General features: G+C 40.7%; 2 protein-coding genes and 1 pseudogene across 2 annotated transcripts; 1 reads left to right on the top strand and 2 right to left on the bottom strand.

Annotated features, from left to right (window-relative positions):
- Positions 1 to 72,919: 72,919 nt before the first annotated feature.
- HHLA2 (HERV-H LTR-associating 2) lies at positions 72,920 to 109,491 on the top strand. The gene is made up of 8 exons (XM_040225174.1): positions 72,920 to 73,060; positions 93,388 to 93,477; positions 95,255 to 95,590; positions 96,574 to 96,843; positions 103,315 to 103,632; positions 105,966 to 106,091; positions 108,103 to 108,161; positions 108,898 to 109,491. The coding sequence occupies exons 2-8, from the start codon at positions 93,414 to 93,416 to the stop codon at positions 108,946 to 108,948; spliced, it is 1,224 nt and encodes a 407-aa protein (XP_040081108.1). The 5' UTR covers positions 72,920 to 73,060; positions 93,388 to 93,413; the 3' UTR covers positions 108,949 to 109,491.
- Positions 109,492 to 111,798: 2,307 nt separating this feature from the next.
- MYH15 (myosin heavy chain 15) lies at positions 111,799 to 258,584 on the bottom strand. The gene is made up of 39 exons (XM_040265689.1): positions 258,567 to 258,584; positions 257,645 to 257,788; positions 255,873 to 256,029; positions 255,208 to 255,235; positions 253,591 to 253,684; positions 248,674 to 248,737; positions 248,488 to 248,583; positions 239,991 to 240,094; positions 238,618 to 238,756; positions 227,728 to 227,846; positions 222,911 to 223,060; positions 222,156 to 222,326; positions 214,921 to 215,100; positions 213,688 to 213,820; positions 210,026 to 210,093; positions 209,129 to 209,216; positions 205,485 to 205,602; positions 204,441 to 204,564; positions 201,656 to 201,792; positions 196,055 to 196,310; positions 187,144 to 187,386; positions 185,945 to 186,121; positions 183,887 to 184,032; positions 180,447 to 180,537; positions 177,779 to 178,168; positions 159,591 to 159,717; positions 148,481 to 148,599; positions 145,729 to 145,925; positions 142,195 to 142,544; positions 139,968 to 140,092; positions 136,795 to 136,910; positions 130,699 to 130,891; positions 130,233 to 130,436; positions 126,049 to 126,174; positions 123,761 to 123,931; positions 121,588 to 121,692; positions 114,764 to 114,859; positions 113,780 to 113,923; positions 111,799 to 111,813 (listed from the first exon to the last, which is right to left on the bottom strand). Exons 1-39 carry the CDS (start codon positions 258,582 to 258,584, stop codon positions 111,799 to 111,801), a joined length of 5,523 nt encoding a protein of 1,840 aa, XP_040121623.1.
- A 4,323-nt stretch (positions 258,585 to 262,907) lies between these two features.
- LOC120852008 lies at positions 262,908 to 264,898 on the bottom strand (annotated as a pseudogene).
- Positions 264,899 to 288,358: the final 23,460 nt, after the last annotated feature.

The following is a 288,358-nucleotide window of genomic DNA, read 5'->3' as shown; positions in this document are numbered from 1 at the left end:
ATCAGAAGGCTGGTAGCATAGTTTCATTTCAAAGAGAAAGATTCAGTAGTGCACTGTCTACAGTGAGTCAAGCACCTTATGTATTCTTGTTTAGTCTTCTGCACCACTCTATGAGGTGGATGTTTCCCGGGTCTCACAGAAGCTAAAGTAACAGGGAAGGGCTTCCCTATCACTGCTTCCAGGCCAACTAAGTGGAAGCACCTGTCTCTTTTTATTCCACTAAGTACAATAAAAACCCTGAACACTGTATGTAGAATAATATAAGGCTCTGAAAGGTAGAAAGAGAAAGGACAACAGGCTGGGACATCCAGGACCCAAGGAGCTACAGTGTAGAGAATTCCTTGGGTTTTCTCTTAGCCTTCCTCCTGACCCAGGGATCGAACCCAGGTCTCCCACGCGACAGGCAGATCCTTTACTGTCTGAGCCACCAGGGAAGCCCTTGAATCCTGGACTTTGCCTGGCAACTGGAAATGCCAACAGGCGTAGATGGAAGGGCCGAAACAAAAGTCTGTTCTCTCTACTAAACAAACCAGAAAGGGAAATCCTAGCAAGACAGAAAACTTAGACAATAGCCTCTCAATTTATACCAAACATCACAGAAAAATGGTGGTGGGAGAAGTGAGGCTTGTATTTTCTAGAGGCTGTAAGAAAGTGCCACGCCCCCCTACAGGGGTGGTGGGACAGAAGGCTGAATAGGAAACTGGGACTTCTGTCCCTCCTAGGCAGTAAGGAGAACTTTGCCTGCCCCCGAGTGCCAGCAGAGACTGTGTGGGACCCTGGAGTTCCAGCTCACTCTGTAGTAGGGTTAGGCAGTTAGAATAGGAAAAAGGAATCCAAAATAGTGTTGGCTAAAAGACAAAGGAAAAAGCCCTCCAAAATGAACAAAGGGAGGTTTGAGGACTGGAGTGAGAACCTCAGGTGAAACCAACAGTCCTCCTGGCTAGCCCAGTTTACATAGGGCAGGCTCAGGGGGAGGAGGAAAAAAATATATAAAAAGAGGAGCCAAAATTAAGCCCCTCTCTTTTTTTGGATCAACCTGCCCTCACGCCTTGAGGATATATTTTCCTTTGCTTGTCAAATAAAACTGAGCTGTAAACAAGCTGCAACACTGGTCCACCACTTCAAATTTTTCCACGGCGAGACAGAACCGAGGAAATTACCCACTCCCTGGACAGTACAGAAATGACATCCCTACCTTTCCCCACTGAGTCTGTGTCAGAAAAACTCAATTAAAATACAGTGTAAGAGTAAGATCTAAAGTCTCAAACTAAAAACTGTTGCTCTGCAAAAGTCTCTGTTAGAAAGGATGAAAAGACAAGCTACAGACAGAAAATATTTGTAAACCATGTGTCTGACAAAGGACTAGTATTTAGAATATATAAAATGTGCTTAAAACTCAACAATAAATAGGCAAACATTAGAAAATGAGGAAAAACATAAACAGACATTTCACTGGAATATATAAGTTAACATGTGAAAAGATATTAACATTGTTAGGTATCAGGGAAATGCAAAATAAACTCACAATGAAGTACTGCCTACCTATCAGAATAGCTAAATGCTGGTGAAGATTTAGAGAAATTGGATTACTCATATTGCTAGTGAATTACTCATACTGCTGGAGGGAATATAAATGGTACAGCTATTCTGGGAAATAAGCAGTTTCTTAAAAAAAGTATAGATACTTATGTTCATAGATACTTATGGCAGATTTACTGATAACAGCCAAATACTGAAGTCAGCCCTCATGTCCTTCAACTAGTGAGTGGTTAAACTGTAGTACCCACACTATAGAATACTACTCAGTCTTAAAAAAGGAATGCATTAGTGACACATGCAACATGAATCACCAGAGAATTCTGCTGAGTTTAAAAAGACAGTCCCTAAAAGTAATATACTATCTGTACCATTTATAAGACATCCTCAAAATGACACAATTATAGAGATGAATAAATTCCAGGTGTTAAGGGGTTAAGTAGGGTGAGAGGAGGGAGGTAAATGTGCCTTAAAAGGTCAATATGAGCTAATCTTGTGGTGATGGACATGTTCTGTATCTAAACTGTATGAATATCAATACCCTAATTGTTACAGACTGAATTTTACACCTCCCGCACCAGAATTCATAATTGAAATCCTAACTACCAAGATCTCAGAATGTAATCATATTTGGAGATTCAGTCTTTAAAGAGGTTCCTACATTGAAATGAGGTCATTAAGAAGGGTCCTAATCCAATATGAGTCATTTGCTTTTAAGAAGAAATCCAGACAAAGACACATACAGAGGGGAGACATAAAGACCCAGGGGGGAGACAGCCATGTACACGCCAAGAGAAACCAACAACCTTGACAACAAACACCTTGAGGTGTTCAGCGCACCTGAACTTTAGCTTCTGAGGTCAAGGGACCTCAGAAGGAACCAGCCTTGCTGACAACTTGTTCTCAGACTTCAAGCCTTCAGAACAGTGACAAAATAGCTTTCAGTTGTTTAAACCACCTAAACTGTGGTACTTTGTTATGGCAGTCCAAGGAAACTAACACATTCATTCTAATATTATACTAGTTTTGCAAGATGTTACCTTTCAGGGAAACTGGGTAAAGGGTACCTAGGATCTCTTTGTATTATTTCTTAACAATTGTACATTAATCTATAATTATCTCAAAAAGTGGGGGGGAAAAAAAAAAAGTGGTTCCCTGGTTCAAACGTAGGTCTGTTGCTAAAGCTTAGACTAAAAATCTGACCCAACCTTTGGACACACTCCTGTGTCAGAGGGCCATCAGTTCTGACACTAAGTCAAAAATCTAAACTGTGAATTCAGACTTAGGTGATTGAGATGGGTGCTGACCTAGAGGCTTAGTGATGACAGGTCAGAGGTAGCATTTTGCACTGGGGTTTTCTGATTTTCTTAATTGTGGATCAGTACTTACTGACTGCTTTCTTATAGAAAAGACTTATTTCATAGACCCATACCTTAGAGTTGGGAGTGACTTCAAGTTCTGTTGCTTTCATATGGAAGTGAAACTACCTCATCATGTCTTAAAGGTAATTGATACCACACAGTGTTCTGTGACTTTCTGTATGTCATATTGTGTAATTTTGAGTGCAGCTATTTCATAGTGATTAAGAATATCTCTGGTGGCTCAGTTAATAGAGTCTACCTGCAATGCGGGAGACCGGGGTTCAATTCCTGTGTTGGGAATACCCCCTGGAAAAGGGACTGGCTGCCCACTCCACTATACTTGCTTGGATAATCCCATGGACAAAGGAGCCCGGCAGGCTACATTCCATGAAGTTGCAAAGAGTCGACATGACTGAGCGACCTTCACTGCACTTCACTTCAGGAATATATTGCTTTTATAGGTATTTTTAGTACCACATAGACCTGAAATGCATGTCAATTACATTGGGTCCTCAAATGAAAAATAGTATTTTGAACTAAAGAAATAGTAGTCTGTTGCCATGCTTAAATAATAAAACTCTAAAAGACAAACTTCTGTTAAACTTGGGATACTTCTGTCTGTTTCTTATGTGGTGAGGGATTTTTGTAAGGACTTTCAGAGATAATTTTGACTTTGCAAGTGTTTTGCTTTATATGCTGACTTTGGAAATTAACCTCCTCATAAAATCCAATCCCACTTTGCTATTTTGACACTTCTTTTGTCTGAAAGTATTCATTAACATTTCACGTAATTGCCCCGTTTCCAGAGCAAGTATATAATTTCCTACAGAGTGACGACTTCATAATGCATATCCAATAAAGTCCGTCCTGTCTCCCAGTATTTGATGCCTTAGTCTTACCATGAGCTCCAGAGAGATTTTTCTGCTGTGGAACCTGTTGAAACTTGTTGACCATTTGCACCATTACAAGGTGACCACTGGTAGTAGCTGTTTGTAATGTCTACTATCCTCAGTCATTGTTGTTCTATGAACATCTGGCTCTTTTCTGTGCACTCCACCTGATTGTGGCCAAGTCAAAATAGTATAAGATTTTAAGCAAAATTGATCAGAGCACTTTCATAATTTTGTTTTTACCAAGACAGTCATGTAAATATGAATCTAATTTTGATTATAATATTGGAGAATAGGGAAAGCCATGACAGTGTACCTATGGAAAGCTATGTTCTAGTGGAATACAAAGTGAAAAGATGGGCTTATTGAAACAAAGATATTCTATTTTTTTACTAAGGAGTGAATTACTTAGAGCTTCAACAATTTTTTTTAAAATTGTGCATCACCAGTGCAATGGACATGAACTTGGGCAAGCTTCCGGAGGTAGTGAGGGTCAGGAAGGCCCGGCGTGCTTCTATCCATGGGGTTTCAAAGAGTCAGACATGACTGGGCAACTGAACAACAAAATCAATAGACTTTTTTCCTCAGGAATTAAAAGCAGTCATGGAAACAGATTTCACTTTATTATTTTTTCCACTGACATGACCTGTTATTATTTTTATGTTCAAGCAAACTACACTTTAAATGTTCTTAAAAAATTGTATTATTATTAATTATGTGGATAATTCTGGTGTTCATGGAAGCAACTGATACCTATTGATAGGTATATCTGTTTTAGACTTTGAGAGAAATAGATTCCTCGGCCACTCTATATTGACTCTGTGTGTTCTTTTGGAAAACCCTGGAAAAAATTCAGTTTTCCACATTGATGAATGTTTCAGCCAGTGTATCTGAGATTCATAAGCTGGGTCTTGATTCCTTTGCTTCATATTTATAACATAATACACAGCATCTCAATCTTTAGTGACAAGCAATCACAGTAATGTTTACATTCAGGTTGCTTGATTTCTGGTATCTGTCAAATATTATAAAATGATCTTTGTTGGCTTTTAAATCAGAAGCATTGTGGCTAACTGATCTGATAGTCTGCATAAGCTGCATAGAACTGTTCCTTTTGGTACTACTACTTATACTTAGATTTTTCCTTTCCAAATCAAAAATAGTTTCACATTTAGCAATTGGTTTTCTTAATACTGTGCTGATATGTGAAGCTGATAGCAATATGGTACTTTGTCCAAGGGATTCTGTTAATTTTTTAACCAGAAACAGATAAGATGATCATGTTCCATCTTTATAAAATTAATGAAAGCAACCCCCATTAATACATATATGTATAGATAATTACAGTGGATAAACACTGGTATTATTGCTATTATAAACCTCAAAGCTATAAGGACATCATTGTGTTTTCTCCATTCTGTAAGACTGTAAATCATATATATAAAATAAGAAGCCATAAGAATTAAGCTTTTACTTTTTTTAGAAAGCATAGGATGAAAAGAAAACAGCCAGGAAGGTTTATAGATGTAGAACTCTCTAAAGTGATCCTAGAAATGTCACTGGGTAGTTATAGCTACTTCTAGCTATTTTAAGTCATCTGCCAAAGGGCAATTTATGTATTTCTTTTCATATTTACATATACATCATTCTTAAGTAATCACTACCTTAAAAGTAGCCACAATTTTCCCTTATTAACCACCTAATGTGTGCAAGGCTGAATAGAACTTATGGAAGTTATACTTGATATTCAGATATTAAGTCTTGAGGCTGTTCTTTGTGATTGTAAGTGGAAAAAAGAGTATTGAGTTTTAGCTCTGGTGATTGATAGGGTAATAAGAATGAACCAGAAAATCAAAAGAAGGTTTTCCTGGCCTTAAGTAATTGGGTTTCTCCAAGAAGCAGAGCCTGAGCTGAGTCTTTCATGCAAGTAGTTGAATTGAGGAAGGGAACCCAAATGGTGGAGGGTCCTGAGAAGACTGAAGGAAGGAAGGAGGGAGGGCGAACCCAAGGGCGTTCTTGAGTTAACAATTCCCGTGGATAGCTGGGGCTTTGTCCTGGTGGGGGTGGGATGTTTTAAGGAACCATGTAGAAAACTTTCAAAATTGTCAACAAGAGACCCTGAAGAAAGGAAAACCTTGACCCCTCCAGGCTGCAAATGAACACTGAAGGACGTTAATTTTCTCTCCTTTATGATTCTTTCTAGGATACAGAGAATCCCTGGGATGAACAAGATAGACACACAGAATGGAAGAATAGACACCCAGAATTGCACATGGAAGCAATTTAAACGATAACACACTATAAAACTGAAAACTGTTGAGGCTGCTCTATACATGAGATGTGTGAAAACACAAGGAAAACAGAGAACAAAGAGGAGGTCACAGATAGAATCTTGAAGAATGAGAAGCCCCAGCATACGATGTGACAATTCTGTAGCAGCCATGGACCAGGACAGGAAGAAATGCGCAAACGATGACAGACGTCACATTTAGCATCTAGGAAAACAAGTGCGTGAATTTAACAGATCAAAATTTCTACTAGCTAGTACTAGGAGATTGTTTCTTGTTAGAAATAAATATTGACAGAACTGATTTAGCAAATGCCTAATATATAATGCCTACTCTGCCTTTCAGACCAATTGAAGATTGTCTAAATTTTAGTCATGTCTGTCTACCCCTCCACTTTAGAGCTCAAATGCACTTCTGCAGTGTTTTGACAGTTGAAAGACTCTGGTTGGATTATTAATTTCAGCCGTATTTGATCTCTGAGGATTCAGCAGTAACTACTCTCCCATCCTCAAGTTACATGACAGTTATACTTCTATTTCTTCAGAACTTTTGCAAATTTAATAAGTGTTAAATGCCAGTGTTACTTTAAATTCTCTTCTGAGCCTTAGAGTAGGTGCATATGCATGATAGATACGATCAATGTAAACAATATTCCATATGCCATTTCTCCTTCCAGCAACTTGAAGACATTATGGAGGAACTTGGCAGAGGAGAATCCAAACTGATATGTACTTGGATTGGTAACAGCTGTCAGTTTAATAATAGAACCTGTGCAAGCAGTGACCCTTGTGGGCTTCCCTAATCTAGTTCCTAATGGCTCATCTTGTTTCCTTTCATGTTCCCCTTCCTGGAGAGGTAGTGACAAATCCATCTCAAGGGAAAGGTGCATAACCTACAGCTGTTGATCTAGTCTTTAGCTGTAGTATAAATGTTGAGGTAACTTTCTCTGTGACATTAACCTCAGAGCAACCCTCATCTCTCATCTATTGATATTCTTAAAAACCTTAATTCTATTTTTACTTCAGCTTTAACAGTCTCTGCATAATAAATACCTATATGGTATTTCATCTTAAGACTTCAAAAATGTTCAAAGACTATCTGGTTCTTCTATTTTGAGATTCTGTGAAAGTCTGTTCTCCCCATGTGTGGGCTTTAGGATCTTAGCTATTTCCTTAAACTAATATTAGAGTGGCTATGATGTATGAGGAACTGTGTGGCCCTGGGGACTCAGAGGTGAAAGTTGGGATTGCCTGCGTCTTTAAAGGAAGCCCTTGTTTGATCTTATTTCATAATGAATCTTATTAAATAGTGATTAAAGTTGGCATGGGTGACTTTGGGGATCCTGGGAGGGGAACAGCAACCTCCAATTCAGCTTTCAGGGAGTAGTAAAAGACTCACCACTGGTGAGTGCTGAGTAGAAGAAGGAGGGAGAGAAAGAGGGAAGAGTTCCCCCTCCCCCCAATATACCCTGCCTTCTCCTCCAAGTGTCTCCATTGGCAGGAGGCTAAGTGGATGCAGGCAGTAATGCACGGAGGCTAGATAGTCAGCCAGGGCCACAGGATCAAGGAGTTTGTGTGCCGTTTGATCCAGACAAGAGAGTCCTGCTGAAGTCCTTTCAAAGAGTCTAATGTCCTTGTGCAGTAACAAGCAAATACTGACCACCTACTACATGCTAGTGTGTAGTAGGCACATTGCTAGTTGTGCACATTGCTAGGAGTGAGTAAAGCATGATGCCTAGTGTCTTCCACATGTGTGAGTGTGTGTGAGAGAGAGAAAAGTGAACACCCAGTAATTATAATAGCAATAGCATAAATCAGAGGCATGCACTGCTAAAATCTCCCCACGGAGTTCAGAGAAGTCTTTACAAAGAAAGCTATTCTCTGAAGCTGAGTTTGTTCATCTTGAGTATGCTCCCAATGAGAATTGTAGGTGCAGATGTGCTGACTCTGTGCAAGGCTGTGGCTCTTGCATGGCACCATCAGCACTCGCTGCAATCAGCAGCAGGTGATTGTAGTAATCTAGCAAACTAGACAGGCTTGCTCTGCACCTGGAGACCAGAGAGCAGTCCCACCCCAGGGAGGCTGCCTGGGTCTTGCTGATGGTGAAGGATGGCATGCAAAGCATGAAACCAAAGGGGCCAGCTGTTCCATTATACTGTCTGTAACTGGGCGTCTTGATTTCTGGACTTTAAACGTCTGTATTGACCCTGATCTGCATAGGGTCAGGAGTCTTGCATTACATTATTGGTTTCCTTGATCTATCATAGGCAAGTATCAAATACACCTTAGACTTTGCTTTCTGACTCAGACTGCATTCAATCTGTATTCTTATGGATTGCTTAGTGATCACCTGGAAGGCCTACGCTTCTAAGTAAGGTAAGATTTTTTTCCTGAGTTGTATGTACCTAAAACTTAAAATAGGGCATGAATGACACAAAAATTATTTTTCTGTTAATAAAAAATTGTGACTGGTTTTTGTGACTGTGAATTGTAGATTGATTTAAGGCAGATATCTACAGTTGCAAAAAATGTGCTTACTAAAAGGTTTTCTTGGAGGATCGTGCTGAAATATTTCAAATAATTTAGCAAAAATGATAAAACGCAAAGGACAGACATCATAATCTTCTGATAAAGTTGTGAAGGAGGTATGAGAAATGTTTGTTCTGAAAAGTATTTAAGGAAATTGAGGGTGTATTCTCACCTCTGATTATTCCTCTAGTTACACTACAGAGGCTTGTTAGCTGACCCAAGGATACATCTCTTCTCCCTGTGTGGGGGAAAAAAAAGAAATGTGGTTTTCTAGCAGAATCAAGTGACTTTTGAATTCTAAAATAAGAAGCTGAAGTTGGCTACTTATTTACACTGTCTCAAGGGAATCATTAAGTAAAGCCTTTTTAATACCTAAAAAAGGATTCAACAAATTAAGATTTAATTCTCATTAGATTTATGTTGTTTGGGACTTGAGACATTAGAAAAAAGAATACTAAAAGATAATTCATGTTTTTGTGTTGCTGCTACCTGAGAAAGAAAACTAGATTTTACACATTTCTCCAAAATGTGGAGGAAATCCTTCTGTCTAAACAGTAAACTGGTGTCATCTCCCACATTTATAAGCAAATTTTCATGAAAAGTTATAATAACTTGTGGTGGTTAGGATCATAATCTCTAGAGGCAAGTAATCCTTGACATGAATACCAGTTCCACATTAAGCAACTGTATATTTTTCTCTGAGCCTCAGTTTCTTAATTTTTAAAGTGAGGTAGACAGGACCTCTGAGGTTTGCTGTGAAGAAACAAACTGTATTTAAAGTGCTTAGCAACATGCCTGGTGTGTAGAACATGTTCCATAAATATTGATCATTATTATTTCAGAATATAGATAAGACAAATAATTTCCTAATCACATTGTAACATGGTATTTTAATATACTCTCATAAAACTGAGAATCCTGAACTCAAAGTAAATTAGGCTCCTTGGAGGAAAGTTCTGCCCAGTTTCAGTCTGGGGGGGGGGCCCCCCATCTCAGCCCCTTTCCCACCTCAGCATGCTCTATCAGCAGTCTGTGCTGGAGAAGGCACCAATTCCTGGATTTAGTTTTCTTCCAGACACTTAGACAAGACCAACCTTGTATGAGTGTTTTGATCAGTAACTGGGGATCCTGGTCTGCCCCTCCCTGCTGTGGTCAGTAACTAAGTATACATTGTATAGTAAGGAAATCATAGGTGTCTGGGTCAATGAGAAATTCCCAGGCACTTGTAGGAGTGGAAGCTTTGTTCTAAACTATTACATTACAGCATCCTCTTGGACTCTTTAAATGAATATCTGTAACTGACTTCCAACTCTAGACATGTAGAGATTTCCCCAGCAGCAGTTCGGGGGCTACCAAACTGCCCAGTCACTCCTTGGTTTAGTTTAAGCCCTAGGAAGACCAAATTGCCTACTCAGGAAAATTCCAGTCTTTCTCAGACTGCTCCCAGGTGAGACTGGCCCTTGGGTATACACTCCCTAGGACTATGACCTGATTTTCCTAGGAAAGAAAACTAGGGTCCAAGTTCATTGCACTTAACTGGAGCTATAAACATGCGTCATCCTAAAGCTCCTGCTTCTTGCTCTGTTTAACTGTAGGTTCTCCTGACAACACACTCTCTTTCTCACATATGTACACCTTTCATTTGTATTCAGTTGTGTTAATGCATTCAAAATACCTCAAATTTGGCCCAAAGCAAAGTTTCCAGTAAATATTTTAGGGTCTCTTTTACTCCATGATTTTTTAAAATGTATGTGTTTGTTTCTTTTGCAGTAGAGTTTACCCTTGGAGGCTTGGTTTTCTCTGAAGTTCCTTTCCATCAGGCCTCTGTGATAATGCCCTCTATTGCATTCCTCTCTGTTGAAGAATCAGATGTAGCTAAAAGGGGCAGCTGTTTATCATCTCTTCAGAATTTTTCTCTGTAAAGCCTGCTAAATGTCCCTTCAGAGGGTTACTTTTAAATTTTGAGTAGTGGAGGCTTGCTCTTCCTTTGCTTTTGATCTTGGAACCTTGTATTTTATAAATTGTACATCACTTATCAGCTGTTTAAGAGTTCAGGCTAAGAATTCCTAATCAACCAGATATTAAGATAACAACCAGCGATATGTAAAAGTACGTTTACAGCTTTATTACTTTAATGCTTTCTGTTTCATATGTGTCTTTGCCGTGGCCACCCAAATTCTGTCCTACATACCATCTTTGACTAATGGGGTTCTTTTTATCTAATATAATATAGATTAGATGCAGTGTGGAGACCACTTTCTAAAGAAAAAAGGTTTCTCTTTCTGCCTCATCTTCTATCTGCCTTAGCTGAAATCACTAGAATGTCCTGTCAGTTCATTGATTTGTACAAGATCAATGTTACTGACTTCAGTAATATTTCTATCTGTTGGATAATAAAGTTCAGTATCATTTCAAATTAAGGAAGTAAGTATTCTCTTGAAAAACACCACTGTCTTATACAAAGTCGCGTACTTCATTAAATGTTCTTTCCCAGTAATATGTTTAAAAGTTTACTCATTGTTTTGGCACTACCTTAGCCATATTTTTCCTTTTAAACCCAGTCTGGATAAACTGGGCCTTCCTTCTCATGCTGTCCCAGATCACCCAAGCTCTACCTCAGTCTGCATTAAGTATTTTTAAGAAGCACATAAAATAGACTTTCTTAATTTATACATTCTTTGAATCATTTCATCTAATCATTTGATCTCTAAAGAACTTACTATACCCCTTTTTAAAGCTGTGCTATATTTTTTAAAACCCTAAACATTTAATGATCTTTTACCTATAATTATGTGAGCAATTTTTACTGTAATTTTTGATATAACTGCACAAATCTTTTCAAGCTGTTTCTAAGAAACACAGGCATCAAGCTAAAATATTTAGCAAAGATGTCTCATTTGTTTAAAGCATTATAAATGTAAATTAACACAAAACCAAGATGCCCCTTTTTATTAGCAAAATATTGAAAGTATCTAGTGCTGGCGGGTCTTGGAGTATGACAAGCACTTCAAAACCCGGCTAAGGTATATTGCAAAAACCTGTTTGAAAGCAATGACTTAATAAATATAGAGCATATATAACCCTGGGCTTCCCAGGTGGAACAAGTGGTAAAGAATCCACCTGCTGATGCAGGAGACACAGGAGACCCCGATTTGATCCCTGGATCAAGAAAGCCCCTGGAGAAGGAAGTGGCAACCCACTCCAGTGTTCTTACCTGGAAAATTCCACTGAGAGAAGAGCCTGATGGACTGCAGTCATGGGGTTGCAAAGAATTGGAGACAACTGAGCACACATGTGTTGATAAATAATCCTAGAGTCAATTTCAAATTCATAAAATACTAAGACATTGTATAAAGCATCCTATTCCTAGTCAGTTACAGGAAAGATCATCTCCTAGAGGGTATACTGAAATAGAGTCCTAAGAGCTAAGATGCTTCTTATTTATTTATTTTATTTACTTTTATTATTATTATTTATTTATTAACTTTTTCCCTCTAAAATACTTTTATTTGCCTGTGGAAACTTTAGACAATAAAAATATGAGTATTTTTTATTCCCAGTACTCTTATCCTTCCTGATTATAAGGCAAAAAAAGCCTTTGGCAACTTCTGAAACTCTATTTGGTAATTGTTGGTAAGGCAGGGTTGGGGCTCATTTCTGAATTCCAAGGCTTTAATAACAGTTAAAACTTATTTATGTACTATATGTAAGACATTGTTCTGAATACTTTTATACACATTGATTTGCTTAATCCTCCAAACCATCTAAGAGATTTTCTCCATTTTTGTCCAATACCACAGAGTCAAGTATAAGAGCCAGGATTTGTGTCCCAACAATCTTATTCCTTATTTAAAGGGTGTTAGTTGCTCAGGTGGAGAAGACGATGGCACCCCACTCCAGTACTCTTGCCTGGAAACTCCCATGGATGGAAGAGCCTGGTGGGCTTCCGTCTATGGGGTCGCACAGAGTCGGACACGACTGAGCGACTTCCCTTTCACTTTTCACTTTCACACACTAGAGAAGGAAATGGCAACCCACTCCAGTGTTCTTGCCTGGAGAATCCCAGGGACGGGGGAGCCTGGTGGGCTGCCGTCTATGGGGTCGCACAGAGTCGGACACGACTGAAGCGACTTAGCAGCAGCAGCAGCAGCAATTGCTCAGGTGTGCTCAACTCTGCAACCCCATGGCCTGTACCCTGCCAGGCTTCTCTGTCCATGGGATTTTCCAGGCAAGAATGCTGGAGTGGGTTGCCATGCCCTTCTCCAGGGGATCTTCCCAACCCAGGTATTGAACCCTGGTCTCCTGCATTGCAGGAGGATTTTTTACCATCTGAGCCAACAGGGAAGCCCAGAGTGAAAATGTTAGTTGCTCAGTCATGTCCAACTCTTTGTGACCCCATGGATGGAAGCCTTCCAGGCTCTACTGTCCATGAAATTCTCCATTCCCTTCTCCAGGAGATCTTTCTGACCCAGGGATCAAGCCCAGGTCTCCTGCATTGCAGGCAGATTCTTTACCATCTGAGCCATCAGAGACCGTCTCAAACTAAGCCATCTTTTTTGGTCTTTCTCAATAAGATAAATTATGTTGTGCTTACATCCCTTCTGCTCAGGTATTATCAGATATAGATGACTGGTCATATTGTGAGAAACTGGTCTATCCTATAATCAGTTGCCCTAATTGTTTCTTGTTTTCACCTGTACAGTATGTATTTAATATTTATTCACAAACAAGGGTATATTCAAAATATTTATAAACCCTTGAGGCAGGGACACTAGCCAGTCAGTGAGGACACCATCCAGTCAGAATGCATACATTAAATAAGCAGTAGGGTAGTGTGGATATAAAAAGGATAGGTATCAATCTACTCCATAACCAACCACCATCTAGGCGTGTCTGGGTACCTCAGGAAAACAAGCAGCTAAGTTTATCACTGATAGTGTACATTATGTTTAAAGATTGCGTGTGAGATTAACCTTTGGAATTTGATAAAGACTCCATAATTATAACTGCAAAGCAAATCTTTCTGTATCTTGTGTTGTTTCACCCAGGAATTGAAGACTCTAGTTCTCTTTGGGCCTTCAGTTCACCTTTAGATATTCTTTGTTTTATTACTTTTAAAGAACCATCTTTAATAGGAATATACTGGCAAAACTGTCTTAATTGTTAAATACATGCTCATCAGTAGAGCCCATCCTTCCTCCAGTACAAACTCCATATGTGGGTGTACACTTTGTGCTTCAAGGCCAAACTTGCCTGTTACTACAGAGGATTGGAATTCACTCTTTCTACCAGATCTAATCTCTTGAATCCATTTGTCATCTCCACTGTATAATCATAAGGGATTTGATTTAGGTCATACCTGAATGGTCTAGTGGTTTTCCCTACATTCTTCAATTTCTTCCTTAATTATGCAATAAGGAGCTCATGATATGAGCCACAGTCAGCTCCCAGTCTTGTTTATTCTGACTATATCAAGAGCTTTTCCATTTTAAGTTGCAAAGAATATAATCAATCTGATTTCAGTATTGACCATCTGGTGACGTTCATGTGTAAAGTCATCTCTTGTGTTGTTGGAAAATGGTGTTGGCTATGACCAGTGTGTTCTCTTGTCAAAACTCTGTTAGTCTTTGCCCTGCTTCATTTTGTGCTTCAGGGCCAAACTTGCCTGTTACTCCAGGTTTCTCTTGATTTCCTACTTTTGCATTCTAATCCCCTGTGTTGAAAAGGGCATCCTTTTTTAGTGTTAGTTCTAGAAGGTCTTGTAGGTCTTCACAGAACCACAGCTTCTTTGGCATTAGTGATTAGGGCATAGACTTGGATTACTGGGATGTTGAATGTTTTGTCTTGGAAACAGACCGAGATCATTCTGCCATTTTTCGGACTCTCTTACGGACTATGAGGGCTACTCAATTTCTTCTAAGGCATTCTTGCCCATAGTAGTAGATTTAATGATCATCTGAATTAAATTCACCCATTCTCATCCATTTTAATTTCACTGATTCCTAAGATACCGTGTTCACTCTTGCCATCTCCTGCTTGACCATGTTCAATTTACCTTGATTCATGGACCTCACATTCCAGGTTCCTATGCAATATTGTTCTTTACCATATCAGACTGTACTTTCATTACAACTGAGTGTTGTTTCCACTTTGGCCTGGTCTCTTCATTCTTTCTGGAGCTATTTGTCTGCTCTTCCCCAACAGCGTATGTATATTGGACACCTACCAACCTGGAGGACTCATCTTCCGGTGTCATATCTGTTTTGCCTCTCCATACTGTTCATGGGGTTCTGAAGGCAAGAGTGCTGAAGTGGTTTGCCATTCCCTTCTCCAGTGGGCCATGTTTTGTCAGAACTCTTCACCGTGTCTGTCTCTCTTCAGTGTCCCGACAGGGCATGAGGCTCATAGTTTCTTTGAGTTACACAAGGCTGTGATCCATGTGATCATTTTGGTTCACTTTCTGTGATTGTTGTTTCCATTCTAGAGGCTGTAGGATTATATTTCTTGCTTTTTCTATCTGCCCTCTGGTAGATGAGGCTAAGAGGCTTGTGCAAGCTTCCTGGTGGGAGGGACTGACTGTGGGGAAACTAGGTCTTGCTCCGGTGGGCAGGGCCATGCTCAGTACACCTTTAATTCAAATTCTGCTGATGTGTGGGGCTGTGCTCTCTCCCTGGTAGTTGTTTGGCCTGAGGCTACTCAGTCCAGGAGTCTATAGACGGTTTGGTAGTGAGAATATTAACAGCCTCATTAGGGAGGCCTGAGAGCCCCAAGGGGCAGGAGGAAATAAAAGTGCAAATGGCAAACTTTTTTTTTTTTTTTTTTTCCTTTTCTCTTCTAATCCTTTGTTGTTATGGAGACACCTGGCTCCACCTGAACTTAACTTTATCTCAGACCTTGAGCTAACCAATTCATTTTTCTCATGGAAATACTTTCTTAAGCTATGTTAATGAACTATGTATTTGCTTGGAAATTTGCTGTTCTTCAATATTCATGTCAATTGTTTTATGGCCCTGAATGGCTCATCTTGTGCCAGTGTTATCTCAAAATGCATGTTGTGGGTGAGGGGCCTGGTGCAACTCTCTCAGTTTTGAGGCATTTCCTTTCTCTAACTAGCAGCTTGCTAAAACGCTCCTCCATCCTTGGAATTCTCCAGGCAAGAGTGATGGAATGGGTTGCCATTGCCTTCTCCAAAAAAGTATATAACTCCTTGCTAAAAACTACCAAGGAGGCACTCTCTCTGTCCTCTTCTTATGTCTATGTCAGAAGCTTTCTCTGTCTCTTTTATACTTTAATAAAACATACACAAAGAGCTGTGAGCAATCAAGCCTCATCACTGGCCCAGGATTGAATTCCTCTCCTCCAAAAGCCAAGAATCCCAGCATCGTGGCTTGTGGCAGCAACCTTTCATCTTGGTGGTTCATCCAGAATTCTTCAAGACAAGGTATAGATGCTCAGAGATTTAGTTCTTTGTTCTCCTAGTAGACGTGTTTTCTGCTTTACTTTACTAACTCTACAGTGTGCCTGTGTGTGTGACTGATTGAAAGAGATGCACAAGCAAGTGCGAAGCAAGAGCTGTGTCCTAATCTGCAGTTCCACGGTGACCTCATACGGCAGAGACCCTGTCGGGATTATGCCGACCTGCTAATGTCAAGAGGCACTCAATGTCTCCTCCAGGGGAGCGGCCAGAGATAGATGACGCCTGTGGACCAAACTCTCCTTTCTCAGTGAAACTTTCCGGTCTCTTTGACCACTTCATAAGGGTCTGGGAATTGAAACTACTAACCTAATCTGTCAGGTCATACACTTGCAAGGGACTTGTGATCCATGCTGTTACTGTGTACTTTTACTTAGACCCCAAATATGGAAGTGCCTAGCCTTGCTAGGAGCTGAAATTTACAAGAGCACATTCAGGAGTGAGGTGGAGCTCTAGCTCCAGGAACCTCTCTCAGGCTAGAGGTCACTCTCTTGGCTGGCTGCCTCAGGGGCCAGCAACCTGAAAGAGAGGTTTTGTCATGGCTGTGCCTCTGATCTATGTAGAGAGAGGCATTGCTGGTGACCATGAGGTTTTTGAGGACACAGATCAGGGATTATAGGATCTAGTCAGATTGGAAATGCAATGGGCTTCTTACTTTGGTAGTGCTAGCTCTTAGTGGACCAGAAGAGGCTCTCTGGTGGCTTTTGTCTCAACTCCTTAGGTATTCTTTCTGTGGAATCTGTGGAAATGAACTGGAAGGATTGGCCCTAATAGCTCGAGGACAAAAATCATTTTTTCCTCTCTGGCCAGCCCTCCAGAAGGATTTATGCCTCCCAAGATTGCTGCTGCCAGTGTGTCTGTCCCCATGGCTGGCCTCTGCTGACCTATGCCTCCACAGGAATCCCCCAGACACTCAAGGCAGGTCTGACTCAGTCTCTTGTGGGGTCACTGCTCCTTTTCCCTGGGTCCTGGTGCATACACATTTTTGTTTGTGCCCTCCAAGAGTCTCTGCTTCCCCAAGTCCTGTGAAAGTTCTATAATCAAATCCCGCTGTCCTTCAAAGTTAGATTCGCTGGGGAGTCCCAGTCCCTTAGCTGGATCCCCAGGTCAGGAAGTCTGATGTGGGGCCTAGAACCTTTGCAACAGCATTAGAACTTCTTTAGTATTATTGTTTTCCAGTTGTGGGTTGCCCACCCAACGGGTATGCAATTTGATTGTAATGCAGTCGTTCCCCTCCTGCCATCTCTTTGTGGCTTCTGCTTTGTGCTTGGACATGGGTTATCTTTTTTTGGTAGGTTCCATCATCTTCCTGTTGATGGTTGTTCAGCAGCTAGTTGAAATTTTGGTGTTCTCGCAGAAGAAGATGAGCACAAGTCCTTTTACTCCACCATCTTGATTTGAGGTTAATAGCAGGTGTTTTATACTTAGGCCTTGCCATTGGTTATGAATTTGTAATAAATTATTTAATTCCTTGCCCCACAGTGTACTCATCTATAAAATGGTCATATTAGTATGTACTTTATAGTTATTGCTAGGATCAAATAAAGGAATGTTTTTAACATATGTAGCAAATTTCCTGTCACATCACCAAGAGGTACTGAAAGTGAAGTGAAAGTGAAAATTGCTCAGTTGCGTCTGACTCTGCGACCCCATGGACTATATAGTCCATGGAACTCTCCAGGGTGGAATACTGGAGTGGGTAGCCCTTCTCTTCTCCAGGAGATCTTTTCAACCCAGGGATCAAACCCAGGTCTCCTGCATAGCAGGTGGATTCTTTACCAGCTGAGCCACAAGGGAAGCCCAAGAATACTGGAGTGGGTAGCCTATTCTTTCTCCAGTGGATCTTCCTGAGTCAGGAATTGAACTGGGGTCTCCTGCATTGCAAATGGATTCTTTACCAACAGCTATCAGGGAAGCCTAAGAGTTACTGAGAGACTTCTATTAAATACAAAGTGGACCACGGCAGAGCTTTTCATGTGGCTGGGTGAAGGAGGCCTTTCTCTTTGCTCAAGCTGTCTTTGTGGGCAGCAAAAAAAAAAAAAAAAAAACCAAAACCTCTGAGAGCTTTGTAAGATCAACTTTTTGTAGTTGACTTTATTTACTTTATATACCTGAGTTTGAGTGTTCACCTGGAAGGCAAGAACATCCAGAAACCATCTCTCTCCAAAGAAGTGTAGCTGTAATGGTCATGTCACGCGAATGTATGTTCCTCGATTCTTTGTCTCATCACAACAAAGATTTGGAGTGACGGACATTAAAGCCCTCGGTGCGTCACAGCTCTCAGGACAAACCATGTTATAGCTCTTAGGCACATCAGTGTTACAGCTCTATTTTATTTAGAAGAAGGAGAATCCATCTTCGAGGCGTGAGGGCACGTCGATCTAAAGACATGAGAAGAGCGCCCCAGCGTGTGGGAGAGAGAGCTAGCTTTGGCTCCTCTATTTATATGTTTATCTCTCCCTGGGCCTGTCCTATGTAAATTGGGCCAGCCAGGATTGTTGTTTGTTTTACCTGAGGTCCTCACCTCGGTCCTCGGACCTTCTTTTGTTCTATTTTCGTGGGCTTTTCCCTTCCTTGTCTTTTAGCCACCACCATTTTGGACTCCTTTTCCCTGTTCTACCTACCTAACAGTCACGCCTGGACATGCCCAAAAGACGATTGCCTTCTTAGCCTTTTGATGATGCACACAGCATGGACTGGAAGGAGAGTAGGCTTTGGAATGGGACTCAGGTCCACTGCTTGAACATCTTTGTGACTTTGAGCAGTTTGCTTACTCTCTCAGCCTCCACATTCTGATTTTAAATGGAGAGCAAATAGGGATTTAAAGGGCAACTGTTACAGTTCACAACTAATTACCCAGCCTTTTAACATCTTTTCAAAGATTTATTTCCATCAAAAAGGCCTCTTTAACTCCTCATCTTTTTAAGGTTTTATATAGATTTTCTTATTGAAATTTTTTCTTTTCTTTGGTTTATACTCCATTACCTTGATAGAGAAGTAAATAAAGCAGAAGTAGATGTTTTTCTGGAACTCTTGCTTTTTTGATGATCCAGTGGATGTTGGCACTGATGAAGGCTTTCTTATCTCTCCTTGCTATTCTTTGGAACTCTGTTTTCAAAAGGGCATATCTTTCCTTTTCTCCTTTGCCTTTAGCTTCTATTCTTTTCTCAACTATTTGTAAGGTCTCCTCAGACCACCATTTTGCCTTTTTGCATTTCTTTTTCTTGGGGATGATCTTGATCCCTGCCTCCTGTATAATGTCACCAATCTCCTTCCATAGTTCTTCAGGCATTCATTCTATCAGATCTAATCCCTTGAATCTATTTAGCACTTCCACTGTATAATCGTAAGGGATTTGATTTAGGTCATACCTGAATGGTCTAGTGGTTTTCCCTGCTTTCTTCAGCTTAAGTCTGAATTTGGCAATAAGGAGTTCATGATCTGAGCCACAGTCAGCTCCCAGTCTTGTTTTTGCTGACTGTATAGCGCTTCTCCATCTTTGGCTGCAAAGAATATAATCAATCTGATTTTGGTATTGATCATCTGGTGATATCTATGTGTAGAGTTGAGTTAATATAGTTGACTCTTCCCAGGGGCCCTCCTGTGTAGGAGCAAGAGTCACTTCAGAAGAAAGTTTGATTTTCATAATGAAATCTAGAGAAAAGTAAAGGAGTGTACCTATGGAAAGACAGGTTTGGAAAGATCATTGTTGTGTAATGGAGGTTGCCAGGTTTATCTGTAGATTTCAATGTGAGAGAAGGTGGAAAAAGAGTCACCCTTTCTTAAGGAAAAAAGAGAAGAAAAGGAAATGGAACCTTTGGAGATGAATCAGGTTTCAATTGAGGCTGGGAAACAGCAGAAATCTCAGCTGGTTATGGCAAGTAAAAGGCAGTTTAGTGTGGAATAATGTTTTCAGAGGGCATATGGGAGAGACTTGAGAGGGGCAGGTGAAGCAGGAGGCTGGGACAGGGGAGAAGCAACACAGAACCTAGGAAAGGGAATAGTGAGAAGATGAGTGTCTTGTTCAGAGGGAGCTGCCAGCTTTTGTGGAAATGTTAAGATGAAAAAGAACAACTCAGGAATTTCAAGGATAACGTGCCAGGGGGGTTCAGTACATTCATTTGTGTCTTAGGAAATCTACTACAAGCAGCTGCTTAGGTAAAAGATTTAGGTGCAAATAACTTAATTAAGATAGTACTCCCAGGAGAAACCAGTTAGGGAGTTGGGTGGCCAGCCTGCTAGCTGGGATGAGAACATAACCCAGGTGAGCCTAGGACATGCAAAAAGTAGTTGCCTTGGGCTTCTGGGAAATTCCTAAACAAGAGGTGCTGGCTGAAAATACTATTTTCACTGGAATTTGAAAGTGTGTGGAACTCAAGCCCAGGAGACTCCCGCAGCTGTACTATTACCACAAGGAAAGCTGGACTGCATGTGGAGCAAAGCAGAGACAGAGGACTTAGTAACATGATTCTTGGATGAAATTGATCTGAGGCTTCCCTGATAGCTCAGTTGGTAAAAAATCCACCTGCAATGAAGGAGACCTCGGTTCGATTCCTGGGTTGAGAAGATCCACTGGAGAAGGGATAGGCTACACTCCAGTATTCTTGGGCTTCCCTTGTGGCTCAGCTGGTAAAGAATCCACCTGCAATGTGGGAGACCTGGATTCAATCCCTGGGTGGAAAGATCCCCTGAAGAAGGGAAGGGCTACCCACTCCAGTATTCAGCCCTGGAGAACTCCATGGACTAAGCCACAGGACTGGAAAAGGTTGCTTTTCATTCTCCAATCCCAAAGAAAGGCAATGCCAAAGAATGTTCAAAGTATCGCACATTTGCATTAATCTCACACACTAGCAAAGTAATGTTCAAAAATCTCCAAGCCAGGCTTCAACAGTGAACTGAGAACTTCAAGATGTTCAAGCTGTGTTTAGAAAAGGCAGAGGAACCAGAGATCACATTGCCAACATATGTTGGATCATCGAAAAAGCAAGAGAGTTCCAGAAAACATCTGCTTTATTGACTATGCCAAAGCTTTTGCTGTGTGGATCACAACAAACTGTGGAAAATTCTGAAAGAGGTGGGAATACCAGACCACCTGACCTGCCTCCTGAGAAATCTGTATGCAGGTCAAGAAACAACAGTTAGAACAGGACATGGAACAATTGACTGGTTCCAAATTGGGAAAGGAGTACGTCAGGGCTGTATATTGTCACCCTGCTTATTTAACTTATATGCAGAGTACATCATGCGAAATGCCAGGCTGAACAAAGCACAAACTGGAATCAAGATTGCCAGGAGAAATATCAATATCCTCAGATATACAGATGATACCGCCCTTATGGCAGAAAGTCGAGAAGAACTAAAGAGCCTCTTGATGAAAGTGAAAGAGGAGAGTGAAAAAGCTGGCTTAAAACTCAACATTCTGAAAACTAAGATGATGGCATCCAGTCCCATCACTTCATGGCAAATAGATGGGGAAACTATAGAAACAGTGAGAGACTTTATCTTTCTGGGCTCCAAAATTACTCCAGATTGTGACTGCAGCCATGAAATTAAAAGACGCTTGCTCCTTGGAAGAAAAGCTATGACCAACCTAGACAGCATATTAAAAAGCAGAGACGTTCCTTTGCTGACAAAGGTCCGTCTATTATGGATGTGAGAGTTGGACTATAAAGAAAGCTGAGCACCAAAGAATTGATGCTTTTGAACTGTGGTGGTGGTGAAGAATCTTGTGAGTTCCTTGGACTGCAAGGAGATCCAGCCAGCCAATCATAAGGGAAATCAATCAGTCCTGAATATTCATTGCAAGGACTGATGCTGAAACTGAAACTCAAATACTTTGGCCACCTGATGCGAAGAACTGACTCATTTGAAAAGACCCTGATGCTGGGAAAGATTGAAGGCAGGAGGAGAAGGGGATGACAGAGGATAAGACTGTTGGATGGTATCACTGACTCAATGGACATGAGTTTGAGCAAGCTCCGGAATTGGTGATGGACAGGGAAGCCTGGAGTGCTACAATCCGTGGGGTCGCAGAGTCGGACATGACTGGGTGACTTTCACTTTCACTTTCCAGAATTTTCAGTTATGTTTCTCAGGAAATTTCCTTTGTTTTCTAAGCCAGTTTGTTCCAGAGTTTTGTTGTTGTTGTTATTACTTGCAACAGAATTCTAAATTCTCAGTTTAAGAACCGTGCCATATTTATCTAAATGTAATTTAATCTTGGGATTGAAAGTAATCAAAAATGACTAATGACATTACATAGTTAGTCTTCTGACACAGCTGAAATATTTCATAGCATTAAATGAAAAAAATTTTTTTCATTCCCATTGAAAAAGAAAAAGGAAATTATACATTCACCAATATCTCTTCTAACTTGTCTTCTGGTCTTGCAGTTTGTCTTTTTTTAAAATTTGACCTAGGTCCTCCAAACCAGTTTTCCCCATTGAATTTAGCTTTTTATGTGCAAAACAACTCCATATCCTAAGTGTGGATATTGATTACAGTTCTAAGTTTTGTACATTCCTGTGCTTTTAGTGTTGCATACACTGACATAGTTCTGCAGGTTATTCGTATCTTTGAAGGGCCTTTTACCATTCATTTGTCTGCCCTCTGAATCCCAAAGATGTGATCGCAGAAATCACTGAATTCCAAGGATGCTCTTGCTTTGTTTTTCTACTTTTCTTTTCTGAAGAGTCTAAGCATATCTGTTGTTTTTAGGAGCATTTACTTTCTTCAACAGCTATCTTCTTTCAGGTACCTCCTGTTCAACTCAAAATTCTCTCCCTGTATTTTTAAAAAATTTTTTTAAATATGGAGCATAATGGCTTTACAATATTGTATTGGGTGGACACAGTGGGGGAAGGAGTGGGTGGGACAAATTGAGAGAATAACATTGAAAGTTATATATTACCAGATGTAAAAAGATAGCCAGTAGAAATTTGCTGTATGACAGAGGGAACTCAAATCCAGTGCCCTTTCCATATTTTTCTCCTACCATTTGACGTTGGCTGTATTTCTCTCTCCACCTCCAATTATTTGAAGTGTCCTTGTCTCTTATTTTCTTGCTTTCTTCCTTAGACTCACATGAGAGACTGCATTGCTCCTCTTTCCCTTTGGACATTTTAAGAGTGGCCCACAAAAACTAAGCAGCCTTAAGATCATCTTGCCTCCTCTTCTCTTTTTGGCACTAATCAGCATATTTTATTTCCCATTTCCGCCTGCCTGCTGCCTTAAGCCTTATGTCTTTCTCTTTTGCTTCCAGTTGTTTTTAATCTGAGTGACTCATTCGCTGAGAGCTTCCCTTGGGCTCAGTAGTCCTGGTGTTGCTTGCGCATTATAAAAGGTAAGGCAAATTTAATCTGCGTAACTGAGCCAAGATATTTGGATAGTACTTTCATTTTAGAAGAAAGTTGAGATACGTTATGGGTTTAGGAAATAACGTTGCTAAGAATTTGAGGTTTGACTTCTGTGTCACTGTTTATGCTGTAGCTGTAGTTGTTGTTCAGTCCCTAAATTGTGCCCTACTCTTTGTGACCCCATGGATGTAGCATACCAGGCTCCTCCACTATCTCCCAGAGTCTGCTCACATTCATGTCCATTGAATTGGTGATACTTTCTAACCAGCTTATCCTTTGCCACCCCTTTCTCCTTTTGTCATCAGTCTTTCCCAGTAGCAGGGTCTTTTCCAATGAGTAGGCTCTTTGCATCTGGTGGCAAAAGTATTGGAGCTTCAGCCACAGTCCTTCCAATGAATATTCAGGGTTGATTTCCTTTAGGATTGACAGGTTTGATTTGCTTGCAGTCCAAAGAACCCTCAAGAATCTTCTCCAGCATCACAGTTCAAAAGCATCAATTCTTCCTTTGGCGCTCAGCCTTCTTTATGGTCCAGATCTCACATCCCTACATAACTACTGAAAAAACCTTAGCTTTGTACAGACCTTTGTCGGCAAAGTGATGTCTCTGCTTTTGAATACGCTGTCTAGGTTTGTCATAGCTTTCCTTCCAAGGAGCAAGTGTCTTTTAATATTATAACTACCGTTGCTGTCTGCAGTGATTTTTGGAGCCCAGGAAAATAAAATATGTCACTGCTTCCACTTTCCCCCCTTCTGTTTGCCATGAAGTCATGGGACTGGATGGCGTGATCTTTCATGCTCAGTTGCTTCAGTCTCGTCCTACTCTTTTCAACCCTGTGGACTGTAGCACATCAGACTCCTCTGTCCATGGAGATTCTCCAGGCAACAATACTGGAGTAGGTTGCCATTTCCTTCTCCAGGGGATCTTGCTGATCCAGGGATTGAACCCATGTCTCTTATGTTTCCTGCGTTGGCAGGCGTGTTCTTTACCACTGAAAGTGAAAATGAAGTCGCTCAGTTGTGTCCGACTCTTTGCGCCCCCATGGATTGCAGCCTAAGAGGCTCCTCTGTCTATGGGATTTTCCAAGCAAGAATATTAGACTGGGTTGCCATTTGCTTCTCCAGGAGATCTTCCTGACCCAGGGATCGAACTCGGGTCTCCCTCATTGTAGGCAGACACTTTACTGTCTGAGCCACCAGGGAAGTCTTTACCACTAGCACCTCCAAAACAACGATTTGATTTTATTTTAACAATGTCAATATCCAAGAGGATTATTTAACTTAATTTCAGTATACAGTCATTAAAAGAGAAATAGAAACAATAGAGAAGAGTAACAGCATATACATCACCAAATGGGGCCAAATGTCATCCAAACTTAAGCAGCATGCTGGAAAGTCCAGAGTAACAACAATCTGGAATCCCAGCTAAGAAAAGGTCCCGGGCAGTGTGCTCACTCCATAAGTGAGACTTCAGTTTTGGGAAGTTCCTTCTTATAATCCCAAACCACAAACTGATACCATCGTCAGTTTCTGAACAAAAATGTAGCTCTTGTTGTACTTTAACATTTTTACAATGCTGTTTATTTTATCTTGTGAGTCATAGGATTTTGTAAAAACCCTGGTGTGATTGGTCAAGCCTCCAAGGGCTTAAGAATTCCATGGCCCACTTCCTTTCTTATCTAAAGTACCCACTGACTTGCTGACCTTGCAGGCAGCAATGGAATCTGGGCAGTGGCCAGGCAGGAAAGAAACAAGGTCAGAGGATTGCTCTCCTGCTTCTGAAGTCTGAACCAAGACTTCTTCCATTTTAACTTACCAAACAGTCGACCTCATGATTGTTTATGCTGAAGAGCATAGGAATAATGCAAAGTATTATGAGTAACATGAGCAGTCTTGTTAATTCTATAGGACAAATAACAATTCCAGATGGTCAAAAGAAACAAGATAATCAAAGAAGTAAGCCAGGGGTTAAACAAAGCAGAAAACCATTCCTGAGCAGTAGTGGGTATAGTAAATAACAAGTCCCACCATAAATAAGAAGTATGTTTTTGTACATTAACTCCTATATCCATTAACGTATCAGCTATAATAGTAACAACAGAATGTTCTCAGTTCAGTTCAGTTCAGTCGCTCAGTCGTGTCCGACTCTTAGCAACCCCATGAATCGCAGCACGCCAGGTCTCCTTGTCCATCACCAACTCCCGGACTTCACTCAGACTCACGTCCATCGAGTCAGTGATGCCATCCAGCCATCTCATCCTCGGTCGTCCCCTTCTCCTCCTGCCCCCAATCCCTCCCAGCATCAGAGTCCTCTCCAATGAGTCAACTCTTCACATGAGGTGGCCAAAGTACTGGAGCTTCAGCTTTAGCATCATTCCTTCCAAAGAAATCTCGGGGCTGATCTCCTTCAGAATGGACTGGTTGGATCTCCTTGTAGTCCAAGGGACTCTCAAGAGTCTTCTCCAACACCACAGTTCAAAAGCATCAGTTCTTCAGCACTCAGCCTTCTTCACAGTCCAACTCTCACATCCATACATGACTACTGGAAAAACCATAGCCTTGACTAGAAAGTACAATTACATTTTTTCCTTTTGTAATTGTAATACTTTGTAATTTTGTAGTTTTGTAATATTTTGGTTTCTTTGCAAAATCTTACACAGGAGTTCTAAAGAAAAGCTAATATCAGGAATAGATAAAGTAGGAAATAGCATTTGAGTCTAACACCTGAGCTTTCATGGGGGGTGGGGTGGAATAATAGGTGGTCCCCTTCCAATATAAAAGATCAACATGTGTTAGGCATCCAGAGAAAGGGGTTCTTAAGTGATACATAGAGGTAGTGTTTGCATCATCAGTTATAATACATACTAATTGAGGGGCTATTTTTAAAAATGTGTTGTAGGTTTTAGAGGACATAGTCCATTCAAAATAGCTGATGGAATTTTCCAATAAGCAGGGTTCCTCAAATGCCAGAAGTTGGTCCACATAGTAGTCTCTCATTAGCCTTGTCACAGTCTATCAGTAAGTGGGTGAGAATATAAAGTAACACATGACGTTGACATACTTATGTTCAGGCTTGAGCTGTGTTTTTACCAACACTGTGTAATCTAGCAGACAGGTAAATTTTGTCCATAGAAGGGAAAAGTTAAGAAAGGACAGCCTGGTTTGCTGGGCAGGTGAAGTTTTCCTGAGTTCAGGTCCAGTTCGGGTTTCTCCAGCTGAAGATTCACCTATAGTTTTCTTCATTTTTTTCTTTTAATGGTAGCATATCCTTGAATGTTGAGGTGTGAATGACAACCCACAGTACAGTCAGGCTTCCAAGAATAACCTATTCATGAGAATAACAGTGAGTTCATGGTATATATTTTCATTTTGGGGGCAGGGGGAGGGGGTCCAGGGATCGTCACTAATACAGTTTTATCCTTCTCCTGAGCAATCACATCAGCAGGTATGGGAAGACCACTAGGCTGCTTCATTCAGACTTTAACTCTGATTGCATGTATTCCTTCTCTTTTTTTTTTTTTTTAAAGTAAAAGATCATCCTTTGTCCAGTTGTTTTTAAACATTGCTCCTCATTAAAGTCACATCTGGAGTTTTGGAGAAAAAAACAATATCCGGGCATTTGTATTTATCAAAAAATTCAAATAATTCTAATATGCAGCTGGACTTTAAAAAATGATTATAAGTTTTTCTATTAAATGTTAGTTTTAGTGATATAGAATTCTGTTATTTTCTGTGGACCAATCATGATACGATGGCATTAAAACAGATAGTAGTTACATAATCACAAACATATTAGTAGAGGATGTTTATCAGTTTTCACGATTAATAGCCAAAGAGAAAATAAAAAATAATTACAATTGCAAACCATAATGGAAACATGATTGGCCTAAAATATAAAATAATTACATACAATCTGGGGGGTTAAGTAGAGAGATGTGGTAAGTGGAAGTGCGTATATGCATAGTTTTCGTCCACCCAGCCAATTTGTGTCTTTTGGTTGGTGTATTTAATCCATTTACAATTAAGGTAATTATTGACCTGTATGATTCTATTACCATTTTCTTAACCGTTTTGGGTTTATTTTTTATAGATCTTTTCATTCTTTTGTGTTTCCTGCCTAGAGAAGTTCCTTTAGTATTTGTTGTAAAGCTGTTTTGATGGTGTTGCGTTCTCTTCACTTTCGCTTGTCTGTGAAGCTTTTGATTTTCTCCATGAAATCTGATTGAGAATTTTGCTGGGTAGAATATTCTAGGTTGTGAGTTCTACTGTTTCATCACTTTAAATATATCATGTCATTCCCTTCTGACTTGCAGAGTTTCTGTTTAGAAATCAGCTGATAATCTTAGGTGAGTTCCCTTATATGTTATTTGTTGCTTTTCCCTTGTTGCTTTTAATATTTTATCTTGGTCTTTAATTTTTGTCATTTTCATTACTATGTATCTCAGTGTGTTCCTCCTTGGGTTTATCCTCCTGGGACTCTCCCTGCTTGCTTCCTTGACTATTTCCTTTTCTCATGTTAGGGAGGTTTTCAGCTATTCTCTCTTTAAATATTTTCTCAAGTCTATTCTATCTCTTTTCTTCATCTGGGACCCCTATAATGTGAATGTTGGTGCACTTAATGTTGTCCCAGAAGTCTCTTAATCTGTCTTCATTTCTTCTCATTCTTTTCTCTATATTTTGTTTTATGGCAATGATTTCCACCATTGTTTCTTCCAGATCACTAGTCCATTCTTCTGCCTCAGTTATTCTGCTATTGATTCCTTCCAGTGTATTGTTCCTGTCTGTTTTTTCTTCTAGGGCTTTGGGAAACAGTCTTGCATCGTTTCCATTCTTTTTTTAAAATCCTGGATCATCTTCACTACTATTATTCTGAATTCTTTTTCTGGAAGGTTGCCTATCTCCACTTCATTTAGGTGTTTTTCTGATGTTTTATTTGTCCCTTCATCTGGGACATAATCCTCTGCCTTTTTTATTTGATTAATTCTCTGTGATGTGGTTTTCATCCTGGTGGCTGCAGGATTGTAGTTCTTCTTGCTCCTTCTGCCTCTGCTCTGGTGAATGAGGATAAGAGACTTGTGTAAGCTTCCTGATGGGAGGGACTGGCTGTGGGTAATGCTCTGGTGAGCAGGGCTGTGCTCAGTAGAACTTTATTCTGATTGTCTGCAGATGGGTAGTGATTCCCTCTCTCACTGTTAGCTATTTGGCCTGAGGCAACCCTGCTCTGGTATCTACAGCTGTATCGTAGGTTTAATGGTGACCTCCAAGAGGGCTCGTGCCATGAGGCATCTCCCAGGACTGCTGCTGCCAGTGCTCCTGTCCCTGTGGTGAGCCAATGCCAACCCACGCCTCCACAGAAGACCTTCCAACACTAGTAGGTAGGTCTGGTTCAGTCTCCTGTGGGGCCACTGCTTTCCCCTGGGCCCTGGTATGCACAAGATTTAGTTTGTGACTTCCAGGAATGGAGTCTCTGTTTCCCCTAGTTCTGTAGAAGTCCTATAAGCAAATCTTGCTGGCCTTCCAAGTCAGATTCCCTGAGGAGTCCTAATTCATTTGCCAGATCCTCAGGCTGGGAAGCCTGATATGCATGGGGCTCAGAGCCTTCACAACAGTGGAAGAATTTCTTTGGTATTATTATTCTCCAGTTTGTGGGTCGTCCAGCTGGGGACAGACGACCAGTGTGGGATTTGACTTTATCTTGTTTACGCCCCTCCTACCATCTCACTGTGGCTTCTCCTTTATCTTTGGACATGGGATATCTTTTCTGGTGGGTTCCAGTGTCCTCCTGTCAACAGTTGTCCAACAGCTAGTTGTTATTTTGGTCATCTCACTGGAGGAGATGAACACATGTCCGTTTATTCTGCCATCTTGAACCAATCCCCAGTGTGTATAACTGATCTTAGTTTTTTTAATGTTGAGTTTCAAGTCATCTTTTTAATTCTTCCTTTTCACCCTCATCAAGAGACTCTTTAGTTCCTCTTCACTTTCTGCCATTATAGTGGCATCATCTACATTTCTAAGGTTGTTTATATTTCTCCTGGAAATCTTGATTCCAGCTTCTGATTCATCCAGCCCAATATTTCTCATGATAATAAGTTAAACAACAGAGTGACAATATACACACTTGTCATACTCCTTTCCCAATTTTGAACCAAATCATTGTTCCATGTCTGGTTCTAATGTTGCTTCTTGACTTGCATACAAGTTTCTCAGGAAACAGGTAAGGTGGCCTGATACACTAATCTCTTTAAGAATTTTCTGCAGTTTGTTGTGATCAACACAGTCAGAGGTGTTAGCATAGTTAATGAAATAGAAGCAGATGTTTTTTCTGGAACTCCTTTGATTTCTCCATGATTCAACAAATGCTGGAAATTTGATCTCGTTCCTCTGCTTTTCTAAACCCAGCTTGTACATCTGGAAGTTCTAAGTTCACATACTGCTGAAGCATAGCTTGAAGGATTTTGAGCATTCCCTTACTAGCATGTTGCTGCTGCTGCTGCTGCTAAGTTGCTTCAGTCGTGTCCGACTCTGTGTGACCCCAGAGATGGCAGCCTACCAGGCTCTCCCGTCCCTGGGATTCTCCAAGCAAGAACACTGGAGTGGGTTGCCATTTCCTTCTCCAATGCATGAAAGTGAAAGTGAAGTCTCTCAGTCATGTCCGACTCTTAGCGACCCCATGGACTGCCTACCAGGCTTCTCCGTCCATGGGATTTTCCAGGCAAGAGTACTGGAGTGGCATGTTAAATGAGTGCAGTTTTACGGTACTTGGAACTTTCTTTGGCATTGACCTTATTTGGGATTGGAATAAAAACTGACCTTTTCCAGTCCCATGGCTACTGCTGAGTTTTCCAAATTTGCTGACATGTTGAGTGCAGCACTTACAGCATCTTTTAGGATTTTAAATAGCTCAGCTGGAATTCTATCACCTGCACTAGCTTTGTTCATATTAATGCTTCCTAAGGCCCGCTTGACTTCACACTCCAGGATGCCTGGCTCTACGTGAGTGGCCACACCATCATAGATATTCGGATTGTTATAACCTTTTGGTATAGTTCCTGTGTTCTGTTAAGTCCTTGCCCGTTCTCTCCTTTATTGTGCCCATCCTTGCATGAAATGTTCCTTGATTTTTATATTCACATCTAATTCAGACAAGAATATATATACTTTCTAGTTACACACCGGAGAAGGCAATGGCACCCCACTCTAGTACTCTTGCCTGGAAAATTCCATGGACGGAGGAGCCAGGAAGGCTGCAGTCCATGGGGTCGCTGAGGGTCGGACATGACTGAGTGACTTCAGTTTCACTTTTCACTTTCAGAGGAGCCTACCAGGCTCCTCTCTCCATGGGATTTTCCAGGCAAGAGTACTGGAGTGGGGTGCCATTGCCTTCTCACTTTATTTTCTATCAGTATATAATTGGTCTGAAATGATAAGCACTGGATTAACTGAAATCTAACTACTTTTCTGTGCATGTGTCCAGCTATCTGCTTTTATTTTGGACACAATTTGTTGATACAGATATTTTATTGACAATTTTGCATCTCCCTCAACTTTTATGCCTTGCTAATTTACTTTGATTTGTTCAGTTTACAGCTTGAAGACTTTTTGATTTAGACAATTTAAGACATTCAGTTCTGTTTAAGGCAAGTAATAGATTTTTTTTTTTAATTAGCTTTTTTTCCCTCCAATTCCTTTGTAGTCACTTCCTTAGTATTTCCTTTCTGCAAGGGATTTTTCTCAGGTGAGGAAAATGCCTTTACCTAGTCTGGTAACTCAGAAGAGAATGTGCAACAGTATGTCCTGCAATTGAAGGGAGAGGGAATAGAAAGGAAGAGGTGATAACGTGTTCTTTTCTTCTACTTTTCCTTCTGAGGCTCCATTTCCTTCCAATTGGCAGGAAAATAGCACCAATTGATAGGAAAGAAAACCTCATGGAATCCGCACTCCCTATTGTCTTCTGTGAACTTAGAGTCCTCCTTTTTTCCTTTTCGTTATCCCTGTCTCTTGGTTGCTTGATTGGTTTAGGAAAAAAAAAAAGTAAACTTTCATCTCCCCTCCCCTTTTAATATGCAGCAGTTTAATTAGGGTATGTCTTGGTTCTGAGTATTCTGTATCACTATTTCTGGAACATAGGATGTTCTTTTAATCAAAATTCAGTTTTGTCTTCATTTCAGAGAAGTTTTTTGTTTTTTTTCTTTGATCTATCAGGATCTCTGAAGTCTTTCTGTACTATGGTATGAAATGAGAATGTTCTCATCATGATGTCATCTGCCTCTGATTCCTGGCACAGAGTCCTAAAACGCTTGTAATTTCCTAGGGAAAAGGAATACTAGGAGTATCTCTAGTTCTGATACTTGTCTTTGATGTCCTTTCTGACACGGAGCTCCTGAAACCCCTGCAGATTCCGGAGCAATAAAAATACCAGGAATGTCTTTTGTTCTAATAAGGTATCTCTTGGTGGACTCTTAAATGGCTCTTGGATGGAGATTGGTCCCCAGAAAGATCAGCAAGCCTAGAAAGCCTGGCCCCCACTTCACTGAGAGAAAAGACAAAGGGCCCCAATAGTCAGTCAATGATCATACCTGTGTAATGAAGCCTCCATGAAATTTCCAATTCTGTGGGGATCAGAGAGCTTCCATATGGGTGACCACATTCACATACCAGTAGGGGTGATACATCCCAGCTCCGTGTGTACATCGCAGAAGCTCCTGCACTTGGGGCCCTCCAAGACCTTGCCTGTGTATCTCTTCATCTGACTCTGTGTTCTTTATCATATCCTTTCATCAGCTGACAAAGATGAGTGTTTCCTTGAGCTCTGTGAGCTACTCCACCAAATAATCAAAGCCAGTGGGGAGGAGGTTATGGGAATCTCCAATTTATAGCCAAGTCTGACAGAATTTATGGATAACTCAGAGACCTACTACTAGAGATTGGCCTCTGAAGTTGGGGACAGTCTTGTGGGACTGAATGAGTCCTTGACCTAGGAATCTGACAATATCTCCAGTAAATAGTGATAGAATGTAGTTAAATCATAACAGTACCCAGCTGGTGTAACAGAATTGCTTTGGTGAGGCAAAATCCCCTACACATTTGATGACCAAAAGTATCAGCAGTAAACTTTTCTGTGTGAATAGTAAAGAAGGCACAGGGGGAAAACTGTAGGTTTTTTTTTTTTTTTTGCTTTTTTAAAATTATTTATTTTAATTGGAGGCTTATTACTTTACAATATTGTAATGGCTTTTGCCATACATCGACACGAATCAGCCATGGGTGTACACATGTCCCCCATCCTGAACTCCCTTCCCACCTCCATCGCATCCCATTGCTCAAGGTCATCCCAGTATACTGGCCCTGAGTGCCCTGTTTCATGCATCAAACTTGGACTAGTGATCTATTTCACATATGGTAATATACATGTTTCAGTGCTATTCTTGCAACTCATCCCACCCTCACCTTCTCCCACAGAGTCCAAGAGTCTGTTCTTTATCTCTGTGTCTCTTTTGTTGTCTCGCATATAGGGTCTTCATTATCATCTTTCTAAATTACATATATATGCATTAATATACTGTATTAGTGTTTTTCTTTCTGACTTCACTCTGTATAATAGGCTCCAGTTTCATCCACCTCATTAGAACTGATTCAAAGGTATTCTTTTTAATAGCTGAGCAATACTCCATTGTGGATATGTACCACAGCTTTCTTATCCATTCGTCTGCTGATGGACATCTAGGTTGCTTCCATGTCCTAGCTATTGTAAACAGTTCTGCGATGAACATTGTGGTACACGTGTCTCTTTCAATTCTGGTTTCCTTGGTGTGTATGCCCAGCAGTGGGATTGCTGGGTCATAAGGCAGTTCTGTTTCCAGTTTTTTAAAGAATCTTCACACTTTTCTCCATAATGACTGTATGAGTTTGCATTCCCACCAACAGTGTAAGAGGGTTCCCTTTTCTCCACACCCTCTCCAGCATTTATTGTTTGTAGACTTTTGGATAGCAGCCATTCTAACCTGCGTGAGATGGTGCCTCATTGTGGTTTTGATTTGCATTTCTGATAATGAGTGATGTTGAGCATCTTTTCATGTGTTTGTTAGCCATCTGTATGTCTTCTTTGGAGAAATGTCTGTTTAGTTCTTTGGCCCTTTCTTTGATTGGGTTGTTATTTTTCTATTGAGCTACATGAGCTGCTTTTATATTTTTGAGATTAATTCTTTGTCAGTTGCTTCATTAGCTATTATTTTCTCCCATTCTGAAGGCTGTCTTTTCACCTTGCTTATAGTTTCCTTCATTGTGCAAAAGCTTTTAAGTTTAATTAGGTCCCATTTGTTTATTTTTGCTTTTATTTTCATTACTCTGGGAGGTGGGTCATAGAGGATCCTGCTGTGATTCATGTCAGAGTGTTTTGCCTATGTTTTCCTCTAGGAGTTTTATAGTTTCTGGTCTTACATTTAGATCTTTAATCCATTTTGAGTTTATCTTTGTGTGCGGTGTTAGAAAGTAATCTAGTTTCATTCTTTTACAAGTGGTTGACCAGTTTTCCCAGCACCACTTGTTAAAGAGATTGTATTTCTCCATTGTATATTCTTGCCTCTTTTGCAAACATAAGGTGTCCATAAATACATGGGTTTATCTTTGGGCTTTCTATTCTGTAAAGTTAGCTTATTTATTTGATTTCTCTCCTGTTTCTTGAGGTAAACTTGTATTGCTATGAACCTTCCCCTCAGCACTGCTTTTACTGAATCCCATAGGTTTTGGGTTGTCGTGTTTTCATTTTCATTTGTTTCTATGCATATTTTGATTTCTTCTGTGATTTTTTTTGTTATTCAGAAGTGTGTTGTTTAGCCTCCATATGTTTGTATTTTTAATAGTTTTTTTTTTTTTCCCTGTAGATGACATCTAATCTTATTGCATTATGGTCAAAAAAGATGCTTGAAATGATTTCAATTATTTTGAATTTACCAAGGCTAGATTTATGGCCCAGGATGTGATCTATCCTGGAGAATGTTCCATGTGCATGTGAGAAAAAGGTGAAATTCATTGTTTTGGGGTGAAATGTCCTATAGATATCAATTAGGTCTAACTGGTCCATTGTATCACTTAAAGTTTGTGTTTCCTTGCTAATTTTCTGTTTGGTTGGTCTATCCATAGATGTGAGTGGGGTATTAACATCTCCCACTATTATTGTGTTACTGTTAAGTTCCCCTTTCATACTTGTTAGCATTTGCCTTACTTGTTGTGGTGCTCCTATGTTGGTGCATATATATTTATAATTGTTATAACTTCTTCTTGGATTGATCCTTTGATCATTATGTAGTGTCCTTCTTTGTCTCTTTTCATGGCCTTTATTTCAGTCTATTTTATCTGACATGAGTATTGCTACTCCTGCTTTCTTTTGTTCTCCATTTGCATGAAATATCTTTTTTCCTGCCTTTTGCTTTCAGTCTGTATGTGTCCCTTGTTTCGAGGTGGGTCTCTTGTAGACAGCATATATAAGGGTCTTGTTTTTGTATCCATTCAGCCAGTCTTTGTCTTTTGGTTGGGGCATTCAACCCACTTACATTTAAGGTAATTATTGATAAGCATGATCCCATTTCCATTTATTTTGTTGTCTTGGGTTCAAGTTTATAAACCTTTTCTGTGTTTCCTGTCTAGAGAAGATCCTTTAGCATTTGCTGAAAAGCTGGTTTGGTGGTGCTGAATTCTCTCAGCTTTTGCTTGTCTGTAAAGCTTTTCATTTCTCCTTCATATTTGAATGAGATCCTTGCTGGGTACAGTAATCTGGGTTGTAGGTTTTTCTCTTTCATCACTTTAAGTATGTCCTGCCATTCCCTTCTGGCCTGAAGAGTTTCTGTTGAAAGATCAGCTGTTATCCTTATGGGAATCCCCTTGTATGTTATTTGTTGCTTTTCCTTTGTTGCTTTTAATATTTGCTCTTTGTGTTTGATCTTTGTTAATTTGATTAATATGTGTCTTGGGGTGTTGCGCCTTGGGTTTATCCTGTTTGAGACTCTCTGGGTTTCTTGGACTTGGGTGGTTATTTCCTTTCCTGTTTTACGGAAGTTTCCAACTATTATCTCCTCAAGTATTTTCTCATGGCCTTTCTTTTTGTCTTCTTCTGGGACTTCTATGAATCGAATGTTGGGGTGTTTAACATTGTCCCAGAGGTCTCTGAGGTTGTCCTCATTTCTTTTCATTCTTTTTCCTCTCTGCTTCATTTGTTTCCACCATTCTATCTTCTACCTCACTTATCCTATCTTCTGCCTCAGTTATTCTACTGTTGGTTCCCTCGAGTGCTTTTGATCTCAGTTATTGCATTATTCATTATTGATTGACTTTTAAAAATTTCTTCTAGGTCCTTGTTAAACATTTCTTGCCTCTTCTCAGTCCTTGTCTTTAGTCTATTTATCTGTAACTCCATTTTGTTTTCAAGATTTTGAATCATCTTTACTATCATTATTCTGAATACTTTTTCAGGTAAGCTCTCTATCTCCTCCTCTTATGTTTGGTTTGGTGGGCATTTATCATGCTTCTTTACCTGCTGAATATTTCTCCGCCTTTTCATTTCTTTATATTGCTGTGTTTGGGGTGGCCTTTCTGTAGGCTGGCAGTTTGTGATTCCTCTTTATTGTGGAGGTTTCTCCCTGTGGGTGGGGTTGGACTAGCGGCTTGTCAAGGTTTCCTGGTTAGGGAAGCTTGCATCTGTTGTCTGGTGGGTGGAGCTGGATCTCTTCTCTATGGAATGCAATGAAGTGTCCATTAGTGAGTTTTGAGATGTCTATGGGTTTGGTGTGACTTTGGGCAGCCTGTATTTTAATGCTCAGGGCTATGTTCCTGCATTGCTGGAGAATTAGCATGGTATGTCTTGCTCTGTAACTTGTTGGCTCTTTGGTAGAGCTTGGTTTCAATGTAGGTATGGAGGCTTTTAGATGAGTTCTTGTTGATTAATGTTTCCTGGAGTCAGGAGTTTTCTGGTGTTCTCAAGTTTCAGGTTTAAGTCTCCTGCCCCTGGATTTCAGTCTTAATCTTACAGTAGCCTCAAGACTTCTCCATCCATACAGCACAGATGATATAACATCTAGGTTAATGGTAAAAAGGTTCTCCACAGTCAGGGACACGCAGAGAGGTTCAGAGTTACACAGAGAAGAGGGATGAGGGAGATAGAGGTGATCAGGAGGAGAACAGGGGGAATTAAAAGGGGAGAGAGCAAGCTAGCCAATAATCAATTCCCTGTTCTCTCCACAGTCTGGAATACCCAAAGAGACTCACAGAGTTAAGTAGAGAAGAGAAAGGGAAGGGAGAAGAAAGGTGACCTGTGGGAGAAAAGGGAGAGTCAAAAGGGCAGAGAGCAATCAAGTCAGTAATCACACCCCTAAATAAAAATAGTTACTGAAGATTAGATTAAAAGGTACAGAATTGATAACAAATACAAAAAAGCAAAGATTAGAAATCTAAAGTAGAGATTAGACTCTGAAAAATACAATATTAAAAATACAAAACAAATTCAATCACAAAAATTATAAAAAATATGTATGAAATCTGCCTTAAAATACAGTCTCTTTTTTTTTGCAAGGTAATAATGGGTTATAAAAATTAAGATTAAAGGAGTAAGAAAGAACTTCAAAATTAAAAAATGACAATAGTAAAAGTATATCTAGGAACTTCTCTGGAGTGGTTGAGGGCAGTGTGGGGCCGGTTCAGTTTCAGATAGTTCCTTATTCCAGCTTATACTTCTTCTCAAGGTCTATAGCCCTTCCAGTATTTAGTCAGTGTTAACTACAGGGCTTTAATCTGTTACCCCTGTCACTTCCAGAACTGTTCCCTCTTTGTTTATTTTGGCTTTCTCTGTTTGCAAGTCTCTTCAGTGTCTAATTTCCATCCTGACACAAGGGGAGAGGGTGGTAGGTTCCCCCCCCCCCAAAAAGAAAACCAATAATTGACTTTCAATAGCATCTCTTTTGTATTGTGTGTGTGCGTGTGAAGTCACTTAAGTCATGTCTGACTCTTTGTGACCCCCACGGCCTGTAGCCTGCTAGGCTCCTCTGTTCCTGGGATTCTCCAGGAAAGAATCTACTGGAGTGGATTGCCATGCCCTCCTCCAAGGGATCTCCGCAACCCAGGGATCGAACTCACACCTCCTGTGACTACTAAATTGCAGGCGAATTCTTTACCACTGAGCCCCCGGGGAAGCCCCTTTTATATTAGTTTGTGTGTGTGTTTGTGTGAGTTGCTCAGGTGTGCCCGATTCTTTGCAACCATGGACTGCAGCCCACCACGTTCCTCTGTCCATGGGATTTTCCAGGCAAGGATACTGGAGTGGTTTGCCATTTCCTTCTCTACCTTTTGTGTTTAGTTAGTTCTATATTCTTATTCTGTCTCAGAATTTTCATGCTTATTTTGTTTCCTTAGAACTGTAATCCCATTTTATCTTATTATTTCATTTATACTGTTTTTTTTGTGTATTTATTTTATTATATACATGTTCTGTGGAGAAGGCAGTGGCACCCCACTCCAGTACTCTTGCCTGGAAAATCCCATGGACGGAGGAGCCTGGTAGGCTGCAGTCCATGGGGTTGCTAGGAGTTGGATACAACTGAGCGACTTCACTTTCACTTTCCACTTTCATGCATTGAAGGAAATGGCAACCCACTCCAGTGTTCTTGCCTGGAGAATCCCAGGGACGGGGGAGTCTGGTGGGCTGCTGTCTCTGGGGTCGCACAGAGTTGGACACGACTGAAGTGACTTAGCAGCATACATGTTCTGGGTATTACTTTCAAGAAGATATGGACTGAATGTGTTGGGTTGGCCAGAACGTTCATTTAAATGAATGTTTTGACCAACCCAATAAATGAGGGCTTTCTCTTCTTTGAACTGTTTTATTTTAGATTGGACTTTACCTTTTAGTCATTGGTATGCTATTCTTGAACCCCTACTCCTTCTTGGACTGTGATATATATTACATATTTACTGTAACAGTTCTTTATTTTGCTCAATGATTAGTCAGATTGCTCTAACTGGTATGTGTGTGATGCAGTCTCAATATATATATATTTTTTAATCTAAGATCTGTGATACAATCACAGGACACCACCTTGCATCAAGGAACTCTTTGAAGGCTGGGTATTTTGTATTCTATTCTTACTTTCTTAGTCTGAGTTATTAGCCAAAGGTAGACTTTTAGCTTTGTGCAGTTCTTTTTAGGTACCTGGGCTGAAGTCTTTTAACCTTCTTAATGTTCAATTCCAGTGTTTATATCTGTTAATTAAAGTGTGTGTGTATGTGTGTGTGTGTGTAGTTTTCTAAGGGAGAATGTGTCAGAGAGCTTGGATGGTTTCTTTCCATTAAAGATATAGTTGTGTAAGCTCTATTTTTATTGTAGAGTCAACTCCATTATTTATGTTTGCATTTCTTTCCACCTACTCCTTAGTCAAGAGAAAAAAGGAGAAAAGTGGTTTCTCTCTAAATTTGGGTTTGTTTCCTAGGGCTCCTAACAAATTACCACATGGTAGCTTACAATAACAAAACATTCTCTCACAGTCCTGAAGGCTAGAAGTCTGAAATGAAGGTTTCTGTAAGACCACACTCCTTCAGAACCTCTAGGGGAGAATCCTGCCCTGCCTCTTCCAGCTTCTGGTGACTGCTTGTGTTCCTTGGCTTGTGAGTGTAACTCCAGTCTCTGCCTCTATCTTCTCATAGACTTCTTCCCTGTGTGTATATCTGTGTCCTTTCCTGTATCTGAGCTTAGGACATAACCTAATCCTATAAGATCTTGTCATAATCCTTACTCTAATTACATCTGCAGAGACTCTATTTCCAAATAAACACACATGGTAGACATGAACTTTGTGAGGACATTGGTCAACCCACTATAGGTATGCTAGGGAGAACTTTGAAGATTTTGTTAATATATCCACAGATCTACGAGGTTACTGAGGGTTGGCTGGATCCCCTCTATTAAAGCCCACAGCTCATGCCCTGCAGGGCTTCCCCAGCGGCTCAGCAGGTAAAGAATCTGCCTGCAGGGCAGGAGAGACAGGAGATGCAGGTTCAATCCCTGGGTTAGGAAGATCCCCTGGAGGAGAAAATGGCAACCCACTCCAGAATTCTTGCCTGGACAATCCCATGAACAGAGGAGCCTAGCGGGCTACAGTCCAAAGGGTCACAGAGTTGGGCACAACTGAGCGCCTAAGCAAGCAAGCAAGCATACACGCATGTCTGGTAGACCCCAGTCTCTCTAGATCTGGTAAATTGATCCTTCAGCCCAAAGTAATAAGTATTTTCTTCTCTGTTGCTAGCCATGGGGGTGCAGCAGCATCCTTGGTCGTTTCCCTTAACCCTGCCCATAGCTTTGTAAACAACCTCATTAGTAAATTCTTATTGACTACCACAATATATTGTCACGTTTGTGTGATTCTTACAATGGATTTTAAAGGTAGTGTTTCTAATTCTTAATTTCTATGAATTAGAATGGGTTTTTCAGATATATGCTTTATCACAGTAAAAATATTTTACTCATTTAATGAGATTTTTAGATTATTTTGTGTACTATCAAGTTTTTCTTTATGTATTCAGATTGGATTTTTAACTTCAATCTTTAATGTGCTGTATTGACCTGGGTTCTCTAGGAAACACAACCTGAAGCAAGTATTAAAATGCTGATACTTTATTTGGGACATGCAAACCCAGGGTAGTGAGAGAGCAGGAAACTGGAAACGAGGCAAGAAAAGATGGGAAGCTCTGTGAAGGACTGGATTACCATGTTGATCACTTCATGAGTAGCCAGAAAAGAGACCTGGCAGTTCTCTAGGTAGTTGCATTCATTCAGCATCGGAAACTTCCTGAATGGATTGCACAGTGAACTGTGTCACTAAGCAGTACACAGGAGGATGAAGCATGTATCTGAATCCTATCATCTGGTCCCTTTGATGGCAGCTCAGGATGCCAGGTTCCATGCTCTGGAGTATGGCATTTCATTCATACCTAGAATCACATGTCAAGAATCCTGGTAAGTGGCTGGTTGGCTCAGTTCTGCATGACAGTCAAAAGGGAGGGCCTGGTACTCATTAGGGAAATAACTAATGAGGTCCTAATGGTGATGGTGACATCTGTGCAGTATTAGAGCTGAGGGGACCTGAAGAGGCACACATGATTTGGGTCCAGCACGTGTGGTGAGTTTCACTTTTAGATCCTTCTGTTAAACCTTTGGATTCCTGGAGAAATCACTGAGGCAGCCATGAAAGTGTAGGGCTCAGATCTCCTGCTTTGCAGAGTATAATTGATTGACAGCCACAGTTGCTACCCTTTGAGTTGTGGCCGTGCTAACCATGGGGCACGGTTGATCTCTTCGGATACTCTGCCATTACTGACTCAGCCGGTGACTGATACAGGCTCGTTCCTGAGGGACATGAGGGTCCTCTGATGGATGACTAGCTGGAGCACAGGCTATGGACTGCTCAATGGCCTTGTCAAAACTTCCTGAGAATAGCACTGCAGTCTGACGTTCTTTTTACTCCATTTCCTCTTTTCTCCCCTCCTTTCACACCAGTCTGAAAGCTCCACTGCCTCCTGTTTGCTCACCTTTACCCTCCACAGGAATTTCCCTCAATAAACCTCATGTTCATATTATCCCACTGTGATGTCTGCTTCTTGGTGGATATGTGATTAGTACAGTCATGCTCTGTTACCTGTTTAAACATTGTTAGATTTGATGTACTAAAATGTTATCTAGATTTCCCTATCTATTTTCATACGGGAGCTCAGTTGATTATATTTTTCTCTTCATGCTGTCTTTGCTTGGTTTTAATACCAAGGTGATATTGTCCTTGAAGTTTGGTAGAATTCATCTAGGAAACCATCTGGGCCTGCTGAGTGAGTGAGAGAGAGAGTATAGGAAGGATTTAAAGTACTATCTTTTTTTTTTTTTTTTTTTTACTAATTATAGGATTCTTTAAGCTTTCTATCTGTGTATGTGTATGTGCATGTAGCAGTTGTTTAAAGGAGAAATTCCTGGAAAACTTTTCAAATTGATTTGCAGGTTGCTGATACTATCTTTTCAAATCTCAGCTTTATTTGTAGTTAGGTCACCTTTTCCATAATAATACTTTTTCTCATTTAACTTTGCCAGCAGTCTGTCTGTTGTTCGTTTTTAGACTTATCTATCCATCGGTGTTTTTACTTCTCAGTTTTATACATTCTATTTCATTTATTTCCACTATTTTCCTGTTATTTTCTTTGTTCTTTGTCTATTTTTCCAATTTCTTAGATTTATGTTTATTTCATAAATGTTTAACATATTCATTTTTAATGTGTCTATGACTATAAATTTCCCTTAGAGGACTACTTTTACACCTTTAACATGTTATATATGTTGTAGTTTTTTGTTTGGTTATAATGAAAATTTTAGTTCGGGGTAATTCGAGAGTTACAGAAAAGTTACAAGAATATTAGTGTTCTTATTTACTTTCACCCAGTTTTCCCTGTGTTAACATCTTATATAGTTGTGGTTCAGTTGTGAAAACTAAGAAATTAGCAGTGGCAAAATACTACTAACTAAATGACAAATTTTATTTGAATTTCACTAGTTTTCCAACTACTTTTAATTTTCTGTTTCGTCCAACCCAGAATATCACTTTACATTTAATAGTTATGCCTTCTATAGTGTTTTGTAATGTGACAGTTTCTCCCTCGTTTCTTACTTTTTGTGACCTTGAGAGTTTTGAGGTGTCATGATCAGATATTTTGTTGACTTTCTCTCAGTTTGGCTTTGTCTGATGTTTCTCTCCTGATCGGGATTGTGAATTTTGTGCAGAATATTATACCAATGAAGTGCTTTCTTATCATATCAGTGGTACATGATATTCTGGTACCTGCTCACCAGGCTAAGGTGATGTCTGCCTCATTTTCCACTGTAAAGTTCCTGCTTTCCTCCTTATCATGACTCTGTTTGTTGCAAGTAATTGACTAAATCCAGCTGACACTCAAAGGGAGATGAATTAAGCTTCACCTCCTGAAGTGGGGATGGTATGTACTATATAGTCTTCAGAATTCTTTGATGAAGAAAAGTGTTATCTATTCAACCATTTACATCAGTATGGACACACAGTTTTTTTTTTTACTTTGAGGTTACAGTCAATCCAATGTTTATTTTGCTGCCTTAATTTTCCAGCTTTGCCCATTAGGGACTCTTTGAGGTCCTTTGATATGCTCCCACTTTTAAACCTAGTACCTTATTTTCCCTCTTCATCAACTGCCAAATCTGTATCCCTAGACTATTCATACTTACCTAGAATAGAGCAAATATATTTCTCTAGAGAAAAATTCTAGACTAAAATATTTTATCGTAAGTTTTGATATGTGTTTATAAGAAAAAGCAAGTCTTACGTGGATAAAAAGCAGTTGTATATCTTTGAAATTGCTTTCAGACAAAAAAAAATATTTGAAGAATGCAAAATTTGTCAAAAGTGTCAGTTAATATGCTTGTGTTATTTTCATCAGTCATAACTGTGTTGGAGTTAATAGCATAGTGTTCCCCTCTTACCTGTTGGAAAAAATCAGCTGACTTAATTGTTTTGAAATTTCTTGGCAAGTCTAAGTAATTCATTTGGATTATCAAGAGACATTTTATAGTATAACGGTCTGAATTCTGATTCTTGAAAGTTGTTAATCACTGGAAATTAACTACATCCAACATCCATATTGGCAATGAGAATGAATTTGCTTGTGTGTTATGATTATAGATTTGATTTCTCATCTCAGCAGATACAGAACTGGTGCATCTCAAGATTGATTTGAAAGCTTAAGAGACCATTTAAAAGTTGGATTTGAGGAAGATAAGAGTACTTGGTCTGTTATTATATTATAAATATTTGTCTCTGTCATTTATCCCAGTATACAAGTATTATACACTATTTTAATGCAACATTTAACAGGCATATTTAGCCATTTTTATTTTAACAAATGGAGTTTTGGCAACTGTGTGCTAATATGCTCACATACAAATACTATTTCTTGTGTAAGATTTTACCATTCATCAAAATGCAATATGGATTTAGTACAGGCCTAGAGCTTATAGATCTTCCAGGTTATTTTAAATAGAGTTGATAACACTTAGAAAATCCTGTCATTTATTTTCCTCAGTTTACTACATGGAAACAGGTATCTGCATACAGTATATATACTTGGAAAATTGTTCCTCTCCTAGCAAACCTCTATTTTTTTCCAGTTATTTGATTTGCAAGTGGCTGAGAACAACACCTGGGAGGCTTGTCTTTCTGTGTTTTCTAATAAGCCTATAATCACTTTGTTAAGCCCCTAGGGGAAGCCTTTGCCTAAACTGTCTCTTGAGTGGTCCCAAGTACTGACATAAATTGATAAATAATTAGACACATGTAAATATCCCCACTAAATTTGGACCTTGGGTTAATGCTTAATTATGTTATTTACTGCATGGTAAAACACTTCAGATGATGACTAACATTTTGAAAATATCAAATAATATCAAATATTAAGTATAATTAACTGAACTGAATGGATAAAGGGGAAAATGGAAATACTAACAGAGGGAAGGTCCTGCCGAGTTAACCTGTGCCAACATTAAAAATAAAATAGAACTCAATTCTTAATGTTCCCTTCAAAGTCACCCAGCTTTTCCCTATCTTTTCTTGTTCAGTGACTCAGTCGTGTCCAGCTCTTTGCGACCCCATGGACTGCAGCACGCCAGGTTTCCCTGTCCATCACCATCTCCAAGAATTTACTCAGACCCATATCCATTGAATCAGTGATGCCATCCAACCATCTCATCTTCTCATGCCCCCTTCTTCTCCTGCCCTCAGTCTTTCTCAGCATCAGAGTCTTTTCCAATGAGTTGGCTCCAATGAGTCCCTATCCCTTTGCCTAGATTTAATTTAATTTCGGACTGGGAATGGACATTGGGAGGCCATCAGATTTGGTCTCTTCCAACTAGAGACTGAGCTGAACACAATACTTACTGTACATTTCATTTCATCAACTAAATACCTGGCATGAATTTTGTGACTTTGAGGTTAATCTAAAATCTAAAGAGATGTCTATGACCAAAACTGGTTTATTCTATATAATAGCAGAGAAATCGGATGACGTACAGTTGTTTTGGTGCTTATAGCTCACTTGGTGTGGACAGAAGTGTGGTGTGTGCTCTTCTGGCTTATCAGTCACCTGCCTCTTGGCTCCTGTTCACTTTCTGTCCTCCCCTGCTCTGCATCAAGGAGCAGCATTTCCCTGGCTCTCTTTCCTTTTGGCTTTTGGTAGGTTTGACTACAAGGAAGTCCAGGCAGAAAATTAAGGCCCTAAAGGGGAGAAGCCAGACTATTTCCCCCATCCTCACCTCCTGGAGAGTCTCCTCTGCCTCCCTGTGGGACTCCAGCCCCTACAGCCCTGACTGCTAACACCTCCTTTGGTCCTCCAGTCCTAGAGGTTATAGCAACGTTTTGTTACTGCTCATCTCTGGACTTCCTCTCTCATCCCAGTTATCTCCCACCTCTCCCATCACCCATGTGGCCAGTTCCCTATAACTGATTTCTTCTTTGTGAAATACCTACAGTGCTTGCTGTTTCCTGGCTGGACCTTGTAGATTGCTCTCTATGTCAGTGGACAGGTGTCAGTATGAGCAGTAGCCCCTGTTGATGTCCTGCTCAGAACTTGTTTGCCAGGCAGGTGAACCCCACTTCTGACTGTTATGGGTGTTGGCTACTGTTGGCTCACGGATGCACTCTTCTCCAGAGAATTGCCCTTGCCCACAGATACCTGTGGATTCTCAGGTGGTTCAGTGGTAAAGAACCTGTCTGCCAATGCAGGAGATATAAGAGACTCGGGTTTGATCCCTGGGTTAGGAAGATCTTCTGAAGGAGGGCATGGCAACCCATTCCAGTATCCTTGCCTGGAGAATCCCATGGACAGAGGAGCATTGTGGGCTGCAGTCAGTAGAGTGACAAAAAATCGGACAGGACTGAAGCGATCTAGCACGTGTGTGTAGTTCCCTAGGACGGCCCATAGCAAACAACTGACTGACTTGAGGATACAAAATGTCGATCCCTTGCCTCAAGAATGAGCAAAACTGTGGTACCATTCATGTTCCAGTGCTTCTGGTGTTTCTTGTCAGAGGTCAGACTTAGCTGTGCCCATCTTTGCTTGGCTCCTTTCCCGTCTCTGTCCTCCTTCCTTCACTTCCTTACAACTGTTTCTTGAAAGTAGTACTCTTAGCAAATTGATTGCATGAGAATCTCCATCTCTGGCAGTGCTTCTAGGGAACCTGACCTGAGAAAGTATATTTCATAGAAGAAATGGAGAAACTCAGTTAATCTGAGATGGTTAAATGGACATTATGAACAGAGCTTCCACTACAGTTCCTAACAGGGTAAAGATTGGTAAGAATGAAAAAAACAAAAAAGTGGAGGAGTCTTGGAAGAATCTGCAGCTGTTGGAGAATTCAGAGTTTAAATATATAAAAAAAAGAATGCATTACAGAATTTAAAAGTTTTAGCTCTCACTTTTCTCTCTAGCCCCTAGCTGAATTCTCCTTAATTTTGTTGTTTTTTAGTTGCTAAGTTGTGTCCAACTCTTTTCGACTCCATGGACTGTAGCCCACCAGGCTCTTCAGTCCATAGAATTGTCCAGACAAGAATTCTGGAGTGGGTTGCCATTTCCTTCTCCATGGGATCTTCCCAACCCAGGGACTGAACCCACGTCTCCCGCACTGGCAGGCAGATCCTTTACCACTGAGGCACCAGGACTTTTCTCCCAAGCCCCCAACTAAATTCTCCCTAAGTTACAAGACACGATTCAGATAATATACTTGAGAGGCTATGAATGGCTTCACAGAAGTGGTGTCATTTTCTCTTGTGAGTGTACGTTGATCCTAGCAGAAGTCTAGCTGGTCCCATGTTTGGTGTAGTTGTATGTCCCTTACTGCTGGATGGTACAGTGTGGAACACAGGTTGATTTTTGTCTTTGTGCTCACAAAGCTGGTAAGTTGACAGTCAAACTGTTACACTAACAAGTACTACTAGTACAAACTGAGAAAGAGACTAGAAGGGAAAGTAGAGGAGGTTTGGGGGCAACCATGGAACCACACTCCTTATTTTTGTGAACCTTTACTGTCCTGCCACCATGAGCAAAGCAAATCTATGGTCCTCTACTGTCTCTTTGAAAAACAGTTTTCTCCACTCCCACATCCCTACCCTTGCCCTTTGCCATTTAGTGGATTCCTTCTTCTATTGAACCTGTTCTTGAAAATCATTGCTTCTCAGTTTTTATGTATAACAAGAATACCGTTGGGAGTTGGGGAGATTGACAGGAGGAGAGGAGGGGCTTGCCTTGGCCCCAGATTTCAGCATACCCACGGCTCTTTCCTCAAAGTGGCTCCCGCAACTTCTTCCTGTCATAAGACAAGCTGGAAAGGCAACAGAAGGTAAGGAGAGGATGACAGAAGGTGGGAAAAAGTATTTGTGTACCTGAGCTAGGCGTTTCACTTCATCATGTTGTGAGGATTTCTATTCACTGCTACACCCAACCTCCATTTTACAGGTGAGGGAAGAGTTTAAAGACTGTTGTATTATCAAAGTCCTGTAATTAGTAAGATTTGAAGCTGTAAGTAAAAAACCAAGCCTAACTAACTCTAGAACTCATGCTCTCACCTGCCTCCTGCTAAAGCAACTACTGATATTATAACAAGACTCAGGTGGCCCCTGCCATGGAAGGAACCCACCATTCTGAATTGGATCTTGTCCCCCTTGCTCATCTAAATACAAAGATTTCTTGCCTACCCGAGAAGTGTGCCAAAACTCCTTTCTAGCGCTTCAGAACAAATGCCCTTTGTTTTCCTGGACGGGTTATAACTGGTGCCTTTGTACTCACATTAAGTCTTCCTTCAGAATCTCTCACTCTGTGGAATTAAATTGAAGGTGGCTTAGCAAATGTGTGCCAGGAGTGCATTCTGCTGCACCCTCGGGAGAGTCTGAGATCAGAACTGAGCCCTGGATATCTCCTACAAGTGCCTTGCACACTGAGCGCATGCTGTGGCTTTGGAGACAAGGACGTTGGCAGTTGGAGAATCCTCAGATGTGAGCAAGAGAACATGGCCTCCTCCTACTACATAGAATGGGGGTACCATTCTCCTAGAGCTGAAGCATGTGCCCAGGGCACATATCAGCATGCCGCCTCAGAGCTGTGGGCCTCGCCTTCGTCACCTCACTCTCTAGTTCATCCTCCTGGTGAGTCAGTGTCTCTCGCAGAGGCTGCAGGTGCGGAACAAGCACCTCACTGCTGTGTCGTCTTGGGCAAGTCTCTTAACTCCTGCTACAGTTCATGCGTCATGCCAGAGAACAAGACTGGCTAGCATTCCAAGAAGCTTTCACTGTTGAGGTTTCTAATCTGTTTGGGTCAGCAAGTTATTAGATAAACTGAGATGACTTATCTGAAGGCGGGAACTTTCTCTTCTAGAAACTCAGGGGGTTGTGCTCTGAGATAATAGAAGCTCTGCCAGACACAACAGGTGATGGATACCTTAGCTGAGTAATGAAGCCAACCAGGGATTGTTAGCCTATGTATGTTTGGGGTTAAATGCTTTTTGTTAGAAAATGAGGCAGAATTAGAAGATTAATTGATATTTGGCCCAGTTTTAAATACTATTTACCAAACTCGAGATGGCTAGTCTGATCATTTTGAATGTTAAAAGCAGACGTACAGAAGCTGTTTTTTTCCCTGTGGGAGAAAGAGTCTTGATGCTTCTTCAGGTTCTTTGGAAAGTATGTCAGCTGGCAGCTGGCTTTTCTTGATGTTTTAAAAGGGCACATAATAAGCATAAATATAAATATATCTGATGGTTTCTTAAGCTTGGTTGTTTTTAAACTAGAATGACATACCTTGCGTTTTCTTTTCTCTTAATTTTCAAGTACATATCTGTCCCTGAAAACTACCTCCATTCAAAAACCTGATCTATTTGTGTGGTTTCTATGTGGCTGATGTTTATTTGGGTAATCTGATGGAGCAGAAGAGGAATATATTTAATCATCTAACCTTTACAATAAGGAACATTTAAAATGTCAGCATTTTATTTCAGGAACAGGTGAGCTATTGCACTGTAAAGCTTTATTTATTTATTTACACCCCACATCTTTCTGAAAAGGAACTTGAAGCAGCTTAGAGCAGCTTATAATAAAGGGTAAAATAATATGAAAAATAGAAAAGAGGAAACAGAGTAAATATTCCAACAACAAAAGTCAGCATAGTTGCCGTGATGAAATATCAACCTCTACGATTCTTAGAATCTGGGTAAGGTGAGAAGCGGATTATATCATCTTTAATATTCAGAAGAAGAGAACAAAACTCAGATCACTACGAGATCACATTATATAAGAGATGTTGGTTTAATCCATTCAATAAATACTCAAGCACCTATTATGTAGCCGGATCTGTGTCTACATAGCTGGAGGCAAAGCTATGTAGATTTTTAGTGCTCTTTTCATGAAGCTCACAGTCTGTGGGTGTCAATAAATATTAAACCTCTTGATCTATAACCAATTATACTTTTCTTTTGTATCAGTTAGGATTTCCAGGCGGCTCAGTGGTAAAGAATCCACCTGCCAAAGCAAGAGATACAAGAAACGTGGATTCAATCTCTGGTACTCAATTGTAGTGTACTCCAGTATTCTTGCTAGGAAAATCCCATGGACAGGGGAGCCTGGAAGGCTACAGTCCATGGGGTCACAGAGTTGGACACAACTGAGCACAAATGCACGCACGCTTTTGTATCAGTTAGTGAAGTAGTACTAATTCTTAAATTCACTTAAATTTCTCTAGCTTATAATTCTTCCCTGATTTTCCAATCTAAGACCTGAAAGATGAGTAGGCATCAACCAGGTTAAGAGAATAGATGGAGAAGGCTGGCTGGGCTGGAGATGCTGAAGCGGGGCAGAGGAGACTTCAAAGGCAGGTGGTGGCAAGCGTGTCAGCAGTTCCCCAGTGCACTGATTCAGCTTTACTTTATCAAAGAGAAAATGTGAGTCCAAGTAGATAGCTTTTATTTCTTGAGAAATATTGGGCTTTTATTTTAAAATTACTGTGCTCAGTAAATTACATACTTTGAGTCTTATTTCTTTCAAATAAAACTTGGCAACCCTACATCAGTTCCCAAAATAACTTTAAAGAAAATTGGTCCCTGAAATCCAAAAAGCTGGGAAACATTGGTCTGCATAGGACCCATAACAAATATGACTGGTGAGTTGTCTATAAGGATAATAAATGTTTAGAGTTGAAGCATGATTCAGTGACAGGATTTTCTCAGAGAACTAAGGTAATGTCTTCTAAACGCATAAGCCATGGCTGCCCTGGACAGTTATTTGAATACAGTGTACTGGGGCATCCCTCTCATGGGATGAGTGGAGATTGAAATCTAATCCTCATTCCTCTCCCCAAATCATATACTCTGGTTTAGTGTAGGGTCTTCCTGGAAGAAAGGGAGCCTTTTTTTTTTTAATAGGAGGACACTGTGGCCAGTTGGAATACACATTCACCTTTGCCTTCACTCTTCACCTTTGTCTTCCAGTGATCTAGTTTGATTCAAGGATAGAACTTAACAGGCTTGTAAATGGAGTGCACTTTAGCTCTGTGATGTTCTTTCAGCCATGTATATTTTTAATGTGTACAACTCTTCAACACCCTCTCAGTTCAGTTCAGTTCAGTTGTTCAGTGGTGTCCGTCCGAATCTTTGCGACCCTATGGACTACAGCACCCCAGGCTTCCCTGTCCTTCACCATCTCCTGGAGCTTGCTCAAACTCTTGTCTATTGAGTTGGTGATGCTGCCCAACTGTCTCATCCTCTGTCGTCCCCTTCTCCTGCTTTCAATCTTTCCCAGCATCAATGTGTTTTCCAAAGAGTTGGCTCTTTGCATCAGGTGGCCAAAGTATTGGAGCTTCAGCATCAGCTCTTCCAGTGAATATTCAGAATTGATTTCCTTTAAGGTTGACTGGTTTGATCTCCTTGCTGACCAAGGAGAACTGACATCACAGTTCGAAAGCATCAGTTCTAACATCACAGTTTGAAAACATCAGTTCTTTGGTGCTCAGCTTTCTTTAAGGTCCAACTCTCACATCCATACATGACTACTGGAAAAACCATAGTTCTGACTAGACAGACTTTTGTCGGCAAAGTAATGTCTCTGCTCTTTAATACGCTGTCTTGGTTGGTCATAACTTTTCTTCCAAGGGGCAAGCGTCTTTTCATTTCATGCCTGCAGTTACCATCTGCAGTGATTTTGGAGCCTAAGAAAATAAAGTCTGTCACTGTTTCCATTGTTTCTCCATCTCTTTGCCATGAAGTGATGGGACCAGATGTCATGATCTTAGTTTTTTGAATGTTGAGTTTTAAGTCAGCTTTTTCACTTTCCTCTTTCACTTTCAAGAGGCTTTTTGGTTCCTCTTTGCTTTCTGCCAGAAGGGTGGTATCATCTGCATATATGAGGTTATTGATATTTCTCTTGGCAATCCAGCCCAGTACTTCACATGATGTACTCTGCATATAAGTTAAATAAGCAGGGTGACAATATACAGCCTTGACATACTCCTTTCCCAATTTGGAACCAGTCACTTGTTCCATGTCTGGTTCTAACGGTTGCTTCTCGACCTGCATACAGATTTCTCAGGAGGCAAGTAAGGTGGTCTGGTATTCCCATCCCTTGAAGAATTTTCCACAGTTTGTTATATCCACATAGCCAAAGGCTTTACTGTAGTCAGTGAAGCAGAAGTAAATATTTTTCTGGAATTCTTTTGCTTTTTCTGTGATCCAACAATGTTGGCAATTTGATCTCTGGTTCCTCTGCCTTTTCTAAATCCATCTTGTACATCTGGAAGTTTTCAGTTCTCATACTGTTGAAGCCTAGCTTGCAGGATTTTTGAGCATTACCTTGCTAGCATGTGAAATGAGTGCAATTGTACAGTAGTTTGAATATTCTTTGGCATTGCCCTTCTTTGAGATTGCAATGAAAACTGACCTTTTCCAGCCTTGTGGTCACTGTTGAGTTTTCCAAATTTGCTGAGACACTGAGAAATCATTGGAAAAGACCCTGATGCTGGGAAAGATCAAAGGCAGGAGGAGAAGGGGATGACAGAGGATGAGATGGTTGGATGGCATCACCCACTCAATGAACATGAGTTTGAGCAAGCTCTGGGAGTTGGTGATGGACAGGGAAGCCTGGCATGCTGCAGTCATGGGACAGCATGAGATTGCAAAGAATCGGGCACTTCTGAGTGACTGAATTGAGTGCAGCACTTTAACAGCATTATCTTTTAGGGTTTGAAATAGCTCACCTGGAATTCCATCACCTCCACTAAATTTGTTTGTAGTAATGCTTCCTAAGGCCCACTTGACTTTGCACTCCAGGATGTCTCGCTTGAGGTAAGTGATCACATCATCATGGTTATCCAGGTCATGAAGATCTTCTTTGTATAGTTCTGTGTATTTTTGCCATCTCTTCTTAATATCTTCTGCTTCTGTTGGGTTCATGCCATTTCTGTCCTTTATTGTGCCCATCTTTGCATGAAATGTTCCTTTGGTATCTCTAATTTTCTTGAAGAGATCTCTAGTCTTTTCCATTTTATTGTTTTCCTCTATTTCTTTGCATTGTTCACTTAGGAAGGCTTTCTCATTTCTCCTTGCTATTCTTTCAAACTCTGCATTCAGATGGGTATATCTTTCCTTTTCTCCTTTGCCTTTCACTTCTTTTCTTTCCTCAGCTATTTGTAAGCCCTCCTCAGATAACCATTTTGCCTTTTTGTGTTTCTTTTTCTTGGGGATGGTTTTGATCATTGCCTCCTGTACAGTATTATGAACTTCTGTCCATAGACAGAGTGCCTGAAGAACTATCAGATCTTCCATTAAATGTGTCACTTCCACTCTATAATCGTAAGAGATTTAATTTAGGTCATATCTGAGTGGCCTGGGCTTCCCTGGTAGCTCAGCTGGTAAAGAATCCACATGTAATGCAGGAGACCCTGGTTTGATTACTGGGTCAGGAAGATCTGCTAGAGAAGGGACTGGCTACCCACTCCATTCTTTGGCTTTCCTGGTGGCTCAGACAGAAAAGAATCTGCCTGCAATTCGGGAGACCTGGGTTCGATCCCTGGTTTGGGAAGATCCCCTGGAAGAGTGCATGGCAACTGACTCCAGTATTCTTAGTGGTTTTCCCTACTTTCTTCAATTTAAGTCTAAATTTTGAAATAAGAAGTTAATGTCTGTATAGGTCTAAAATCCAGGAGTTGGTGATGGACACGGAAATCTGGCTTGCTGCAGTCCATGGGGTGGCAAAGAGTTGGACATTGACTGAGTGACTGAACTGAAAGTACTAGTTGATAATAATTAATGATGGAGCTAGAGATTTTAGAAATTAAGCCAACAAGTAGAAATATAAGTAGCACTAAGGAAACAAGGGGATATCTTCCTGTCCCAGTCATTGAGATAGGTACTTTTTACATAAATATACTTTTTAAAAAAATTACATAAATATAAAATTACATTTAAATTACATAAACATATTTTGCATAAATATACTTTTTATGTATATTTACATATATACATAAAGGTACATAATTATTTTACAAAAGAATCCTGACGAGTCATGTCCTTGAGAGGGTAAGGTGGCCTGTAACCCAAGGAGATTGCTTCTTGTGAAAAATGTTAGCTTTAACTGTGGTCAACTTGGAATTTAGTCCTTGTTGGAACAGGATTTTTCTTAAGTCCTCATTATAAAGTGAATAGAGATGGTTCTGTTTCAAAGCTTTTTGGAGAGGGTATAGCTGGTTGTCATCAATAGCCATGGGAAGATAAATTTTAACTAAAAGGTCTACTTTCATTAATATGGTCTCCTAAATATGCCTCACAGGATGACTTTACTATAAAATGCATTCATAAATTACAGGGTAAATAAACCTGTTCTGTGGAGTTCCTTTATAATTGACCAATTATGTTGGCCACTGTGCAGAAAACAATGACTTGACTTTTCTAATATTCAGTCTAATTGCTGGAAATAAATAATTACTCTAATTATTTTTTCCCAGAATGTTTTTCTTCATATTATGCCAATTCATGCTCATGGTAAACAGTTAGAAAATAGAGATGAGAAAAAAAATCATTGATATCCCTGTCCTGTAAAAGCAACAATACTGGCATTTTATTCAGGTTGTCAAATATTTTCTAGTCACATATATTCTGTGTCTGTGTATATTTTTAACTAAGATGTCAGTTGTGCTGACCCTGCCTCTTATGATCTACATCAGATTAGCTTCTGCTACTACTGCACCCCCTAGGTCACATAGGAAGTTCAGGCATGTCCTAAGATCTCTGGAATTGCTCAGGGACTTGGTCAGCCTTGGTTATAATTTCTTTCTTCATCTTGTAGACTTTTCCCATCTTCCCTGGGCATACAACATCTTTTCCTCATTCTCCAAAAGACATACAGGGTCACTCACAAGGCAGCACCAAGTCCTCTGACCTCTGAACACCTCATTAATATTTTGCTCTTTCTCTATTTCTTAGCATTTTTCTTCTTCACACCTCCCACACCAAAAATTCCTGTTTCTTACTCACCGTGCCATAGGAAAAGGCCTTGATAAGGTGGTTACATGTGGGATTTAAGACCTGAGGACCTGGGTGGGAAGATAGCAAAGTCCCTAAAGGTATTCTAGTGATAGTTAATAAAACACTTTTAAAAAACCCCATCATATGATGTATCAGTAATTGACTTTAAAATAAAGAGTGGGACCATGCTATGGTTACCTTGAAACCACACATACACACATCTAACTATGTTAACAGATTTCAGCAAGTTTGACCTTTTTATAACCATCGGATTCTTTTTTCTAGTTGCGCATACTGTGGCAGCCATGAGAACGCTCAGGTCTCCTCCTGGTGGGGGCTTGTAATTGCCTGGCAGCGCCAGCTGTTGCCCCTCTGGATCTACCACCTCATTGGTACCGACATCATGCTTCCCATGGCTGCTCCCAGTCACTGAGCACGGTTAGAGTTATTAACACAGACCCTTTGCTGCAACACGAGTGACTTCCCAGATGGATGGCTAGCATAAGAACTTCAAATCAGACTGGTTACGGCTTTTTTGGAACGCCACCATAATCTGAAACTTTTCCCACTCAGTCTTCCTTCCCTCTCTTCCGCACAAGTGTGAGAACTTCATCACCATGCGGTCTCCTCTTCCTTCTCCAGCTCTCCTCCCTTTGCCTTCATGAGTGTGCCCTGCCGAGTAAATCTGTAATAACCCTCTTTTGGCATATGCTTCTTAGAAGTACTCAAACTCATACAGATATTTAGCAAATGACTATAAAGAGTCACAAAACCTGTCCCTGCAAGTCTGGTGAAGTACTGGAGCTCTGATCCTGTAGGTACTCAAAGTCTCTTGCCTGACATGTTTATTAGAGGCAGACACTGAAAAATTCTAGTGCTAACTGCTCTTGAAGGCATAGGCTTCTGTGGCCCTCCCGTTTATGCAACAGCAGATATTCTTGGACCTTTCACCAATGAATAAATATCTTTAGCATCTCTCATGTTAGTTGGCATGTCCTGCAGTGCAGATGGAGTTAGTTATCGTTGAGGCACTGGCAGTAGCTGCTTCTGATGCACAGGCACCCAGAGTGTCTGCATTGAACAGAGTTCCTCAAATTATTAACTAACCATCCCTGGGGAGTAGATTAAAACCAATGCATACACATATTATATGGTCTATGCTTCATTATTTTAAACAGTGTGCTCAGTCGTGTCCAACTCTTTGTGGACCCATAGACTGTCACCCGCCAGGTTCCTCTACATGGGATTCTTCAGGCAAGAGTACTGGAGTGGGCTGCCATTTCCTACTCCAAGGTATCTTTCTGACCCAGGGATCAAACCATGTCTCTTGTTCCTCCTGCACTGGCAGGCGAATTCTTTACCACTAGCACCACTTGGGAAGCCCATATGCTTAATTATTTTAAACTAATCACAGTGTAATGTAAACTTTACCCATGTCAGTGTATCAGTAAATGCATCATATTTAATGACTGCATAGTGGTCATTTGCATAAATATCCCACTTATTTTAATCACTTCTGCAAGAGTTGGTGTTTTGGATTTCTAATTTTTAACTGTTAGTTTCTCATTTAGCAAAGCCTTTATGTATACCTTGGAACATTGTCCATCTTTTCATAGAATTTTTTTGGAAGTAGAATTATTGGGTCAAAAAACACATACAGCTTTAAGATTTTTGATATTCATTGCCAAACAGTCATCCAGGATGTTAGTTCTAATTTATAGTCCAGCCATTACTGTATGTATTATTTCTTTATCCTTTCTTTTCTGCATGTATAAAGTAAATGTTTAATCCAAAAAATAGCAACAACAAAAAACCTTTGAATCTTCCACCCAGGTTACAAATGAGAATTTAAAATGCTCCTGTGTTTGTCACATTGAAACCTTCCTCACCATGCCTCCCCTTCCCACGTGGGGGCAAATACAAAGCTAGTTGCATGAGAGAATCCAAGACAAGATAAACCCAGTAGTCTCTCGCTCTTAGACTTCAGCTTCCTGGGAGTTTACAAGAGCACCTTCTGGGTTAGGCAGTGGGAGAAGGCCATGCATGAGTTCTGGGAAATCTGAGGCTCACCACAGTCTATGAATTTGGAAGGGCTGTAGTATAAAACCAGGTGCTAAACATCTGACCTGTGGGAGTGAAGTGAATTACCCTGAGTTTCTTGCTTCTAGGCTCACCATGGCCTTCTTTCAGCTCTCAGAACTAAGTAGAAGCAGGAAACTTCAGTGGGATGAAATACATGTCCACAGTCAGTATAGGCAGCACGGCCTGAAGGAAAGAGCAGACGTATCAGCAAATTGTCAAGATCACCACGTTCTTACCTAGGTCAGATTCTCCAGGGCATCTATCCAGGTGTTAATCTTTGAAAAGACTGCAGTAGGGATCGTGGTCATACATCCTGCAGCATGTCTGTGTGGACTCTTGTCTACCTCATTGTGCCTCAGTCTGGTCTAGTTTCCAGCTAGCATCTTGGGATGTCTGTTCACTGTCCTCCAAGGAATTCCTTCATCCCTCTTCTGTTTGGAACTCTATTTTTTTGTACCATGTCTTGTTTTTTTCTTGGTTTATACTTTCATTCTGATGGAACACATTTCTGGTAGCTTCTTGAGAAACAGAGTGAGTAGTAAATTTATTTTTTGAGACCATCATTCTACCCTCAGAAAGTTTGAGAATTTGTAATTATAGGTTACAAGTTATTTTCCTTTAGGATTCTGGACATAACTCCATTTTCTTTTTGCTTGCAGTGATACTGTTGTGAAGTCTAAAGTCATTATAATTCCTTATCCCTCTGATCAGCTTTTTCTCCCTAGAAGTTGATAGAATCTTCTTTTCCTCTAGTGCTTTGAAATTTGAGATATCCTTGTGTAGGTGTTGAATTCTGGAGTGGGTTCCCATTTCCTTTTCCAATTTTCATCTACTATTTGCATTCAGTAAGATTTTTTTCAGTAATAGCATTTTACTTTCTATTGTTTTGAGAAATTTTCTTTTTCTTTTTTTTTTTGTTATAGTTGATTTACAATGTTTGGAGTAGGAAATGGCAAGCTACTCTAGCATTCTTGCTTGGAAAATTTCATGGACAGAGGAGCCTGGTGGGCTACAGTCTACGGGATTGTGAAGAGTTGGACATGACTGAGCATGCACCCATCACTTATATGTGGGATCTAAAAAATAAAACAAATGACTATAACAAAACAGAGAGACTCACAGATGTAGAGAACAAACTAGGGGTTACCAGTGAGGAGAGAGAAGGGAAACAGGGCAAGACAAGGGTAGGGGCTTAAGAGAGATTAAACTACTGGGAAATTTTCATGAATAATTTTGGTTTGTTTTCTGTTCTGTTTCCTCTTTTTCTACCCCCATCAATTTTCTGGGTTTGTCATCTAGTTTTTCTTTTTCCTTTTCTGCCTTTTTGTGTCTTTTTGATCTACTTTCTAGATTTCCCCTACTTATTCTTCTAAACTAATGACTTGATTTGTGTTGTTTTTGGTTCTAAACTCTTTTCTGTTCTCCTAAATTTTTATGGCATCCTGTTCCTTTTTTTTTATGGCATTTTCTTATTTTTCTGAGGATGATGATAATTTTATTTCATTTGGTTTGTAGATTCTTCCCCATCCTGCATTACTTATTTACTTCAAGATGCCTTTTTACGATGGGGATCAGTTTTTGTTTTTAATATCTGTCTTTCATGATGGAAGCTTTCCTCAGATATAAGGTAATACCTAAATTTCTGTTTAATGTTAAGAATAGAGGGATCTAAAAAGCTCATCTGAGGCTCTGAGCACTTGAACTATGGGCCAAGCTTATCAACTGAGTTCACTATAGAATGATATAGATTGGCAGTGGGGAAGGATCTCTGTAGTCAACATTAGGCATGCATTGGATACTTAATGCTAACCATTATGCAACTCTAATTGTAGAATCCGGAGGCACAAAATACACCTCAGAGGACACTCAGCATGGTGGAGTACAGTTTATTATGCCAGCAGGTCCAAGGGGAACTGGTTCCCAATAAGGACCCTGATGATTTCGGAGGACTCAGTTTTACACACCTCCTTACCCACCTCACTTTCACACTCCCACACTGCATGACTAGTTACACGTTAGTAATTAGTTGTACAACATGCAGGTGTGGAAGAATTAACAATTACAACCTGCAGGTATAGGCACTATTGTTAATCTAACTGAGACAACCTGACCTTTATTTCCAATCTTTGTTTGCCATCTGTGAGGACGGGGGTTCCTGGTTTTTCTTTAAGGATGGCTAACAGGATTCAGGCCCAGTTCACATCCTGCCTTAAGATGGCTGACAGTCTTCAACATGGAATCCCTTTTGCCCTCCTCCCAGCAGCCCCAACATAATCTGTGCCAAGATCATCACTCCAGACATCTTGCTTTTATTTTTCCAGAGAACAAGCTTCCAGATTGCTCTTGGAGGGGCTATTACTTAGCAAAGTGGAGTAGAGGAGGGAATCTGGATGGTTTAACTTCTCAAATAGAGTAATAGGGTCTGACTCCATATATTTTAAAATTTCTGATTTCTGAAAGCTTTCAAGCTCTAGTTCATTCCTTCCCCTTCTGCCCCCTATTTGGGCAAGCTGATAAAAAAGCCAAGATACTCCTTCCTTTGCCACTAGAGGGAAGTTCAGACCACTCCGAGAGTGAATTCTTTAATAAACACCAAGGCCACTCACCCTCATTCTCAAGACACTCAAGCTAATTCCAGACCAGCTTGAGTGCTTTCCTATTCTGCCCAGAAATTTTCATGAGTGAGAAATATATGCATGGTATCAATTTAAACATCCTACCTGTTAACTGGGAGGCTATCTTAGTGTGCTTGGGTTGCTATGATAAATTACCATGGACTGCTGCTGCTGCCAAGTCGCATCAGTCATGTCTGACTCTGTGCGACCCCATAGACACAGCCCACCAGGCTCCCCCATCCCTGGGATCCTCCAGGCAAGAATACTGGAGTGGATTGCCATTTGCTTCTCCAATGCATGAAAGTGAAAAGTGAAAGTGAAGTCGCTCAGTCGTGTCCAACTCCTAGCGACCCCATGAACTGCAGCCTACCAAGCTCCTCCATCCATGGGATTTTCCAGGCAAGAGTACTGGAGTGGGTTGCCATTGCCTTTTCCATACCATGGACTAGGTGGCATAAATAGTGAACTTTTATTTCTTGTTTATTTTTATTTTTTTTAATTTTTATTTTTACTTTATTTCTTTTTTAAAAAAATATAAATTTATTTATTTTAATTAGAGGCTAATTACTTTATAATATTGTATTGGTTTTGCCATACATTGACATGAATCTGCCATGGGTGTACATGTGTTCCCCATCCTGAACCTCCTCCCACCTCCCTCCCTGTACCATCCCTCTAGGTCGTCCCAGTGCACCAGCCCCAAGCATCCTGTATCCTGCATTGAACCTGGACTGGTGATTCATTTCACATATGATAATATACATGTTTCAATGCCATTCTCCCAAACCATTCCACCCTTGCCCTCTCCCACAGAGTCCAAAAGACTGTTCTATACATCTGTGTCTCTTTTGCTGTCTCACATACAGGGTTATCATTACCATCTTTCTAAATTGCATATATATGCTTCAGTATACTGTATTGGTGTTTTCTTTCTGGCCTACTTCACTCTGTATAATAGGCTCCAGTTTCATCCACCTCATTAGAACTGATTCAAATGTATTCTTTTTAATGGCTGAGTAATACTCCATTGTGTATATGTACCACAGCTTTCTTATCCATTCATCTGCCAGTGGACATCTAGGTTGCTTCCATGTCCTGGCTATTATAAACAGTGCTGCAATGAACATTGGGGTACACGTGTCTCTTTCAATTCTGGTTTCCTCAGTGTGTATGCCCAGCAGTGGGACTGCTGGGTCATATGGCAGTTTTATTTCCAGTTTTTTAAGGAATGTCCACACTGTTCTCCATAGTGGCTGTACAAGTTTGCATTCCCACCAACAGTGTAAGAGGGTTCCCTTTTCTCCACACCCTCTCCAGCATTTATTGCTTGTAGACTTTTGGATAGCAGCCATTCTGAGTGGCGTGAAATGGTACCTTATTGTGGTTTTGATTTGCATTTCTCTAATAATGAGTATCTTTTCATTATTTGTTATTATTTGTTTCATTATTTGTTTCAGTGTTTGTTAGCCATCTGTATGTCTTCTTTGGAGAAATGTCTGTTTAGTTCTTTGGCCCATTTTTTGATTGGTTCATTTATTTTTCTGGAATTGAGCTGCAAGAGTTGCTTGCATATTTTTGAGATAATTATTTGTCAGATGCTTCATTTGCTATTAGTTTCTCCCATTCTGAAGTCTGCCTTTTCACCTTGCTTATAGTTTCCTTTGTTGTGCAGAAGCTGTTAATTTTAGTTAGATCCCAGTTGTTTATTTTTGCTTTTATTTCCAATATTCTGGGAGGTGGGTCATAGAGGATCCTGCTGTGATTTATGTCGGAGAGTATTTTGCCTATGGTTTCATCTAGGACTTTTATAGTTTCTGTTCTTGTGTTTAGATCTTTAATCCATTTTGAGTTTATTTTTGTGTATGGTGTTAGAAAGTGTTCTAAATTCATTCGCTTACAAGTGGTTGACCAGTCTTCCCAGCACCACATGTTAAAGAGATTGTCTTTAACCCATTATATATTCTTGCCTCCTTTGTCAAAGATAAGGTGTCCATAGGTGTGTGGATTTATCTCTGGGCTTTCTATTTTGTTCCATTGGTCTATATTTCTGTCTTTATACCAGTACCATATTGTCTTGATGACAGTGGGTTTGTAGTGGAGCCTGAAGTCAATCAGGTTGATTCCTCCAGTTCCAGTCTTCTTTCTCAAGATTGCTTTGGCTATTTGAGGTTTTTTGTATTTCCATACAAATTGTGAAATTATTTGTTCCAGTTCTGTGAAAAATACCATTGGTAGCGTGATAGGGATTGCATTGAATCTATAGATTGCTTTGGGTAGTATATTCATTTTCACTATATTGATTCTTCCAACCCATGAACACGGTATATTTCTCTATCTATTTGTGTCCTCTTTGATTTCTTTCACCAGTGGTTTATAGCTTTTTATGTATAGGTCTTTTGTTTCTTTAGGTAGATATATTCCTAAGTATTTTATTCTTTTCATTGTAATTGTGAATGGAATTGTTTCCTTAATTTCTCTTTCTGTTTTCTCATTGTTAGTGTATAGGAATGCAAGGGATTTCTGTGTGTTGATTTTATATCCTGCAACTTTACTATATTCATCAATTAGCCCTAGTAATTCTCTGGTGGAATCTTTAGGGTTTTCTGTGTAGAGGATCATGTCATCTGCAAACAGTGAGAGTTTTGCTTCTTCTTTCCCAATCTGGATTCCTTTTATTTCTTTTTCTGCTCTGATTGCAGTGGCCAAAACTTCCAAACCTATGTTGAATCATAGTGGTGAGAGTGGGCACCCTTGTCTTGTTCCTGACTTTAGGGGAAATGCTTTCAATTTTTCACCATTGAGGATAATGTTTGCTGTGGGTTTGTCATATATAGCTTTTATTATGTTGAGGTATGTTCCTTCTATTCCTGCTTTCTGGAGAGCTTTTTTTTTTTTTTTAATCATAAATGGATGTTGAATTTTGTCAAAGGCTTTCTCTGCATCTATTGAGATAATCATATGTCTTTTATTTTTCAACTTGTTAATGTGGTGTATTATGTTGATTGATTTGCAGACATTGAAGAATCCTTGCATCCCTGGGATAAAGCCTACTTGGTCATGATGTATGATCTTTTTAATATTTTGTTGGATTCTGTTTGGTAGAATTTTGTTAAGGATTTTTGCATCTGTGTTCATCAGTGATATTGGCCTGTAGTTTTCTTTTTTGTGTGTGGCATCTTTGTCAGGTTTTGGTATTAGGGTGATAGTGGCCTCATAGAATGAGTTTGGAAGTTTACCTTCCTCTGCAATTTTCTGGAAGAGTTTGAGTAGGATAGGTGTTAGCTCTTCTCTAAATTTTTGGTAGAACTCAGCTGTGAAGCCATCTGGTCCTGGGCTTTTGTTTGCTGGAAGATTTGTGATTACAGTTTCAATAACCATGCTTGTGATGGGTCTGTTAAGATTTTCTATTTCTTCCTGTTTCAGTTTTGGAAAGTTGTACTTTTCTAAGAATTTGTCCATTTCTCCCAAGTTGTCCATTTTATTGGCATATAATTATTGATAGTAGTCTCTTATGATCCTTTGTATTTCTGTGTTGTCTGTTGTGATTTCTCCATTTCATTTCTAATTTTGTTGATTTGATTTTTCTCCCTTTGTTTCTTGATGAGTCTGGCTGATGGTTTGTCTATTTTATTTATCTTCTCAAAGAACGTGCTTTTGGCTTTGTTGATTTTTGCTTGGTTTCTTTTTTTTGTTTGTTTGTTTTTGTTTTTTTTGCATTTATTTCTGCCCTAATTTTTAAGATTTCTTTCCTTCTACTAACCCTGAGGTTCTTCATTTCTTCCTTTTCTAGTTGTTTTAGGTGTAGAGTTAGGTTATTTTTGTGACTTTTTTCTTGTTTCTTGAGGTATGCCTGTATTGCTATGAACGTTCCCTTAGCACTGCTTTTACAGTGTCCCATAGGTTTTGGGTTGTTGTGTTTTCATTTTCATTTGTTTCTATGCATATTTTGATTTCTTCTGTGATTTGTTGGTTATTCAGCAGCGTGTTGTTCAGCCTCCATATGTTGGAATTTTTAATAGTTTTTCTCCTGTAATTGAGATCTAATCCTACTGCATTGTGGTCAGAAAAGATGCTTGGAATGATTTCAGTTTTTTTGAATTTACCAAGGCAGATTTATGGCCCAGGATATGATCCATCCTGGAGAAGTGTCCATATGCACTTGAGGAAAATGTGAAATTCATTGTTTTGGGGTAAAATGTCCTATAGATATCAACTAGGTCTAACTGGTCTATTGTATCATTTAAAGTTTGTGTTTCCTTGTTAATTTTCTGTTTAGTTGATCTATCCATAGGTGTGAGTGGGTTATTAAAGTCTACCACTATTATTATGTTACTGTTAATTTCCCCTTTCATACTTGTTAGCATTTGTCTTACATATTGCGGTGCTCCTATGTTGGGTGCATATATATTTATAATTGTTATATCTTCTTCTTAGATGTAGTTTCCTCCTTCTTTGTCTCTTTTCACAGCCTTTGTTTTAAAGTCTAGTTTATCTGATATGAGTATTGCTACTCCTGCTTTCTCTTGGTCTCTATTTGCATGGAATATCTTTTTCCATCCCTTCACTTTCAGTCTGTATGTGTCCCTTGTTTTGAGGTGGGTCTCTCGTAGACAACATATATAGGGGTCTTGTTTTTATATCCATTCAGCCAGTCTTTGTCTTTTGGTTGGGGCATTCAACCCATTTACATTTAAGATAATTATTGATAAGTATGATCCTGTTGCCATTTACTTTATTGTTTTGGGTTCAAGTTTACACACCCTTTCTGTGTTTCCTGTCTAGAGAAGATCCTTTAGCATTTGTTGGGGAGCTGGTTTGGTGGTGTTGAATTCTCTCAGCTTTTGCTTGTCTGTAAAGCTTTTGATTTCTCCTTCATATTTGAATGAGATCCTTGCTGGGTACATTAATCTGGGCTTTAGGATTTTTTCTTTTAACACTTTAAGCATGTCCTGCCTTTCCCTCTGGCCTGCAGAGTTTCTATTGAAAGATCAGCTGTTATCCTTATGGGAATCCCCTTGTGTGTTGTTTGTGGTTTTTCCCTTACTGCTTTTAATATTTCTTCTTTGTGTTTGATCTTTGTTAATTTGATTAGTATGTGTCTTGGGGTGTTTCACCTTGGGTTTATCCTGTTTGAGACTCTCTGGATTTCTTGGACTTGAGTGATTATTTCCTTCCCCATTTTAGGGCAGTTCTCAACTATTATCTCCTCAAGTATTTTCTCATGGTCTTTCTTTTTGTCTTCTTCTGGGACTCCTATGATTCGAATGTTGGAGCATTTAACATTGTCCCAGAGGTCTCTGAGGTTGTCCTAATTTCTTTTAATTCTTTTTTCCTCTCTGATTCATTTATTTCTACCATTCTACTTCTACCTCACTTATCCTGTCTTCTGCCTCCGTTATTCTACTGTTAGTTCCCTCCAGAGTGTTTTTTATCTCATTTATTGCATTATTCATTATATATTAATTCTTTTGTATTTCTTCTAGGTCCTTGTTAAACATTTCTTGCATCTTCTCGATCGTTGTCTCCAGGCTATTTATCTGTGGTTCCATTTTTATTTCAAGATTTTGGATCATTTTCACTATCATTATTTGGAATTCTTTATCAGGTAGATTCCCTATCTCTTCCTCTTTTGTTTGGTTTGGTGGGCATTTTTCCTGTTCCTTTACCTGTTGGGTATTTCTCTGTATTTTCATCTTGTTTATACTGCTGTGTTTGGGGTGGCCTTTCCGTATTCTGGCAGTTTGTGATTCCCCTTTATTGTGGAGGTTCCTCACTGTGGGTGGGGTTGGACGGGTGGCTTGTCAAGGTTTCTTGGTTAGGGAAGCTTGTGTCGGTGTTCTGGTGGGTGGATCTGGATTTCTTCTCTCTGGAGTGCAATGAAATGTCCAGTAATAAGTTTTGAGATGTCAGTGGGTTTGGTGTGACTTTGGGCAGCCTGTATATTGAAGCTCAGGGCTTTGTTCCTGTGTTGCTGGAGAATTTGCATGGTAAGACTTTCTCTGGAACTTGTTGGCCCTTGGGTGGTCCTTGGTTTCAGTGTACGTATGGAGACGTTTGATGAGCTCCTATCGATTAATGTTCCCTGGAGTCAGGAGTTCTCTGGTGTTCTCAGGATTTGGATTTAAGCCTGCTGCCTCTGTTTTTTAGTCTTATTCTTACAGTAGCCTCAAGGCTTCTCCATCTAGACAGCACTGATGATAAAACATCTAGGTTAATGAAAAGTTTCCCCACAGTGAGGGACACCTGGAGAGGTACACAGAGTTACATGGAGAAGAGAAGAGGGATGAGGGAGACAGAGGTGACCAGGAGGAGAAGAAGGGGAATCAAAAGGGGAGAGAGCAAGCTAGCCAGTAATCACTTCTGTATGTGCTCTCCAGAGTCTGGATCTCTCAGAGATGTTCATGGAGTTACACAGAGAAGAGAAGAGGGAGGAAGGAGAGAAGTGGCCAGGAGGATAAAAGGGAGAAAGACTCAAAAGGAGAGAGACTGATCTAGCCAGTAATCAGTTCCCTACTTGTTTTCCACAGCTTGGAACACACAAAGAGAGTCACAGAGTTCAGTAGAGAAGAGAAGGGGGAGGGAGGAGATAGAGGTAACCTGGTGGAGAAAAAGAAATGTCCAAAGGGGGAGAGAGCAATCCAGCCAGTAATCTGGCTCCCAAGTAAAAATGGGTACTGAAGATTGGGTTCTTAAAGGTACAAAATTGATAACAAATACCAAAAAGCAAAAATCAAAAATCTAGAGTAGGGGTTGGATTCTCAAAAATACAATATTAAAAAAACAAAGTCAGAAAAATTATAAAATGTATATGTATGAAGTTTGCTTTAAAAATAGGGTCTTTTTTTTTTTTTCCAAGGTTCAGTTCAGTCGCTCAGTCATGTCCAAAATAGTAGGTTATAAAAACGAAAATTAAAGGAGTATCAGAGGCCTTAAAAATTTTAAAAATTGTTTTTTAATTAAAAAATTGATAATAGTAAAAATATATCTAGGACTTTCTCTGGTGTTGTTGTGAACAGTGTAAGATCAGTTCATTTCAGATAGTTCCTTGATCCGGCTTATACTTCTCAAGATCTATAGGCCCCTTTCTATATCAGTCAGTCAGTCACTTCAGTCGCTCAGTCGTATCCGACTCTTTGCGACCCCATGAATCGCAGCACGCCAGGCCTCCCTGTCCATCACCAACTCCTGGAGTTCACTCGGACTCACATCCATCGAGTCAGTGATGCCATCCAGCCATCTCATCCTCGGTCGTCCCCTTCTCCTCCTGCCCCCAATCCCTCCCAGCATCAGAGTCTTTTCCAATGAGTCAACTCTTTGCATGAGGTGGCCAAAGTACTGGAGTTTCAGCTTTAGCATCATACCTTCCAAAGAAATCCCAGGGCTGATCTCCTTCAGAATGGACTGGTTGGATCTCCTTGCAGTCCAAGGGACTCTTCAAGAGTCTTCTCCAACACCACAGTTCAAAAGCATCAATTCTTTGGCGCTCAGCTTTCTTCACAGTCCAACTCTCACACCCATACATGACTACAGGAAAAACCATAGCCTTGACTAGATGGACCTTAGTCAGCAAAGTAATGTCTCTGCTTTTGAATATGCTATCTAGGTTGGTCATAACTTTTCTTCCAAGGAGTAAGCATCTTTTAATTTCATGGCTGCAATCACCATCTGCAGTGATTTTGGAGCCCCAAAATATAAAGTCTGACACTGTTTCCACTGTTTCCCCATCTATTTCCCATGAAGTGATGGGACCAGATGCTATGATCTTCATTTTCTGAATGTTGAGCTTTAAGCCAACTTTTTCACTCTCCACTTTCACTTTCATCAAGAGGCTTTTTAGTTCCTCTTCACTTTCTGCCAGAAGGGTGGTATCATCTGCTTATCTGAGGTGATTGATATTTCTCCTGGCAATCTTGATTCCAGCTTGTACTTATTCCAGCCCAGTGTTTCTCATGATGTACTCTGCATATAAGTTAAATAAGCAGGATGACAATATACAGCTTTGATGGACTCCTTTTCCTATTTGGAACCAGTCTGTTGTTCCATGTCCAGTTCTAAGTGTTGCTTCCTCACCTGCATATAGGTTTCTCAAGAGGGAGGTCAGGTGGTCTGGTATTCTCATCTCTTTCAGAATTTTCCAGTTTATTGTGATCCACACAGTCAAAGGCTTTGGCATAGTCAATAAAGCAGAAATAGATGTTTTTCTGGAACTCTCTTGCTTTTCTGATGATCCAGCCTAAAAATGTGACCACCACCGCCCCTTTGGCGTTCCCTCTGTTTATTTTAGCTTCTTCTGTTTGCTGGCCTCTTCAGTGTCTAATTTCCACCCTGACTCAAGGGGGTGGTGGTGGCCACTTTTTAAGGCTTACTTGTTCAGTCGTGCTGTAGGGAGGGAGGAACACTGCAAACAAGTATTCCTGGTGTGTGCAGGGAGTGCTCGCAGTGTCTCGGCCACACTGGGTTTGCCCCTGCTCACGGCATGTGTGCTTTCCCAGTGTGTGCTACACTGTTCAGGCTCTGGGTTGCTCTGCTGGGAACTGTCTGAGGTGGGCCCTGGTTTGCAATCATTTCCCAGGTCTAAGCCGCTCAGGTTCAGGTTCCCAGGTACTCCACCAAGGTGCAGACTTGGTTGGGACTGCTTTTTGTGCCCTTCCCATTTGCAAGCAGCTCAGGTGACCAGGTGCTTGGCGAGCGCAGTCACCCCCAGTTGGGGCCTGTGACTTATTGCCTCCCCCATCCCTGCCGCTCAGTTTTCTGGGTGTACACCGGCGTGCCTTCTCAGGTGTGCTGTGTGTCTTTTCTGGAGAGCTGGTCTCTGGCTGTGACCCTCCCAGTGGATACTGACCATCCAGAATCCCAGTGAGTCTTGGTTAGCAATGAAGCCTGCTTGCAGTTTGGTAGGTGATGACTCTCTGGGGCCATCATTGCCCGCTTCTGGCTCTGGCTGCCCTCACCTGCCTGCATCTGGAGGGGCATGGGCTGGTCAGGAAGCCAGCTAGCTCTGCTCAGTCCTTTGTTGTGTGATGTGACAGAACACAAGGCTGGCGGTGTCTTAGGTTAGGGCTTTTCGCAGGATAGCTATCCCACAGTCTGTGTTGCTATCTCTAGTTAGTTCCTTCAGATTGCCCTTGGGGCATTCATGCCTGGTCCTTACCCTAAGCAATGCAGCCAGCGGCTCCCTGTCCAGTCCCCACTTGCTAGTGGCCGATGCGAGCGTCTGTGCTGCTTCTGAACATTTATTTCTTATGAATTATTTATTTCATAGAAAAAGCAAGAAAATTCCAGAAAAACATCTATTTCTGCTTCATTGACTATGCTAAAGCCTTTGACTGTGTGGATCACAACAAACTGGAAAATTCTTAAGAGATGGGAATACCAAACCACCTGACCTGCCTCCTGAGAAATTGTATACAGGTCAAGAAACAACAGTTAGAAGTGGACATGGAACAGTCAACTGGTTCCAAATTGGGAAAGGAGTACATCAAGGGTGTATACTGTCATCCTGCTTATTTAACATATGTGCAGAGTACATCATGAGAAATGGGCTGAATGAAGCACAAGCTGGAATCAAGATTGCCAGGAGAAATATCAATAACCTCAGATTTGCAGATGACACCACCCTTGTGGCAGACAGCAAAGAGAAACTAAAGAGCCTCTTGATGAAAGTGAAAGAGGAGAGTGAAAAAGCTGGCTTAAAACAACATTCAAAAAACTAAGATCATAGCATCCAGTCCCATTATTACTTCATGGCAAATAGATGAGGAAACAATGGAAACAGTGAGAGACTTTATTTTCTTGGGTTCCAAAATCACTGCCCAAGGACAGTGACTGCAGACATGAAAATAAAAGACACTTGCTTCTTGGAAGAAAAGCTATGACAAACCTAGACTGGATATTAAAAAGCACAGACATTACCGACAAAGGTTCATATAGTCAAAGCTATGGTTTTTCCAGTAGTCATGTATGGATGTGAGAGTTGGACCATAAAGAAGGCTAAGCACCAAAGAATTGATGCTTTTGAACTGTGGTATTGGAGCAGACACTTGAGAGTCCCTTGGACTGCAAAGAGCTCAAACCAGTCAATCCTAAAAGAAATCAATGCTGAATATTCATTGGAAGGACTAATGCTGAAGCTGAAGCTCTAATACTTTGGCCACCATGATGCTGGGAAAGATTGAAGGCAGGAAGAGAAGGGGATGACAGAGGATGAGACAGTTGGATGGCATTGCCAACTCAATGGATGTAAGTTTGAGTAAGCTCCAGGAGATGGTGAAGGACGGGGTAGCCTGGCATGCTTCAGTCCATGGGGTTGCAAAGAGTCGGACACAACTGAGTGACTGAACAACAACAACAAGGTGGTTTAAATAGTGAACATTTATTTCTTATGGTTCTGGAGGCTAGAAATTCCAAGGTGAAGGTGCTTGCAGATCCAGTGTCTGGTGAGGGCCCACTTCCTGATTTGTAGCTGGTGTCTTCTCACTATGTCCTTGCATGTTGGAGAGCAGAGAGAGAAACAAGCTGTCTTCTTATAAGGATGCTATTCCCATCTGGAGGGCCCTCTCTCCCAATACCATTTCATTGGGTATTAGGGTTTCAGCATATGAGTTTTGAAGGGATGCAAACATGCAGTCCATAACAGAGAGGATCCTGTCAAACTGCATTAGATGACTACAGGAAATAGCTTTCACAGAAACTCGTCTTTCTTTTCCCATCAGTCTCAGAGATAGTTCCTATGCCTTTGGGTTGTGGTGGTGAAGAAGACTCTTGAGAGTCCCTTGGACTGCAATCGCATCAAACCAGTCAATCCTAAAGGGAGTCAACCCTGAATATTCATTGGAAGGACTGATCCTGAAGCTGAAGTTCCAATACTTTGGCCACCTGATGCAAAGAGCCGACTCATTAGAAAAAACCCTGATGCTGGGAAAGACTGAAGGCAAAAAGAGAAGAGGATGACAGAGGACAGGGTGATTGGATGGCATCATCACCTCAGTGGACATGAGTTTGAGCAAACTCTTGCAAACAGTGGAGGACAGGGAAGCCTGGCATGCTACAATCCACAGGGTCACAGGGCTAAACAACAACAACATGCCATTAGGCACATTGTGGTATAAGTTGTCTGGCCTTCACACATTTCCAATACTAGCTAGAGATTAGATTTCTTGTATTTCTTGTAGTTTTCAAGTATTAAGTTAATACTTGTCCAATTTTCTCTAGCTTCCAAATTTGGTGACATTTATCTCTCTTCTGTTTTTTGGATTTGTATCTTTCTCTTAAAAAAAAAAAATTACTTCCCTAAATTTTTATTGACCTAAGGAGGTAAAATATAAAATTAGAAATATGTGTTCAACTGCTGTTTTAACCCAGAAATCCGGGGAGCTCACTTCTTGACTTGTAGACTGTAGGCATTTTCTTTTCATTTGTTGCTGAATTCCTGAAATGTATCCTGCATTTAGCTCTAGTTGCTCTGATAACTCAGATTATTCATATTATTGTATTCTGATCAGGTCCTGTGTTCATATGACTAAAAATTTAGAGTGTCATGATTTATGGCAGATTCTTAAATTCAGCCATTCAGTTTACCCTAAGTTTGCTTTTTGTTCTTGGTAGCACTCCATTGTAATGCAGCTGGAAGGCTTCTATCAACAGTCTAGAAACAAGTTGAAATGAAAATGAATTGTCTATACCTATGTCTTCTCTATTTGCGTGAGAGAAGTGGAAAGATAATCAATTCATGGATGTCTTTTTAAAATGAAAGCCACATTTCTTGCTTTCATGGTTGTGAAAATTTGACCCATCTTTTGAGCAAATTGAACAACGATTTAAAATTCTTGGTTATACATTCCAGATTTAAATTAAGATTTCAAAATGCAGTTGTTAATTTGGAAATAATGACCTCATCAAGTGCTAAGCTTGCTTTGGCTTCACATTTGATTTATAGGTTGGTAAGAAAAGAATTTTATTAAAAAAATTCAGAAGTTATGTTCACAATAAAAGCATATGATGAAAATTAGCCTCTTTCTTCTATAAACTTCACCAGAGTCTAGTTTCTCCTCTTAGAGGCAATAGGCCATATTAAATTTACTATTTATGTCTTGAAAAATAATCTGTGTGAATATAATCATGTACATACTGTGAATATAATCACATATATAGTATGTGAGCTTTTTTATGCTAACAAGATCATAATATGTATGCTGTTGTATGCCTTATTTTAACTTTGTGTTTCTGAAGATTATACCATATCAGCATATTTAGATCTCTCTTATCCTTTTATAATTTTTTTTGCAGAAATAGAATAAATACCAGGAAGTACACAAACACACATATAGTTAAGTGAATCAGCAGAGAACAAAAACCTATCAGGTAACCACCACCTGGCTAGTCAAGCAGTCAGACATTCCTAACCCTTCTTGTTCCCTCCAAGTTACTACTATCTCTCTTCCTCAAAGGAAGCCTCTTCCAAACTTTTATGATATCCTTCTCTTTCCTTTAGTTTTAGTACCTAAGTATAAATCCTTAAACCTTATAGTTTTGCATGTTTAGAATTTTTTGCCTGGGTTAGAATATCAGGCAATTTAAGTCATGCAAATTTAGCAATAATTTTAAAATTCTTGATTCTACAGGAATTGTTTTGTGTCTGGCATATTTAGTGCTTTCTATTTGTCCCATTTATTTTATTATTATTTTTTCCCCCTCTAAGAGTTTCTTCTTCCTGGCTTTATCAAAAATTTATTACTTATTCTTTTCTTTACTACCTTGAAAGTTACACAGTCTGGTAACCAGTAAACTGGTTAACCATAAAATTATGACATACATTTTTGGTTTTCAAATCCTTATATTCATTGGTATTTACCTTCTTCATGGGCAGTGCAAGAACCTGAGGCTCCTTTTAGATATATCAACTCTTTAATCTCCTCTCTCTGATTAGCCCCGCTCTCTTGGGGCTTCCCTCATAGCTCAATTGGTAAAATTTCTGCCTGCAATGCAGTTGACCCAGCTTCAATTCCTGGGTCAGAGAGATCCCCTGGAGAAGTAAATGGCAACCCACTCTAGTATTCTTGCCTGGAGAATCCCATGGACAGAGGAGCCTGACAGGCTACAGTCCACGGGATTGCAAGAGTCGGACACGACTTAGTGACTAAACCACCACCACCTAAACTTAATTTTAAGCCATTATTGTTATGTCCTTTAGTTCACTATCATCATTATCAGTTTACTTGTTTAAATTCATGTTTTCATTGCTCTTCATTCCATTCTAAATCGGTCTCCTGGTACTATTTTCCATCTGCTGCAAAGCGTGTTTTTAGTATCTCGTTTAGTGCAGATCTACTGGCTATGAATTCTGATCTACTGATTAAAATTATTTATTTCAGTCTGATTGAAATATTATTTTGCTGAACTTTTAATTCTAGGTTGGGAGTTATTTTCTTTTAACATTTTGAACGTATTATTTTGTGTTTTCTGGTTTCTAATAACTCTATTAAAAGTTAGCTATCTGCCTAATTGTTGTTCCTTTAAAGGCAGTCTGCCTTTGTTTACGTCCAGCTGCTTTAAAACTTTTTCTTTGGGTTTTAAAATTTCACAATTGGGTCCCTGGTGTTTTTCTCTTTATTCTTTTTAGAATTGTTTTGGCTTCTAAGTCTGTATATTGATGTCTTTCATTTTTGGAAACTTTTTATCCATTATCTCTTCAAATAATTCTTCTTGCCCATTCTTTTTCCCTCCCTAGAATTCCACTTATATGGTACCTTCTCACTGTATCTTCAGTTTCTTCCTTTCTGACCTCACTCTTTCATTTTTCTTTGCTTCATTTGGGATAGTTCTTTCAAGCCAGTCAGTATCCAGGCTACTAATTCCTTTTGGCTGTATAAATGGGTGTTAAATCAATTTATTACATTGTCACTAATTTTGGTTATTATTTTCCAGTTCTTGTAATTTCTATTTATGGTTTTCAACCCTCTACCAAAATTCTCCATCTTGTCCTACCTACTTAATCTAAGGAAGTATGGTTATTTTAACATCTCTGTCTAAAAACTCCAACCTTTAAGGTACTTGTGAGTTCTATTTGCTGTTTATTATCTTGTCCCTGAGTGCCTAGTTATTTTGTATTGTGTGCCAGAAAATGTATTTGCAAAAATGTTGTAGAAATGATTTTCAGCTTGGGATAATATCTTCCGGTAAAGAAGATTTGTGGGTTTTTTTTTTTTTTTTAGTCATATGTGGATACCACTACTCTGAAACAACCTTAATCTGATTTCTTCCACAGCATGTAGAAGAGTATAAGTGCTACACAAGATGTGATGGTGATACATCTTTTGAATGATGCTGAAGTATCTTCTGTGGTAAGTTGGGAGATAAACAATCAGATTTTAGTATAGTCTGTGCTGGCTATTTGTTTAATACTTAGCTGTGTACCATGTAGACAGATTTTAGTATAGTCTGTGCTGGCTGTTTGTTTAATACTTTATTGTGTACCAGGTAGTATTATAAGTGTTTTTGAATATCATTAAATAGTTCTTATAAAAATGATTCCAAGATGGATATTACTATTATCCCTATGTTATGGATGTAAAATTGGACAAAGAGGAGTTGGGTGATTTGGCCAATAATACATGGCTTTAAATGGAAAATGTGAGCTCTGAATCCAAGTAATCTAATTCTAGAGTCTCTGATCCTAACCAATGTGATAGAAAACTTTGTTTAGGGGAAAATACTGCCAGATATTGTTAGTACCAATTTCTCTGAGCTCCTTTACTCAGGTCCTGGATGCTGAATGTATTGAACCAAATGGCAAACACTATTAACAGAATTACTTAAGTTTTTCTAAGGGCAGGTTTTATGAATGGTCACTAGGCTAAGTTAAAGAAATTGATTTGGTAAGAAATAATGCTGTTGAGGTGAATTTAGACCCTATACTACTACATTATTCTACGAAATGACAAAATTAGGAATTATGTGGGGAAGGGCAGTTAGGACTCGGCCTCTCGACTTTGTTTAATGATTTTAAATTTCAATTTAAAATGCATTATCTGTTATTTTGGCAGCAGTGCTGGTGTCTAGAAGAAAATCACAATAGGATTGTTATGTGGGTGAGGGGACGCCCTAAAGAGGTCTCTTTCTATGTAAACTCACTGCTACGGTTCAGATTTGGGAGGAAGCAGAATGAACAGTGGGTTAACTGTGTGGCCTCTGTAGACTCCTTTGCACTGAGACTAGATGGAAAAACTGCCTTTCAGAACTCAGAATCTTTGCTTGATTCATGCGTGGGATTTGTTTATTGTGTTTCTTTTCACAATGACTGCTCAGCCTGCTTCAGCATGAACAGTTGGCTTGGTACCCAGAGAGTGTTTGATTAGCTAAGTTAGGAAGCAAGATGCCATACATTATAGAGGAAATTTATCCTGGATAAATGTAGATCATTTAGTCAAATTGCTAGACTCTCAGCATGCTCTGGCTTCCCTGGGAGAAAATGCCATAGGAACTTTCTTAGAAACAAGAAAACAGAACTTATTTTCAAGGAACCTGAAGAGCATGACCTAACATACGATCCAGGGCCAGCCAATATGACCTTTGAGGGAAAGATACAATAAGAAAATGACCACAGTGACACGTGAAACTAATCCTACAGAGGGCTTTTGAATCAGAACTCCTCCTAGTTGCAAGTGACAGAAACCAGATTTCAGTCTAATCATAGCCATCAAGAGATGGGGAAGAGGAACAAATTATGGTCTTTGGGCTGACTGCACTGCATATCAGTATAAATTTATGCTTATTTATTCGATGGACAGAGGACCAAAATACTTTCAGTAGGACTAAATGTACTTTGGAAGGCTCTGAACTTAAAGTGAGGAGAAAGAATTCATAATACTGAGAATAATAAGCATGGGACTAAATTAAACCTGACTGGATCCAGAGGCTGAAAAGATACCACTGCTGCCCTTGCACCATCCAACCTACCTTTGCTCTCTGCTCCTCTTTTTATGGGCTTATTAACTCCTGTTGCATATGTGCTTCTCCTGTGTTATCAGTGAAGAGGAACACAGGCGTGTTTCTCTTTCTAGATTAGTCAGGCCTGGGACAGGTGTTGCATTGGTTACCTACTGATGCATAACAAATAATCCCCCAACTCAGCCGCTTAAAACAACAAACACTTATCATCTTGCACAGTTTCTGAGAGTGAGAAATCTGGAAGCAGCTTCAAAGTGAAAGTTGCTTAGTCGTGTCTGACTCTGTATGACCCCATGGCCTATACAGTCCATGGAATTCTCCAGGCCAGAATACTGGAGTGGGTAGCCCTTCCCTTCTCCAGGGGATCTTCCCAACCCAAGGATCAAACCCAGTTCTCCCACGTTGCAGGCAGATTCTTTACCAACTGAGCCACAATGGGAGCCCAGAAGCGGCTTAGCTGGATGTTTCTGGCTCCAGGTCTCCCATTGGATTGCAGTTAAGATGTAAACTGTTGGCCAGGGCTGCAGTCATCTGAAGAAGCTGGAGAAACTGCTTCCAGGCTCATTCCTGTGGTTGCTGGTTGGGAGAGTCATTTACTTGTCACATAGATCTCTCCACAGAGGCTTCTCATACAGCGTGACAGCTGGCTTCCCCCAGAGTGAACAATCAGGGAGCAAGAGAAACCAAACTGGAGGACACAGTTCTTCTATAACCCAATTAGGAACATATCATTTCTGCAGTATTTTATTGGTAAGACAGACCTGTGCCAGTCCAATGTAGGATACTAGAGTCTGATCACTGAGGGTCATTCAAAGGCCGGCTCTCACAGTGGTCAAACTCTCTGATGGCCCCAGGATTTTTGCTTGCTGGTGTACACACTCTGCAGGATTCCCTTTGAATGTGGACTGGGTCTGTGAACATGATTTGGTAGTCGCAGCCTTGATTAGAATATACTCCCTGACAAAGTTGATTTTTCTTGATTTGCAGTTGATTTTGAGGTAACCAAGAGACAGAATTCTGAGTGAGCCTGACCCTAAGCAGTGAGTCCTTTAGCAGAGCCTCAGAACCTTGAAACAGGAAGCTACGTTCCTGCTGGCCCTGAAGCAGCAGACCACCCTGTGGTGGAGAAGACTATGTGCCACGGGGTGGTGTGTGTGTAGTGGGGGGGTGGGGGGGGTGGGCGGCTCAGCACTACAGCTGCAAGGAACCAGATTCCACTGACAGTCAGTGATCTTGGAAAATGACTACAGGCCTCAGATGAGATAGCAGCCCCTGCTGACAACCTTGACTGAAGCTGGGTGATACCCTGAGCACAAAATTCTGTTAAGCTATTGTGATTGTGAGATAATACAAGTGTGTTGTTCTAAGCTATTAAATGTGTGGTGTTTGTTATGCAGCTTAGGACCTAACACAGGTGCCTATCTGTGAAAGGCAAGGGCCAGATGGGTGTCACCTCTCTCAATCTCTCCTCGTATTGTGAATTAGGAAGAAGATCCCCAAGGAGGGAAAGATGCTATTAGAGAAATGACACAATGGCAAGGACTACTAGCAGAACAAATTAACTCTCAGAGTTTATTAGAATATTTCAAGCCTGGAGACCCTAGTCATTTGAAGGATATCCTTCAAACAATATCCTCCACTAACATCTAAAATGTTCTCAAATGTGATCTCTGTGCAACCTGAGGTGGAACTCTCTGGAGTGTTTGTGAAAATGTAGCCCTCACTCCAGATAGTGAGTCAACGTCTGGAATGTTTTGTTGAGGCATCTAGCTTAGGGTTATGCATTGTTTTTACTTTTCACAGAGTTTTTTTCTTGGGAAGATTTTTCAAATCTGAAAATAGAAACGAATCATGGTAAAATCCTGACTTGCATTAGAAATTTCATAGGAGAGCTTCCTATAACATGAAATATCAATCCAGCATTTAAAATCATCTGATAAATAAGGTACCTTTATATGTTGTATTTTATGTCTCCATGAAAAAACAAAACCCCCAGCTGATCCTGATGGTGGGTTGCATACAACAGACACCTAGAGAAAGGTAGTATTTGGAATTAGCCATGGGCCCTTACTGGGATAAAAGGCAGGGAAGCTCCCTTCTATGATCTGGGACAGAAATGTGAAACCTCATGATAAGAGGTTGCCAAATGTCTCACTAACCTCTCCCCCTCAGGCAACTGGGCATCCTTGGGGGCACTGCTGAGTGTGTGGGTAGCTGTTGCCAAAATTAAGAGAGTGGAGGCTGATGAGGCATGCTGACCACTCAAATTGTGTTCCTGGCTTTGGCCCAAGATCAGAGGCATTAGGTGGAAGTGATACGATTCAAATGTAGGCAATCTCACTCTCTAGCCTTAGTTCTTAACCACTTCTGTATGCGTGTGTGCCCCTGCCAAAGCAGCCAAGTTGTCTTCATATGAGAAGAAGCTAATGCTAGCTGCCCCCACGGTACAGTTGCCAGAATTGACAAACAGAAACACAAGACTCCCAGTTCAGTCTGAATTGCAGATGATCAATAAATGACTTGTTTTAGTATGAGTGAGGCTTCCCAGGTGGCGCTAGTGGTAAAGAATCCACCTGCCAGCGCTGGAGAGGTAAGGGACACAAGTTTGATCCCTGGGTTAGTAAGCTCCCCTGGAAGGAAAAATGGCAACCCGCTGCAGTATTCTTGCCTAGAGAATCCTGTGGACAGCAGAGCCTGGTGGGCTAGAGTCCATGGGGTCACAAAGAGTTGGATATGACCGAGCGACTAAGCATGAGTATGAGTATGTCCCAAATATTGCCTCAGACATACTTGTACTAAAATATTGTTTATCTGAATTCAAGTTTAACTGGGTGTCCTATGTTTTATCTGGCAACCCTACACAGCCCAACACCTTATCTCTCTTTTCACCATTGTTCTCTGAGTAACACAAAGTAATTTAAATTCAGCACATACATGCCTTAGAGGATACAGTGAAGAAAACATTTTCAGAGGAAATTTAAGACATTCAGATCTGCTGAAATCATTGCAGGAGTCCTCACCAGGTAGTCTGTATTCAAGGAGCTATCCTACGCAGCCAGCTTTAATTTCAAGTTTGATGGCCTGGTGAGTGCAAACCATTGCCGAGTACTGTCCTACACTAGGTAACATTGAATGCCTTCCTCTTTATCATTCTCGGGTTTTCTTTGCTGTCAAAGTGTACAAAAACTAAAAAGAAAAAACATTAGTTTGAATATGTATGTGTCTGGCCTACCTACCTCTCATTTTGTTCTGCTGTTGGCGCTCAGAAAAATCTTCTTTCTTTAGAAACAGATTGCTGAGCCAGGCTGCAGAGTCCTTTAAAAATGCACGTTGGCAACTGTTTTTGTAGGCTCAGACTGCGGAGAAGATGCAATGAGAATGAGATTCCTAAACTCAGCAGAGTTAAGAATCACGCTGAAGGCAAGTGTTTGCAGCCCAGGTGGGTGTGGTCAGAGATCCAAAGGCAGTGCAGTAATCAGGGCTCAGGAAATATCAGACAAGCAGAAATCTTTGGCTCAAATCAAACATGGAGTTTTTAGGAATTAAATTGATGATCCAGCCCTTATAGTCTAGTTTTTGTTTTTTGGAGTTTTTTGTTTTTTTACTTTTTTTTGGCTATTTTTTAAAAATTCAATTGTTATCAATGTTTGCAATGACTACACTAGGGAGCTAGATGAGAATAAAGTGTGACAATCTACATATATGGGCTTCCCTGGGGGCTCAGCAGTAAATAATCTGCCTGTCAGTGCAGGAGACACAGTTTCAATTCCTGGGTCAGGAAGATTCCCCGGAGAAGGAAATGGCAACCCATTCCAGTATTCTTGCCTGGGAAATCCCATGGACAAAGGAGCCTGGCAGGCTACAATACAGTCCATGGGGTCCCAGAGTTAGATACAACTTAGAGACTAAACGACAACCATCCACAGGCACATCTTTCAAGCCTTTGAAAATAGGATGTGACATTACTTTTGATCAACTGTTTTGAAGGTACAGGGTATGCAGATGGTTACCATTTGGCTTTCCTACTCTAGGTGGCCTTTACAAGTAAGAGGTCAAAGAGCTGATGTTCGGAGTCCAAAAGTTGTCAAAGATAGACATTTCTGGTATATACTCAGAGGAAAATGTGATAATTATAGATACCCCAGGGACTAGTGTGAGTGAACTTATCTGATCCACAGACAGTCTTTCTGGGAAAATAGCATCCATTTCAAGTATTTACGACAGAGTATTTAATCCCAGAAACCAGGTGGTAGAAAAGTAGGGAAATCAAATAGAAGAGAGTGAGGAACTTAGGAAACAGGAGGATGCTACCTCTATAATGAAAGGAATTGATGCTATGGGATCCCAAGAATGAGGTCGCCTTGTGGAAGCTGGAACCTTGACAGCTCTGCCTGATGGGATCATGACCTATGGAAAGGATGGAGCTGGTGCCAGAAAAGCTGGCCAGCACATCATTCTTTGCTCAGGTGGTGATTCTCATATGCTGTTCAAATGTTGTTTACTGGCAGGTGAGCCTCTACTCATTTCTGTGTTTCTGTAGCTAGAAACAAACAGCACATGTTTAGGGGGAGAAGTCTGGTTCACAGAACTTTGGTCTGTGAAACACCTCCTTCTTCTGTGGAGGCTTCTGGGTTCAATAGACACTGGCAAATTCAGGCAGAGAGAGGGAGATACCAACCAACGCTGCTGCTGCTAAGTCACTTCAGTCATGTCCGACTCTGTGCGACACCATAGACAGCAGCCCACCAGGCTCCCTCGTCCCTGGGATTCTCCAGGCAAGAACACTGGAGTGGGTTGCCATTTCCTTCTCCAATGCATGAAAGTGAAAAGTGAAAGTGAAGTCACTTAGTCGTGTCTGACTCTTCGTGACCCCATGGACTACAGCCTACCAAGCTCCTCCATCCATGGGATTTTCCAGGCAAGAATACTGGAGTGGGGTGCCATTGCCTTCTCCAACCAACCAACACTACTAAGAGGGTTTTTCAAAGCGAGGCATCCTTGCCCATGTTCTCATCTGTGCAGGTGGTGAGTTCCAGGCCCAGCATGATTCCCTATGGGATGATGGTTCTGCTTCTCCTCATATGGGCCTCCAGTCCCTACTCTTCAAAGATTAGCTACCACTGTCTTTGAGAAATAGAAATTTTCTCATCTATCCACATCTTGAGCAAGCCTGTCTTCTGGTAATTCCTCCTTGTCTCACCTCTGCCCCCTCTAATCTTTCTATAGACCCTAGCCCTTCCATGGATGCACTGCCACCCCTTCCTTCCCTTTTTTCCCAGGCCTACAAACACACTGAACAACATTCCTTGACCCCATTGTTCTCTTCACTTGTGATCCTAGTTCCCAACTACCTTTACCTTCCAAGTTGTTTCTGGTACCGTATCTATTTGCTGCCCCTTCTCTCTGCATACTGACTAAAGTTCTGTGAACCAGACTTCTCCCCCTAAACAGGTGCTGCATCCAGGAGTAGTAATAGATTTGACAGAGCCAGTGCTCATTAAAATCAGTGCTTCTCAGCTCTGTAGTTAAAGGAACAGTAAAGTTTTGTTTCTAATCTGTCATGGACAAATTCATTGGGAAGATGTAATAAAAATGAATTTCTAGAAAAATGAAATTCAGAAGAACATAAAATGCAAGCCTTGATTTTTTATTATTACACACAATAGGCATAAAGATTTTGATACCAATTTGACAGAGTAATTTTAAATACTTACTCTGTATTCCTATACTTTTGGTGTTATGAACCAGTAATAAACAGCTCACTGACTGGCACCAGCCTGCAGACCCCCCTACTTTGAGTAGCTCTGCTTTAGATGATATTCCCCTTCAAATTCTGTTTCAGTCTATGGTCCAGTAGAAATGCTTTACTACCAGCCGCACACACAGCATGAAGTATGGATAGAAGAGAAGACGTTTTAGTCTAAGTCACAGCACAGGCTATGGTCATTCTTTCTGCCGCTTATCCCTAAGCCAGAGCTGATACCCATGTCTTCTTTTTGCTATTACTCATTCTGTGATCTTACCTTGAGCCCATCCCTCTCCTATTTCCCCAGCAGGGTAGCCCGAACCTTGATTCTTGAGCTGTTTCAGTTCTGGGTGCTCTTCCTTATAGATAGTCCCCCATTAACCTCACCTACAGCATATCAAAAAAAGAAAGGGATCCACTAAGTTCCTATCATATTCCTCCTAGTTGTACAGCAGTAATTGCAAATCATCTTATTAGTCATGGTCAATCGGCCCAGCCAAGACAGTATCCTACTTTTCTGCTATTTTTTCCTTGGCATGAAGAGTTCAAATGACCAGTTTTAGCTTCCAATTCAGAAGAACCAAACTGTGTCCCATGGTAAAAGTCTTCCCTTAAGTATTAAAAGAAAGGATGAATGGACATTAAAGGGGCAGTGAGTTACAAATGGGAGAATGGGTTAATCAGCTATCATTTTTAGACACTCTATGGTTCTTAGACCTATATCTTGTCACTATGAGGAGACAGTACCTTATTTAGCACACGGTTCAGAGCCTAACCAGTACTCTGCCAAGTAGCTCTGTCAAGTAACTTCCAAGGTGGAAGAAGACGCCCTGTGAGATTGCTAAGCTAGGTTCTTAGAGACCACTCCACTGTGTTAAAAGGTTAACAACTTCATTGATAGGGAACATAAAATGAGGAGTTACATTTGAATTAGTCCCTGGCCTTTGTTTCTGATCAAGGAACTCCCATCACAGCCAATTTAGGTGGGATAAAAAATGGCACATGGAATGTTCAGGAAGTCCTCAGTGGCAATCGGCAGGGGCAGTCAGCTGTAGCATAGCCTGGTTCACTTTGATGCAAAAAAGGAACAGAGAGAGGGAACCTCTCTCCCTGAAGCCACAGCTGCCTTATTCGGGTTCCATGCGAATGCTCACCAGAAAGGGTTCACCACAGAAGAGGCTCTCAGTTACATGAAAAAGTAACGATGGAATCAGGTTAGGTTGGCCTCTTTTTTCACGCTTGCTCAGTAGACTCCTGATCAGTCTCATGCTCTGGATCCATTCCTAATGTTCTGTATTCTCATCATTTCCTCAGTCTTCCAATCAGCCTTCTTCCATCGCCTTGACAAATAAGTCCAAAACGTGGTACAGAGCCTGGCTTAAAGCCTCATCTTCGTTTAGCCAGAGCTATATTAGGCACTACTCAATGTCCTAGCGACATTGTCCCCTACTCCCTTGTCCTTCAGGCTTACCTGTCAGGGGCTCTAAACCTATAGAGCCTACTCGCAGGGGACAACAGCTCTTCTCCTGCAAAACCATCCTTGGGGTGTGTGTGTGCGTACTTGGTCCCTTCAGTTGTAATTGATTCTTTGCAACCCTCTGGACTGTAGCCCCCCAGGCTCCTCTGTCCATGGGATTCGCTAGGCAGGAATACTGGAGTGGGTTGCCATGCTCTGCTCCAGGGGATCTTTCCAACTCAGGGATTGAACGAACCCACGTCTCTTACGTCTCCAGCATTGGCAGGCAGGTTCTTTATTGCTAGGGCCACCTAGGAAGCCAACCATCCTTAGTACTCAACAGCTTGTTAAGGGGACCCCCTTTGAGGCTATAAGGTCTGGTTGAGGATGAAACAGCAGTGTGGTAGGCTCTGTGGACATGTAAACAATCTGCTTGTACAATTTATTTGGTCTTTCAGAGCTTGATGGAATACTGGAAAGTGTACTCAGCTTTGTTTTTACATTGTGGTAGATATTGGATCTCTGATCTGTAGAGTCTAAAACTCAAGTATCTTCTTCAGAAACTGTGTTATCTGATCCTCCTAGACACAGTTTCTGAAAGTAAAATCCCTTGCTAAAGGAAGAAAAGCCTTTCTTCAAAATATAGGAGCTTTTATTGCAACTCTCTTACTAGGAATTGCCACAGGCATCATTTAATATCCAGATCTGTCTCAGTCATCACATTACCTAGTCAGCTGGGTCTGTAAGGGACCAATATACTCATGTGCCCAGATGAGTCAAATGCATGTACTCTGCATTTAAAAAGTCTAAAGACCAACTTAAAGCTTCTATGTTATCCCCTCGTTACTCTTAACTCTACAAATTTAACAATAAACTTATGACATGGAAGTACATATAATTATGTCATGATGTGTCCAATGTATTCTTTTTATAAATATTCATGTCCTTGTTGTATCATGTACTGTAAAGTTACTTTTCTGTTTTCTAAACTTATTTTTAAAGGTTTCTTGAAAACAAGTATCTATTCCTTTCATTTGAAAGAAATAAGGAGAAACAGGAACCCTAGAGAGTAAAATTAGCCAGGCAAACTCTTTCTAGTTGTATAACAGAAAACTTCCATTATTTGCAAGATAAAGCTTCAGCTGAGAATCAGTATTTTCCTTTTAATGTTGACACTAAAACAGGAATTTTAAGGTTAATGTGGTTCTGCTAATAGAAATCTATTCCTATTAAAAAACAAAAACAAAAAACTGAAGGCACATTAAACTTACTACAAAGTTCCAATGGCTCATAACTAATGTTTGTTTTAGCTTCAAGATTAAAAGTGGTTTTGTTACCATTAGCAAGAAAATGCATATTTCTAACTAGTTATACTTTGTTAAGACATAATACAAATTCTTTTAGTATTTTGATGTAGGGAGAACAGACTTTTTTATGTAGACAAAAATGGAGCCTGCTTCCTGTGTCAGCAGCTCTTCATCAGGTAAAAAAGTTATTTTTATTTTGTGTCACTTTGGAATGTTCAGAGACATTTGAAGACCTAACTAACAGCAACTTAAACTTAATTAACAGGAACTCTAAAGATAGAAAATCCATAACAAGCAAGTGCTGCTAAGTCACTTCAGTCATGTCCGACTCTGTGTGACCCCATAGACGGCAGCCCACCAGGCTCCCCTGTCCCTGGGATTCTCCAGGCAAGAACACTGGAGTGGGTTGCCAAGTATAAGGACTTAAAAATACTATTTCAAACCCAGATTCTTTCCATCCTCCTGCTCTTTTATTCTTATTTTGTTGATTTTTTAGTCCTCCTATGTGTTTCCTCACATCTATAGGGTGGCTGCTGCAGCTCCAGGCATCAAATCAATGCTCAGAAAATAGACAGGGGGGCGGGGAGGTTTCTATGAAGTTCTGCTCTTGCATCTATGAAGTTCTGCTCTTGTATCTATCCCTGTTACAAGGATTCTGTGGAAATTCTCCCAACAGACTTTTGTTTATGTTCCATTGTCCAAAAAAAGTATCAATATTTGTTTCTTTCAGTTTGATTTTAGTAGTTAATTTTGGCCACAAAGAACCCTTTTGTCGGTGTCTTTTAGTCTCAGAGCTAGGAGGAGGAAAAGGTGGACATACAAACATATAATTGGAGTTCAGTATTCAAGAGTGAGGTAAGCATGGTTAGCTGTTAGACTCTCAGTTTGCAAGAAAGTTGGAAAGTTCTGACTGGCTTCCACCCCTGCCATAGGCCCAGCTCTTCAGAGTGGTCACCCCTAGTCTCTCCTTTTCCAAATAGAGAGGACTCCTAACCCATGCTGAGTTGTGATGGTCATTTTATTTATCTTTTCTGAACCCTTTCTCAGTTCTCTTTTTCACTAGAAGTGGTCGTATCCTGCACAGGGTTGGGCAGAGAAGGGGTTCAGTTAGCAAGAAAGAGAAATGGTACTAGTAACTGTCACAGTGTCCTTTTCACTTTATCCATTTCACACTGTTTGCTTTTAAATTGTTTTCTGTCGTATCTACTTATTTGATGTTTACAAGCTGGCTTCTTTATCTTCTAAAACACAAATTTAACTTCATCATTAACTTTCCATTTCTTTAATATGGATTACAAGAATGGTCATGATTGAGCCCTTGCATACCTTTCCAGCATTTTCTCTTCCATGTGGTGGCCTATTTGGTTTCTATGTTCTCTTGCAGCTGCATCTTTGTTCTATTGTCTGCCTAGAATATCATCCCTCTTCCACGTCCCTTTACTCTTCCTTACAAGTCAGCTTCTCCTTGTCTTTCAAAACTGATGCTTCAAGAAGCTTTTCTTAAACCCCTGTTCCCTCTTAAGCTCCAGTATTTTCCCTCTGTCCTTCCATAGCACCTGGGCAGGGGATTCCTTAGTGCTGCCTGTATCTGTGTATTTGGATTTATTTGTTTATATAATCCATTTATTTTTTGGTTCCAAACTAAGCTTTTTGAGATTAGGGACTGTCTGACTTAAGGTCCTGTGATATGTAGGAGAGATGTTCAAATTGTGTGTTTTAATGGCAAAAAAGATGGTAGGCTTGCTGGATGACTGGTTTTCCTTACAAAGAAAGATCTAGTCCTGTTACCTAGAAGGTAGGGATAAATTTGAGATATTTCACTTTCTCTTATTCCTCAGAATTTTAATGTTTCTGACTTTAATTTAGAAATGGTTTGTGAGGAAAAGATAGGGCTGAAGCAATAGAGCTTTACAAACAAAAGTTGTTTGGCAGGATTGACTCTGAGCTGTACAGAGAGCTTACGGATACAAAGCCAAACTGATAACCACTGTACTTTCGAAATGACCCATTGAGCTGTGCACACAGAACTGGGCCAGCAGTCTTTTCTTGCCTTCTGCACCAGCTAGTTGGGTGAGCTACAGCTTTAAATTCTAAGGAATGAAAGCCACCAATTCAGGTATACAGGGCCACAAGTATCTGCCAGAAGGCAGTGCATTGTAAATCATCCCTTAACAAACAATAAGTCTTGTTAAAATTAGGTCACATGGACCCCTGCTTGGACCCTAGCCCAGCCAAGGGCCCCTCCCTCATTCAGAAGAGTTCTTTTCCCATTCAGGTTCACACAGTCAAAAAACAAAATCAAATCTGAGATGAAAGCAGCACAAGCTTTATTCAGTGGCCAGAGAATGCAGAAGCAGAAACTTTGTTCACAAATAACTTCTTGCCTGGGGGACAATTAAGGTAAGATTTTAAGGGCAGGACTAATGAGAGGGAGGCATATGCACTGGATTTCTGGGAATAGGCGAGGTTCTTCCTGGAACTGGGATGCCACCTCTTTTCAACCCTTGTACGTCCTTTAGCATCTGGTTGGGAAGCAGGTTGAACCACCTTGGTGCACACAGACGTTCTTACTGTTACAGTGAGATGGTAATGAAACACTGAGGGCCCTTCGTCCCACTTTCAAAGCTGACTCAGCTGACACAAGTTACAGTCTCACTCCTGCGCTGTGAACACAGCCAGAGAGTGCGGTTAGGTGTGGTTTCCTGTGGGTTTACTGGAGGGAGAAGCCAGGGTGTGGTTCCGGGGCAACGGTGTTAGTAACATGGCAGCTAAGAGTCTTGTCCTGATTGGGTTTTGCCTCTTCTTCACACTAAATCCTGGATTCTGATACTCATTACAGGTCACTCTATATTCATTACAGGTCACTCAACCCTAACACCCTGACAGGTAGATACAAAGAGGAGTTCTTTACTTCTGTATTTGAAAGAGTGATACAGGGACTGAGTTAGAATAATTTCATTCTAAGGAATACTGAATATATCATTTACCACACAGACGGACCACCATGACCGTCATAGAGTGGGGTTCTGATATCAGACTTAGGTGAGCAACCTAAACCAACATTAGGAAGGAAGCCTTCTACTGATTAGCCCAGACTCTTTGACCTCCAGGTGCTGTCACCACCTCTCTGATACAAAAATGTCATCTCACATTGTCTGAGGTGAGAAGTCACAGTATCGTTTTAGAGCTTGCATTATTTAGTTGAAATCCTTCCATCGGACATAATCAACCCCAGCAGTTAGTATAGTTAAAAAGAAGTGAGATACCCATATTACATATTTAATGTTTTTTAAGTTAAAATACACTGCTGTCCATTCATTTTCTAGATTTTTTGAGTGGAGGGCACCAAGGCCTTGCTCTGAGTATGGGGCCACTGTTTGAGCTTCTATATTCTATATTATCTTTTTTACACAAACTAATCAATAACTCACCATCTGATATGTCCAGTTTTTGTTTCTTGAAAGTGACTGGAGAACTTTGTATTCAAATTGTGAAAAAGAATCCAACTCCTTCTAGAGCTTTACAGTTTGTTTTCAGTCTTTCTCTATTGACTCTCCCACACCTAATCCAAACAGCTGAATTTTCTTGCCTCCTTTTTTGCGCTTTATTTAGCTCTCCGAAGCATTCATCTTATTTAACTTAGTTGTTGGAGAAACACCAAGTATGCCTTGTCCTCCCATGTAGTCAATTAACATAATATTTAGTTAGCTTGTTTAGTGATGACAACATACCTTCTGAACTGAAGGGAGAAGAAGTGGACTGGCACAGCCAGCTGGCTCCCCGAGGCCTTTGATGTGTCATGGACATCTATTCAGGGTCTGTTAAAGAGGGAGAGGTGACTATTTCCAAGAAGTCCTTGGACTTACGTCTGCACATATTCAAAACTCACTTTACTTAATGGAGTCTTGTTCAATTGCTTACTATCTTTATGTGACTGACAAAACAGCTGCTATCTGCCTTGTTAACCCTGCTTTTTTTTTTTGCCTATTGTCTTGGGTTTGCAGCCTTCTTGCAAAAAACAAAAGACCCCACTCAATCCAGCTATATTCTTTTTTGTATAGAGCACAATCTAGGGGGATTTATAATCTGCACTTTTGGCAAAAAGAAACATTCCGTGATAGAATTCTGAACTGGAAAATGGTCCTTGAAGGTCAGTAAGTGCCCTGGCCCCTTTGATGTAGCGTGGTTTCCCTTACACGCGCTTTGTCTAGGGCTCCACTTCTGGGAGAGCAAACCCTTTGGAGATGGGGGTTTGTGGACAAGTAATGAGGTGGTATTTTCAAAAGAAACCTGTGAGGAAGTGTGGGAAGCAGGATGGGACAGAAGACGTTAAGCAAGGATGGAGCTTTAGGTGGAATCTCAGCCATGTTCCCACAGTGGGGCTCTGGACCACACAACGACTGAGCGACTGAACTGAACTGAACTGAGGCCACCACAGAGTAGGGAAGGAGTGTGGCTCCCAGACCACAGCTTCCATTATCTCAGGGCGAGCCTCTGAAAAGGCTGCAGTGATGTGAGCAGGTAGCACCAACTGAGCAACGTGTGCATGAAAACTGAATGGTTAAAAGTGATCCCAGGGGATCTGAGCAAATGCCAAATGGTCTTGCTGCTGTTGTTGTTTAGTTTCTAAGTTGTGTCTGATTCTTTGTGACCCCATGGACTGCAAGCCACCCTGCTGCTCTGTCCATGGGATTTCCCAGGCAAGAATACCAGAGTGAATTACTTTCTTCTCCAGGGAATCTTCTCGACTCGTTGAACTTCTGTCTCCTGCATTGGCAGACAGTTTCTTTACCATGAAGCCATCAGGGAAGCTGTGCTAACATATAAAATATCAGATATTAAATATGTAGCATTTTTTATATAGCTACTTTTATTGGGTCTGATTTATGAGCCTCCCTAGATTTTCTCGGCCTTGCCTATTTCCTGAGTCTTCAACTGGTTGGACAAAGAGAGCCCCATCCCCAATGCCACTGCCTCCAAAACATCAGCAGCCTCCCCTGGGGAGGCCAGCATCAGCACGTGCCCCATTGATGAGTCCACAGTGAGAGCTGCCACCATTACAGGGTGCAAACATGACCTAAGGAGACTCCCAGAGGTGGTGGTTTCCTTTGCCGCATATTTCCATATTCAAGGTATGATACTGGGAGGCATGAGGTCTGGCTTCCTGAGTGGTACCCCAAGGGGACCAGGAAGAGCATGGGGGTTAAAGGTCCGTGGGGAAAATTTGCCTATGGAGAAAATCTGTCGATGAATCCCTTTTGCTCTCTTCCTCTGATGGATTGTTCTGAGGTGCTGTGGTTCTGCAGAGGAGGCCTGGAGAGTGTTCCTTATGAGTGAGCGGGTGGCCCTGTGTTCTGTTCTAAAGCTGAGGCCAGTAGGGCAACCACCACCTAATGCCTGCTTTTCTTCCTTTCTTGTTTCACTTTGCCATTGCCTTCACTCTTGCTGCTCTGCAGCTGCACCTCTTCACCTCCCTCCCAGATGTGTTGAACACACTTTTAACCTGGTTTCCAAACAAACCAAGAGCTACTCCCTACACCTACCTGCACCCCGTACTCAAAAAAGGAGCCTGAAGCAAAGACAGTACGTGTAGAGATTCAAAATTTCAACCCAATATGTAAATCCTCAAGTGGAGGATTTTCACTATAAAACAGCAAGGGAGATTTCTTTTGAGTAAAGAGTGGGTAATCCTAAAATTGTTCTTTTGTTCTTTTTTCTATCTAAACAAAGTCAATCCTATTAAAATCTAAGTGGATGCTAAGGAGAAATCCCTACGATGCTACAGAGAGTTTCCCTTTATTATGACTTCTTTCCCAAATTGGCACAGTGCCCTGAGCATTGTGAGAGGCACTGAATTTAAAACAATGCAGAGGAGAGTGGAGCTCCCTGGAATCTGTTTTTCCTGGAGGAATTCATAATGTGACTAGCAGATGCAAATGATGTGAAACATTCTTGTTTATTGAACAAGACAACTGACCTTCTGTGTGTGTCTGATCATATCTAGGCCAGCAGTTATGAGCCAAGACCAGTCTTTAATGTTACTGATCTGTGGGCTGGAGAACCTGACCTGAACACAAGTAAAGTGTTGCTGTCACAATTAGTGCTGAAGGCCTCAGTCAGTGTGCTGTGCTGTGCTTAGTTGCTCAGTCGTGTCTGACTCTTTGTAACCCCATGGACTCAGCCTGCCAGACTCCTCTGTCCATGGGATTCTCCAGGCAAGAATACTGGAGTGGGTTTCCATGCCCTTCTCCAGGGGAGCTTCCCAACCCAGGGATCGAACCTAGGTCTCCCATATTGCAGGCAGATTCTCTACCATCTGAGCCACCAGGAAAACCCTCAGCCAGTGTGGTCTGTAGCTATTAAGATGAGCACAGGGGTAGCCATTCTGTTCTCTTTATGCTTGTAGAATGGCTTCAGCTTTTTTCTTCTGTCTTGATTAGTCTCAGCATCTGGATTTCTTTTTGCCATGTTTCATTATGGAGTCTGCTTCTCTTTGCCTTCTTCCCCCACATCTGGAAATCAGCCACAATGTATCAGAACAAGGCGCTTCTAACATTTGAGCCCTTTTGTAAGGGTGCTGATTGCAACTTGGGTAGCTTCAGTTTAATCCAAGGTGGAAGATTTCGGCTGCTTTGGGGGAAGAAAATAAATGTCTAAAAATAAAACTTAGGCATAAAAATAGGGCCAAATACTCATTAACTGCCTCACTTAGCTGAATGCTGAAATTATTTCAAAAGCGCTAAATCAAGCATTTGTGTAGAAGAGGTTGAGTATGTTTTTTTATTCATAGTACTTCATCTTAGATGATAAATGGGTTATGGCAATTTGTCATTTTATCCAAAAGACATGAATTAACCAGTTTTCAAGGGCCTAATTTTCAGCTCATGCTGACCCTTGAATTGGAGCATTTGTGCTCACAAGTCTTTTTTTTTTTTTTTAATTTATTTATTTATTTTTAATTTTTACTTTACAATTCTGTATTGGTTTTGGCATAGATTGACATGAATCCACCACAGGTGTACATGCGTTCCCAAACATGAGCCCCCCTCCCACCCCCTTCCCCACAACATCTCTCTGGGTCATCCCCGCGCGTCAGCCCCAAGCGTGTCATATCCTGCATCAGACATAGACTGGCATTTCGATTCTTACATGATATTATACATGTTTCAATGCCATTCTCCCAAATCATCACACCCTCTCCCTCTACCTCTGTATGCAGGACAGCAAAAAAGACACAGATGGGTATAGCGGACTTTTGGACTCACAAGTCTTTTGGAATGGATTTTGTGGGCTGTTATATGAGAGGCTGGAGAGGCAGGCAGGACCAGGAGCCAGAGAATCCATCCAAGGCTTGGTAGGCTAGGGTTAAGAATTTGATCTGAGTGTGATGGGAAGTCACTGAAGTGATTTAATTAGAAGGCTATTGTAAACTTATTTATGTTTTTAAGATAGGACCTTGAATGCTGCATTGACAGTAAATTATAAGAAGGCAGGGGTAGAAGAGTGGTAACCATCCAGATAACTATTTTTGATATCCCGGTAAGAGATGATAATAGCCTTGGGGTAGAAGGTGATGGTAGAGTTGGAGAGAAGTGCACAAATAATGGAGTTTTATTTCATTAACAAAAGACTGATTAATAGATTAGATATGGGACCATGAGGGAAGGGAAGAATCAAAGTTGATTTCTAAGTTTCTAGACTAACCAGCATGGAGGATATTGAGATAAAAACTGAAGGAGAACTGGGGTAATTTTTGTTGTTTTGTTCAGGGTGGACCAGAGAACAACTGTAAAGGGAATGAGGCATAAACCAAAGGCTCATGTTTGTTCTGTGATGCCTATAAGGCATCAAAATGAACAGGTCAAATGGGCAACTGAATATATGACCTTGACTCAGTAGATAAATCTAAGAATCCTTGGTGTACAAATGTCATTCAGAGCCATGAAACAGAAGGACTTGTAAGCAGCTCTTTGCAGGAAAGCACACTCAGCAGGAAACCCCTTGGTCTTGTCACCTTGCCTAACCTGGTGTTTCTTTCCGTAGATCAGAGTAGAAATGAAGAATAAGTAAAATGACCAGATCTCTTTCCTAGCTTCCCCTTCAGTAATCTTATAAACAAAATGTGTGAAGAAGATAGCATCTAAATAAAGATCACAGTGCACACAGTGGGGGATGGTGATGACTCTGGCCCCACCTCAATAATTAACTGAGATTGTTACTTTCCACTTTCCCTTTAAAAATTTTCAGGGCCAAGCAGAATCTTCGGAGTTGGTTTTGGGGGGATACGAGTCTGCCTTCTTCCCAAATTGATGGCTTTCTAATTAAAAGCAGATTTCTTTTCTACCAACACTTGTCTCTCTCTCAGGTATTGATTTTCAAACAGTGAGCAGCTGGATCTGTTGGGTAACAGGCTTACCAAGGGAGTGAGTATAGAGAAAGTGTAAGTCCTGAGAATGTCCTGTACAGAAGGGTCCCATCAACACTTATTGGTCATATCACTTGCAAATGTTTTCTCCCATTTGATAGGTTTTTTCATTTTGTCAATAGTTTCCTTTGCTGTGGAAAAGTTTTTTTTAAGTTTAGTTAGGCCCCATATGTTCATTCTTGCATTTATTTCCTTTGCTTTAGGAGACATCTAAAAATTATTGCTATGATTTATGTCAGAGTGTTCTACCTATGTTTTCTTTGGTCAGTTTTATGATTTTTGGTCTTATATTTAAATCTTTAATCCATTTTGAGTTTATTTTTATGTATGACATTAGAGAATGTTCTAATTTCATTCTTTTACATGTAGTTGTCTAGTTTTCCCAACACCACTTATTAAAGAGTGTGTCTTTTCTCCATTGTGTATTCTTCCTTCCTTTGTCATAGTTTAATTGACCATATGTGTGTAGTTTCGTTTCTGGGCTCTCTATCTGTCTCACTGACCTATGTGTCTGATTTAGCGCCAGTATCATACTACTCTGATGGCTGTATGGTCTGAAGTCAGAGAGCATGATATCTCTAGCCCTTTTCTTCTTTCTCAAGATTATCTTGGCTATTCACGGTCTTTTACATTTCCATACACATTTTAAAATTAGGTGTTCTAGTTCTGTGAAAATGTCCTCAGCATTTTGACAGGGATTGCAATGACTCTGGATTGCATTTGGTCATTTTAACAGTGTTCTTCCCACCCATGAACATTGTATATCTTTCCATCTGTTTGTGTCAGCTTCAGTTTCTTTCACTAGTGTTTTATAGTTTGCCATGTACAGGCACTTTACCTCCTTGGGTAGGTTTGTTCCTAAATATTTTATTCTTTTTGATGCAATGGTAAACTGGATTGTTTCCTTAATTTCTGATAGTTCATTATTTGTGTACAGAAATGTAACAGACTTCTGAATATTAATTTTGTAACAAGCTCTAGTAGTTTTCTGGTTGCCTCTTTAGGATTTCTATGTATATATCAAGTCATCAGCAAATAGTGACAGTTTTACTTCTTCCTTTCTGGTCTCAATTCTATTTCTTTGTCTTGTCTGATTGATGTGACTAGAGTTTCCAATACTATCTTGAATAAAAGTGGCCAGAGTGGGCATCATGATCTCAAAGGAAAGGCTTCCAGCTTTTCACCATTGAGTATGATGCTAACTGTGAGTTTGCCATCTATGTACTTTATTATGTTGTGGTATATTCCCTTAATGCCCAGTTTCTGGAGAGTTTTTATCATAAATGGATTCTGAATTTTGTCAAAAGCTGTTTCTACATTTATTGAGATGATTATACAGTTTTTATTCTTCAAATATCCAGAGAACCACCATTTAATGTACACCAAATCTTTATTCATTCAAGAGCCATTTTTCAGAATCTGTTATATAGGAGGTACTGCCTTAGATGTGAAATCTCTTCTTCAGAGTTAACATCCTGCTATACATTTAGTGATATGTCCTGTTGGCCTCCTACGTGCAGAAATGTGTGCACTTTTAAAAGGGGATTGTGCTACTTAAAAGTTGCCTTGTAATCTGATTTTTTTCCTATAACATTAAGAGTTTCTTTCCATACCACTGAACTGTCTTTTACAGTATTTAATTTTAAAGATTTAATGGTTGTAGAAGAATCAAATGCACCAGAGTTAATTTAATGATTCTCCTATAGGCAGAGACATTAATTCTCTCTTTTCCAATTCCTGTCTGCACTTAAAATCTGTAACTTGCATATTTTGCTTCTCTTTGATAGTATCAGTAATATGATCTCCACAAGACATGAAGACACAGGCAGTGCTGTCTTTCTTCTTCACTCTTTTACCATCTCTATGTGGATCTCAAGGTAAGTGCCTTTATACTATATCCAAGTGTTAGTTGTTTGTATCATTAGATAAGAACATGAGCCACAATACAAGGGGGCTGTTTCTTCCGTAGCCATAGCATTGTCAACTTTTCTAAAAGATTAATTAATAATAAACAGGAAGCAGATGGAAGTCTGCATGAAGATTAAAAATGTTTTCTTCTGTCTACTCTGATTAAGGCTTTTTCTAATCTGTTATCTGCTACCAGATATAAAATCACTATAAAGGCAAATTTGATTGGTTGGTTGATTTGTTTTTAAGTGTTAGCTTGGTACTTGACCCAACAAAAGGTGCTACAGCTTTGCTAGGTCCTATGACAGGCATTTTTAATTACCCAATAAAATATTAGAGATGTGTAGTAGAACAATTAGGGAAGTCAACAAAACCAGTCCTTTTCTTTCCCGCCTTTCCACATCTCTCAGCTTAATGCCACATTCCTCTAGCCTTTGGATAGACTGTTTCTCTGAGGCAAAGTGGGACATAGCAGAATGGAAAGAGCCTCAGAGGAGAAGGCCAAGGAAAGACTTTGTGACCTGGCCACATGAACACCCAATTCTCCCATCTCAGGTGGCTTTGGCCAAGGTCAATGGAGTTTACTTCATTAAAAGTAAAATAATGTCCTTTCCAGTGAAAATATCACAAAAATCATAGATAGGGCACATGATCTACTTTTCTTTTTGTTCAGGGAAAACTGGATACTACCTGCAGTGATTATGAGAAAATAAGTATATTTTCTTTGCAAAAACCTGATTGTGATGAGTCCATTTGCTTTTTAAGATCACCTTCTGAAGTTGACTATATATGGGCTTCCCTGGTAAAGAATCTGCCTGCAGTGCAGGAGACCCGGGTTCGATCCCTGGGTTAGGAAGATCCCCTGGAGAAGGGAATGGTTACCCATCCAGTATTCTAGCCTGGAGAATTCCACGGACAGAGGATCCTGGCAGGCTACAGTCACAGACATGTCAGAGTCAGACATGAGTGAGTGACTAACACTTTAACTTTACTTCAAACACATATATAAACTTATATGTATTAGGAGGATTGGACTTCTACATTTATATCTAGAATAATATTTCTTAACTGTATTTTAGCTGACTCATAGGATACCCTGTGAGTTGTCCTAAAGCCAAAATAAGTGAGTCACTTCATGTCCCCTTTTGGACTCCTCTTCTGTGTGCCATTTCTTGAAACTAATGTCTATATATTCCCAAAGATCCTGGAACACAGCATTGTCTTCTACATGTCCCAAATATTTCCTAACCCAACCAAGTTAAGATTTTTCTATTCTGTAAGAGTCTGCTGGCTCCAGAAGCTGAATAAACTATTTAATAATTTGTTATTATATAGTAAGTATTAAAGGTATATGTTTAGGGATAAAAATCAAGAGGAATCTTTAATTTATATAATATAATTTCCAGCAACTGTGTAGGCCAAGATCAGAAGAGAAATGAGACTGTTGATCAAGCATCAAGCAAGGTTTCTATGCTTTACACTGTTGTCAATTCTAATTGTTACATTGAATCCAACAGATACTCAATTAAAATTGCAGGCACTCAAATACAGCTCAAATGCAGAGCTGCATGGCTTGTTTCTGAGAATCAGACTAGCAAAGGTTCTTGATAGATAGATAGATGATAGATGTTAATGATCAGGCTGCTGACCTAGGATAGTTCTAGGTAGCCCTGATATAACCCTTGATAAGCACCCATCACTAATTCACTTCATCACTGCTCTTATTTTTAGATGCACCCTTTTTAGCTTCCTTCAGTCATGTTAGTATGAATGAGCAAATCGTCACCGGAAGACTAGGTGAAGATATAATTCTCCCTTGCTCCTTTGAGAGTGGACCCAATGTTGTAATTCACTGGAAGAATCAAGACACCAATGTTTACTCATACTACAAGGACAGCGACCAGCTGGAAAACCAAGATCCCAGCTATGTAAACAGGACATCCCTCTTCCGTGGTGAGATTCACAATGGGAATGCCTCCCTGTCTTTCAGAAGATTAACTCTTCAGGATAGAGGAATTTACGTATGCTATGTGGGAACATCACTTGGAAAAATCACAAAGAAAGTAGCACTAAAAGTGGGAGGTGAGTACAGGGAAGCTTTAACGACACATGGCAGCAGTACCATCCTGTGCTGCCTGGCACGCCTTCCTGTTAATTCAATAAGCTGTGGGCTTCCTTCTAAGACAATGTATACAAACTACCTCGTTATTTTTAATGCATAGCATTTTAGAGTATAAAATTGATACACCCACTATTCCATTAATAGGTATTCGGGTATTCATAGTGTTTTACATTACAAAAAAATGTTGTGATGAACATCCTTATATTTACTACTAGGAAATGGTCTAAAACAAAAGGGTCAGGAGTAAAATTATAATATGTCACATATAGCAGCAGCATAAGAGTATCCATTTCCTCTTAAGTCTTATATCAGCACCTAATATTACCAATTTTAAGAAATTCTGCCAATATGATAGCTTAAAAATATTGAATTATTGATTTAAATTACATTTCCTATTTTCTAAATTAAGTCATTTTTAATATTCTATGCTTTCCCCTATCTTTATTCACTTTGCTTATCTAATCATTTATTTGTTGGGGAGAGGGGCGTTTTCTAATAGGCTTTGTTCTTTCTCCCTCTGTTCCATTTAGCTGCTTCAAACCTTGACTCAGAAGTCTAAGAATTATGGGTAAACGAAGAACCAAAAAGCCTCTGAGTTAGAACCTGAGGAGTACAGAGTGCTGCATGAGCTTCACTTTATCAACTTCTGACACTCACGTTTTAACTGCTCACTGAGGCCATTTTTTCCCTAGAATTCTTTCTAGAGAGTTGAGCTTGCTAGTTGCTGTGTAGCCATGCATACTTTTTTTTCCCTTGTTGATCACCAGACTATGTCCTGAGATTCTACAGAGTTTTTGTTGTTTTTCCTTTCACAAACTGCCAAGTTTTACTCACAAAGCTTGGCGTTTCAGTTCATAGGTATTAAAATAGTAAGTGTTCTGCACAGGTGGCCTAAAAAGCAACTGATGAGAGTTCCTCACATGCCCTTCTTTTTCCCTCATAGCTTTTGTCGCACCTGTGATGAAGTATGAAAAGACCACCACCAACAGCTTCTTAATATGCAGTGTGTTAAGTGTTTTTCCTTATCCAATTATCACATGGAAAGTGGATAATAATACATTTATCTCTGAAAACAATGGGAAAGAAGTTGGATCTTTGGGTCCTTTTCATATAAACAGCAGAGTAAATATTACAGGATCAAATTCATCTTATCAATGTGCAATTGAAAATCCACTGCTAAAGCAAACATGGACAGGGAGATGGACAATGAAAGGTAGGCTTTCTGTGTGAACATGCTGTCGGAAGTAGGGAGGGAATGGGGATTGATTTACAGATAAAGAAAGGAATACAAAAAGGAAGGAAATGCATTTGCAGCAGTCAGAAGTCCAGACCAGAGTCCCAGGTCTAATATTAATGGCACTATTGCCTCAAGCAATCATTTTTATTTGTGAGTATTGGTTCCTTGTTGGTAAAATGGAAGTAATCTTTACCTTGCAAGGTGTTTATGAGTTAAAGGAAAACACGTGTGAAGTGAAAAGGAGCAAATATATTTGTGTGTATTACTGTATTTCTCTATGGTTCTTCTACACAGAATTTTCTACCTGCATTGCACTTTAAAAGATCAGAGGAGAAGGAAAGGATGCTTCTCTACTAGCAGGTCACAAACTCTGATTCTTGCCAGTTTTTCAACCAACAAAAATTAGCATTGCTTGTGTTTAGCCTCCTTAAGTAGCGTTAGCCCAGTAATCTTTATCAACAATTCTACTCCTTCCTCTCATTTATTTGAACAAACCCAAACTCTGACCAATCTATCTATAGCATACTGTTTAAGAAGAGTTTAAAGAGAAGAAAAATTAATTTAACACCATTTATCTATTACTGAGGAAAATTATTTGTTTTATAGTTCACTAGAAGTAAAGCAAATTTTTTCTGTAAATTTCCATTATATACGGAGTGTAGAGGTTAGCTATCTTTTTTTGGCCTTTTCTTCCGCTGAATTTTTTTAACTTTCAAATATATTGAAGTACAGTGGACTTACAATATTATTTCAGGTATAAAATATACTAATTAGATATATTTATAGATTACACACCATCAGTTCAGTTCAGTCGCTCGGTCGTGTCTGACTCTTTGCGTGACTGACTCTTTGCTCAGTCGTGTCTCACCCCATGAATCGCAGCACACCAGGCATCCCTGTCCATCACCAACTCCCGGAGTTCACTCAAACTCATGTCCATCAAGTCGGTGATGCCATCGAGCCATCTCATCCTCTGTTGTCCCCTTCTCCTCCTGCCGCCAATCCCTCCCAGCATCAGGGTCTTTTCAAATGAGTCAGCTCTTTGCATCAGGTGGCCAAAGTATTGGAGTTTCAGCTTCAACATCAGTCCTTCCAATGAACACCCAGGACTGATCTCCTTTAGGATGGACTGGTTGGATCTCCTTGCAGTGCAAGGGACTCTTCAAGAGTCTCCTCCAACACCACAGTTCAAAAGCATCAATTCTTCAGTGCTCAGCTTTCTTTATAGTCCAACCCTCACATCCATACATGACCACAGGAAAAACCATAGCCTTGACTAGACGGACCTTTGTTGACAAAGTAATGTCTCTGCTTTTGAATATGCTATCTAGGTTGGTCATAACTTGCCTTCCAAGAAGTAAGCGTCTTTTAATTTCATGGCTGCAATCACCATCTGCAGTGATTTTGAAGCCCAGAAAAATAAAGTCTGTCACTGTTTCCACTGTTTCCCCATCTATTTCCCATGAAGTGATGGGATCGTGATCTTAGTTTTCTGAATGTTGAGCTTTAAGCCAACTTTTTTACTCTCCTCTTTCACGTTCATCAAGAGGCTCTTTAGTTCTTCTTCACTTTCTGCCATAAGGGTGGCTGCATATCTGTGGTTATTGATATTTCTCCCAGCAATCTTAATTCCAGCTTATGCTTCCTCCAGCCCAGCGTTTCTCATGATGTACTCTACATATAAGTTAAATAAGCAGGGTGACAATATACAGTCTTGACGTACTCCTTTTCCTATTTGGAACCAGTCTGTTGTTCCATGTCCAGTTCTAACTGTTGCTTCCTGACCTGCATACAGGTTTCTCAAGAGGCAGGTCAGGTTTCTCAAGATGGTCTGGTATTCCCATCTCCTTCAGAATTTTCCACAGTTTATTGTATAGAGTTTTTCTGAAACTCTCTTGCTTTTTCAATGATCCAGCAGATGTTGGTAATTTGATCTCTGGTTCCTCTGCCTTTTCTAAAACCAGTTTGAACATCTGGAAGTTCACAGTTCATGTATTGCTGAAGCCTGGCTTGGAGAATTTTGAGCATCACTTTACTAGCATGTGAGATGAGTGCAGTTGTGCAGTAGTTTGAGCATTCTTAGGCATTGCCTTTCTTTGGAATTGGAAGGAAAACTGACCTTTTCCAGTCCTGTGGCCACTGCTGAGTTTTCCAAATTTGCTGGCATATTGAGTGCAGCACTTTCACAATGTCATCTTTCAAGATTTGAATTAGCTCAACTGGAATTCCATCTCTTCCACTAGCTTTGTTCATAGTGATGCTTTCTAAGTAAGGCCCACTTGATTTCACATTCCAGGATGTCTGGCTGTGGGTGAGTGATCATACCACTGTGATTATCTTGGTCATGAAGATCTTTTTTGTACAGTTCTTCTGTATATTCTTGCCACCTCTTCTTAATATCTTCTGCTTCTGTTAGGTCCCTACCATTTCTGTCCTTTACTGAGCCCATCTTTGCATGAAATATTCCCTTGGTATCTCTAATTTTCTTGAAGAGATCTCTAGTCTTTCCCATTCTATTGTTTTCCTCTATTTCTTTGCATTGATCGCTGAGGAAGGCTTTCTTATCTCTCCTTGCTATTCTTTGGAACTCTGCATTCAAATGGGTATATCTTTCCTTTTCTCCTTTGCTTTTCGCTTCCCTTCTTTTCACAGCTATTTGTAAGGCCTCCTCAGATAGCCACTTTGCTTTTTTGCATTTCTTTTTCTTGGGGATGGTCTTGATCCCTGTCTCCTATACAGTGTCACAAACCTCCATCCATAGTTCATCAGGCACTCTATCAGATCTAGTCCCTTAAATCTATTTCTCACTTCCACTGTATAATCATAAGGGATTTGATTTAGGTCATACCTGAATGGTCTAGTGGTTTTCTCCATGTTCTTCAATTTCAGTCTGAATTTGGCAATAAGAAGTTCATGATCTGAGCCACAGCTCCTGGTCTTGTTTTTGCTGACTGTATAGAGCTTCTCCATCTTTGGCTGCAAAGAATATAATCAGTCTGATTTCGGTGTCGACCATCTCGTGATGTCCATGTGTAGAGTCTTCTCTTGTGTTGTTGAAGAGGGTGTTTGCTACGACCAGTGCGTTCTCTTGGCAGAACTCTTATTAGCCTTTGCCCTGCTTCATTCTGTACTCCAAGGCCAAATTTGCCTGTTACTCCAGGTGTTTCTTGACTTCCTACTTTTGCATTCCAGTCCCCTATAATTGAAAGGACATCTTTTCTGGGTGTTAGTTCTAAAAGGTCCTGTAGGTCTTCATAGTAGTGTTCAATTTCAGCTTCTTCAGCATTACTGGTCAGGGCATAGACTTGGATTACCGTGATATTGAATGGTTTGCCTTGGAAATGAACAGAGATCATTCTGTCATTTTTGAGAATGCATCCAAGTACTGCATTTCAGACTCTTTTGTTGACCATGATGGCTACTCCATTTCTTCTAAGGGATTCCTGCCCACAGTAGTAGATATAATGGTCATCTGAGTTAAATTCACCCATTCCAGTCCATCTTAGGTTGCTGATTCCTAGAATGTTGATGTTTACTCTTATATCTCCTGTTTGACCCCTTCTAATTTACCTTGATTCATGGACTTACATTCCAGGTTCCTGTGCAGTATTGCTCTTTACATCATCGGACCTTGCTTCCATCACCAGTCACGTCCATAACTGGGCGTTGTTTTTGCTTTGGCTCCATCCTTTCATTCTTTCTGGAGTTATTTCTCCACTAATCTCCAATAGCATATTGGGCACCTACCGATCTGGGGAGTTCATGTTTCAGTGTCCTATCTTTTTGGCTTTTCATACTGTTCATGGGGTTCTAAGACAGGAATACTGAAGTGGTTTGCCATTCCTTCTCCAGTGGACCACGTTCCTTCAGACCTCTCCACCATGACCCGTCCATCTTGGGTGGCCCCATACGGTATGGCTTAGTTTCATCGAGTTAGACATGCTGTGGTCCATGTGATCAGATTGGCCTGTTGTCTGTGATTGTGGTTTCAGTCTGTCTGCCCTCTGATGCCCTCTCTCAGTTCCTAACCATCTTACTTGGGTTTCTCTTACCTTGGATGTAGGGTATCTCTTCATGGCTACCCCACGTCCAAGGTAAGGAGTAGCGGCTACGCTTTGCTGGAGCAGCCGTGAAGAGATACCCACATTTTATTTCACTGATTCCTAAAATGTCGATGTTCACTCTTGCCATCTCCTGTTTGACTACTTCCAATTTGCCTTGATTCATGGACCTAACATTCTAGGTTCCTGTGCAGTATTGCTCTTTACAGCATTGGACCTTGCTTCCATCACCAGCCACATCCACAACTGGGTGTTGTTTTTGCTTTGGCTCCATCCCTTCATTCTTTCTGGAGTTATTTCTCCACTGATCTCCAGTAGCTTATTGGGAACCTACCGACCCGGGGAGTTCCTCTTTCAGTATCCTATCATTTTGCCTTTTCATACTGTTCATGGGGTTCTCAAGGCAAGAATACTGAAGTGGTTTGCCATTCCCTTCTCCAGTAGACCACATTTTGTCAGACCTCTCCACCATGACCCGCCCGTCTTGGGTGGCCCCACACGACATGGCTCATAGTTCCACTGAGTTAGACAAGGCTGCGGTCCATGTGATTAGATTGGTTAGTTTTCTGTGACTGTGTTCTTCAGTCTGTCTGCCCTCTGATGGAGAAGGATAAGAGGCTTATGGAAACTTACTGTTGGGAGAGACTGACTGAGGGGGAAACTGGGTTTTGTTCTGATGGGTGGGGCCAGGCTCAGTAAATGTTTAGTCTAATTTTTTGTTGATGGGTAGAGCTGTGTTCCCTCCTTGCTAGTTACCTGGGGCCAAACCATGCACAAGGGTTCCCTTCCCTCCACATCTAACCAGCACTTGTTTTTTGTTTGTTTGTTTGTTTGATAATAGTGATTCTGACAGGCATGAGATGATAGCTCCTTGTAGTTGCATTGATTTGCATTTCCCTGATGATTAGTGATGTTGAACTTTTCAGATACCTACTGGTCATATGTATGTCTTATTTGGGAAAAGTATTCATTCTCCTTATATGATGTCAATAGTATGCGCAGCTAATATTCACTGTTCATCAGCCAAGTAGCAATGGAAATGTGGGAAAGCATTGAAAATATTAAATTGTAAATATTTTATATGGAGAATCATAATTTCTCTTGTTTATTCAGAATTGAGTATCCTGAAGTTCCAATGGTTCCTTACGCGTAGTGCTCTTTTGTCTTATTGAGGATCTGTTATGTGCCAAACTTTGTCACTCAGCCTGGGAATCTCAGAACTAGGCGTATATTAGATGCTGTGGACTCTTACTCACTGATGGATCCACAGTATCTAGTACAACCATGTAAAAATAAAACTAAACCAGGAAAGTAGCATACAAAGAGAGTGATTAAACCTGTTCACTACGGTCGGGTATGGATCAGGTTGTTATAGAATATATGCTTAAGGAGTTGCATACAGGCCAAATTTTAAAGGAGTAGTAGGAAATTTCAGGAGAACATAGGCATTCCAGGTAAAAAACATACTATATGCAAAAGCAGAGATGGAGGTAAATATTGCCTGAATTTGTGGAAGTATAAGTGGTTGAGAGTGAAACTGAAGTATCAAGAGTTAAGCCTAGAGAGGAAGGCAAAAACCAGATCAAATGCCTTTATCTTGCTAAGGAGCTTGAGCGGGCCTGGAGGTAGTACGGGGCCAAAGAAGGATATGAAGCATTGGACAGACTGGAAGTTGTATTTTAGATGGCTTCTCTGGTATCACTCTTTCACAGGTGGACTGTTGTGTTTTAGATAGCTTGCTTTGGCATCACTCTCTCGCAGGTGGACTGCAGAGTAGGTGAGTCTAAAACCAGGGAGGATAATTCATGGCGGTCCATAGAAGTCAGCTGGCAGAACAGGAAGGACAACGTGGTGCTAACTCTGGAGGGGAAGCCGAGAATACCCAGCAGACTCCCTGCTCTAAGAGATCGGTCCAGGGGGGAATTCCTGCCCATGGTTAGAAATATACTCATCTGCTAGAAAAAAGACTTTGTCCAGAAGAGAGATTAAGAAGTGGTTGAGACCGCGGAAGCAGCAGCGACTACTAGGTAGTACATGGTGACAAGAAGGCAGCCTGGGTAACACCAGCATTCAAGAGGTCAGCAGAAGATTGCTGAGATAAAAACGCTGGTAACTGGTGGCAGCACTCGAGTGATCATGCTCGGGTGGTAGGGGTTGAAAGCCAGGTGTGTCGTCTCCTAGCTGGCCCAGGCTTGGGCCTCCTGGAAGCCTAAACTTAACCTTGGTGGGTGACTTTAAAATAGTGGTGTAAAGCTTTTAAGAAACTCCACAGCACAAATATCTCACTGCTTCCCAAAAAGTGTTTTCAAAGATATTTCTAAGTATAACTTAGAAAATTCATTTGAAAATGTTTTCATTTATCTTTACTTTTCTATCCTGTTGTTAGATGTCCTTCATAAAATGCAAAGTGAAAACGTTTTACTCTTGTGTAAACCTGAAAACAGTCTTTTCCCAGCAAATCAAGACTTCACAGTCACTTGGTTCAGAGTGGAAAGTGGGAGTTCCTTGCTCCTGGCTTACTTTAAGAACTCCTCACAAGAAACAGTAATCAGTCAGCCTCGACTTTCATGGAAAGAAGAGCTGATAAACTCATGTGACTTCTCTTTAACTGTGAAGGATCTTCATCTTTCAGACAGTGGAGAGTATGTGTGCAATATTTCATCAAACAAAAGTACCTTACTCACCACCCAAACACTGCATGTAGGTAAGTTACAAGTAGGGCTGGACATGGGTTTCAGGTACAGCAGTAGAAATTGTGAACATCAAATAGGAAATTAGGTTGGCATTTCAAGAATACCTTTGAATAGAATTTGTGAAAATACTGTTTACAGGGATACTTCCAGTCAAAATGGTAGACAGTTTCCTTCCTTCAACCACACGAAAGCCTTGCACTGAAAAATAAAAGGAAATTACTCCCAGATTTCCCTTTTAGGGTTTCAGAGCTTCAGAAATGAAGACGGAACCTCTATGTTTTGTTACTCTGTGGGCTTAGCATCTTCAATTCCTGCTTACCATTGTGCTGATATGTGCCTTAGGGTCTGGGTTTGGGGAGAGAAAGCTGTGCAGGCATGGTGGGAAGTTAGAATTGAAGCTTCTGCTGCAGGCTATTGAAGCATGGTCTGTAAACCTGGTGAAAACAGTCATCAGAGGACATTTGAAACATTAAGGTTGTGCCTGATTTGGCTCATTTTTTACCTCTGTTGCTGCTGCTGCTAAGTCGCTTCAGTTGTGTCCGACTCTGTGCATCCCCATAGATGGCAGCTCACCACGCTGCCCCGTCCCTGGGATTCTCCAGGCAAGAACACTGGAGTGGGTTGCCATTTCCTTCTCCAGTGCATGAAAGTGAAAAGTAAAAGCGAAGTCGCTCAGTCATGTCCGACTCTTCCCGACCCCATGGACTGCAGCCTAGCAGGCTCCTCCATCCATGGGATTTTCGAGGCAAGAGTACTGGAGGGGGGTGCCATCGCCTTCTCCGTTTTTACCTCTAGTGGTAGCTAATTGCCACAACTCATTGTTTAAAATATTTCTAGTTCAGAATCCATAGAGTCAAGGAATGTGTACTCATGAGGTTGACTGTCTAGGGGGCTGATCACCCTTATCCTTCAGCAGTTGACATCATGGGAGACCATGGCACCTCTCTGTATTTATTAAAATGAGTCAGTGGAACAAATGTTTTATAAATGTTCTTGGTATTCTAGTTTTGAATGTTACTTCCTTTAATACAAATTATAACAATTCTAGTTCCAATCAAGAGGCTGAAAAGAGTTCAGGCTCCTCCAGTTATTCCTGAGGAACTCCAAGCACCATTGGTTATCTTGGTGGTCACCTGTCACTTTTTACTCAAGATCATGACTCCTAATCAGCTTTTCTCATCATCTCTGCACCTCTTATCTCTATTTCTCTAGGATCCTGCCTTTTCTAAGCCAAGGGTACACTGTGCCCTACCTTCATCCCCCAAGGAAAACACTAGGCTGCGGTTAGTTTGTAGTCATAATTACTCCTTTGTAAAAGGGCATGGCAACCCTTCTAGTATTCTTGCCTGGAGAATCCCATGGACAGAGGAGCCTAGTGGGCTATAGTCCATGGGGTCACAAAAGAGTCAGACACTACTGATGCGACTGAGCACACACACACAAAAGTATGTTTAATTCCCTTATTACAATATAAAACAAAGACTTAAAATGCATAAAAAACTCATTGCCTCTCAAGTTTTCAGACTTTTTCCTCTCTTGACTCCCATCCCCACTATGCCCCAAATTGTTTAATATCAGCTTTGGCAGATTCCCCCAATAGATATATTAGATGGTGTGATGTGCTAAGTTGCCTCAGTCATGTCCAACTCTTTTCGACCCTATGGACTGTAGCCTGCCAGGCTCCTCTGTCAATGAGATTCTCCAGGCAAAAATACCAGAGTGGGTTGCCATGCCCTCCTCCAGGGGGATCTTCTTGACCCAAGGATTAAACATTCATCTCTTATGTCTCCTGCATTGGCAGAAGAATTCTTTACTACTAGCACCACCTGGCGGAGAAGGCAATGGCACCCCACGCCAGTACTCTTGCCTGGAAAATCCCATGGATGGAGGAGCCTGGTAGGCTGCAGTCCATGGGGTCGCTATGAGTCTGACACGACTGAGTGACTTCACTTTCACTTTCCACTTTCATGCACTGGAGAAGGAAATGGCAACCCACTCCAGTGTTCTTGCCTGGAGAATCCCAGGGACGGGGGAGCCTGGTGGGCTGCCGTCTATGGGGTTGCACAGAGTCGGACACGACTGAAGCGACTTAGCAGCAGCAGCACCTGGGAACTGGGAAGTATTATTTACGCTCATGAAAAACACTGATCCAGACAGGGCTGCTGTTTGTATCTTTAATGGGTCTTTTCATTACAAAAAGTATTTTCACTAATATGATATCTGCTTCCCATGCAGAATGCAGAAATAGCTACTTTGAATAAACATACTCACCCAGCTATACATTTTCTTTTGTTGTCTGGTGACTTTTCTTCCAGCTCATAGACTCTCTGTTTGTCTTATTTAGAAGCAAGCCCAAGAGCGCCTGCTGGGATAATTGTTCTAGTTTTGGTGGCCATTGTATCGGCAGTTTTGTTGTTGTCGGTGGCCCCTCGAGCTGTTAGATCAAAAAGATGCATCGATTTCCACAAAGGTATTATCTCATGGAGACTTTGGTCTCATGCCCAAGGGTTCAGGTGGAGGTGTATCCAAGATGACAAGTGAGTCCATGGAATTCTCCAGGCCAGAATACTGGAGTGGGTAGCCGTTCCTGTCTCCAGGAGGTCTTCCCAACCCAGGGATTGAACCCAGATCTCCCACATTGCCGGCGGATTCTTTACCAGCTGAGCCATCAGGGAAACCCTTGTTAATAGTTGCTACTGCTCAAAACAGCATTGTCCTTGAAGGGCCATTTTATTTTAATCGTGTGAAGTTTTTAAAAAACTTTTTCTAAATTTTCTGCTAGAAAACTTACTTACAGTAATTTAATGACTTGTAGTAATTCAACATGATACTAAGATACCATGGTCACAGGACTTCTTAAAAGACTTTGCTTTTATCAACAAGTTTAGATCTGTGAAAAAACTTATTTCCACATTTTACAGGTCAGGAAATTAGAATCTCAAAAGTTAACGCAAATGCCAAATAGGCATCTGAAACAGACTTACAGGCACCACCTAAGATGACCCAGCTAACTAGTGGCAGAGGTAGATCTTGGCCCCATGAAGCTCTCACTGATTTCATCATCCCTCTAAGAAAGCTCTGAGTGCCCTGGGAGGTTGAGACAGATCCCGTGTCCCTTCTTCTGACTGATATTTGCCTATTGCCCCTGCTGAAGTCAGGGTTATCTGGTCATCACGGACACCATTATTGAAGGTAGTACTTTAAGGGTGATAGTGAGCAAGGATTTCATCTGTTGCAGCCCTGTGAGTGTCTGTGTGAATAAGCGAGCCAGTGCCCTTGATGTTCTTGTCCCTTAGCTGCCAGAAGTAGGGAAAACTGGGAGGTTTCAGGTAGTCTAGTTTGTCTTCCACATGCAAACCCTAATATCATGGTACTTGAGATTAGGTTCAAGTTCTAGGAGAGGGGGCACTACTCAAGAATGATGGTTTAGTTTCTACAGTGGAAGTGTGCACAAGTGAAGTTCCAACACAAAGCACCTGGCACACTCAAAACTGGAGAAAGGGGAGCGTAGAAGAGACTGCACCCTCCGAGCTTTGCTGGAAGCCCTCAATCGAAAGGGACAGGAGGAGGAATAGTGCCCAAAACCTGAAAGGAGAGAGTCACAGGACCAGCTGTGTGGCAAGGAAGGTGGCCTTCACATAGAGCACACAGCCAGATTAAGGGGGCCTGACCCGGAAGGAGCGAGGAGGAGAAACACCTGATTTTGCCCCTCCTGCCCTCTGACCTCCACCCCAGATGAAAGCAGAGGGAAGAGAAGCCCTGCAGGTAGAACCCACCCAGGTCAGCATCCCATGGCAGAGAGCAGGACGGATTCTGATTCTGGAGGAGCAGTCAGATGTCAGCAAAAACCACATTAGGGTGTGGGCCACTTAAAAAAATAAAACAGAGTGTTCCATAGTTTGTGGTCTGAAGCCTTCCGCGAGAAATGACATTATGCCGCCTTTTCCTGTCCATCACCACCTTGGCTCTTTCCCATTGTTTATAGTTAGTAGGCATCAGGCCAACCATCTTAGAGAGCCAGGAGCTGCTGGCTTACTTGAACTGCCTTTATCCCTGCTTTGGAGCACCTGAATTTACTGCTGTGTGTTTCTGATGAAGTATTTCTACATTAAGGACATTTTTAATGCTGTTTGTTGGAAAAAGCTACGAAGAGGGGAGTAACTAATGTGATTCTAATAACATAATCATACTCAGGTGGCTCATCCCTGGTGAATCACATGGTAAAGAATCTGCCTGCAATGAAGGAGACCTGGGTTTGATCCCTGGCTTGGTAAGATCCCCTGGAGAAGGGAATGGCAACCCACTCCAGTATTCTTACCTGGAGAATTCCATGGACAGAGCCTGGCAGGCTACAGCCCATGGGGTCACAAAGAGGTGGACATGACTGAGCAACTATTTGTTGTTGTTACTGAGGTGGGAATAAGAGAGAATTGGGGTGTTGGCAAAGAGATGTCTTTTTAAGTTCTGTTTTTTTCCTGTAGAAAGGCATCCACCCACTAATCAGTACTCTAGCAGTGCTGGTACTGCAGAAGAAAATGTGGTAAGGCATTTCCTTTATCAAACTATTTATAAGAATGCTATGGTAAAAAGCTAATTGAACCTTTGACTGATTCACACATTATCTTGCAGGACTTTTACACAGAAAAAAGGCAGGAGGGATTACAGGATAATAGAACAGGAAAAAATACACTTAGGCTCTTCCACTGTCTGTAATTAAACTGGTTCTAGTCACTTAAATAAGTGCTTGCTCATCTCATTTCCAACTGTTACTTGTAAAGATCTCAAATGGCACTATGCACCAATGTACTTACTCTTCTGCTGGAAACATGGGGTTCCATAGAAGTGGAAGGAAATACAGACAAAGTAGAGAAAAGCAAACTACAGTTTCTGCCCAGACTCAGACTACTGACCTTCTACACTTTTCCAGCCACTCCTAGGTTCCCTCCAAACTGATAATTCACTTATGAATTATAGCTTGCTTGTATACTTTTTTGCTGCACACCTTTTATTATTTGACTTCCATTGATCAGGATACATAACAGCAAAGAGTGGGATAAACTTGTTAAAATCTCAGGAACATCTAGCAGGGAAATTAAAATTGATAAGATCTAACTTCATAACTACTTATAACTGTCTCATGGATCTCTGATTACAGATGCAAACAGTAGCTTACAATTGCCCCCCTCCAAAAAAACAAAACACTACCACCATTAATACTAAAATGGTTATTCTGACATAAACAACAACTATTTTGAGTCCCTGTTTCTTGGTTCTAGGCTCTTTCAGAATATCTACCCAATACAGGAAGTGAAGACAGAAGTTTATAACACAACACAAACATCCGTTATATCCTATGACCTCACCTCCCCTTTCTTCAGTGTGATTCCAGCAATGGTTTGTCATGACCTGACAATTCTACCATTTCAAAAAACTGTGATACTGTAAAGAGAATAGTCACATTCTCTCTTCAAAAACTAAGAATCATTCTCAGGCCCCCCACCTGCATCAAGATTATAAATGCCTGGATACCAAGGATTCCAGTTCAGCTTGGATAAAAGAACTCTCTCATTTATTTACATTCCTGCTGCAACCACCCCAGGAGGCTACAATGAAGTTTCCTCCAAGAACTCAGAAGAAACAAATGACTAAGAGATGATTCAAAATCTGATCAACTAATGATGGGTGAGTGGTAGAAGCAAAAATCATCTGAGTGAAAAGGTAAAAAACCAGGGCCAAGAAAACAAAGCAATTGATGTGCTAAAGTATTGTACTCTAGTTTTATATGAATGGTTAATATCAGCCTAATCTACTAGATTTAGTATGGTGGATCTTAGGGACCCCATAGAGTAAGAATGTCAGTGTCTCTAAGACAACCCAAGGCGCAAAAGGCCCTGTCAACTCAGGAATTGACATCCCTGGGGTTGGGTTGTACTATCCCAAACCAGGGTTTCATAGCTGAATGACCCTGGTTATTAAGATAATTTAATTTACTCTTTGGCTCAGTTGTCATTTTATCAGATTTCTAATAAATTTAAATTTTTATATACATTTTTATGCAAGGAGAGAATGGATAACTCAGTTGACTGGATGATCTGTTCTCCTTAATTTTATTATCAATGTGTAAAAAAGGAAGCCTAACTAGGACTTTTATGACAGTCAAATTTTTAAGCCTATAGTTTATGGGAGAAAACCAACCCCAATTGTGTATTAATGCCACCTGGTCCAGTTTTCTGTATCAGCTGGACTTCCACAGTCTGTTTTGCACAGTTTTGTTGACCTCAGGTATTTGCTACAGTGTTGTGACCAGTGTTCATCACAAATTGTAGAGTACTAAGGACACACATGTGAAGAGTTGACTCACTGGAAAAGACTCTGATGCTGGGAGGGATTGGGGGCAGGAGGAGAAGGGGACGACAGAGGATGAGATGGCTGGATGGCATCACCGACTCAATGGACGTGAGTCTGAGTGAACTCCGGGAGATGGTGATGGACAGGGAGGCCTGGCGTGCTGCGATTCATGGGGTCGCAAAGAGTCGGACACAACTGAGCGACTGAACTGAACTGACTGAAGGACACATAAAGAAAATCTTTAGAAAAGGACATAGGGCACTTGGTGAGGAGAACATGCTCAGAACTGTTCTACTCTTACTGTGATAAGGGTGACAAATTTAAAGACCAAAGCCAACACATTGAGGATGGCAGATAAGAAGGACCCTGTGTCTTTCAACACTGCTGAGCTTAATCTTAGAGTCAGGTTGGATCAGAGAGGCAGACTGCTGAGAATGACAGAACAAGGATTTGTTATAGACATTCAACATTGTACCACCGTGGGCAATGGTGAGGAAGTCTGCACCAGCTGCCCCCTCCCTCCACATCTGGTGCTGTCCCTGAGGCCGCTGTTGGGCAGATGTGCCAGCGTCAGGAAGGAGAGCTGGACATGGAGTGAGGATGAACTGTAATTTATAAGAACAAACTGGATCCCGTGCTGTCTCTTGGAGCCTCTAGAGTCTATGCTGGGAGTGACCTGTAAGACAGGCCAGCACCTACTGCCACGGAGCCACAGGCCTGCCTGGCGAGAACTCTGACAGGAGCTGGGGCCCATCCCAGCTAGCTCACCCTTGCAGCCTTGAGTAATATCTGCCAGCTATCACTGTACCTGGGACCATACATTGACCATATGAGCATAAAAACAAAGCAGCTTCTCCTTCACTTCTGCCTCTCCAATCGGGTGCATTTTTCTTTTGTGACCAACTGTAATCCAGAACCACACAGAGAAGGGAATTCTAGGAAATGTACCTGCAGCTTAGCCACATTGGTACAAGACAGCATACCAGTTATCACTAAACTGAGCATCTCGCATGGGAGGGTGCTTCAGTGTTGCACCAGCATGTAGCCTACATGGGTGTCAGGTAGGAGGGTTTTCCTGACATAAAGTGCCTAACTATGACTATAGGTAAATCACTGTAGAACAGTAAGACTAGCCTGTTGTCTCCTACCATCAGTGGCTAAAAATAGACTCATGGATGTAGAAATGAGTCAAGCAGAACTCCCCAGGGGCCATAACATAGCTCATGTCTTCTATGAATATTACTCATTAAGATGCAATATGGACAAAGTATTTTTTTTAACATCAAAATTTAAAAGACTCTTGCATCTATTTAATCTTTCCTGTGAAATGTTTACTTACATCTGAGGATCAACAAATTCCCCATTACACTTGAAAGCAACAATGCTTCCTTTTATTATTACGTTTCCTGATCACCTTGTTTAAACTACTTTTGACGCAGCATATTTTAAAAAATGTTTCCCAAATGAGTGGATACATCAAAACAGAGACTTTTAAATACAAGAACAAACTAGTGGTTACCAGTAGGGAGAGGGGTACCAGGGAGGGAAAGAGGATTAAAAGGTACAAACCACCAGGTACAAAATAAATAAGACACAAGAATGCAATGTGCACCATAGAGAATATAACCAGTATTTTATAGTCATTTTAACTGGAGTATAATCTACAAATATTGAAGCACTATGTTATTACACTTGAAACTAATATAACATTGTAAAGCAACTATACATCAATCTGAAAGTGTATATTTCAAATGCAACTTAAGTTTCTGGTCAGAAAATAGTACCTCCTTGTACTTTTCCAGCCTCTGTCTTTTATAAACGAGGACTGCTCATTCTTCATGGACCTGAAAAATAAAGTATCAGCATGTTCTATGAGATTCCTGTGACTTTCATCAGTGGGACATACACAGAGAACGAAGCCCAGGCCTTTCCAGTCATAAGCAGGCCTTAGCCAACTCTTCATTAGCTTCAAAGGGAGGCAGGGAATTGAGGCAATTATCTGCATGAGAGAAAGCAGACCCCAGTAATTCACCGCAAGGGCGTGCTTAGTCATTCAATTTTCTGCCCGCCTTGCATTGCCAGTAAAGGCAGCACCCTATGGAGCAGACCCCAGAAGCGAGAGATAACATGCATCACCAGTTCGCTCCCCAGACCTGATGCACAATTCTATCAGAAAACCTTTTCCTTTGGTTTATGACAGTGGAGAGATGTTCAGGCTCTCCTTCTGTGAATGGAAAACAATTAGTCATTGCATTGCCAAGGACGATTTTCCTATTCATCTCTGGCCTCTCAGAAGCAATTTCTGCTTCACTCATTTTATTCTTTGTTGGAAATAACTGTGACAAAGTCGAAAGCATTACATCTGTTTCCGAGGCCCTCCGACCTCATGCAGCTGAGTGCAATTGTAGCATGTGTGAAGCATTTCCCTAAACAAATCCATCACGGGTTGCTGGGCAGCTTCCATACAGAAGACCCCCATCCCAGGCTGTAACACTTTGCAGATTGAGGCCAGAGTTCAAACCACTTAGCTGGACCTCTCAATACAGGCCTTCTCCCTGAGACTATTTGCTCATCGATAAGAAATTTCTAGAGCCTGCAAGTGTCTCATATTTTTTCATGTTTGGATCCAAATATATTCAATATGACCAACTTTTAGTCTCTTCAAGAGATCCTTTGACCTCCTGTAATTCATTTTAAAAACTTTACTAAAAAAGTTTACCAGTAATTCATTTTAAAAACTGAAATGGTGGTGCCTGTGTTAAGTGCTCTGTAGGCATTCTATGGAGTGTATACAACCTCTTTTAATTTGCTTCTCCTAAAGCCAGATCTCATTTAACAACTGTTTCTGGTAACAGTCTCTGTGAGGAAGCTGAGCTCACTGACATAGTATGAATGTTTTTGTCTCCCCGCAAAATTCACATGTTGAATTCCTAACCCCAACAGTGATGGTATTGGGACCTGGGGCCTTTGTGAAGGGATTAGGTCATGAGATTGAGTCCTCATGCCTGGGAGTAATGTCCTTAAGGAAAAAAGACTCCAGAGAGCTTCTTCCCTTCTTTCTGCCATGTGAGGTTACAGTGGGAAGAGGGTTGTCTATAAGGAAGTAGCCCTCACCTGATTCCAAATCTGCCAGCTCCATGACCCTGGACTTCACAGCCTTCAGGCCTGTGAGAAGTGTTTGCAGTTTGTAAGCCACTCCCATCTCTGGTGTGACATCTCTGAACAGACTAAGATACTGGCCCTGCCAAGCCTACAGCTACATGTTCTCTGTCACTTTCCAGGAAAATTAGGGCAGTGGCCCCTACTATTGGAACAGAATTTTCATGGACACAGATGTAGACAGTTCCTTTCTCTGTTTTAGGGAAGAAAACCAGAAAGAAAGACTCTTGCGTTTGTTCTGCATGGCCTCCATGTTAAACCTGTCCCCCTGGGATCTCCATATCAATGTGATACTTGCCCACCACAGAAGAGTCTGCTTAGAATTTCAAGCGGATCCATCTGTGCTGCTTTAATCATCTTTTCTCCTTGGACGCCTGACTGTCCTGCCCATGTGAATCTAGGCCCGGGAGCTCAGAGCCTGCACATGAACCTAGAATTAAGCATTTGAGAAGTATATTGCAGTGCGCACCCCACTCACATGCTTCCTGTCTCGTCGTACTACCCAGACAAGGAGAACTGATAAACATGGGAAGATTTTACCAGAAGCTCTTTTTCAATGTTGTTTTTAAAAGCCTCTGAAGAAACAATTTTCCATCTGATGACATGAGCCTGAAACACCAATGCTTTAAAAGTTACAGCAGAACTGAATACCTGACGCACCTTTTTCCCAAACTCTTTTGCTTTCATCTTGAGTTTAGTAACTTGAGATTCGGCTATCTCTGCTCTTTCCTTAGCTTCATTCAACTCGTGTTGCTGCTTCTTATACTTGGAAAGGTATTGACTAGCTTCTGCTTCCTATAAAAATAAAAAATGAAATAAATCCCTGAGCCTATATAATCATATTTTTTTCTTCCCTGATGTGAGAAAGTTAAAAAATGTGAGAAAGGAATCGAAACTTTGAGTATTGAATGAAATATCATATTTTTGTATGATGTATGTGGATTCAGACTTCCTAGCAGGCACCAGATCCATTTTATAACATTTTTTCCCCTGAAAATTGAGCACATAGTCGGCATTTTCCACCAACAGGATATAGTCCAGCTTTCACAGATTTGGTATGTGATGGATTAACCATAATTTGTTTTGTAATCAATTTAACATCCTATTCAGGGTAGAGGGTGTTTGTCTTTACTGTTATAAGGCTCCTCTTATAACAGGCTCCTCTGTCCATGGGATTTCCCAGGCAAGAACACTGGAGTGGATTGCCATTTCCTGCTCCAGGGGATCTTCCCCACTCAGAGTTAGAACCCACATCTCCTGCATTGATGTCTCCTGGATTCTTTACCACTGAGCCACATGAGAAGCCCCAAAGGATGATTACCCAACCAAAATTTTCTATCTCTACATGACACCATGCTCCTATTTGGCTCATATTGTGCAATGCATATGTTTGGGTGTAAGCAAAGGTCAAGGGAGAGAGCTTTGGCTCCCTGAAGGGAAAAGTTGCACAAATTTTAACTATAGGTGATAATTCTAGCATACACACACACAAAAAAAAAAAACAGAATGAGCAGACTTTAAGCTGAGCTGGTCCTCTCTGACAAGCTGCTTGTTTAGCTCAGGGCCACATATCTCCATTAATCAAATGTAAATGGCTAGGAAATCCATGAGGCTGCAACTGCCTCAGGTACTTACAACTGCCTCCATTTGCTGCTTGTAACTTTGTACTTTTAGCTGAAGATTATCCATCAGAGTCTGCATCCTGCTCATATTTTTCTTATCTTCCTCTACCTGCAAAGTACAGGTTTGTATGTGAAGGTGATTTGAAGGATCCAGCAGTTTGCACTGGGTGTAGCCTCACATGAGGAAATGAGAGTAAGGAAAATTTATTAAAGACCATATGTAGAGCCATGATTTGAAAAATGAGTTTAACTCTACTCATCCCAAGTTCCAACAAATTAATAAACACAGCTCAGAGCAATGACACAGAACTCCCAGCCTCTGTTAAAATGGAAGTTAAGGCCACTAATTTCAATTTGGTCTTCAGCCTTCCCAGCCCAGCCAAGCCACACCTGCCTGTGTTTTCTCAGTGCCCACCTGCAGCCCCCCATCAAACCAATTCTTTCCTTGAACTTTCTAACTGACCCTTGGCTTTAGGTAATGGAACTGTTAGGGGAAGCACACTGATTGAAACCGCCCACCCTGGCCAGGCACCATAGTAACTATTTACATGAGTTGTTTTATGACAGGAGATCCTGATAAGGAATACGGAACTAATAAGCCACCACCAACCGGAAGAGTTTGGGAAAGGTCGAAAGGAGACACCGCGTGTCCGTCTACTTCCCAGAATCCCTCTTGCTAGCATCCATCTTGGCTGAGCCATGCATGTGCCACCATGAAAGACTCAGAATGATTGGCCAAAGACCACACGGTTAGTTTTAACCCCATCACCATAAAACCCAAGACTGCAAGCCACGTGGCAGAGCAGTTCTCCTGGGTTCCCTGACCCTACTGCTCTACACCTGGGTGCCCTTTCCCAATAAAATCTCTTGCTTTGTCAGCACATGTGTCTCCTCAGACAGTTCATTTCCGAGTGTTAGACAAGAACCCAGTTTCAGGCCCTGGAAGGGGTCCCCCTTCCTGCAACAGAACTATAGGAAAGACTAAGTTTACTGGAATTGTGGAGTGGGCATTAGCAGAGATAGGAAAATTCATAAGCTATGGGGACCCTGTTTTGTGTGTTCTTATTGCTTCCACTGAAATCCAGGCTTGGGCTGGAAAAAGGAAATCCAGTGAGATAGTGTTTTTCAACCATACTCTGATGTCCTGGGTATTCTGAGGAGGAAGGAGGGAAGAGACAGACATGCAGGAAGGCTCTGCATGCCACCCCCTTTACCACACCCTTTTAACTAGAGTACTTCCACTTTGGAGCTGTTGAACTGCCCTGAAGGAGAGTATTTAGACTGATGGTTGAGATGAATGATTTAACCAAGACAGACACCTACTGCTCAAACATTTTTCCTAGCTCCATCTTACTTATTCCATCAAGTATCAACTTTTTTGGTGGCTTTCATAGTTTCCCCATTTATCTCCCTCAGCCCCCCATAAACAACCTTCACTCCAACCAGGCTCATCTCCTATGCCCCTGCAGTTATCCTGCTTGTTCCCTCCTTGCTAGGGTTAATGTTTAGCCCCCGGGACACAGCACAGAGGCAGCAGAGAGAAATGCTCAGTTTCCTTGAAAGAGACCTATATGCTTATCTTAGTAGCTGTGGCCCAAGGGGGCAGTCTTCTAATTTAACACACATCTCTGGAGACCAGGGAGGCTGGTGGCACCATCTTCATACACTCTCTCTGCCTCACTCTAGGTTTCTGGTATCTCTTGGAAAGCAGCACATGTTTGGTGGCCCAGTTTTCATGGCTGCCACCCAGGGTACATCGCTTGCAAGCTTGGCTCTGGTGGCCAGCAGAACTTACATTCATGGGTCCTACAGGACTGCAACCGTTTTTAACCACCTCCTCCCCTCAGCTTTGGCAGAAGACTGAAGTGCCTGGGAAAGCCAGTGGGTGCCATCTTCACATGCCCCATGTAGGCTACCAGTGTCTCTGAGAAAGGAGCTTCTGCACAGGTCTGGTGTACTGACTTTTGTAGCTGATGTCCAGAGGATAAATTTCTTATTCTGTCTCTGGGCTTGTGTTCAAGCAAGGGCGTGTGCTCACAGGTTCAATGAGATGATAGCAAACAGAGAAAGAGTTCTTAACTGCATAGCAGGTCATTCCCTGAAAGAGGTGTATTTGCATACTTTAAAAGCCCCTGCCTAAGGGTCTGGCCTCCAGTCAGCCCTGCATCTAAGTATTGACTGAGATTCTCCCCTTTGCAATATTATAGACAGTTTTTGAACTAAGAGCCCTAAGAACAAAGAAGGCTGCTTGGACAGTCACAAAGATTTCAGAGACAACTAACAGCGAGGGTAGATTGAACAATAAACATCTCTTACAGGAGACTATTCATTTAAGATTGGGAGAGTTCTTTTATCTAACGGATAAACAATAACACAGAGATCAAAAGTTGAAGAAACAAAGTAATATGCTCCAAATGAAGGAATAAGATAAAACCCCAGAAAAGGATACAGGTAGATGATTTACCTGATAAAAGGTTCAAAATAATGGTCATGAATCTGCTCACCAAGCTCAGGAGAACGATGCATGAACAAAGTGAAAATTTCAACAAAAATAAAATATAAAAAAGTACCAAGCAGAAATCACAGAGATAAATATCTGAACAAAAATTCCAATATAGGCATTCAACAGTAGACTAGATGAAGTAGAAGAAAGGCTCAGTGAACTTCAAGACAAGACAGTGGAATTCATCCCATAAAAGTAGGGGAGGGCGGGGTGGGTGGGAAATGAGTAAAGACAGCTTAAAGGACTTATGGAATAACATCAAGTGGACCAGCATTTGCATTACAAGGGTCTTAGAAGGAGAAGAGAGAAAGAGGCAGAAAAGTAAATTTTTAGGATACAAAATCGTTATACAAAAATAAGTTGTGTTTCTGTATACTAATATAAACTATCAGAAATTAAGAAAACAATCCCATTTATAATTGCATCAAAAAAAAATAAAATACTTAGGAATAAATTTAACCAAGGAGGGAAGGTGAAAAACTTGCACACTGAAAGCTATATGTGTGTGGTGACCCAGGGATGAAAGAGAACCAAGGAGGGTCTTGGAATGCAGGAATGGAAAAACCAGACCCTTATGGTCCTTCCTTCCCCCATGTTGTAACTATTATTGGAAACAGTATAACTTCTCTTCCCTCCTACCCCATGCTGCTGCTGCTAAGTCGCTCCAGTCGTGTCCGACTCTGTGCGACCCCAGAGATGGCAGCCCACCTGGCTCCCCCATCCCTGGGATTCTCCAGGCAAGAATACTGGAGTGGGCTGCCATTTCCTTCTCCAATACATGAAAGTGAAAAGTGAAAGTGAAGTCGCTCAGTCGTGTCCGACCCTTTGCGACCCCATGAATCACAGCACGCCAGGCCACAGCCACGCTGTCCATCACCAACTCTGGGAGTTCACTCAAACTCATGTCCATCAAGTTGGTGTTTCAAGGGCCCCAATATAAGTGAAAGTGAAAGTCACTCAGTCGTGTACGACTCTTTGCGACCCCATGGACTGTTCTGTCCATGGAAATCTCCAGGTCAGAATACTGGAGTGGGTAGCCTTTCCCTTCTCCAGGGGATCTTCCTGACCCAGGAATCAAACTAAGGTCTCCTGCATTGCAGGATTCTTTACCAACTGAGCTATCAAGGAAGCCCCCCAAAGGGAGGCTAGCCCTCCCATAGGGAGGAAGTATTTGCCTTACTCTTAACCCTACCCAGCATACGTGCCTCATCCAATCAGCAAATGAGCCACAAGACCCCAATCCCACTCCTTGTACCCTGGGTATAAAAGTGGACTAAGGACCCCTGTTCAACGTCAGTTTTCCCTTGAGCTGACCGGCTGTTCTAACAGCGTCTCCCACTCTAATAAACTTTATTTCCCTCTCATTTTGTCTTATATCTGGAAATTCTTTTCCAACCTGCGCCCAGAACATGACAATACAGCACTGATGAAAGAAACTGAAGAAGACACAAATCCGTGGAAAGCTATTTTGTGCTTGTGGTTTGGAAGAATTAATGTTAAAATGTACATACTACCCTAAACAATCTACAAAGTCAATGCAGTCACTATCATTTTTCACAAAAATAGAATGGAACCACAAAAGGCCCTGAGTAGTCAAAGTAACGTTGAGGAAGAAGAACAAAGCTGAAGGCATCTTGCTTTCTGATTTCAAACATATTACAAAGGTATAGTCACTGAAACAGTATATATTGGAATAAAAACAGACATGCAGATCAACTGAACAGAATAAACAGCCCAGATATATATACATGGCCAATTAATGCAAAGGAGCCAGAATATATAATGGGAAAAAAGACAGCTAGTTCTTCAATAAGGGGTATTGGGAAAACTGGGCAACCACAAGCAAAAAAGGAAATTGACCACTATCTTATACCATACATAAACGTGAACTCAAAATGGGGATCAAAACTTGAATCTAAGACCTGAAATCATAAAACTCCTAGCAGACAGCACAGAAAGTAAGTACTGTAACATTGGTCTTGATGAATTTTTTTTGACACCGAAAGCAAAGGCAGTAGAAGTGAAAATAAATCAGTGAGGCTTTCTCTGCCTCAGGCTGCTTACTCTCCCCTTTATCTTTCCCAGGTGTTACCGCCCATAAATCTCTCATACTTCTGACTCCACCCTGTCATCTGGTTCCTGGAAAGTCCACCTGAGACCAAATTTTTTTTTCTTATCCCTTGAAATGAAGAGACTTTATCCATATTTAGATTACTAAGGATTAAATAACACCTACACACAGGTCCCTGAATATAGGAGGTAGACAAATGTAAAGTAGACCAGGTTGATAGAGGGTGGTGGTGGGGAGGAAAACTGTCTTTACCTCCTGTAAATAATAAGGTTCCTAATCCTATGTCCTGCTTTATAGCATACATTTCTAGACACTGGAGAGAGAAAAACAGGATGAATTTCCAAATGCTAAAGGGACATATGAGGGGAGATAAATTCTCAGTGGGGGACTGGCCTTAAAACTCTTGTGGATGAAGTGACACTTGGTTCCCTTTTCCAATGCAGTATGATTTTCCAAGAGGAATTTTTCCTAGGAAAGAAAAACCCTATTTATATCCCTTTCAAAATGACATTTTATAATGGCACCTATGATGTACTATCACAAAACACCCTGCCCCATGGTCCTGATGGTTATTTTGATGTTAAAGGAGAACAGACTGAATTGACTCAACATCTACCTTGAATATTTCAAAACCAGGTACTGATATCAAGGAATATGGAGGGCTCTCTAATGTCTCTTTAAAGTGACAGGGTCTAGCCTGTTATCTTGTAATAAAAAGTACTCAATAGGTGTTACCTGAGTTGACGGCAGAAAATCATTGCATAATTGAACAGATATACTCTAAGCATTGTGCAGATACTTGGAAGAAATTAAAAAATACACTTCCATGCTAATACAAGGGGAAGACACAGATTATTGCTATAAAGAAACAAAGATAAAAGCACAATAGAATGAGACTGTATTCCTTGGGACAATGAAGAAAGTATAGCTTTAGTGCATTGTTGTATAATGAACCTGTTTACAGAAGAAAACTGTAATAACCCATAGGAAAATAAAAAGAAAAAAGCAGACCTAATTAACAAGCAGCATTTTGCTTCCCCATGTTTTCTTATCCTTGCTCAAAAGCAGCACAGAATAGCACACGGTTCGCGTCTCCCAGGTGTTTACTTCCTCCGCCACACATACCGTGAGTGCAGTCCTCAGTGGTTTCCATTAGAATGCCTAGCATGGTCTAAAGAAGTGGCAGACTAATCGCCTTAGGAAAGACTACTTATTCAGCAAAGAAGAACTGTACAAATAGCTCATTTCATCTTAATTAGCCCAAGATGGTGCTTCTGAAGCATTCTGCTGTCTTAACAATACCATCCTTCCTACTGCAAGGAACGAACACTTTGAGGTCTCTGACACCAACTCAGCCTCGGGGGCCACTATCAGGACTGGCAGATCTCGCTTGAGTGCTAAGTTGCTGTAAAGTGGGCACCTAGGGTGAGTTTGCCTTTTCACTGGAACAAGCTATATTGTGTGGCAGAGAGAGCTAGAGAGTAACCATTGGCATCTGTATTTAACTGAAACACACGCATCTGCTCTGTGCCAGGAAGGTGCTGGGCCCAGAGGAATAAGCAAGACATGTGCTATCGTGAGATATCTGGTTTTCTCTGTTTGAAGAAAAGGTAAGACAAGCTGGAAAATGAAAACACAAGTGAAGGAGTAGATTGCTACTCTGGCGATGCATTAGTTACTGGTAACAACTTTGCCCACTTCTTTTCAATTATTTGCTTAGACATGAAAACAGTCAGAAAGCTGCAGGGGGCCTCTCAGCATTTGCTGTATTTCCACCTGGCACCAACATCAGAGAGAGTCCTCGGTGGCCTGGAGTGTGTGAGACCAGAAAACAAGAGTGGAAACGTCCCCTGCTCCAATTTAACTAGTGTCTCATGCAACCTGCTGGCTGCGTCGCCACCCCAGTCTCCGCCAGTCACTTCATTTACACATTGTTCTCACTCAACCTCTCACAAAAGTGCTGCATCTCTCCAAAAGTGCTGCAGACATTACGTGAGAAAAAACAAGGATGGTATAAATAGCTCTTCGCTTCTAATTGCAACTTGTCCCTCACATTGTGCTTCCTGAGAGCTCTAAAGAGGGACCAACCCAAATCAGTAATAGCAGAGGAGCTCTGAAAGGGCAAGTTGGTGTCTCCTGCTGAGGGAGAGGAACGATGGAGAGAGAACTAGAGGAGTCCTAGCGGGTGGTTTCAGGCTTGAAGGAGCACATCCGCCTGAGGTAGGGTGCAGCCAGGCAAGCAGGGAGCGGCTTCTCAGAGTACCTGATGGGTCAGCTCCTTGATGCACCGCTCAAGCCTGTGGGCTCCCCTCTGGGCCTCCAAGTTACGACGGACTTCGCTCTCCAGTTCAGCCTCCAGTTCACGAACCTGCAAGCAAACCATGGTCTCAGACGACAGGTGGACAGCCAGCAAGCCAGGAGGGCAGTGCAGTGGCCAACTGACACCATCACTTGGAACAGAGTGACACCATCAAGGGAAGATGTGTTTACTCTGGTTCCCGTAGTGGTGGAACAGAACAAGCTGTCTGGGAAAACTGCCTGGCCAAGTGAGCTGGTCGCACTAGGTGAGCTCATGAAAGGACTGTGTAGACTCTGAAGGATGTGAAAGGCTAATCCATGCAGAGAAGATAAGTATGCCCTCTTGGATTACAACAGTACATACACATGTGTGTATTAGAAGGTACATAAGTATATATAGAGGATAAGCTATATATAGCTCTCTTTAAGGATTCAGCCAATATACTGCCTCATCATTCTCCATGTTCAGCTCTGCTTCTCTAAAGAAACCAGACCCCGAGTCTATGTCACACATATGTCACCCACAGCCCTGCTAGGTGGGAGAGCTGTAGTACAGATGAGCAGCTGGCCTGTAGCCTTATAGAATTACACGATCAAGGTTAACATAGCATTCATTCAATGAATATGATGCCTCCTATGCACCAGGGATACAGCAGGGAACAAAACACAAAAATCTCTCCCCTCTATAAGCATCCATTCTAATGCATGAAACACAAAGCAAAGTAAAATATAGATTATGTTAGATGGTGATAAGTGGAATGGAGAGAAATAAAGCAGGACACGGAGTAGGGGTTTGATAGGGAAGGGTGTCTTTCACACAATTTTGCAGTCAAACCAACTAAACAAGGTCCATTCAGAAGGCCTAACTTTCATCTCTGTGTTTTCCTCCTATGCGTAGTGGCTTTTATTCAGTCATTCAGTCATGTCCGACTCTTTGCAACCCCATGGACTGCAGCACGCCAGGCCTCCCTGTCCATCACCAACTCCCAAAATTTACTCAAACTCATGTACATTGAGTTGGTGATGCCATCTAACTAGCGCATTCTCTGTCATCCCCTTCTCCTCCCACCTTCAATCTTTCCCAGCATCAGGATCTTTTCAGATGAGTCAGTTATTCACATCAGGTGGCCAAAGTATTGGAGTTTCAGCTTCAGCATCAGTCCTTCCAATGAATATTTAAGACTGATTTCCTTTAGGATGAACTGGCTGGACCTCCTTGCAGTCCAAGGGACTAGTGGCTTTTATTAGTCTTCATTTTATCCTGCCACCAATTCTTTTTGAAAATATAGGCAGATGTGTACATGTCTTCATATTTTCCCTCTTTCTTGCACAGAAGGTTATATACTCTCCACATTGCCTCTGCCTTTATTATCATTATACTACTAGGCATGAACTCCAGGACATTACAATGCTCTTCCTCACTCCTTTTTAATCAGTATGATTATACTGTCAATGTGTATTGGTATTCCATTATATAGATATATCATAAATGTGCAATAGCAATACTTTCTCAGAAGCCCTTCTGAGGCATGAAAATCCCAGGCAAATATTCTTTCCATCCTTATAGCATCTGTCACACGACCTGTAAATTGTCACTGAAATTGATTCAATAATTTAAAAAATCCTATTTTCAAGATAGGTCTTTCTAGTTTCCTATCTTGAAGCTCCCTGAAGGCAGGTACTACATCAATTCTGTCAGTCCTCACTATATCTGCACTAAAGTCTTTTTGGTCCTTGATTTACTTGTTTCCCCCTGCTTTCTCTGGCTGTTAGGATATGGGCATTCTCCATAGAGCAGACAGTGGGAGCAAAGGCAGGGAATCAAGACTGTGAGAGGATGTTTGGAAACAGTGGGTCCCCTGGCTACGGGGAGCCTAGTGCCGGGGTGAGTGAAGCTGGGGGAGATACATTCTACTAAACAGGAAGGCAGGTTTCACCCACTCCAAGAAGAGTCCTGTTTAGTGGCCCAAAGTCAAGAAGAATGAATGAATATACTGAGATCTGACACTCTCAGATGACTGCAAGTGCTACAAACCAAAGTGAAGAGGGAGGTAGGACTATCTGATGTGATATCCTAAGACATAAGGCTTTGAACTGGGAGTTGTCAAGACCCCACGATTACACAGGCAAACTCCTACCCTGGATTCTAGTTTCTGGATTTGCTTTCTGTTCCCCATTATGGCCGTCTGCTCAGCATCATTCAGCCTCTCTTGTAAGTCTTTAATTGTCTGCTCCATGTTCTTTCTCATCCTTTCCAAGTGGGCATTAGTATCCTGCTCCTTCTTCAGTGCTTCTGACATGTCTGCTACCTAGAAAAGAAGGAAAGGGACTGAGATAATCTGGCAGCCAACAGAGCTGAACATTTTTGTCCCTAGTCTTCAGTTCCTGATGTGACTAAAGGCCATGCCTCACCTCTGTACTTCATCTCTTCCCACCACGCTCTCCCTAACCTCTGTGGTCCTCGAGTTTGGTGACCATAAGTCAATCAAGATAGCAGCAGCTACTGGAGATCAGGGTGATGGGTGGTGGAAACAGACCAGAGATGAAACACCATGTGGACATTATTATACAATATCTGTATTCAAAGAAAGATGACCAGCTGAGGGCAGAGTTTTTAACTGAGTAAAGCAGCAGGACATGTCCTATGGCAGCATGCACCAGGAAAAGTGTGGTGTGCCTAGGAGAATCTTTTTCACATTTCACTTCTGTAATTCTATGACTTGCAACTGCAAACAAGTTTAGGCTCTAGGAATTTGGCAGAAACTGATGTTCTCAGTGCCAATAATCTGGCACAAAGATGGTTAATTCTTGCAAAGCCCGCTTTTGGCTTTGATCGTGTATACAAGGGCTTGATGTCTTGCTGCCATTATTAAGAACCGTTTCATGAATCTCTCAATGCCTTTAATGTAAGAACACTGCCCTCTCAGCCAAAGTTTCTCTGTCTATCAGGTTACCAACCATCTGCATAATTCAAGTGTGAGACATCTGTGCAGATGGTGAGGGCAAAGAATAAATAATGGAGGTAACTCTAGGTTTTGCTATGTGGGGCTGGAGCTCAGAGCTGAACTACTGGAGAATTAAGGCAGGGGAAGAGGTAGTGAGTTCATTTTTCAGCATTGTCAAGAAGATCTTTTAAAGGTGAAGTTATGCAGATAGAAGCTTCCTAACGTGTGACTGCATAAATTTACCAAGCAGGAGCAAAAAGCTCTTTTTTCCCCACTTCTATGTAGATTTTCATAAATGTTTGAAATGAGCATATTATTTTTTCCTTGGCCAAACACTTTCAAGCTTTCTCACACCTCTTTTCCATCAGAAAGCAGGGTGTCTGCGTTGATACAAAATGGCTGAATGCTAGGCATGCTTTCCCCATTCTTCTGGATTCTACAGTGACCTAGAGCTAGGATTTGGTGCAAGAGTTTTAACTACCCAAGTGCTTGATGATTCAGACAGATACAGACATAAGTTTTCCCCTTCTTTTGAATTTTAAAATGACTAATGTAAAACCTAACTGAATATCTTATCTCTTCGGTTCCCATATACTAGTTAGCAAGAGGATCAGCTTTCATTCTCAGGGCAAGCTCTGGGCTGCTGCGTTTGTGCATCCGACGTACTGTGCAGAAGCACCTGATGGGGAAGCAGTGAGTGGAGGGTGAAATCAAGTCCAAGCTCTGCTCAGTAGATGCTGGGACCTGTAAGGCTGGGGCCTTGACGCACAGACTTTTCTCCCACCTCCCTCCTTCCATGGCCTTTTTTTTTTTTTTTTTGAGTACTGTCATCTATTTGTCATGCCTTTTGAGAGAAATCTGCATCTATCCACAGTACGTGTCCAGAGGGTATCCCTTTTCAGTGCCCACAAAGGTACAGTCAAGGCTGGCAGTCAACTCTGAGCTTGGTCTCATTCAGGAAAAGTACATCTATCAACAACTTTAAACTTGCAGATAAGGAAGGTACACCAATCCTGAAGGCCTTCCTAACCAACCTGATTCTGTTACTGAAGCAGCAGTATGGGCTGTAAAAAAATAAGTAAAATAAGCATTCTTGCCAGATCATCGTCATGAAGCCATTACAGGCCCCAGGAAAAATAGCTATGGGTAAGGAAACATAAGAAGAATTGTTTCTAGACACTAGATATATTGATTCACAAGTGGAAAGTGGTTTGACTATCTTGAAAAGTCTCTTGCTTTCAGAAGATTTTGCTTATGGTGATTCAGCTGCTTCTTTTCATTGTGTGGTTTGGGTGGAAGGGAGGAGCTGATTGGCCTAATTTCCAAAATGGGGGCAGAGAGGCAGAGGGGTCAGTTAACCTCCCCTCTGGCTGTATGGAGAATCAATGGAATCCTTTCTGGCTGCAGCTTTGCCCCTGCCCCTTGGCTACTCCTCCTGTCAGCTCTGGAAGACAGGAGTGAGCATGCAGTTATGGACCCACCTCGGTGGCTGCCTTCTTGGCCTTTTCTTCTGCATTTTGACACCCCTGCATCGCCTCCTCAGTTTCCTTCTGCATCCTGGCTACATCCACCTCCAGTTTCTTCTTCTGGCCAAGGAGACTCGTATTCTAAGGAAAAGCAGCATCCTCATTAGGCAAGTGGAGATCAGTGGTGAAACACAAGCTGGTCTGTTCAGGACATGCAATGGGAGGGGCTCTGGCCAGGAGGTCATTTTCCTTTAGTCAGCCATACTCAGTGAAGCAGTTCTTCCAGGGCCAGGAGACCACATTAGACTGAATGCATGGGATTTCATCTATGAGTGGTCCACTATTGGAGAGATGGCAGCCTGAATCCGAAAGGAGCAGTGGATCCAGACAACCTACGAGTCCCAAACACGTGTTTGGTTTTCACCTTGTTGAGGAGTATGTTTTTCTGCCTTTTGCTCTTTGATGTGGAAAGCAGCAAGTGTCCCAGAGTAGAAGTCAAGGTCAAAAGCAGACATCTGAAAAGCAGGGGTCTGGGAAATAAAAATGAGCTTCCTGCATGCTGCTCCAGGGGGAAAAATATCTTCCTCATCATGGACCTCCATTTCTATCAATTCTGCACTGATAGAGGCGGTGGGAAACGCAATTCTGATGAGCCTCACCCCCCAGCCCTTAGAAAGCTCCATCACACGGGAGGGTTACGTGTGTTCTTTGGCTGGTGCTGCCCTAATTCTTTCCTTCCTGGGTTGTGACATTAGAGACTGAAACTCCTTTTTGGTCTGTGTTTGTAGCACAGCTTTTCTGAGGGTGTGAAAGCTTAGCAGAGAGAATGTATTTAAAAGGCATCGCCTTCCTATTTTTAATTTCTCTTCTGTTTGTTCACTTTTCCTCTGGCTAGTGCCTCTCTCAGTGGCAAGATTAAACCTTGGAAACAGGAAGAGAGATATTCCAGCCTCACAGGTTCTGTCCTGCTTCCTCAATGGCAGGAAGCATCTTTGTCAAGGTTGCTATCCTCAGTCCTCATCAAGAGACAGGCTCTATGTGCCCAGGGACTCCTACTGCCAGGGGTGTAGCCTGGGGGTGAGGGCATTTCCTGGAGTTTGTCGGGATGCTCACTGCACAAAACTCCATAGAAACTCTTTGTAAAGAAAGGTACAAGTGTAAATCTTGATTCATTTACACACAGAATCGCTTAAAATCCACTAGGGAGTTGATGGCTAAAGTATTTTCAAGCTAAATGATTGGTTCTCTTTGGGAAGCAGAGGGTGAGGGAGTACTGTGAAGGGCAAGCTAGATGGTCACAGCTCAGGTTTGCAAAAGGACACATGTAATCAGACAGGGATAACTTTGGCCTCATATGTCTGGTCTAGGTTAGAGGTCTATAAAATGCTCACTATACATCAATCAGAAGATAGCTGGTGTTCCCGGAACTGCAAGGGGTCCTACTTGCCCAAGGTAGGACCTCACAACGGAGAGGAGTCCTTGTGAGCCACAGATCACCTAGATCAGAACTGCAGCAAGGGTAGTTTCTGGACTGGCAGCATCACCTGAAAACTCGCTTGATTCCTCCTATGGCAGAGATTCTGCAGTGGGTCTGGGGTGAGGCCTGAGAATGTACATTTTTGTGTTATTTGCTCTTATACACATAAAGTTTCAGAAACTCTGCTCTGGAGATCGAGTCTCTGTGGCCTAATTTTCTTTTTGTTTTTTTCAGATCTATCTCCTCCTCTCTATGTCTGCTTTTGCTCTGGTTGATGTCCTCATCTCTCTCGAGGCTAGCGCTTTATCATCATATGGAGACCCACTGGTGTATCATCAGTTATAACCATGCATGGCAAGTGACTTGTTACCAATAGCTATTAAGTACTACAGATTTACTTTTTACAAATTCAATATTCTACTTTATAACACTTCTGCTCATTTTATTTATTTAAGCTTTCCTGAGAGAGAAAGAAAATACTGAAGTGAGTTAGCCTGTCGGGAATTATGCAGAGCCTATAGCCTGTTTTATACACGTGGTATCCTAATAGGATCGTGTCATGCACATGGACACAAAGTCAGACTGTAGGCACAAACTAAATGCAATGCCTTCCAGCTGGTGCATCTTTGGCTTATACTTCCTTTTATCCAGTGTTTCTCAGTTACAGTTGGCATTCCGGGAGGGGTAATTCTTTGTGATAGCGAATTACCTGTATTTTGCAGGAGCATTAGTATCTGTGGAACTTGCCTACTAAATGTCAGTGGCACTTCCCAGTCACTATGGCAACCACAATGATCCTACTTCTAAATGCCCCGAGCATGGCACATCTGCCCCTAGCTGCATGAATCCATCCTTCACAACAATCATCAGAGTAAACTTCTGAATATGCAAATCTAATAACTTTGCTCCCAGTTACTCACAATTCTTCAGCAGACTTCAAACTTCATCAGTTTCAAAATCAAGTCCCTGGTGACCTGGGTCTGTCTGCCTCTCCCTTAGCATCAATTCTGCTGATTTCTCCCACCCCGCCCCCACCGTATGCTGTAGTTAATATATCAAGTTTTCTTAACATCCTAAATCCCCTCCTCTCCTCAGGCCTCTGCCCTTGACTCTTCTCTCTACTTGGCTGACTTCTTACGTGTCCTTCACAGCTCAGATCAAGCAGACTGTGCATCTCCCTGAAGTGTAGGACCGTCAGGGAAGGCATTCTATAGGGCTATCCTTGCTTTATCACTGTACTCCTGGCAGCATACTACAGCTTGTTTACTTAGATCTTCATGCTTTTAGGATGATGGAGATATTCCGCATCTATCTATACTATGTGCTACTGGGCTTCCCCAGTGGCTCAGTGGTTAAGAATCCACCTGACAATACAGAAGACCTGGATTTGATCCCTGGGTCAGGAAGATCCCCTGGAGAAGAGAATGGCTACCCACTCCAGTATTCTTACTGGGAAAATCCCATGGACAGAGAGGAGCCTGGTGGGCTACAGTCCATGGGGTCACAAGAGAGTCAGACGTGACTGAGGGACTAAACAACAACACCATGTACACCTGTCTAGGTTATGGCAGATGCACTAAAAATGTTTATTGAATGACCCATTTACTATATGCATTTGTCTAACCATTATGGTTTCTCCTGATTCCACAAGAATAGTAAAAATTCTAAAAATTCTTGTTTTGTGTCACTTACATAACCTTCCATGAGAAGCCAGACTCCTGACAATTCATTATAACTGTCAGGAGCCACTCAGAATTGTTTGAAATCTCTTGGCTCTTAGGCAGCTTTTTTTTTTTTTTTTTCTGAATCCTGGGATTCTCAGGGAACACATGGCATAGAGGGAACAGGATAAACGGGTACATGACTCTGGGACATTAGTGAATGTTCCCCCCAGCCCCCGCTCTCTCTCCCCAGCATCCTAGCTGTGAATGTCCTGACAGTTCATTCTTCTGATAGGGCTTGATGTTATGGGTCAAATTGTGTCCCTCCCCACAAGAAACATAGGTTGAAGTCCTAACCACCAGTTCTCAGAATGTGACCTTGGCAACAGGTTCCTTACAGAGGCAATCAAGTTAAAATGAGGTCAGTCATGTCCAACTCTTTGTAACCCATGGACTGTAGCCTACTAGGACCCTCTTCATGGGACTTTCCAGGCAAGAATACTGGAGTGGGTTGCTACATCCTCCTCCAGGAGATCCTCCCGACCCAGGATGGGTCCTAATCTGATGTCCTCATAAAAATTTGGAAATTTGGACAATGACAGATACAGAGAGAAAATGATGTTACAACAGAGAAAATGCCACGCGAAGGCAGAGAATTGGAGTGACACATCTACAAGCTAAGGAACGCCAAAGATTGCCAGTAAACCACCAGAAGCTGGGAAAAGGCAAGGAAGGATTCCCCTACAAGAGTCCCGGCGAGTGCTACCCTGCCAATGCCTTGATTTCAGACTTCTAGCCTTTAGAACTGTGAGAGGTTACATTTCTGTGGTTTTAAGCTCCTCAGTTTGTGGACTGTGTTGCTGCAGCCCTAGGGAGCCCATGCATTTGGGGATGAATGAAGGATGCGGCCACCACACTGCTGCCAAAGGCTCTCCCTGTCTCACCGGACACCCCCAAGGCTCCATGTGGCAAGTGCGTATGGTTCAAGACCAAGGCTGACTATGGGGAAACTGCTGCCTCCAACCAGCTGATGTGGCTAATGGGGAGTTTATGGGTCCCACCTGGGCATGGAAAAGATTGATTTTTTCTGTAGCTTCCAGGAGCTCCTCTTCTGCCAGCCTGCGACTGCGCTCAGTCTGCTCCTGCAAGGACCTTAGCTCCTCGACTTCAGCCTGGAGAAGAGCATTGCGCCGCTCGGACACCGCCACCTGCTCCTTCAGCTCGCTGTTCAGGCATCTGCTGTCATCCACCTGCACCTGAAGGTCCTAGGAGAGAAAACTCGGGCCTGGGCATGGGTCCCTGGGAGTTCAATGGGACCTGAGTTTGTGTGTGCACACTCAACAAAGTTAAACATAACATAAACCAGTTAAACGTAAGCACATATTAATGTAAGCCAATTGAATGTAAGGTCTCCTGAAGGACTAGATTTGGTGTCCTCACTTTTATTATTGAACACAACCTGTTACTTGGTTTGCTCCCATAAGCAGAGGCGTCCCTGCTTCATCACCATGTGACAATTGAAAATACCTTGATCTGGGTTTGGAGCTGGCCCAGGGACTTGGTGGCCTCTGATGCCTGCCGGCTGGCACAGCTAAGCTGGAGCTCCATCTCAGTGAGGTCCCCTTCCATGCTCCTCTTCAGCCGGGTGGCCTCAATTCTGCAACGAGCTTCAGAATCCAGACTTGACTGAAGGGAGTCAATAGCACACTGCTGCTTCCTCCTAATTTTAGAATAACATTCAGGGGGAAATTATGCACCCAGGTTGAGAAAGGGTACCTTCTGTGTACACACAGCAGTTTAGGAATCAGGGAAAAACTTAAAATTCAATACAGATTCTGTGTAATTAACAAAATAAGTCTAAAGGGTCTTCATTTGGGAACCATGGAGGTTGAAGAGTTGATTAGATCAGTGAGCATTTGTACATCGTATCAGATCAACTGTTTTCCACGTCAACTCCCCAGAAAAATCAAGAAAATCACTAGTGGGCTTCGCTGGTGGCTCAGTGGTAAAGAAGTTGCCTGCCAATGCAGGAGACACGCGTTTGATCCCTGGTTTGGTAGGGTCCCACATGCTGCAGAGCAACTAAGCCTGTGCACCACAATTGAGCCTGTGCTCGATAGCCCACTTGCCGCTTCTACTGAAGCCCATGTGTCCTGGAGCCCATGCTCCACAACAAGAGAAGCCACCACAATGTGAAGCCTGCACACCACAAGTAGAGGGTAGCCCCCACTCACTGCAACTAGACAAAAGCCTGCACAGCAATGAAGACCCAGCATAGCCAAAAATAAAAATAAATAAAATTTAAAAGAGAAAAGCACTAGAATACTTTTGAGATCCTTGTGGGACAGACTTTGCCTTGTCTAATACCTCCTCAAGGACAGTCTAAGGCAAATATCTAGATTCCCTATAGTGGCTAAGAGTGCAGGGAGGATGCGCTTTCAGATGGGCATAATATTTAAACACTTTGAATGGTGAAACATGTTTGAAGACAGCAAGAAACAGTCATCCGGGTTGAAACAAGTCCTGCACCAGCAATCCTGCTCTAATGGCCTGTGACACCTAATTCTCCTAGAATAGCATGGTTATCTTTCTCCAGGAGTTTGGGAGTACAACCAAGGATAGGCTGAGAAAACTAACTGATGTGTGATATTGAATTACTTCAACATGCCTTTATAACATCCATGCTGAAACCATTTTTGCAAAGTACCAGAAGCTTACACAATAGATATGAGTTCAGGAAGACACACACACAAAATATGGGGAACCCAGAGAAATCATTTCCCAACCCTCTTGCAGGAAGTCTGGGACCGTGTGACTGAATTCTGACCAATGGATATGGGCAAAAGTGTTTCCAAGCATCACACATACAACTTTTTACTCATGATCCTGTGCTCTCTTCCCCATCAATGGCAAACCTGATGGCCACACATGAACCATCTGGCATCAAAAGATGGAAGGAACCTGAGTTCTTGAATGACTTGGAAGAATAGTGGCCCACTCTCCATCCTACCCCACACTGGACTCTGACACAAAGCAAAAATACACTTTTAAGCCATTGAGACTGGGTGGTTGTGAGTTAGGACAATGTAACTGTTATAACTAACACAGGCCCTGTTAAGCTCACCCTATGAAGCAGGGCCTAATACTGGACAGATAAGACAAGACATACTCATAGAGTCTATCAGCCCAAATAGCAGACACATACTCATTTTGAGTCAGAATTAGGTTCCACACTGAGTTATTGCTGAGCCTGTGTTCTGAGCTCCGAGGCCAATCAGGAAGACACACAGCCTGCAGAGGAGTAAGAGTGTGGTCAGAGTTTTCAACTAGGTGACAGGTGGAGGTGCCACTTTTCATGACCACACTTCACCCCACTGATGGAGGGGGCATTCAGAAGTAATTATGCAAATGTATGAGAAAAACTTTCTGGCCCCAGAGCCCAGAATTAGCACATCTCCTGTGCCTCCACATGCTGTGGTCAGCCTCTCCTGCCTGCCCTTAGGTCCTGGGCTTTTGTTTGGCTGCCAGAAGAGGATCCCACAGGGATGCCAGCATATAAAATCACTAGAGACTATTATGACTGAATTGTGTCTCTCTCTCCACCCCAACCAAACTCATATCTTGAAGCCATAAACTCCAGTACCTCAGAATGCGAGTGTATTTGAAGACAGGGCCTTTAAAGAGTTGATTAAGTTAAATGAGACCCTTAGGTGGTCCTAATCCAATCTGACTGATGTCTTTAGAAGAATAGAAAATGTGGACACAGAAACTTTAGGGATGAGTGTGCACAGAGAAAAGAAAATGTGAGGATCCAGCAAACCAAGGAGAGAGGTCTCGGGGAACATCTTGATCTTGAACCTCCAACCTCCAGAAATGTGAGAAAATAAATTTCTGCTATTTAAGCCACCCAGTCTGTTTTGTTATGGCAGCCCTAGCCCACAAGTACTACAGGGACACACACTCAACATCACTGAAAGCTTTGAGACACTGCTCTGTCTTACATAAGGAAACTCATTTTTGCTGAACTGACTCTACTTATACAGGAACACTAAAGCATCACTAGGCTGGTGTCAAAATCCTCTGTACAGAGATATAATCTACTTAAGCTGACAAAATGGATGTTTCAACTGTACTTTTTCCACAGTTGTTTATGCAATTTCATGAGTACCTACAGACAAGTAGAAAGTGCTACGGTTCAAGAGGCTTCCATATAATACAGGCTTGGAGAATTGCCACTAAACAATCAGCACATTCCACGCAGAGTCAAGAAATCTTCCAAATGAAAACTCCTCAAGCACATTTATTTTTAAAGAAAAATGAAGCAGTCAAGACCAAGGCAATATGGTAAAAGTTCCTTTTCTATTTTTCCCAAAATGTGAAATATAATTTGAGGAAAGAAAACAAATGCAAACAGAATCAGAATAAAAGCTTAAATTTTGAAAAAGCTAAGGATTTTAAACTGTCAATTCAATCAGTAATATTTTTCTCTTGCAACGTTGCTCATCTATATCACAGAAATGAAAGATTTTCCTTAATTTTAATACATATGATTCAGTTTTAAAATGATTAACAAGATATTTCGCTAAGTGCCATGCCTGAGTTTAAGATCCTACATCTTGAAGTTGTGCTAAAATATTTTACTTAGACATGAGAAGAAATTTAAACATATTCTTCTGGAAGAGACTCAGACAATAGAAGAAATTAAGTTGGATAGTGCATGTAGATGAAGACCCTGTGGCAAAGTTCAGTATTACTAAGTTCAGAGGAGAGAACCATATGGAAGGAAAAGATGACGGATCATTACTAGGAACCTGAGGTCACAGGCCAGGGGTGAGCTCTGGGCCAAATTTGGCCATGTCATTTGATCTCTTATTATGGCTGCTTTCAAGCCATGGTTACAGACTTGAGTAGCTGCAACTGAGACTCTATGGTCCACAAAGCCAAAAATATTTACCATCTGATGCCATAAATAAGAAGCTTGCCTAACCCTTCCATAGATGATCAAAGCAAAGCAAACAAATGCATTTTGATAGCGTAGGGAATTTTGGTGCCTCACTCCCCAAAACTCCTTCCCCAGCACCTCTCTAGGTGTGTCTGGAGAGAGCAGAATGCATGCTGGGACACCCCAGTTTTGGTCCACTGAGAAACCCCCACATATTTCAGCATTTTCATGAATACTGAGTTGGGAGGGTGATGTACTTAGCCAGTGGCCCTGGAAAATTCAGGACACACACCTAACTTATTTTCAATCCCGGCTGGGGCCTTGCAGCAGAGCCTGACTTAGATGGCAGTCACAGCCACCAGCTGGCCTTCAAGCTGGCCGTGGACATCACTCTTGCTTTCCTGGTAGAGGAGGGCGAGGATCAAAGCCCCTCCTTTCATCAGTGACTGCATTATCACCTCTCTAACTCTAGCTCTGCTAATTACAACATTTGTAAGGAAACAAAAAAGCTGTACTGATTCATAAAAGTTTGGGAAGCCCTATCTAGAATAGCAGGCATAGCATGTTGCCATCATGAAGTGCTCAATACTATGGAACAAGTGAAACATACAACGCACATACGAGCCACTCATTCTTTCACCCCAACAGGCTTCCAGCCCAGCTCATGCAGGATCAGCCCTCACCTAATGGAAGAACAGTTGGCTGGGAGGCAGAGAGTCAGTGAAGTGAATGAACGACCAGAGTTTGCAGCCCTACCAAGGTTTTTACCTTTGCCTCTGAGTCTCTCTCCTGTAATCCTGGTCCCTTCAGCATCCTGAGTCCTGTGTCCTATGCCTCCCTCAGTTTCTATGGAGTTATCCAAGGATTATGTGAAATAGGACCTTGAGCCTCATCTTTTCCTCAGGCAATATTTCCCTTGAGTTCTAGATTTTACCTGGCTTATCTCTGATTGCTCAAAATCCCATGTTTTACTAGTATTTCCCGCTGGTGTTCTCTTCCTTAAGATCCCTTCCTCTCCTAGCCCTGAAGTCAGATTAGACCCTCTGATTAAACTAAGGGTTTCTGATCCACCTCCACTGGCATGGGGGCACTCAGACAGAAAGGGTCTACAATATACTTGTGATATTTTGTTAAGATATACACATCTTTCCTTTATGGATGTACCTATTACAGTTATTATGAATCATTAACTAAAACTCATGAAGAGCTCACTCCTCCCTCCAGCCCGCCCTTCTTTTTTCAGCCCCTTGACAGCTTCTGCCTCAGCTTCAATTCTTTCTTCTCCCAGCCCTAGCTGTTTGGATCTCCAGCTTCCTTTGCACTTGAATTATTATAATTGGTGAACAGCTCTCTCTACGACATTCAGAGGTACCTGACAAGACGCAGACTCTCTGAGGACTCATTTTTTCTTAGCTGGGTTTATTAATAGGTACAGGTTTGACGTTACCTGAAACAAGTTTTTTTTTTTTTTTTTAATGGTATGAGGAGACATTCGTTTTTGTTCCTCGTGGAAGGAAGTAGGGCAAATATCAAGGTCCAGTGTTTTTGCCCTTTATCAAAAAAAAGTCTTTTAGGCACAGCCTCTTAAGTAGACCAGATTTCATCCCCACCATCAGTCCTATAGAGGAAAGTGCCGGTGAGTGAGAGCAAAGATAACTCAAAGCATACAGAGGACCAAATTTGGCTTGACACCCTCATTAAAAAGATGACCCCCATGGGAGTTTTGTCTGAAGATGGGCTATGGGGAACAGGCCAGTTTAACTGAACATGGTAACCTTTTCTCTTAATGGTTTAACAAACATGTTGAAAGCAAATTGTCAGTTGAACCTCAGACTCAAAAATGCTTTTCCTTGCTGACATATGGCACTGACTTAAGGGAACAGATCAGATGGATAATACAATCATAGCTAATTCCATGTGTTTATAATGGTGCCTTTGATCTATAGAGTGTGAAGTGCTTTGCCAACATCGGCTTACTGATCTTCCTTGCCACCTTCTGTGACACGGATGGGGCTGCTTTCATCCCCTCACTTCACTGAGAAGCTAAGAAGTGAGATGTTTAAAATCATCAGCTTGTTATGATGAAGCTAAGAAAAGATCCTGCAACCCAGGATTCCTATTTAATGCAGTTTCCTGACTATTAAGACTCAGCTGCTTCAACAGGGATTCAATAAACAGCTTAGCTCTTAGCTTCAGCCCCTCTCCAAACAAATGGCTACAGGTACAGTCATGGGGGAGGTGGAAACTTCTCTCTGATCTGACATTAATTTTAATGTCCAGCATCACTTTTTTTTTTTTGGTTCTTTTCCTTCACTGTTCGGCATTATCAGTCAGTGTCTTGAATACTCAAGAAAGAAGCTTGTTGTAGGGAGACCCAGGCAGTATACACAGTTCTTGTCCACATATTTTGGCTTTTTTTTGGTGTATTATCTTGAGTTTTGTACGCAAGCAGGAGGTGCTTGAATAAGAAAATCATAAACATTAATAGTAATCATGTTAGAGTTATTCCTTTATACTAACAGTGCTGTGCTGACTAGGAAGAGTCTAGTGTTGGGTCAGACCAGCTATCTCTGTGCTAATATTCCAACAAAGGTTATAAAAGTAGCCAAACACGACGAATCCTTGTTCAGTTAAGGATCCTGAAATATGAAATTGTTGCTTATCAAAATAATTGTACATACCTAAAATTTTCTATTTCTTCATCTTTCTCTGAAAGCTTCCTTTCAAGTTCTGCTTTAGTTTCCGAGAGTTCAAGCTGCAAACGAAGAACCTTGCTTTCATTGCGCTCCAGAGCTCCCTGAAATACACAAATAAAAAGCATTAAATGAAGCCCACTTTTGGACAAAAGTATTTTTTTCTCTAAACATATATCACTAATGGAGCTCTCTTTAGAATTGCTAGGAATAGTCAAAGTTCAAATCAGGTCCCTGAAGACTGGAACAGGATGAGAGACAAGTGATTACCTTTCTTTGTCATGTTACTTACAGCTCTGACATCCGGAGGGCTTTCCGCTGTAGTTCAAGAACTAGAATCTCAAGCATTTTTTTTTTTAAATAGAAATTTTCAATCTTGTCTGTGACTACATTTCAATTTTTAAATTTATTATTCTAGACTTTTTTTTTAGTGGTTCCATCTTTAGGATGAATCAATAAAAGTATGAAAGCTAAAACAAGGAAGGTGATAACTCCTACTTGGAAACTTCAATTTTGAGCATCACAGAGGGATAGAGAAAAAGTTGAAGGCATTTGGGGAGCAAAAAACAGGAGAGTGCTCAAATAAAGGAACCGGGGGTATTCGTGACACAAAATGCTTGGTGTGAGCCATTATTATCATAACTATTACTGTTACTTCAAATGGATTGCTCTGACAGGCAGGGAGGGCTCCTGCTCCTTTGAATGTTAAATACAGGCAAGGCAATTACTTCCAGAAAGGTTATAAAGGTGTTTCAAGTTGAAAAGGGTAGGTCTGATTAAATTTGAAAGTCTGTTCCATAGATAAAATCTCATATAGAAGAAGAAACAAACAGAACCTTGGAGGTGACAGAGGAGGATGTTTATAAAGGGGACAAGAGGTGACAATAATCTATTGGTCAGTTAACCACTGGCAGACAGTCCTGAGGGCAGAAGTCCCTTTTGTAGCCTCTTCTGAGGAGTGCTTAGCACATAATATCAAAAGTGGAAAGTAAAACCAAGTAGCAGTTTCAAAATAAAAATAAGAAAGATGTTGGGAATTTAATATGGCTTAAAGTCTTGCTGCTGTTCTCACACTACTAACTTCAATATAGAAGAAAATTTTAAAAATGCTTGGACAGCAATTTCCTCTGTGGGAATGGTGCCTTTCCTTCCAAGGGAAACTGTCACCTCTAACCCTTTTGCATGCACTGAGAAAGCGAATCTTTGAAGGTGACCTGCAATAGTTTGAGCTTTGTGACTTCAAAAAGAATCTGATAATGTTTTTCATTAAGGTTCACCCAGAAAAATAAATAACCCAGTGTTACAAATACATGTCCAAGTTGAAAAAGTATTCATGGATGCAGGTGAAGACAACACTTGAGAAAATGTGAATAGAATATAACGCCATCTAGTGTTACTAACAGAGAAGGCAGTGGCAGCCCACGCCGGTCCTCTTGCCTGGAGAACCCCACGGACGGAGGAGCCTGGTGGGCGGCAGCCCATGGGCTCGCTAAGAGTCGGGCACGACTGAGCCACTTCCCTTTCACGTTTCACTTTCATGCTCTGGGGAAGGACATGGCAACCCACTCCAGTGTTCTTGCCTGGAGAATCCCAGGGACCGGAGAGCCTGGTGGGCTGCCGTCTATGGGGTCACAGAGTCTTTCGCGACTGAAGTGACTTAGCAGCAGCAGCAGTGCTACTAAATGGTATGAACGCTGTGGCCTTAACCATCTCCCTTCATTGTGCCAGTCAATTTAATTAAAAAGACTTCTACATGTTATGTAGGACTAAAATTAACCTTGCCCAATCATAGCTCTCATTGGATTCTCATGTTGCTTGAAATTTCTACTGCAAAAGTTACTTTTGGAGGTTAAGGTAGTGGCTTTAGAAAGTTCCTAGCCAAGGTGGCTGGAGAACCAAAGGAAACAAGTAAATGAAACAAAGTTCAACCGCTTTAGGGGACACCACACTGCCAACTGAAAGGATTCTACATACAATGTAGATCTCAGACAACAATTTGCGTAAAAAGGCAAGTGCTCTGTCAAGAGCCATCCAGTTGACACATCTGCCTGGCAGATTTCTTACAGAAATGTGATGGTGAGATAAACTGACACTGCTTGACATAGAGCAACCCTTTGGGGTTTCATTTTTTCATTACAGCACCTTTCAAAAGGCCTGTGCCTGAAACTGACTGCTATGCCTTTTTAAAACTGATTGTCTCTGTTGGAAGGTAACTGGATGAGATGTGCATTTTGAATGCTAACTAGTGCTTGGTCAAAGGGTGGGTCAAGAAAATGCAATTCAACTGTGAGAACAGAAGCTTTGTAGGCCTTGTTAACTACTTAATGACCATGACAGGATAACTTCCTTCTAAGTTCAGCCTCTTTGGCAAAAAGGTTTTCTCGGAGGTCCTTTCAATTACTAGCTAGCACATGCCTAGGGATAAAGCCAGATATTCTTCCTGAACATTTAATCCATAACACTGAAAACACTCCTATCAAACAACCTTCACAAAGATGAGTTTTCAGCAACAAATGAGAACAAAGCAAATGAGAACATTGCTTTGAGTTCATTTTTAAAACTACTCAAAGTTTTTTTGGGGGAAAAAAAAAGGTTTTGACTGATTTCATTTAAAAAGAGAGTCAGGTATGAGGATATTTAGATATGAAACATCTAACAATATTTACTGAACTTCTCTTATACACCAGACAGTGTTCTAGTCCAGTGCCTCTCAAATGTTAGGGTAAATATGAACCACTCAGGAATCTTGTTTAAATGCAGATTCTGATTCAACAGAGCTGGGGAGAGGGCTGAGAGTCTAAATTTCTAACAAGCTCCCCAGTGATGCCCACGCAACTGGTCCCCAGGCCACATTTAGAGCAGCAAGGGCCTAGGTACTGGGGAAAAGTCAGGGAACAAGATACACGGGTTCCTGTTTTCCTTACAGTCAAGAGTCTTCATCACAATTGTTTATCCTGTTCTCTGAGCCTCAATTTCCTCATTTGCACAATGAGAACAACAGTCTGCTAGGGTGATTACATAAAATAGTGCACACAAAGCACTTGGCATAGTTCCAAGCATGCAGTTAAGCCTGAAGTGTCACTGTGGTGGTGGTGGTATTAGAATGCAGATCTTCTGCACTGTCACAATGATAAGTCTTCTTTGCTCCCCAGAGGTAATACCTCAGCCTCTTCCAATGCCATCTGAACTTCAGTCTTTTCTTGTTCAATCTGTTTCTTGACCTTTTCCATTTTACTTAAGTTCTTCTTTCCTTCTCTCACCTGATTTGTCAGATTAGAAATCTCCTCTGGGGAGGAAAGAAAGACAAAATTAGTGAAAGGAACCAGTCTCAGACCCATGCTATCAGGCACAACAGACTCTTCTGGAAGGCCAGCTGGGACCCTGGTCATGCCATTCTTGGTAACTTGATGACAAGGCCACTGCTGGCACTATGGGATCTTTGTTTGAATTTGAAAAAAATGAATACCTTTTCAATATATTCTTTTAGAATCTGCCAGAAAGTTGTCTACAACCACAGGTGAGAATGGTGCTTCTTAGAATATCTGCATCAAACAATCTGTGCAACTGTACATGCCAATCCACTTGTCAGAGTCACACCAGATATTGCCTGGTGGGGCTCTAGGATATAGACCTGGAATCATTATTTCAGTGGAAGAGCTTAGCTATCAACACCAATAATGGCGGCTGTTGTGAGAGCAGTTGCAACACCAGGCTAGGAACTTACAGCGTGTCATTGTCTGCCAGGAGCCAGCACATGAACCCTCTCATGAACACAAGCCTTTGACAGAGCAAGACATCCAGAAGTGATAAAACCTCCACCACCAGACACTGTTACTGTCAGTTCTGCCTTTTCATTAAGGAAGCCTCTGGAACCTAAGAGGAGCAGAGCAGGGCCAAGTGCTCTGGGAAAATTACCCACAGTCCAGAGGCAGTGGAAGGCGTTCAAGAGCCTGACTGCTTCTCTGGCTCTGAGGATACCTAGCTTAAGACAGGATGGGACAAGAAGTTTTAAGTTACAAAAACAAACCCAATAGATGATAATTCTCATGTGAATAACAGATTCTTATCTGATATAGCCTGTCCAGAAGACAGGCTCCCAAGAGAAAACTCAAGGCAATGATTCTCTACTCTGACCACACCTTAGAATTACTTGCAGAGCTTCTGAAAAACACTTCTGCCCAAGCTCCACCCTAGACCAAGTGAGGTCTCCATTTGTATTTCTGGGAACTTACTAGAAATACAAATTCTCAGACCCCCTCCTAGACTTACTGGATCAGAAACTCTGAGGGAGGGGCCCAGCCAATGGGGTTTTAACAAGCCCTCTGGGTGCTTCTGACACCATCAAAGTTTTCTGACTGTTCCAGCACCCCTCACAGGCCCAGTCAGTGAACTGATCACGGACTGTATAGATCAACAGAGAAAGCAGGTTTTATTTATGTCTCCAATAGTAATGAACTTATTCCCAGGGCACCTCAGGAATGTAACACATGTCACTGTTGGTGCTGCTATAAATTGGCAGCCCTCTTTGAAGGGCTGCTGGGAAGTATTTTAAAATTTAAAAATTCATTCCTTTAACCCAGCAATTTCATTTCTAGGACTTTATCCTACTGAAATATTTGTACATGTCCACAAATATATGTACAAGGATGTACAATATAGGATTATTTATAATTGTGGAAAACTATCTAAAATGACTAAGGTCTATTGAAATGTGTTAATTATCCTGATCATAAACACTCTGTTGCTAATAACAATCACGTGGTAGGCCTCCAGGTACAGGCCCAGTGGCAAAGCCCATAGTTAAGTATGTATGTGCCAGAATCAAGCTGGCTGGGCTCAAATCTCATATCAGCTACTTAGCAAATGTGAATGTGGCCAAGCTCTTAACCTTAAATGACTTAATCTAATCTGCATTTTACAGACAGAGAAACTAACTCATAAGATTGTTCTGAGACTTAATGAATACTTGTATAAAGAACAGTGCCTGGCACACAGGATGGGCTTTTGAAGTATTTGTTAAATGATAAAATATATTAATAAATTTTTAAAAGGTACAGAATAATCTGCAATTTAAGTAAAAAAAAAAAAACTTGCCTGCATATGTGCATGGAAAATCTTGGTAAGGCTAGAGATATAAAGAAATTCTTAATAGGCTTACTTTACTGCGGGGAATTGGGGCTGAAGGTAGGAATGTAGTCTTATTTTTAGAACTCATTTAATGAAAATAGTATCTGTCGTTAAAAAAATAATCCAAAGGAAGTATTACAAATGGCAAAGTTAAGACCCGAGCAGGGCTGTGAAAATGCTGAGCCGCCTATGCTGGAGGCGGCAGCCAAATCTTCGGCGAGTGCACTTCCGGTGCCCGGGTGGCTTCTCAGCACAATGTACCTTTCAGGTGCTTATTCTCCCTCCGCAGGGCCTCCTGGCTCATGGTGCTCTCCTCGTAGCTGTGCCTGAGCTCCAGGAGCTGGATGCTGAGGGCGCGGGCCTCCTTCTTTGAGGCATCCAGCATCGTCTGGGACTCCTCGTGCTTCCGCCTCCAGTCGTCCAGGCGCTTGTCAAAATGCTGCTGCTTCTGGTTGAGCAAGGCAGCCGCAGACCGCGCCTGCCCGAGATCAGACAGGGTGTCCCCGAGCTCAAGCTGCAGTCGGAGCCTGGCCCTCTCCAGGGAGGCGTTTCTGGCGTTGGCCACCCCCATGGCTTCAGCAGCCTCCTGCAACCGAAGTGCCAGCTTCTTCCTGAGAAGAGGAGACCCAAAGGGCAAGTGAAGCCACAACTCTCATCCAGTGTGTCCTTATTAAACACAACGCTGCGGTACAAATAGGGGAGCCCCCAAGGGTGGTTTCATAGTATGAAGGGAAGTAACTTGTGTCTGAAAAAGACCTCCTTGTGCTGTAGAACCCAGATGTCTGCTGACCACCGCCCTCTGGCTCCTGTGTCCACAGGTCCTTTATGTTCCCCCACCGTTTGGCAACCTGGACTTGAGACTCAGAATCTCTGAATCCCTGTAAGTATCTGCTTCCCCTGAACCTTAAATAAGCAATACAGACATTATCCAGAACATGAAACGGGAATAAGAGGAAGATGGTACTGAACGCTCAGCAGTAAGCAACTGTTAAAAGTTTCGGGCACGTCTAGTCTCTAAAGAGTTCCCTGGCTACCTTGCTTGCAGAGAGCCTTCTTCAGCTCGCTCCTGCTCACTGTCTCCCCCTCCCCCTCTCATCATGTGACTTTTAAACATGCCCAGATTCTCTCTTCTCTGAATTTCTTCTCCAACTGGGCTCCTCTTCCCCACTGTGAATACCCACATCATCCCAGCGGTATGCTCACTTACCAGATCCCGCTGCTATTAGGGGTACTTTAGCCTCTGTCTATGCTCCCTTCAGCATACTCTGAGATGGAGCAGCTTATTAAAATGCTTCCCTTCCACCACACTTACAATGCAGTGCTCTTATGCTCCCTAATGGTTGCAATGTGTTCTCTTGTTCACGTCTCCTGCAGGGACACTGGTAGTTCCATTCTTACTCATTCGTCACACCTCTTACATGAAAGGTACTGTATGTACCAAAGCTTTTTCCAATCTACTGCTATTAAACAGAAAATGGTCCTCAGGAAGTAATATGTGCCACATAACTAACCCAACAGAGCAATGTGGTCATAAAGCCCCCTTTAGGTAGAATCCTGTAAAAACCAATCTGTGTTCCGTGTCCAGGAAGGACCTGGGCTCCAACAACTACTCCTTGCTCACTGGCTTTCTAGCCATAGTCACTTCATGTCTTTGCTTCATTCTTCTTAACTGTTAAGAAAAGACTCTGATGTACTGCATGGTGACTATTGTTGACAATATTGTATTATATACGTGAGAGTTGCTATGAGAATAGAGCTTTAATTTTCTCACCGTAACAACAACAAAATGGTAATTCTGTGGGGTAAAGGAGGTATTAACCAACCATACTGTGGTAAAGATTTCACAATATGTGCATATTTCAAATTACTATATTGTACACCTTAACTGTACACCCTACACAATGACATATGTTAATCATATTTCTATAAAGCTGGATAAAAAATAGGAGATTCTGATGTTCTATCCTGCCTAAAACAATCTTGTAAAATAATTACATATATGTTAACTACTTTAGAAATGCTTAACTGGAACCAGAAAACAGGAATTTTACTTTGGGTGACCAACTGCTGAGGGACTGAGGGGTTGTACCAGGACACAGGGCTATCAGGGCTCAAATCAGGCAAATCCAGGGCAAACTGGACAACTGATCACCTTCATTTGACTGATAATGTTTTTCTACATTTACTGCCAACTGGTCATTTTGGTCTTTAACTTGCCAACCATAAGCACCTACATGGTTGTCTAGAATATGCAAGAAGATGTGGGAGAAGAAGAAATCAAATCCCTCTCTTCGGGGAAACTCAGAGCTCAGAGGCACTAAACGGGCTCATGGGGGAGCTTGATTCCACTAAACTAACTCATCGTCTGAACCCAAGCCTGGAAATCTAAGCAGACAGATCTTCAACTTTCCAATTTAAAACAAAAAAATACAATCCTAGATTTTTTTGTAATTCCACCTCCCTGAGGGGATTTAGAGGCAAAGCATAATAGAGACAATGCTTTATTTATTTGATGTTTAAGTTTAAAGCAAAAAAAAAAAAAAGTCTTCAGATATAATCACATTTGCCATTTCTCTCTAGTTGTCATCGACTATAAGACCATGATTTGTTAGTTCAAACAAATCTATGTGGTCATAAGTAACCCACATACTTTCTCTCCTTTCTGTCTCTCTCTCAGAAACCTTCAAACAGAATGACTGGTAGACACTTTCACTGGAATTCTTCAATTAGGAAAAAAAAAAAACTTTAGAAGTAAATGCCATATTTTGGATATGAGGAGCTGTTTAAGTTCAAGGCCCCACTTTTCTGTGGTCCTGAGTTTTTAACACATTTACCATGGCTATTTTTAGTATCTGTCATCACAAAGCCCTTTTTAAGTTATTGTGGCTACAGAGACAGATCTCTTGGTATGCCCCCTTTAGGGAGAGAACACAGCAGCTGTTCAGCACATGTACAACAATGTCTTTCAAAGATTTAGGTGAAGAACTGAAAAATAATATATTTGGTTGATACTAAAGAGAAACGTATTGATCTGCTCTGGATTTTTGCCAAGCTACCAAGCCAGGGACATACTATTTTGAGTCAACTTTTAACGCTGGTTTGACACTGTTTCTCAAAGACACACAGTTCTTTGACCTCTGAGCAAAAAGCTTTAGAACTACATCCTGGGACTAAGTCTTAATTCATGTAGGCCCCAAACTTCTGTAGTTCCCGGAAGAACTTCTAAAGCCTTTGTGTAGTGTTGGCTATAAAACCCCTGTCCTAACCTTAGAGGTGGCCCAAAGGCGATTTCTTTTCAAAGGACACTTTGTCCCATAGACAGGATGACAGATCCTAACACATTTCCAGCTGCCCCTGTCCATCTTCACAGACGACTTTGTAGTCTACAAGTTGTAGATCAGAGACATTTTTTGATAACTTTAATGTATGGAGATGTTTACAGACATGGACTCCATTATTCTGGTGTTCCAAATGTAACCCAGGATTTTACATGTTAGCCTGTTTTCAGACCATAGCTCAGTCACATCTGTGAAGACTTCTATCTCTAGAAAGAACCTCCTTTCCCCCCAGGATTTCTCTCTAATGTTTGTCACTCTATATTATAATATTAATTTTTGAACCTTTCTAGAGTATGTGCTTCTTGCCAGTGGTGCCTGTTTCAGCTTTGGTCTTGGGCTTATTCACACAGTTGGTGAGGACTTGTTAAGTGCGCATGTGAAGCCTTGAAGACAAAGCCACTATTCTGAGTGCTTTGCATAACTAACTCCAGGGTCAGGGTAGCCCTGTCCCACTCACTTGGCATCCTCCAAGTCCTCAGCACGCTGGATGGTGTCATCCTCGTACTTGGTCCTCCACTTCACCATTTCAGCATTGCCTTTGAGCAGGGCCTGCAGCAGCTCAGCCTTGGCTGCTTGCTCTTCCTCGTACTGTTCTCGTAGAAGGTCACAATCACGCTTGGCGGACTTCACAGCCTGGGCCAGGGCACTCTGTGACTGCAGGGGACACACACAGGTATAAAAAGGCACCACCACCATTAATGATGAAAGCTTTAGAGGTGACATCATCTTTTTTAGATAAGGTTAATAACCACCTGTCACAAATGCAAGCTGAACCTGAACCTGGTTAGTTAATACTAGGGAGAGAATTTGGGACAAGAAGAGAAAGGAGAGAGTATCTAATTGCTGCCATTAAAACAAGGAAGAGAGTTCTATTTAGGGAAATGCCAGCCTGACAATGTGGGCTTCAATAATAGACAGGCCTGGAGTTCTAGAAATAGTGCAGCATGCAAAGGTAGTAAGAACACTCACTATCACTTAGGTAGTAAGGTTTATATTTAGCAATATACAAGACACTGGTCTTGTTTGGACTAGAAAGGACCACTGAGTTTAGTCTAGACTTCTCATTCCATTGATAAAGAAAACAAAATCTTTTATTTAACATGCAAATCTCTAAAATATTTATTACTTTAAAACAGTGCTATCCAATAGAAGTTTCCACAGTGATGAAAAATATTCTATATATATATATATATTGTCCAATATGGTAACCACTAGGCATGTGGCTGTTAAACATTCAAAATGTGCCCAACTGAATTTCAATTTTATTTAATTCTAATTAATGTCAATTTAAATTCAGGTAGCCACCTGTAGCATAGTAGTGGCTTCTGTATTTATTGGACTGTAGAGCTAACAATTATTTGTCACTTAAGGCATGGTTTGATTAACCTAGCAACATCAGTCCCACGAGATAACCTAGTCTAGTGAGAAGAAGCAGGGTCTCTGCCAGTCCTCATGGGTCCTTAATACAAATTAGGAAAAACCTCTTCTCAGATAGATGCAGCTCTGAAAGCACAAGTCTTGATTAATGGCAGCCTCAGGCAGACACCTAGGGGCTTTGAATGAGGAGCAATAATATTAATATATAGTTCCTTGGTGGCTCAGACAGTAAAGAATCTGCCTGCAATGTGGGAGAGCCGGGTTCAATCCCTGGGTCAGGAATATTCCCTGGAGAAGGGAATTGCAACCCACTGTAGTGTTTTTGTCTGGGAAATCCTATGGACAGAGAAGCCTGGCAGGCTATAGTTCTTGGGGTCACAAAGAGTCAGACACGACTGAGCAACTAACACTGAGAAGGACACAGGAATTGGAATCTTGGAAACTTGGCTTCAAATTGTGATCCTTCCTCTCATTTAATATATATTTAGTGAACACCTGTTCTAAGCAATAGTGTTAACCAAAGTAAATAAAATGGAGACAAAGCCTTTGTCCAAAGAACCTAAATGGAGGAGGATATATGAAAACAAGTATACAAAAATTAATAAATAAAATTGCTGACAGCACTGAGATAATAAAACAGACTGACATGAGGACACATGTTTGGATTCTTCTCTTCATCCCCCAAAGGCCTCTAAGAAGGGCCTTCAAACAGTGGGAATAGTCCTAATGATGCCAGCTTATTTGAGGCAGTGAGGCAGCCAGGGTGATTAGAAGTGAGTAAATGCAAGACGCAGCTATAGGAGGTAGGGTCACAGAAGGAGGCTTGGACTGAGAAAGGGAGCCTGGTATGCCAGTTAGAAGCCTGGCATACCAGAGAAGTCAGCCAGAGAGATCTTCTAAACCATAAATCTAGTCATTTCAGAACCTGCTAAACTTCCTACAGTGTACTATTAGCTACATGACCTTGGATGAGTTATTTGTCTTCTTATAGCCTTGGTTACCTCATGTAAAAAAAAAAAAAAACTAATTCTACCAGTTTCATATGACTTAACATCTGAAGGTTTAGATGGCATGAAAGAAGCATCCAGCATGATGTCTGAAGCATGTCATGGTAGTAATTTTTAAATGGACATATAATATAGAAAATAAGGAGAATGTGGGGGATAAAAGAAAACATTTAAAAAGAGAAGTCTGCAGAGTCAATGACTTTTACCCTTGGAGTAGATGCCTTTGAAGTGAGATTATATACAAATGAAGTCCTTTGGGGTCTTAGAAGATGCCTTGAATATGAAATAAGAATAGACTTGAATACCAGGGCTCAAAGAATCCATCTCTCATTTTAGTCACTATGCTTTAACATTAAAGAATCACACTCACCGAGGTCACCTACTAGCAACATTATATATTCTCTTGGGAAGAAATAACTAATATCTATAATTCATTTGACAATTTAAAAGTAATATTGAATGAATCCAGTCCCATTCATTTTATTCTGGCCTTTTAATTAATTTCACTTTGTGCAATTCAGAATCAAAAATCCATAAAGAACTTTGCTGACGTTCTGTTCAAGTAATAATGCAAAATGGAAACACATACTTTCCTTGCTCTAAATCTGACAAACTAGAAAAGCAATTTGAATTACTGAGGATGATCCTTCAGTGATCAGAGTCCTTTTCAGCATATCCAAGATCCAACAGGTCTTTTTCCCCTTAACTTCTAGAGCACTTACTCTTCTTCTTTTATATAAGAAGATATTCAAGCCAACCTAGCAAGCCCTATTAAAAAAAAAAACACACAGTGAAATGCCTGGTGAGAAATAATAGATGCCTTACTTTGGTTTCTTCTGCCAGTTGCCCTTTCAGGTCTTGAATCTGCAGAGTGAAGATACTCTTTTCCCTGGAAAGTTGGTTTATCAGAGCTTCCTTTTCTTCCAGCCTTTTTCGGAACTCACCTACAAAAAGATTTCACAAAATAAGTTAATAGTGGTCTTTTTTCTCACCTACTGCCTTTCCTACTTAACTTACTGAGTTTAAAAGCAACTAATATGATCTATATATATTTTATATTTAAAAGAGTACAAGAGTCCAGTTACCAGCAAATCATGACAATGATACTTTCCAGAACTCACAAGAGAGCCCTAAAAAAGAACTAATTTTTGGTAATAAGCGTGACTAGATAACATAATATTCAGTTGGGCAAAAAGCTTGTGCGCGTTTTTCTGTAAGATGTTCTGGAAAAACTCGAATGAACTTTTCGACCAACCCAATATTCAGTTCAGTTCAGTTCAGTTGCTCAGTCGTGTCCGACTCTTTGCGACTCCATGAACTGCAGCACACCAGGTCTTCCTATCCATCACCAACTCCCAGAGTCCACCCAAACCCATGTCCATCAAGTTGGTGATGCCATCCAACCATCTCATCCTCTGTCGTCCCCTTCTCCTCCTGCCCTTAATCTTTCCCAGCATCAGGGTCTTTTCAAGTGAGTCTGCTCTTCACATCAGGTGGCCAGAGTATTGGAGTTTCAGCTTCAACATCACTAATACCATTGAACACCCAGGACTGATCTCCTTTAGGATAGACTGGTTGGATCTCCTTGCAGTCCAAGGGCCTCTCAAGAGTCTTCTCCAACACCACAATTCAAAAGCATCAATTCTTCAGTGCTCAGCTTTCTTCACAGTCCAACTCTCACATCCATACATGACCACTGGAAAAACCATGGCCTTGACTAGATGCACCTTTGTTGGTAAAGTGATGTCTCTGCTTTTAATATGCTGTCTAGATTGGTCAAAACTTTCCTCCCAGTTCAGCTCAGGTCAGACACACAGTCGTGTCCGACTCTTTGTGACCCCATGAATTGCAGCACACCAGGCCTCCCTGTCCATCACCAACTCCTGGAGTTCACTCACACTCACGTCCCTTGAGTCAGTGATGCCATCCAGCCATCTCATCCTCTGTGGTCCCCTTCTCCTCCTGCCCCCAATCCCTCCCAGCATCAGAGTCTTTTCCAATGAGTCAACTCTTTGCATGAGGTGGCCAAAGTATTGGAGTTTCAGCTTCAGCATCATTCCCTCCAAAGAAATCCCAGGGCTGATCTCCTTTAGAATGGACTGGTTGAATCTCCAAGGAGTAAGCATCTTTTAATTTCATGGCTGCAATCACCATCTGCAGTGATTTTGGAGCCCAGAAAAATAAAGTCTGTCACTGTTTCCACTGTTTCCCCATCTATTTCCCATGAAGTGATGGGACCAGATGCCATGATCTTAGTTTTCTGAATGTTGAGTTTTAAGCCAACTTTTTCACTCTCCTCTTTCACTTTCATCAAGAGGCTCTTTAGTGCTTCTTCACTTTCTTCCATAAGGGTGGTGTCATCTGCATTTCTGAGGTTATTGATATTTCTCCTGGCAATCTTGATTCCAGCTTGTGCTTCCTCCAGCCCAGCGTTTCTCATGATGTACTCTGCATATAAGTTAAATAAGCAGGGTGACAATATACAGACTTGATGTACTCCTTTTCCTATTTGGAACCAGTCTGTTGTTCCATGTCCAGTTCTAACTGTTGCTTCCTGACCTGCATACAGGTTTCTCAGGAGGCAGTTCAGGTGGTCTGGTATTCCCATCTCTTTCAGAATTATCCACATTTTATTGTGATCCATGCAGTCAAAGGCTTTGGCATAGTCAATAAAGCAGAAATAGATGTTTTTCCTGGAATTCTCTTGCTTTTTTGATGATCCAGTGGATGCTGGCAATTTGATCTCTGGTTCCTCTGCCTTTTCTAAAACCAGCTTGAAGATCTGGAAGTTCACGGTTCACGTATTGCTGAAGCCTGACTTGGAGAATTTTAAGCATTGCTTTACTCGCGTGTGAGATGAGTAGGTATCATTTATTGAGAATCTTCCACAGAGTAAGTATTTTAAGTATATTATCAGTTTAATTCTCATAACTATTTGATAATGTAGGTATTATATTACCCATTTTTCAGAAGGGAAAACACAGCCGCCTACTTAAATGTGATTGAGACACAAATCTGCACAGCCAGTAACCAATGGATGTAGAGTCAAATTAAGCTTTTAATCCTGAAGAACACGTTCTTTCTTCTGTGGCATGCTCTCTTGTTTATTATGTGTGATTCTACAAATCTCTGGCCATATAATTTTTAGATAATTACAACTTCTTTGCCTCATTTATAAATTGAGGATAACAATAAAAGATTGTTAGTGAAAATTAATTGAGTGTGAATGTACTTTGTAGACTGAATTGCTAAATAAAGACTAGAAATTTTCATTAAAGAGTAGAGAATGTGATCAAGAGATGGGTAGATTTTATTTCACTCTAGTCTACCTTCCCAGCTTAGCTTATTTCTTTCATAATAGGTGAGAAATGACTTGGTTATTAGAAATGGCACTAAAGCAGAGCCAATCCTCACCAAAAAATGTTAATTCTATTATGTAATTAGTCCAACAATAAAAGCTCCAAATATTTATCACTCCCACTCCTCTTGATACAAAGAAGTTCTAAAACTCTCAGCATTATAAGAAAGCCTCTGTTTGGGTTAAAACTGCAATTACCAAACTTTTTAGTCTTAGGAACACTTCATACACTTAAAAATCACTGAGGACCCCACAGAGGTATTGTGTATATGGGTTTTATATTAACAGTGTATTTGAAATTAAAAGAGAAATTTAAGATATATATTTACTCATTTTAAAATAATAAAAATCTTAAAGACATGTTAACAGAAGTAACAGTTTTTAGAGGCAAAGCTATATATTCCAAAACAAACAAAAAATTAGTGAGAAAAATCAGCTTATTTTACATTTTAAAAAACTCTCTGGCTTAATAAAAGTCAGTTGGTTGAGGAATCTAACTGTTCTGGTTGAAGCATATGAAGAAATCCAGCCTCTCAGACATAAGTAGCTAGAAAAGGGAGATGTATTTTGATAGTTTTTTCAGATAATTGTGATGCTTGTTTGATGCTATACCAAAACTCAACAAATAGAAGTTTCCTAAGGGTTAATGGTATAAACCAAACAAATGAAATTTTTTATTCTGTTCCATTAAAATTCATGGATTGGTCTTAAACTTTGAATGGATCTTTTACCCATATATCATTTTTCAGCACCAAGTAGTGGTGATTTGAAAAATATATGTTTACTCAATTATGCAGACTTTTCAAATGTTAACACATTTCATCACACAATATAAAAAAAAATCATACTTGTTAACATCACTACTTATCTCATTAAAAAAAGTCTTTAAGGTTCAGATCAAGATGGAGGAGAAGGAAAATCCTGAGCTCACCTCCTCCCACAGATACACCAAACTACAACTAAATATAGAACAACTATCTCTGAGAATGACCTAAAGACTAGCAGAACAGATTTTCTATAACTAAGAATATAAAGAAAAGGCCATATGGGGAAGGGGAAGAGGGCAGAGACATGGTCTAGTCAGAACATGCACCCCCACTAAGGCCACTAATAAGTGAGAGGGATATCACAACTATTGAGGTCCCCAGTAGGGAGTGAGGGGTCCAAGCCCCCATCAGGCTCCCCAGCCCAATATACTTGCATGGGGAAGACAAACTTCCATAATTTCTGGCTGTGAAAATCAGCAGGGCTTAGGGCGGAGAAAGCCAAAAGGCAGTGGGAAACTGAAAACACTGCTCATGTACAAACTCACTCTAGGTCTCAATGCAGAGGCAACAGCCTGAAAAACACCCGAGTCATAAAGAAGGAGATGGCCAATATTGACTCCTATTAGGATGTAGGAGGGCAGGGTATGGCAGAACTTTCTCCAGGGGCAGAAGCACGTGTGGTCACATTTTAATTTATTTATTTATTAACTCTTCTGCCACCTGGCTGGCCCAGAGCTGGTGGGCACCATTTCTGTTACTTTCAATCAACCTGGCTAACAGGGTATACTTCCACCTCAACATTCCCCTGAGGATCAGCACACCCCTCAAAAGCCACTCCGTGACTGCCCCACCAAACAGGTGGCATGAGCTGCACCAATGCCCTTCCAAAGGGGCTCTTGCACCAAATGACCTGGTGGGACATCTTGGCCAGCATCAGCACTCCTTTCAAAGGAGCTCCCCCTTGGGGGTTAGCTCCACCCACAGCAGTCACAACCAAGCGATGCAGCCAGCCAGGCCTGGTACCAGCTCTCCCAACTAGTGTGCCCACAGCAGTTGTGGCCCAACCACAATAAGAGAATGCACACAGCCCAAAGAGGGAAAACCTCAGTAACAAGTGGCTCTGGTGACCATGGGAACTGTGCCACTAAGCCCCACAGAAACCTTCCACATAAGGTCACTCTTTCAAGACTGGGATATGGAGCTGATCTATCTAATACATAGAAGCAAACACATAGAGTTAGGCAAAGTGAGGAGAAAAAGGAATACTTTCTAAATGAAAGAACAAAACAAAACTCCAGAAAAAGAACTAAATAAAATGGAGCTAAGCAATATATAAGAAAATAATTCAAAGTAATACTCATAGAGATACTTACTAAACTCAGGAGAAGACTGAATGAACTCAGCGTGAGAACTTCAACAAAAATATAAAAAAGAACCAATCAGAACGAAATATTACAATAACTGATATGAAAGTACACACTAAGAGAATCAACAACAGATTAAAAGATGCAGAACAGATCAGCAGTCTGGAAGATGAGGAATTGGAAATCATCCAATGAGAACAGGAAAAAAGAAATAAGAATTTTTAACAGAGATTAGTTTAAGGGACCTCTGGGACATCAGGCATACTACCATTAGCATTAGAGAGGTCCCAGAAGGAGAAGTGGAGAAGGCAATGGCACCCCACTCCAGTACTCTTGCCTGGAAAATCCCATGGATGGAGGAGCCTGGTAGGCTGCAGTCCATGGGGTCGCTACGAGTCTGACACGACTGAGTGACTTCACTTTCACTTTTCACTTTCATGCATTGGAGAAGGAAATGGCAACCCACTCCAGTGTTCTTGCCTGGAGACTCCCAGGGACGGGGGGAGCCTGGTGGGCTGCCATCTATGGGGTCGCACAGAGTCGGACACGACTGAAGTGACTTAGCGGCAGTAGCAGCAGAAGGAGAAGAGAGAGACAGAGAACATCATAAATATCATCTATGACAAAACTACAGCTAACCTGATACTCAATGGTCAGATCTCTCAAAGATCAGAATCAAGACAAGGAGGTCTGTTTTTGCCACTTTTAGTCAACACAGTACTAGAAGTCCTAGCCACAGCAATTACAAAGAAAAAGGGTTTAAAGACATTTAAATAGGAAAGGGAGGAAAAAAACTCACTATTTGCAGATGATATGATACTATACATAGAAAACCCTAAAGCCTCCATCAAAAAACTATCAGATCTAATAAATGAATTCAATAAAGTTGCAAAATGCAAAATCAATATACAGAATCAGATACATTTCTGTATACTACTAACAAACTATCAGGAAGAGAAATGAAGAAAACAATTTCATTTACAATTACATCAAAAAGTATAAAATACCTAGGATTAAATGTAACCAAGAGGTTAAAAGACCTGTTCTTGGAAAACTATATTTATAAGTAAATGGAAAGATACTCTATGTTCATAGACTGGAAGAATTAATATCATTAAAAAATATTACTACTGAAAGCAATCTACAGATTCAATGTAACCCTTATCAAAATCTTTCTCAAAACTAGAACAGATAACCCTAAAATTTGTATAGAACCACAGAAGTCCCAGAAAAGCCAAAGCAATCATGAGAAAGAAGAACCAAGCTGGAGGTATCACACAACCTGATTTCAAACTATACTACAAAGTTATAGCAATGAAAACAATGATATTGGCATAAAAAATAGACACACAGATCAATGGAATGGAATAGTACTCAGCCACGAAAAAATGAAATTATGTCATTAGTATTAACATGGATGGACCTAGAGGGTATAATGTTAAATAAAATAAATCAGACACGGAAACACAAAGACAAATAACATATTATTTCACTTATATGTGGAATCTGAAACAAACAAACAAACAAACAAAACAATATAGAAACAGACTCACAGACACAGAGAGCAAACTGGTGGCTGCCAGAGGGGAAGGGGATGGAGGAGTTAAGTGAAATAGGTTAAGGGGATTAAGAGGTATAAAATTCTTATTTTAGTTATAAAATATGGGGCTATGATGTACAACATAAGGGTTATAGTCAATGGTATTGAAATAATTTTGTATGGTAACAGATGGTTATTAGGCTTATTGTGTTGATCAATTTGTAATACAGATCAATGCTGAATCACTATATTATATACCTGAAACTAATACTATACACAATAAAAAAAGGTGGGGGGAGTCTTCAAGAATTGAGAGCCATCAAGCTCATGATGGCATATACATGTTTTTGAAAATCTAATTTTTACCTAAAAGCTCCACTTTTATTATTGGCAACAAATATTGTCAGTTGTTTTCCTTTGAGTGACAGGCTCACTTTGTTCATTTTTGCAAAAATATCTGCCAAATATCTAAGTCTGAATAAGCATAGTTTGTCAAATATTCTTTCAAGTAAATACGATTCTTCCTGAAAAATTGCTAGTTTAGCCCAGAACTTAAACAATCACACATCCTACTTTAGTATGAAACAGAAGTGCTTTATGCACACTTTCTGTTTTGTTACACAGAATATTAAAAAGATATATACTTGGGGTTTATATATAATTTTTACTGTTTCATTAAGGACATTCTTAAGTAAAACTGACTCTTTTTTAAACTTTTGAGTATATACCAGCAAATACAATGATTAATACTACAGCATGGTGCTACTGCCTTGGTCTGTGATAAGACTCCAGCAGTTTTAATCATCATTGCTTTTGCACCATCTAGAACAGCAGCAAAAGAACTGAAAGAGCAAACAGCATCTTAGTATTGAATGAAAGAGCTCTAACCTCTCACTTAGTTCCCTGAAAGAGCCCTGATGATTGCTGGGTTCCATGGACCAAACTTTGAGAAACTCTAGGTCACACATCATATTTAAAAGTATTCTGAGGAAATGCCAATCCATTAAGAGGTTGAGACTAACATAACACATATTTTACAGAACTAGGATCCACTTAACATGGCTTAACTGATCACATTTACTATTGGTCTCCTTTGAAAGCAGACTATAATCAGTGGACAGGACAGGGCATGAGAAAGAAACTTTGGTAATAGTAGCTAAAAAGAAAAAAAGCAGCAAAAATCTGGACCATCGTCCTAGTGAGAGGAGGGGAGGTTTGGATAGGTATATACTTTAAATTTAATCCATACACGAGCCAAAAGGTAAAGCTGAGAATAAAGGAGGACATAAAATGCCCTGCATCCTAAGCAGAATTATCATCTCAGATCCAATTTCATTTCACTTACCCACCAATTTCCTCATCAAAAAAGTGAATAGAAAATTAATACCAATAAGTAGAGGGAGGTAGGTAATGCCTATCAAACAAATTGTACACAGCACTTCCTTCAGAGCAGACATACAGTCATTCTCCAGCTTAGTCTCCAGACTGCACAGTCCCCACACAGACTATATCCTAAATGGCACCAAAGATCAAATTAGGGGTTTTATATTGAGGCCAAGTGTCACACATCCTGTCATCAGCATGAGAAGAGTCCTACTTAGTGTCCCTGCTAGAATCTAAAACACTTCCCTCTTTTAGAGTTCCAAATCTGTAGTTTGGATGGCATCATCAACTCAATGGGCATGAGTCTGAGCAAACTCTAGGAGATAGTGAAGGACAGGGAAGCCTGGTGTGCTGCAGTCCATGGGGTTGCAAAGAGTCTGACATGATTGAGAAACTGAACAACAACAACTAGATTTAGCATCTAGAAACAGAGGTGTCCACAGGCAGAATGATAAATGGTCTTCATTTAGAAGGATAAATGGCCTTCACTGCCCTTTTAAAGTGAGTGCCTCTGAGTATCAAGAACACATTGTTTATTTTCATTGGCCTAGGAAGTCTATCTCTGGGAATATATTACTAAAAATAATTCTAATTACAGACAAACAGCTAGCCACATGCTGTTCATAGCAGACAAGCCAGTTACAGGGCAAAATGAAGTAACCATTGTCCATCTAATTGATGGATGAGAAACACTCATAATGACTATACAAGATACAAAAAAGCTCATGATGAATTGAAGAAGAAAAACCTCAAATAGATTGCCATCATGTAAAAGATAGAGGGGGAAAACCTCATTAATAGTGGTTGATGGTTAAGAATAAGCCATGGAACATTGTTCTAATTTTAACTGGTCAAATGTTTGTGGATCCTCAATAAATGGCAGACATTGCTCTAGATGACTAACGTATCAGTGAACATAATAAAGGCCCCTGCCCTCATGTAGCTTACACTGTGGCAGATGGAGACAAGACAAACTTATTTATTATGTCAAGCATGTAGTTTCTTTGAAGGTATTAAATTCTATGAAAAAAGAAGCACATGGAGAAAACTGGTTGAGAGTACTCAAATGTCACCTTCTCAACAAGGCCTATCCTGACTTCCCCCAGATCTATTTGATTAACTCTCATCTTTAAGTTTCTTCTTGATGAGTAGGGTACTCTAGGCAGAAAAAATAGTCAGGGCAAGACTCTAGGGTGGGAGTATGCCTGATATTTTCAAAACATAGCAAAGAGGTCAAAAGAGAGTAGGTTCATACTACCCAAGGCATCTACAGATTCAATGCAATCCCTATCAAATTACCAATGGCATTTTCCTCAGAACCAGAACAAAAAATTTTAAGATTTGTATGGAAACACAAAAGACTCTGAGTAGCCAAAGAATCTTGAGAAAGAAGAAGAGGGCTGGAGGGATCATGCTCCTTGACTTAAGGCTACACTACATAAGTTGTGTCTGACTCTTTGTGACCTCATGGACTATAGCCCGCCAGGCTCCTCTGCCCATGGAATTGTCCAGGCAAGAACACTGGAGTGCATTGCCATTTCCTCCTCCAGGGAACCTTCCCAACCCAGGCATCAAACCCAGATTTCCCAAATTGTAGGGAGATTATTGTCTGAGCCACAAGGGAAGCCCCATATATATATTCTGCTGAGTCACTTCAGTCGTGTCCGACTCTGTGCGACCCCATTAACGGCAGCCCACCAGGCTCCCCCGTCCCTGGGATTCTCCAGGCAAGAGCACTGGAGTGGGTTGCCATTTCCTTCTCCAATGCATGAAAGTGAAAAGTGAAAGTGAAGTCGCTCAGTCGTGTCTGACCCCATGGGCTGCAGCCTACCAGGCTCCTCTGTCCATGCGATTTTCCAGGCAAGAGTACTGGAGTGGGGTGCCATCACCTTCTCCGCATATATATATTACTTGGCCATAAAAAAAGAATGAAATAATGCCACTTTAAGCAATATGGATGGATATCGAGATACTCATGTATGGAGATGTGAGAGTTGAACCATAAAGAAGGCTGAGCACCGAAGAATTGATGCTTTTGAACTGTGGTGTTGGAGAAGACTCTTGAGAGTCCCTTGGACTGCAAGGAGATCAAACCAGTCAATCCTAAAGGAAATAAGTCTGGAATATTCATTGGAAGGACTGATGCTGAAGCTGAATCTCCAATATTTCGGCCACCTGCTGTGAAGAGGCAACTCATTAGAAAAGACCCTGATACTGGGAAAGACTGAAGGCAGGAGGAGAAGGGGACAACAGAGGATGAGAGGATTCGATGGCATCACCAACTCAATGGACATGAGTTTGAGCAAGCTCCAGGAGATGGTGAAGGACGGGAAGCCTGGCATGCAGCAGTCCATGGAGTCACAAAGAGTCGGACACAACTGAGCAACTGAACAACAGCAACAACAAAAGCAACAAGGATGGATATAGAGATTATCATATTAAGTGAAGTAAGTCAGACAGAAAAAGACAAATATCATATCAGTTCAGTTCAGTTCATTTCAGTTCAGTCGCTCAGTCGTGTCCAACTCTTTGTGACCCCATGAATTGCAGCACGCCAGGCTTCCCTGTCCATCACCAACCCCTAGAGTTCACTCAAACTCATGTCCATCGAGTCGGTGATGCCATCCAGCCATCTCATCCTCTGTCGTCCCCTTCTCCTCCTGCCCCCAATCCCTCCCAGCATCAGGGTCTTTTCCAATGAGTCAACTCTTCGCATGAGGTGGCCAAAGTATTGGAGTTTCAACTTTAGCATCAGTCCTTCCAAAGAACACCCAGGACTGATCATATGATACCACTTATATGTGGAATCTAAAAAGAAAAATGATACAAATGAACTTATTTACAAACCAGAAATAGACTCATAGACAGAAAACAAACTTGTGGTTACCAAAGGGGAGAGCAGGGATCAAAGGACATAAATTCAGAGTTTGGGATTAATATATATACACTACTGCATATAAAATAGGGAATCAAAGACCTGCTATATAGCACAGGGAACTATACTCAGTATCTTGTAATAACCTTTTATGCAAGAGAATCTGAAAAAGGAATACATACACACATACATATATGTAATTGAATCACTTTGTGGACACTTGAAATCAATACAACATTGTAAATTAACTATTCTTCAATTTTTTAAAAATATAAATATAAAAAATAGGTGTGGGCTCATCATTGAAAATTAGGGGAAATGCCTATTTCAATGAGGTAGATATGATAAAGTGGCATGTCTTATAGACTCTATGGATAGTCTCTACCATTCTTGGATCATGAAAGCTATTCCAGTCAACTGTGTATTGCTTTTCCCCTTCATGGAAGAGAGTTGGGCAAGGTGGCACAGAGGTGATCCTTCCCAGACAAGAGCATGTTTTAGAAAATATAACATCAAGGGCTTTACCACCCCCCTAGAATTTTTAAATTCTCACCCAGAGTCAGGGACTGGTTCCTCATTTCAGTGGTTTCTCCACCATTCTTCTGGGCTTGAGACTTGTAAGTGAAGCAACACTGAAAGTTTACTTACCATTCTCACTCCGTAGCTTTGTCTTCTGCACTGTCACATCATTTGCTAATTGAGTCACTTCATCCAGTTTTGCATTTGCTTCTTTCAAGCGTTCCTCATACAGACTACAGAGCTTCTCAGCATTAGCCTACAAGTTGAGAAGGGAAGGTTGGACATGGTTTATAGAGAACACGCTGAATTAGCTGCATAAGGAAGGAAGGGAGGGGTGATTCCTGGGACCCTTGTGCTCTCCTCTGCCCTGAAAGTCACAGCTAGCATTGGAAAACCATGTCTTCTAATTTTAAACAGCACAATACAGTCAGAGTCTGGGCCCGTGAGGGGCCCAAACTTTTCAAATTATAGGTATTAATGGAAAAACAAGTCTCTGGTATTGGGGAATGTCTCTTAGAATTCTTTGCTTTTCAGAAGAAGGAAATGTGTCAGACACTGATGAAGTACACAATTACTTCATGACATTATATATTTAACCATCTTTCTTTTCTTCTAGACTATAAGCTTCATGAGGATAGAGATTCCATCTGATCACAGATGAGTATCTAACACATATTAGGAGATCAATAAACAAGGGGGTAGTTCAGAGGGATGAGAAAGAAAGGATGGGAAGGATGGAGGAGGAAGGAGGGAAGTCCAGAGGGTTGACCAGGAAGGATAGGAGAAAGCAGATGAATCTGAGATACAGTAGCATAATAACAGAAGTTTGAACTGTGAAAACAACTGGACCCTCCCAATCACTAAGGTTGTAGGCTCATGATTACCCTGTTGGGTTATCATTTCAATCCCAAGCTCCAACTTCTCAGAACTGGTTGTTCATGTTTAAAGAAAATGATATGCTAAGTGACCTATCCACTTTTACCTGGTTTAAGTAACCAATCTAATCATCAAATTTTTGCCACACTGAAAACTAATGCCAATGACTTTGAAATTCAATATTTTCAGGAACAAGAGCTTCCAAATGTAAGATGGTGCTGGCCCCTTTACCTAGCTGTAATTTTCAATCTTATCATTCATATGGTCAGAAATCATAAAATGACACTGGTGGTACTTCACAGTTCTATGGATTTTACATTACTGTTTTTGTGTTTTGTTCTTTATGTGTATTAAATCTCAGTCCATATGAGACTTTTGTCTCTATAAAGAAATAGTGCTATGGAAAAAGGAGGGGAGATGTAGGGGAAGGGATAGCAAGAGAGAAGAAGGAGAGATGAGGAGATTACTTTGACAAAGAAAGAATCACATCAGTGGCATTTCAAGAAAATGGTGAAAACTGTGAAATCTGGTGGTAAGTCTGATAGTTTTCAATGTTAAACTAATTTTTATGATATAGCAATGGCCAAGGAAGAGAAACATCTCCAGGATGATGCCAGGTTTGGTCCTTTGGGAAACTTCTGAGTCAGCAAAGACTTTGGAGCTCTCCAGCTGGAACCTGTGCTGTGATGAAGATTGTTCTCTGTAAACTTACTCTATTTTATAGTTAGAAATGACTATTCTAACTTTTTTATGGAAGACTCCTAAATTACATCTTATATCCCCAAGGCCAAATACAGTGCTTGACACAAAATAGGAAACTCAAATTACTACAAACTTTAGTGAGAAGTTGGCAAACAGACCCACTAAAGTTTACTTAGAGGTCACATTCAAACTTTCCCTATAAACCTCAGTCCCCAAATTGGTTTTTTGAAACTGGGTTGGTATATTATCCACTGATTAGCAAACAAGGGAAGAGGCCATTTGGAGGCTGACAAGAAATATCAGTAATTCTACTCACAGATATTGTACACCCATGCCAGGTGGTGGATATGAAATCAGACCTGGCAGAGATTCAATCAGCTTCCTGTACATCATGAAGGTTAGAACAATGATGTTAAATGCCAGGCACACTCATCTACCTACAATCTCCACTCATCACTAGAAGCTATAGAAACAACACAGGCAACAATTTCTAAATAGTCTGTAATTTCAAATATTTTGATTGTTGAATATGTTTGCTTTACCACTTCTGAAAGTAATCTGACAGTCAAAGTTGGCACACTCATTTTCCTCACAGTATTCCTCAGGAACTCAGATTGCCTCTGTTTTATAAATGAGGAAATGGTCAGAGAGGCTAAATACCTTGCCCAAATTCACAGCTAGTATGTGTTGGGTATAGGATTTGAACTGGTGCAAGAAAAGAAAAAGTCAGACACTAGATTCCTAAGCATCTGTTATATGAAGTAATAACAAAGGAAATGTTAAGGAGTAATTGACTTAACATTCTAGTTGATTGAAATTCTCATGAATCCTGTGTGAAATTGGATTCCAGATCCAATAGATGGATTCTGGAAGAAACTGAATAAAAATATGACTATGTGAGCCATTTTTGTTTTATATTCTCTCCAATAATAAATGACCCAGGAATTGGGTCAGGAGGAAGACAGCCAGATGTGAGAAATGCCACTTCTCCTTAAGACTAGGGGTGTGCTCTACTGCACACCTGCTTGCTGAAGGTGAAAGAACACAGATCTCCATAAGACAGCATGGTCAGTGTTGGGAGAATGGCAAGCAAAGGAGCCAGAGAATCCCCTGGTTTCAAGAGAAGCCTGTGTGATCAAGCCATGCATGGCCCTGCACACCTGCAGAGTAGGCAGCTACTGGGCAGGCATAAGACATTCGCCCTCAGGCACAGCCATGGTAGTTACCCATGGGCACTAACATTGGTATTGTGTTTTCAGTCGAAAAAGTGTTTTCATAAGCAGAATCTGCAAAGGCAATGTGATTGTTTATCTAAAGGTGACCTGGACAGGGGCATGCCATTCAAAGGGTGGTACCCTCAAAAGTACTTCAAGTTTCAGCCTAAAATAGACACTAAATTTGATACCAAGAAGGAAGAGGTTAATGGAATAATGCACATTTATTCTGAAGCTGGTTCTTAAAATGACACATAAAAATGCTGCCTCCTAGAAATTCAGGAACCAATGGGAATTCAAAATAATCAAGATAATTGTGAGACTGCCTATAACTTCTAAATTGCCCTGGGCCTCTCTGTCAGACTAATATGCTTTCGAAAATGCTTCGGTTTCCACTGTACCACTGAGTATTGGCATTTCTGGCATTATAATTCAGGAAAAGATGAAGTAAACAATTCAAGATAAAGTTCAGCATAATGTATATGCCTATGAGAGTGAACAGAATCAATTTATCCCACCAAGAAATATGTAAGGCAGCAACAGAATGCCATCACCCACAGAAATACACAGGATTAGGGGTTGAGGCCCATCTCCGCCATATAATTTTTGTGACCCTGGACAAATGATTAAATCTATGAGCCATAGAAATCCCAAGAGGCATATGTAGAAAACTGATGCTAGTAACTGAGTGTACAGATTATGGAAAGCACTTAGTAAACATGAGTAAAATAAGATCTAGTTTCTGCCTTGGAGATGTCTTCTACTGAAGCAAACTGAAAAGATTACAATGCAGCAATACAAAGGGGATGCCAAAAGGGCTACAAGAATTCAGAAAAGAATTCAGGTAAAAATTTTTAATAAGGGAAGTTGAACTTGAGCACTCCAGAGAGACAGTTTAGTTTGGAAAAGGCATATTGGTGGAAAAATGGATATTTGATGGAAGGCAGGCATTCTAGCATGGCTGAAGTAGAGGGAGTAGAGAGTCTAGGAAACAAAGTTCTAGAATCTAAAAATGGTAGGAGGAGTAGAGTCAGATCATGGGCTATAGGGTACCTTAAAAGGCAGAAGTGTGGATTTCACTCTGAAGCAGGGACATGATTCCACAGAGCCATGCATCTCTCAAAATATTCATATGGGTACTATTTTTAAAAGATTGGGGGAAAAAAGATAATTTAGAAAACACTGCAATAATCCAGTTAACAGATAATGAAATTTTTACATATGAGTGGGAATGGAATGAAAAATTACAAGACAGTACAAAATTGACCTTCTGTAAGAATTGATTGGAAAGCAAAGAACAGAGAGGAAACAAACAAACAGTTCTAGGCTGAGAGTCTGGGTGATGGAAGGAACAGGGTGCTGGTGGCAAAAATATCCATAGGAATTATATGTCAGCTTCTGGAGAGGTAAGTCTGGCTTTAGACATGCTAATTTGAGGAAAGAGAGACATTACTGATCTTTGCAAGAACCAATAAACTACTTTTAAGATGTGTACTTAGTCACTCAGTCATGTCCGGCTCTGCAGCCTCATGGACTGTAGCCCACCAGGCTCCTCTATCCAGGGGATTCTCCAGGCAAGAGTACTGGAGTGGGTTGCCACGCCCTTCACCAGAGGATCTTCCAAACCCAGGGATGGAATCCAGGTCTCCTGCATTGCAGGCAGTTCTTTACTGTCTGAGCTACCAGGGAAGCCCAATCAGGGGAAATAAAAGACACTGAAGGAGTTAAAGGAGTGAGGAGGTAGTGAGATATACACTGACTTGTGGGAGCTAGTTTCCAAACAAGGCACACCAATGAGCCACACTCTCTAGTCCATGTGTAGACCCTATCCTATGACTCATCACTGTTGGGAGTCACACAGAATCACTCCACCGTATTGCAAGCCAACCTCACAAGAGTCTTTGCAGCTTCTGGTCTCTTGGAATACTTGCTTTTAATGCCCTGAATTACCATGTAAGAAGTCTAACTTCCCTATGACTACCACGCTGTGAGGAAAGACAAGCCAGCTTACATGGAGAGGTCACAAGGAAAGAGACATTTCCAAACAGCCCTCAACTGTCTAGCTATCCCAGCTCAAGAGCCAGACAGGTAAGTGAATAAACCTTCAGATGATTTGAGTCTCAACCACCATCTGCGCTAAGCCTGTCAAGCCCCAGAACCAAGAGAGAAAATGATAAATTATTGTTTTAACTTCAAGGTTTTAAGGGTGATTTGCTACATATCAATAGATAAATAGAACATTACTCTTTGGTCAAGGAGTCAGATTAAGACAGATATGGACAGGCTTTGCTTTTCTCTCAAAATACTAACCCTAATATGGAAAAGTCTGTTTTTTTTTTAATATGTGAATAATGGTTATATGGAAGAATATTTTATTCTTTGGAGCAAGAATGAAAGAAATGGCTGAGTGAATATCTTATAAGGTGAAGAGAGAAGTTATAATGAACGGTCTTAATCTTATCAGTTAAGTCTTAACATTTAGTAAAAGGATGGATTGAGGAAGGCAGGGTTGAAGTTTGAGGAAAGATTTTTGTTTCTCTTTTAAAATAAAACAAGTTAGAAGAATAAAGAACTTCTGAGCAGCAATGAAATTCCAGAGGAAGCTGGTAAGTATAAAATTAATACATAATTAGTATGGATTTATGGTGAATCTATCAATGCTCTTATGATTTTATGACTTGCTACTCAAATGTATAGCAACAGAAGAGTTCCTGAGGATGAATCAGAGGCAAAGAGTAAGGTCTCCTAGTGCTCACTTGGACTGATAAAGGAAGATAAAGCCTATAAGGGCAAGGAGTGAGAATATTTTCATTGCTGAGTTGAAGACAGAATCCAAACAAAATGCAGCATACAGGAGAGACAGAGAAAGAGAGGTCCGAAGTCCTCACTAGATTTATATTTTATGATGATTGAAGGTGTGATGGCAGGGACAGTGGAGAGGAAAAAAGAGAAAGAAAAGCAGAATAGTTGTGTTTCTTTCTAATTGATGTGCTATTTAAAGGAAATTAATACTAAACATTTCAGGAGTCACTCAGTATCTCTGAAGAAATTGTACATTTTTATGGTTGCCGTCCTTAAAGATCAAGCTTTATTGTTGGTTTGTCTTCCCAGATGACTACAGATTCTGCTCACAGGAAGAATCTGGCACCAGTTATTTGCTCTGCATGGCCCCAATCAAGGCTCCTCTCAACTGCCAGCAGGTAAGGAGGTTCTTTCCTGTGATCTGATACTAGTCATTTGAGATGAGAGCTGGCAGAGTAGAGATTAATGGGCTCGGTGCAGAAAGAACGTGAAAATTCTCCTAGTGTTGGCTTATTAAAGAGATGCCAGAGGACACAAAGGAGAAAAAGTTCTTAACTTCCCACAAAGCTGTTTGTACCACCATTTGTTCAGATGGATTTAAAGTTCCTGAGCCCCGCTTGGAGTGCTCCCAACTCAAAGCCATCCTTCAAGAGAGAAACACCACTGATGAATCTATTTGCAAAGCAGGAATAGAGATGGAGACGCAGAACAGACTTGTAGACAGTCACAGGGAGGGAAAGGAGAGGGTGGGATGAATTGAAAGAGTAGCACTGACATATATACACTACAATGTGTAAAACAGACAGTCAGTGGGAAGCTGCTGTATGGCACAGGGAGTTTAGCTTAGTTCTCTGTGATGACCAGGAGTAGCGAGATGCGGTGGGAGGGGGAGGCACCAGAGGGAGGGGACATATGTATACTTACAGCTGATTCTGGTTATTGTACAGCAGAGGCTAACACAACATTGTCAAGCAATTATCCTCCAATTGAAAAAAGAGACACACACACACCATGCACAAGTTAGTGGCATCCCTTGTCCAGCCTACTTACTGTGTCATCACCAGAAAGACCCACAAGGAACACACACTGGAATTCCAATAAGGTCAGAAGCCATTGTCAGGCTACCTTCAGGGGATGGTCATGGGACTTTAGCAATGCCTGAGATTAGACCTGATCTAGAGAGGAGCTACCCTACGCCCGAGGTCAGAGGTGGCAGCCTACAGGAGCTACTCCATGTCTGAGGTCAGGGCTGCAGCTGAGAGGGGCTACCACACACCCGAGGTCAGGGGAGGCAGTCGAGAGGAGCAACCCCCCATCCAAGGAGTGGCGGCTGTGCAGGCAAAGGAGGGCCGAGAGGAGCTACTCCACGTTCAAAGTCAGGAGAGGTGGCCGTGAGGAGATACCCCTCGTCCAAGGTAAGGAGCAGCGGCTGTGCTTTGCTAGAACAGCCTTGAAGAATACCCCACGTCCAAGGTAAGAGAAACCCAAGTATGATGGTAGGTGTTGCAAGAGGGCATCAGAGGGCAGACACACTGAAACCATAATCACAGAAAACTAGCCAATCTGATCACACAGACCACAGCCTTGTCTAACTCAATGAAACTAAGCCATGCCCTGTGGGGCCACCCAAGACAGGAGGGTCATGGTGGAGAGGTCTGACAGAATGTGGTCCACTGGGGAAGGCAATGGCAAACCACTTCAGTATTCTTGCCTTGAGAACCCCATGAACAGTATGAAGACAAAATGATAGGATACTGAGAGGAGAACTCCCTGGGTCAGTAAGTGCCCAATATGCTACTGGAGATCAGTGGAGAAATAACCCCAGAAAGAATGAAGGGATGGAGCCAAAGCAAAAACAATACCCAGTTGTGGATGTGATGGGTGATAGAAGCAAGTTCCAATGCTGTAAAGAACAATATTGCATAGGGACCTGGAATGTTAGGTCCATGAATCAAGGCAAATTGGAAGTGGTCAAACAGGAGATGGCAAGAGTGAACGTCAACATTCTAGGAATCAGTGAACTAAAATGGACTGGAATGGGTGAATTTACCTCAGATGACCATTATATCTACTATTGTGGGCAGGAATCCATTAGAAGAAATGGAGTAGCCATCATGGTCAACAAAAGAGTCTGAAATGCAGTACTTGGATGCAATCTCAAAAATGACAGAATGATCTCTGTTCATTTCCAAGGCAAACCATTCAATATCATGGTAATCCAAGTCTATGCCCCAACCAGTAACACAGAAGAAGCTGAAGTTGAATGGTTCTATGAAGACCTACAAGGCCTTTTAGAACACCCAAAAAAGATGTCCTTTTCATTACAGGGGACTGGAATGCAAAAGTAGGAAGTCAAGAAACACCTGGAGTAACAGGCAAATTTGGCCTTGGAGTACAGAATGAAGGAGGGCAAAGGCTAATAGAGTTTTGCCAAGAGAACGCACTGGTCATAACAAACACCCTCTTCCAACAACACAAGAGACAACTCTACACATGGACATCACCAGATGGTCAATACTGAAATCAGATTGATTATATTCTTTGCAGCCAAAGATGGAGAAGCCCTATACAGTCAGCAAAAACAAGACTGGGGGCTTACTGTGGCTCAGAGCATGAATTCCTTAGTACCAAATTCAGACTTAAATTGAAGAAAGTGGGGAAAACCACTAGACCATTCAGGTATGACCTAAATCACATTCCTTATGATTATACAGTGGAAGTGAGAAATAGATTTAAGGGACTAGATTTGATAAGAGTGCCTGATGAACTATGGATAGAGGTTCGTGACATTGTACAGGAGACAGGAATCAAGACCATCTCCATGGAAAAGAAATGCAAAAAAGCAAAATGGCTGTCTGAGGAGGCCTTACAAATAGCTGTGAAAAGAAGAGAAGTGAAAAGCAAAGGAGAAAAGGAAAGATATACCCATTTGAATGCAGAGTTCCGAAGATGGCGGAGGAATAGGAAGGGAAGACCACTTTCTCCCTCACAAATTCCTCAAAAGATCATTTCAACGCGGAGCAAACTCCACAAAACAACCCCTGAATGCAGGCAGAGGACATCAGGCAACCAGAAAAGCAGATCATTGTCTTCAAAAACAGGTAGGAAAAAATATGAAAGACGAGAAAAGAGACAAAGGAGGTGGGGAGGGAGCTCCGTCCTGGGAAGGGAAGCCTGTCCCGGGAAGGGAATTCTAAGAAGAGAGGTTTCCAAACACCAGGAAACACTCTCCCTGCCGAGTCTGTGGTGAGCCTTGGAAACACAGAGGGCAACATAACAGGAAGGAAAAATAAATAAATAATTAAAACCAACAGATTACAAGCCCAACAGTAACTCCCCCAGCGGAAAAGCCGCGCAGACGCCTGCATCCGCCACTAGCAAGTGGGGGCAGGGCAGGGAAGCGCGGGAGACGCGGGCTGCTGTGCTCGGTAAGAATCGGGCAGAAACGCCCCATGCGTACCCAGAGCGATCGAACCTGGGCTAGCAAACCAGACTGGGGGATAGCTACCACACGAAAAGCAGGAACATAAAACGCCGCCAGGACCGCGCACAGAACAAAGGACGGAACGGAAATAGCTGGCTGCAGACCATCCCCCACCGGGGACAGGCAGCCAGAGCTGTAAGGACTGGAAAGGGGCAATCGCAGCCCCGGAGAGACTTTACCTACCAAACTGCAGGCAGGCTTCTTTGCTGAGACTTCAGGGGGAGCAGGACAGTCACCATCCGCCTCACAGGGAGCGCCAGCAGTACACCCAGAAAACTGAGCAGTAGAGACAGAGAAGGGGACAAGTCGCGGCGACCGCGCTCGCCAAGCTCCTGAGCTGCTCGGACCTGGGAGGGGCACAGAGCGCAGTCCCAAACAAGTCTGTGCCTCTGAGGGCTACCTGGGCGCCAAACCTGAGCGGCTTGGACCAGGGAGGTGCGCGCAGCCTGGGGCCGGCCTCGGACGTTTCCCGGCTGAGCACCGTGGAGCCGGAGCGGTTTGTTCGCCGTGGCGGGGGAGACAGGTCCAGCGGGACTGAGATGCTGTGTGCCCACGACAGTGCTATTTGTTTGCAGCATCCCCCTCTCCCCACAGCGCGACTGAACTAGTGAGCCTAAAAAAAAAAAAAAAAGTGTCCACCACCGCCCCCCTGTGTCAGGACGGAACTCAGACACTGAAGAGACCAGCAAACACAAGAAGTCAAACAGAGGGAACCGCCTTGGAAGTGACCCCACATGGCCCATAACATCAGAGAAGGGCCAGATATATATTCACTATTTTTACAATCATTCCTTATTTTTTTTTTCTTTTTCTAACTTTTTTTTTAAGTGTTAAGTCTTCTATTTCTCCTCTAATTTTTAATTTCCATAACCTACTATTACTTTAAAAAAAAAAAAAAGAAAAGAAAAGACTACTTTTTTAAGGCAAACACCATATATAGTCTTTATGTGGTTGTTGTTGGTATTTCTTTTTTAATCTTGTGTTTTTTTTTTCTTTTTTTTCTTATTATTTTTTTCTTTTTTCTTTTTTTGTTTCTTCCTTCTGCTTCTTCTCTTTAATATTGTATTTTTGAAAATCCAACCTCTACTCTAGGTTTTTTAATCTTTGCTTTTCAGTTTTTGTTATCAATTTTGTACATTTCAAAACCCAATTTTACCTGACAGCAAGATTACTGGCTTGACCACTCTCTCCTCCTTTTGGACTCTCCTTTTTCTCCACCAGGGGGCCTCTGTCACTCCTCCCCCCCCCCCCCCCCATCTCTTCTATATCCAACTCTGTGATTCTCTGTGTGTTCTAGATGGTGGAGAACACCTAAGGAACTGATTACTGGCTGGACTTGTCTCTCTCCTTTTCATTACTCTCTCTTACCCTCCTGGCCACCTCTGTCTACTTCCTCCCTCTCCTCTTCCCTGTATAATTCCGTGAATACCTCTGAGCAGTCCAGACTATGGAGCGCACATAAGGAAGTGACTATTGACTAGCTTGCTCTCTCCTCTTTTGATCTCACTGCATCTCATTCCAGTCACCTCTAACTACCCCCTCCCTCTTTTCTTCTCCATGTAACCCAGTGAACCTCTCTGGGTGTCCCTCAATGTGGAGAAACCTTTCATCTTTAACCTAGATGTTTTCTCATAGGTGCTGTATAGATGGAGAAGTCTAGAGACCACTGTAAAAATAAAACCGAAAACCAGAAGCAGGAGGCTTAAGTCCAAAGCTTGAGAACATCAGAGAACTCCTGAATTCAGGGAACATTAAGCAATAGGAGCTCATCAAATGCCTCCATACCTACACTGAAACAAAGCTCCACCCAAGGGCCAACAAGTTCCAGAACAAGACATATCACACAAATTCTCCAGCAACACAGGAACACACCCCTGAGCTTCAATATACAGGCAGCTCAAAGTTACTCCAAAACTTTAGATGTCTCATAACCCATTACTGGTCACCCCACTGCACTCCAGAGAGAAGAAACCCAGCTCCACCCACCGGACCTCCAACACAAGCCTCCCTAACCAGGAAACCTTGATAAGCCACTGATACAACCCCACCCACAGTGAGGAACCTCCACAATAAAGAGAACTACACAAATTCCCAGAATATAAAAAGGCCATCACAAACGCAGCAATATAACCAAGATGAAGAGACAGAGGAATACTCAGCAGGTAAAGGAACAGGAGAAATGCCCACCAAACCAAACAAAAGAGGAAGAGATAGGGAATCTACCTGAGAAAGAATTCCGAATATTGATAGTGAAAATGATCCAAAATCTTGAAATCAAAATGGAATCACAGATAAATAGCCTAGAGACAAGGATTGAGAAGATGCAAGAAAGGTTTAACAAGGACCTAGAAGAAATAAAAGAGTCAATATACAATGAATAATGCAATAAATGAGATCAGAAACACTCTGGAGGCAACAAATAGTAGAATAATGGAGGCAGAAGATAGGATTAGTGAAATAGAAGATAGAATGGTAGAAATAAATGAATCAGAGAGAAAAAAAGAAAAACGAATTAAAAGAAATGAGGACAATCTCAGAGACCTCCAGGACAATATGAAACGCTCCACCATTCGAATTATAGGAGTCCCAGAAGAAGACAAAAAGAAAGACCATGAGAAAATCCTTGAGGAGATAATAGTTGAAAACTTCCCTAAAATGGGGAAGGAAATAATCACCCAAGTCCAAGAAACCCAGAGAGTTCCAAATAGGATAAACCCAAGGCGAAACACCCGAAGACACATATTAATCAAATTAATAAAGATCAAACACAAAGAACAACTATTAAAAGCAGCAAGGGAAAAACAACAAATAACACACAAGGGGATTCCCATAAGGGTAACAGCGGATCTCTCAATAGAAACTCTTCAGGCCAGGAGGGAATGGCAAGACATACTTAAAGTGATGAAAGAAAATAACCTACAGCCCAGATTACTATACCCAGCAAGGATCTCATTCAAATATGAAGGAGAAATCAAAAGCTTTACAGACAAGCAAAAGCTGAGAGAATACAGCACCACCAAACCAACTCTCCAACAAATTCTAAAGGATATTCTCTAGAAAGGAAACACAAAAAGGGAGTATAAACCCGAACCCAAAATAATAAAGTAAATGGCAACGGGATCATACTTATCAATAATTACCTTAAACGTAAATGGATTGAATGCCCCAACCAAAAGGCAAAGACTGGCTGAATGGATACAAAAACAAGAACCCTCTACATGCTGCTTACAAGAGACCCACCTCAAAACAAGGGACACATACAGACTGAAAGTGAAGGGTTGGAAAAAGATATTCCATGCAAATAGAGACCAAAAGAAAGCAGGAGTGGCAATACTCATGTCCGATAAAATAGACTTTAAAACAAAGACTGTGAAAAGAGACAAAGAAGGCCACTACATAATGATCAAAGGATCAATCAAAGAAGAAGATATAACAATTATAAATATATATGCGCCCAATATAGGAGCACCGCAATATGCAGGACAAATGCTAACAAGTATGAAAGGGGAAATTAACAATAACACAATAATAATGGGAGACTTTAATACCCCACTCACACCTATGGACAGATCAACTAAACAGAAAATTAACAAAGAAACGCAAACTTTAAATGATACATTAGACCAATTAGACCTAATTGATATCTATAGGACATTTCACCCCAAAACAATGAATTTCACCTTTTTCTCAAGTGCTCATGGAACCTTCTCCAGGATAGATCACATCCTGGGCCATAAATATAACCTTGAAAAATTCAAAAAAATCGAAATCATTCCAAGCATCTTTTCTGACCATAATGCACTAAGATTAGATCTCAATTACAGGAGGAAAACTATTAAAAATTCCAACATATGGAGGCTGAACAACACGCTTCTGAATAACCAACAAATCACAGAAGAAATCAAAAAAGAAATCAAAATATGCCTAGAAACGAATGAAAATGAAAACACAACAACCCAAAACCTGTGGGACACTATAAAAGCAGTGCTAAGAGGAAAGTTCATAGCAATACAGGCATACCTCAAGAAACAAGAAAAAAGTCAAATAAATAACCTAACTCTACACCTAAAGCAACTAGAAAAGGAAGAATTGGAGAACCCCAGAGTTAGCAGAAGGAAAGAAATCTTAAAAATTAGGGCAGAAATAAATGCAAAAGAAACAAAAGAGACCATAGCAAAAATCAACAAAGCCAAAAGCTGGTTCTTTGAAAGGATAAATAAAATTGACAGACCATTAGCCAGACTCATCAAGAAGCAAAGAGAGAAAAATCAAATCAATAAAATTAGAAATGAAAATGGAGAGATCACAAGAGATAACACAGAAATACAAAGGATCATAAGAGACTACTATCAGCAATTATATGCCAATAAAATGGACAATGTGGAAGAAATGGACAAATTGTTAGAAAAGTACAATTTTCCAAAACTGAACCAGGAAGAAATAGATAATCTTAACAGACCCATCACAAGCACGGAAATTGAAACGGTAATCAGAAATCTTCCAGCAAACAAAAGCCCAGGTCCAGACGGCTTCACAGCTGAATTCTACCAAAAATTTCGAGAAGAGTTAACACCTATCCTACTCAAACTCTTCCAGAAAATTGCAGAAGAAGGGAAACTTCCAAACTCATTCTATGAGGCCACCATCACCCTAGTACCAAAACCTGACACAGATACTACAAAAAAAGAAAACTACAGGCCAATATCACTGATGAACATAGATGCAAAAATCCTCAACAAAATTCTAGCAATCAGAATCCAACAACACATTAAAAAGATTGTACACCATGACCAAGTGGGCTTTATCCCAGGGATGCAAGGATTCTTCAACATCCACAAATCAATCAATGTAATTCACCACATTAACAAATTGAAAAATAAAAGCCATATGATTATCTCAATAGATGCAGAGAAGGCCTTTGACAAAATTCAACATCCATTTATGATAAAAACTCTCTAGAAAGCAGGAATAGAAGGAACATACCTCAACATAATAAAAGCTATATATGACAAACCCACTGCAAACATTATCCTCAATGGTGAAAAGTTGAAAGCATTTCCCCTAAAGTCAGGAACAAGACAAGGGTGCCCACTTTCACCACTACTATTCAACATAGTTCTGGAAGTTTTAGCCACAGCAATCAGAGCAGAAAAAGAAATAAAAGGAATCCAGATTGGGAAAGAAGAAGTAAAACTCTCCTTGTTTGCAGATGACATGATCCTCTACATAGAAAATCCTAAAGACTCTACCAGAAAATTACTAGAGCTAATTAATGAATATAGTAAAGTTGCAGGATATAAAATCAACACACAGAAATCCCTTGCATTCCTATACACTAATAATGAGAAAGTAGAAAAAGAAATTAAGGAAACAATTCCATTCACCATTGCAACAAAAAGAATAAAATACTTAGGAATATATCTACCTAAAGAAACTAAAGACCTATATATAGAAAACTATAAAACACCGATGAAAGAAATCAAAGAGGACACTAATAGATGGAGACATATACCATGCTCATGGATTGGAAGAATCAATATAGTGAAAATGAGTATACTACCCAAAGCAATTTAAAAATTCAATGCAATCCCTATCAAGCTTCCAGCGATATTTTTCACAGAACTAGAACAAATAATTTCAAGATTTGTATGGAAATACAAAAAACCATGAATAGCCGAAACAATCTTGAGAAAGAAGAATGGAACTGGGGGAATCAACCTGCCTGACTTCAGGCTCTACTACAAAGCCACAGTCATCAAGACAGTATGGTATTGGCACAAAGACAGAAATATAGATCAATGGAACAAAATAGAAAGCCCAGAGATAAATCCACACACATATGGACATCTTATCTTTGACGAAGGAGGCAAGAATATACAATGGAGTAAAGACATTCTCTTTAACAAGTGGTGCTGGGAAAACTGGTCAACCACTTGTAAAAGAATGAAACTAGATCACTTTCTAACACCGCACACAAAGATAAACTCAAAATGGATTAAAGATCTAAATGTAAGACCAGAAACTATAAAACTCCTAGAGGAGAACATAGGCAAAACACTCTCCGACATAAACCACAGCAGGATCCTCTATGATCCACCTCCCAGAATTCTGGAAATAAAAGCAAAAATAAACCAATGGGACCTAATTAAAATTAAAAGCTTCTGCACAAGAAAGGAAAATATAAGCAAAGTGAAAAGACAGCCTTCCAAATGGGAGAAAATAATAGCAAATGAAGCAACTGACGAACAACTAATCTCAAAAATATACAAGCAACTCCTGCAGCTCAATTCCAGAAAAATAAATGACCCAATCAAAAAATGGGCCAAAGAACTAAATAGACATTTCTCCAAAGAAGACATACGGATGGCTAACAAACACATGGAAAGATGCTCAACATCACTCATTATTAGAGAAATGCAAATCAAAACCACAATGAGGTACCACTTCACACCAGTCAGAATGTCTGCGATCCAAAAATCTGCAAGCAATAAATGCTGGAGAGGGTGTGGAGAGAAGGGAACCCTCCTACACTGTTGGTGGGAATGCAAACTAGTACAGCCACTATGGAGAACAGTGTGGAGATTCCTTAAAAAATTGCAAATAGAACTACCTTATGACCCAGCAATCCCACTGCTGGGCATACACACTGAGGAAACCAGAATTGAAAGAGACACATGTACCCCAATGTTCATCACAGCATTGTTTATAATAGCCAGGACATGGAAACAACCTAGATGTCCATCAGCAGATGAATGGATAAGAAAGCAGTGGTACATATACACAATGGAGTATTACTCAGCCGTTAAAAAGAATACATTTGAATCAGTTCTGATGAGATGGATGAAACTGGAGCCAATTATACAGAGTGAAGTAAGCCAGAAAGAAAAACACCAATACAGTATACTAACACATATATATGGAATTTAGAAAGATGGCAATGATGACCCTGTATGCAGGACAGCAAAAAAGACACAGATGTGTATAACGGACTTTTGGACTCAGTGGGAGAGGGAGAGGGTGAGATGACTTGGGAGAATGGTATTGAAACATGTATAATATCATGTAAGAATCGAATTGCCAGTCTATGTCCGATACAGGATATGGCACGCTTGGGGCTGGTATGCAGGGATGACCCAGAGAGATGTTGTGGGGGGGGGGTGGGAGGGGGGTTCAGGTTTGGGAATGCATGTACACCCGTGGTGGATTCATGTCAATGTATGGCAAAACCAATATAGAATTGTAAAGTAAAATAAAAAATAAATAAATTTTTTAAAAAAAGGAATTAAGTGAACGAGATCTCAGGAAAAATAAAAATGCAAAAAATAAAAAATAAAAAAAAAAAAGAATGCAGAGTTCCAAAGAACAGCAAGGCAAGATAAGAAAGCCTTCCTCAGCGATCAATACAAAGAAATAGAGGAAATCAACAGAATGGGAAAGACTAGAGATCTCTTCAAGAAAATTAGAGATACCAAGGGAACATTTCATGCAAAGATGGGCTCGATAAAGGACAGAAATGGTATGGACCTAACAGAAGCAGAAGATATTAAGAAGAGCTGGCAAGAATACACAGAAGAACTGTACAAAAAAGAGCTTCACGACCCAGATAATCATGATGGTGTGATCACTCAGACATCCTGGAATGTGAAGTCAAGTGGGCCTAGAAAGCATCACTGTGAACAAAGCTAGTGGAGGGGATGGAATTCCAGTTGAGCCATTTCAAATCCTGAAAGATGATGCTGTGAAAATGCTGCACTCAATATGCCAGCAAATTTGGAAAATGCAGCAGTGGCCACAGGACTGGAAAAGGTCAGTTTTCATTCCAATCCCAAGGAAAGGCAATGCCAAAGAATGCTCAAACTACTGCACAATTGCACTCATCTCACACGCTAGTAAAGTAATGCTCAAAATTCTCCAAGCCAGGCTTCAGCAATACGTGAACCATGAACTTCCATATATTGGAGATCAAATTGCCAACATTTGCTGGATCATGGAAAAAGCAAGGGAGTTCCAGAAAAACATCTATTTCTGCTTTATTGACTATGCCGAAGCCTTTGATTGTGTGGATCACAATAAACTGTGGAAAATTCTGAAAGAGATGGGAATACCAGACCATCTGACCTGCCTCTTGAGAAACCTATATACAGGTCAGGAAGCAACAGTTAGAACTGGACATGGAACAGATTGGTACCAAATAGGAAAAGGAGTATATCAAGGCTCTATATCGTCACCCTGCTTATTTAACTTATATGCAGAGCACATCATGAGAAACGCTAGGCTGGAAGAAGCACAAGATGGAACCAAGATTGCTGGGAGAAATATCAATAACCTCAGAAATGCAGATGACACCACCCTTATGGCAGAAAGTGAAGAGGAACTAAAAACCCTTTGATGAAAGTGAAAGAGGAGAGTGAAAAAGTTGGCTTAAAGCTCAACATTCAGAAAATTAAGATCATGGCATCTCATCCCATCACTTCATGGGAAATAGATGGGGAAACAGTGGAAACAGTGTCAGACTTTATTTTGGGGGGCTCCAAAATCACTGCAGATGGTGATTGCAGCCATGAAATTTGCTTACTCCTTAGAAGGAAAGTTATGACCAACCTAGATGGCATATTCAAAAGCAGAGAGGTCACTTTGCCAACAAAGGTCCATCTAGTCAAGGCTATGATTTTTCCAGTGGTCATGTATGGATGTGAGAGTTGGACTGTGAAGAAAGCTGAGAGCCAAAGAATTGATGCTTTTGAGCTGTGGTGTTGGAGAAGACTCTTGAGAGTCCCTTGGACTGCAAGGAGATCCAACCAGTCCATCCTAAAGGAGATCAATCCTGGGTGTTCATTGGAAGGACTGATGCTGAAGATGAAACTCCAATACTTTGGCCACCTCATGTGAAGAGTTGACTCATTGGAAAAGACCCTGATGCTGGGAGGGATTGGGGGCAGGAGGAGATAGGGACGACAGAGGATGAGATGGCCTGATGGCATCACCAACTCAATGGAGATGAGTTTCAGTAAACTCTGGGAGTTGGTGATGGACAGGGAGGCCTGGCATGCTGTGATTCATGGGCTGAATAGAGTCAGACATGACTGAGCGACTGAACTGAACTGAGCCAATCTGAAGATGTCTAGCTTCCTTTAGCAGGTACTTTGAATCACCAATTTACTTTAACTTCCTCTCCCCTCCTGTCCTCTGCTTACTTCCATGCCCTAAATCCTTAAGGAGGGCTTGTAAATGTTCTTTACCTTAGCTCTGGTCATCTGTTCAACTTGGGTCAGGAGATCGTTCACTTCGAGCTGCAGGTCACTCTTGTCTTTTTCCAGTGTCTGCTTGACCTGTTGTAAATTTTCTACCTGGCTCTCCAGCTCAGCCAGGCTATCTGCATGTCTCTTCTTCAAAGAGGCAGAGGTTGCCTCAAAGTGCAGTGTGGCCTCTTCCAGGTCTCGGCGGAGCCTCTGGAATTTTGTTTCTTGTTTCTTAGTTATCTCCAGCTGAGCTGAACTGACACCTCCTGCCTCCTCCAGCCTCTCATTCATGTCTTCCAGCTCTCGGATGAGGTTAGCTCTCTCCCTCTCTACCTTGGCTCGAGTGGTCCTTTCAGCTTCCAATTCTTCTTTCAAAAGTTGTATCTGAGTCTATAGCAATAAATAACTTTAACTTTCACTAAGCACTTGTAGCATATTTTATATTCAAGAGCTCTACTGTATTTTTTTTTATCACAACTAAGCAAAACAACATAACACTTTTGGTTCTCGTTTATAGCTAAAGAAGATAGAATACAGAGAAATTAAGTAATTTGCTCCAAAGCAGTACCAAGACCAGAATTAAAATGTGTAATTCCTCCCAATTTCCCAGACCATGGTGATGAGCAACCTCATTAGATTATATACATGAAGAGGACATTTTAATAAAAAGCACTTTGCAAAGGACTAGAAAATATCTTTCATATAACAAGGAAACACTTTAAGGAAAGCTTATAAAAATAACTTGATGAATTTTATATACAATACCTCATTTATCTGAAATTTATTTATCTGAAAACCTTAACTATTGCCAACTTGGGCAAAAATCTCATCAACAGATTAAATACCCCTAAGTTCAAGCAGCTAACTCGTAAGAAACAGCATCAATTTAATTTTATACAAATTCTGACAAACTTGGTTACTTGTCTCTTAGTCTGAAGGTGATTTCAAGTAGCAGGAAAGTTGAAGTAACAAATTAAAATTGGTGGAGGAATGGGATTATTAATTGGGGTAGTAACCTTATATTATTAGAAGCAGAATTACAAGACAAAGAAAAGCAGTGATAAGAATTCTCAGAGTGCAAAAGTCTTTTGGTGTAAGGGCAAATAGCTTTACAAATCTTGGTAGCATCATTGTGGGACAGCACAGTCAAACTGATGATGGTCATTAATATCACCTTAAACAACTGGGCATAGGTTAGGGCAGAAGAAAAAAGGAATGACATATTTTAGAATATACTTTTCTTTCCATTAAGTAAGAGTATGATTGCTAAAAGGAAGCTAATTTTTAGACCGAACCAAATAAATAAGGCTATCTAATCTGGATGAGTTGTGACAGAGGTGCTAAAAAAATTTATGATTTCCACACCCAACTAATCATGATCCCCTTACAATTAGTTATCTTGAGATACAATACCTTCATTCCAAACAATACTCTAACCAGGTCAAACATTTCTGAAACATTTCCTTAGAAATAATCTTTGGAACATTATTTTAAATCATCAGGGTAAGAAAATTTGTATTTTGGATTAATTGAACATTTTTTTGGATCAACTATCATTTGAAGAGAAGTCTGGTAAATATGATAGACAACTGCTTGAAGATTAATAATGTCTGAAAGTACATCCATAAAGCAAGGAGACTGGCTGTATTTGACTCAAATGTCTCAGAAAGTAATAATCAGGAAAAAATTCCAAAATTATTTTGAGTAATAGTTACATTAATGAGATAACTATCTAGCTCCAAAGGAAAAGAACCCATCTCCATGTATATGTGAGGAGTTATATGGTTTAAATTATTTTATAATGTGGAAAAGACTCTTGAGGATCCCTCGGACTGCAAGGAGACCAAACCAGTCAACCCTAAAGGAAATCAACCCTGAATATTCATTGGTAGGACTGATGCTGAAGCTAAAGCTCAAATACTTTGGCCAAAGTACTGAAGCAAGCAGCTGACTCAGTTGAGGGCAGGAACAGAAGAGGGCAACAGAAGATGAGATGGTTGGATAGCAGCACCAACTTCCTATGAGTTTGAGCAAACTCCAGGAGACAGTGAAGGACAGGGAGGTCTGGTATGCTGTAGTCCATGGGGTCGCAAAGAGTTGGACATGCCTTAGCAACTAAACAACATAACATGGTAATATAGTATAAAACAGTCACATAGTCTAAACTTATAAATAGCTGCTCATTATCAAATAACATTTTGAGGCTACAAGTAGCTACAAAACATTTTCAGTGTAACTGTCTTACAATTACAAAGGCTAATCATCATGAAAAATTAAATTGTTAATACTGAATGCTTACCATGGGTCAGGCACTGAGCTTACCACTTAAATGTAGTTACATTTTAGTTCAAACGTTGTCAGGAAGATTAATGAGTAAAAATATAGATGTCCTGTGTTTTAGTACAATGCCTAGTTTATGTCAAACATTCAACATCTTAGCTATTTGTTTTTATTATCTTCATGATAAGGAAATCTAAGCTTAAGTAATATTCCTCAGAGTCACCTGTCTATAGAATGCCAGGTTACCTTCTCAACCAGCGTTCTTTCCTTATTCTGTCGATAGTTGGCTAGGGTTATGGCTACCTTGGCAGAACATTTGTCACTGAAGCACCAGTCATCAACCAGGGATTGAACTACAGATGCACACAGGTATTTGATAAATGATCACCTGGAACTCTTTAACCATCTTCTGAAGCTGAGCCACCAGGTTTTTCTCATTCTCCACCTTTGACCTCATCTGATTCATTTCTAATTCTTTCCTGTTAGGGAAAGAATTGTCAAATGAAATTGCTCAGAGTAATAACATTTTGTTTAAATAGTCTTCAAATTATTGTAATAATATATGAAGTCATGCATTGTAAAAATTCAACTATTACATCTAGAGCTGAAGTCTCCTTGGCTATTATACCCAGCCTCTGTTCCTTCCCTAGAGGTAACCACCATAATCAATTTGATGTGGCTCCTTCTGGACATTTTTCTAAGTATTGACATATGTTTGTGCTTATATCAGTAAAAATAGTTTCATTTTCTTTACTGTGAATGGTATAATATTATATACATTTAGATTTATAATTTCACATTTTTAAATATTTATTTTATTTATTTGATTGTGTTGCATCTTGGTTGTAGCACTAGGAATCTTTTGTTGCAGTGCAACTTCCTAGTTGTGGCTCCAGAGCACACGGGATCAGTAGTTGTGGTGCCAGGCTTAGTTGCTCTGTGGCATTTGGGTCTCAGTTCCCCAACGAGGGATCGAATCCACATCTCCTGCATTGCAAGGCAGATTCTTAACCACTGAACCACCCAGGAAGTCCCTGTACAACATTTTTAACCCAATAACACACAGAGATTTTTCCACTTGGGCCTACACATAGATTTGTTATTGTTTCATTACTAAGTCGTGTCTGACTCTTCTGCAACCCCAAAGACTACAGCTAGCCAGGCTCCTCCTCCTGAGGTTATATCTCTACGTGGGCTTTCCTAGGCAAGAAAACTGGGGTAGGTTGCCATTTCCTTCTCCAGGGGATATTCCTGATCCAGGGATCGAGCCCACGTCTCCTGCTTGGCAGTTAGATTCTTTACCACTGAGCCACCATGGAAGCCCACACATAGATTACTTCACTTAGAAATTAACTGTGAAATACTAGTCTATGACTTAAATATTCGGTGGTTTTCTTATCCACTTCCCTATTAATAAGCACTGAGTTTTCCCCCTAAATTTTACTTTTACAAATAATGCTGCTCATCTGTGTGCACCCGTGTGTACATGTGAGTGTTTCTAGAGTGGATACTGAGCAAGGAATTGCTACGTCAGTTACAGGTATGTATCTAAAAACTTATAACTTTGGCCTCCAATAGCAGTGTGAGGTTATTTCTCTACATTCACATTTAATATTAGCACACTTCTAGTGTGTCATTGTTTTATTATGAATGTCCTTGCTTACTAGTGACGACAGCATGTTATCAACTATGAGGATTTTAAAATGGGCAATAAAACAAATGACCTCACTTGTGTCCTTTGTCCATTTTTCTGTTAGGTTGTTCATCTAATTATTGAATTACACATTTTCCTTTAATATTCTTGATACTTATTTTTTGATATCTGCTTCAAATTTGTTCCAATTTCATTTATGTTGGCTTTTGCCACTAAATGTTTAAAATGCTGATGTATTAACATCAAGTTTATCAACACAGTCCTTTTATGCCTTTGGATGGGGTTTGTGCCTTATTCAGGAAGTCTGGCCTGCCAATTTCCTAAGACTTACCACCCATATCTTTTTTTTTTTTAACTGAAGAACATTTAACATGAGATCTACCCTCTCGACAAATATTTAAGTGTGCAATACAATATTAACTATAGGCCGAACATCACACAGATCTCTAGGACTCTGTCATCTTGCCTAATGGAAGCTTTATAACCACTGAACAGCAACTCTGCATTTCCCCTGCCTCCCAGACCCTGGCAACCACCGTTCTGTTTCTAGGAGTTTGACTGTTTTTAGATGCCTCCTATAAATGGAATCATGCAGCATTTGTCCTTCTGTGGCTGACATTTAATTTAGCATAAAGTCCTTCAGGTTTATCCCTGTTGTCACATAGGGCAGGAATTCCTTTAAAAAGTAGCCGAATAATAATCCATTAAATGTATACATCACATTTTCTTTATTCATTCATCCAATCAATGGGCATTTAGGTTGTTTCTACATCTTGGCTATTGTGAATATGCTGCATCTTCTAATGATTTTATAGCTTTATTTTTGCATTTAATTCTTTGGATTTTGTGTGTGTGTGAATAGCATGATGAAGAAATTTAACTTTTATCTCATAAGATGAATAGCTAATAATCTTGGCACTATTTATTAAGTATTCTATCCTCTCATCACCATTTTAAAATGCCACATTTTCATATATTAAGTTTTAATATATACACAGGTCCATTTAAAGAAAAGGTTGTATTATAAATTCATAATTTCCTCAAAACACAGGTTTCTAAAATGCCAGAGCTCTTTGACTTGTGGCCTACAAAGACATGGAGTATCATTTCACTTTGCCAAACTGAAACACAATCTTCAAAATTAAATGCTGGAACTGTATCATCATTTTGCCTTTCACTGTTCCACTACATTCATAGGGTTACTTATTTCATCTTTTCCAAACACCTACCAAGTTCAATAAGTTATTAATAAGCTATTAATCAAGTCTACAAACACCTATCAAGTTTAGTAACTTATTGATAGGCTATTAATCCAGTCTGACCACAAGCATGTATCATGGAAACTTGTATACACAGGTGGGAAAAGCAGAAGCTCATAGCTGCTCACTGATTCTCTTCACCAGTATGCTCTCCACTTCAGACAGGTCTTATCTTACTCTTAGATTTCACTGTTTCCCTTTCTTAGTTGATTTATTTCAAATAACTTGAAAATCCCTAGTTGTTATAAGAAAGTCTAGCTATACAGAGGGAGACAAAAGGGATAAGGTAAGAAAATCTGTTTCAATGAATAATGAAATTCAACTGAGGGGGCCATCTTGCCCTGAGCTCCTTGGGAATCTGCGTGAACTGAAGGTCTATTCATTTTGATCATGCTTTCAATGTTAAAGTTTAATACTTAAAAAGTAAATTACTAGACCAAAAAAGTTGTATAAATGTCTAATGAAGTTACATCTGGCATATGTTTTGTTTTGTTTTTAAAAATGATCAGAGGGTATATGGGACTTTACATTAGAATTTATTTTTGATTTATTTTTTTACTTTAGGCCATTGATCTCATGAATAAAAGAAGTGAGCCTCTTTTATTTTTTGACTTGTAACTTCAAATTCTAATAATTTGCATCTGCTATGTCTTACACCTTTCATTCACATCTGCTAGTCAGACTTCTCAATCACTTTCTTGTAGGTTATTATATAATTATAAAACAAAGAGTAATCTCATAAAGTCTAGCAGAAAATAAAAAACCCTCAACTTCCTAGGCTTGTTATCCTTTTTATTCTCCCCTGCAGGTCTTGAGATATCTGGCCCTAGGGTCACTGGGATAAACACCATGAGAGAACTGTCTCCTTCAATATAAGGTCTCCCAGAATCTTGTGTTCACAGAAAGGTGGCTCACCTCCTCAGCTTTTCTGCTAGTTGCAGTTGCCTGCTCTCCAGGTCCTCCATGCTCTCCTGGTTCAGCTTTAACTCGCCCTCCACTTTGCACTTTTCCTTCTCACAGTTCATTCTCGCTTTGCTCTCCTGCTCAAGGGCACCCTCAAGCTGACAAAAGGAGATGTTATTAAGCCCAATATATAGGTTAAGTTTATACTTTACAGATGTGTTCATTAACCACTTACCTTCTGGAAAAAGAAAAAAATATAAGCAGAGTCTGTAAACGATGCCCAGTCATATAGATATTTTAAAATAAATGTTTCGCACATCAATGGGATTACAAAAGAATCTATAAGTCAGTGACAAAGGAAATATTTAGAGATTAAGGAATACGTGCTCTAGAATACAGAAAAAAACATAATAAATGCCTATGAGACCTTGTTTGATAGCTTTCCACTGATGAGAAGCTCACTTCTTCACATGGCAGCTCATTTCATGGGTGGATAAGTCCATTTACTCAGGAATGCTTCTTTGTAAGAGGCCAAAATAGTCCCTGTAAATCCGTCCCACAAATCTAGGCTCTGCTCCTTGGAGCAACACCAAGCAAATCTGTCTCCACGTGACCATTCATGAGTATTAGGCAGCTGTCCTGAGTCTCCCAACTCAGCATCACTGACCATTTCAAATGCACCTCACACAACATAATTTCCATACTCTCCTTCACCACTCTGGTAACCTCTCTGGTCCATAGCATTATGTCATCTTCTGGTACCTCCAGCAAGGTGGCCAGAATACTTCAATTCTGTCCAGATTAGTGTTGCCAACAATGATGATGAGGTCAGTTTAGCAGGAAGCAAAATAATAGTTACAATATGGCTATTTTTCCCTGATATATTAACTTTGCCACAATAGAAGCTATTTCCTGTAAGCAGCGAAAGATATAAAATTCAAATAGGGGAGAAGGGAGAATCTCTGGAAGGTGTATGCAAAACCAAAAAATAAATGGACTCTAGGAGAGAACAAGTGTGTGAAAATACATGTGTGAGAGTGTGTGTGTGTTGTGTACACACACCAACAAATTCCCATAATGAGGCTTTGTCTCAGTACTTTGGCCACCTCATGCGAAGAGTTGACTCATTGGAAAAGACTCTGATGCTGGGAGAGATTGGGGCAGGAAGAGAAGGGGGCGACAGAGGATGAGATGGCTGGATGGCATCACTGACTCAATGGACGTGAATCTGAGTAAACTCCAGGAGTTGGTGATGGACAGGGAGGCCTGGCGTGCTGCAGTTCATGGGGACCCAAAGAGTCGGACACGACTGAGCGACTGAACTGAACTGAACTGAAGATATATATCCATGGAAATAGGAAGAGAAGTGAGACAACTAATAGGTAACAGAGGAAAATTGATAGAGAGGCACGAGGAAAAAGAAGCAGATAAAAAAAAAGCTAACCACACTTGCCAGCAATTTTATAAAAGCTAAGCTTTGAGGACTAATAAAACAGTGAATGCATACACTCTTTGTCAGCTGGGGAGGAGACAGGAAGAGTGATGAACCTACCCACTGAGACTGGTCTGAAACATCTTTATTTCACAGGGTTTTGGAAGCAGAACAGAAGCACCATCTCCAGAATCTTACAAGTATATTCCGATAGCATTGGTAGAACACGGCTTGCAACTTACATATCTTTCTTCTGTAACAAACCTCAGTGCACTGCTGGAGACATGGGGCATTTAAGCAATCCTTCAGTGCTAGCGTCAGATAGAGCACCAGCACATTTGCGGGGCAAAACACCAGGTTCTGTGGGGAAGTCAGTCATGTAGAGTGCTCCCGCCTCACGGTTCATCTCAGTATTCTCCCACTGCCCAGGGTTGTTATGAAAGTTTCATTTAACAACAGACAGAACACATACCGGGGCCTCTCTTCCACTGTAGTGGTTCACCTCTGTTTCTAAATGAGGGAAATGAACCATGCTACTAAGTTTTCATGAAAATGTCAAGATAAATTAACTAAGTAAAAAGTGAAAGTTTCTATAGATGTAGACAGGCAGCTAACTAGGCAGACATATCACTACTGACCTCATTCACTTGCTGCTCCAATGTCAACTTGGCCTTGCTCAGGGTGTGGAGTTTCGCCTCCTCATTGTGCAAGTCCTCCAGGGTCTGCTGGTGGGTCTCCTGTGCAGCCCTGGCTGCTCGATGCAGTTTGCTCACATCCTCATTGAGAGACTCCACCTCCGCAGTCAGGTTCTTGACCTGCCAGGAGGAAACAACAGCTCCATGAGAACCGCTCCTGGAAGCAGGGGCATAAATGCCAAGGGCCATCTCCTCTCTTTTCTAGGACCAAAAATCTCATGACATATCCACTGTCATAAGGAATCACATGTAGCCAAATTTCTGTTGGATGTTTTAAAACTCTAAATTCACATTTTCTTTTACACAAATGATCTGTTATCTCCCATAGCCAGGGAATGGGGTGTTCTGGTTAATCAAATATCAGCGTGGGTCCATGGACAGCCAGTTTTCAGTGTCATGCTACTGTATAACAAGAACACCACTAAAGGTAATTTTGCTTTCTTTTAAGTATTCAGGGCACACATTAATCTTGTTGTGCCTCAAGATCCTAAGTGGCAGTTAGAGAAGAGGTCCAGTGGATAAAATAGGCAAAAATGGAAGCCATTTACATCAGGCCCATTGGCTTTTTATGAAAGGGACCCATGTACAAGAATTGCTATTTAATCATCTGCCAAAATTACGGTACTATTCTGGAGGCTTTTTTCAATCAAATGTTTGATACAGATTCCTTAGCTAACTTCAATCTATATACAGATACACAAAGTTAAAAACCTCAAAGAAAACAAAAAAAAGTTTTAGCTGGAATTAAAATGACATCTGAAGGTCAAACTCCAAATCAACAACTGAGGTGGGGACTAAGATACATACCAAACCACCTTTCAGTAAGCTGCATCCTGCTCCCTCTCCTTCCAAAAAATAATTCTTAGAGGCCCAGTGAAACTGTTTTACTCTTTCTATCAGATTTCAGATGCAATAAGATCAGAACAAATGAAAATGTTTCATTTGGGAGATTAAGTAGGGTTCCATAAATTCAAGCTGGAAATTTGAATTAGGTCCTCATTCGATGCCAGTTCTGACTTCAAGGGCCATAAATTGCAGACCACTATGTTCATTAATTTAAACAAAGCAAGCCTGGTTCCAGAGCCCAATTGGGAGTGTGGAATTCAGGCAGCTAGACCTTCCTGACATCATAGAAAAAGTACCTTGAGCTCTGTAGCATGCTTCTCCTTCTGTGACTTCGCCAATAGTGTTTCCAGGTCATCGATTTCTTTCTTCAACTCAGAACATTCATCTTCAAGTTTCTGCCCTCTGGCAGTCAGCTTGGAATTTATCTCCTCTTCTTCCTCCACCCGCGCAGACAGCGCCTTGACGCTGGCCTCCAGCTGGATCTTGGATTTAATCAGCAGCTCGCACTGCTCTTCAACATTTGCCAGGGTCTCTCGCTCCTGCCATGATGAGGAGAAAATTGTTGCCAACAGCTGGAAGTAATTTATCAGCCAGGAGAAATGCTGCTTAACACATAGCAAAGAGATAATTGCCTGCCCTCTGTCCAGCACTTTCACCTACCTTTCCTAAGCAGTTGAAATAATATTCCCAGTTCCCCAATCCTATTGTTGACAAGTGGAGGAGTTGCTTGTGTTTGGAGGTGCTTTCAATCTTTCAGGCCATTCAGTAGATTAGATTATCTCTTCTAAAGCACTTAATAGAATCCTAGTGGCCTAAAGGAGCTAACAGGCCTCCAAAAATCAGCAGTGTGCTGATTAAATCACAGCTACTGGAAGCATCCCTGTGGGCATATAGTTTGAGGGTGGTACCTGCTCAGAATACAGTCTTTTTGAGGGAAGCTCTGTCCCCTCAGACACTAGAATATTTATCATATTATTATAAGGGTCCTGATGCACTTGTTTAGTATATAAACATCTTCTAATAAATAGAGCTGGGTTGTATATTATTCATAGGTTGAATTTAGAATTCATGAGGTTCCTTGCACATCACTAACTAGATTTCACTATTATTTCCAACTAAAATCTTTTTCTCAATGGTTCTGCCAGCAGTAAATTCCACAAGTTATACACAGAGAGTGCAAAATCGTCCTTCCTTTCATCTTTTCAAACATACTGCCTCCAACTCTTGCTGAGTGGCCCACTGTTTCAGTATTATAGACTAAGTCAAAAACGAAGGGGCTGAGTCCTTTTGCTACAAAAGCACCTTTTGTAACTTTGAACTCCTCTCATTTGTCTCCATTTAGAGGCTAAATGAAACCTCTTCTCTGTGAGCAAGTTCTTAATTACTGTAGGTCTTGTTGAGATATAACTTCACTCATATCTCTATCTTCCATCTCTAGACCTGATCCATCCTCTACAATTTTGGTAACCTATTACCTAACTAGTTGCTGCTGAGTCACTTCAGTCGTGTCCGACTCTGTGTGACCCCATAGACTGCAGCCCACCAGGCTCCCCTGTCCCTGGGATTCTCCAGGCAAGAACACTGGAGTGGGTTGCCATTTCCTTCTCCAACCTAACTAGTTACTTGGCATAAATTGTTGCATCTACTTAGACCAAGAGCAGAAAAAAAAAAAAGTCCAGGCTACTGTTTTCTTGCTATCTCTCATCCTATCTGTCCAACAAGTGGGGCTCAAGGAGGCACAGATGGGAGACATAGTATAGTGAATCTCCAACATCACTGAAGACCAAGAGAAGGGCTAAGTAAAAACAAAAATATGGAAGCAAAAGGATTCATGCAAATCAGAGAAGTTCCAATGCCTGAGCAACAAGGGGGACATTTGATCTCAGTTCACCCCAGATGACAAGTAGAACAGCTGTTTGCTCTCTTCCATTCAGCATGTGTATAGGACCTGTCACCATCACCAAATGAAGAGGACAATCCAATCGACCATCATCGATCCCTCATTAAACATGACAGCGTGTCTGAAGCCAGCCAAGCAGTGGTGTAACAGTTTAACAGCAGGGACATCCTTTCCCCTGTAGTAATTTTCTCACGTACTTGCAGTGCTAATTGAAATGGGTTCACTCAGTTTTGAGTTAGTGAATGATTTTAAAAGAGTCTTTATTTCCTTGATTTGTACTGTATTGAGCTGTGTTTCTTAAAAATTAACAATAATAAAATATTTCATAGCCAATTCAGCTTTTTAAATTAATTACAATTTAAACCCACCTCAGCCTTCCTGGATTTGCCATGGAATTGGCTTCATGTATTTCCTATGCTCTTTGATCATATATCCCAGACTTTTACCCTTCACTCCCTTCAAAAGTTGAGTCCTTTTCTATCCCTACATCAGCCCAAGTAGCACTGGCCACTCTCTTTGTTGAGAGGAAGAATAATGAAAACTAGGAGGCTGGATCTTATTCAAACCTGCCTTTCTCTTACTCAAACCTGCCTTTCTCCTATTCAAACTTACCTTACTCTTACTCAAAACTGTATTTCTCTTATTCAAACCTGCCTTTCTCATAAGCCAGACAAAATATGACATTACAAGCTGTGATTCTCACAGTATGGATCTTAATGTAGGTTTGAGTGGGGCCCAGGAATTTGTAGTTCTAACAAGAATCCTAAGTGAGGCTGATAAACACTGAAGTTCTAGAACCACTGTTATGATAAATATGCATCAGAAGTGTGAGTCTGAGTGTAAATTCTCATATAAAACATGGCCTATTGAAACATCAATGGGTAGCACAGCCCCAAAAGAAAAGAATGATTTTTAGTCTAAAATTACTAAATTTTCTGTTTTCAATAAGTCCAAACAGCAAGAAAAACTTCTATTTATATAGTTGTATTTGAACCCAGTATTTTTTTTTTTTAACTTAGTACTGTTCTACGTGGGGTGGAGAATACGATAAAGATGGATATAATTTCATACCTGCCTTTGAAATGTTTGGGGATAACAGTGGTCTGGGTAGCTAGAGAAGGGGAATATTAATAAAAGGGAATGAGTAATGGCACTTCAATTTAAGTCTGAATTTGGCAACAAGGAGTTCATGATCTGAGCCACAGTCAGATCCTGGTCTTATTTTTGCTGATGGTATAGAGCTTCTCCATCTTTGGCTACAAAGAATATAATCAATCTGACTTCAGTATTAACCATCTGGTGATGTCCATGTGTAGAGTCTTCTCTTGTGTTCTGGGCAGAGGGTGTTTGCTAAGACCATGCGTTCTCTTGGCAAAACTCTGTTAGCTTTTGCCATGCCTCATTCTGTACTCCAAGGCCAAATTTGCCTGTACTCTAGGTATTTCTTGACTTCCTACTTTTCCATTCCAGTCCCCTATAATGAAGAGGACATCTTTTTTGGGTGTTAGTTCTAGAAGGTCTTGTAGGTCTTCATAGAACCATTCATCTTAAGCTTCATCAGCATTACTGGTCGAGGCATAAACTTGGATTACTGTGATACTGAATGGTTTGCCTTGGAAACAAACAGAGATCATTCTGTCATTTAGGAGACTGCATCCAAGCATTGCATTTCAGACTCTTCTGTTGACTATGGTGGCTACTCCATTTCTTCTAGGGATTCTTGCCCACAGTAGTAGATACAATGGTCATCTGAGTTAAATTCACCCATTCCAGTCCATTTTAGTTCACTGATTCCTAAAATGTCGATGTTTACTCTTGCCATCACCTATTTGACCACTTGCAATTTGCCTTGATTTTTGGACCTAACATTCCAGATTCCTATGCAATATTGCTCTTTATACCGTCAGACTTTACTTTCATCACCAGTCACATCCACAACTGGATGCTGTTTTTGCTTTGGTGTCGTCTCTTCATTCTTTTTGGAGTTAGTTCTCCACTGATCTCCAGTAGCATATTAGGCACCTACCAACCTGGGGAGTTCATCTTTCAGTGTCCTCTTTTTGCCTTTTCATACTGTTTATGGGGTTTTCAAGGCAAGAATACTTAAGTGGTTTGCCAATCCCTTTTCTCCAGCAGACCACATTTTGTCAGAACTCTCTACCATGACCCGTCCATCTTGGGTGGCCCTACACGGCCACTCATAGTTCCACTGAGTTAGACAAGGCTGGTCCATGTGATCAGATTGGTTAGTTTTCTGTGATTGTGGCTTTCAGTCTATCTGCCTCTGATGGAGAAGGATAAGAAACTTGTGGAAGATTCCTGGTGGGAGAGACTGACTGAGGGGGAAACTGGGCTTTATTCTGATGGGCGGAGCCATGCTCAGTTCAGTTCAGTTCAGTCACTCAGTCATCTCCAACTCTTTGTGACCCCATGGATTGCAGCATACCAGGCCTCTCTGTCTATCACCAACTCCTGGTGTTTACTCAAACTCATGTCCATTGAGTCAGTGATGCCATTTAACCATCTCACCCTCTGTCGTCCCCTTCTCCTCCTGCCTTCAATCTTTGCCAGCATCAGGATTTTTTCAAATGAGTCAGTTCTTCACATCACGTGGCCAAATTATTGGAGTTTCAGCTTCAGCATCAGTCCTTCCAATGAATACTCAGGACTGATCTCCTTTAGAATGGACTGGTTGGATCTCCTTGCAGTCCAAGGGCCTCTCAAGAGTCTTCTCCAACACCACAGCTCAAAAGCATCAATTCTTCGGCACTCAGCTTTCTTAATACTCCAACACTCACATCCATACATGACCACTGGAAAAACCATAGCTTTGACTAGACAGACTTTTGTTTGCAAAGTAATGTTTCTGCTTTTTAATATGCTGTCTAGGTGGGTCATAACTTTTCTTCCAAGGAGAAAGGGTCTTTTAATTTCATGGCTGCAGCCACCATCTGCAGTGATCTTGAAAGTGAGGTCGCTCAGTCGTGTCCAACTCTTTGCAACCCCGTGGACTGTAGCCCACCAGGGTCCACTGTCCATTGGATTCTCCAGGCAAGAATACTGGAGTGGGTTGCCATTTCCTTCTCCAGGGCATCTTCCTGACCCAGGGATCGAACCCAGGTCTCCTGCATTGCAGGCAGATGCTTTAACCGCTGAGCCACCAGGAGCCCTCCAAAATACAGTCTGTCACTGTTTCCACTCTTTCCCCATCTATTTGCCATGAAGTGACAGGATCAGATACCATGATCTTCGTTTTCTGAATGTTGAGCTTTAAGCCAACTTTTTCACTCTCCTCTTTCACTTTCATCAAGAGGCTCTTTAGTTCTTCTGCTTTCTGCCATAAGGTGGTATCATCTGCATTTCTGAGGTTATTGATATTTCTCCTGGCAATCTTGATTCCATCTTGTATTTCCTCCAGCCCAGCATTTCTCATGATGCACTCTGCATATAAGTCAAACAGGGTGATGATATATAGCCTTGATATACTCCTTTCACTATTTGTAACCAGTGTGTTGTTACATGTCCAGTTCTAACTGTTGCTTCCTGACCTGCATACAGATTTCTCAGGAGGCAGGTCAGGTGGTCCGGTACTCCCATCTCTTGAAGAATTTTCCACAGTTTGTTGTGATCCACATAGTCAAAGGCTTTGGCATAGTCAATAAAGCAGAAGTAGGTGTTCTTCTGGAACTCTCTTGCTTTTTTGATGATCCAGTGGATGTTGGCAATTTTATCTCTGATTCCTCTGCCTTTTCTAAATACAGCTTGAACATCTGGAATTTCAGGATTCAGGTACCGTTGAAGCCTGACTTGGAGAATTTTGAGCATTATTTTACTTTATTGAGCCATGCTCAGTAAATCTTTAATCCAATTTTCTGATAAAGGGCAGGGCTGTGTTCCCTCCCTGTTATTTGACCTGAGGCCAAACTATGGTGGAGGTAATGAAGATAATGTACACCTCCTTCGAAAGGTCCCATGCACGCACTGCTACACTCAGTGCCCCCAACCCTGCAGTAGGCTACCGCTGACCCATGCCTCTGCCAGAGACTCTTGGACACTCATGGGTCAGACTCAGTCAGTCTCTAGTGAGGTCACTGCTCCTTTCTCCTGGGTCCTGGTGCACACAAGGTTCTGCTTGTGCCCTCCAAGAGTCTGTTTCCCCAGTCCTGTGTAAGTTCTGGAGGCTCTATGGTAGGTTAATGTCGACCTCCTCCAAGAGGGCTTATGCCATACCCAAGAGCCCCTACTGTACCCAGAGCCCCTGCCCCTGCAGCAGGCCACTGCTGACCCGGATCTCCTCAGGAGACACCCAACACAGTTCTGTCTCACACTTAAATTCAGACTTACATAGAAGACAGTAGGGAAAACCATTAGACCATCTGGGTATGACCTAAATCAAATCTCTTACAACTATACAGTGGAACTGACCAATAGATTCAAAGGATTATATCCGATAGACGCAGTGCCTGAAGAACTATGGATGGAGGTTTGTGACACTGTATAGGAGGCAGTAATCAAGACCATCCCCAAGAAAAACAAATGCAAAAAGGCAAAATGATTGTCTGATGAGGCCTTACAAATAGCTGTGAAAAGAGGAGAAGGGCAAGGCAAAGGAGAAAAGGAAAGATATACCCATCTGAATGCAGAGTTCCAGAGAATAGCAAGGCAGAGATAAGAAAGCCTTCCTCAGGGATCAATGCAAAGAAATAGAGGAAAACAATAGAAAGGGAAAGATAGAGATCTTTTCAAGAAAATGAGAGATACCAACAGAATATTTCATGCAAAGATGGGCTCAGTAAAGGACAGAAATGGTGTGGACCTAACAGAAGCAGAAGATATTAAGAAGAAGTGGTAAGAATACACAGAAAAACTATACAAAAAAGATCACTACCTAGATAACCACAATGGTGTGATCACTCACCTAGAGCCAGACATCCTGGAATGTGAAGTCAAGTGGGCCTTAGAAAGCATCACTACGAACAAAGCTAGTGGAGGTGATGGCATTCCAGTTGAGCCATTTCAAATCCTAAAAGATGATGCTGTGAAAGTGCTGCACTCAATATGCTAGCAAATTTGGAAAACTCAGCAGTGACCACAGGACTGGAAAAGGTCAGTTTTCATTCCAATCCCAAGGAAAGGTAATGCCAAAGAATGTTCAAACTACCACACAATTGTACTCATCTCACATGCTAGTAAAGTAATGCTCAAAATTCTCCAAGCCAGGCTTCAATAGTATATGCACTGTGAACTTCCAGATGTTCAAGCTGGATTTAGAAAAGGTAGAGGAACCAGAGGTCAAATTGCCAACATCCACTGGATCATCAAAAAAGCAAAAGAGTTCCAGAAAAACATGTATTTTTGCATTATTGACTACACCAAAGCCTTTGACTGTGTGGATCACAATAAACTGTGGAAAATTCTTCAAGAGATGGGAAAACCAGACCACCTGACCTGCCTCCTGAGAAATCTGTATGCAGGTCAGGAAGCAACAGTTAGAACTGGACATGGAACAACAGACTAGTTCCAAATCAGGAAAGGAGTACGTCAGGGCTGTATATTGTCATCGTGCTTATTTAACTTACATGCAGAGTATATCATGTGAAATGCCTGGCTGGATGAAGCATCAGCTGGCATCAAGACTGCCAGGAGAAATATCAATAACCTCAGATATGCAGATGACACCACCCTTATGGCAGATAGCAAAGATCTAAAGAGCCTCTTGAATTAGGTGAAAGAGGAGAGTGAAGAAGTTGGCTTAAAGCTCAACATGAAGAAAACAAAGATCATGGCATCCGGTCCCATCACTTCATGGCAAATAGATGGAGAAAGAGTGGAAACAGTGACAGACTTTATTTTAGGGGGCTCCAAAATCACTGCAGATGGTGATTGCAGCCATGAAATTAAAAGATGCTTCTCCTTGGAAGAAAAGCTATGACAAACCTAGACAGCATATTAAAAAGCACAGAACATCACTTTATCAACAAAGTTGCATCTCGTCAAAGCTATGGTTTTTCCAGTAGTCATGTATGAATTGAGAGTTGGACTATAAAGAAAAGCTGAGTGCTGAAGAATTGATGCTTTTGAACTGTGGTGTTGGAGAAGATGCTTGAGAGCCCCTTGGACTGCAAGGAGATCCAACCAGTCAATCCTAAAGAAATCAGGCCTGAATATTCATTGGAAGGACTAATGCTGATGCTGAAACTCCAATACTTTGGCCACCTGATGCGAAGAGCTGACTCATTTGAAAAGACCTTGATGCTGGGAAAGATTGAAGGTAGGAGGAGAAGGGGATGACAGAGGGTGAGATGGTTGGATGGCATCACCGACTCAATGAACATGAGTTTGAGTAGACTCCAGGAGTTGGTGATGGACAGGGAAGCCTGGTGTGCTGCAGTTCATGGGGTTGCAAAGAGTTGGAGATGACTGAGTGACTGAACTGAATGGCACTTCAGCATCAGATTGGAGAAGGAGGCTCAGATGCCAAGGCCGAGTTCAGATATTCTTTGATCTGAAGTTTGTTCATCAGGGAAACAACATGATATTTGTTCAAGGCAGAGGTTTTTAATCCTGACTGGATATCAGAATCCCCCATATAGATGATTTGGACCCACACAGGGCCTGTTTAACCCAAATATCTGAGATTCAAGTCTAGGAATCTTTCTTTTAATTGCTGCTGCTGCTGCTGCTAGGTCGCTTCAGTCGTGTCCAACTCCCCCATAGATGGCAGCCCACCAGGCTCCCCCATCCCTGGGATTCTCCAGGCAAGAATACTGGAGTGGTTTGCCATCTGCTAGTGTTTCACAAATGAGTTTGAGGCAAAGTCAAGGTTGAACACTGCTGTTTTAAGAACTCAACTGATTGTAATGTTGATTTGGACTGGGGAAGGGCAAATCAGGAGATCAAAATCAGGAAAACCAGTTAGAGGCATACTGCAATAATCCTGAAGATCTCAGTAAAGCTTTTCTCAGGACCTACTAAAATCCTACCTTTTGATTTGCTAATGGGTTTCCTGCTATGTACAGAATTTAAATTAAGATGAAGAGCTTCCTGGCTCCCAAGATAGATTTATATGTTTACACAGTTAAAAATCTATCTAATAAAATCCATCCCCTTTTCAAAGGCATCTTCCCAATGAAATCACTTCACTATAAAACAGGGTGTCTCGTTAAGTGTTTCCATTGTCTGTGTTGGATGAAATCCTATAGTACTAGAAAAGCACATGTCTCTATTTTTTCAAGTCAACACTGCCTGCAAAACAAGGGAATCTAATTAGAAACTTGATTTGAAGAAGAAATTGTGGGGCCACTCACAGCCTGCAGCTGAAGAAGCAGGTCATTCTTTTCCTGGAGGAGGGAGACTTGCTTTGATTTCAGCTCCTCCCTCTGAAATTCTGACTTCTCCAAGGCTTTTTGCAGCTGGATACACTCTTCCTTCAGTCCAGCTCCCTCCTTTCCCATTCCAGCAGATCTAACAAGAGGCTTGATCTCGAAGAAGAGCCTCATCCAAGGCCAGCTCTTCACAGCCATGAAAGCTCTTATGTTCCACTGGATCAAAAGAAGTGCATCCCTAAATCGAGGGTTTGGGGGAAAAAAAGAAAAGCAAGTTAACCTAGACTATAAGAGAGTTATTTTTCAAATTAAGAATCCTTAATAAGCACATCTTTTTAGGAGTCATAAACTCTCATTAGTCTTCAAAGCACTTCTACATCCAAGCTCTTGTTTGATTCTAGCAAAAACTCTTTGAGGGACTTTTGGGGCTAACAATGTTGTAGACTAGGTGTCCTGAAAATGCTTCCACTACAAACATTCTATAATGAGAGGTGACCCTTAAAGAGGGTAAGAATTATAAAGGGAGCTTAAAAAAAAAGGAGCAAAAAGTGAATGCTTGTGCAGCCTGACCATCCTCATGGAAGGAGGAAGCCAGGCTTGGTATTGTAGAGTTTGTATTTTTATTTTCTTGTGGATAAAGAGACAGGTTGAGATTTTCAAAGAATTTCACTCTTAATGAAAAGGAGGATTTAAAAATTCACCCACTGGCACAGAGAGAAGTCAAAGAGAAGTACATCTGATTTGGTCTGGGCTCAGGGTGAAAAAAAATTTTTTTACACTAGGAATTTTTTTTGAAAACTATGAGCCAGCACCACTCAAGTGTTTGAAGTTTAAATCTGATTAGTGCAGAAATACATAAGAAATTAGCATAATCATTTTTTACACTGGTAATAAATACCCTTTGGGTCCTTGGGGGGAAAATGCAAAAGTGCACTGAAGAAAATACTCTAAAATCAAGCACTAGAGATTTTCTTAAAGTCCCCTTGAAGATTAGCTTACAATTCAAAATTACAAAACACATATAGAAAAAAATTCAACCATAAGTGAGGGTTCAGTTCAGTCGCTCAGTCATGTCCGACTCTTGGCAACCCCATGAACCACAGCACACCAGGCCTCTCTGTCCGTCACCAACTCCCAGAGTCCACCCAAACCCATGTTCATTGAGTCAGTGATGCCATCCAGCCATCTCATCCTCTGTCGTCGTCTTCCTCTCCTCCCCTCAATCTTTGCCAGCATCAGGGTCTTTTCAAATGAGTCAGCTCTTCGCATCAGGTGGCCAAAGTATTGGAGTTTCAGCTTCAGCATCAATCCTTCCAATGAATATTCCAATGAATATCCAGCCAGGAAGAACTGACTGGATCTCCTTGCAGTCCAAGGGCCTCTCAAGAGTCTTCTACAACACCACAGTTCAAAAGCATCAATTCTTTGGTGATCAGCTTTCTTTATAGTCCAAGTCTCACATTCATACACGACCACTGGAAAAACCATAGCCTTGACTAGATGGACCTTTGTTGACAAAGTAATGTCTCTGCTTTTCAATATGCTGTCTAGGTTGGTCATAACTTTCCTTCCAAGGAGTAAGCGTCTTTTAATTTCATGGCTGCAATCACCTTCTGCAGTGATTTTGGAGCCCCGAAAAATAGTCAGCCACTGTTTCCACTGTTTCCCCATCTATTTGCCATGAAGTGATGGGACCGGATGCCATGATCTTTGTTTTCTTCATGTTGAGCTTTAAGCCAACTTTTTCACTCTCCTCTCACCTTCATCAAGAGGCTCTTTAGATCTTCTTCTCTTTCTGCCATAAGGGTGGTGTCATCTGCATATCTGAGGTTATTGATGTGGACACCCACAATAAAGAATTTAATTAAATCCCCAAGAATTTCAGAAAATGGAACCATCTAGCGGAGACCATACAGTAATTACTAAAAGTTCTTAAAGACATAAAAGAAAGAATTGAAAAAAACAAAAACAAGAAAAGAATGAGCCACTATGAAAAATAAAAGGCAGACAGATTTGAAAGAGGACACATAAAATGTCTAGCACTGAAAAGTATAGTTGTTGAAATAAAATACTCAATGGAAGAATTAAGCAGCTGATTAAACACACTGAAAAAAAAATTGTGAATTAAAATAAACCCAAGCAAGTGGAAGGAAGGATAGAATAAAGCTGAGATCAGAAACTAGTGAACTAGAAAACAAACAAACAAAAAATTTTAAGTCTTTAGATAAACAATTTAAATGCTTTAAAGTATTTAAATTTTTAACTAAACGAAAATTTTTATTTTCTTCCCTTGTGGCTTAGCTGGTAAAAAATCTGCCTGCCATCTGGGAGACCTTGGTTCATTCCCTGGGTTGAGAAGATCCTCTGGAGAAGGGAAAGGCTATCCACTCCAGTATTCTAGCCTGGAGAATTCCATGGACTGTATAATCCATGCGGTCACAAAGAGTTGGACACGACTGAGAGACTTTCACTTAAATTTAAATAATCTAATTAAATAAACATCAGACATGAAAATCAAGAAAAATAAAGAGCACAAATAGTATTAGGAATGGTAATACCTAAGAATCCTAAGAATATAATTATCTATGATTATGTTCTAGAAACATAATTGTAGATATGACAGAGATTAAAAATTATAATCTAGCAAATTGGAAGATTTTTTAAAAATGTAAAATTTCTTTTTCTAAAGAAATTGATCTAAACTGATCTAAAACAAAATCTCAATAGGCTTGTAACTATTAAATAAATTAAATCAAATCTGTAAAATCTATCATAAAGAAATACCAGATCTGGACAGTTTTATAGGCAAATTTTACCAAAAACTCAAAAATAAATAATCAAAATAAATCGTTTCATGTTTTGAAAAGAGGAAACACAGCCTAATTCTTTTATGAGATTAAGGTAACTTTGATTAAAAGTCAGATAAAAGGAGGGGAAACAATTATAGGCCAAACTTATTCATGAACATTGATGCAGAAATACTATAATGTTATAACCAATCCTACAATGTATGAAAAAGATTGTATTTCATAAACAAAGTGGGTTTAACACTTTTTAATCTATTAATTTAACTTAACACATTTATGAATTAATGGAGAAAGAGTGAAAGTGAAAGTGTTAGTTGCTCAGTCGTGTCTGACTCTTTGTGACCCTGTGGACTTCAGTACACCAGGCTCCTCTCTCCTTGAGATTCTCCAGGCATGAAAACTGGAGGGGATTGCCATTCCATCCTCCATGGGATCTTCCTGACTCAGGGATCAAACCCATGTCTCTGGTGTCTCCTGCACTTGCAAGCTGGTTCTTTACCACTAGTGCCTCCTGGGAAGCCCAACCATGTAATTATTTCATAGATGCAAAAAAAGAATTTAATCATTTCTTGGTAAACATGATTAACAACATAAGATGGCACAAATGTCCTCTATATAACATTTCATATCTACAAAAAATATATATGAAAAACATGATATTGAGGAAAATTATATCTTCCCCCAAAGTCAGAAATATGACTCAGTCTGGCAAAAGTCTTTGAAATTGAAATGCCACAAGTTGGTGAGGATATAGAGTCATGGGACTTCCATAAACTTCTGGTAAAGAGTAAAATGAAAAGCATTTTGGCAACATCTCATAAAGCTGGAACTGTGTATAGCCTAAAACCTAATATTATAATTCATGCCTAGAAAAATGCCACTCAAAGTGTGAGCCTTGGCCAGCTGCTACCTACATACTATCAGCCATTGCACCAGCATTTTGAGTCACACTACCCTCAAGAAGGGCTTCCCTTATAAGGGAAAGAATCTGCCTGCAATGCAGGGGATCCAGGTTTGATTTCTGGGTTGGGAAGATCCCCTGTAGAAGGAAATGGTAACCCACTCCAGTATTCTTACCTGGAGAACGTCATGGACAGAGGAGCCTGGTGAGTTACTATCCATGGGGTCACAAGAGTCGGACACAACTTAGCCACTAAACCACCACCACCACCCTCAAGAAACTCTTGCATATGTGCAAGGGGAGACATTTACAAAAATATCACTGCAGAATTGTTTGTAATATAAAACATAATAAATAAGTTTACTTAAGCTGGCAAGAGGATAAATAAATTGTAGTATATTCATGCAACAGAATACTGTCCAACAGTTAAGATCAATAATCTATCATAGATTTATCAATATCAACTAATTTCAAAACTAGTACTGAGTGTAAAGAACAAATTTTAAGATAACACACACACAATATTTCCATGGAGACTAAAAACTTGCAGAATCATGTAACCTTTTAAGGGTATCTGCATATCTCTGTAGAACTTGGAGAAATACACAAGGGACTTCAACTGTGTCTGTTTATTTATTTTTCAGAATATATTGTGAGGAACTACAGAAAAATGTTATATCTTTTTCTGTTTTATATGTGAAACATGAATGAAACAGAGTGACAAACACAAATTCAGGATCTGGGGAGCTAGGAATAGGACCTGGATCAAGGAAGAAACACATGAAAGGCTTTTACTTTGTCTATTAATTTAATTATTTATTTTTAAGTTGTGAGGAATTGCAGAGAAAATGTTAGGAATTGATGTACTTTGATGACAGCTCCATGAGTACACATTATAGTGTTTTCTCTATTTTATGTGTTTGAAATATTTCATAATAATTCTTTTAAAGTCATTCTTTAAATGTCTAAAGTCAATTAGACAGGATGGATAGTAAATACCTCATTTTAGAGATGAAGGAGGAGAATTGAGAAAATTAAGAGTCTCATACACGTTTACAAAACCTGTCACAGAAATCATATCTTCTGATCCCTGAACTCTCATAAACTCCCATACCATGTTGGATACTATATGGGAGTCATGGAAAACTCTTAGGAGATATCTCTCTGATATCTCTGATAATGTAATGGTTTCTCTCTTCTTTGGGGAAATAGAAGGAATTAACAACTTTCAAGTATGCAAATCATACCAAGACCTGTGGACCTATCTACAGTAAAAAGTGAATATGACAACCACAGAACCCCTTGTTCAAAATCCCTTTGTTTGGAGCTTGCTTTTCCATAATTCTATTAGAGGATTAACAAAACCTACACTCAGTGTCCAGAGGTGGTGATAAATGTCCCTAATGAACCTGCCTGAATTGAAGTTAAGACAGTTATGGTTACATGTCACCAAGAGTCAGTTTCTGACCCAGGGGATGCTGTAAAGTGGTCAGAAAACCTATCTACTTTACAGCAGATTTCCCCACAGAGTTGGCTGTGAGATGCCTGCCAGCCCTTCTAGGTCTGCTTCTGTTTTGAATTAGGAGTCACACCACTCTCAGAGAGCCAGACTTTGCCAACTATAAAGAATCCCTCCAAAGGGAAGACTGGAAGCAATGCAAGAAATATCTGAATTATGCTTATTCTTAGTTAGGGAAATAAAAGCTGTTTGTGCTCTGTTTGGTGTTCCATAATTTTAAAAATTTCACATTAAGTCCCAGACTAAGCAAAGGTGGCAGAGCTCTTTACCCCGACTCATTATAAGGCAGTGAGAAGTCGCCTAGACTGAGGCACACTGTTGCTCTAGCAGTGGGGGTGCAGGGTTGGATATCATACCTCTCTTCCAGGATCCTTTGGAATTTCATTTGCATCAGTTTTCCCCGCACTCTGGCTTGGAACAATGTGAAGACTTTTGATAATCTCTCATCTCTCATGGCTTCCAGTTTGCCCAGAAAGCCAGCTTTTAAAAGCACCTAAAAGAAATGTCAAATGTCAGTTCCAGTCCTAGTGGGCATTCAGTAAATGTCTATTGAATGGCCATATGAGCAACTGATGTATCTGATGATCAGTTCTATTTCTTGTTAATTTTTCATAATGTGTAAAATGTAAATTCTAGAAAGTTTGGTTTTATAAACCTAAAGCTTGCCAAAGCAAAAAACTTCATTTAATCCTGTGGTTGTATTAGTTCCTTAAGAATTTGGACTCTCCTCCTGATCTATTAGCTATGCCTAGGTTGTTTAAGGAACTTGGTTTTAATTTTAAGCTAGGCCCAGGCAGGGGTCTGCACACTTTATCTGTAAAGTGCCAGATAGCGAAAATTTTTAGGCTTTGCAGGCCACACTCAGTCTCTGTAGAACCTCTACTCCCACACCCACTCCCTCCCTTCTCCCCGCTTCCTCTACCTGTGCCTCCTCCTCTTCTTTTATTTTCCTTCCTCTTTAAAAATGCCAAATCATTTTTAGCAAGGGAGCCATATAAAAAATAGGCCATTGATATGGCCCTTAGGCCATAGTTTGCTGACCACTGCTCTAGAGAAAGTCAACTTCATTTTAGACAATAAAAAAAATACACACAATTTTTTTTTAAAGAATCATTAGAAAGGGTCAAGATGAGGTGAGTGAGGTACTTTAAGCACAAATTTTAAGGAAGCACTCACTTTCAGGGCTGTACAAGTCAGTACTTATACCACCCTACGAGTGAGTGCTGCCTCAGATTTTGTGCTTTAGGAGGCTCTCTCAATTCATGTTGTGTGATTCTTTGTGACCCTATGGACCACCAGGCTTCTCTGTCCATAGGATTCTCTAGGCAAAAATATTGGAGTGGGTAGCCATGTCCTTCCCCAAGGGATCTTCCCAACCCAGGGACCAAACTCAAGTTTTCTGCATTGGCAGGTGGATTCTTTATCACTAGTGCTACCTGGGAAGCCCCTCAACTCATAATAGTCCTAGCTTAAGTAAGTAGTACACAACAAAAATAACTAAACATACAAGGAAGCAAGGTACCAGGAGTGAAAATCAGCAGAAACAAGTACTCAAAAGGTAGGAGTTGAGTAACATTTTATAAGCATGTCCAACAGAGTTCTCTTTCTGTAAGCTCTCTATCATATATCCTCCAATTCTCCTTTAAATAATCTGGCCCTTATAAGGCTTCCCCAGTGGCTCAGCAGTAAAGAATCTGCCTGCAATGCAGGAGACACAGGAGACTCGGGTTTGATCCCTGGGTCAGAAAGATCCCCAGAAGGAAATGGCAACTCACTCCAGTATTCTTGCCTGGAGAATTCCATGGACAGAAAAGGCTGGCGGCCTACAGTCCATGGGGTCGCAAGAGTCAAACATGATTAAAGCAACTTAACACATGGATATTATTAGAAACAACCTGATACTGTCAGGTGAAAACCAAATGTGACAGAGGTTTCCCAAAACATGTGGATCGTGCCAAAATCTCCAAGATGAAGCACAATTTAGTGAATCACATTTAAAGAAGTTAGCTTTGGACTAACTTTTTGGATAGTAAGGTTGATCTTACTGTTTTTAGTTACTCAGTCTTTCAGAATTAATTTCCTGAAAGCATACTTATGGATGAATCCATTCACATGCAGATAGGCAGTTATTTCCAGTAAGCTGATTCAATTTTGTCTAGCTCTGATGTGTATAAACATTTTTTATCACCCTAAAGTTGACTCATTATTTTATATCTTGCCACAAACTTGCTTAGATAAGTAATTATAAAGATGTATTAATAAATATAATCAAGGCCATCATTAAGAATCTACAAACAATAAATGCTGGAAAGGGTATGGAGAAAAGGGAGTCCTCTTTTGGGGTAGGAATGCAAATTGATAAAGCCACTATGGAGAACAGTATGGAGATTCCTTAAAAAACTAGTAATAAAATTATCATATAGCCCAGCAATCCCACTACTGGGCATATTCCCTAAGAAAACCATAATTGAAAAAGACATGTGTCCCAATGTTCATCGCAGTACTATTTACAATAGCTAGAACATGGAAGCAACCTAGATGTCCATTGACAGAGAGATGAATAAAGAAGTTGTACACAAGGGAATATTTCTCTACGACAGCCTAGAGGGGTGGGATGGGGTGGGATGGGGTAGGAGGCAGGAGAGAGGTTCAAGAAGGAGGGGACGTATATATGTGTGTGTTCAGTCACTAAGTCATGTCTGACTCGTTGCAACCCCATGGACTTGTAGCACACCAGGCTCCCCTGTCCTTTACTATCTCCCAGAGTTTGCTCAAATTCATGTCCATTGAGTGATACCATCTAACCATCTCATGCATATACCGATGGCCAATTCATGTTGATATATGGCAGAAACCAACACAATATTGTAAAGCAACTATCCTCCAATTAAAAAAAACATATATATATATATAAACGATAGAGCAAAAAATGTAATCAAGGCTAAGTTTCAAAAAGCATTGACTTTCAAATTTTCTCTCTCAACAAAGCCAAAGTTTTCACTCTCAACAGAGTTCTGTTTGTATTATTTGTGGTCACAAGAGCTGTAAAAGCCTTATAATTGCATTTTCATGGGTATTTTAAGATATACAGACTTTCCTCCCACTCTTTTCCAAATGCATTCTTTGTGGTTCTCTGGTTACCTTAGTGATTCCAAAGCGGTACTGGGTATGGTCTGTCTCTAAGGAGTCAAGTAATTCTTCAGCTGCTTTTCTGTTGCTTGCAAATTTGCTCTTTGGAAACACCCTTGGGTTCAGAATGTAGTACCTAATTTAAGTGAAAAACAAATCCTGAGGTCAGGGGTGCAAATAAAGAATAATTTGGACAAGTAAGGCAAAGGAAAGTGTGTATATATATATATATATATATATAAACTTTCACCTCTCCTATCAATATGTTCAATTTTCACAAAACTCTTGGCAATAATAATAGGATACAAGCAATAATTCTTTCCTTTGGTATAATAGTTTATACTTTTCATAGTGCTGTTGAGACCACCTCACTTGATTTTATGCTCAAGAGGAAGGAGGGAGAGAGTGGAGTAGGGATCAGAGGAAAGACAAAGAGACAGGCTTAAGAGTCTCTAAGTACAGATAAGGACATTGAGAAGCAGAGACATTAAAGAACTTTTCCAGGATTCCCTCATCCTAATGGTGAGTTGCTGGAGAGCTAGAAATATGCTTCTTAATACTGACACAGGTACTCTTTCTACTCTACTATACTTTGCTCAAATTAGCTTGATGACTTATAATTGACAGTTTTAGAATTCAGGAAATAGAAAGTAAAAATGCCTCTCTTGCTTCCTGGCGCATACCCTGCTGGCTTTCTGCCTTTCACAGGCTCTGCTAGGAAAGAAACAGCCCGCTTGGATGGCAGCTACGATTAAGTACCAACAACATTGCAGAGATTCAATTCAGCCTCTGTATCGTTCTTCTCTATATATTTCTTCTATATGTGGGTCTATTATCCAGTAATAGAGATTTAAGGATATTACAGCTACATGGATGTTGGATTTAAGGGGAAATAATAATGGAACTCTGTCATCATATATCTCACCACCACCAAAACACATCGATCTGTCGTCTGGAGGATATCCACCAAACAAACAATGCATGCCTAAGCACTCAGAAAGAGAGGGGGGAAAGAGAAATGCTCCAGGCTTCCTGAATCCCAGGATGTATGTTTACCTTTGCTTAAAATCAGCATACAGCAGTCGGTGTGGAAAACCTTCACGGCATATCCTGATCCCTTCTAAGACACCATTACAGCGCAGCTGCTGTAGAACCAAATAAGGGTCCATTATACCTGAAGAAGGAGGTTCACGGTGAGTCCATGTCTAAAATGATGGTTACCCTAGATTTTGTCCTACCTGCTGCATCTTGGGTTAAAAGAGTTTGAATCTGCTGTTCTTTACATGATAGTTAAAAGGATTCATTCACTGTCAGCCTGATGGCTCTCAAAGTCCCCACCTATAATGTAGGAGTCTCTAAGTAGGATTTACCTGGGATGAATCCTTTAGTTCACAGTTAGTCAAGATTATATAAGCAAATACTCCTAGAAGGTGAAAAAATACATTTTTGTCCTAACGTAAATGGCTGGCATGATATCCATTTGCCAGTCAAAAATCAACTATAGTGGGGATATAGTGGGGATAAAACACAAAAGAGAACTGGCATCTCCAAGTAGGAAGGGGAAGGGATTACAAAAAGGGAGAATGCAAATAAAGGGGAAGGTAAGCACAGCCACAAAATTCTGTTTGCTGTTTCGCATTTGGGAAGAACTGGCCACACCCAGCCTACATTCTCTTCTGGTGATCTTGAGAAAACTTAAGTTGTGTTCTAAAGTATAAGCCTTCTTCTAGTACCCCTTTGTTCCTGAGATGAAGCCCACTAGAGCTGCAGCTGCAGTCTCTGATAGAAGCCTTTGAAAAGCCAACCAATAAGCCATTGTATCTGGCTCTCAGTAAGGCATCTGGAAGAAGCCAAATGGCACTCTCCTAACAAAGACCTGCTAGAATGTTATAAGGAAAATGGGAATGAGATGATTTTCTGCTTCTGCCCAGGGTCACAGAAATAAACGGTAGGACATATATCCATAGTCCTGTACTCCAATTCCTGTCATAGACAGAAACAGATCATCTGTGAGAAGGAGCGAAAGCCGAGTTCTGTGACACAATAGCATCAAGCATGCTTATTCCCTTTAAGGACATATGAAGAACTGTTCTGATTAGATCATGAAGCTTTTCTTATGACTTTGTCTTAAGAATTAAAAAAAACAACCTGCTGATATCAGAGCTGGCTCGATGGGAGGCAACTCTAATAGGTAACAGATTTGTTTCAAAATAGAGGCAGCTAATTAGATTCCTTGCTAGATGGAAGCAGTGTCCCTAGATGCATTCAGAAACCCAGCTGATGAGAAACAATAAGGCAAAAAACATACAGCTTGAATGAACATGAAGTGTTTGCATTGCAAAAACTCAAACTGCAGCATCATTGTTTAGCATCACACTTTCCCCAAACAGGTCACAGACTGTCAAGATTGGGGTCTTAATTACAGGATGTTAATAAAAATTCAAGGTTTTACAGAACCTCAGAAATCAGGATCAGCAACATTTGGCTACTTAATCCAAGGATGATTAGTGCTCTGAAGACAGTAAGTGCTTGTCACATACACAGCTTCGAGGCTGACAGCCTCGGACCAAGCTCCATAAAAGCCAGTAATTCAAAAGAGAAGGCTGGGAATCTTCAAATCCAAGAAGTAAGGAAAGCAATCCCTGTAATTAATATCTGTAGAAACTTTGCTTTATTAATTAAAACATAAATAATCACCACCACCTACCTATCTCATCACCCCCACCCACTCATTAAAAAGTGTCCACTACAAAAGCCAAGAAATGGAAACAATCTAAGTGTCCACTGATGGATGAACAGCTAAAAGAGATGTGGTATATATGTATAATGGAATATTATTCAGCCATATAAAAGGAAGATATCCTCCCATGTATGAAAACATAAAAGGACCTTGAGGTCATTATGCTAAACAAAATAAGCCAGAGAAAGACAAATACCATACGATCTCATTTATGATTCTAGATATTTTCATCCTAAATGTCTTTCCTGAAAGCATTCTTGCCACTAGTATTTTCATTGCATAACTAATTGGCCATGCAGCAATTTTGCCATAAAAGATAAAATAACTGGTTTCAACTGACTGACAGTTTAGTTTCATTTCTCCATTGACACAGTACTCTCATTCTCATATTACATGAATCTGAAAGAGGCCGAGGGCCTCCACAGTGCAGAGTTGAACCCACATTTTCCATAGAACTTGGAATAGCTACCAACAGACATGTGACAATATGCCAAGAACAAATAGTAGTGTGGAAAGCTTTCACAACATGACACAAAGCTCAGTTACAAATATCTATTTTAGTACTTGTATTTAGTGACAGCTCTCTCACTGAGGGAAGAAATTTTTGCAAAAATAAAAAGTGTAGTGCAGAACAAAAAGGTGAATCAATAAGCCAAAAAAAATGTATAATGAACTATGAACAAAGACTTGGAAGATAAATGGTTAGGTTCAATCCACAAAGTAAAATCAGTTATGTATGCAGTATTGCCATGGATCTATACACATTTTAAGTACATTAAAAGATTTCATATTTCACAATAAAATGTTTTTAATTTTGTTATTCATTTTTCATGTTTAATTATATTCTTTTAAAGTCCCTCTTTTTTTGTTGTTTTATCTTTTATGACAAAATTGCTTGATGACTAATTGGTTCTGTAGGTGAAAGTTTGCTGCAAAAATGCTTGTGCAAAGATGTTAATAGCAAAAAAAGCTTATGGTGAAAATACCACTCACTTATACATGAAATCTTAAAAAAACAAACAAACAAATGCATAAAAAAAGAGATTCAATTTTGTGGTTACCGGAAGTGGGGTAGGGGAGGGGAAATTGGATGAAAGGTCATCAAAAGGTGTGAGCTTCCATTTTTAAGATACCATAAGTCTTAGGGGTGTAACGTGCACCATGATGACTATAGTTAACATTGCAGTATGGTATACTGAAAATTATTAAGAGAGTAAATCCTAAGAGTTCTCATCACATGAAATATTTTTCTCTTTGTTTTGAATGTATAAGAGATGATGGATGTTAATTAAACCTATAATCATTTCATAATGTATACAAGGCAAACCATTATGTTGTATACCTTAAATTTATAGGTGCTGCATGTTAATTATATCTCAATAAAATAAGAGAAAAAAATAAAACATTTTTTAAAAAGTATCTACTGCCCAGGAGTACATAACTAAAGAGATGGGTACTATTAAGGAGAGGGAAGATAGTAGTATGATGAAGCAAGACTAGAGGGAGTTCTTAACAATTAGAAATGGATTTAGAATCTCTCTTTATGATTAATTTAGATAATTGAGACCAAATGATTTCCTTTTTGCTGAAATATCCACCTTAATCCCCCAATTGATTATTCAATCCCTTTTTTTAATACTTCGCCCTTGTAGACAATGGCATAGAAGCTCATCCACATTTTAGCATGAAATTCAAGGAGGAATTTAAATGATAATATCAAGTATTCTAATGTTACCCAACTGAGTCTGCTTTGTGAAATCCTTCTGCATATCCACCTGAATCTTAATTCAAAGGCAAATCTTGAGGAAGTTTTGAAAAACTCACTTTTAAGTTACTTTAGTTTTCTTTATTAAAATCTATCCTTATATAAAAGAGACTGGTGAATGCTTCTTTGAAAGACATTCAACATAGCTTAAATCAAAAGAATTTCCTAGTGTGGATTACAAAGAAATCTACTTACCTGGTGTTTTGTTCACATTGGGATTTATGCATCTCACAAAATGAGGTGCAGTTGATTTCAGGTTAGTCATTAATTTATTTAGGTTTTCCTAAAATGGAGAACATAACCAACACAAAATCACTTAGAAATCACTAAAAAGACCAATCCACCTCACAAGAGTCTCCATGATGATCAACTTAATCTTAAAGCCAGATACAAACCAACAAAGAAATAGTGAATTCAACTTTTTCCCTGCTTACCAAAATACATTATTTTCTTCCTATGAGAAGTCAATATTTATCTAACGGTTCTGTTGTGAATCATATCTACCTGTTTGGTAGCAATTTGGTAGCAATAATTTATGGAAGGGCAATAAAATAACTTGAAGAAAGAAACTGTTTCTCAAGTATTCTATCTGTAAAAATTTTATCTCCATCTGGAAGCAGAATCTGAGATGGAGCTTCTGGTTCAAGAGATTTATCTGGAGAAGGAGGGAAGCCAAGCAGGGCTGGGGAAGAAAAAAGCAATGGCATGGACTCAGTTTACTCTGAGTCCTGCAAAAGCTCTGAGTATAAATGCACCAATTATACTACAGTTGGTATCTCCTTGAGGCAAGGGAGGGACTAAAGTCTGGAGGGGCAGGAAAGGAGATTACTTAGTTTTCCATTCTGGCAACTGTGAGTTGTTATGAGCCTATACTTTCATCAGTGGTAAGATGAGTGCCAGACTGATAAATGGGATCTAAGTAGGAGATAAACATTGCCCACTGAAATCCATAAATACCAAGATAATATTCAACTTTTCCAACTTGGTTAACTTCAGATACTTTATCCTCATATGAAGATGTAAAATTACAAATAAGTTATATATGCAGATTGTGAAGTAGCTAATATATGAATAGATACAATTAAAAATTACTTTATGCAGAGATGCAACCATTTGAAACGAAGCTCCTTTCTTGCGTTTCTTCTCCCCAAACTGTAGAGCTAAAAAAAGAAGAAAAAAGTACTAAACAGTCTCCTTTTTGTCACATTATCAAACCTTGGTGATGAAAGCATAAATGTGTCAAAGTTGTAGAAGCAATAAGGCAATGTCTACAAAAGCTTTAAAAATATTTATGTCTCAACACAAAAGTCTATTTCTGGTGCTTTTTCTCAAAGAAATATCAGGTAACTGCAAAGATACTCACTGAAGCATTGTTTAGTCATTACAAAAATATTAAGCAAAAATTTAAATGTCAATAATAGGAGATTAGTTAGTTAAAGTATAAAAAAAGAGTATGCATACAATGAAACACTGCGATCTTTTAAAATGATGATGCAGATCCATATTACTGACCTGGGAAGATATCTAGGGTTTATTTTGAGAGGAAAAATTAGGTTACAAAATATCTGTATATTATGATCCTAAGTGTGTGTATATATATATATATATGTATATATAAGTGTAGTTGTATTATGGCTGACTATATACATTAAAAATGTTGGGTACAGTGTATACTAAAATGTTAGCCATTGTTATCTCTCTCTATGACATTATAGGTAATCTTTATTTTCCTCTTTTTAGTTTCTCCATATTGTCTTTGGGGCAACACTCATGCATTATTTTTGTAATTTATAAAAAACAATCCATTCCCATTTTCTTGAAGCAAACAAATCTATGCTTAGCCAAACTGTTTTACAAACATTTGTGTAGTGCTAATTCATTAAGAGGTACAAAACCCATAGGCAATCTGGAAAAAATGGGCCAGCTAACAACATAAAAAACTGATAAAATACTCTCTAGCTGGAGCAACAGCTGAGGCAAGGATCAGAGTTTAATCACTGACAACCTCTTGACATGCTCCATGCCCTCTAAGGGAATCACTTGACTTCTTCGTATTTTCACTTTTTATCCAGGGAAAGGGAACACTACTACCTCTCAATTATTGTTTTAAAGAATTGTAGCTGGTTTACAGTACTTGGATTCTCCAGAAGAAAGTATGGTTATCATGAGTAATTCAGTGTTTGGATGAATCAGAAACTTGGAGGCAAGTGTTTTCCAGGGGTCCTAAAAGAATTATGAAAAAGAATATTCTGGACAAGTCTTCTCTTCTAGTTCAAAAGAACACAGCACACCCTGAAGAGTCAGAAGATAATTTCCTCTCTCAAACCACTCTGATTTCTTATAATCAGAGAATTACTCATCTGGGAGCCATATATTTACATGGTCACTATTTATCAAACTTCTCAGGGGTACTTCAGAAGCTATTAGAATCAGGTAAATGCACTGCCTGAAGATTTTCAGGGTCCAAATACAATCGCTGCCATTTCTCAGTCTCCTCTTGAGGTGGGCCCATGGGACTTCAGACATGCTCCTAAATTACGTCATCATGTGCTTTCAGAGCCGGGAAGTGCTAAATTTCTCCATTCCCTGACTAAGTTGATCAGGAGTCCCAGAACAGGTGACAGGGGACACCTGTTGAAGCTGGGAGTAAGACAACAGGAGGGTGAGAATGTCCGAAAGTGAGAGGACACACCACACTTAAAGAACACTTTGCCCCACTGCCACAAGGGCATTTGAAACCAGGTTGGCCAGATTTTGTTGTTGTTGCTGTTCAGTCACGTAGTTGTGTCTGACTCTCTGCGACCCCATGGACTGCACCACACCAGGCTTCCCTGTCCTTCACCATCTCCCAGAGCTTGCACAAACTCACATCCATTGAGTCAGTGATGCCATACAACCATCTTGTCCTCTGTTGTCCCCTTCTCCTCCTGCCTTCAGTCTTTCCCAGCATCAGGGTCTTTTCTAATTGGTTGACTCTTCACATCAGGTGGCCAAAGTATTGGAGCTTCAGCTTCAGCATCAGTCCTTCTAATGAATATTCAGGGTTGATTTCCTTTAGGATTGACTGGTTTGATCTCCTTGCAGCCCAAGCGACTCAAGAGTCTTCAACATCACAGCTCAAAAGCATCAATTCTTTTTTCACAAGAGCATCTAAAACGAGGTTGGCCAGATTTTTTATTTTCCCATAATTTCCATTTTTCAAAGGAAAAAGGAAATACAAATGTGTACATCTGATTTTTTTAAACCAGTGTAGACCAACCATGTTTGAATTCTAGGTTCTGCTCAGGGGCTGCCAATTTGGACTTTTGCTATGAACCATGGTGCACTTTCCCCTGCAGCAGGCAGAGTCCAGATGTGAGGCTGAGGGCAGCAACCTGGGCTTTGTGTCCTCAAAAGCTTCGTGTCACACTGCAGAAGTCTGAATCAGATCCTGAGTCCAGGGAGTCTGTCCATCTCTCTGTTTTCTTTGTTTCCAGAAGACAGTGAGAGTGAAATAAGCATGAGGCTAGAAAGCACAAGTTCTGTTTCTGACCTCAGCTTTGCCATTTAATGGTGTTAAATCAATGAAGCAAGCAGGCTGTCAGACTGAGGTGGCTCCAATGCTGTGGCAGCCTGTGTAAGCCAACCAAACTCTATGCCTCTGAAAGTCTCAAGGTTACAAAATTGAAATTAAGGACAACCAATCACAAACAGCCACGTGGGCTTTAGATACAGCTAATCACTAGTTTCCTCACTTTGCTTCCACCTTTTCTCTATAAAAGTCTCTCCTTGAGCTCCTGTGGGTGGAATGCCCTTAACCCATTCTGGTTTCGTGCTGCCCAATTCAAATAGCTTTTTGCTCAAATAAACTCTTAAAAATTTTAATATGCCTGGGTTTATCTTTCAAAGTAGATTTGTGAGATCTGGGGGTGCTATTTAATTCTTCTGTACTTGTTCCTGTAGGATAGAGAGATTTCCTGGAAAGAGTCATGACAAGGATTGAGTAAGATAACGTATCTAGAAGTGTTTGGAAACTGCTGTTGTTTGTTGTTTAATCACTAAGTCATGTCAAATTCTTTTGCAACCCCATGAACAGCAATCTGCCAGGCTCCTCCATCCATAGGATTTTCCAGGCAAGAATACTAGAGTGGGTTGCTATTTCCTTCTCCAAAGGATCTTCCCAACCCAGGGACTGAACCCATGTCTCCTGCGTTGGCAGGCACATTCTTTACCACTAAGCTACCTGGGGGGCCCTGCTTTGTAAATTACAAACTACTAAACAAGATTAGTTATTAGTTGGTCAACAAGTATTTATGGAGTGCCTGCTAAACAGGCATCTGTTACATGCTTGAGGCCACACTTGAACAAGTGAGACATAATCTCTGCCCTCATGAAGCTCATAAAAATTCCATTACTGCAATATAAAAGCACTGTGAAGGAGAATTCCAAGATATTTGGGGGATATGTATTAAAGGAGCTTGTTATTTCCCCAAAATCATTCATCAAAACATGGTTTGCTGCTCTCTCTTTGCAACTTGGTTGAGTAGAAGATAAAAGCAGGCTGGAGCAGTCTCCTTGAAATCTATCTACCTTAAAGCACCGTTTCCCCGAAGAACCACCAGCCTGAGGATGGAAAGTCTAATAAGAGGGGATGACTCAGGCCACGGGGAGCAGACACACATCTCTCAGGAAAGAAGCCAGGATTTTTATAAGTGCTGGGACAGACGTGGGCTCCATTCTAAGGCTGAAAAATTGAGGAAGAATGTTTGACTCACCAGTGTTGGTACTGATGTAATTTTCAAAAAGATTTGCCAGGAGTTTGTTGGATGACTTCTGAAATATAGCCACCACTGTTTCATTAAGAAAGTCTTTGTTCTTTTCAAGCCAGCCACTGATGTTATAAGGCACCTTTGGAAAAGCATGTAGTTCAGGTAACAAAAAAGGAGAATGCATAAGTTCCTTAGCAAATTATGTAATTCTTTTTAAAAAATCATACATTGTGTATGTCATTTGAATTTAAATCAGTTTAATGTAACAGTACTGAATAAATACTCCAGAAACCTGTGTGCAACCCAAAGAGCTTCTCAGGTTTTACCATTTACACTATGGAAAAAAAGGAAGAGAGAGGGAGGGAGAGAGAGGGAAGAAGCAGGGAGGGAGAGGAACACTAAACCAGAGTGGGTGGAAGAAATAGATGGTGTTTCCAGGACAAACAATTCACATCAGCCCTCCTTCATACAGGCAAAAGTTGATGGAATAAAACAACTGCCTCTGACACAAGGTGAGCACTCCATAAATGCTATAGCATTTCACTGTAAATATTATTATAAATAATATTCAAGGATATCAAAGAAGAGAGTTACAAACATATCTAGGTATAATTGGCAGGTCGTTTTTAGGTCTAGTATTATTTTATCCTTTATCAGTTCTCTTTGTTCCACCCAGAATCACTGACCAGAATCATAAAAGCAGAATGAAAGAGCACAGGCACATGCACGTATGTGAATACACACACACACACATATACCCCCAGTGGGGAAATGAGGTGAGGGAGTGAGGGGCATTAGGAATCTTTGTTGGTCATAGTTTAGAGACCATTACCTCATAGTGACTCTTTATGAGAGAATGAAAAAAAAAAAAAAACTTCAGTGAAAAGATCAGTTGAAATCACTCATTCACACAATGTGCAGTTGAAAGAAAGGATGAATAAGGAAAAGCCTGTGCCTTTGATGGTCTCTGAGACTTTCTGAAACTGTCTTACTTTGAATTGGGTGAGAGAGTCTACTTTTGAAAATTTTGACCTCTGTTATTATAGTATGGTATTTCATTTCCTAAGTACTAAAAGTCTACACCAACTTTTTTGGGGAACTGAGATTTATTTTGTTCATCTCTTCATTTAATCTAAACTTTACAGATATATTTACTTATATATTATCTAAAGATTTGGGCTGAGTACATTTGAAATAGAGGGATGATAATTCAGGGCTGAGGGTCTAGAAGTAACTTACCACTCCTGCATAATGGACAAGTTCAAAGTGAGCTTCATATTTCTCCTTATTGTCAGCCTTGGGCTTCTGGAAATGAACCGACTTTCCAAAATGGTTGTCGAAAAGTTTGGTCTTGAAAGTCATATCTGTAGCCTGATGAAACATACATTCTTCTTCGAGGATGGAAAAGATGCCCATTGGCTGCTTGGAGATACAGATGAACAGTAGATGAAAAAACAAAACAAAACAAAAATACTAATAAACAGTATTTTCACTAGGGGATGAGTGTAAATTCTTCCCCACAAACCTAATTAGCTGACAAGGGATCTTCACTACATATAACTAGACCATCATCCATTCAACAAATATTTATTAAATATCTACTAGGTACTAGACACCAGCAGGAGCTGTCAATGTAGTCATGAGCCACATACACAAAGTATCTGTCCTCAGGGTGTTTACCTTTTAGTGGAGCTGACCGACAATAGACAGATAAACACTAAATAAATAATTTAGTTTGCTATAAGCACCCTGAAGAAATCATGCAAAGTAAAGAGAGAGAGAACGACAGAGGCTATGTGAGAACTCTTTTAGTAGGAGAGTTCAGTAAAACCTTCTGAATGAGAAGAGCAAATCCTGAGAAGACATGTATACAAGTATTCTGGGGAGAAAAATGAAGAGTGCAGAGGCCCTGAAGCAGGAACACTCTTAGCAAGATTGAGGTCCTGCCAAAGACAAGTGTGGACTGAGCAGAACTAGTCGGAGATAGCATGTGGAAAGAGAGGGATGCAGTAATGGAGCCTAGAGGCTTTCCAGGCCATGGTAAGACATTTGGATTTTATTTTAAAATGAGAGGCCTTTGGAGATGTTTTATAATAAAGTGATTATGATTTAATTAATGCTTAAAAAGGATTATTTGTTTGAATTGGCAAAGAAAAGCCTATTGGCCAATACTGACTGTGGTCTCTATTGGAAAGCCAGTGAGCTAAAAATGGTTTGAGATCCAACCAGTCCATCCTAAAGGAGATCAGTCCTGGGTGTTCTTTGGAAGGAATGATGCTAAAGCTGAAACTCCAGTACTCTGGACACCTCATGCGAAGAGTTGACTCATTGGAAAAGACTCTGATGTTGGGAGGGATTGGGGGCAGGAGGAGAAGGGGACAACAGAGGATGAGATGGCTGGATGGCATCACCGACTCGATGGACGTCAGTCTGAGTGAACTCGGGGAGTTGGTGATGGACAGGGAGGCCTGGTGTGCTGCAGTTCATGGGGGTCGCAAAGAGTCGGACATGACTGAGTGACTGAACTGAACTGAACTGATTTAAAAAAGCAGACAAGAAAGGATATGTGATAGGAAATCGAGGACCCAGTCAGCAACCTTTGTCTCTTAAGGGCCTTACAGTAAAACTCTTAGACTTTGTGGGCCATAGAGTCTCTGCTGCTCCCTGCCATCAACTCAGCCATTTCAGTCCTGAAAGCAGCAATTGACAATATGTATGTAAATAAAATGAGTTTGATGATGTTGAATTCAAATTTTGTTTCTAAAAACAGGCTACAGGCTGGATTTGGCCTGCAGGGCCACAGTTTGCTGACCCCTGATCTAAACAAGTGATAGTGTTGGAGACTGTGAATGGTTACTGAAACGTGACGTGGGTGTTAGTGGAGCTGGGTCACAACTTGCTGATGGATAGAATGTGGGGTGTAGTAGAAAGAGGAAGGCTGACTGAGGTTTTGGTTTGAGCAAATGGGTAGTGGATGTTGCCCTTCACTAACATAGGGTACATATAGGGAAAAAACAGCTTTGGAGAGGGAAAGATCAAGGATTCTTACATTTGCAAATCTACTTGTGTGTTTATATGTTCGTTTATCTCTTTCACAAATATTTTTGAAATGCCTTCTATGAGCAAATCACTGTACTAAACACTTCCGGTTAAAACAGGAAAATCAGATGTGGGCTCTAGCTGTAGAGCATCTAACTGGGCAGACAAGACATGCAGATAATAAATAAGCAGACTATAAAGCAACAGAAAATGTCATGAGAGTTCCAAGATAAAACCATGATCCCTTGGCCCAACAACATAAACTTAGTGATTCTCTACCAACCCATTCTACCCAAGAACCACAAACTCTCAGATTTGGGAGAGACCTTACAGTTCTCTCCAACCCACCTAAAAGCTCACTGAATTCCTTTTACAATTTCCCTCTAAAAAGTAGGCTAGCTTAGGCTTTAATATTTTCATGGAAAGAGAACACACCAACATCGAGTTAAGGCTCTGGCTGGGTGATATACAAGAAGAAAATTTGTTTGTAGTTTAAAATCCTTTGTTTGAAATTATGCCACTGGAGCCATACGAATGGGTCTAATTTGGATGATTAGATACTTGAAGAACATGTTTTTGATCCACCTGAGTCTATTGTTCTAATGCACGGATTATGGTCTTCTACCTCTTTTGTCTAATCTCATAGACTTAGAACCTGCATTTTACAGCAAATGCATTCAACGACATTCCATCAACAACTCTTGGACATCTGGCACATATTGTACAACTCTTGTACTCCAGCAGGGAAGATGTCTTCTTCCCTCCCAAGTATCCAAGTGGGGAATGATGCAGTGAGCAAATATGCAAAGTCTTGCTCCTGGCAGCATTGACCTGGTGGGTTCTTGACAAAATGATAAATGTGGAGAGGAACAAGAAGGAAGGAAAATCTGATAACACTAAATAGTCGAGTCACCAAGTCTTGGAGGTGTGGACTCCATTTCGTATTGCATATTTTCCTGTCACAGAAATAGTCAACCTTTCATGAAAACTAGAATGAATCATTTAAAAAATGTAAGCATCTCCTGGGATAGTTCATGTTAACAAGAAGGACATGCCAAAGCCTCACAGCAAGCAGCAGCCCATCTCCAGCAGAGCAACCTCCCATATATGAGGACTGGCATGTCCCTGGGACTCAAATGAAGCCATCTTCCGTTTGGGGATGAATGGATGCTTTATGCAAAGCAAGTAGATATCACAGCTCAAAATCTAACAATTAAACCACTGAGGAGGGAAAAGTTCTATTTCTTTAGGGTCTTCTCCATTTCTCCAATGCTTAGGAAGTATAAAACTTCTAATAAACATGAGGCCCTCTAGCAAATTAATCTCCAAATAGGTCAGGGAAAGAAGTAATTATGTTCTGCCTCATAGCATCAATTGTCCTCTATTGCACAGTAAATGGTCTGAGTCAGTTGCCCTGACTCTGAACATTAATGCTATAACCTCTCCCTCTTCAAATATTATCAATTCAGCCCTCCTCTCTTTTACATCTGTCACTTTCTTGCTATTTCCATTTCCGCTATCCTGATTCAAGGCCTCTATTTCTCACTTGCTTGTAACAGCTTTTTAATCACCCTGACTGTAGCCTTTTCTCCCATTCCTGACCCCATACACAAACCCACCAGAGTAAACCCAAGCATCTCTGTCTACCCCATTACCCAGCATGGAATCCTCTCTGGCTCACCATCACCTGAAAATAAGTTATAAATTCAATAAAATCCCTTCACAGCCTGACTCCCTTTTTTTAAACTTCTAAATCCTTCCCTCTGATTATTTTTAATTCTCATCAGATTTTTAAATGCATCCATTACTTTCCTGTCTCTAAGCCTTTGCTCTTGCCCATCCCTCCGCATGCTTACTGTCTTTTTCTTTTCACCTGTTGAAATCATGTCCATTTCTTCAGACTCAGCTGAAATTTTACCCCTTTCCCACCAGGCCTTCCTATATTCCTACAGGCAGAGGTGACCTCTGCTCTTTTGAGTTCTGTGAGCCTTTCTGCCTTTACCACATTTATCCTAACATATTTTTACATTTATTAGACTTACAAATCTCCTGTTTGACTGCATACGTCCTAAGGGCAAGTGCTATTTATAACAAATGCTTAAGTTTTACGCAGCATTTAATTCAAAGTTTTATAATAGTAATGAAGTATTAGGCCTAAAATTAAGGTCCAACATTTTGTGGGCTTTGACATCTGGGGAATACCAGGAGAACCTAATCACAGGTTCCCCTCCCCACATGCTCCTGTGGGTTATGTCCTCCAGGCTTGCAACATACTTTCTCATGGGAACAGGCACAGAGCCCACTGATTGTTGAGTAAGGGACTTCAGTTCCCTACCAGCCCATGGAGTTATTTAAACAAGCCAATCACATTCTCCAGTGGGAATCACTGGTCGCCTCACCCTATTATTACTACAAAGCCTGCTTCCCACAGCTCTCAGTTCTTCATTCTGCTCCTAAGTGCAACTGCTGTGCAGCCCCATATGGCATGCAGTGTCCTCCTCCCCAGTCTGTGAGTAGATGTGACTATTAAGCTGCTGTCGATCCCATCTGTCCACTGACAGGTGTCTTGTGGTCAGCCATTCCCATAACCCTAGGAGAGGAATCCCTCCCTCACCACTGGGGTAACAAGAAAGTGATCAAAACAAGTAGCTGCTAAATACACTTACTTGTTAAAAGCTGAAAACTAGTAAAAGTTTTGGTCTTCAGACCTCTTGCTAATTATATCCTCAGTTCCTTGAGTGCCAGGATGATGCCTCTGGTTTGTATTTCTCCCAACACTTAGTAGAGTAGGTCCTGAGGTGACTAAAATCTAGGTCCTCAACAAAGGAATTAATTGATAGGTGAACACTAAGACTTACAGGTTTGCGCTTTGGGCTGGGCTGCTTTACTGTGGGTATGGTTAGGCAGAAAGTAAAAGTTGTGAACAAAAAGACACAATGCAATATGTTTAAAGAAAATAGTCATATGCATTCAAAGGATAACTAATGAGATATTCATGTGATTAATTTTATAACAAAAATATCAGAATTAGCTTATCTAAAGAACTCTATTAGGGAAGTGGCAACACTCATTGCCAAGATGCTACCAGAATTCAAACTTATTTTAGAACCTACTATGGGATATCTGACACCTTTGACTATTGGCACATGGAAATGACCTGTAGTCTGACTGTGGATTATTGCATAGAAACAATTATGAGTTATTTAGCTAAGTTAGACAAATTATGTGAAAAATAGGTAATACAGTTAGGATTCAAAAACAGTTAAGATGATTGGTATTGAAGTCAATTTTCTCCTGAAGACAGTAAAAATCTAACAATTTATCCTAATCCCCATCCTGTGAGAGACTTTTTCCAAGATGGCTGAATTATTGAAAGAAGGATGTAGCTTCTCAAGGTGACTCCACTGCAGGGGCAATAGTTTCTAAATGTATAATTTTGGATGTATTTGTTTAAAAAAATAAAAATAATCTCTTTACCAATACCTATGTAAAAACATAAATATGTAATCATATGTTAATATTTAATATGTTGATTACTGATGTTCAAGTTCTAAACAAACTAGAATAATTCAAGTAATGAGGTAAGTGTAAGTTAATCCTATAATAGATCTGTTCACTGCATTTATATAAGGAGGTTACTGTATGCTTGAAGACCAAATTAACAAAGTTGGCATGAAAATGTGTTTTTTAGCTCGATATAAACTTTTATATAAATAAAAAAACTCAAAACTTATATGTATGAAAACTTTTTCCTTATAAACACACAGATGCATTCTATATTTTATATGTAGTGATGTATTTTAGTTCCTTCAAACTTTGAAAAGTTCCCATGATGCAGTCTGTTTCAAGGAGAGAGTTTGATCATTAATATTTACTAAAAATTTCCTTCATGTAGACTGAACAAACACAATGATCTTTTCAAAATATAGAATCATTTCAAGAAAGGTTTAGTATTCCACATTTGCCTGACCTGAACCTTTGAAATAACTCACAGGAAACCAAACATTTATCTTTTCCTTTTATCATTTACTCATTTTTCCCCTTGTTTTATCATATCACTAGAAAGTACAACAGGAAATTATATCAATGTTGCTGGTGTCTTAGAATAAGTTTGATTGTCGTAAATAAGATAATAGGCTTCAGATCAACTACAAATCTGTTACACTCACAGACGTATCAGGAGTTGAATAATGTCTGCATCCCACCTTCCTGCCTGAATACAGTGTTTTATCATATTTAGAGTAAGTAGATTTTACAGGTGACGACTGCCCAAAGTTAAAGCTGTCCCTTGAAGGAGCTCCAGTTCTCTTGTTTCATTTCTAATTAGAAAACTGTAACTCTAATAATGCCATCAAACATTTCCCAGATCATGGGCGGGTCATTATTATCATTATTTTTAGTCAACTCACGAGTTGGTTCATTATCACCATTTTTTGAATCAGCCTGTCCCCTCCTCAGGAAGTTCACTGGTTATAAAATAAATAAAATCAATGTGATGTCCACTCCTGTTAAGAATAATGGCTATTTTCAAAGAAGATTTAGTTTCATCTAAAGATCTAACATGTAAAATGGATGGGACAGTGATTGATAAAATCTGGGCCCCACAAAAGACAGTGAGAGATTAGTCATCCTCACCCCTTTCTAAACAAGGTTGCTGAGAATCAAATGTGAGAGCAAAGCATAGTTGTCCAGACAAGTGCAGAATTCACTGCAATCCACAACTATTGCAAAAGATAAGGCCACATAGCTGCTCACACCTCATCATGCTTGCTCCCTTGGACAAAGCTACATAAAAACCATATTGAATTCCCCTGGCAAATCTGGTTAATCTTTTCTAGAGCACATGGAAAGATTTCAGAGTAAGGGAACATCACTGAATTTGGAAACCATACACTGCAGCTAATTTACTAATAAGCCATGAAGTATTGTCATAAATTACTTAAACTAACTGGTACTTGTCCAATTAAATGAACAAACTACATCCTGCAAGGTAGTGGCCTTGAGGATTTATGGCGGTTGTTTGTTTGCATGCTAATTTGCCAAATTTCGTTAAGCTGCTCTGGGTCTACTCATTCACCTTATGTTAATCAGCCAAGCCCTACAGTGTTCATATTTTCAGCTCTGTGTTTTTCCAGTCAAGAGCATGACCATTTTTAATCTCAACAAGCTTCCTCATGCATTAACAGTGGAGGCCATGCATAAGCAGTAAATGTGTAGCGACAGTGTGAGTTAGAGATGATGGAGTAGGTAACTGATGTGGGAGTTTAGTTAGGATGGCACAGGGCTGCACAGAAAAACCACTAAGAGAATATGTGCAGAGCTCTTTACCCTATTTCCCATCCCCTTAACAGAGCCAGGGTCCTGACACGGATCAACACAGCAAGCAGGGCCAATTCTCCTTAAACAAAAATGGATGGGGGAGAAACATGCCTCACCTTCTCAACAAGATCCACACAGGCTTGCAAATCCAGGCCAGAGTCGATGGACACCCAGTCAATGCCTTCTCTCCTATATTCCTCTTGCTCCAAAACCAATGTATGCTGATTGAAGAACTGTTGTAACTTTTCATTGGTAAAATTAATGCAAAGTTGTTCAAGACTGTTATACTTCAAGGTTGTGATCAGAAATAAAATTGAGAAAATAGTAATTATTGGAGGTGATGGATATGTTAATTAACTTAATTGTAGAGATTATTTCACAATGTATATGTGCACTGAATCAAGTTGTTCTACTTAAATATATATTTTTAATTGTCAAACATACTTCAATAAAAAAAATAAAATAGAGGTTCACTTGGAAAATATAAAGAGAAAACCACAACCACTATCATACGTTGGCAAATAAACCCAATAAGTAAAAATTGCTCAATTATATTCTTAACCTCCTTCATATATATCTGAAAATTAAGATTATGATAGGAAATTAACATTTAATGATATTACAATTCAAAATCATAAAAGATGTCTTAATTTACCTTTATTTAAGGTTGAATTAATTTCCTAGCACTATTAATCATGATTTTTATTGTTATTTGTTAATATTAATAACAGCTTTTTCCAACCAAAGTAGCTGTTTAAGTTTGCACAGAATGATTCTCATTATGCTCTGACTACATCTTCTGACATTCAATTCACATAGTCTAATTCTCTTGTAAATATACATCAACTTCACTCTTACCAGATATACTTACATCAAGCATCTCAAAACCAGTGATGTCAAGAATGCCAATGAAGAACTGTCTTGACAGCTTGGCGTCCAAGACCCTGTTGATACGTGCCACCAGCCACTTAAACATTTTCTCATAGATTGACTTAGACAAGGCACCAACAGCATAGGTCACCTGAAAATCACATCAAAAGTAGTCCTTCGGCTGACAACAGTGTTCATTTTGACCCTGGGCATTCTCTATCAGTAACCACCTTCTAGTAAAACCAGCATATATTTATCTGCTTTCTGTGGTTATAGCTTTATGCTGAAGATAAGGGGAAAGGAAGAAAGAAATAAGGACAAGAGTAAAGCGAGAAGGAAGGGAGAGAGGAGGAGAAGGGAGGAGAGTTACGCGAAAGGAGGTGAGCTGCCTGGCGCCTCCCCACCCAACACTCCTGTGAGAGATTCATGTTCCTACCACTAAAGGACCAAACCTCCTGGGGTAGGGTGGCAACATGTTCTAAAACCTTGCTCTTCAGAGTGTGGTCCTAAGACCTGCAGCATCAGCATCACGTGAGAGCTTTTTAAAGATGCCAATGCCCAGCATCTCATCCCAGACCTCTGAATCAGAATTTGCACTCTGGCACAATCCCCTCTGACTCCCACGCACCATAAAGTTTCAAAAATGCTGGTAGAGTAGGTTAGGAATATGGAATCTCTCGCTCTTTCCTGCTGCTGCTAATAAATTGCATAACTTTTGGCAAGTGACCCAATCTATCTAGGGTGCAGTGTCTTCCCCTGAGTTATGCACTTGAAGATTCTTTCCAGCCTCAGCTTCCACCTGTTTTATTAGTTCCCAGGGCTGCCCTCAACTCTGCATAGGGCGAATGGCAATTTAGTGCATCGTTCTGACTCAGATTCCTCTACTATAAAACTGAGGCTACATTTCCCCTCCCTGGAGGTGTGGGTCAAAGGTGCTCTCCTAACCTACTGGTGAGAGCTCCAACCTCTGCGTGTGATGCTGCTGCTTTGCGGATGTAGATCCTGCCGCCGCGACGCGCAGGCGCCGCTGTCGCAGCAGCTTTCTGACAGACTCCAAGGGGGAGTGAATTTCAGCTGGACAGTCTCCAAGCCTGGCAGGGGAATGCGCTTCAACGACTTAACATTTAAAATAGGCCTATCACATCCATCCTTCGGCTGCCCAGGACAGTGCGCACAGCAGGAGCCAGTTGGTGTCTGGCGGTGATTTAGTTATGAGTCACCCACTCCCTGATCAGTTATCTTGAGTCATTTCCACAGTAATCCATAAGCCGGATGGCATCACAGTTTTTTATTATTGGCATCAAGAGCAGACACGCACAAGTAAAGCACCAAGAATGATTTTTATTCTTCAGAGCATCGAGGAAATCACTCTATGTCTACAGCAGTCACTTTGAAAATTTAAAAAGAACGTGACTAACTTGCTTCTCCCCCTATTAATTCCTTAGATACTTGAGAAGTGGGAGTGAGAGAGAAACTGGCTGCAGCTGGGGAGTAGTGAAAAACAGGAAGAAAGCCTGAAATTGTAGCAGAGGTTAAACAGACTCATGACTGAGCTCTTTTAAAAATAACCTCAAAGACTTTGATTACTTGGGGGTCAATAGTATAGGATAGAAAAAACAAAACTGAAAAGGAGTGGAGTCAAATAGCTGTATTTTTAACCACCTTGATCCCTGCCTTCCTCATCTGCAAAGTAATATTAAAATATGCTTGTCTCATGGTTGTTGGAAGAGATTTAATGAAAGAGAAGATGTAAATATACATAGCACAGTATTTGGCACTTAGAGTCAATCCAATAAATGCTAGTTCCCCCTTTCCTATCCCTTCTCCACTTTTATCACTTCCTCATCCTTGATCCAGTATTTACTATCCATGTTGCTTTCAGCAGTTAATCGTTCTAAGCTGTTTTTAATACAATGGAAGCATAAATAAGATCAACTTTGCAGACTTGCTGTTTGATTGAATGAACCATGTATACAAAGCACATAGCACAGCATCCACAGTGAACATTCAATGGCTACTGATTACTATTATTGTTTGATCATTATTAATCTTTTTAAAGTAAAATAACCTATTTCTAATAAGCATAGTTAGAACTCTCCTAGAATCATAAAATACTAGAGCTGAAGAGCCTTGGTTCCTGATAATCACGTATGCTGCTGCTGCTAAGTCGCTTCAGTTGTGTCCAACTCTGTGCGACCCCGCAGACGGCAGCCTACCAGGCTCCCCTGTCCCTGGGATTCTCCAGGCAAGAACACTGGAGTGGGTTACCATTTCCTTCTCCAATGCATGAAAGTGAAAAGTGAAAGTAAAGTCACTCAGTCGTCTCCGACTTTTGGTGACCCCATGGACTGCAGCCCACCAGGCTCCTCTGTCCATAGGATTTTCCAGGCAAGAGTACTGGAGTGGGGTGCCATTGCCTTCTCCGGATAATCGTGTATAGTGGCTCCCAATTCAAGATGGTACACCCTCCACCCAAGGGAAGGGGGCACTTTGGAACAGGATGGGCATTTCCACATCATCAGTGACTGAGAGTGTTGCTGGCATTTAGCACCTGGGAACAGGAATGCAAAACCTCCTTCAATGTGTGGGACACTCTCATACATGAAGAGTTATCTACTTTAGATGCCAGTCACTGTTCCACTGAGACCCACAGAAGAATTTAACCTCTTCATGGGGTGCTCAGAGAGATGGAATATTTGACCAAAGTCCCAGAGTTAGATAACATAAGAGCTGGAACTAAGTTTTGTATAAAGTGTTAACACTGCAAGAATTTTTGCCATCTTTTGCAATTGTCATCAACAGAGCTTATACATCTCTATTCTTAGCAGTGACAATTGTCTCTATAAAGTTAGTAAAATTCCTAAGAAAAGAAAAGCCTTACAGTGTGCTTTCTTACTCTGTTTTCAGGAGATGGAGGAAAAGAGAGTGCTCAAGCAAGAAGGTGGGTAGGGGAGGGGGGCATGGAGGATGAGGGTTTTCTTTCTTTTAATGTTGACTAATAATATATTAGCTTGCTCCACTGATTCCATTATAGTAGAGGCTGGTGTGGTAACTCAGTTCCTGAGAACACAATATTAAAGAGACGAAGGTTTGATTTCAGTCCTCCTATGGGCTCATTAGTTTTACACTGAGCAAGTCCTTGTTCTATAATCATAGCATGTCATGCATGCACGTGGTGGTGAATGTCTTAAAAGGCAAGAAGCTGCCAGACATCTCCAGCCTCACTATGAAGAAATAGCTCAACTACTTGTCCCACTGAGCATGGCTTAACATCAGCCAATACTTCATTTATTTTAACATTTATGGAGCACCTGCTGCTTGCAGGGCACTGTGCTAGATGCTGGGGTACTAAGATGAATTAGACACAGTCCATGGCCTCAAGAGCTCAGGTCACCAGGGAGGACAAAAATGCAGGCAAATTGTTCCCATAGAGTTGATATTATGGTAGAGATAAGCTTATTTAGTTATAGAGTAAGCTGAACTAGGAAATTGATTTTGATTAGTTGTTGAAATGTTTTAAATGACAGTCATACCAAATGCCTGTGTACCAACATATCAAAAGAAAGAGAGTTTATTGTTGTCAAAATAACTGTCTTCTGTCACAAAGTTGCACGTTTGTCTATCTCATTTTCAGATTTAGGATGTCTACAGAGCAAGACAGTCTAGGTGTCACCTGAATACTAGCTGGGTATCCTTTGGAATGTTACTTATGTACCCTAACCCTCGGTTTCCTCAACTGGAAACAACATAAGTATCCTTGCCTTACCTACCTCTGAGTTTTGTTGTAGGAATGGAAGGAGATAATATGAATGCTTTTTACATGTTATATGTGATCAAACCACTTTCTCTTTCTAGAAAGACTACACTTCTCAGCCCCACAGTAGCTAAGGAGAAAATTTGACTAGTTTTCACCAATAGAATCTTACTAAAAGTGATATCACTCCTAGCCCAGGCAGTTAAAGTGTGTGTACTTTCTTCACAAATAATTTTTTCCCCTGTGCAGCAACACTGGAGGCCATGCATTTCAGATGGCCTGAGGACAAAATTGAAGAAGGTGATATAATCTGTATTGGGCTTGGTGTGAGTAAGAAATAAATGCCTATTTTATTGTCACTAGGATTTTAGTGTGTATGTTACTGTAGCAGGGCTTGTCTCATACTAGCACATTCCAGATGTCAATTATTATTTTGAAATACACTATCATATTTAGATGGTCTTACTAGTTGACTGTCCTGTGACTATTTACTGCACAGCCTCAGGATCCACACTTCTCAGAGCACTCATTATTCTATCATTAAAATATTCTCCTGGATACTGAACAAAACCTATATGACCTTCCATCTTTCACGTTGGTTCTCATTTTTCCCCCTCTTTGAATGCTAACTTCAGCATATGTGCTGAAACCTTTTCTTAATGAATGCATCTGATAGCCTAAAAAGTCAATATTCCAAATAGGTGATAGATTTCAATTTACCAATTTTATTCATGTCAGAAACTATATTTTTAAGAGCCTCTTAGCTAGACCATAAAGATATTTATTATAAAATATAAAGGACTTCCCTGAATCTGAAGAGACTTGTTGCTTAAGGGGAAACTGTCAAAATGGTATCTTTCAGACTAGAAAGACTCTTAACACAAGAGCATTTACTGTGGTGTGCATCACAGATGAAAACAGTTAGAATACTCATCATAGTAATTCTCTTTCACTTTTTTATAGAAGGCCTTGTTACAGACATCAGAAGTTGAAAAATACACAAATAAAACCTGTGTACAATCAGTACAAGAGGATAGAATCATAATACTCTGGAATTAACTTACCTGTTCTACATTTTGACTTCTAGTAACATATTCATTACCAACTTTGATTCTAGGATGGATCAAGCCCTCCACCAGCTCAGAGGAGTTAATGCCCATGAGGAAAGCAGCCTTGCCAGCATCTGGTCAGAAGAAAGGAAGGAAAAGAAGAAGAGAAGGAGGGAGGGAGAGAAGGAGAGAGAAAATAGTAAGAGAAAAGAAGGAGGAGGAGAGAAGAAGGAAAACATTGTTAAAATTCAATCTCCACGTGAGCCCAATAGACATCCCAGAAGACGGAAAGATGGTGTGGTTAGAATGATGTAGCAAGGTAAATTGTAGTTCTGAAATAAATTCATGGACCCTAAATGATCCTAAAAGACTCTATTTCTTGTAAATGCAAATCAAAATCACAGTGAAATGCCACTACACATTCACTAGAATGGCTATAATCAAAAAGACATGAGTGTTTGGTGAAGAAGTGGAGAAATTGAAAACTTCATACACTCCTAGAATGTAAAATGGTATAGCCACTGTAGGAAACTGTTTGGCAGCCACTCAGAAGTTAAACATAGTTACTGCAGGATCCAACAATTCCACCCTGAGGTATACATCCAAGAGAAATAAAAGCATATGTTCACAGAAAATAGTTGTACACAAATGTTCCTAGCAGCATTACTCACAATGGTCAAAGAAAGGAAAAAACACAAATGTTCATCAACTGATAAATGGATAAACAAAATGCAGGATATTAATTCCACAGAACATTTTTTTAACTACAAAAAAGAATGAAGTATTGATGTATGCTGCAACATGATTGAGGGTTGAAAACATCAGAGTAAGTGAAGAAGCCTGACACAAAGGCCATATGGTTTTATTTATATGAACTGTCCAGAATAGGTAAATCTAGAGAGACAGAAAGTAGATTTGTAGTTGCCAGGGGCTAGGGGAAAAAGGAATGGAGAGTAACTACTTTTGTATACAAGATGTCTTTTTGGGAGTAATGACATGTTAGTCAAACCACCTTCTGAATATGCTTAAATTCACTGAACTGTATATTTTTAAAGAATAATTTTATAATATGAGAATTATAGCCCAATTAAAAAAAAATCCATTTCTTGATATTGGCCCTCTTCTGAAAAGAATTATTCATCTGAAGAGGATGAAAATCATATTTTCATTATTTGCCTATTTTCCCCTTCTACATATATATTTGTAGCTCCTTTCAATGGAACCAGAACTTAGACCATGTATTTCGGTAATTCAAGACCTATCAACAGAAGCCAGGACACTTGCCCAGTATCTCTCAAACACCTTTCCTCTTCCTGTGAGTCTCTGCCCCACAGTGCCCTCTGCTGCCTAACAAGAAGACTTACAACCCGCACAATTATTCTTATACAGAATGGCATTTTCATTTTCTAAGAAAGAAATGAAGAATGAGTGTTATCAGAAGGAAAAGTAAATAAGCATGTATCACATCAGGTGTTAAAAAATGACAATAACACGAAAGAATGCCACAGGCGAAAAGCTATAAACACATTTTAAACTGCGTGGTTTTTTTCAGTTATCAAACAAAAGGAATATTTTGCTTAGTTGAAACCTCTCTGCTGTCTCCCATTTTAAATGAATCCCGAGATATATATCTGATGTAGTCACTCCATAAAGTTAATGTCTTAGAATAGAAGGAAATGCAGTCTTTCCTTACTTCATTAAGAAGTACAAAATTTCCTGAGCAATGACCACAAATAGAGAATAAATTAAAAACAAAACACAATTAAATAGCTATATGTCATCTGTATTAACAATATCTATTTCCTTTTTGTGGGGCCTTTAAAGTTTTCACAAAGACTAGAAAAGCTTGAAATGTTTGATTTATTTGTTAACTAAAGGAAATAGCAACCCACTCCAGTATTCTTGTCTAGAGAATCCCATGGACAGAGGAGCCTGGTCAGCTACAGTCCATAGGGTCACAAAGAGTCAGACACAACTGAAGCGACTTAGCATGCAAAGTCAATATATACTATACATTCTAGAAATGTATATACAAATTCTACATCTACTCCTAATGAGTGATAATGGCCTAGGAACTCCATTGCTATGAAATCTTTCAAAATGCAAAGACTTTGGGAAAATAAGTGGAAAAATCAAAAGTAGAGCAGACATTCCGATCCTATTCTGAGTTATTCTTGTTAGGAGCACCATGTTTGGAGACAAAAGACTGATTATTTCAAGTTGAAAAGCCAAGGGTCGGAACCAAAGACTTTTTGAGCCAAAGGAGAATTTAAAGAGCATCTAACCCAAAATGAAAATATTTCAAAGGAAGGGAGAAATGTAATGTGCCTGATGAATCTGAGTGGATCTGAACAGTAATCAATGATGTGAAAAATGAACAATTCCACAATATCTGTCCAGGAAAAATAGACAGGACTTCAGCTCTCTATGCTTTGGAAGCATTCAGATGGACAATGTAGGCAATAATAGTCTCAATTTCATACAATCTTTTTCCGCTGTTAATGACAGTTCTTTGAGTCTATTTTTATCCATGAACAAAGGAAACCCAAATTCTCTTAAGGTAGTATCCCACCTTAAGCTCTAACAGAAATAGCCTTCAACATTACAGAATTATTTCTTTCCCACTCCAGAGACACTCAATGATCTGCAGACAGAGGAGTAGTGTGCCTTGGATTTATCCCAAAGGCGTACATTAAACATCACATTTATTCATCTTCTTTTTTTTAACAGAAAATAACAGTTGTCACGTTCCCTTCCTCAAAATTACTTCCTTTGCATTAAAAGTTTATAGTGTTACAACCTAGATGAAAATAGTTTAAATTGGTGAAAAAACATCCTTCTAACATTCAGGAGATGCCATCATGAAGACAGCACCACCTGTAAACATATGTTCATTGTGTGACCTGATGTATTCCCAGAAGAAGCTTTATAAAAATCCCACCAAAATAAACATCATTTTCTAGGACCTGGTGGATAAAACCATGAATTTTAACCAGGTTGTATCATCTCACCTGGGAGAGGTTTAGCTAGAAGAGTTCTCGTCACTGGTGTGGATCAGGATAGCCTGGAGAGTTCATAAAAGAACAAAGTACTTGCTCACTAGAGGAGGTTAGGGTTTATTTTTAGCATTTCACCAGGCAATTCTGATACACATGAGGGTATGAGGGTTGAAGAACAGTCCTCAACCTTGGCTGCACATTGAGGTCACCTGGCAAGTCGTTACCACAAACCCTGATGCCTGCATCCACCCTCAGAGATTGATTTCCTTTGGTCTGGGTAAGGCCGAAGCTTCAGGAATAGAAAAGCTCCCCTGGTGATTCTAATGTGCAGCCAAGTCTGAGAACTACTCTCTAGAGAATGGTATCCAGATTTGGTAAGTATAATTAGAAGATGGAGAGAATTCTGATGGCACCTGAAAACAGATAAGGAAGCAGAGAAAAACAAAGGGACAATTCTATCCCAGTAGAGTCTGATGTATAAATAACAAGATATAAAGACAGAAACAAAATTCAGTTTTGTCAGATCGCAATCTGGCTAATACGAAAAAGGGTTTTGAAAATGACCTTCAATTCATCTTATATATAAGGTTATAATGTGGTTTCTGAGCTGTTCACCCTTTCTTAATTTATTGAACAGTTTCTGAGCACTTGCTATGTGCAAAGGCTGGTACCAAATGCTATGGCATGAGGACAGATAAGACAAAAATCCTTGACAGCAAGGAGTTTATAATTCACGACAATAAATAAAACAGGCAAAAATAGCAAGTCAATAAAATAACTGTCCATAAAGAGACAAATTATGAGTATCATCAAAGTTTGAAAGAGAGAGAAAGATCTCTTTGGACTGCATGAACAGGGAAGATTTCAAGAAAGAAACAACATTTGGTCTGAGCCTTGAAGGATGAGGAGGGTTTTGATGGGCAAATATGGGAGAACAAGCATTTCTGAGACAGAGAACATGACTTAAAGGCCCAGAGGCGGGCAGTACAGTGATGGTCAAAGATGGCAGACTGGACCAAGAAGTTAGAAAGTGAGATAAACAGAAGAGCAGGTGACTTGTGCCCACAGGAGATATCTGATACTTCTGGAAGGTATTATTTAAATAATGGAGATATATTAAAGGGGCGTTTGGCAGAGAAATGGCAAATTAGAACAGCAAATTAATCAGCATGGCGAATTAATGGCAAACTAATCAGAAAGATTAATTTTGTGGAAGCGTGCAAAGCAGACCAGAGGGAGGCAATTACAGAAAGTGAACCTACTGTGGGACAGGGGAGTGCAAGGGGCTGAAAAGTCTAAACTAGTAACAAGAAAGAGCAAAAGACTGAGAAACATGATGAAGATGTTTCTAGCCCGAGAAGCAGAGAGAAGGACAGTACTGTGAATGTGAATAGAAGAGTCAACAGCGAGACATCACTTGAAGAAGATGATACACTGAGTTTTTGCCATGCAGAGTTTAGGGTAGCAGGAGAACATGCAGTAGAAAGTTGGAAATGTGGGACCTGAACTCAAGAAAGAGGTAAAGCTAAGAATGTCCCCTTTGGTTTGGGGCCCTTCCTCTTTTCACTCTCTTCTCCATCTGTCCAACTCCTTCAACTATTTCATAAATGATTTACTGGAAGAAAATTACCAAGGCTTAATATATTAAGAGCCCTTAGAAATCAATAAGAAAAAATCTGTGCCTAAATTTTAAAAATGGGCTAATGATGGAAACAAAAATTTTAAAAAGAAACAATATAAATAGTTGATAACCTACACAAATGTTAGCTTTATTAATACATAAAAATAAAATAAAACCTGGCTAATTGACAAGTGGAAAACAATTGCTAATATTGATGAGTATAGTGAGAAAGTCACTCAACTAGAAAAAAAAAAACACAAAGGATATGTCCTATGATATTAACTGACTGTTCCTGAGTAGGTAGGATTCATTTAACAAATAATTAATTACTACTATGGTAAATGCTACTGTAATACAGAGCCAGACACTGTATTAATGCCTGGAAATACAGCAGGGCACACCAAATTAGACCCCTGCTCTTTTGGAGCTCCCATCTGATGGAGATTGGGGAGTAAGACAGCCAATTAAGAGCAGCTATTATGAATGACATAAACAAAAATATTCAGAGTAAGGAGACAGAGAATGATAAGAAGGAGGTGAGGGTCATCAGGGAAGAGTTTTCTGATAAGGTGACAGCCAAGATGGCACCTTGACAAAGTGAGGGAGTGAGCCATGAGGATACCTAGGAAGAGTTCCAGAGAGAAGGAGGAGTTGGTGAAAAAATCCTACAAGAGGATTGCTCGAATACTCCCAGAAGAGCCAAGAGATCAGTGGACTGAGTGAGAGGAGTGAGAGACTGGGGAAAGGGTATGTGAGGGCTCTGCCCCTGATTCCACTGAGGTGGGTGCATCCACACCAAGCAGTTCTGTGACACCAGATGGAAGTCCTACAGTTCAGCACAATTCTGACACCAACTACCTGAGACAGCATCAGATTCCACAGGTTGAGTGCAGTCCTATTAATACAAGACTGCTTCCTCCACTTCAAAAGCCAAATGAAAGTCCAGGTTGTTGCTTAGGCTATTGACCAACCAGCTATAGTTTGGAGGTTCCAACGACACCCCACTTGGGTTCAGTTAATTTGCTAGATTTAATTTTCAAGGGATTAGATCTGATAGACAGAGTGCCTGAAGAACTATGGACAGAGGTTTGTGGCGTTGTATAGGAGGAAGGGATCAAGACCATCCCCAAAAAAAGAAATGCAAAAAGACAAAATGATTGTGTGAGGAGGCCTTAAGAATAGCTATGAAAAGAAGAGAAGTGAAAGCCAGAGAAGGAAAGAAAAGATATATCCATTTGAATGCAGAGTTCCAAAGAATAGCAAGGAGAGATAAGAAAGCCTTCCTCAGTGATCAGTGCAAAGAAATAAAGGAAGACAACAGAATGGGAAAGACTAGAGATCTCTTCAAGAAAATTAGAGATATCAGGGGAACATTTCATGCAAAGATGGGCACAATAAAGGACAGAAATGGTAGGGATCTAACAGAAGCAGAAGATATTAGGAAGAGGTGGCAAGAATACACAGAAGAACTATACAAAAAAGATCTTCACAACCCACATAATCACGATGGTGTGATCACTCACCTAGAGCCAGACATCCTGGAATGTGATGTCAAGTGGGCCTTAGAAAGCATCACTATGAACAAAACCAGTGGAGGTGATGGCATCCCAGTTGAGCTATTTCAATCCTAAAAGGTAATGCTGTGAAAGTGCTGCACTTAGTATGCCAGCAAATTTGGAAAACTCAGCAGTGGCCACAGGACTGGAAAAGGTCAGTCTTTATTCCAATCTCAAAAGAAGGCAATGCCAAAGAATGTTCAAACTACTGCACAACTGCACTCATCTCACATGCTAGTAAAGTAATGCTCAAAATTCTCCAAGCCAGACTTCAACAGTACATGAACTGTGAACTTCCAGATGTTCAAGCTGGTTTTAGAAAAGGCAGAGGAACCAGAGATCAAATTGCCAACATCCACTGGATCATCAAAAAAGCAAGAGAGTTCCAGAAAAACATCTACTTCTGCTTTATTGACTATGCCAAAGCCTTTGACTGTGTGGATCACAACAAACTGTGGAAAATTCTTAAAGAGATGGGAGTACCAGACCACCTGACCTGCCTCCTGAGAAATCTGTATGCAGGTCAAGAAGCCATAGTTAGAACTGGACATGGAAAAATAGACTGGTTCCAAATAGGGAAAGGAGTCCATCAAGGCTGTATATTGTCACCCTGCTTATTTAACATATGTAGCGTGTATTATGAGAAATGCTGGACTGGATGAAGCATAGGCTGGAGTCAAGATTGCCAGGAGAAATAACAATAATCTCAGATATGCAGATGACAACACCCTTCTGGCAGCAAGCAGAAGAACTAAAGAGCCTCTTGATGAAAGTGAAAGAGGAGAGTGAAAAAGTTTGCTTAAAACTCAACATTCAGAAAATTAAGATCATAGCATCACTTCATGGGAAATAGATGGGGAAACAGTGGAAACAGTGACAGACTTTCCAAAATCACTGCAGATGGTGACTGCAGCCATGAAATTAAAAGACGTTTACTCCTTGGAAGAAAAGTTATGACCAACCTAGACAGCATATTAAAAAGCAGAGATATTCCTTTGCCAACAAATGTCCATCTAGTCACGGCTATGGTTTTTGCAGTAGTCATGTATGGTTATGAGAGTTGGACTATAAAGAAAGCTGAGTGCTGAAGAATTGATGCTTTTGAACTGTGGTGTTGGAGTAGACTCTTGAGAGTCCCTTGGACTGCAAGGAGATCCAACCAGTCCATCCTAAAGGAGATCAGTCCTGGGTGTTCATTGGAAGGACTGATGCTGAAGCTGAAACTCCAATACTTTGGCCACCTGATGAGAACTGACTCATTTGAAAAGACTCTGATGCTGAGAAAGATGGAAGGCAGGAGGAGAAGGGGACAACAGAGGATGAGATGGTTGGATGGCATCACTGACTCAATGGACATGAGTTTGAGTAAACTCTGGGAGTTGGTGATGGACAGGGAGGCCTGGCGTGTTGCGGTCCATGGGGTCGCAAAGAGTTGGACATGACTGAACTGAACTGAATTTGCTAGAGGCTCACAGAACTCAGAAAAACAATAATAAAATAAAATAAATAAAATAAATTAAAGAATCAATGATTTATTATAAAAGAATATAATTGAATAATAGCTAAATAGGAGAGATGCCTAGAGAAAGTTATGGGGAAAGGGTACAGAGCCTCCACACCCTCTCCAAGGATGCCAATCTCACCAAATTTCCCCAAGTTCAGCCACCCAAAAGCTCTCTGAACACTGTGCTTTTAAGATTTCATGGAGGCTTCATTACATAGGCATTGACCACTGGTGATTGAATTCCATCTCTAGCCCCTCTCCTCTGTCCTGACAGAGATGGGACTGAAAGTTCCAACTCTCTAATCACATGGTTAGTTCTTGTGGTGACCAGACCCCATCTATAGGCACAGTCCAAAAGTCTCCTTGTTAACATAAAATGCACCTTTATTGATCTCATAACTCAGAAAATTCCAAATTAAGAGCTCTGTGCCATAAACTAGGACAAAGACCAAAGATAAATTTCATATTATCAGTCACAATAGGGAGATGGGATTAGAGAGAGATTTGGAGAGATATCTGGAGAATCCCAGGGATGGGGGAGCCTGGTGGGCTGCCATCTATGGGGTCGCACGGAGTTGGACAGGACTGAAGCGACTTAGCAGCAGCAGCAGCAGCAGAGAAGACAAGGAGGCTATACTGAGGATTCAGAGCTTATTTGAGTAAGATGGGAGCCATTTGTGAGAGGAGGGGATATGGGATGGCTTATACTGTGAACGGGTCATTCCTGGCTGCTCTGTGGACAGTAATGGGGTGAGGGTGGAGGCAGGGAGATCAGGAAGGAGGCTCTCTGGATTGTCTGGTAAGAAATGGAGGCTTATGCTAGGTGGTGGCAGTGAACATGATAGCTGTGGATGGTTGCGAGTTTTACGTATGTTTAAAGGTAGAGACAATGAAAAAGAGAGGAGTTCAGGATGACTCTAAGCTACCCACGATTTGAGTCAGGGCAACTGCGAGAGTCCAGGTGACATTTATTAAGAAGACTGAGAAATGAAGAGCTGGTAGCAGGGGCAGGAAGAGGTGGAGGATTCGGTTCTCTACAAGTTGAGTTTGAGATAATCAGCTAAAAAACGAGCAGAGAAAAGTGTCAAGAGTCGAGACCAGCAATTCTGGAGCAGTTAGAAGTAAGGAAGATGAGGATACACCAAGATGGGGATACAGCAGCAAAAAAGCTGAGAAGGAACCACCGGGGAGACGGGATGAAATGACTTGCTTCATTTGCTTATCTGTATTTTCTGCTTAATAATTATATTCTGCTTTTGTAATAAAAGTATTTTTTAAAACTTTGTTTCAAAGCATGGAAAAAGCAAAAAAACAACAACAATGACAAAAATAACAAAAAAAGGCAACAAGAGACCATGAAAGTATATGTTAATATGTTGTTACTAACAATTGACACAATTGAGTGACTGAACAACAACAGCAGCAGAGTCCATTCTCTCACTGTAGTCTCCTCTGAGCCCCAGTCTCCTCTAAGGGGACTTTTTGCCCACCCTATCAACAAAAACCTTCAATTGCTATTATTCTTTATTCTTTTATTCTGCCTTTTCATTCTGATTTCATGCATGTATTTGTCCATTTATGATATACTGTCTATCTCCCACACTAGACAGTCAAGACAGAGATGAGATGTTGTTCACAGGTGTATCTCTAGCACCAGGGATAGTCAGACTGGCCTCAAAAACTATTTGTGAAACAACAGAAAAACAAACAACCCAATGCAAAAAGAAACAAAGGAATTGAATAGATAGTTCTCCAAAGAAGATATACAAATGTCTAGGAAGTCCATGAAAGATACTCAGCATCACTAATCATTAGGGAAATGAAAATGAAAGCACAACTGAGATGCCACCGTGTACCCATACAGACGGCTCTTATAAAAAAAAAAAAAAACAGAAAACAAGTGGTGAGGATATAGAAAAATTGGAAGCCTTGTGCATCACTGGTGGGAATATGAAATGGTGCTGCCACCAGAGAGAAACAGTATGGTGGTTCCTCAAAAGATTAAACATAGAATTATCATTTAATCCAGCAATTCTACTTCTGGGTATGCACAAAAAGGAATAAATGCACAGGCTCAAACAGATATGTGAACACTAATGTTAACAGCAGCATTATTCAGTAGTGAAAAGCAGAAGCAGCTCACATGTCCGCAAATGAACAGGTAAACAAAAAGGAGAAGACACATGTGATGGAATATTACTTCGCCTTTAAAAAGGAATGAAATTCTGACACTTACTGCAACATGTTCTGAAAACATTATGCTATGTGAAATAGACCAGACACGGAAGGACAAACATTGTATGATTTCATTTATATAAAGTATGTATAATAGTCAAATTCATAGAGGCAGAAGGTAAAATGATGTTTTCTAGGGGTTAGGGGAAGGGAGTAATAGGGAGTTATTGCTTTATACAGAGTTTCAGTTTGGGATGACAAAAAAGTTCTGGTGATTAACAGCAATGGTGGTTGCACAACAATGTGAAAGTACTTAATACCACTGATATGAACACTTAAAAATGGGTAAGATTTTATGTTGTGTATATTTTACCACAATTGAAAATACAAAATTTACAAAACATATTTGTTGAAAGATTTGAGTGAATATTCTTTTTTATTTTCGTTTCAGATGCCAGGAATTTTATTAAATGAAGTCATTATGACTATTATTCCTTCTTTTCATAATTGTGATTTTCTATTTTAATGATCATTCTAGACAGATCACTCACTATAGATCTTTTTGGTAAGTAGGCATGACTATAAATTTTTATAATGTGAATAAAAAGCAAAGGGAAAAGAAGCTATTTTGTTTTCAACTTAGTGAACACTCCAGCTTTGGAATTCTAAAAATCTTTGTTCACATCTTCATTATGTCACTTCCTACATCTCATAGTGATTTGCTCCTTTTTCTGTTTTTCTCCAGAGTCTATATGCTGAAGGCACACTGAATCTTAGACAATCCTATTATCACCCAAGTTTAGCAAATTTACTGGCATTATCAATAATTAATTAAGGAATGTGTCTTATTCTGAGATACAAGGACTCTACAAAGAAATGATGACTGAAAGATATAATATTTGGGGGGCATCAATTGAGGGAGATCACTGATTAATTTCAACCTTTCCTAAAAACCAAGAGGTGAGGCTAACTGCAAGGGAAGGGAGTAGGCCTACCTAGGGTCAGGGATTTGAAGCGCCTGTATGCCCTGTTTACAAAAGTAATCCTTACTTTCTGTGCCATCTGCTTCCACTTGGTCTTCTCTGGGTTTCTGCTTAAATTTCATGTTTCCAAAGTGCAGGATGGCTCCAGTGAGTTTATAAGATCCATACTTCTCATCAGAAAGAAAGCCTAAGATGTCCATGGCTTGCTGTAAAAAGAGAAGCAGATGGCCAAGTATTCATTTGCTTAATAGCTGCAGTAAGCACTTCACCTCTGCTGTGTATCACACCTCCCTCCACTTGTGGGCCATGGGCTGCCTGCCGGAGGGAAGGAGATGGATTGCCACAGCCCTGAAGTGTGACAGTTCTGTTCAAACTAATGCAAATTGGTTTGAAAGTGCCCTGTTGGCTCTTGGTCACCTGTAGCCTGCTCATCCCTTTAAAAGAGAATTAGGAAGGCAAATGACTTGATTTGTTTAACTCAGTAGTTTTAGAACTCTCCTCAGATGCCTTCTCCTCTCCTATTCCTCTCTTCTCCCTTCCAATAATCTATCATTAACTGGCTATATGAGCTCAATTATTTTGTCTTCATGGTTATGGGATAAAGTAGCACCATATCTGATGGGTTGCTTATTTCTGGGATCCCATATGTTCTCCCATATTTATTCCAGATTCATTTTAACAACTGGCAAAAGGAAGTATTTAAGAAAAGAAGAACTATGTCACCAAAGAACAGCATCCTAAGAAGCCACTGCACATGGTAAGAAGTGTGTTCTCACACACTCCAGGAGGGTGGAAATTGGTAATCCTTCTAGTAGTTAATTTAGAATATGTATTGAGAGACTATAAAAATTTCATAATCCTACCTTTTAGAAATCTAGCATAAGATGAATCTGATATATAGGAATGTACTCACCTACAAAGATATTCACCATAGTAGAAAAAAAAAACCCCACCTTGATCTAACAATAGGAGAATGGTTAAATAAACTATAGAACAAATGTCTGATAAAATATTAAGTATCCATTAAATGTTTATGAAGAGTATGTAATAACACTGAAAATGCTAAACATTAATCAAAAAGCAAACAATATATCAAATAGCATATGTAGAATGATTATGACCTTGATTTAAAAAAACACCAAAACAACTACATAACAGCAATCCCAAAGAGAAAGAAAATAAAAGAATGAAAACAGTGGTTATCATTGCATTGAAGCATCTTTCTACTTTTCTATATATATCAAAGTTACTATACTGATAAAATAAATAAGTATAAAACTCTGGACAGAAGCAGTCCTATAGGGGCACCTTCCACTCTCCACCCCTAGGGGAAGGAAGGTCACTTCTCCAGGACCCTTCGGAAGAGAGGAGATCTAAGATGCTTTCTTCCATGTCTCATTGTCATTACCAGACTTTGCTCTGATAACTAACAAGCCTTACATCCGTGGCCAGCAGTTCTTCAGCATCATCCAAGCTCTCCACAGCAACTGTTCCATGAGAGCAAAAGTGAAAGTCAGAGGGATTTTCAGACACCAGGCACATATCTGCAGTGGGAAAACCATCAGTTAAACAGCTTACAGAAATCCACAAGGGTTCAGAAAATAATTGACCAATATTCACAGTTTACTCTTACGGCTTACAGCATACTTGTAAACAAGCCAAAATAAAATCCATATTCTACACCCAAACCTCTGCAATCAATTTCTGCCCTCTATTAACTTGTCAGTCATGTTCTAATGCCTCCCAAGAGAAGACCAGACAGGCCAAATCAGAAAGCAGATTCAATTGCAGCCACTTGAATTGGTGTGAAAAAGAAAACAGATAATGCATGTTGGCAAAACTTGAAAACAGGAATTTGGCCTAGATATGTGGTTGAGGGCCAGAGAACAACAACAACAACAACAAAAAAAATGTTTTGTAAAATTTTAAGTATAACAGGCCTGAGCTTCAAAAGCTAGGCAGCAGGCAGAAACTGGGGTCAAAACCCAGGGAACATTAGCAGTATAACCCTGTCACATCATGTCCTCCCTATTAGGAGGCTGAGTCTGTCTTTCAAGGCATCCATAAATCAGCTAGTGTGTTCACTGCTGCACCTCTGATATGTCTAAGACTCCTGACATGATTCACCTAGTCAGGAAGCATAATGCAGGCTGAAGCCAAGGCAGGCCATCAGCAGCATGTCTGCAGTCAACTTGGCCAAATCACATTAACCTCTTAAAGCCTGACACTCGCTCCCAGTGAAGTTTTATAGAGCCCATCTGAGTTTTCTGTTTAGCACTCAATGAAGTGAAGTTCTATTATCCTGAAGTTAGAAACAAAGAAATTGGACTATGTGAATGTTCCAAATGCTCTAGTTGGTAACAGTCCAAGCGTCCATCATTAATTATTCCTCAGCAAACAAAAGCATGCACTATGAACATGTGCTACAGCATGGAAGCATCTCAAAATAATTTGCTGAGTGAAATAAGCCAGACAAAAGAGCACCCACTGCAAGATTCCATCTTATAAAATTCTAGAAACATTAGCTAATTTGTCATGATAAAGCACATTAGTGGTTGCCTAGGTACTGGGTTGGGAGAGGAGGGCTTGAAGGAGTGAGAAGGGGCAGGAGGGAGGGATTTCAAGAGATCGGAAAACTTCTGAATGGATATATCCATTATCTCAATTGTGATGATGGTTTCACCTTATAGATATACACGTCAATGTTTACACTTAGGCCAATAATACTTCAATAAAGCTATTTGATAAAAGTAATTGGGCTAACCCAAAAGAAATCAGGCTGAATCCAAGTATAATATATATTTTAAATAGAAATATAATTCATAATAATTTTTAAAGTATTTATTTCAATGGAGATTTAAATGTCCTTTAAATGTTAATATTTCTCAGGAATCTCCTTATATTATTCCTCATGCCTCACTTTATATCAATATCTATTAGAGATCCAGTAATATGCCAGGAATTATTGTAAGTTTTATGGATACATCAGTGAAAAAAAAAGTCATTCCTGCCCTCATAAAGCTTATATTCCAACTGTAGACAGAATTAAAAGTAAATGAGTAAAAATATGACATGTAAAACAGTAGTAAGTGCTAAGGAGAAAAATAAAAGGGAAAAGGAAGAAAAAGTCTTGGATATGCAGAGTTTCCATTTTTAACCCAGTGATCAGAGAAGGCCTCCATAAGGTGACATTTGCGTAAAGAGAGTTACAGGAGAGAGTCATAAGTAAGTACAGGAAGACATTTCTAAAAAGAAAAAAAGCAAATGAAAAGGCCTTGAGGTGGGGTGCTTGCCTGGAATTTTGAGTGGCTAAGGTTGGTAAAAGAAAGAGTAGGCCATGAGGTCCAAGAAGCATCCAGAGGCTAGATTATAGTGCCTCACAGGCCACGGTGAGGATTTGGGCATTTCTTCTCTATGTGAGATAGGAAGCCGCAAGAGGTTTTTGAACAGAAGAGTGACATCATCTGATTTTTTTTTTTTTTAATTTACTGTGGCTGTGGTTGAAGACAGAGGGAGAGGGTGGAATCAGGGATAACAAGAAAGTTAATTCAGGAGGGAAAAAGTGGTACTTGACTTGGGGGTAATAGCAGACATTGTAAGAAGTAGCCAGAGCTTGGATTTTGAATGGAGTAGAGTCAACAGGATTTGCTGATGAAACAAATGAGAATAATGTGAGAGAAAATTCTGATCAAGCATAACTCCAAGGGTTTGTGCCCAGGCAAACAGAAGGATGGAGATGCCTTCAGATGAGCCACTAAACACTGTGGTGGGAATAAGTCTGGTGGGGTGGAGTTTAGGAACGAGGTTGTAGGCATGTGAAGTTTGAGACACCTATTAAACATCCAAGTGGAGACATAAAAAAGTCTGTTATCTGTGAGTCTGGAATGCTAAAGAAAAGTCTAGACTTAGGATCAAACTTTGCAAGTCATCAGATAGAAATGATCCTTAAAGCTGTCAGTCTAGATCATCTGTCGCCACAAGACAAAGCCAAGGACTGAGCCCCAGGGCCCTCTAAGTTCATGTGCTGGATGAAAGAGAGAAACCTGCTAAGCAATGCCCAGAGGTTTAGGAGAGAAATTAAAGAGGGCAGTACACTGGAGGCCAAGGGGGAAGATTTTCAGGAAGAGGGAGTCATCAAGGGTATCAAATACTGTCCTGACTATACGCTATCAAGACTCTCTCTGTATTTTATGCAAGATTCATTCATGGCTTTACTGATGACCCTCAAATCTATATTTTCTGAGCTCCAGACCTAGATCTCCAACTTCTTGTTAGACATTTCAAGGTGAATGGCCACAAGTAGCTCAAACCCAGCATTACCACAATTGAATCCATGATGTTTACTGTGTCTGCCCTGAAGCTATTCTTCTGTGGTTTCTTATGCAAGTGAATGTCACCAACACACCCAGGCCAGACACCTGGGTGCCACAATGCCTTGTCCCTTCACTCAGCTCAAATGCAGACATCATCTCCATGTCTTTCAAATCAAAGCATTTATTTAACCTATTTTCTCTACTGTAGGCATATGCTATGGGAGGAGGAAAGGATACAAAACTGAAATAGTCCTTTCCCTCAAGGAGGCTAGAGGAATCATATACCTAAACCATACAAAAATGGGGAACACGTGTATACCTGTGGTGGATTCATGTTGATGTATGGCAAAACCAATACAATATTGTAAAGTAATTAACCTCCAATTAAAATAAAAAAAAGAAAATGTTGTACTTTAGGGTGGAGGCATGTTTTAGTTGGCTGACATTAAAAACAAAATCTACTTTCCAAGATTGCTCTGCCAAGATTACCTTTTAGATCATTCTAGATCCACCTTTTACAGAATTTTTATTTTACTCATGTTTATTATATCATTTTTTATCATTTTATCCTAGTCATGATGATCAAATGTGCTATATCTGACATTATTTTCTCCATGTTAAATATAAGGAAAATAAAAGGCTAGAAAGGCATCCTAATTGCCCAGAGGCAAATTAATGATAAACTGAATTTAGAACATAGTCTCTAGTGCTTCTGCTAGGCTTTGCCACCCACTACTCCAACCTGTGTGAGTGACTATGACAGGACTCCATTTCCTCCTTTGTCATAGACAGAAGGAGGGTCTTTCTTCTGTGCAAGCTCAACACTGGACAAGCACAGATGGAGATGGAGCAGAGAGCAAGAACACTGTGTGCCTGAGGACTGGAAGACCAGGTGGAGGAAAGAGCCAAGATTCAGGAGGGGGCTGGTAATCAGCCAGAATGTTGGGCCGAAGTGCTACATGTGAATTCTCCCTCAATCTCCCCTCTTCCAGAAGCATCATTTCTAGAAGTCATTTAGCACAGCCAATGGACTTTTCTTCTATCTCCTTACAACCAGAAATATGGCTGCTGCACTGGCGTAACCATTCCCTGGGGCAGCTGCCCTTGGCAGGAGGTGGCCGCTCTAGAGAAGCAAGAGTGTTTGAGGAAGCCAAAAAGGCCTTTAGCTCAAACATCTTCCCCACTGGGCCTTATCAAACCTTCTTTTCAAGGAGCAATAAATTTTAATTGGGTTGAGGATTGAGGTTTTCTCAGAAGAGTATCATGTAAACAGGGATTCCTTTATTTAATTAATTTCATTTCTACCATGAGAAATGGCTTTGAGAGAATGAAAAAAAGTATACACATTTCATGAGACACTATTGAGTCAGAGAGACTGTCTAGGCCAGAAAGGGCCCATATAGAAGATTGTTAACCAGGCTGTGGGCATGTGGAGGATAGGGGTGGGAGGGAGGTGAGGTGGGGAGCAGAGAGAGAATGGATGAGAGGAAGCTAACTGTAAAAGTTAATTGCTTTACACTTTCAAAAAGTATAGGTGTCAGCAGTTCATTTCTAGAGCCCAGTGTCCAGTTGGAAATGCATAGAACCCATTAAGAGTGAGTGTTTTATCATTCAAGGCATTGTTTCACATGTCATCCTAACATGAGATTTTACTTTCAGAATGGCTGAATGTTCTCCAAGATTGTGTTTACTATGAAAAACAGTGAAACTGACGGTGGGCCAAAAGAAGTTCATCATCTTAGGAGCAGAGTTCTGTGGCCAGTGCCTCTATGTCACATCACCCATCATCAGCTGTTCCTCAGTGCTGCTATGTACAGCTGAAGAGGTCGTGCACTGCCCAACTCCAGAGAGAGTCATTCACATAGCTTATGATTTGAATAGCATTCTCTGGAGTTGGGAAGCATTCAGATACCTTGCACCCCCTAATAACCAGTGGGGGGAAAGGGAGTGAAGATATGAGGCTAGTTCAAGAGAGATCTAATGGGTGAAGAGGGTAAATTGAATAAGCTCCAAAACAGGCCCAGATGCTGACCATTCCCTTCTCCAGAGGCACTCGGGGTCCCAGTAGACAGATCAAGAGCAGCTCTTGGCTGCCACCACTGTGTAGTACTGTCACACACTTTATGGAGTTCTCAGGGCATGAGGCAAAGTGTCAAGGATTCCAAGAGGCAAAGATTTGTTTCCTGACCTCTCCTTCTGGAGTTTACACACCAGTTGAACAGCAAGAGTGGACACAATAAATGAATATAAAGAAAAAAATCAAAGAAGAGAAAAAGGAAGACAAGTGGTAGACCAAGCTATATAGATGGCATTCAGAACTAAAGGATTTTGGGACTACTCTAGTGGTCCGGTGGCTAAGACTTCCCCTTCCAATGCAGGGGGTGGGGATTCGATCCCTGGTCGGGGAGCTAGAAACCTACATGCCTGTAGACCAAAAACCAAAACATAAAATGGAACCAGACTGTAGCAAATACAATAAAGTCTTTGAAATGGTTCACATTAAAAAAAAAAAAAAAACTGAAGAATTTTAAGAAGCCATGTCTAAGGGAAGTAGGAGAGTGAGTTTTAGCTGTGCCTGGAACAAGAATCAGCATTAACTGAAAAAAAAAAAGAGGAGCAGGAATCTTCCAGGCCAAGTAGAGGCTAAAATGGGGCTGGCTCTTTGGATGACATCACTCCATTTCCTTGGCTCCTTCTGTGGGAGGAGCCACTGCTCCCACAGAGCCTCCACCCTCTGCTGTCATTTTCCACACCTGATTTGCTTGTCATACACAAATGCTCCTATTTTAGGAAATTTGGACACAATCTTTACATGCTAAGCTCTACCCTCTTGTGTCACTCCTCAGGATACTCAGAAGCTCTTCTTTGGCAGCGATGAATACAAACAGTTTCACATTTTTAAATATTCCAAAGAATGATCATTGGTATCATAAACAAGTGAACCAACAATACTCAACCTGAACCACCAGATGTCAGCCTTTATACACTAATCAATCTCAACAGTCCACAGACTCAGCAAAGTACATGAGCTCATGAATTCATGATAGGAATTTTCCATAGCAGCCCAGGCTCTTCAGACTGTTCTGTTAGCAAACAGAGATGCTCCAAAAAATCTTGCAGTCACTGCTGTACCCACACTGGACCCTACATGTTAGCTGCTCTATATTGTATAGAAATGAGTGTCATCTGGCAGAGCTACTCAAAGGAAAACTAAAAAAAAAAAAAAAAAAAAAAAATTCTGTTCCAGGTTGAGATAGAGGGAAGATAGTAAGGAGAACAGCTGCTGCTTTCATACCACCAGCTGCACCTATGGCAAAATATAACTGTCCAGTTTGTAGAGCTTTCTCTATTTGCTGAGGGCACTTAGGAGTTAGAGACCAGGTAGTTAAAACCTTGCTGGATGCATACCATACTTCATCTAAGCAGGACAGTCTGAGGGGATTGTTTCCCATTGATTTGTTCACCTGGATCTCCAATCACCCCACAGTCACTCCTATGGGAGCACTGTTATCCTCAATGGCAGATGTAATACCTTTGAAACCCAATCAGCTTGTCATTCTTCCCTTCCAGTGACTTTCCGTAGCACTGGAGACATAAACTCTCTGCCATGCCATGCGAGGTGCTGCTTGGCCTGGCCCTACTTCTCTGCCCCTACATTACCCACTCTGCCCCCAACAATGGCTGTGATGCTATTCCAAGAATAAACCAAATACATTCCTGCCTCAGGGCCTTTGCACTCACTGTTTCTTCCCTCAGGAAGTTTCTTCCTGGAAGTCTTTGCCTACTTGTTCCCTCATTCAAGTGACTGGAAAAGTATAGCCTTCTTCCCCACCCCCCGCCCCCACCCTCTGGCTTCACTGCACAGCTTGCCAAATCTTAGTTCCCCGACGAGGAACCAAATCCAGGCCACAGCAGTGAGAATGTCAAGTCCTAACCTTTGGATTGCCAGGGAATTCCCAAAACATTGCCTCCTTACAGAGGTCTCACCTGACTCTTCTGTCTAAAATATAACCACCTGCGGAGATTCCAGGCTTTCACTGCCATGTGGTCCCGTTTCAGTCCCTGGCTGGAGAACTGCAAGCCACGTGGTGTGCCCCCCCAAGAAACAAAATTAAATAAGATATGAACTTTCATTGCCCTACCAATTCCTAATTCACTCCATCCCCTCATCCACCTTATTCTTCTCTATAGACCTACCATTGTCTGAAATTATATATTTTTTGTTTACTTATTTGTTATTGTCTTCCATACTAGAATGTAAGCTCATGAGGGCCAGGACCTGTGGGCCCTGTTTACTTCCCTATCACCTATCCTTTAAGAAGCAGTGTATACTTAGTGACCCCACAGTAAATATTTGTTGAATGAATACATGAAATTCATTCTCTTACCCTATAAGTTACTTTTCTATTTCCATTCATGGCACTTCTTTTATCCTAGTCAAGTTACTGAATTTGGGAGTATTTTTGACTCATCATTCTCATTTTTGTGTTCAATCATTGCCAAGACTTTTCTACTCTTTCATGAGCCCACCCCCTTTACCCTCTATTCCCATAGTGTCTTAGATCAGTGGTCTCCAACCTTTTTAGCACCAGTGACCTACATCATGGAAGACATTTTTTCTACAGACTAGGTTGGGGGGTTGGTTTCAGTATGATTCAAGTGCATTACATTTATTGTGCATTTTATTTTTAAGCTAATGCTGCTGCTGATCTGACAGGAGATACGAGTCTGAGGCCTGGAGGTTGGGGACCCCTCCCTTAGACTGTTGTCTCATCGTCTTATCCTAGGACTGTTGCAATCACTTTCCTCAGTATTTCTGCCTCCAGAGCATCCTGCCTATCACACCAGCTTAACTGCCACTGCCATCAACAGATCATGACCTCCCATTACCCCATCCCCCTCCACAAAACACCACACCCCCCACACTTCCTCGCACGCATGCATACAACAACCCCTCAACTTCCTGAGTTTAGAAACCATCCAAATAAGACCTCTACTAGTCTTCTATGAAAACACTTTCCTATAGGTCACCTGCTCTTTCTGTTCCCTGATTTTGCCTTGACTTTTCCTGACATTGTGTACACTATTCCTGCTACCAGAAATGCCCTCCACTCATCACTCTGGTTAAACCCCATTCCCATTCTTCATATCACAATACAAATCCTCCCTTCTATATAGAACTCACATTGACCACTACACACCATAGTAATGTCTCCCACCTCTGGCCTCATCTCTGCTACCCACTTAAGTGATAAGTGATTTTAATCATTTAAGGCCTTAAATTATCTAATGCCTTTTAATACACACACACACACACACACATACATGTGTGCACATGTGTACACACATACACATTCATTTACCTCTGCTGGGAATCCTACCCACCTCCAAGAGTGTTTGAAAAAAGAAAAGTTTACTCTCTACCTATATAAAATTTACTCTCTACCTATATAAAATTATAGAACATTGGGTCTATATTTGGTTCAATTTCTTACATTTTAGGATAAATAAACTGAGGTCCCTCTAAACAGGCTAGCAGACATTAAGCAGTACTTTTCCAGGTCTGATAATCTGACAACTGTCTTGTTTTAGAATGACACTCAGCTCCAGAATAATATACTTACCACGAAGTTCTTTTTTTCCAAACAGAATTTGATAGAATATGTGGTAGTTCCTCTCTCCGGGCTGCTGGAAAATCACCCGGGATTTTTCAAGCAAGTCTGCATAATAAGGCATGAGTAAAGATTCAAATGCAGGTGTTCTTGCAAAACTTAGAAGAAAAGTGATCAGACAGTGCAGTGCCTACTTACAGATGTCGATATCTGCAGATGACAGCTTGCCTCTGGCACAAAAGTGCATCCTGATGAACTTGCCCTGAGTGAACACAGAACATAGTCTCCTATTTAACATGTCAAATAGCTGCAATGGTTTCATTATACACATCACTCCCAAAGTAACTACTTCCTCCAAAGTTAAAAAAAAAATATTCCACATGGGGAGTGATGGCACCAGTTAATGTCAAGAAGCAGCCAGAGTGTCATCAGGACTGGCAGTGGGCCCAGAGTCTAGCCTCAGATCTGCTTATCACTGGCTGTGTATTCTTTTGTTTTTTAATTTTTTTTTATTGAAGAGTAGCTGATTTACAATGTTGTGCTAGTTTCAGGTGTACAAAGAGATTCAGTTTTACATATATAAATGTATAATTTTCATATATATAAATGTATAATTGTTATTTATATAACATATAATTTCATATATAAACAATTTATTTATATATAATTTACATATATATACATATATACATATTTTTTTCAGATTTTTTTCCATTACAGGTCACTACAAGACATTGAGTATAATTCCCTGCACTGTACAATAGGTCCCCATTGGCTATCTATTTTATATATAATAGTGTGTACATGTTAATCCCAAACCTGTAATTTATCCCTCCCTTCTCCTTTTGGCTGTGCATTCTTATGTGCATTATAGAATCTCTCCAGGCCTCAGTGTTCTTATCTAAAAATGAAAAAAGTAATATCTGCTTGGTATATTCTTTCTTTTACCAGCAAACATTTGTTGAACATCTACTATGATCTAGAAAACCTGCTAGACACTGGAGATAGCACATTGGAAAAGTAGGTGTGCCCCAAATCTTCTAAATTCTAGGTGTAAGAAGCAAATGCAACAGCTCTGACTGAGGAATATTTGATGTGTTTTGAAATCAAAAGAAAAGCCAGATGTGAAGGAGTGCAGCAAGTAAGAGAAAGCAGAGAAGAAAGCAGAGTCTGAGAGTAGGCAGGCAGCAGGCACCATATTAGGTCAGCCATGTGGCCACAGGAAGGAGTGGGGTTTTACTTTGTGTGTGCTCAGAAGATATTGGGAGGTTTTAAGCAGAAGAGCGACATGATGGGACTTAAGTGTCAAAACATCACCTTGGCATGATTATATATGAGGCTCCCTTCCTTCCTTGTCAATGAAAAGACATAAGACAGTGTCTGATGGGACAGAAAGTCTGCCCAGAGGTTACAGAGTCCAGGTGCATTAAGACACAGTCAAGGAGGCAGTCCAGTGGGCTACGGCCCCCAGGATGAGGAAGTCAATGCAGAAGGGAAGGCAACCTGGAGGAGGTGAATCCAGGCAAGGAAAGAATCACAGCAGGATGCAGACTGGCAAGGGGAGAGCAGCCACATACATACAGGGTGAGTAAGCCATTAAGTTAAAAAATGCAGTCTAACAGGATCCATACACACAAACACACATTTGTACCTCTATACACACAAACGTGTACATAGGTGTCCCTGCATGTGTATGTGCATTACACACATATACATTTATGTACTGTCAACTGAAAAAAACTCACAACCTAAAAGTTGAGAATTATGTTTATTCAGTGGACTTACTGAGGACTTAAGCCCAGAAGACAGCCTCTCAGATATCTCTGAGGGACTGCTCCACAGAGGTAAGGGAGGTGCCTGGGTATACAGGAGTCTTTGCAACAAAAACCAGGTAATCAGAACATCAAAAGATGCTGCTAATCAAAGAAAACAGACCATCTCAAGTTAATGAGTTTAGTGCTTATCTATTTATGGGAAGATGCAAGAGTCTGGCTCATTGAAATTACTCCTTTGATATGCACCTTAACTATCTAGGGCCAGTATCCTGCTTGTCTCCAACTTCATGTATGGAGTATTAATCTAAAGAATTTAACCTGGATTTCTTGATTTTTTTACCCCCCCTTTCTTTCTTTCTCTTGTCTTTCCTTCCTTCTTTCCAGTTATCCATCTTTGTTTAATTCGCTTTGCTACTTCTTTCCTTCCATCCTTCCAAGGTTTTTCTTGTTCTTGGTCTTTTTCAATTGCTTTCTTTCCTTATTTATTTTTCTTTCCACTTGCTATTCTCTTCTTTCTTCCTTTTATTCTACTCTTTTCTTTATCGTCTTTTTCTCCTCCCTCTTTTCCATCCTTCCCTTTTCCCTCTCTTGGCCTTTTCTCCCCCCAGTTTTATTCTTTAGTATTTAAGCAGAAATTCTCACCACATTCTGACAAATCCCAAATCTATCCATTGTTTTCTGGACCAGTATTAGCACCTGCTACACAGCCAGATACCACAGGCAGAGGTAAGTGTGGTCAGGGCAGCTCTAAGGTTTTTGGAGGGAAAGCAGTCAAATAAGCAAGAGGCTATCATTTAATCATGCCTAGAGACTCAGCAGCAGCAGCAGCAGAGACTCAAAAGGAAGCCTTTTACAAATTTCCTTGTAAATTATATAATGGCTCCCTGACACTCATTCTTGGCATAAAATGGATTAGCGACCGTAATCCAAATCGTTTTATCTTGGGACTGTTAGTTATCAAAAAATACTTTAAAAAGTGTTTTTTTCCCCTGTCAAAAAAATCTCCAGTGAAATATATCCAGGGGCAGGGGGTTCATAGGCAAAAGTAGAAACAATAATTGTAGTAAGTAAATTCGGAAGTGCTTACCAAAATGACTTTTACAAGGAGTATGGGAAATTACAAAGAAGAAATTACTTTCAAATCTGTAAAATGTAGTAAAATGTAAAACATCATTAAAGTTTGCTGAGTGAGCTTTCCTACTGGGAGTGGTAAGGAATTTTAAAGTATTAACATATTTTCTTCCTGAAATTGGCCACCTAGTAGAAGCTTCTCAGGTACTCATCTTAATTGTATTAATGATGAAGCTAGCAAAATTTTTTGAGGAATCTAACAATATTGTGTACAGTCATCAAAAACCTTCTTTGATGTTCTAGAAAAAATTTTTTTCAGATCTGTGTGCTCAGGCATGAAGTTAACCATTTGCTAAAAATTAAAGATTCCAATATACTGCTCAATTCAGTTACTTACAAAACGAGAAGAGTTGTCATTTCTCAGGGTTTTGGCATTTCCAAATGCTTCTAAGACAGGATTCACTTGTTTGATTTGATCTTGTAGCGTTTCCTTGGATACAGGTAAGAAAAATACCACTGATGAAGTATTTGGCAGAATTCTGTAATGTGGGAAGCCCTCCATACCAAGGTCAAATCTCATTCTTGTTTTGATAATAAGTGGCCAAAAACCACTTCTGAATTTGGTGATAAAATATTACTTTGGAATGGGAACTTAGAAAAATAGATGGAGGAAAGACTGACAATATATGATGCCCCTAAGACTATAGGTTGGAGGTCATTTACTTGCCATGTTTATTTTTTGGTTGGCATTGGTATGAGTAGGAAAAGAAAACTGATATTTTACCAAAGTAAATAATAACAAATACCATAGACTATTTCCAAACTTCATTCCATATACTCCTCCTCATTGCTAATCTGCCGCTCTTCCCATTCAAACCTTACACCTAAAAATTTATTCTAAGATAATACAGCAGACTCTTGGCCTTATCAGTTATATTTTTGCTTGCTATTATTCCTAAGTAATCTAGAGGTTCATACGAAGAAGTGACTTGAAATGGTATTTATTAGTCTTAAGTTTAAATCCTATGTGCTCAGGCTGATGGGGCAAAGCAGGTCATCTACTTTGGGCAAGTCTTTTTTTTCCCTCATTGAGTGAGTCTTAATTACCACGTAGCACCTAAACTGCCACTGCCTAAACTTGCCACTGAGTCCCAAATACTCTTTGTATGAGGAGAATTTCACAGTACGTAGTATTTCAGAATCTATAGACTTATAAATACTATGTTCTTTCTATGTATTGTGGGTTTACTTTAAGTAATTGGGCTATATGAGCAAAATTTTTCATAAAAGTTTTTGTATTATGTATTGTGTTATGTATTATCACAAGGCTCAATGGTTAGACCAAACAAATGCACACCAAATAACCTAGAATGTACATAAAAATAAAGTATCACATAGTGGATAATAGAATTCAGTGATAACTAAAGAAATTAATCAAATTCAGGAATGTGGTAGCTGGAAAAGAAACTTTCTAAGGTTTGAAAATTGGACTAGATTGCTATTTTGACATACTTTTACTTTGGAAAAACAGCAGGAAACATCCAGTGTCAAAATGAAAAGCAAGATAGCAAATTCAGGCATAGAAAGACGAGAGGCTCCAACAGCTCAATAGCTCACTGATTTTGAGCACTGCTCAGCATTATCTAACTTTATTTTACAGACCAACTCTCATGTCTAGGTATCCTTAGATTATTACCATCAACCTGTTAACCCAGTAAGCTAAAGCAAACATTACCAAGTATAAAAACATTTAAATAGAAGGTAAAGTTTTTCAGAACCTAGAATGTGGTTAAAGTTGAGGGTACAATCCACTGAGTATTTGGAATTTGAACCAGAAGTTAGGGATAAAGGAAGCAGAGTTCTCTCAGTGCATATTTGAGGAAGTCTGACATCTCACAGTACTAAAGGGATTAAGAAATAGTAATACCAAAAGTGGCCATTCAGGGCATTGGTGACCATAGTTTGAGCAGAAGATGCTGTGGATCTTAAGTACCTAATTCTCGGAGACCAACCAAAAAAGATCAGGCCAATAAGGGCCCCTTGAAGCAATCTGAAGCAGATTACGTAATTTCATGGTTTTGGATGATTGGTTCAGAGCACTTGATGATTTTCCTGAGAGGAAAATATGGGGAAAAAAGACTTTTCATAATTTTTTAATTGTTCTGTGGCATTGTCCCCTCCTTTCTCCCCATAAGTGATCAGGGCAGAGCCTCCATCATTCGTGGATAGGGCCACCTCACCTTTTCTGCCAATATGCATAAATGCTTACCAGCTTTTCCTTGGATTCACCTGTGGTTGCTACAGTGGCAAAATACTGGATAATATGTTTGGTGTTCACTGTCTTTCCAGCACCAGATTCTCCTCTATGATCAGAAATTCAGTGACAGTTAACTGGTTCAGATTATAAATGCAATGAAAAACAAATAATTTTAACCACATTAACTAAGAGGGAGAGTTTTATGGAAATGTGGAACTTTAGAGGGAACTTGAAGGAGAGGCAGACATTTAATTGGTTGGGAGGGGACGGATATCTTAGGCTAGAAATGCAGCATTAGCAAAAAATCTGGAGTAGAGAAAGATCAAAGACTTTTTTGAAAATAAGAAGCCTGCCCTTCTTGGTCCCGTTAACCAAAAGGTTAAGGGTATCTTTGCTAATTAGATAGGTCTCCTCATTACCAACTGTTCAAGAGATTGTCACATATGAAGGCTATGACCACATGGCCAGGTCCAACCCTCTCCCTCAGAAGAGAACCAATCAGTCACTCCACCAGGAAGTTCAGCTTTACACTCCCCTTTTACCTTTGACAGTCAGCTAGCTTTGTAATATGGGGAGAACACTGTGGTGAATTTATAGCCTCATTGCCCAAAGCATCATAGGTTTAAGCTCTGCTTTTATCTGTCTGAAACTCTAAAAAATAAGTCTGTCCTCTCTGCAAAGGATTGAACTCTAACCTCTCTTCTGGCTCGAAGTTCCTGAGACCCTATTATTTTTCTGGGGATGACTAAAGCCAAGAGATACATGAGCTGGCATCATCATTGCTTAGGAAGAGCAAGAACTTGAGCATCTGCCTGCCTCTCGAGTCCTAGCCTCTGCCTCAGTCACTGTGCTGACAGTTCACCTGGCCAGCCAATGCTCCTCCCTGCAGATTAACATACAACATGTTCTCAGTGAAATCCTTTCCTTCCTTCCTCTTCACTCCCTTTTCTTGCCCCTCCGAGCACCATCTTCAATTCTCAGTACCTAATGTACTGGGCTTCCCAGGTGGCACAGTAGTAAAGAGTCCACCTGCCAATGCAGGAGACACAAGAGATGGGGTTTGATCCCTGGGTCGGAAAATCTCCTGGAGGGGGATATGGCAACCTGCTCCAGTATTCTTGCCTGGAAAATTCCATGGAAAGAGGAGCCTGGCAGGCCCCAGTCTATGGGGTCACAAAGAGAAGGACACAACTGACAGACTGAGCATGCAGGCATGAAACACCTTGGCCTGCTCTAGTCCGGCTGCTCACAATAGCATGTCATCTGTTCAGTGGTCATACCCACTGGACTTTCAGTCTTTCAGCCCAATGAGCCAACCAGAGAACTCTGAAAACGATCATTTGGATAGGGAGCTCTCTTCATCAGGAAGATGATTAAGACCAGCGTGTGCACGGCAGATTCTACAGGATCTTCTAAAATGGGAGGCAGCCTAGTGGGTACCATATTTGGCTAAGCACTGACTTACATGTTATGACAATTTCCTGAGTATCTTACTATCGCCTAGCCTGTGTCTGGTATCTGAAGAACAATTCAAAGGCAGTGAATTTATGTTTCATATCCAGTGAAATGTAGGTGTCTGTTTTGATGGAAAATCTCACTGCTGGCCAAAAAGTAAAAGCAAGCACTTACGTGAAGAGTATAGACTGATTCTCTCGACCTACAAAAGAAAGGAAAATGTCAGAACATTCTTCTGCTAGAATTTCTATGTATGGTATGAATTTATTCAAAATTTCCTTGGTTACAGTTTGAGAACAGGAGAAGGATTTGCTCAGTATACAGTTAGAAAAAAGATACTATTCAAATGGTACAAAGTAAAATAGATTTTTCTCTTGACCCTATGTAGGCCAGTCATAAGAACATACAAATTCCATCACCATTTCCTTGCTCCAAATATAAATGATAAATGACAAATGGTTGACATATCACTATTTTAAGGCTTTTATTAAGCCTGGTATAAAAATAACTACAGAATAACTTCTTTGTGCCAAACATTCTAGCAGGCGCTTTTTGTAATAAAAGCTGACAGCTACAGGGGGCTCACTCTGGGCCTGCCACTGGGCTGAGCACTTTCAAGGCATTATCTCTCTTAATTTGACATGTGAGCTAATCGTCCCCATAACCCTAGGAGGTAGGCCCTATTTTGCCCATGTTTCATCTGGAAGGAAACAGGGCTTCAAGTGATGAGGCAGCTGTAAAGGCCATGCTCTGTTCACAACGTCTACCTGCCTCTTAGCGACATGGACAAAAACTAGATCAGATATTTTTACCCTTCATTTTGTAGGGCAGACACTTACTGTGAAGCATATCCTGAAAGGCATTATTGGCCACAGCGAAGATGTGAGGGGGAGCGTCTGATCGCCTCCTGCCTTTATAGGCTGCCGCCACTGCTTTGTGATACACTGGAAGCTGCTTGTGAGGGTTGATGCTCACACAGGAGAGCCCTGAATATGTCTGACGGAAGATCAGAAAAGATTTCTGAAAATAGGTTAGGAAGACTTGCAGGTTTGTCAGCTCTTTCACTGTCGGGTAACATTTGCTTGAATATTTACTTACAAAGGAACTAAGAGGAAAAGGGCTTTTGGATTCTTACAGAGAAGGGACTTCGAACAGAAAGGGACAGAACCAGGTTAGAGTAACAGGGGACCTGGGATTACCTCTTCCCTGGGAGAGCTGTCAACCACGAACTTGTCTGACACACACACAGGCCCTTCAAAGACAAGGAGGATGCTGACAGCAGGACTGCTGATTTGAGGAACCCACTCTCAGACACTGAGGCCTGAAGGGAATCTGTGTCTCAGCAGGGTTAGGAACCTGATGCTTTAGGCCCTGAGGGGAATAGCTCATGTGGGTCACTCACAGTGGTGGTTGGATTGTGGCTCCCCAAAGGGTATGTCCACATCCTAATCACCAGAAAATTTGAACTTATTTGGAAAAAGGATCTTTGCAGGTATAATTGAGGCAAGATCTCAAGATGATATCTGGTTGGGCCTTAAATCCAACAGCTAAAGACCTCATAAGAGACACACAGAAGAGAAGGCAATGTGGAGATGGGGTCAGAGACTGGAGTGACGCAGCCACTTGCTACCTGAAACCGTACAGGTGAGGACTGTTTCTCCCCTTGAGGCTCTGGCAGGAGTGCGAGAGCCTCAGATCTGTTTATCTGATCTTGGACTCTGGCCTCTAGCATTAGGACAGAATAAATTTCCTTTGTTTTAAGCTACTCTGTTTGTGGTAATTTTGTTACAGCATCCCAGGGAAACAAAGACAGTCATGCAGCAAATCAGAGTGCCCAGGAGTAAGCCAGTCGCATGGCTAGGCTTCCACAGTAATGGGTCCCAAAAGCCTTTATCTTTGCCTAATCCACTCAATGTTGCTTTGGCTGGATGCGTCCTGAGTGAATTAAAGGAGCTGAGCAACCAATCCTCCCCAATTCAATGATGATGGGGGAAAAATTCATTCCATTTATTGAGCACTAACTAGATAATGGGCACTGAACTACATGCTTTACCTACATTCTTTGTTTTATCCTTTGAGCTACCATGAAGAGACAGGCTTTATTGTCCCACACTACTGATAAGGTCACTCCAAGAAGAAACGACTAGGGACTTCCCTGATGGTCTAGTGGCTACGACTCTGCACTCCCAATGCTGGGGGCCCAGGTTAGATTCTTGGTCAGGGAACTAGATCCCACATGTGGCAGCTAAAAGTTTGCATGCCGCAACTAATTGTTTACATGCTGCAACTGAGACCCAGCACAACCTAAATAAATAAATACTTTAAAAATAATAATAACTAGTAAGAGACCAAGTTGGCATTTAAAAGGCACTGGTCTATCACTCTCTAAGCCTTGGGCCTTTACTTTAGGATGAATATCTGTGGAAAGGGATATATATATACTAACAAAATAAAACTGGAAAAAAGTAAGGTCTCTCCCCAGTGGGCATTTTGCAAAGATTATCCTTATATGAGTATGCTTAAACTCAATATCTTTTTCCACCTAAGAGAGGGCTGGGACATCACCAATACGATGCCAGCATGCTGTCAGCAGAGAGGTGTATGCACGCACATAGATCATCCAGTGGTCATAGCGCCTCCTCAGGGCATGCAGCACAGACGCTTCGTTGAGGTGAGTCAGTGTTGCCATATCTTCAATCACTTCAAACTCTGGAGGATTCATCTGCTGAATTTCATCCTCCTTGACACTCAGATGCTGCACAGAGGAGAAAAATGTAAGATATATTCCCCTACTGCTTCTGTGCGCATTCATTTTTACCAGGCATTGGGAAGAATATTCAAAGAGTTAAGAAAAAGATGCCTCATTAGAGGATGGAGCCCAAGGAAGTTAAGCCAACCTGTTTCTTCCAAGAAACAGGTGTTCCTCCTACTCATGTTCTCTCTCCAAAGATAAAGTCTTTAAAGGGCTTTGGTTGAATCAAAATGTTCTAAATTGCATCACCCTTATTCTGTGGCTCCCCACTGACTGACTGCCCCTGAGATAACACACATTATATTGCACATGATCTAGCCCCTCCCTAGATGTCTCAGCATATCCTGAATGTTTAAAAGGAGGAATTTAGGGTAATGGATCAAGCAGACAGACTCATCCTTTCAGACTTACTTTAGACCTATTCTCTTCCTCAAGCCTTCCCCAACTTCCCCAGCTCATTATTTTTCCATCCTTAAGTCTTTTTACCATTTATACAACCTGTACTATCTTGATATTATTAACTCTTGTCTGTGTTTTAATAATTCGCTGTGTGTGCATGCTAAGTTGCTTCAGTCATGTCCAATTCTTTGCAACCCTATGAACTGTAACCTGCCAGTCTCTTCTGTCCATGGGATTCTCCAGGCAAGAATAATGGAGTGGGTTACAATTCCCTTCTCCAGGGGATCTTCCTGACCCAGGGATAGAACCCAGGTCTCTTATGTCTCCTGCACTGGCAGACAGATTCTTTACCACCAGCGATACATCAGTACTTCTTGAGTACCTTCAATGTCCTTAGCATTGTGATAAAGGTTTTGATAACTATAGAAGAAGAAACCATCAAGATCCCTTCTTCAGATGCTTTTCAGCTAGATTATAAGCATCTGAAGAAGGGATCTTGATGGTTTCTTCTTATCACAATGCTAAGGACATAGAAGGTACTCAGAAGTATTGATATCTTGATTAACATTGCATTGCAATGCATTGCAACTATCAAATTGTTGCTTAGAGTTACTCTGATAAGTTTCCTAATCCTATTTCCTGTAGCCCCTTTTCCTTGATTAATACATATTGGTATCAGCTAATTGCTCCATTTAATCCCAGTTGGTAATACTTCTTCTAAGGCTCCCACACTTCCCATATTTTTTTTTATCTCATTCCTATTAAGTCTTTTTTGGCACTGTTCAAATAATAACCCCTTTTCTTTTGAGTCCCTTTCAATTTCCATATTTCATGAACTCCTTCTCTCCTGTGGAACATAATCAGGTCTCTTACATAAAAAACCTCCCCTTAGCTCTGATTCTATTTTTCTCTCTTCTTTCAATGCCAACTTTAAGTATTACTCCCCACCCACTGGCTTTATTGCCTTTGTTAATGTTTCAAAGATGAGACGGTTGGATGGCACCATCAACTCAATGGACATGAGTTTGAGTAGACCGCAGGAGTTGGTGATGGACAGGGAGGCCTGGCATGCTGCAGTCCATGGGCTCACAAAGAGTTGGACACGACTGAGCAACTGAACTGAACTGAATGTTTCAAAGACCAAAGGTGACTGGAAGTATAGTTACTTCTAATATCAGGAGGAGGAAGCCCGGAGCCAGGGGGATGCAGAGTGGGGCTGGGGGAATGAGACTTCCATTATATGGTGAACCAAACCACCTACCTTTAGACTCCTCTTTCTACATTATTAATTTACTGTTTTCATGCTGATCTTCCCATGATTTCTTTCATAGTTGTAACCCCATTATATTCACAAATCACCTTAACTACTGTTTTAAAAGACAGCAGTTTTAAAAAATGTACTCCGAAGAACAAACTTCTCATCTGGAGGCCTAATAAAATTGAACCAGACACAATCAAGAAAGTGCAAAGACAACACACAGATTCGGAGATAATAATTGAATCCTTCTGTTTCCTTATTTAAGACATTCTAAATTTAACCTTGCCTACATGTGTATGTTCCTATTGATAAGGACCAAGTTCTCCCCTTAATTCCATTAATTACTTACATAAAATTTACCTAATTTGTGATTTTTTTAAGTGTACAGACACTGCAAGGAAGGCATATTAAGACACCATAATGGTAGTTTTTGAGTGGCCTCCAGAATTTTTCAGTTCAAATGATGATACTTTGAATCATAAATTGTCCAAATACAAAGATAAGGGTATGAAAAAGATAAACTTTCTTGATAATGATTGTAACTGTTTGTTATAGAATGTGGCCTGTTATGGAGTTGGAATGGGCAGAATTGGAAGGAGACTGGAGAATTACATATGGGCAGGAAATCACCTGTAAAATCCAAAAGGATACGTTTATTGAGTCAGAGCAGAAATAGGCTCAATTCTCCACCATGGAGCTGACAGGCACCTGAGGTCAATGATATTGACAAAGGTGCTGAGAATGGGCTGTCTGTTCAATGGGCTGTCTATTGCCTGTGGTTCTGAGTGCCTAAGTGACAGGGAGAAGGAGCTGGGGACTGTTACAGCCTCACTACACATTCTCTCGAAGATGCCTCACCATCTAACTTATGCCCCAACATTCTCTTTCAAAGGTCGTGGGTGACCTCCTGATTCTGAAGTTCAAGGCTTTCTACAAGCCCTAAATCTCTTTCTCTAGCATTTAACATTACTGACCCTCACCCATTTCTTGGCTCCTCTGACACTGTTCTATTCTTATTCAAATTATCCTACTCTTTCCTGATCCTACTAACATAGCTTGCTTCATATTTCCTAAGAAGGACAGTATTTACTCCAAGTAAATATTTCCTAAGGTTATTGCTTATTCCAAGAGGTACTTTTAAAAAGAGCTTGAAAGATGATGAAAAAAGTGGGAAAGCTGTGCATGCTAGCTAGCATCAATGAGATTTACCACTAGCAGTTGGTTTACTCTGATTCTTCAATGTTTACCATTAAATCTTTGAGAATAAGTGGAGGAGTTTCTTAAAGATGAATGAGTTTTCTAAAGTGGGTCAGTGGCGTCTTCTACCCCAGGTTTTTAACAAAACTTTATTATTGAACAGCTAACTTAGTAACCCCAGGGATGAAATAAAGATTTCTTTACCTTTCCATCTGTTGTCTCAACAAGTAGTCTGCCATCACCTCCACTCCCTTTAATCTCAGCCTCAATATAAGCATTCTTTGCATCATGAATCCAGCACTTTTTCTTCCCTACAGAGGAAAAAAATGGATTCCTAACTACAGTTCTTATAGGAAATGTACATTGGACAGTTTCATACTGACAGACATGGTCTCATTTCTGGGGTGTGCTTATTGACTTGGAGTCACCAACATAGGATATTGCAAAGTTAGATAAAATCATGAAAGCCCATCCTGAAGATAAACCCACCTAAGGACTGTATAGGAACAAGAAATATTTTAGCCAATGGAGACTGGAAACATTTTGCTACATGACAGTTAAGTGCCAACTATTGCCCACCCCTCCATCCCCAGCATTTACCTCCCACTAACAGCTCCAGGTGCTGGGCAATTGGCCTGGTGCTCTTACCCTTTCTAGCTCTTCTCCAAAAAACATCACTCAAGAAAAGTCTGGTTACAACTAAGTGAAAATTTAGGTTACTGTGCATGTCTGTCTGTCAGGGTTTCTTTAGAGCTTATTTCTTATTTTGGAATGAAAGCGTTAATAATAGACTATTATATGGTAGAATTGGAGGCGGGGGATGCTTGAGGAGACAGAATGAGTTATTTCTGTCATACATCTTAACTGATTCATATTTTCCCCATATATATATATTTTTTTCTCTCTCTCTGCCTCCTCTACTCCATGTCTCACACGTTAGCAAAGCAGCCCTACAAAGGGATTAACCAACAAGAGGCTCTGGGTGAAACAAGCCAGAATTCTTACGAGCAGCTGAGGCAGCTTCTCTTGGCCTCACTGAGATGCTTCTCAACTTCTCTTCCACCTGAGGCAGATAGCCAGGGAAGATGAATAAGAAACACACTTTGAAAAGAAAGTGAGTCTTTTTTAATGAATGGATTTTATTATTTATTTATTTTTTTGTTTTTATATTTTTAATTGGAGTAGAATTGCTTTACAATGTAGTGTTAGTTTTTGCCATACAACACCATGAATCAGTTATACGTATACATATATCCCCTCCCTCCCTACATCACACCCCTCTATGTCAACACAGAGCACTGAGCTCCTTGTGCTATACAGCACCTTCCCACTAGCTATCTTACACATGATAGTGTATGTATGTCAGTGAGTCTTATCAGAAGCTCAGGTAGACAGGGAGAGGTAGGAAGGAGAGCATTTGGCTGGAAGAAGGAAAATCCAAGTCCATGGTGGTGGGAGGCATAGAGAAGGCACCACTGCAGCCATGGCATTGGAGGGTAGTGTCAACTCCGTGTCAACTCCATTCCAACTCCCCAACACAGGAACCACAAAAGCTAGGAAGCCTCACTCCTGCAGGACAGGCAGCTTCACAGACGACCCCCCAGAGATAAACGGTAGGACTTGAGGATAGAGTGTGTGAGAAAGAGTTGAAACTGGGTAGCATGCACCCCTCTGCCATCACGTTTGTCTCTGAAAAGAAGCTCTGCTTACTACTTCCTTGCTGTCACAACCTCCACTGTACTCTCTTTCCATTTCCCTGATTACAACCAATTCATCCCTCAAACTGCTGGGCAAGAGAATTTCTGTGTTCCTCTCTGGTTGATTTTGCATTTGCTTCTACTTGCTTGCGTTTTAAATACTGCCTTTAATTGTATCTATCATTTGGATCTTCTTGCAAAAACTAATTTTGCTTTGTGTTGTGTTTATGGTTAGATGGCATCACTGACTCAATGGAGATGATTTTGGGTAAACTCTGGGAGTTGGTGATGGACAGGGGGCCTTGCATGTTGCAGTCCATGGGGTCGCAAAGAGTTGGACACGACTGAGCAACTGAACTGAACTATGTTTATGAAAACAGGCTTGTTTTTGAAAAGCACCATTTGCATATATTGTGTGCATTTAAGGGAAAGGTACTGTATTTTAAAATTCTCTTCTTTATTTGATAGACCCAGGTCTCAGTGCTCTCTCCCAATAAAACACCCTCCACCCCACCCCCTGTGTGTGTCTCACACACACACACACACACACACACACAATCTAGATCCATCTTCATTTCTTATTGACCTGGGCAGTACCAATAACACACTGGTTCACCTAGGAGGCAAAGTGTAGGGAGTTGAGGGACTTGGAGACATTATCTTCTAGGGGAGAAATGTTCACAAACATGAGCATCTTAGCACTGCCGCCCAGAGAGTTCTACAGCAGGTAGGTGAGCTTGCTGTTTCAGTAAGGCCCATGGGACTCTTTGTTGCTCAAGGCCATGGTGACCAGCCCCAGCGTGGACTGGCTGCTGTTAATGGCATGCGTTTCCCGAAGGTGTTCCTGCTCCCCAGGGCCGAGGGATAAGCCAGGGTCTAGCTGCTCACTCCCAGCCAAGTCCACAAGGCTGAGGGGGGTTGCACACTGCAGGCCTCGGCCAGCATGTTCCCCAGAGATCTGCAGCTGGGACACACTCTGATACATGATCAGAGCTCCTTCTGGACTGTACAGGAGACACCCCAGTTCTGGTGAGCTAGTCTCTCTCTCACAGGAGACCGGAACATAGCGCATGTTAGTGACATTAAGCTCCTCGCTTCCTGGCCCTGCCTGGTGAATCACACATTCACCTCCTTGGCCCTTCCGGGCCCCAGTGGCCAGTAGGTCTCAGACAGTCTCGTTGTAGATCTCTAAGTAACTTGCCACAAAACTGTAGGTCCAGCCCTGGCCACTTAGTTCCTGGGCCACAGGAAAGAGGTGCCGCAGGGCCCAAGGGATCAGCCCCTCCATCTGGGTGTCTCCCCTAGGCCCACCCTCCATGGTGAAGGTCTTACCACTGCCTGTCTATCATAGGCAAAGATGCACATTGGATAGCCATCCAGGGCTGACTGGACAAGCATGGAAATCTCCTCAAACACTTCATCCTGTCCACTCCCTGGTGGGAAAACCTGGAGAAGTCAAAGGTGGGTAGGGGCAGCTGGTGCCCCACTCAGGGTCCCACACTGCTTGTCAGACCAGGAGAGGCTGAGGAGGGTTGGAGGGTCAGAGGGCCCACAGGGGCCAGAGGGAAACTGGAGAAAGCCAGGGGCTGGGTGGACTCCCCTGGAAGGATGGGGCGGACCCGGCAGAACACACAGATGTTGCCTTTGAGTTCCTGCAGTTGGTTATGTAACCACTGGCGCTCCATCTCGAGCCCGTGGAGACATTTTTCCCACTCAGCCAGTGGGGCCTCCCAGACTGCAGCCTTCTGGCACAGAGATGCCACCTCCACTTGGCTGTCCAACAGGGAAGCTTCTGAGGTCTGCAGGCCCCTCTTCTGCTCTTCCAGCCAGGCAGCCAGTCCCCTCCACTCCTCCGACCATCTCAGCTGTTCTTTCTGGAGCCCTTGCACTAAGCCCTCCTTTGTGCCCAGCCACCTTTCCAGCTCCAGGATCCAGGCACTCAGGTTCCCCAACTCCCATTGGCCTGCTCAGCCTGGGCCCACACCTGGTCAACTCCAGTGTCCTGGACTCTGCCTCCAGGGCCAAGTCCTGTTGCTGGGCCTCTCTGACCTGGTCCCACAGCTGTTGGTTCTCCTGGTCCAACATCTGCTTCCTCTCACCATAGCATTTCAGCTCTGTGTTGAGGTCACATAACTGTCCCTTTAAGTCCCAGACCAGACATTTGGGTTTCTTCCCTTCCACCATGGGAGGGGCAGCTGTTGTTCTAGGCTTCTGGGCAAGAACAACAGGACCTGGCTTCTGAGTCTTCAGCACTGTGGCAACAGCTGTGGAACATCAGGGTCCTGGCTTCTTGGGAGCTTTGGGCACTGCGGTCTGGCCTTGTGTCTGTGGCACAGAGGTGAGGGCTGCTGCTCTGGGGTGGGTTGTGGCCACTCCAGTGCCCAGGCCTCCTGTTATTTTCTTCTCAGGCTTCAAGGTCTCCTCCATCTGGTCAGGCCTCCTCTTCAGCCTGCCTCCCAAGAGAGACAGCCAGGAAGTGGCCTTGGCCGGGGGTCTCTTCAGCTCTACGCTCCCCTTCACTTCCACCAATGGGGACCTCTGCTGTGGCTCCATGTCCAGCTTGGTGCCACTCACACTGGGCAAGCGCAATGAAGAGGACACAGGGTCAGGGCTCCTGGGAGTCACGTTCGCTTGAGCGCTCGCAACACAAGAGTACGCACACTCCGTGCTCCTGAGCTGCCTGCCCTGCCTGTGTTTATAAACCAAGTGTTATTACTTGAAAGAAACATGGGTACCATCTGGCACAGATTTTCCTTTTGTTATTTATTAGAAAAAGAACCTAGGAAAAGAGATTAAGGAAGTTGTCCACAGTCACATAGATAATTAGTGGCAGTCATTAAAATAATGACTGTAGAAATTAGATCATTTACCTCCCAAGTCAGAGCTTTTCCACTAAAACATTCTTCCTCTATCTTATATGCTGGGCTTTTTTCCCTCCAATTTTTCCCTCAAAAATAAGGTTCATCACTTGCCTCTTGATTAGTTCTTTCTTTTATCAGCCCTGGAAACTGTGGAAGAGAAGAATTTTCAGAAGCACTTAACTACCCAAGACCCAGTCTCAGGGAGGGATGGTTTTGAAGATGAAGTAAATGAACTCAGTCAACTTTTCTTTGCATTCTCATGAATAATTGCAAGGATGGAAACAGAGGGCAATGGCTTTGATTCAGGCTGCCTGGATTTTAGGCCTGGCTTAAAAATATGTAAGACAATGGTCTCAACTCTTTGAGCGTTAGTTTTCTCATCTGAATACTCAGGAGTTTTATCTCTATGATTTAATGTTTTTAGATGATTAAATACCTTTTCCAAGATAAAGGGAACATATGTTTATTGCAAAAAAGCTTTAAAAGTAGAGAACTGTATTAAGAAAAAGAAATTAAATAATCATCCATAATGGAACTCAGAGATAACAACTGTTATCTATCTGAAACATTCTTTTCAAGTCTGTTTTCTATGATACTGATTAAAATTGAAGTAGCACTATATTTAGTTTTGAAGTTATTTAAATAGTTTACTTTTTCTATAAAAATCACTTGCCTTTACCTTGAAATGGTGTTTTGTTTCTATTTCTGAAAGCACACTTCCTCCCTGATAGCCAGTGATTCCGGCTTTCTTTCCCAGGTATCATAATAATGTGTTGTATTTGTTTTTCACATTATTGTCTTTATTTGATCCTCATGGAGGAAGGTAGGCAGAGAAAGCAGATGGTCCCATTTTAAAGATGAGGAAACTGAGGCTCAGTAAGGTTAAGTGATTTGCTCTAATTAGACTGCCAGAAAGAATCAAGGACAGGGAATTGAAAGCAAAGTGAAAGTGTTAGTCGCTCAGTTGTGTCTGACTCTTTGTGATCCCATGGACTGTAGCCCGCCAGGCTCCTCTGTCCATAGAATTCTCCAGGCAAGAATATTGGACTGGGTTGCCATTTCCTTCTCCAGGGAACTTCCTGACTCAGGGATGGAGTACCAGGTCTCCTGCATTGCAGGAGGATTCTTTACTGTCTGAGGCACCAGGTAAGTCCTACTTGGCAAATACTATTATCACACTGCTTCCATTTGGCCTGAGTTCAAAAAGCATACTCCATTGTCTACTGGTCCAAGGGGATGGAAAACTTCTGCTGACTCTCTTTGTGCTTCCAGTGCATTTCTATGAGAAAGGATTGTTTGACCAAGAAAAAAAAAATTAATTAGAAATTGTGTGGACTGTGATATTTTAAGTAATTCTTACTGTGCTGATTCTAAATTGTATCATCCAATTATCTCAGATGCTTTGGCATTTTGATTTTCTCCTGGCATTACTAGGATCTTGTCCCTCATTATCTAACTACCTGTGATGAGCTTCTGCATGACCACTTCTGACCTCAGGGGTAGTTCTGTTATTGTATATGATTTGATGGATTATAATTAGCTGCTGTAAATCCAATCACAGAAATGAAACCCAATGACTGGAAACTGGGAACTGATCCAGGACTGGTCTATGATGGAAATAGAATATCCTGCCTAACTGGCTTGAATTATAATTGGTTATATTAAACTCTAATGTTGACTAATTCGGAGTACTAGAACGACTCTCAGTCAGGGTTTATGCTGCACTGTTGAACACTTTTTTTTAAAATTGAGATATATAAGTGTCTTGATGCTGGATCACGCTCTGAATCTGACTCTAAATCTCCAAATAACCAAAATTCAGAAGACGACCATGTAACCCAGACATGTAAAGAAAGGCGGCGGGGGGTGGGGATGTAACATTTAGAGATTTTAATGTAGTACTCAGCCTTTATCTTATGCATAAATCCTCATTAACCTTTGTTCTTGCTGTAACTACCAAGAAATTATTCATCAGGGAGAGCAAGTCTCCCAATTATCTTCTGTTTAGTGTTGGCTGAGTGACCCTCCTGATCTAGAAGACAGCCAGAGGGCAAAGTTCCAGCATCAGCAAAACCTGAGGAGGGCCCGGGACAACTTCTGTCTCATCCAGTTCCTGGAGCCTCTTCCTTTATTCTTCTTCCCAGTGCACCAACCCCTAACGTCTAACCTCAGCCCCTCTCTCTACCCTGCTATTTAACCACACAAAGAGGTTTCTGAGAAAGGCTTTATCTAGGGCCCACCTGGGCATATCTGTGTTGTAATCAGTTCAGTTCAGTAGCTCAGCCATGTCTGATTCTTTGTGACCCATGGACTGCAGCATGCCAGGCTTCCCTGTCCATCACCAGTTTCAGGAGTTTACTCAAATTCATGGCCATCAAGTCAGTAATGCCATCCAACCATCTCATCCTCTGTCATCCCCTTCTCCTCCCACCTTCAATCTTTCCCAGTATCAGGGTCTTCTCCAATGAGTCAGTCTTTCACATCAGGTGGTCAAATTATTGGAGCTTCAGCTTTAGCATCAGTCTTTCCTATGTATAATCAGGTCTGATTTCCTTTAGGATTGACTGGTTTGATTTCTACTCAGTCCAAGGGACTCTCAAGAGTCTTCTCCAACACCACAGTTCAAAAGCATCAATTCTTTGGTGCTCAGCTTTCTTTACAGTCCAACTCTCACATCCATACATGACCGCTGGAAAAACCTTAGCTTTGGCTAGACAGACCTTTGTTGGCAAAGTAATGTCTCTGCTTTTTAATATGCTGTCTAGGTTGGTCATAGCTTTTCTTCCAAGGAGCAAGCATCTTTTAATTTCATGGCTGCAGTCACCATCTGCAGTGATTTTGGAGCCCCCCAAAATAAAGTCTGACACTGTTTCCCCATCTATTTGCCATGAAGTGATGGGACCAGATGCCATGATCTTAGTTTTCTGAATGTTGAGTTTTAAGTCAAATTTTTAACTCTCCTCTTTCACTTTCATCAAGAGGCTTTTTAGTTCTTTGCTTTCTGCCATAAGGGTGGTGTCATCTGCATATCTGAGGTTATTGATATTTCTCCCTTCAAAGCTTGATTGCAGCTTGTGCTTCATCCAGCCTGATATTTCACATAATTTACTCTGCATATAAGTTCAATAAGCAGGGTGACAATATATAGCCTTGACGTACTCCTTTCCTAATTTGGAACTAGTCTGTTGTTCTATGTCCAGTTCTAACTGTGGCTTCTTGACCTGCATATAGATTTCTCAAGAGGCGGGTCAGGTGGTCTGGTATTCCCATCTCTTTCAGAATTTTCCACAGTTTGTTGTGATCCATCCATACAGTCAAAGGCTTTGGTGTAGTCAATAAAGCAGAAGTAGATGTTTTTCTAGAACTCTCTTGCTTTTTTGATGATTCAGCAGATGTTGGCAATTTGATCTCTGGTTCCTTTGGCTTTTCTAAATCCCACTTGACTATCTGGAACTTCATGGTTCATATACTGTTGAAGCCTGGCTTGGAGAATTTTGAGCAGTACTTTGCTAGCGTGTGAGATAAATACAATTGTTTGGTAGTTTGAACATTCTTTGCCATTGCCTTTCTTTGGGATTGGAATGAAAACTGACCTTTTCCAGTCCTGTGGTCACTGCTGAGTTTTCCAAATTTGCTGGCATACTGAGTGTAGCACTTTTACAGCATCTTTGAAACAGCTCAACTGGAATGCCATCACCTTCACTAGCTTTGTTCATAGTGATGCTTCCTAAGGCCCACTTGACTTCACATTCCAGGATGTCTGGCTCTAGGTGAGTGATCACACCATCGTGGTTATCTGGGTCATGAAGATCTTTTTTGTATAGTTCTTCTGTATATTCTTACCACCTCTTCTTAATATCTTCTGCTTCTGTTAGGTCCATACCATTTCTGTCCTTTATTGTGCCCATCTTTGCATGAAATGTTCCCTTATATTTCTAATTTTCTTGAAGAGATCTCTAGCCTTTCCTGTTCTATTGTTTTCCTCTGTTTCTTTGCATTGATCACTGAGGATGGCTTTCTTCTCTGTCCTTGCTATTCTATGGAACTCTGCATTCAAATGGGTATATCTTTCCTTTTCTTCTTTGCCTTTAGCTTCTCTTCTTTTCTCAGCTATTTGTAAGACCTCTTCAGATGACCATTTTGCCTTTTTGCATTTCTTTTTTTTGAGGATGGTCTTGATCACTGCCTCCTGTACAATGTCATGAGCCTCTGTCCATAGTTCTTCAGGTACTCTCTCTATCAAATCTAATCCCTTGAATCTATTTGTCACTCCCACTGTATAATCAATCATAAGGGATTTGATTTAGGTCATGCCTGAATGGTCTAGTGGTTTTCCCTTCTTTCTTCAATTTAAGTCTGAATTTGGCAATAAGGAGTTCATGATCTAAGCCACAGTCAGTTCCCAGTCTTGTTTTGCTGACTGTATAGAGCTTCTCCATCTTTGGCTGAAAAGAATATAATCAATCTGATTTCGATATTGATCACCTGGTGATGTCCATGTGTAGAGTCTTTTGTGTTGTTTGGAAGAGAGTGTTTGCTATGACCAGTGCATTCTTTTGGCAAAACTCCATTAGCCTTTGACTTGCTTCATTTTGTAGTCCAAAGCCAAATTTGCCTATTACTCCAGGTATCTCTTGACTTTTTACTTTTGCATGCCAGTCCCCTATAATAAAAAGGACATCTTTTTCAGGTGTTAGTTCTAGAAGGTCTTGTAGGTCTTCATAGACCCATTCAACTTCAGTTTCTTCAGCATTACTGGTTGGGCCATAGACTTGGATTACTGTGATATTGAATAGTTTGCCTTGGAAACAAACAGAGATCATTTTGTTGTTTTTGAGACTGCATCCAAGTACTGCATTTTGGACTCTTTTGTTGACCATGATGGCTACTCCATTTCTTCTGAGGGATTCCTGCCACAGTAGTAGATATAATTGTCATCCCATCTATAAGATGGTGGAGTAGAGTGCGCTCATCTTCTCCTGAGAGAACTCCAAAATTACAATTCGCTGCTGAAGAGCCATGGGTAGGAGAATGTTGGATCCTACCAAAAAAAGATACCCTACATCCAAGGGCAAAGGAGAAGCCCCTGCAAGATGGCAGGAGGGAGGAAATCACATTTAGAATCAAACCTCATAACCGCCAGAGATGCTCAGAGGGATCAAACAAACCTCGTGTGCAACAGGACCCAGAGACCCCACAGAGACTGAGCCAGAACTGTTTCTGAGTGTCTCCTGCAGAGGTATGCATCAGCAGTGGCCTGCCACAGGGGCAAGGGCTCTGGATGTAGCAGACCCGGGTATGGCATAAGCCTTTTTGGAGGAGGTTGCCATTAATCCCGCCACAGAGCTTAGAACTTACACCTGGGGAAACAGATTCTTGGAGGACACAAACAAAACTTTGTGTGTGTGCACCAGTATCCAGGAGAAAGGAGGAGTGACCCCACAGGAGACTGACCCAGACTTGCCCGTGAGCGCCCAGGAGTCTCCGGCAGAGGTGTGGGTCGGCGGTGGCCTGCTGCAGTTTGGGGGCACTGAGTGCAGCATCGCGTGCATGGGACCTTTTGAAGGAGGCCTCCATTATCTCCATCACCTCCACCATAGTTTGGCCTCAGGTCGAACAACATGAGGGAACACAGCCCTGGCCATCAACATAAAATTGGATTAAAGTTTTACTGAGCATAGCCCCTCCCATCAGAACAAGATTCAGTTTCCCCCAGTCAGGCTCTCCCATCAGGAAACTTCCATAAGCCTCTTATCCTTAGCCATCAGAGGGCAGACAGAATGAAAACCACAGTCACAGAAAACTAACCGAACTGATCACATGGACCACAGACTTGTCTGACTCAATGAAACTTTGAGCCATGCCCAGGGGCCACCCAAGATGGATGGGGTCATGGTGGAGAGTTCTGACAAAACGTGGTCCCCTGGAGAAGGGAATGGCAAACCACTTCAGTATTCTTGCCTTGAGCACCCCATGAACAGCGTGAAAAGGCAAAAAGATAGGACACTGAAAGATGAACTCCCCAGGTCAGTAGGAGGCCAACATGCTACTGGAGATCAGTGGAGAAATAACTCCAGAAACAACGAAGAGAAGGAGCCAAAGCAAAAACAACACCCAGTTGTGGATGTGACTGGTGATGGAAATAAAGCCCGATGCTATAAAGAGCAATATTGCATAGGAACCTGGAATGTCAGGTCCATGAATCAAGGCAAAAATTGAAGTGGTAAAACGGATGGCAAGAGTGAACATCAACATTTTAGGAATCAGTGAACTAAAATGGACTGGAATGGGTGAATTTAACTCAGATGATCGTTATATCTACTACTGTGTTGTAACAGTGCTTCCTTAGAGAGAAAACCTGTCATAGCAACCAGAACCAGGGTCTGGGCTGCCTCTCAGGCCTCCTGCTCTTCCTCACAACCCCCCATCTTTACCCTCCACACCCTGAACTCCTCAATTGCTCAGAGGTTCACAGAGACAGACTGCACTCCAAGCAAATAAGTTAGGCTCCAGAAATGACAGCTCCTCCACTCTGATATCTCAGTTGCCACCCGGAAGCAGTAAAATAAAGTGAAGCTAGCAGCTGCCACAAGACTTACCATCGAAGGCCATGGCCTTAAGCAGAAGCAGCTCATCCTTGCTTATTCTGAGGAAGGCCGCGGCCTCGCCGAGCTCCGACAGGTCCATCCTTCTTAAAGTGATTCTCCCAGTCAGGCTGAGACCTTAAAGTGAGCCGAAAAGATTCACTCTGCAGAAGACAGGTGTAGGAAGGAACCAGGGGAAAGGAGGCATCAGGAACTGAGGGGATAAATTATTCACCATAGACAGACAATCAAGGGTTGAGTTTTCTTTTTAACTACCTCTCTTCCATGCCTCAAGTATATGATGAAGTTGTACACAAAGTCTTACTCTAGCAGGATCCACTTATGCAGGTGGCACAGAAAGTTCAATGCCTAGAGTCCACAATGCTCTTAGGGGGCCACAAAAATATTTTAATTTCTTCAAAAAGCAGAAGAAAAAGGGACTTCCCTGGTGATCTAGTGGTTAAGACTTTGCCTCCTAATGCAGGGGGTGTGGCTTTGACCTCTGGTCAGGGAGCTAAGATCCCACATGCTTTGTGGCCAAAAAACCAAAACATAAAATGGAAACAATATTATAACAAATTAAAGACTTTAAAATGGTTTAAAAAAATCAGCATAAGAAATATGTGAAAATAATATTAATGACATATAATGATGAAACCAGCCTGGATTATATTAATCAGTCTTTTTATCAACCAACACGGTTGTAAAATCCAATTTTTAGTACTTTTTGTGAAGGAAGGAACCCACAAAGACAAAAATGCCCACAGCCTAGAAAAGTCATCATGCAACCCTGAAGCCCAGAGCTCTGACCCTGGTGGGTGGTGGGATGGAGGAGACTGAGAAACAGAGGGTTATGGACACTAGCGCCCTTGTAGGAGTAGAGGAAAGGCTTGCAGGTAGCCAGCTACACCCAGGAAGATGGTGCATTGCAGCCAGATCATGGCAGCAAAGAGGGACGTTTTTCAGACAAATGCTCAGCATTAGTGAATAAAGGAATAAGAAGGTGAGTACTGCAGCAGAGGTGAGTGTCTGGGAGCAGGCAGTACATGAAACTGCTGGTAGACATTTAGGGAGCTGGTGGGCTGCTGTCCATGGGGCCGCTAAGAGTCTGATACGACTGAGCAACTTCACTTTCACTTTTCACTTCCATGCATTGGAGAAGGAAATGGCAACCCACTCCAGTGTTCTTGCCTAGAGAATCCCAGGGATAGGGGAACCTGGTGGGCTGCCGTCTATGGGGTCACACAGAGTCGGACACGACTGAAGCGACTTAGCAGCAGCAGCTAGGACAGCACATGCCAGAGGAGGGAAGCAGGCTTTGTGGTGAACAGAGTGAACAGAGTAAGGAGTACATCAGCTCGAGCAAGGCAGTGTCCAGTCTTGGACGGACTGGGTTGCTGGGCAAATTATCAGGACTAAATTCATTGCATGTTCACGCTATACCCTACACTTTACTTATTTTATCTTTAATCTGCACACTTCACATTTGAAAATGAGAAGAAAAAAATCTAGGCTGTCACAATCCCAAATGAGAGGTCATTCTAATTGGACAAAAAAGTTCTTAGGTTTTTTCCTCTCCACTCATTTGCATGAGCAAGTCTTAGTAGCCCCATTTTATAGATGAGAAGGTAGAGGACTTTCCAAGGTGGCTTAGCGCTGATTTACCTCATGACTGAAGAGATCCATGGTCTATTCCCTCCTGAATGAACTGCAATCACTTGCTACTTCACACATGCATGAAAATTAACAAACCTAATCATATATTGTCACCCTGCTTATTTAACTTATATGCAGAGTACATCATGAGAAACGCTGGGCTGGAAGAAGCACAAGCTGGAATCAAGATTGCCGGGAGAAATATCAATAACCTCAAATATGCGGATGACACCACCCTAATGGCAGAAAGTGAAGAGGAACTAAAAACCTCTTGATGAAAGTGAAAGAGAAGAGCGTAAAAGTTGGCTTAAAGCTCAACATGAAGAAAACTAAGATCATGGCATCTGGTCCCATCACTTCATGGCAAATAGATGGGGAAATAGTGGAAACAGTGTCAGACTTTATTTTTGGGGCTCCAAAATCACTGCAGATGGTGATTGCAGCCATGAAATTAATAGACACTTACTCCTTGGAAGGAAAGTTATGACCAACCTAGATGGCATATTCAAAAGCAGAGACATTATTTTGCCAACAAAGGTCTGTCTAGTCAAGGCTATGGTTTTTCCAGTAGTCATGTATGGATGTGAGAGTTGGACTGTGAACAAAGATGAGCGCCGAAGAATTGACACTTTTGAACTGTGGTGTTGGAGAAGACTCTTGAGAGTTCCTTGGACTGCAAGGAGATCCAACCAGTCCATTCTAAAGGAGATCAGTCCTGGGTGTTCTTTGGAAGGACTGATGCTAAAGCTGAAACTCCAGTACTTCGGCCACCTCATGTGAAGAGTTGACTCATTGGAAAAGACCCTGATGCTGGGAGGGATTGGGGGCAGGAGGAGAAAGGGGCGACAGAGGATGAGATGGCTGGATGGCATCACCAACACAATGGACATGAATCTGAGTGAACTCGGGGAGTTGGTGATGGACAGGGAGGCCTGGTGTGCTGCAATTCATGGGGTTGCAAAGAGTCAGACACGACTGAGCGACTGAACTGAACTGAATCATTTATTTTATGGCACTTAATCTATTTTCTGCTTTGTGGTGACTTGGGTGCATCCATGACAGCATCTCTGGAGTGTGGTTTAGAGCAAAGTCTACTGGTCCAGCCCAAGAGTTAGTTTTATTTCTGCTAGAATATAAGCATACAGTTTATGCTGTAACAGAAAGTCACAATTTCTCTATGTTCACTTTCCTTCCCTACACAATGCAAGGACTAGTCATAATATGTAGGGTCATTTCCCAAGATAGAAATACTCATCAGAAGTCCATGAGCCAAAGCCCAGAGATAGGATCAGGGGTGATATTTTCCAGGAGGAAAAGACAAAATTGACCTTTCTGCAGGTAAGCGTTCAGATTCAGGATTTGTAACAATAATACATATTAAGCACTTGAATAGATAAAATGGAGATAGATAAAATAGATAAAGGAGAGCACTGAAAGTTAGGCAGAGAAGTTTTGGAATAGACTCTAGGAAACATCATAAACTCTGGGCAAGGGTATGAGGGGAAGCAGTATTTTAGGAAAATGGTTCTGGCAGCACATTCAGGATGGATTGAAAAAGAAAGAAGCTGTAGTCAGGGAGACAAGTTGTGAGTCTGTATCTGTGAGAGAACTGAGCCGTATCCTCCTCTCACTATGTGTGATTTCCTGGTGACTTGTATGCAATAGACAGTAGAGCTCAGGAAGTATACTTTGAAATGGAAGAAATCCATAAATTTCCTGGAGTGTGAGTGTGTGTTTGTGTGTGTATGTACGTATTTCCTGGAAAGATACCTAAGAAATGGATATCTGGGGAGTGGGAACAGGATATAGGTGGGAGGAGGAGACAGTTACTCCACACTTCATACCATTCTGGTCTATTTCAATTTGTGGAATGTGCATGCACTTTCATATTTAACAGATTTTTTAAAGTAGTTCTTATTATAACACCAAGGATAAAGAGCTCACATCAAGATACAGAGCACATAGCTGTGTAAATCGTTTTCCTAGTCTGGACCACTTAACATAATTAAAGATGTAGAAAGGAGCCCTATCCAGGAGGAAACTGCATTGCTAGGAGTATAACTGTTTGGAGGTAAGTAACTAAGGCTAAGAGGATGACCCACCTGAGTGCCTTTGAAGTGAGTACAAAGTCCACATTATATGTATCCATTATTTACAGGGGGTGTTAGTCACTCAGTCATATCCAACTCTTTGTGACCCCATGGACTGTAGCCTGCCAGTCCCCTCTGTCTATGGAATTCTTTAGGAAAGAATACTGGAGTGGGTTGGTTTTCCCTTCTCTAGGGGATCTTCCTGACCTGGGGATCAAACCCAAGTCTCCTGCATTGCAGGCAGATTCTTTACTGTTTGAGCTACCAGGGAAGCCTATTTACAGAGTACTTAGAGAAGGGAGAAGGCAACTGCACCCCACTCCAGTACTCTTGCCTGGAAAATCCCACGGACAGAGGAGCCTGGGAGGCTGCAGCCCATGGGGTCGTGAAGAGTCGGACATGACTGAGCAATTTCACTTTCACTTTTCACTTTCATGCATTGGAGAAGGAAATGGCAACCCATTCCAGAGTTCTTGCCTGGAGAATCCCAGGGATGGGGGAGCCTGGTGGGCTGCCGTCAATGGGGTCGCACAGAGTCGGACATGATTGAAGCGACTTAGCAGCAGCAGTAGCAGTAGACAAGGTTTCTCTTAGAAAGCTGGACTCAGAGACAGGCCTTAGATACTCATACATGTTTGTTGTACAGCCAAACAACTATTCCTGCTCTGTTCTAGCCTTCACTTTTACAGGGACAGAGTAAATAAGTATACAAACTACCATGATCCCATTTACATTCACATGATACAATTTCCTGAGTTAAACATCTTGGTTACCAAGTGAAGACAAGGAGTGGGAAGGCTTTATGTGAAAGGGAGAGTTGACGTGTGAGCTTTTCACCTTAGCCTGGAAAGGATCATGCTGGTCAGAACCTAGCTGCCCTTGGCAGAGGGTAAGTTAACAGCTGTGTGAGAAGTGACACCAGCTTGAGTGACCAGCCATTCCAGAGTGGCTGGGGACTGAAGCATCTCCCAGGATTTGGGACTTTTAGTGCTCAAACCAGGAAAGTCCCATGTAAGCTGGAAAAAGTTGGTTACCCTCCTTTTAAGTCTAGAGTAATCCAGTAATTTTAAGAATAAAACCACTAGTTTGGAAATCAGCTATTTTTATGCTTGCCTGTGGTATTTTCTGTGGTTCTGTCTCTCTCTAGGTATTTTGTCAACAGCTTTTTGAAAACATCCATTTATTCTCTCACTCAATATATTCATATTGCCCATCAGTAACTGCCCATACTAGGTTTGGGGGCTGCAGGGTTGAGCAGGATAAATACACTCTTAGCTCTCTTAGAGTTAGAGATTGGAACTAGGTCAGGCAGGGTTGGGTGAGGGTATTCCTTTCATCTTGAATTATGGTTACACTTAGTCAAATTTGCTGAGAAAATCTTCACATCCCAGGAATGTATAGTGCTGGTTATGCAGCAGAAGCCCAGGAGATGGTGGAAGCCAGGGGAAGAGGTGTTTGTGTGGCCATGACTCCCACTCAGCTAAAACCTCAGGCTGGGTTATGCTGTTCTTGACACTGTTCTCGGACAGGTCCCATCCCTCCCCAGTTATTCCCTGCCTGCTGCTTCAATAGAAGGGTTCCCATCTTTCAAAATGAACCCTGTGAGTCATTTACAATTTCTCCTTCTCTCTTGGGCCCACATTCAATTGATCCTCAAGTCCTATTGATTCTATAATTATTCAGCTTTTAGCTACTTTTAGCAGACACGATTCTGCATGCCCACTGAGCCCACACACTGCTCTGAGGAGCTCCTGCCATCATCCACAGGCAAAAACCACAAGCTGTTGTGTCTGTCAGGTGACACTGGTGTCCTGGCCCAGTAAATACACCAAGTCTGAGTACCCGATCCAAGCAGGGTGTCTGTTCCTAGAAGACAGATTCAGGACTTAGATGCCACTCTCATCCTGGGCCCTTTGCTTGAACTGCGTGGTACAGACTTTGGGGTTGAGGTGGGCATTGTGGTGCGGTCATGTGGTGCCACATTCATGGTAATCAGCAGAAGCTTCAACAGAGAGGGAATCATAAAAAGGAGGAGAAGCAGCAATAAGGGACTGAGGAAAGAGAAAGAGAGCTTGCTTGCTTATATGCCAAATAACTTTCACAATTACAGACATTTTGAGACCTAGATTCAGTCCCTGTCTTTGGTTTTCAAAAAGTCTTTCAATAACCTTCCAGAAAATCCCTAATTCTTTCCTCTAAACTCAACCTTAAATTATCTTAAGTGTGTTTCTGGCTTTGCCATCAAAAATTTTTAATGAAGACATGATGTTCCAGTCTTTGTCCTAATACAGATTCTTACTTAATCTCCTAAAATGATGTGAAGATTATATACAAATAAAAGTCAGCACAGTGTCTGGTGCATTGTAAAATTTCAATGTATGTTAACTACTCTTATTACTATTTACAAGGATTTGTTCTGGGTTTAAATGCTAAATTGATTAGAGAATCTGAGATGTGTAAAACCATAATAAAGGACAATACCTCTGGGAAGAAGAGGTGGGGGACAGAAATTCACAAAGTGGCAGCTGTATTTGGGTGGATGCAGGTGAGACAAGGGGATCATTTACTTGGGTGGTGCTCTGGTCACACTGACTAGGTCACACTGACTCTAGTCCTCTCATGGATGACCACAGTAGGTGGTCTTTCCAGCAGTCTTTCCTCTTTCAGTCAGGGTTAGATGATACATTTCTAGAGGGAGGGAACACAGAGATTGTCTCCTTTGAAATCCTCACCACCTTGGCATTTTATTGCCCTCACTGTAAGCAGAAACTCAATGTCTACTAAGTAATTTGTTAAAAGAGGTAAAGTGTTAGCAACCCCAACAGTTTTCAAATTGGTTTCATCATAATTGATTAATTCACTTGAGTTCTTCATGAAGTTAGGTTATTATGCCTGTTTACTTTCAAAGGCTTCCACTGCTGGGAAACCATGATGCAAGTAATAAGAAGAAATATTAATATTCCTCTGAGTAAACAAACACTAAGAATCTCTTAACAAAGCCTCTTCCATTATTAAAATTGGAGACAAAGTGCCTGCAAACGAGAATGGATTTATCCAGATGTCAACAGAGGAAGGGAATTATCAAGCACTTAAATGATTCCCAACAAGCTGGAACATGTGTCTCAAGGCAGTAAGTGAAATACATTTACTTACAAGGCCCACTGAACACCACAAATCTGGGGAAATGCTACAAGATGCTCTTAATTAGGGGCATGACTGGAGAGACAAACAAAGATGCCGATATCTCCTAATATTCATGCTTCTGGGATAGTCTGTTACATGCCTCAATTCAGCAAGGTTTGCTTGGTAGAAAACTGATGACTTCGTCTTTATGCATAAATCCACCACCCCTTAACCAGTTATAATACCTACATTTTATTTATTTACATGCAGATTAGCTTTCTAAAAAAGCTGGGTCTTAGGAGAGAAATGTTAAAGTATCGAGGTGAATTGAATTATAAATCAAGCATGTTGCACAAATTATTACTTGGAGCACTCCAAGAAGTGATAATGATTCCAGCTCTACTCTGGGTGGTCCAGAGCTCACTTGCCATTCTGCTCTCTCTCCTCCGAGTCTCTCTCCAGCCTACCACCTCCCATCATGCCACAGAAACTGTTCTTTCTAATGATCTTCTTTCAAAGGACAGATCCTAATGGTACTTTTTGGTCTCTAATCCTACTCCCTGGTTCTGGGATACCTTCCTCTTTCTGTTCTCTTCCCCAGTGCTAATTAACTAATCAAAGACCCATCCCCAACAAACACGGTGCTTTTTATCAGTGACATTCCTCTTGAGCACACCCCTTCCACTGGTGCCCCTCCCAGCTTCTGGGGGCCCCTTCTATCCTGTCTGACACCACCTGGCCACCTTGTCTCATTTCTTCCTGTCTCCCCACCTTGGATCAAAATTCTGATTCTCTGTACTCAGCTATTTGCTATTTACCCAAAGGAAAAAATTCTAAATAAATTCTGTTATTCATTCATTGTCAAGTATGCCCTCTTAGGCACTAAGTGTTAAAAGAGCAGTAAGACCTTAAGAAGGTCCCATCCAACTGAGGGCTGGGCTACAGAGCTGTGTATCAGTTCTTATAATCCCCCATGAAAAATGCTAGGATAGAGCTGCACACAGGGTGATGCAGACCATGGAAGCATGCCCCTCTCACTTCTAACTGTATTTAAAAAATAAAAGTTTCCAAAGGCAAGAATCTCAAATGGCCTTAAAATGGTACCCATGGAGTCAGTAGCAACACTATTTTATAAGAGCAAATAATAGCTACCATTTCTGAGGATTTATTGGACACTTTTTTTTTTTTTTCATACTGTTCATGGGGTTCTCAAGCCAAGAATACTGAAGTGGTTTGCCATTCCTTCTCCAATGGATGACATTCTGTCATGTATGGATTTGAGAGTTGGAATATAAAGAAAGCTGAGTGCCGAAGAATTGACACTTTTGAACTGTGGTGTTGGAGAAGACTCTTGAGAGCCCTTGGACTGCAAAGAGATCCAACCAGTTCATTCTAAAGATCAGTCCTGGGTGTTCATTGGAAGGACTGATGTTGAAGCTGAAACTCCAATACTTTGGCCACCTGATGCGAAGAGCTGACTCATTTGAAAAGACCCTGATGCTGGGAAAGATTGAGGGCAGGAGAAGGAGATGACAGAAGATGAGATGGTTGGATGGGATCACTAACACAATGGACATGGATTTGGGTGGACTCCGGGAGTTGGTGATGGACAGCAAGGGCTGGCGTGCTGTGCTTCATGGGGTCGCAAGGAGTCGGACATGACTGAGTGACTGAACTGAAATGATTGGACACGAGGCCCTGGCTTATGTGCTTTACATATATTAACTCTTTTAATCTCATAGCAGTTCTATGAAGACATTTATAATAACCCACACTTTATAAAGACACAGACTTGGAGAGGTAGTAAGTGATGTCTCTGGTTGGGAATCTGGATATACGAAAGTCATCCTTGATTCCTATCTCTCCCTTCACCTTCATATCCAATCATTTGCCAAGCTCTGTTGACTCTTTATCTAAATATCAATCAGAACCATCTATATTTTCCCATTCTCCACCAGCACCCAATCAAGGCCATTATCATTTCTCTCTTGGCTTATTGCTTTACTCTCTGGTTTGGTCTCTTGACAGCAGCCAGTCCAGAGTGAGGTCACATGTACAGGGGCACAATCATACTACTATCTTATTTAAAACCTTTCTACTTTTTCTTTTTCTTTTTTTAATTTAAGATAAAGTCCAAAATATTAACAGGGTTTGCAGAGCTCTCCAGCATTTGTCCTGTCTGACGTCCCCAAACTGTCTCCCATCCTCTCATGACAGATAAGCCCTGGTTGGTATATTCCTAGGAAGCACCAAGGAGTACTCTCTGATCTCTGGGCATTCACGCAGGAGGTGACCTTTGGCTGGAGCACTCAGTCCTTCCCCTCTGCCTCTGGCTAGTTCCTCATTTCTCTTTGGGTCTCCATTAAGCAGTGTTTCTCCAGGAAGCGTTCTCCAGGCTGTGTCTCTCTTAGATATGTTCTTAGATCCCTTTACTACATGTATCATGGTAATCTTCATTCTGTATTATCTGTTGAAATTCTAGCTTCCTGACCAAATATAAGTGGTCTTAGGGCAGGGAGTAGGTCTGCTCCATTCAGAGCGGATACCAGACATCTGCACAGACTAGGGCCTTGATAAATGCTTAGGAAATGAACCAACAAGCAAATCAGACCCATCAGTCTGACTCCTGAGCTCATGCTCCTAAGCACGATGCCATACAGCATTCTTGCTGAGCTTCAGCTTAGGAGGCATCGTGTTCTTGGTTAGAAAAGTATCACCACCCCATTCTCTACTTTGGATGAGAAATGAAAATCTAGGTCTACGGTATAAAAGGAGTATAATTGGAATAAAAATCAACTGGTTGATTGTATTAAAAAAACTGAACTTGCAGCTACTGCTGCTGCTAAGTCGCTTCAGTCATGTCCGACTGTGCAACCCCATAGAGGTTTAAATAAATAGCTTATTTTTTAAAGAAAAATATTAATAATTGTTAAGAAGTAAAATCTATACTCCAAGATTTTTGAATCAATGGAATTTTAGAACTAAAAGTTATTATCAGTTCACTCAGTGCTCCATAATTTAGAGGTGAGCATGAAAGGGACCAATAAAATAAACAATTGGCCTAAAGTCACCAGCCTGTGACAGTGGGGCTAGGCTGAAAGTGTGGACAGATCTGAGCAGAGTTTAGAAAAAATACTCATGATAGATCTATGAAGAGGAACTGAAGAAGACTAAGATTAGGGGTTGTATCTTCATGCTTCAGAGTTGAAGGCAAATATATTCTCCCATAAAACACTAGTTAAAACCACATTCAGAGAGTAAAATATAGATAGAATAGAACATTGTCATAAGTCTAGTAAAATATTCCTTGGGGTCAGTGACCAATAATTGGCATAATAGCTTAACACCTAGTTTAGAATTTCTAGTGATATTATTACCCAAATGATATGCATTAAATATTTTAGTAACTCTAAAAGTTGACGTATAATATAAATCAAAGGTGTTATTTGTATTATTCTCATTGATTTTGTATTTTTCTAAATGATATGACCTTAACCCAGGATAATTATATGAATTTCAACTATGTATAATTATAATCCAATTATAATCAACATCTTCACATGATATTCAAAGATACACTTCTCTAAAATAAAACTGGAGTATTATGTATTCTAGTTCAATAAATTCAACAAATACTTTTTGAATACATGGTACATGACAAAAATTGGCAAAATACTTGGGATACCTGAACAGTTAATACATGGCTTTTGTTCTCAAGATTTAAATCTACTAGGAGACAAGACTTGTCAACAAATTGTTTCCAGCATAAATGCAATAAGGAATATACATTTGCTAAGAGATTATAATGAAAATAAAATTGTTAAAATTCTAATCCTAGAAGGATTCTATTCAATAAACACATTGGGTTTTTTTTTTCTCAAAATATTTCATTTCATATAATGAATAACGCCCAAGGTAAAAAGAGCAATAAAGATAGCAAATTGTCTTTCATATTCATCATTCAGCATACCAATGGAAAAGGAAGAAGAGAAAAACCTACCTTGAAAAGAGCAAAGGAAATGAGCAGGCCAGTGCTGAATCAAGACTTTATACACTTTTGTAAAGGTCAACAGTGACAACTTCAGACAATTTTGCCATTGTTTCTAAATTTGTCTGCTGGTTTTTGAGAAGTTGAACCCATGGATCTGGATTTGGCACCCAAAATGTCTCTGAGGTGTGGGTGTAGGATGTCAGAAAACTATTCCATTTCTATAACCAAAATCCGCAGGCTAATTTAACTCATTCTTTAAATGCTTGCTGCATAATAGGATTAGACAATATTAATAAGAGAAGCAGCAATACCCCTCTCTTGTGACATCAATTTTGAAGTCTTGGGGTTAGTGCTATTTCTCCCAGTGACTTTGAACGATCAAGCTATGGGTCTCAACATTTTTCACATTTCCAACTTAACAGTTAAGCAATAGTTTTCTACTATTTATTTAGGCCACTCTAAGAATACTAAGAACACATATTAATGAGTTTCTATATTCTAAGCACTGTTCTAAGTACTCTGCATATATGAATTTATTTAAGCCTCAGATCAACACCAAAAGGTAGGACTTTCATTATTCCCAGGTGCTGCTGCTGCTGCTGCTGCTAAGTCACTTCAGTCGTGTCCTATTCTGTGTGACCCCAGAGACAGCAGCCCACCAGGCTCCCCCCTCCCTGGGATTCTCCAGGCAAGAACTCTAGAATGGGTTGCCATTTCCTTCTCCAATGCATGAAAGTGAAAAGTGAAAATTGAAAGTGAAGTCGCTCAGTCGTGTTGGACTCTTCGCGACCCCATGGACTGCAGCCTACCAGGCTCCTCCGTCCATGGGATTTTCCAGGCAAGAGTACTGGAGTGGGGTGCCATTGCCTTCTCCAGAGGCAGAGGTGATAAGCTAGTAATTTTTGGAGACAAGATTTGAACCTAGAATGTTCGGCTTCAAAAATCAATTCTTGCAATCATTATGGTATACAATTATTCATTCTTAATTCTGATAAAGTTCTTTAATATCTTCCCCCTCAAAATATAATTCTACAGAGTATCCTTTCTATCCAAGGAGATATATTGCTGTCTTCTTCTTCCAACTGCCAGGACATTTTCTCTCAGTCTCTAGGTGAAGCAGACAGCTAGCTGATTGCTATAAAGGGGAAACAGCTAGACAAAACTCTTGGCTTTGAATCACTTTTCCAGGACTTGAAAGCCATGTATAAAACCTGAAAATGTCTCCCTGGAGCAAAGGACTTTCTGAACTATGTTTAAAATAATTTGGGAAGTGATGTAAAGAAGTGGAATTTTCTGAGGTTATAAGAAACAGCTCATGCAATTAGTTCTCAGCACTGATGGGCCAGTTCTGCATAACTCTTACCCCAAACCAGTTAATTCACCATTTCCCACTGAGGAAAAAAAGAGAAGAGAGTAGAAAGACACCTTTGCTGAGGCCTATTACACAGTGTTGCAGGCAGAAATGGACTACTAATAAATGTGGAAGCAAGTACTACATAATTATAACTAGTCAGTTATGCTAAAGTGAGCCAATGTGGCAGCCTAATTGAGATGATCCTTGTTACTTCTTACAGGAATGCAATTTAATTAGAATGGGTAAACTACAGCAGTAACCTCACAGAATCCCAGGCAATATGAGATGAGTAAGAGAAATATCACCCTGGCTGGCTTTCAGTTTGTAGTACATGGATATTGAAGGTATTTACTTGGCTTTTGGCAGACTGGGAGCCCTTTACCATGTGTGTTTGGGCCTTGAGAGAAAGGGTGTGTCCTTGTGTTTAGAAATTTAAAGAAGAATCAATCCAGATAAAATGGACAAAACAGTTTAATGTGCATTTTAAGGAGCTCTGAGGTTTCAAAATATCCACATGCAGAAGAAGCTAACCAGATTGGATTTGCAGGAGGGTCTAATCTGGAATAAATAAGAGACAGCTGTTGAAAGTAATAAACAGTGAATAGTCAGGAGGAGAGGCAAGTTCCTCTAGACTCTGAGGGCAGGTAGTGGGGAGCAAAGGTGGATATGCCGAGAGGAGGGGAGTATTCTGATCCAGTCTATTGGGAAAAAAATCCCAAGAAAAGGCAGGATCAGGATGCTGCTGATTTGGCTCAGTTGGCATTTGGTAATTGACTGGTCTACAGTGTTAGATAGGCAGGCCAGCCCTGGAGATTCAAATGTGGCTCTGATATCATTATGATAATTCCAGGAGAGTGAGGCAGGGTTGCTGTTTCTCTGGCTCAAATAGAGAGTGGATCAAAACAAGAGCCTTCTTGTAAAGTAAGTTGTGTCTTAAAAAAATAAAGCAGATGAGAGTTAAATTCTGTCAACAGTTGCTATATTCAAATGGTCAAACCCCACACATAATTGACTGGACAATCACATTAAAGTAACCATGTATTCCCAACAGAGAAACCTCTTTGAAGATTTGTTGTATATTGATGATAAGAAGTCATTCTACTTAAAATGCAGCTAATCAAATACTCTAAATGTAGCTTGATCAAGCAAACTCCAGGAAATAGTGAAGGACAGGAAAGCTTGGTGTGCTGCATTTCGTGGGGTCACAGAGTGTTGGACATGACTTAGTGACTGAAAAACAACAACATAGTACTCTAATATACAGACCCAAAAGTCACATATCAAATCTTACTATAATAATTGCTGAAGACAAAATGTTTTGCAACACTGACTACAGAGATGTTACTAAACCATTTGAGATCACAATTTATAACAAGTTGGTCTGTTTTTAACTTAAACAGAAGGGTCAATATCATAAAAGATGTTAGAGTATGTTAGGGAGAGAGGATGGAGAGGAGTTTGCTGCAATTTAACAGAAGGAAAAAAAACAAAACAATCAAGTCCTCTCCTTTTCAGGGTGCCCATCTTTTCCCTTCCCTACTCTGTTGATGTGATTTGACAGTGAGCACATTTATCAGAGGACTTGATGTGTGGAAATAGAATATGTTCACGTTTGTTAGAAAATAAGATTGTAAATTTATGAGGATAATTATTAAAGAAGTGGCATTTAAATGAGAATGAGTTATAAAAGTATCATAGTATATTAAAAAATTACTCAATGGATCTAAAAACAGTGGCTGTCTCTGGGTGGTCAGATTATGGATTCTTAAAAAAATGTATTTTACATCTCTATATTTTCTAATATTCTATAATAAACATACACTTTTATATAATAAAAAATTAGAATAAGATGCTGGTCAGTATTTCTGGGTGTAAATTAGGGTTGTTACTAGGTTATGTCTTTATATTCATATATATAATGTATACTATATGCATGTACACATATAATTAATATATAAATGAGTCAAACATATTATACACCTTTTTTTTTTTCTGGCTTGCCTTTGGCCTCTTGCCATAATCTGTATCATGCAGTTTCTTATACTTCACTCACATCATTTTTCTTGCTTTTCCCTATCACCCCATACAATGACCCAGGTTCACAATTTACAATTCAAAATTTGAGTTTTCTCCATGCTGATATGCTTATGTAGATATGGAAACACATCACACATTGTTCCTGGTTGTTTAACAAAATGGGATCAGTTATATACAGGTATCTAGGTCGTGCTTTCTTCACTTAATAATGTCATTGAAAACCTGTTAAACTAATCAAAGGAACTCTAATTCCTCATTTTAACGGTTATTTCATGGTGTGAAAGTAGTCAAAGTGTTAGTTGCTCAGTTGTGTCCAACTCTTTGCGACCCCATGGACTGTAGCCCACCAGGTTCCTCTGTCCATGGAATTCTCCAGGCAAGAATACTGGAGTGGGTAGCCATTCCCTTCTTCAGGGGATCTTCCCAACCCAGGGATTGAACCCAGGTCTCCTGCATTGCAGGTGGATTCTTTGCCATCTGAGCCACCAGGGTTCTGAGCCATTCAGCAGTTAGCCTACTGAAGTTCTAGATTTTTTTGCAACCATGAAAAATACTGTAATTGGCATCTTTGTACATGTGTCCTTATGCATAGTTTTATTACTTTGGGAAAGTGTCCTAGGAGTGGGAATATTAAGTCAGAGAAAATACATCTAAAGTTGTAATAGATATGGCCAGATTGCTTTCTGAAAAGGCAGTAACGCTTCACAATTTCATCAGCCATACATGAAAGTACTCTTGACAGTACTCAGATTCTTTTTAATTTCTGATAATCCAACAAGTATAAAGTAATATCTCATTTTTAATTTCATTCCCCTGTTAAATAACTTGAACATGTTTTCAAAAACTTATCAGCCATTTGAATTGATGCTTGTTTGAGTTGTTTATTCTGCCTGTTTATTTTGCCTATTTTGGGGGTACTTGGTTTTTCTTGTCAGTTTGCAGTTGTTCTTTGTACATTTTTTATCCTAATCCTTTGTCTGCCATCTGTATTATCAGTATAATTTATCATATCATTTGTCTCCTGAATTTGTTTGTGGTAACAGTTGTATTATATTTTGATACAGTTAGATATACCTATCTTTTCTTTTTATAACTAACAGTATTTTTGTCTAGCTTTGGGGGATTAGAAATGGTTATATTTAGCCAGTATTTCTTGGTAGTCCCGGTATTAGTTGCCATGGGGAATGACAACAATAACAAAATTGCCCTTTGCAAATGAACAAGTTGGGAACAGAAAACTCCAAAATAATGACAAATAAGATAGAAGTTTATTTCTGTCATAAAGTGAAGTTAAGGAGTTTATCCAGAGCTTGCATGTATATCCCAATGCAAGGGGTCACATTTCTTTTCCCTGATGATATTTTGCACATGGCTTCCATTCCCCACATCAGCTCATATCTCAAGATTCTGTTGGAGATCCAGTCATTTTGTCCATTTCCAGTTCAGAAGAAAGAAGGAAAAAAGAAGGGCCAAGCCCTTTAAGGATTTTTTTCTCAGAAAAAAGAGAGAGGAGAGTGAAGAGAGACAATGAAACAGTCTTTACTTCAGGTGGCCTCGTGCTCAGCCAAAAACTAGGTGTCTCAGTACTTTGAAGATGGGGGAACGCTCACCACAACAGTTTCAAAACAATTAGTTAAGAGATTTTGGGGAAAATATATCTTTTATAAAGACTTTATACTATTCTAAATAGATACATAAATGATGAGTAAATACATTCATGAATTCATTTCTAATATTTTTCCAGAGCTCGTTTACTTTGCAGAACTTCTCTCTTCCAACAAAGCCACTCTCCAATAATCTTATTCTCTAGCCAAGTGGGAATAGACATTTTATTGCAGATGATGCCTATTTATTTGGAAAATTGCTATCAACCAAAAGAGAGCAGGCACCACTACATAAAAAAACTTTTTAATCACCCATTGCTCAGGTTCATCAATCGCCTAATGCTATCAAGTATCTGGAAACTTCTTTCATGAGTCTGGTTGTTGTCGTTCAGTCACTCAGTCAGGTCTGACTCTTTGCAACCCCATTACTGCAGCATGCCAGGCTTCCCTGTCCATTACCATCTCTTGGAGCTTCCTCCAACTCATGTCCATTGAGTCGGTGATGCCATCCAGCCATCTCAACCTCTGTTATCCCATTCTCCTCTGCCTTCAATCTTTCCCAGCATCAGGGTCTTTTCTAATGTCAGCTCTTCACATCAGGCGGCCAAAGTGTTGGAGATTCAGCTTTAGCATCAGTCCTCCCAATGAATATGCCGGATTGACTGGTTTGATCTCTTTGCAGTTCAAGGGACTCTCAAGAGTATTCTCCAACACCACAGTTC

This window comes from Oryx dammah, unplaced genomic scaffold, assembly GCF_014754425.2.
Source record: "Oryx dammah isolate SB20612 unplaced genomic scaffold, SCBI_Odam_1.1 HiC_scaffold_2, whole genome shotgun sequence".
NCBI classification, from domain to species: Eukaryota; Metazoa; Chordata; class Mammalia; order Artiodactyla; family Bovidae; genus Oryx; species Oryx dammah.
Note: the sequence above shows the minus strand (reverse complement) of the source record. Positions and strands in the feature narration are given on the sequence as shown.

What these genes read in the sequence shown, in the direction of transcription:
- HHLA2 (XM_040225174.1), top strand. Translation starts at nt 93,414, where the DNA reads ATGAAGACACAGGCAGTGCTGTCTTTCTTCTTCACTCTTTTACCATCT. An exon ending in AGGGAGATGGACAATGAAAG is followed by an intron (nt 96,844 to 103,314) that starts GTAGGCTTTCTG and finishes TCCTGTTGTTAG; the next exon opens with ATGTCCTTCATAAAATGCAA. An exon ending in ATGCATCGATTTCCACAAAG is followed by an intron (nt 106,092 to 108,102) that starts GTATTATCTCAT and finishes TTTTTCCTGTAG; the next exon opens with AAAGGCATCCACCCACTAAT.
- MYH15 (XM_040265689.1), bottom strand. An exon ending in GTGAATCCAAGGAAAAGCTG is followed by an intron (nt 248,738 to 253,590) that starts GTAAGCATTTAT and finishes GTGTTCACTCAG; the next exon opens with GGCAAGTTCATCAGGATGCA. An exon ending in CTGGTTTTGAGATGCTTGAT is followed by an intron (nt 222,327 to 222,910) that starts GTAAGTATATCT and finishes ACAACCTTGAAG; the next exon opens with TATAACAGTCTTGAACAACT.